This window comes from Pinus tabuliformis, chromosome 7, assembly GCF_031772625.1.
Source record: "Pinus tabuliformis cultivar Carrire ecotype Pingquan chromosome 7, CPIR1, whole genome shotgun sequence".
Taxonomy (NCBI): Eukaryota; Viridiplantae; Streptophyta; class Pinopsida; order Pinales; family Pinaceae; genus Pinus; species Pinus tabuliformis.
This window is the reverse complement of record NC_142293.1, coordinates 1,677,601,880-1,677,890,237: the sequence shown is the minus strand read 5'-3', so window position 1 is coordinate 1,677,890,237 and position 288,358 is coordinate 1,677,601,880. Positions and strand designations below refer to the sequence as shown.

General features: G+C 38.6%; 1 protein-coding gene and 1 pseudogene across 1 annotated transcript; both read right to left on the bottom strand.

The window, feature by feature from the left end:
- Positions 1-60,197: 60,197 nt before the first annotated feature.
- On the bottom strand, positions 60,198-267,507 carry LOC149254899 (uncharacterized). Its single transcript, XM_089457141.1, has 9 exons — positions 267,257-267,507; positions 262,464-262,490; positions 216,261-216,340; positions 139,642-139,714; positions 139,251-139,314; positions 118,212-118,263; positions 95,971-95,995; positions 61,327-61,418; positions 60,198-60,735 (listed from the first exon to the last, which is right to left on the bottom strand). Exons 1-9 carry the CDS (start codon positions 267,359-267,361, stop codon positions 60,672-60,674), a joined length of 582 nt encoding a protein of 193 aa, XP_089313267.1. The 5' UTR covers positions 267,362-267,507; the 3' UTR covers positions 60,198-60,671.
- Positions 229,310-235,927, bottom strand: LOC149254900 (ribosomal RNA-processing protein 12-like; annotated as a pseudogene).
- Positions 267,508-288,358: the final 20,851 nt, after the last annotated feature.

Here is a 288,358-nt window from a genome sequence, read left to right as displayed (position 1 = left end):
TTTCCTTTGTTCTTCTTCTTCACCCTCTAAGAGGATGAAAATAAGGAGTCTTCATTATGATCTTAATCTTCCAACTTCTATTGCAATCTAGTGCCCCTTCTTCTTCTTATTCAATGATCAACCTATATTTATCCTTTCATAAGTGTCTTTTAGCATTGTCTCCTTCTCCTTCTGTTCGATCGTCATCCTTTCATGTCAATATATGGTACCTAAAACTGAAAATTACTCATGACAAGAAATCATGAATTCGAAAAACTCCTAGTCTATTTTGCTTCATAAAAATCACTGAGCGAACCGAAACTAGGTACTGGACAAGGAAGAAAGCTTAGGGATTACGCAGTGCGCAGTTCCAGAGGCCAGGAGTGAGGTATTGATGTTGGTGTCTATGCAATGCACAACACTAGAGGAACTGTGCAATTGAGGGTTATAGCGAGGTAGGATTTCCCACTTTAACTATGCAATGCATAATTTAGGAGAGAGAGAGAGAGGGCCAAAGGGTTGCACAGCTCAGGAAGGCAAGGAGATAGACTGTTACTTGAAACTGCACAATGCACAAAAGGAGATTGGATGAGAGGTAGGATTGCATAATCTTGGAGGTTAGGAGGGAGTTATTAGGAACTATGAATATGCAATGTGCAGTCCCTGGAGGCAGATATTGTGCATTGCATATTTCCAAGAGGAAAGGGTGCATGCTTGAAGCTTGCAACTGTGTAATGTGCAGTTCAAGAGGGCAGAGTGAGCTCAAGTTGGTCATGCATGAGACTTTCTGGAATTTGACTAAGTGTAGGATGAATGAGGTAGAGATGAAACCAAGGTTGGACTTGAAAATGATCACACACTCAGAAAATTTGACGATGCAACATTAAACACTCAACACTCAGGATCAACATGATCCCCTTAATGCGACAACAAAATAATACTCTCCTCCAAGTGCAACATTTAAGATACACTTTGCGACGATTATGACGACACTAGTACACCAGTGCATGAAAATTTGGGAATGAGTCTAATACTTGTCTATATGATATATAGGACCTCTTGAAATGAACCATAACTTTACTTTTACAACATATGACACTTCCCATGCCAAAAAATGACACTTACGAAAGTAAGAGAAAAGTGAAAACGACACTTGCGAAGGATTAAAGAAAGTGAAATTGAAACATGCCAGAGTGAAGATAACATGAAAATGACACCTATTAAAGTAAACACAAGAAAAACAACAGTTGTAAACGTGAGAAGAAAACTTGCGAAAACAAAGGTGAGCTAGAGCAACAGTTGAGAAAACTCAATGAAATAGAAGTACAATTGCAATTTAAGTGAGAAGGATTGTCCATGGAGAGTGTGCACTAACTATTGATATGTATTACATAGTACAATATGCTTATGGATTGCGTAGTCACTATCACTAGTGATTGTGCAAGCCTTACCTTCAAGAGTTGCACAATGCCTATCTAAGCTTGCATAGAAAGATGTGTGTTTGTGAATTCATCGAAGACAGAACATGTGTGAAAAAGTGACTTTGACACTTAGAAGAAGACTTAATACTTTACAAAACATTAGATGACCACGAAGTGAACATAGAGTGACAGATTGAAATATCCTCAATAGGCTCCAAAATTCAAGTGTAAGCAAAATTTTGGGGGGTGTTTGTCGCAGTGACAACGCTTGGTGACACACTAGAAGAACTCCAGCTTCTCTATTTAGGTTTTATCCTCAATTTCAAGGTCTCAGTATTTCGAGAATTATTGATTCACCATGAAGATTACCCTGACTTTTATCCTTATCCCGGATAAAGATATAGTCTCTTATATTCCTTAGTCAAATTCAAACACATCAACATAAGACTAGTCACACCTAAACGATTTCGATACGGGAGAAGGATAATAAGTATATTGAGTGTTTGATATTCATATTTAATCACATTCCTCGGTGTTTCTCTGCTACCAATGAGCTTGTTCAATACCCCAGTGGAGTCACCTCAAGGAAACACAAGCAACACTTCTCTACCAACGGGTATGTTCAGTACCCTGATGAAGTTGCTTGCTTCACCTCTCTGAACAGGACGCCTTTCTCTTCTTCACCTATTTATTTAGTTAATAATATAATGTGCAAAGGCACTTATTTATTTTGACGGTGGAAGAGGGATCTCGACTTATTGAGAGAAGAAGAGGTTGGTTCCTTTTTTAATGGATATTTATATATAACTAGAGTTAATATGCTTGTTTATAATTTTTCTTCTTTCCCTTCTCTACTTGGTTGATTCGAAATGTCAAAAAACCATTAACACAAGGTTGGGTCAGAATGAAGATCCCAATAAAGATACAAACTTCGTAGTTCAACCAAGGGCTTTCCATCTAGAAAGAATCATATTTTCCATTCATACATCATAGACTTTAAAGATATATGAACCCAAAACAAAGAAGAGGATGATAGATTAGCCAAGCATTGTTTTTCATCACAATTTCCCTTTTCAAGTTTTGTCACATTGTCTCTTGAGACAAAAGGAACAGTTTTATGCAGAGTCTTACTAAAAAACATGAAAGAAAAGACACAAAAAATAACTAATAACCAAAATGCGAGACAAAAATAAGAAATAAAACAAATACAGAGACTTGATGGAGAACAAGTGTAGGATGAGTATGCAAAGGAAACAAGGATGCAACTAGACCAACTCCTAACCTAACCAACTAGAAAGCCAGGGCTAGGTGTAATGAAATTCCAATGTAGCCACCATAATTTCTCCTGACCTGCATAGACAAAGATACCAACAATTAAAACAAGTATAAAATAAAGTGCAACAGAAATGATAAGAACTTGAATAGCTTGCATAATAGATGGAAGGTATTTTCTAAGGCATAAAGATGCATCATAATAAACTAACCTTAACCAACCGACAACCTTACCATTTTTATGAGAACAACAAACATACAAACCTTGAAGGCTTCTCGTGAATATACCTTCATCTGTATTGTCCTTCTTAGCAAGCATCAAGAAATATCGAAGCTTATTATTAGCAAAGGGACTTTCTAAGTACGATGTTTCTAACCAGTCATAGATTTGTTCGTGAAATAAAAAACAATCCTTTTGAAAACCATGAAATTATTAAGAGAATGAAAGTTCAATTAGCGCACTCAAATTATAAGGGGAATCTACAGGATCAATCGATGTAGGAAAACTATCATCAAATGTACTAATGGGAAAATGATTCATCGAGTGACAATTGTTAGGACTAGTGTTATGAGCGGATTGATGAATTAACATATGAGATTCTTGATTCTCCATTTGTTTCCTTTGTGTCCAATTCCATACCATACCTGTAATACAAAAGCTTGAGGAATTAGAAACAATTTTTGGCCTTGTAAATTCAGGAAATCCATTGAAATAATATGCTGACAAAAGTTTAGAAGGGTATGTCAAATAAAATCTAGAATCCATGTCAACATGATGGTTTTGATCCACTAAATGATTCAGGACATGAATGTTGCTCAAAAGGATTGATTGAGCCAAAACCAAATTGATTAATTTAATAAAATTCACAATGACTATTAAGAGTTTGTTATTTACCAAAGCACTTAACAGATATGAATCCTTTGGCCAATGTTGGTATTTATCTTGATAATCAGAATGGTAGTCTTCATAGCTATGGGAATGCATGAAGGATATACATTCCAAACCCGAATTTAATACAAGATATTTGCATGGGGATGTATCAACTAAAGCATAATATTTTATCTGATCAGAAACCAAATCTTGAAAGTTAGAAAAACTATATCCAAAATACTGAAAATATTTCAAGAAAGAGTTTGCATCTAGTGAAACAATATGAAGGAAAGAGTTCTGGAAGGAAATCCATATCTGAAATGATTAAGGAATCTCACCAGGAATCTGAGAACCTGACATAGCCATCAATAAAAGTTTAAGTGCCTAAACTTCCTGAAAATTTCTTGAACTTTGAAAATATAGATAACTACATTTTGAGGATTAAGTCTGGCTGCAAATTGCATGTGGACAATTGCTATCATCTAAGTTAGCAAGAACATTATTATCAGGATGGAAGCCATTTGCATCACTATTTTGATCAGATTTTTAAACTTCAAAAAATAGTTCACTCAAGTCATAAGATTCTTTTAATCACAAATCTAGAGATGTATAAATCAGAGAAATCTCTTGAGAAAACTAATTTGAAGAATTTTCCTCATGCAAAACAGGAGATGATAAGGGATGTAATGGATGCTCTATGATTTGATTGCTTCCTTCTTTATCATGGATGATCTCACTATCTTGTGTCATTTCAAGATTCAACTCATCAAACTATGAATCCAGAGAGCATGGAATATTTTCATTACAAGGAATAGGACACAAGGAATAACGAGTTGTAGAGGAATAAGTGCTCATAAGAGAATATTATTTGACCAAAACATATTTAATATCTAAATGTTTTGAAATAAAATATTCTTGAGAGATCGAAAGATCAGTTGGTGCACTTGGGCTTCCATCATCATATATGCCAACAGTGTCATCCTCATCAGAATGATGGCTGCCCAAGACTTCAAATTGATTAGGAAAAATTATTTCATTTCAATGACTACCAGATTCAATATCATCCAATAATGAGGTAACACCATCTTCACACAGCGGACTTTGAAAAAGAGAAGAAACATTGAAGTAATTTTCACCTTCCTGCTCCTTTACCTACAAAAAGTGACTACCTTTCACTTGTTCACTGCTTGGATTTAGAAAAAATTAATCAGGAAGATTAACAGACAAGGGATCATGAGAAAGAGATGATAGAGGATAATAGGTATCCACATTATATTCAAGACTAAACTTATGAGCATTAACATCATCTTGAAAATTGAGGGTTTATTCTTCTCCTTAGGCCCCATAAACCATTCCAAAGTTTCCTCCATTGGATTATGAGAAATGGATGAAGGTTGAAGAGATGAATCAACTATTTGATTTGTAAATTTCCCAATTTCAATATTATCACTAGGAGGCACCCAAATTGGTACTTGAAAAGGAGGAGGACAAGGAAAAAAATGAATAGTAGTTTCCTCCTCTAAAATTAGAAGTGTCTCATGATTCACAAAAGTTGGGGAAATAGAAACATCAAGGGGTTCATACTCACCATGTAAAGAGATATGAACAAAACTCTCAAACTTTTGTTTAAAGAAATCCCAATTTGTATCTTCTTCAGGAAGTTCATAACATATGTGAAGGAATCGATTAGAAAAATCCTCAATTGACTCAGCTCGATTCATTCTTAGTTGATCAATCATTTTAATAACATCTCAATAATCATACTTATCAAAGGATAAATGAAGCTCCTTGATGAAGTGTTCAAAATAATGAATGGAAGCAAGTGGTAGGGTATGACATCATCAGTTAACTCGACCTTAAAGTGTGAGGAAGAAAATAACACAAGCCACATCTTCACAATCGATTTCATGATATTAACAAAACATAAGAAAGAAATGCATGCTTGACTATCAATGTATCACCTTCACCATAAAACTTGAATTGAGACAAGTCATAAAGAGGTCCATTGGGGATAATTTTTTTACCGTCGGATCTATTGGAAAAACATCCCCGGAAGTATGATTTGGGGAAGAGCCATTTAAGATAGAGGTTCAAAACAAACTCAATGGGCATAAATTATCATTTGACCCTACTTCTTGCGCCAATTGTTGATGGTGCTAGAAATCTATCAACCAAATGGGTCTCCCCAATGTGAAGTCCCAATTAGACCTCACATTGTTTGGAGTAGGAGCCCCATTCAGAGTGTCGAACCAACCACCATAACTCTAATATTTTCCTTGGTTGCAATGAATCACATAAGAGAGTATACACATAACCTTTGAAATCAACAAGTTGGCAATGTGAAACAACAATTGAAATGTGTAAAAGGAGGATTTCATGAGAGGTAAGCAAGAGTGAGTCTCTAGAAGGAAAGTAATAGTACTATCCTAAGAGAGGCACACGAGAGAAAGGAAAGATTCGTTAGTTATCTAGTGAAATAGTTCACATAGACACAATGAACATTAAAGAAAATACAACACACATTCAACAAGATAAGTACCAAATCCAATGAAGTAGTTCAATTTCCTTAGTACATATGAATGAAGCATATATCGCAAACATCTAAAGAATAGTCTTACAATATTTATGATACATGCATGAAAATGTGTTGGCTCAACGATCTTCTTATTATTAGGTGAAAGATCCAAGTACACAGTTACAATAATGAGCCACTAGCTCCAATAGAGGAACATTAAGTCACTTCTTACTTCTCCAAAGAATGACCATCTCTCTTATGCCAAGCTAGAGAAGCCAAGGCTAGTTCTCCAAAGGATAAGCCTCCAAAATCCATTTGCTTGAGTTATGTGGGTGTACTTATAACAAGAGGCATGACCTTTCATATCCCCTATGACTCCTGACTTATCCTTGTGACTCTTGGACTTCTAATGTGACCTTTGGACTTCTATATGACTTATGGGCTTTTTCGTAAAGACTCTTTTGTCCATATATGACTATGTGGCTTTTCACATTCCACATATGACTCTTGGACTTCCACACATGATACTTTGTCCTTGAATTTTGATAATTACATCATTACATCCAAAAATGATGTGGCAAGACACATGAACACACATTACATTGTGATGGAACTAGTACAAGTAACGAATTGACAATGATGATATGGACTCAATGATGAAATGGAAGTGCCAAGTTGTTCCTCCTGTTTCTTTGTATTCAATATTAATGATAACTATGTACAATAATTCATCTTCATGAAAGATATGCTTTATTCTTCTTCTTCACTATTCAAGTGGCTAAAAATAAGGATTCTTCATTATGATTGTGATCTTCCAACTTTTGTCGCAATCTAGTGTCCCTTCATCTTATTTTTCAATGATCAATCTGTCTCTGCCACTTCGTAAGTGTCTTTTAGCATTGTCTCCTTCTCTTCGATCATCATCTTGTCATTTCAATATATAGTACCTGCAACTGAAAATCACTCATAACAATATGCCATAAGTATAGAAAACTCCTAGTCTAGCTTGCTTCATGAAAATAACAGATTGAGTTGGAACTTGGTACTAGACAAGGAAGAAGGCTTAAGGATTACGCAGTGCACAGTTCCATAAGCCAGGTGTGAGGTAGTGATTCTTATTTCTTCATAATGCACAACACTAGAGTCCTAGGAGATAAGATTGCATTATAGTTGAGGGTCACAATGAGGCAGGATTTCCAACTGTAACTGCGCAATACATAGTTCAGCAAAGTGAGAGAAGGCCAGAGGATTGCACAGTTGCGCAATTCAAGAAGGAAAAGAGACAATTTTTTCTTGCAACTGTGCAATGCATAGGAGACTGGATGGGAGGTAGAATTGTGCAGTCCTGGAGGTCAGGAGTCAGTTATTGGGCACTGTGACTACGCAATGCATAGTCCTTGGATGTAGATATTGTGTTTTGTGCAGTTCTAGGAGGTAAGGGTGCATGCTTGAAGCTTGAAATTGTGCAATTCTCATTTCAAGACGGCAGAGTGAGATCAAATTGGTGGGGCATGAGATCAAATGTGGGATTAGTGAGGCAGAGATGAAACCAAGGTTTGACTTGAACACAATCACACACTCAACACATTCGACAGCAAAATATTAAACACTCAACACTCAGAATGAGCATGATCCCCTTGATGTGACAACAAAACAATACTCTCCTCCAAGTGCGACACTTAGAATACACTTTGCGACGACAGTGATGACACTAGTACGACAATGCATGAAAGTTCAAGAATGAGTCTAATACTTTCCTATATGATAGATAGGACCCATTGGTACCAAATTTTCCTCTTGAAATGAACCATAACTCTGGTTTTACAACATGCGACACTTCTCATGCCAAAAAATGACACTTCCAAAATTAAGAGAAATGTGCAAACGACACTTGCAAAGGCTTAAAGAAAGTGAAAGTGACATCGAAGGACTTTCAAATAAAAGTGAACCTTATAATTCATCCCCTATTGCTTGGAGAATGAATTGTGTTATATCAGGGTGCCATGAGTCTCACGTCCCAAAAAATTGTGTTAATAAAACTTCAAAGAATAGGCCTTGAACAGGGCCGAGAACCTTCAGTAAACACCACTGTGATTTTTCACAAGATACCTATTACTTCAGGATTAACAAACTACTTCAATCCTTGCATCAACAAAGAGCCAATAATCACATGGCAAGGTGATTGCAAATAAGATTTTTGAGGACAAGGATGAGAAAAATAGAAAGGTATCGATTTGTTGCTTCTTCGTTGCCTAATTTGCATCCAAAAAAACCCTAATCCATGATAAGGATTAGATCTGCCTCATAAGGCCACAAGGATAATCTGTGAGTCTCAAAAACCCCTACAAAAACACAACTAAGCTCCAACAAATTTTATTAAACACCCGCAATGACAACCTAGAGAAACCTTATCCAAAAAAAATAAAAACCCTTCTTTTGTGTAATGGCCGCTGAAAATTCAGAGAGTAACCACTGAAGAAGAAATGATCCCAGCAAAATATCTTGACTGAATAAATATTCGTTATTCCAAAACAAATTCATAACTTTAGTTACTCCTTCAATTATTCTTGGCCGCGCATGAAAAATTCATTTGTACGATTTCCCGTAGAGATAGGAAGATGATATGTTTATATAGATTAATGATAATTTATTTGTGGTTGACAATACTTGGAGGGAGAGAAATTCAACTAAATTTGAATCTTTTAATTTGATTCCCTTGGATTGTGGAGAAATGTCTAGAAGGTGGCCGACCTCATAACTTAGCAAATGGGAGTAGGTAGATGGCCTAATGTTATCTTCAATGAAGGAATGAGTGAAAGAAAGAAAACATGGATGAAACAAAACTGCATATGGATTCAAAAATGGAATATCTACCTCAATTCTTGTCCCACAAATAGAAAGGAGCTAAAGGATTTTGTTATGGAGAAGTTTTGTAAACGGGTATGGGGAAAAGAGTTGGGTAGAAAGAAGAAGTACTATATTGAGGAATTCAAGCCTACATGTGATATACAACAAAAGGTTTTCATTGGAGCTAGCATTCCATGGAGGGAAAAGTTTCTTATTTCTCAATTAAGAACCAAATCGCATGAACTTCGGTGTGAAACAAGACGGTGGAAAAGGCCTAAAGAAGCTTGGGAAGAACAGGTGTGTATATTTTTCACGTTTGGGGCAGTGGAATCAGAAAAAACATTTCATTTTGGAATGTGATGCATTCAAAGACATCAGAGAAAGTTATGGGAATATGCTAGCATCGGTTTCTTGGCATTGTCTTTTCATTGAGGGGATTGTTGGAAAGGGCCAGCTCATCATCAATTTGAACAAGAAAAGGATTGAATTTCAAAAGACAAAAAGTAGGGAACTAATAGTCCCATAGAATATTTTTAGTCTCGTGGACGTTAAAATATCATTTCATTTCTTAGAAATTAAAATTTTGATTTGTGTTAATCCTTGGCCCCAACATTTGGACGAACTTGTGAAGTCTTCTTATTTTAATAAAATATTTAAAATACATTTTCTTGGCCCACATTAATGAGCTTGGCCCACTTTAATAAGAGTTGGGGAAATATTATTTTAATCCACAAACCCCTCCTTCAAAATGACTTTTAATTTTCAAACAACCTTTAATGTTTTTTCTTAAAAAAATAGTTTTAAATCTCCTTAACATCTTTTTTAATAAAGATCCTGTTGTAGCATTTTTTGGTTTTGATAAGTTAAAATAAATTAGTCAAAAAATACATAAAAATATTTGAAAAAAATGTTAAGTTAGGATATGGAAATAACAATATTGAATAGAATGTTTGTGAAAAAGATCTTGATGATGATGTCCATATGAAAGCAAATGTCAGTTTAGATGTCCTAAAAAATCAAGACAAAAAGAAAATGTTAGGTTAGAAAGAAAAGAAAACAAATAAACTCTAAAAGTGAGCAAGTCTAAATGTCACTACTATTGTTTCTGCAAAATAATGGTTGTGTGCAACTTTTTATAAATTCCACAACCCATGATAATGAAACTGTTTAATTTTGACTGCTTCATGCTTTAAATTTGATGTTATAGTTAGAGAATAAAGATCTGGCCAAACAATTTAATCTTGGCAGATCAGTAGTTAGGTAGAGAATAATAAGGTGCTCATTAGTTTAATCTGAGCCCTTGGATGTTATAAGGTTAGAATTAGATAGTTTTCTTTATAAAATAAAAAGAAGGGAAAAGGGTTTGCTAGCTTAAATGCACCCGTTAAGTGAAGAAAAAAATGATAGGATAAGCAAAGGGTAAGTAGATAAAGGTTGCAAAAGTGTGACGACTGATTGAACAAAATGTACATTTAACATGTTTTACCATATGTTTCTATGCCATGATGCAATTACACAAATCAAATGAATGTCTACAAGATAAATTAATTAACTTCCCTCATCCCTATTCATCCCTATATTTATTAATTTCCCCCTTTCCACCTCATACAGTTCATATTCATTCATTTTCCATAAAAACTCCTTTTCCTAAGGTTAAAATCATTTTTTCCTATAAAAAGTGAAAAACCCATGCTAAATTCCCTTTTACTCAAAACCCCACAAAAAATTGTTTAGCCTAAGTGTTAATGTATATGTGTGAAAAGAAAATAACTCATAGAAAGCATTATACTTAGTCTATTTTTCCTTTTCGCTCACATTTCATATTAATACTAACTTAATGTATTAAAACCCTTAAATGTTCCCCTTTCCTGTATATATTAACTCCTTTACTTAAATATCCCGAAACCTTTAGTTTTATAATAAAACTATATATTCAATAAAATATCGCATCGGCAGATCACAAGCCTTTCAACATGAATACGCTCTCCCCGCATTGCGATATGCGATTGCGATGGGCCCGGACCCGACGCAAATATATACCAATATTGCATCCGCCCCTCATCACAAGTCCCAACTAAACCACACCATTCGCCGTTGCGATCTCTTATTGCGATGTGCGACAGACCCAACACAATATATATCACAGTCCATTGACATATCGTATCCGCCCCTCATCACAAATCCTAGCTATAACATATACCCTCCATGTTGCAATCTCCAATTGCGATGCGCGATGGACCCGACGCAATATATATCCTACCTTAATGCCATTTCGCATCCGCCTCCATCGCAAGTCCCGGCTAAAGCAATAACCCTCCATCGTTGTGATCTCTGATATATGATAGGAAACCCAGACCTGATATCATTTTTCCGCCCGCATCCATATTATTTCAAGTCCGCCATATCTGTTTTGTGAAGGATTTCTTCGTTAAAATGTTTTTTATGATTTAAACGAATAATTAACCAAAACCTCTAGTTAACCGCTAATCTCAGTTTAACCCATAATAAAGCCATTTTCTGCCATAATAAATCATTGGGACCCTCCGTGTTGCTCTTTCACTCCACCACCATTCGATCTAATACATTCAAATCCAACGATTCTTAGTGTTTTCGAGTTGGCTCTCTGTACGAGCATTACCCGCCCGAAAAGCGGTATTCCATTGTTCCCTTTGATACGTGTCAGGCTCAGGTTATTTCGGGTGACCCCTCCCAAAACTACCTGTGCCTCATAAAGCGGTGTGAAGAAAACCAAAACCACCTCCCACATAACGACAAAATGACCACTGTTCATTTGCCCCATATTTCAAAAAGAAAGTCGTTTCTCTGTTTAAATGAAAAAATTACCATTTTGCCTTTGTTTCGCCTATTTTCACAGTAAGACCTCCATAAGCCTCTGCGACCAATTAAGCCATGGTTTTACCTTCTGATACCCTCTGGACTCCTTCCAATATCCTTTTGAACTCAATAAAGCTATTGATGTCCTCCTCTGTCACCTGTGATTTCTTAACATTTTTTGTGTTTTGCAGGTAAAGACTTTTGTTCCAGGCTTACAAAGAAAAAGCCTGCATACAGTTTGAAGACAAATCTAAAAGGATTTACTGTTGAAAAACACAATAAAAACCTGAAATGCACAGTAAAGGTTAATCAACAGGTTAAAGGATATTTACAGAGTTAAAAGAGTATCAGATGAAAGATCAAATGAAGAAATTCACCAGCATAAAGGATACAAACAAATAAGCAGCTTAAGGGGGAAGAATATCAAACAACAAAGCTAGCACAACCTGAATAAAAGGGACAGCAAGAAGCAGTTCAACAGCTGCCCCTATCTTCTTGTATGAAGATCTTTCCTTTCCTAGAATAAATCTTAATCAGTTTTAGGATATTTCCTTAGTTTCATTATTTTATAAATAACTCTCTTCTCGAGTTGTTATGGGTTTGAAGTTCAAGGTTGATTATTCATTGCTTGTAAAGTCTTGACTGTTCATGCTACTTTGAACCTGGTTGCACCTTTGAAGGAATGCTTTTGTAGACACTTGAGGTATTCAGTGTTTCTGGAACCTTAATACAAAGAAGAGGATTCTGAATTTGATTTTACACAGTTTTTGTTATGCTGCAGGTTTTTCCAGTTATCAATAATTATGTTTTTCTTCAAATGCTTATGACTTATAGAGATATCTAGGTGGGAATAATTGTGTCTCAATTTATTCCTATAAGCTCCTAAAGTGATCATCTATTAAGAGAATGGATTAATGAACTATATGTTTAACTAATCCCCTCTAATCAATAAATCATCAGCATCTTGTGTAAGCTTAAGTATACTGCCTTGAATCTTTGGAACGTAGTTTAGAAGGTTTTCACACTTATGATCATTATGTTTTACAATCTAGAAATTGTGATAATCATATTATTTGTTGTCTTCTTCTCACCACTATTTTGATATATATCACTATGTAAAGCTTTATAGCAGCCCTTTGCTGAATTATTACTATAACCCAAAGGATTAACTATTTCAATTCTACATCTGTCTTCATTCCTTGGTCTTCCAAAACTAAAACCAAAAACCCCAAAACAATTATTTTAGATGCTCTCGCATTGGTAGTTGACCTACTACTATCTCAAAGGTACAACATCAGATTGGCACCGCTGCCGGGGATTCAAATTTCATTTAAGTTTCCCTTGGGACAACGATATTCATTCATTATTTTCCTTTAAGGTGATTAAAGGTTTAGAAAGGTCAAAATTATTCACCTAGGCGACTCCACACTCCCAAGCTGGCACCTTTTAAACATACCAGATCTCGTTCAGAAGCTGACATAGTTAGTCCTCTATCAGATCCTGAAAGGATTTTGAGAAAATCCAGTTCTAAAAGGGGACACCGACCATCTTCTTCTTCCTCTTCAGTCCTACAGTCTGAATAATTAGAATCATTTGACCCCTATAGTAATATCCCATCTGATCCTGATTACTCCCATTTATCACCTAGGATTGTTGAACTTCTAAACAGAGGAGTTGATTTTAAGTCAGCATACCTTATTCATTCATTAGAATCTCATCCAATACCCACTCTACCTCCAGGATCACCTAAAATTGAATCTGATTTGGGTATTAATCTACCAGAATATAAACCCACAGATTTCATATCCCCTTCCACCTATCATTTTCCTTCCATTTTTGACCGACCTGAAGCTTCTTCTTCTAGAAAATCTAAGGAGACTTTCTCTATATATTCCAATCCTCTCTTTGAAACAAAAGAAGGTATTCCTTTACTGGTCCCAAAGATAGCTCTTAGGACTCCCTTGAAGTCTTTCAGGAGATCTCCTCCTCCTTCACCTCCAACTAGTTCATAAACTCCTAAATCACCATCTTCTTCCTCTACTTATTCTTCATCCTCTACATCCACACAAACACCTCATACACCACCTACTTTCATGGCTTTCTGACCTATTGTATAGGCTAGATATGTTGCCTTAGTCTTACCTATAACCTTGATGCATTCCCCGCTAGATACTTAAAATACCTTCCCCAGTACAATGGAGAAACTGGTCCCTTAGCTAAGGACCATCTTCAAGCTTTCCTAGACTTTGCAGACAACATGAATATTGAACAAGAAAATGCTTACATGAGATTGTTGTATAGTCACTTGAAGGAAATGTGAGGATTTGGTTTAGACAGTTACCAGCAGCTACCATTAGAAATTGGGAAGAGCTTACAACCATATTTAAAAATCAATGGGGTGTGAAAAAGGATCCTCTTTACTTCCTCACATAATTTGAAGAGCTTAAAAGGAACTTCGGTGAACCAGTATCAGATTTCATCAAAAGATTCAACAAACTCTATCACAAAATGCCTGCTAATTGTAAGCCCCCTGTAGCAACAGCTAAGTCTTGATTTTCTAAAGCTTTTGATGATGACTTTGTTGTTATGCTATGAGAGAGAAATTCAATAACTCTTGAAGATATGCAGTCAAATGCTATAGAAGTAGAAGCAAATAGGGCAGCCTCAACTTCTTTAAAACTTAAGGAGGAAAAGGCCCAAAGAAAACTCAAATCTGTTCAAGAAGCCTCTAGTTCCTCTAAGACTAAATCAGAAGACTCAAAAATAGATGAAATAGCACTCTTCTTAGAAACCTATCAAATAGGATTTCAAAGATTGAGACCCAACCTAGGACAATACAACAAACATTTGCTAGACCTCAAAACCAAAATCAAGGTCAGTATAAAATAAATCCACCACTACAAATTATTCAGAGACCTAGCAATGATCAACAGGTTCCTACTCCTCTATTGATAGATGATCAATAACCTGATGATAATACTATCACAATTACTGAAGATATTAATAGTATGGATTCTTCTTCCAATCAAACAACCATCATTCCTCTCTCCAACAAAATAAAGTTCAAGAAGATCAAGAAACTTCACAAGTCTCTAAATATCATGCTTTCTCTGAATTTTTAATTGTGGAGTTAAACAAGAGATATGATCTTAGGCCTAGGCCGGGTCCTGGGAGACCTCCAAAGGAAACCCCAGTAATTGAACCACGTACCAAAATTGTTGAAGCCCAAACAACTCTTATTCAGCCCTTAGATCAGTCAATTGATACTACCCAAACTGGTAAAAACATTTTGACTACATTTAATGTTGAAAAAGAATTAGAGAGGGTTAAGATCCCAATTCCACTATCAGAACTTTCTAAAAACCCTTGTTACAAAATCCAAGTCACAAAATGGATACAAAATACCTCGGTTGATGCTAAAGGTGATGTCATAAGTCTGCAAGATGAAAAACCAGCAGTAGTTTTTTGCCCAAGTTTAGACATGATAGATGAGATAGTGCCTTCTTTCTATGTAACTCTTAAAACAAATGATTCCATGTTGTATAATTGTATGCTTGCTAGATTCAGGAGCATCACACAATCTTATGCCAAAAGCTATCATGGACCATTTGAAACTCGACATAACTAAATCCTACCATGACCTGTACACCTTTGATTCTAAAAGGGTGCCCTGTTTGGGGTTGATCAAGGATTTAGTGGTTACCATTGCCCAAATTCCAGTGAAAAGTGTAGTACTTTATATTTTTGTCACAGGTATCCCTCCCAAGTTTGGAATGCTCCTTTCTAGTTCTTGCTTTGCCAAATTAGGGGGAACTCTACAGATGGATATGTCATATGCTACTATTCCTATTTATGGAGGAGAACAATTAAGATTATATAGAGAGGTAAGATTTGTACATACTGTTTGTAAGATTGACCAGCCAAGGAACCATCCAATTTATGCAATATATCAAGACTTTGGTTGTTTTCAACTCACTTCAGACCAACATAAAACTCAAGTCAAAGTTGAAGAGGTAGTTGAAAGTCCTGAACCAAACCAAGCTAATATTTGGAAATTGTTCTTTGATGGCTCTTGCACGAAATATGGGGTAGGAATTGGAGTAGTTTTAATTTCACCTGAAAATAAAAAATAAAAAATAAAAATAAAAATAAAAAAATTAAAATAAAATAAGAAAAAAAAAAATAATAATAAAAAAATTAAAAAATTAAAAAAAAAAAATATATATATATATATATATAACCCAATCATGTAAATTAGACTTCGAAGTTACAAATAATGTGGCTGAATATGAAGCTTTCCTTTTAGGATTACAATTAGCCAAAAGCTTAAAAGTTCAAAACTTAAGTGTTTTTACTGATTCAGAACTTATTGTTAAGCAAGTAAGAAATGTTTGCCAAACCAAGCACCCTAGACTTAGGTCCTACCGAAATGAAGTATGGGATTCAGTTGAAAACTTCTTTGATGCTTTTAATTTGACTCATATTCCCAGAGATCAGAATATTCATGCAGATGCCTTAGTTGCCTCTGCTAGCTCTTTTAAAATTCATAATCATACTGATGCACTCTATCAGATACAAGTAAAATATAGGTCATCTATCCCAGATAATCTGAAACATTGGCAAATATTTGAAGATGATGAACATTTAAAATCATTTTTGCAGGCAATAGATGATTTTTCATTTCTACAAATTGATGAAGATAGAACTAAAATAAATGAAAATGCAGATGGAAATGATACTTCATATTTTAAAACCCAAATTGATAATCATTACGTTATTCAATTATCTAACAACTTTATTCCAAAAGGACTCATTCCTTTAGAAAATTTGTTTGATCAAAATCATGTCCTCTGAAACCCTCAATCAATTTCTTCAGAAGATGACATAGAAGAGATTAACATTGGAACTGATGAAGACATAAAAAACATCAAATTATGTGCATCTCTAGACCCTGAGATTAGAGCTCAATATCTTAAGTTACTGCAAAATTATAAGGATGTTTTTGCTTGGACTTATGTTGATCTAAAGACCTATGATACTTCATTAATACAACATAAGATTCCTTTGAAGCCAGAAGCAAAACCTTATCAACAGAAGCTTAGAAGGATAAATCCAACCCTTCTACCAACTGTAGAAAGGGAGATTAAGAAAATGCTAGATGCTCAGATCATCCTCCCTCTTAGATATTCTAATTGGGTTGCAAATCTAGTTCTTGTTAGAAAGAAAAATGGAGAAATAAGACTCTGTGTGGATTTTAGAAATTTGAACAAAGCATCATTAAAAGATAATTATCCTTTGCCCAAAATGGATCAGTTACTTCAAATGGTTTCAAGAGCACAAAGACTTTCTATGCTTGATGGTTTTTCAGGTTACAATCAGGTGAATGTTGATACAACAGACAAAGAAAAGACAACCTTTACTACACCCTGGGGTACATTCATGTACACTAGGATGCCATTTGGCTTAACCAATGCTGGAGCAACATTTCAAAAAGCTATGGACATATCTTTTATGGGTCAGGTAAATAAATTTGTGGTTATTTATCTTGATGACATAACTGTTTTTTCTCAATCTGATCAAAAACATCTAAAGCACTTGATGAAGGTTTTTGACAGGTGTAGAAAATTTGGAATATCATTGAACCCTAAGAAGTCCTTGTTTGTTGTCAAAGAATGAAAACTGTTGGGCCATATAATTTCAAAGGATGGAGTGGTGATTGACCCCAAATGAATATTTGCCATTGAAACATTGACCTTACATAGAAACAAGAAGGAGATTCAAGCTTTTCTAGGCAAGATCAATCTTCTAAGGAGGTTTATTCTAAATTATGTAGAGATTGTAAAAGATATAACTGACATGCTCCAAAAGGACCATGAAATCAAATGGACTCCCTCTTCTAGGCATGCATTTGAACAAATAAAAATGGCTATCTCTGAAGCTCCCACCTTAGCCAGCCCTAATTATACTAAGCCATTTAGTATTTTCTCTTTTGCCTCTGAAACAACCCTTGTTGCATTTCTATTACATAAAAATGAAGATTCCCATGACCAACCCATAATAAATCCATTTGCCACCATAATAAATCATTGGGACCCTCCACGCTCCTCTTTCACTCCACCACCATTCGATCTAATACATTCAAATCCAACGATTCTCAGTGTTTTCAGGTTAGCTCTCTATACGAACATTACCCGCCCGAAAAGCAGTATTCCACTGTTCCCTTTGATACGTGTCAGGCTCGGGTTATTTTGGGTGACCCCTCCCAAAACCACCCGCACCTCATAAAGCGGTGTGAAGAAAACCAAAACCAGCTCCCACATAACGAAAAAATGACCACTGTTCATTTGCCCCATATTTCAAAAAGAAAGTTGTTTCTCCGTTTAAATGCAAAAATTACCATTTTACCTTTGTTTCACATGTTTTTACAGTAAGACCTCCATACGCCTATGCGACCAATTAAGCCATGGTTTTACCTCCCGATACCCTCTGGACTCCTTCCAATATTCTTTCGAACTCAATAAAGCTATTGATGTCTTGCTCTGTCACCTATGATTTCTTAACATTTTCTATGTTTTGCAGGTAAAGACTTCTGTTCCAGGGTTACAAAGAAAAATCCTGCATACATTTTGAAGACAAATCTAAAAGGATTTACTGTTGAAAAACACAGTAAAAACCTAAAATGCACAGTAAAGGTTAATCAGCAGGTTAAAGGATATTTACAGAGTTAAAAGCGTATCAGATGAAAGATCAAATGAAGAAATTCACCAGCTAAGGATACAAACAAATAAGCAGCTTAAGGGGGTAGAATATCAAACAACAAAGCCAGCACAACCTAAATAAAAGGGACAGCAAGAAGCAGTTCAATAGCTGCCCCTATCTTATTGTATGAAGATCTTTCCTTTCCTAGAATAAATCTTAATCAGTTTTAGGATATTTCCTTAGTTTCATTATTGTATAAATAACTCTCTTCTCGAATTGTTATGGGTTCGAAGTTCAAGTTTGATTATTCATTGCTTGTAAAGTCTTGACTGTTCATGCCACTTTGAACCTGGTTGCACCGTTGAAAGAATTCTTTTGTAGACACTTGATGTATTCAGGCTTTCTAGAACCTTAATACAAAGTAGAGGATTCTGAATTTGGTTTTACACAATTTGTGTTATCCTGTAAGTTTTTCCAGTTATCAATCTTATGTTTTTCTTCATATGCTTATGACTTATAGAGAAATCTAGGTGGGAATAATTATGTCTCAATTTATTCCTATAAGCTCCTGAAGTGATCATCTATCAAGAGAATGGATTAATGAATTGCTTGTTTAACTAATCCCCTCTAGTCAATAAATCATCAGCATCTTGTTTAATCTTAAGTATACTACCTTGAATCTTTGGAATGTAGTTAAGAAGGTTTTCACACTTATGATTGTTCTGTTTTACAGTCTGGAAACTGTGATAATCATATTATTTGTTATCTTCTTCTCACCATTATTTTTATCTATATCACCGTGTAAAGCTTTATAGAAGCCATTTGCTGAAGTATTAATATAACCCAAAGGATTAAGTATTTCAATTCTACATATGTCTTCATTCATTGGTCTTCCAAAACTAAAACAAAAAACCCCAAAACAATTATTTTAGATGCTTTGGCATTGGTAGCTGACCTACTACTATCTCAGAGGTACAACAAATCCCATATGTGAAATTGTGTGGTGCCATAATGATAATTTATACCACATAGTTCATGCTTTATGGTGCCATCTCATCAACCCTATGGGGTTTTGGTCCAAAAGTTGGGTCACAAACTTTGACGAGGGATATCTCACAAATTGGGAAGGACCATGAGACACTCCACATACTTCTAGAATCAACATGATGAGGGGCATATGATGGCGAGGGTTACGAGGACAAACAAACTAATTTGATACTCTAAAAATTCCAACAAAAGCGGGGTATGTCCATTGTCCAAGAACCCAAACCCTAGGGCTATGGTTTCTTTCCTACAACCTCTCATATGCCTAATACATTCTCTTTCTCTTGCTTTAACATAAACGACCTACTTCACACCTGCTCAATCATCTTGCAACTTGTCCCGCTTTGACATCGATGACAACCTGTTCAACAAAAAACAGTTAATAGATGAAATATTGATTCCCCCCACCCCCTGAGTATTTCCAACAATTAGTATTAAAGCGAGTTCCTACTGTCACATCCTGATAGCTAGAAAGAAGATCCCCATAAGGTAGTAGATGGAAAGGTCAAGAGAATTGTCCTCCAACAGTTCAAAGGAAGTCCCCTCCGATGGTATGTTGTCAAAATCTTCTAGAAATATTGATGAAAGTTTGCTTTTCCCATCTCCCCTATTTGATGAAACAAAGTATGATTTATGAAGAGTCAAAATGAGGCACTATTTGATGAGTTTTGGTTGTGAAGTATGGGAATCAATTTTTACTCAAAGCACAACTACAAAGATACCAAAAGAATACAACACAAAAGCAATGAAATCAATCTTGAGTAATCTATCGAATTTTGTAAAAATCAAGGTGGGTCAATGTTTTACAACCAAAAGTCTTTGGGAAAGGCTACAAATATTTATGGAGAGTGTGTGTTTATGTTTGTTGATCCAGAACTAAAGTCTATGGAACAAGAACACAAAAATGATCAAGAATTAATGGAGATAGATGAAGGAACCGAAAACATGAAATGATATGAAGATGAAGAAGACTTTGAATTACAGGTTGAAGTAGACCTTAAAGCGCAACTTGTGTCTGCTCTAGAAGAAATAAATAGATTGAGAAAAGAAAATAAATAACTTAAGAATCAGATGCAAGATGTTGAAGAAAAGAATCATGACCTCAATGGTACAAAAGAAGTTATCTCCTCGAAAACTCAACTAGAAAAGCAAAGAAAACAGAAGAAGTAATGAAAATCCAGTTGATGAAGAAATAAGAATATTGTGAGAAGCTTGAAGAAGAGATTGTGTCATTGAGAAATGAAGAAGACAAGCTATGCAAGACTTTGAAGAGTTCTCAATCATTGGATGAGATTCTCAACCATCAGAGATAACCATTTGACAAAAGGGTACTTGGTTATACATGTGAATCTCCATGAAAAAAAATGTATAAGCTCCAAATCTCAAAAAGATAAATTAAAAGAAAGACCTAAAAGTGATGGCATTGTTCTTCAAAGGCCAAATCACAATGAAAGCCAAAAATTTGTTATAAGTCCTACTTTTTCAAAAAGTTGCATTGATGCCCTAAAGGATTCTTCTCTCTATGCAAGTAACAATGAGAATCAACCAAGGATTGAACCTCCTAAAAGGAAAAGCAATTTTAGGAAACCATCAAGGGAATTTTGGTCATAAATAAAGAAATTGTAGAGCGTACTAAAAGAATAATTATAAAGGTTATGGTTAAAATCCTAGAAGTAAGTTTGCAGGAAGACAAGACAGAGTCCCTAACGGTTATGAAAGTAGAAATTACAACTCATTTTCTCCATCATTCAGTTTAATATAAAATGTTATCAATGTCACAATTTTGGACATGCAACAGAATCTATAGTTCCTTAATATTTATAAATTGAGATTTTGCCTAAGAAGTTTGAAGCAGCTCTATGTTGTGCACAAGGGAACATACATAAGGGTACCTAAATTTTCTATCGTCAAATTCCAAAAAGGAGCTCTACATGGTAGTATCTTTGATGAAAACCCATAATACATCAAGCAATGGCTACAAGAGTTGGAGAGAGAAATTTTTAGTGATATTGACAAAGCAAGTACTATTAGCCCCGCTCAAAGCACATATATTGAGAGGGAATGGGATGTATGAGAATTTCCCTATGCATTCTCCAAATGAAGAGTACAACCTTAAAGGATTATTCTAATAGCATCATATATTATTCTAATGTTGCAAATATCTCTTATTCATGCTCTGTTTCTCAAACTAATTCTTTGCAACAAAAAACACATGCATCAAACAGTCTCCAACAAGATAATGTTCACATAGGGATCTCTTCCAAGAAGTTGTTAGTTCAATGTGCAACTGCAATATCTAAATGTAAACTAGAATTAACCTCACAAATAATCGTGAAATTGAGAGACTGTGTCAATTCAAGGAAACTCAATGGAAAGACTTGCAGCTTACATGGTGGAGGGTCTTGTTGCACAAATAAAATCCTAAGGAAAAGGGTTATACAAGGTTTTTGAATTGTAAAGAACCAAAAAGAAATAATGCTTTTCTTTCCATGCAAATATTATTTGACGTTTATCCATATTTCAAATTTGGTTTCATGGAGGCCAATAGTGGAATTTGTGAAACCTTCAAAGATGAGCAAAAGGTTCATATGCTAAATTTTGATGTTGGGCAGGGAAGTTGGTACATAAGCTTCTTAAAGGCCCTTGCACCTCCACATTTGTGCATAACTACAGTAGATGATCATGAATTTATAAGACATATTTTTAGGGAAATGGATATTGTAGGAATGTGGCTTGAACAATATTCAGAATCCATTGGAGCTTGTTTACAATTTATATTGATTACAGAAAAGGTTGGAGATGTCCAACCATGGATGCTTAAGATAAATCCACATTAGGTTCTAGTATTCAAATTTTCATTCCAACTGCATCACATGCCTGATGAAAATGTGTCTAAGGGATTGTTGATCCATATTTTACACTAGGGTATAATATGATGATGATCTATTCTAATGAAGCTAAAAATAACTATAATTAATAGAAACTTGTGCTAGCTTCTTCAAATTGTTAGTTTGTGTAGCAGCGGACAAGTGTTTTAGTCTCAAATGATGTCTAAGAGGCTACATAACACAACACCTTCAAAAGCCATCAAAGGCTTTGCGAGATAAGACTTGAAGACGCTTTAATTAGATTAATTAACCATAATTTAATTATTTCCTAAGTCTAACTTAGGAAAATTGGTAATTTAAGTTAATTAATTAAGTAAGATCATTCTTTCTCTAGAGGCTTCTATTGATGAATTTGAGATTATCTTAGTGATTGTTGAGATGTAATCGTGTCCATTGAGAATCCAACATGAGATTATAAGAGAAAGTCGAAGGGCTTGGAGATGGGACCAGTATGAGTTGAGTAGTTCGACTACCTAGTTGTAGGTATTCAATGAGGGCATAGTTGAAGCTAGGGAAAGAACCCGTGTGAGGTTTGCAACAAAGATTTAGGATTATAGGTTCCAAAGGAATATTTCCTCGGTATTTCCATTTTCCAGATGACAGGAAAGATGAGGTTGAGTTTTCTGCAGAGGAGGCCAACAATGCGAGTAAGCCAGATTTCCGATGTGAGTTGCCAGAGGAAGCCATGTTTCAGTTTCTAATGGTCGAATCAGTGTCCCAAAGTCAAAGTGATTTGGTTTCAAAGGTAGAGGGAGGTGGGACAACTCACCTTGAGGTGACTCCAGGATTGTATGATTTTCCTACAGCTAAATCTACACATTTCTTAAGGAAGTGTGAATTCTAGACAGGGGTGTGAGTGGTTTAGAGAGGATCAATTCTGTTAGAGAGGTGGAAAAGAGTGTTTTTTAGATATTTTGGTAGTAGACTTCCAGAGGTTTTCCAATTGGGAAACCAGTTGTAATATGAATCTTAAATTGTTACATAATAAGAAAACCCGCATTTGTTGCATCGGTTTTCCCTTCAAGGTTTTTCAAGGGACAGTTAAATTCTAGTTGTTGCATTCAAGGAATTTTTACACAAATGAATTATGTGAAATTACCCTATTGTGCGCATTATCAATAGGTGGAATTTGTTGATCCTTAACTTTTATCTTCGGGTTGGATTTTTGATGGCCAAACAAAGGACTTTGCCACCAAGATATATGCATTTATGGGCAAGAAGTTAGACCATTACCTTCCCCTTTATTTTTCTCTTAAGGCCTTATGATCACCCAAAAAAAAACAAAGAGTGGTCATCTTGTACAATAAAAGGAGATAACATAGATAGAGGGAGCACATGTCAATAAATATTGTAAAGATGTAGTCAAAGGGAGAGATAGTGACAAGGGGAGTCACCCCATTTTCCATTGATGTCAAAGGGGGAGAAATATCAAGAAGCATGACGACAAGAGGAATATTAATGCAGGGGGAGTTATTACAAGTGCGTTTCCATCAATAACAAAGGGGGATATTTTTGAGATGTTTTCATTGATGTCAAAGCAAGGGTCGACCATGGTCAAAGCTAGATGCCTGAGAGGTTGTCATTGCTGTCAAACCAAGTTGGCTGAGAAAGGAGACAATGTGTCGAAGAGTTAAGGTCCAATGGAAATAAAACAAACTCAATTCCCACAAGGAGTTCACCATGTTGATTAGCTCCCCAAAGCCTTAACACATATGGACTGAGTGGACAATATGTTTGTATACTTCAATCCTCCATCTTGGACAGATTTATTAGCTGCTCCAGATATAACATAATCTATAGGAACTTTATTAGAATTGACCACCCATGCAAAATATGGATAATCGTTAACAAAATAGAAGGATTTTGAATTGGAGGTGAAGCATAGCAAAGGCTTCATCGCACTTTCTAAATGTCATCCCTAAACCCTGCCAAAGAAGGAGTTGATAAGGAGGTAAGGGAATCTTGTTGAATTTGTAACTATGGTCAGGCATCATAATGTATATTTGGTCAATTGATGTATTTGTATTTATCAATTGTAAAGCATATTTATAAATTCTTGAGTCAACGGAAAACTTTTTTGGGTCAAAGCCCCATTGTGAAGTTTTAAAGATGAAAATTTGAATTTTTGAAATGTAATGTTTTGTAGAAATTATGTTGTAGATTTGTAACTACTCATGAAGTTTAAATCAAAATCACAAGACACAAGTATACTCTACTGCTATGTGGAAAGTAATTCAAAATCTCGAATAAAAAATTTAAACGTGCAATAATAAATCATACACATGAAAATAGTATTTTTCTTGGGGAAAACAAATTGCTAAAATCCCCAATGGCTACTTGCATTAATCTGATGAATAGAGATGTATTACAATTTCTTTTCTCAATTGATCACAACGTGTAAGTGCATAACCTATCTCTCTGCTCAATGAGAAGCTTTGAACTGTACTTAATCAAATTTTTCCTCTGGTTGAGCCCCTATTTCCTTGTGTAATTAATGAGAAATTAGGCCCCTATTATTTAGGAATTTCTCCAAAATTGATTGAAAAGTCCTAAGGTTGATCATCTAACTGCATGCAACACCTGTACACTCAATACTAGTCTACAAATGATGTTACACTGCCTTGGAATCTCCACCAAGCCTGGGGAACTCACTGGATGGTCACTGAGTTTGACTGAAGTCCTTCTGCACAATTGACCTTCCACTAGTTCCTCCAATAGTTGGAACTAGTTTAATTGAAAACAGCTTGAGATAATTGAATTTGATTGCCACAAATTAGAAATCACACATGCTTAACTAAACTCTAACTCCTCTAACTCAAATTTACTGACTAAACTAGGTGACACAATCCATGCCACACAAGTTAACTCCATCCAAGTTGTCTACTGATGTGGAAATTTGAATTTTCTCAATTTAATCAAGGCAAAATCAATTTGATAACTTCTTGCTACATTTTTGGCTCTAAAAGTGACAAGTCAACTTCCCTCTAATTCAAGTCTCCCTGGCTCCAAAAGACACCCATTCGACCTAGACAAATCACAATTTAAAGGAAACACCTCCTCCTCCACTTGGGCATTTAATTTATCACTCACAAGACAAGTTCTAGGCAAGCAAGCAAAGGATAAGAAGGATGAAATAGGATGAAGGAGGTCGAAACCTCTCTTTTCTCTCTCTCTTGCAACTCACAAATGTGGATTAGTCTCTCTCTGCAATTCACATTTTTCTGGCCATTTTGTTGCAAGGGAGCAAAATTTTCTTGGTAACTAGGGCAATTGTTGCAGGCTCGAAATTTCTAAGGCAATTGGTAATTGCAGGAGGGCTGAAATTCTGGGTCAGACAAGCAAAATGAATTGGATCAAATTGGGTGAGTTTACTTGGAGAAGAAGACCAAGATTAACCATAGGTCTAGGTGTGTCTCTCACTAACAAGAAGAATTTCTCTATTGAAAAAGGTTGTTGGGTTTTTCTCCTTGGTGAGTTTTCCCAAATAAATCTTGTCTTCTTTTGTGTGTTTTGATCTCTATTGTTCTACTGTTCTTTATGGTTGAATTTATGAAGTATAATTGTTGAATAATATATTGGATTTAAAAGAATATGTACATCAAAATTGATTATCAGACTTTCAAAAATATTGTGCTAACCCTAATTGCATTAAGAAAATCAACACATACATGGCTATAGTTTTAGTCACATTATTCCTTTTACTAATATTGCAACAAACTGTGAATGTTTTTCATAACAAGAACTAGCTTAGACCATCTATTCTTATTATTGTAGTTGGTGAGGATTTTGTTTCCAACATGGCATTAATTTTGGTTGCGGGATAGTGTGTTAAACATTGTGTTTAACCCACTCATCAAGATTTAATATGCTAGAAGCAACAGTCAGAATCTCCTGATTCTTCACAACTATTTCAAAAGAAAGACCTGAATTGTCCAATGTAGTGGAAATCGTAGCAATTGTAAACATATGTATTGCTTAAATTTACTAATAAGTAGATTACATTTTTAGTTCTCCAACCATTTGTCCAAGCCAATAGTCTTAATGTTCTTGACTTTGTAAGTAAACTTGTAGTGGATTTTAATTCAACAGGACACAAAACCACATCAACATGGAAGAAACTAGTGCAGAACATTTGATGTTAGGGTGTTATATTCAAACTAGCAATGTTGGATCTAATTAATTGGCTTGGAATGACACAAGAAGGGACGTGACCCTTCACCCAATCGACCACATATATATGCTTTGATTAAGGAGGCTAATGAGCAATGACTTGGTTGAGCTAAGAAGGATATATCTGCGGTGATTTTAGGTGAACTGGATAATAAGTTCTTTGTGGTGAAAAATAGTTCAAACTAGAAGACATGAAGGATTTGGAGGCAAATCGACAACCTCCTTCTCCTCCAACAGTGCTTCGTCGTCGTTGTCCCTGCTGCCACTCAACCACCCGACTGGTCGCCCAACAAACTCTGCCCTGCTGCTTTCTCCAGCATCATAGTCATTGCAATACACATCGTTTTCCACTCTTACCACCATTGTCGCCATTGACCAATTCCATTCACCAATGTCAAACCATCAATCGATGTTCCCCTCAGTATGTACACAGATAAAAAAAATTAGTGTTATTATCATACATTAGCAAGGTTTCTTTGCGTATAGTGCCACCGAGAAAAAAAGATTGACTATAGAGAGAAATGCTACGGTGACAAAAATTAACTAAGTAAATTGAAACCTTACTCAACAAATACTACATATGAGGTGTTTACATTGCACTTGAAAGTGATACCCAACAACACCATCCATATTAAACCAGATCACAAATCTGCCATCATGTTGACATTTTCATAAAGTGCATAAAAGTACTCACATATCTGCAAGACCTCATATATAACAATTTAATTCTCAACATCAAGGAGGACTTGGGTCCGAGCAAGAGATATGACCATATGGCTTACTAATTAGCCATATTGTGGTATTATACAAATTAAATATCTTGTATATAATGACTACTCAATTTGATATTTAAGACATTGAATAAGGTGAATGTTATATAAGTGAGTGAGACATTTTAATATTAATATTGAAGTGGGAGATTTTGAAGAGTTAAATAAAGTTAAAAGGAAATAGATGATTATATTCCTAAAATAAGAGTATTCTAAAGTAATTTAAAATTTATTTATAAGGTTAAAAAAAAATTCTTCTAAAACCCTAAGTTCATCACAAAAATTGGTGACCATAAATGAAATATTTCCTAAAACCTTTAGTAAATGAGTTAGTGCACTATTTAAAATCAAAAGATCACTTGCAGGAAGAGATATTAGAATCTTTATCGATCCTACTTAAGATAATAATTATGTTAGCTTTGAATGTGCTAAACAATTAGTGATTCTTGAATCGAATATAATTGAAACGATGGATTCGACGAGTAAAAAACAATATGACATAAGAAATCTAATACCAAGTATTGGAGATTACACTCTTATCTCGCAATTCACTGTTAAAAACTTTTTTTGTGATGATAGTAATATAATTTTGGATTCACCTTGGAATGAAACTCTAGCATTCTTCATCCTAAATATGAAGAAGAAGTTTTTAATATTTTCCTACAAGAAGATAAAAATAAAACTACAAGATGTTACATTGAAATCAAATTCTGTAACACCAAAAGACATACAAGATATCTCAAAAGTAATTTTTGAAGAAAGCAAAAAAGCAGTACAAAATATGTAAAGGGATGTTGAAAAAATCACCGCTGGCAAAATGAATAAGTTTAAGGACCATAGTGAAAAATTATTGACGCAAATTAAGAAGCTTAAGAAGGACAAGAAGTCATTGGAAAATAAGGTACAACAACTTATCAAGAAGGAACTGTCAAAAATTTTCGAAAAAGGAACGAATACCGAGCCAATGAATATCACAACTCAAGAAGATGATAAACCATTTGAAGTAAAAACATATATCCATGTTGTAGTTCATACAATGGAAAATCCAAATGAAGATTTTCTAACTAACTCAACAACATCATTATTTGAAGTAAAACAGAAAATTGCCATGAACATGATAAGGGAAAATCAAATCACAAGAACTCCTTAACATTTGAATCACAAGAGAAGACAACTAAATCAATCTGCATATTTGTATCACTCATAACGAAAATAATGAACTTATGTTTGTAGACTACTAATTTCAATGCAATTCATTCTTGTGATAAAAATTCACATGGAGTATCCAGTAACCGTAAGATTCTGCAGAAGATTGATTTACGATGGTCAAATCCTTTCTCAATTCAACAATTTTGTTTATCACTCAGAGGATCCTATCATCTTGTATCAATGATGATGACGAATCAAAGAATTCCAAAATATGCGAATAAATTACAAGATAGAAAAACAAATAACACGCATTGACAACTATTGAAAAGTGTAACTAGGTCTGGTCTTCATCATGACATGTAATTGTGATTTTTGTAAATGATGAAAAGAAGAAAATAAAATTATTGTTGTAATCCTTTCTTCATGGGTTTCATGAGAAAGAGATTTTATTTTTAGATGGCTCCCATTGAGATCCTTTAGGATTTGTCATTAAAAGAGTCAATGCCATGTATGAAGAACCCTTCTTGAGGATATTACAAATGTATATGAGTCTATAGAATTGTCTAGAAGCCCTCCAAATACAGGCACAAGTTATCTTATTCATGTCGGCCTCAAGATGAAGTAAAATCTTATGTCGGCTCACCTCAATGAAGACAAAATGATTCATAATTCATGTTGGCTTATTTATGACGGACATACTACTATATATAGGGACCTCGGCCTATTCCACAGTGATAGAAGTTTGGATCACCTCTCAGATTCAAATGACCATTTCAGGAGGAAGTTTCGGTGCCACATAGTTCAGATGTCAAAGAAGGAACTCAGATAGATGAGGAAGGGACATTGAGGATATTTTGGGCTAGCCACAGTGAAAAAGTTCGAAGATCTCTCTGAAATTTCGGATGAAAATTACAAAGCTAACTTCAAATAGGAGTGCAGAGACTGTTTCAGTGAAGGAGCTCGGTCAAGGGTATAGGATGGCAGAGATATGCTCAGTGTTATCTCACATTGAAGTGTCTCTTTGTCTCAGTGTCATAACATGTTCAGAAATACAGCCTTGGTGCCATAACAATTCATTGCAATCATAGTTTGTTGATGATGCTATTGTGTTTCGGTACCATCTTAGTGATAAAGGCTCAGTGAAGGAATCAGTGTTATCAAGGACTCGATGCCATCACAAGGTCTCGGTAATATGACAGCGAGGAGGTCTCACAATAAAGGAGATCTCGGTGTCAAGGCAGTGATAACATCTCGGTGGTGACAATGTCTCGATACTGAGAAGGTCGAAGTGGAAGAGGAGTCAAGAAGAAGGTTGACTATCAAGAGAACTTATGTCTTGGTCTCGGAGTGTAAAATAGGTCAAGGGTCTTGGTCTTAGTATTCGTCAATTGGAATCTCTATAAGAAGAATTTGTGTGATTTTCCTCTCAAAGGGTGAGGGGTTTTGGACCTGGCTGATAGCCTACATTCTGTGTCTCTTTTCTATTTATGTTCATGCATTGGAATTTGTTTGATTAAGAAAAACACTAATAATATAAATAGAATAAGATCATAATCTAAAGTTGTAAAATGCACTCAAAAGAAGTTACTAATCAAGAGAAATCACCTAATTCATGATTCCCAAGATTTCTCAACATGGTATCAGAGCTAAGGTGGAAGTTAAGGAAGGGCATCTTATCAAGGGACACTCAAGGATCGAGTTTCAAGAAAGGAATCAAACCAAGTTGAAGGATATCAAAGTGAAGACGATATCTACATCGAACTATCAAACCCTAGATCAAAGAAGAAGTCTACACTAAAAAATTATTTTGATCCCCTAAATCATCATTAAAAGACCACAAAGATACTCATAAACTTGAATAGATCTACAATGCAAGGTAGATCAGAATATAGATATCCAATAGAAGCATTTCCAGGTCTAATATCATGTTATGCAACCAGCTCACAAAAAGATAGAAAAGATAGATCAACGACTTCAAAATCAGCCTCTTTGAGGGGGAAACCTCCTTTACATTACACAAATGAATAATTCTTAGATGATACAAGTGACAATACCCACTCTCTATATATAGGAGTCTAAGGGGTCCTAATACAATCAGAGCCTACATAACAATAATATTGTAGGGGAACAACAGTAATAATAGTGGGCTTCTATGGGGCATAATAATAACAACACGGGGACTATATGGGCATAATAATACAATAAGGGGCTTGCACTAATAACAATAAGGGGTTGCACTAGTAGTATAGGGACCTGACATGCCCCTCTCCTTCAAAAAGTGTTGTCCTCAATGCTTGAGTAGTTTTGGATGCTTCTATATAAAATTCTCATCCTCCCATGTGGAATCTTCAGCGGGTAATTTCTTCTCTAAAATTGATCAATTTCGTAGCTGTCGATTTCTTGCTTTTGTGATTGCTTCTGGTTCCAATATGAATTTTCCTTCCTTGTCAAGTTCTAGAAATATTGTTTGAACTGGGATCTTCTCACCTATAACCTTCTTTAAGCATGAAACATGGAAATTTGGGTGCACTCAGGAAGATGTAGGAAGCTCCAATTTGTATGCCATAGTACCAATCTTTTGTAACACCTTATATGGACCATAATACTTTAGTTATTATTATTCTTAGCCTTCTTAAGGGGCATTTGTTTGTATGGTTGTAGTCGTAGAAATACCCAGTCACCTACATCAAAACTTCTTTCACTGCAATGTTGATATGCCTATTGTTTCCTTCTATTTTGCACCAAAGTGAGGTTATCCTTTAAGAGTTTGAGAACTTGTTGTTGATGCTCGATGTGATCTTCCACTACTTGAACCTTAAAATTTCCTTTTAAATATGATTTGATGGACAGTGGATGATATCTATAAAGTGCCATAAATGGGGTCATTTTTGCTGTTGTATGGAAGGAAGTGTTATACCACTATTCAGTCAGAGGAAACCACTTGACCCATTGTGTCTGTTTATCATATATAAAGCAACAAAGATAACCTTCCAAACATTTGGTCACTATCTCAGTTTTCCCATCAGTTTGAGGATGACAAGATGAGCTATGAGCTCACTGAGTACCCAAATATTCCACCTCTTGTACTCCAAAGAAACATTTGAAGCTTTTGGCATGTAATTGTTTCTCCTCCAATACTTTGAACACCCTGTCAACATGTTGAACATGATCCTTCCAAGACTTGTTGTAGATTAGTATATCATCAAAAAATACTAACACAAATTTTCTAAGGAAGGGTTTTAAAATGGAATTCATCAAACCTTGAAATGTAGAAGGTGCATTGGTAAGGCCAAACGGCTTGACCAAAAATTCATAATGACCCTCATGAGTTCCAAACGTTATTTTTGGAATGTCTTCAGTCTTCATTCTGATTTGATGATATCCTGAACAAAGATCCAACTTCGTAAATTAAGTTTCTCCATGTAATTCATCCAATAATTCATCAATGACAGGAATGGGAATTATCTTTAATAGTAAGCTTGTTGAGCTCCATATAATCCAGACACATGCGCCATGATCCATCCTTCTTGTGTACCAATACCACTAGAGTAGAGAAAGAACTTTGATTGGGTTGAATTACACCAACCTCTAGCATTTCTGCAACCATACGTTCAATTTCACTCTTTTGGGGATATGGATATCTGCAAGGCATGATGCTTGGGGGAACACTTCCTGGAATCAAATGAATAGAATGATCATGATCATGAATAGGTGGGAGGCCTTTGGGAGTCTCAAATACCTTGGAATGCTTGTCCAAAACGTTTTGGAAATCTGGAGAAATAGATGATTTCGATATGGGAACCTCTAGTGAACATAATTGTGCAATCACACCCCGTTGTTCTTTATTTAGATGCTTTGTCATATTGTTAGATTTGATTATCTTTCCTGGTTTCCCTACGATACCCCTTAATTCAACTTCCTTTCCTTCCCAAAAAAAATTCAAGAAAAGTTCTTGAAAATTAAAAGCTATTGTACCCAAATATTGTAGCCATTGGACTCCTAGTACAACATCTACACCACCCATTGGAATGGAAAGCATTGGACTATTCAAGACATATTCTCCCATGGATAGCTTGATATTATGGCACTTTCCAGAGCAATTTATGGTTCCTCCATTTGCAACCATTACTTGACACTCTGGTGTTGGATATAGGAAGAAACTCGATTCCTTGGCTATCTTACAATGAATAAAATTTCCTTGGCTATCTTACAATGAATAAAATTATGTGTACTGCCTAAATCAATCAACACTATTACCTTTTACTTCTTGATATACCTTTCTATCTTGAGAGTTTGAGGAGTGGTAATTCCTATCAATGCATTACAATATATGGTCAGGTTCATTTCTTCTTTCTCTGGGATTGTTTCTTGGTGTATATCCTCTTCTTTTGATGTTTCTTGTTCCTTTTCTTGCTTCTCTTCCCCATCTATGTAAATTAATTTCTTCTCAGCACAATAATGACCTTTAGTGTATTTTCTATCGTAATTGTAACAAAGTCATTTTACTCTTTTTTCTTCCAATTTTTTTGGTGTCAACCTTGTAGGTGGTGAAAGGCTAGGAGCATAAACACTTCCATCTTTATAGTTATGAGTGGTAGGCTTCCTTGTTGCCATAATTTTGCTTTCAATTTTTCTTGCCAACCTGTATGCCTTCTCTAATGAATCAGGTTCCCAAAGGTGAACCTCATGTTGGATGTTATCATTTAAAGTCCCTATGAAGACTTCAATCCTATGCTTCTTTTGAATATCATTCACCCTTATATTCAATTTTTGGAATTCCTTAATCTGCTCTACTATTGAACCCTTTTGTTTTAGATTTATCAATTGGCTAAAGAAGGTTTTGCTCTTTGTATACTCATAATGTGCTATCATTTCCTCTGTGAAAATTGACCAGGTGAAAAGTTGTTTACGAGAACAAATCCCTCTATACCATACAAACTGATTCGATTCTAAATATAAAGATGCAATACGTACCTTTTGTGGCGGTTGCACATCATGTAGTTCAAAAAACTGCTCCATCTATAGTATCCATGTTACGGAATCCTTGCCATCAAATTTCTTCATATATATATTTGGAATATGGTGGGTCTTCAATCCAACATTAGAGTCTATGAAATCATGATTAAAATTTCTTTTGTTCTCATCATGAGTTTCCTCTATTGCCTTTTTGGCATTAGGAAGTCTTTCTTGTAGTGACTTTGTCCCACCTTCCTTCAAACCTTCCATGTCTTTCTTCGAATCTTCCATGTTTCTATTTAATGTTTCTTCTATACCATTTATCTTATTGATCATATCTTCAATCACATTCTTTAAATCATCCCTCCAATTTTTCTTACTAGGTGTTTCTATTTTCTTTATTCGAGTCATTTTTTTTCTTGCTTTTAGGAACTCGGTTTTGAATTTGTTGTATCTATGAAATTTCAGATCTCCAAGGTCTGAAGTTATGACATGCAGTATCCCTCTATGTCCTATTTTCAATTCCACCATTCTGATCGAAATTGGATTCTCCAAGAAATATTTATGCCCAATCTCCCAAGATGACCTGATTATATACTTTTTCAGTAGAGAAAAATTGTACGAAGTGCCACGTGTCAATTTGTTGACCTTCAGACCTGAAAACGATACACAGAAAATTACAGTCAGTTCTCTTTCTGTAACTTCTTGTGAAATTTCAATCTGATGCTCAGAGAGAAAGTTATGATGATTTTCCCAAGGTCACCTGTTTGGGATGTAATTCAGTATCCTGCACAAACCCTAAATGTCTTCGACCATATCTCCGAAAATATAGCGAAACAAGAACTCAAATTGGGGCCCAAGCTTCATAACGATTTCGGCTCAAATGGTTTTTAATTTTAGAGTCTGTAACTTCGTAGAAAAAAACTTATAGCGGAAATTCCATGATGACATGTTTGAGATGGAATTTTGGAGCTTTCTAAAACCCTAACTTCCTCAAATCATATCTCCGACAATATAGCGAGACAAGATCTAGAATTCATACCTGAGCTTCATAATGATTTCAGCTCAAATGGGTTTTTTTTTAGCTTTTGAAACTTCGTAGAGAAAAATTTATAGCAAAAATTCCACGATGACCTGTTTGGAACAGCAAAACCCTAGAATCCAAAGCTCTAATACCAAATGTTATGAAACCAGCTCACAAAAAGATATAAAAAATATATCAATGACTTCAAAATCAGTCTCTTCGAGGGGGCAACCTCCTTTACATTACGCAAATGAACAATTATTGGATGATAAAAATGACAAGACCTCATTTCTATATATAGGAGTCTAAGGGGTCCCAATACAATCAGAGCCTACATAACAGTAATATTGTAGGGGCAAAACAATAATAAAAGTGGGATTATATGGGGCATAATAATAACAACACTAGGACTATATGGGCACAATATTACAATAAGGGGGTTTCACTAATAACAAGAAGGGGTTACACTAGTAGTATAGGGACCTAACAGATCACATCATCTTGGGGAAAGTTGAAACCCTAGAACCATTTATGATCTTCACTCAGTTGAAGTATCTTGAAGGCTAGAAGGCTAAAGGCATTGTCATCATCTTCAAAAGGCTATAAGGAAAGTTCCCTCTCATTGAAGCAAGGACCCCTACCTTATCCTTAAAGAATATCATCTGAGGAAGCATCAATACATCCTCATCAATCACCATCAACAAATGGAGCTAGATCAAAAGGCATTGTCATCATAAAAAGGGAAATCTATTTTTATTTGAAGAAGGGATTTCATTTGGAAGAAGATCATCCAAAAGGGAACTAATACACCTTGTCAAGTAAGTATCTTTTATTCTATAATCTAATCTAGTAAAATGACTTCGTTTTGCAAGGAGATCTATAAGTTGGTTGGGTCATCGAACTTACTTGCATGGAAAAGGAGGATAGACATAGTCCTCGAAGTGTTGAGAAATCTAGGGAATCAACAGTTAGGGGATTTCTCTACTTATGATAATTGCTTGTGATAAATTTTTATTTCTTGATTATGAGCTTCTCCTCTTGAGTTTATTATTGTGTTCCTTTTTATCAATACGATTACCAAATCATGAAAAATAAGGAGACAAGAGACACAGTATATAGGCTAGTCAACCAGGGCCAAAACCTCTCACTCTTTGAGAGGAAAACCCAAACGAAATTCTTCTTATGGAACCTTCAATTAACGAATAATCAATACCATGACAAAGACCCTTGACAATGGAGTCCTCCCAAGACCAAGTCACTAGCCTCCTCTTCAATGCTTTCTCTTCCTCTTCCTCTTCTCTACTTACTTAAAATTCTCAACCTCTTTCTTGTAGATCTGCAACCCCACCACAAAACCCTAGATATTTTCTGATCCTTATATAGTCTCTTCAAGAAAGAGACTCCTTTCACCTCCTTACTCAACCTCCTTGAGCGAAGTCCCTTTAAGATTGATCACCCTTTTTACTGTTGCAAACTCTAGTCTATTCTTGTTGACTTTCGGACTTGCAATTTCTTGCATGTGTGAGAATATACATTCCTCCAATTATGACCTTCCTCTTCACTATATTCTTTTCCGCCATCACTGATCTAGAGACTCTTTTTCGCACATCTTTTTTAACTTCCTTAACCGAATTTCTCTTGTCACCAAATGAGGCTAAGTATGGGTAATATATACTTGTTTTTCATGACTATTTAGTCCAACATGATCTTTGGAGTAGGCCGACTTCACTTCTAGGATTCTTCCTTTGTTGAAAGTTGACTTGATGAGAGCTAGTGACAAGATCTTGGAGGGTGACTTTACATAGACAAATATGACTCTTTTACAAGGTGTAACATGCCTTAAATACATGATAATGACTCTTTAGAATTTTATGACTAGATGAAAAAATTCCCAAGGGCACTCAATGGGAGCCTATACTAAAAATAAAATCTCTTGCTCATGAAACCCATGATGCAAGAATTGCAATAATTGTATTTTCTTCTTTGCGTATTTATACAAAAATCACAATTACTTGTCATTATGAAGACCGAACCTAGTTACACTTTTCAACACAAAGAAAGTGAATACATTGATCATATCAATGGAAAAGTCTCCAAACCATCTAAAGGTCAAGCATTATCTGAATAAATGGAAAGGAATCAAAGGGATCAATGGATTCTTATGAAATCAGTCAAAGGTACCCTCATTCCCTATATAGAAGGATTGGAGACATCAAAGAGATATATGATAAGATGGTAGAACTATTCTCTGAAGATGCAATAATAAAGGTTATATCACTTAGATCCAATCTACACAAATTGAAGATATCAAAGGATGAAGGGACATCTTCATAAGATCTCAACTGCAAGATCTAGAAGAAATGATATCGAATAAGGAGATAATCATCATTGTTCTAAATTCTCTAACTGATGAACAAGGATAAGAAAGCTATCCCATTCAAAAAAATTCAATTTCTATACAAGATATGAGATGACATGCTGAGAGGAAAAAGTGTTGAAGGATCAAATGAAAGGATTCAAACATTTGAAAAAAGAAGAGATCCAAGGAAGAGGAAAAACATTAGAAGTAAGAGCTTGTGACATCACCATAGGAAACATGAAGGATGTCTGAAGAAAAATATATGGCAATAAAATATGAAGGATATAGCTCTTGTGAACCTCGTTAAAATCTCAAGTGACACTTATGGGAAAAAGGAAGAATTCATTCAAGACAAGTCTCATCTTACATCAGTTAAAAGGAAACATTTGTTGGATAGGGATATGCAAGATCCTTGACATTCTCTGATGGAATCCTCATTGGAAGTTTCATCGATCTAGAGAGGAAGCAAGTGTTTCATCAGGAACTCCAACTTGTGGAATTCATGGAATGATGTTATGATGGCATAAGAGATGAAGCAGATCAAGTGGTTGAAGCTATTTTCAATCAAGGAAGTTGTTGAAAGAAGCCTAGAAGACCTAAAGGTAAATAAGGTATGTATGCTTGTATTCAATATTATAAATTCATGTTGTATGGTTGCAGGTAGCATGGATCACTGCTCTATATTGAGAAGCATGATCAAAGGAAAGGAATCTCCTCCTATGAAAGGATTTCATAAGGCATAGGTCACACTAGATGAAATCAACATAATATGTCATCATATGAAGTATGAGGTTGTTGACTACAATTGAGGAACTCTGATTAGAAGCTCCTGGGAATCAAATGTGTGAATAAAGGAAGGAAAATATTGTGAGATAAGAAACCATGGTAAAGGCCATCAACATATGGAAGACCAAGAAGATTTGACTATGATATCTCCATGAAAGATATGAAGACTTTGGCGAATTATGAAAAAGAAATAGACCCTTGACAATATATATCTTTGGGAGATGTGTTGATATGTATGTAAGATGTTGATGCAAACTTGTAGATGTCAAGATGAAACATCACAAAGGTAGTGTTGATCTTAATGGTCATTCTTTTATTTTTTAACAAATATTTGGATGGGTTTATGTAGGGCTGCCAAGGGAAGATCTATGGATATCTTCCACCACTGATACACATGTAGTAGGATGAAAGATCCCTAAGTAAACATGGCATGAAGAAAGTAGCATGACATGAAGGAAGGCCAAATATGGATTGATGGGCCGCTTTTAAATGATGACATGGCTGACTCATGGATGAAAGTGGTGGATAGTCGGTGCCCTATGTAGAAGTCCCAAACATGAGGACTCCTAGATAACAAAAAGAAGTTTATGACATCGTGAGGAGCAGTTCTTCAAGCAATTGGGTGTCCCATCATCTCCACCTAAGGACCTCTTATAGGTCCCTAATTAAGAGGGAGCCTAGAAACAAGTTTATTACTTGGAAGAAACTTGGAAATTCCTAAGCCAAGAGGGAGCTTAGGTACATTCCTTCCGAAGGAATGAGTACATTCCTTTATTGGAATAGATATGTCCTCCCTAATTGAGAGGGAGAGATAGAAACATCATTCTGGTCTTCACATGGGAAGACAGAATGGAGGATTGGGTAATCATCTGGAATCTGATACTCTTTGACGATGAGATAGGACAACCAAGATAAAATTAGTCGTAGAGAACCAATATTCTTTAACGATTGGGAATCCAAGATAAGAATAGTCCCGATGGAACACACCCTGAGAACCCGGGTGGGGTATGTTTCATGAGAGACAATGATGAGAGTGTCTATAAATCATTGGTCTCACCATCATCGAGCTCATATCTTGTGGAAAGATAGAGTTGATAGTCAAGGCTTTTCTACGTGACAATGTTGGTCGATATGATGTTATACAGATGGATTACCAATCTAATTCTTCTTATGAGAAATTCTTCAGATTGAGAATGACCAAGTACCATTATGAATACCTCCCTAGTTAAGAGAGAGCATTGAAAAGTGTAACTAGGTTAGGTCTTCATAATGACATGTAATTGTGATTTTTTTTAATGATGAAAAGAAGAAAATAAATTTATTGTTGTAATGGTTGCTTCATGGGTTTCATGAGCAAGGGATTTTGTTTTTAGATGGCTCCCATTGAGATCCTTTAGGATTTTTCATTAAAATATTCAATGTCATGTATGAAGAACCCTTCTTGGGGATATTACAAATGTATATGATTCTATATAATTTTCTAGAAGCCCTCCAAAGACAAGCATAAGTTACCCCCTTCATTTCGGCCTCAAGATGAGGTAAAATCTCATGTCGGCTCACCTAAATGAAGACACAATGATTCATAATTCATGTTGGCTTATTTATGATAGACATACTACTATATATGGGGACCTCGGCCTATTCCATAGTGACAAAAGTTTGGATCACCTCTGAGATTCAGATGACCATTTCAGGAGGAAGTTTTGGTGCCACACAATTTAGATGTAAAAGAAGGAAATCAGATAGATGAGGAAGGGAGAGTAAGGATCTTTTTGGGCTAGTCACAGTGAAGAAGTTCAGAGATATCTCTGAAATTTCAGATGACAATTACAGAGGTAACTTTGAATAGGAGTGCAGAGACTATTTCGGTGAAGGAGCTCGGTCAAGGGTACAGGATGGCAAAGATAAGCTTGGTGCTATCTCACAGTGAAGTGTCTCTTTGTCTCAGTGTCATAACAAGTTCATAAATACATTCTTGGTGCCATAACAGTTTGTTGCAATCACAGTTTGTTGATGATGCTATTGTGTTTCGGTACCATCTCAGTGATAAAGGCTTGGTGAAGGAATCAGTGTTATCAAGGACTTGTTTCCATCACAAGGTCTGGGTAATGTGATAGTGAGGAGGTCTCATAGTAAAGGAGATCTCATTGTCAAGACAATGATAAGATCTTCGTGGTGACAATGTCTCGATACTGCGAAGGTTGAAGTGGAAGAGGAGTCAACAAGAAGGTTGATTGTCAAGAGAACTTGTGTCTTGGTCTCAGAGTAGGAAATAATTCAAGGGTCTTGGTCTTGGTATTCATCAATTGGAATATATATAAGAAGAATTTGTGCGGGTTTTCCTCTCAAAGAATGAGAGGTTTTGGCCCTGGTTGATAGCCTACATTCTGTGTCTCTTGTCTATTTATGTTCATGCATTGGTAGTTGTTAGATGAAGAAAAACACTAATAATCTAAGTAGAAGAAGATCTTAATCTAAAGTTATAAAAAGCACTCACAAGCAGTTACTAATCAGGAGAAATCACCTAATTCATAATACCCTAGATTTCTCAACAACAAGAATAAGATTTGAGGACAAAGCTTTCTGAAGAGAAAGGCAATGTTATGAATAAAATATATATACACAAATAATATAAATATAAATCATAATTATAACTATAATAATGATTCATTAGTGATTAATGTTAGAAAATGTAACTAGTTTTGGTCTTCATAATTGTTAATGTATTTTTTATGTAAAAGACAAAGAAAAAGGAAAAAGAAAAAATGTTATTATTATTTTAGACTAGGCATGCATTTCATGCCCCTAGGTTTATTGAAATTGTCATGAGTCAAGGTCCCATTTGGACTATTTGTAAAGAAAAAAAAATATTTTGTTTTGTAGAAAGAGTAAAATTGTACCCTCAAGAGCAAGTTGGCCCTCCAAATAATTAAGTCGGCTTGCCCAAAGAACACAAATTTTCAAACACACAAACCATTATATATTGGCCAACATGCTTCTCCATTTGAACAAGTTCATCCTTGATATTTTATGGCCAGATATGTGAAATTGTAGAGCTAAGGATGCAAGTTTCTTCTATAATATGATTATGAAGGAATGTGAACTTCTTGTGAGAAAGATACAAGTTTTCTCAAGAGCTATTGAGGAAGTGAAGAAATGTTTGATGGAAAATTTTTTGAGTTTCTTAAAATTCATTGATGAACAAGAACATGGCATCTAGTGAACAAAATGGAGGGTTGAATTGGTGCTTGTGAGGCTAGTGGCCTTAGTATTGGGTCTTGGATATCTCACTTTGATTTGATTCTATAAAAAGATAATTTGTTGTGGGTTTTTCTCCTTGGGAAGGGGTTTTTCCCTGGATTGGAGCCTCTATCATGTGTTCATTATTCTTTTGTGATATTCATGGTGCATGGATTTGGTAATTTTTTGATGAAGAAACATAATATATAGTAAAAATAAGTTAATAAAATTCACAATAAATTATCATTGAAAGAGAAATCACCTTAATGCTAAGCCTCCATATTTCTCAACATGGTATCAAAGCTAAGGTCTGAAGGAGGAGGGTGAGGATCAAATCTCTATGGATTATTTCAATGGCTCTCATTAAATTTGAGAAGCTCCTATGATGACTGTGGCAACTTCTCAAATCATCTGTGGCTCACTTTAGAACCTGAGACTTGTGTTGTCTCTCTATTCTTTGTAATTCACAATGATGGGGACTTGCATTCTATGGCATTCGCACTATTAATCTATGTGATTTACATAGTGACTCAATTCTCATTCACAATGATCTCGCTATTTCTCATAGATATCGCTCTTCATCTCTGTAATAATATGATCTCGCACATTGTTCTCTCTATATCCCTAGTTGGATGGCTCGCAACTGTGGTCTCGCTCCTACATGTATGGTATTGCTATGATACATAGTGACTCACATAGTCCTCACATTGGTTAACGTATTTTGAGGACGCGTTGGTATATATGGAAATTGGATGGTCTCGCACTACTGTAATGATCTCGCTTTGTTCTAGGGATAGTCTAGCTATATTACAGAAACTTTACACTCGCACCTGTGATTGATGGTTTTCTCTAAGTCTTGTGGTTCGTATTCCTTGTGAATCAAGATCCTGAAGCATGTGTAGAGGCTCATTCTTTGTAATTGTGGTTATAACCACTATGATGGCTCGCACGAATGTTATCGTTTTCTAGTTCGTATTAATAGCTCACTGTGGTGGCACATATCTGTGGTGTTTCTTAGAATGCATCACATTTTAGAGCTTACAGACACACACGCACATATATATAGTGACTCGCTCTACAAGAATGGCATTGCACAACACCTCATGACATCACACAATGATTCTATGGCATCATAACTTTGTGACATCATGATACTCGACTCTCTCTAATCATAATTTATCTCACAGTATGACTCAGTCTCACATCAAATGACATATAATAACTCATAGCTTTGTATTTCTAAGGCTCATCACATATATTATAGTGGTGTTGTTCATATGGTTAATTATAGAGCTTAGTATAAACCTCTCTCTGCTCTAAACGGTGGCATGGAAATGAATATTTTGTGTATGGTGTGGCAATGACATCACTTACATAGGGATCTCACTCTATATTCCAATGGTATATGGCATCAACAATAAATGTGGCTCGTAGGAGTAATTTGGCATCATATTATACAATGACCTGTACAGTGACATCATTACACAATTTAGCATCACTTCTGGAGCATCATAAGTAGCGTTGATTATATAACACAACATCAGTGGAATCATCTATGTGGAAAAGATATCACATTACAATATGACATTAAAGTCCAATGATTTGAAGCACCCACTTGTCTCTAGAACACACATTTGCAATTAGACAATGATTAATATAACTAAATTGTGGACAAAGTTATATGAAAAGTTTGCCAAGAGACTTCTTGTCTATACATATAAAGAAGATGAACTTCACCATGAAACTAGCGTGGAACTTTGAAAAAGAAAAGATGTAGGGCTTCACAATAATCGATGGACAAGAGATTCAAGCTTTAAAATCTCTATGAATGGATTGGTTTATCATTGGGATAAGAAGTTTTCCTTTTAAATGAAGTTGATGATGTCAAAAGGCTAGGTCTCTGCAAAAGAGGATAGCTAAAGTCTAAGAGGTACATATAATTCTTATGAACTATGTCAATTGCTTATAATGTTTTAGGTCATGATGATGATGATTTGAAAAGGGTATGAAAAGTCTCTAGGGTTTTGCAGTTGATCCTTTGCACGTTTTTAAAGATCTTGAGAATATAGGGTTTGCAGGACTTGAAAATCTGTGTAGTCTAGAAGATTCTTGTTAATGAACCCTCGCTTAGATTGAATTAAAGCTAGAAGTAAAAGATTAAGCTAGAAAAATATAACCCTAAATAATTTTTCCCTCTAAGGAATCCCTAGCTCTTGGGAAATGGTATTTAAGGTTTGCAGGATGTGTATTCTTTGATATTAAAAATATCTTGAAATCCCACCATAAAAGAGTTTTCAGAGAAAGACTCCAGGGTATGTGTTAAACCCTAGCAAAATTTACATTAAGATAAAACCTAGGGATTGAAGTCTAAACCCTAGGACTTAGTGTTCATGCTAAAAGTAAAACCCTAATAAGGGTTCGGTTAAGGAATATCTAGGGTTTGTAACTAGAACCCTAGAAGTACACTTTTGAATAATCATGGAAAACCTAGATTCACGAGATTTCCATCATGCTCTTGTCTTTGTATATTTCGCTTGGTTGTTATTGCTAGTGAGAATTGCAGGCACGTAATGAAAGTTGTCAAAATTATGGAACCAAGATGAGTAGGATGAAAGAACAAAACAAAGCAAGACTCGTGATTGATGATGACTCCTTGATAATGATGAGCATGATGGAAAGAGGAACTTGTAAGGACCCTGATGGATATGATATTGTAGCCTCCAGCTAATGAGTTCATTCCAGAAACACATTGATGATTGAAATCATGAAGCAAAGCATTGTTGCAATATGAAGATAGAACATGCAAATAAATGTTGACTTCAGAGGGAGAAAGTAGCAAAATTTGACATGACACTCTGACGAGAGGATATTATAATTTGGAAACTATGTTATTGATGATCTACATGGATACGACTTGGCTCCTTGGTTGGACATATTGCAAAATCATGTGAAGAGGTTGGAAGGAGAGCTTGCTTAATGATGTTGTACTAAAAGTTATCTGATTTGATTTGAAAGCACATCGATTGAGTTAGAGTCACTCTTGATGATTTGGAAGCGCTTGAAAGTAGAATTGACATTTGGAAAGTTGATGTGACTTTTTGATGAATATGAAGCATAACTCTATTATGAAATTGGCATGTGCTAGCAATTGCGAGAAATATTTTGGCTCCTTGAAGATGATAGATGAATCAACTAATGACAATGTTGCATGAATATCGCTCATATTTACGAAACTCACAATTTGATATGATAAAAACTAGTTAGAGGCCAAGAAACCCTATTAAGGATTGTGAAATAATGTTTGAAATCCAGGAAGGTCGAAGCTCAGGTATGATATGAGGAGGCAAAGGAAAGGAGCCCTGCAGCTATACTAAACATCTCCACAGAAGAACAAGTAGTTGATGTATTGATGAAATATGAGACAAACTAAGGCTTGTGGTTGTGTCTCCCTAGTTGAAATGGAGCAAGGACTATCTCCCAAGTTGAGAGGGAGTAAGGATCTCCTCCCTAGAAAGGGAGTGATGATGGACATCATATTCTCTTCTACCATGTGTCATGCAATAGGCCAGGACTAATAGATGTACGTCTAGTGAAGGCCATGGTAGGGAGAATGGAGGATTGGATAAGCATCTGAGACCGACACTTATTGAGGATTGGGAATCCAAGATAGAAGTAGTCTCATGGACCGACACTCTTTGAGGATTGGATAGGGGATCCAAGATAAGAATGGTCAAAGAGGACCAATATTCTTTCGGGATTAGGAATCCAAGATAAGAATAGTCCTAAAAGGACCTGGTGAACATCTGGATGGGGTATGTGTCTTGAGAGGTAATTTGTGTATCACGTAAAGCCTCCTAGATGCTCTAATCTAGTGGAGAGATAGAGCTTGTTAGCCAAGGCCTTGCTATGTTCCTATGTTGACAATGTTGGTTATGATGTTAATGCTTAAAGATGGCTTATCAATGTAAATCTTCTTATGATAATATTTCAATTTGAGAAGTATCCTTGTACTGGTTATGGAATTATGAATACCTCCCTAGTTGAGAGGGAGTGTTAGGAAATATAACTAGGATCAGTCTTCATAATTGTCAATGTATATTTTATGTAAAAGACAAAACAAAAAATGTTATTATTATTTTAGACTATGCATGCATTTCATGCCCCTAGGTTTATTGAAATTGTCATGAGTCAAAGTTCCATTTGGACTATTTGTAAAGAAAAAGAAATATTTTTTTTTCGTGGAAAGAGTCAAATTGTTCCCTCAAGACCAAGTTGGTCTACCCAAAGGATCATCTGAATGCATGCAACACATGTACACTCAAGACTAGACTACAATTCATGTTACACTACCTTGGAATCTCCACCAAGCCTGGGGAACTCGAATTCTTCGCATGCACTAGCTATTTTGGTTTGATTGATCAATTAAATGGATGATCACTAAGTTTGACTGAATTCCTACTGTACAACTTACCTTCCACTAGTTCCTCCAACAGTTGGAACTAGTTTAACTAAAAAAAAAAACTTGAGATAACCGACATTGATTGCTACAAATTAGCAATCACACATGCTTAACTAAACTCTAACTCCTCTAACTTGAATTTAATTAGTAAACTAGGTGACACAAGCCATGTCACATAAGTTAACTGCATCCAAGTTGTTTGATGATGTGGAAATTCGAATTTTCTCAATTTAATCAAAGAAAAATCAAATTGAGAATTTCTTGCTACATTTTTCAACATTTTTGGCTCCAAAAGTGACAAGTCATCTTTCCTCTAATTCAAGTTGACCCTGGCTCTAAAAGACACACATTCGACCTAGAAAGATCACTATTTAAAGGCAAAACCTCCTCCTCCACTTAGGCATTTAATTTCTCACTCACAAAACAAGTTCTAGGAAAGCAAGCAAAGGACAAGAAGGATGAAATAGGACAAAGGAGGTTGAAACCTCTCTTTTCTCTCTCTGTTGCAACTCACACGTGTTGATTAGTCTCTCTCTATGATTCACAGTTTTCTATGCTTTTTGTTGCAAGGGAGTGAAATTTTCTTGGTAACTAAGGCAATTGTTGTTGGACCAAAATTTCTAAGGCAACTAGTAATTGCAGGAGGGCCGAAATTTTGGGTCAGACAAGCAGAATGAATTGGATCAAATCGAGTGATTTGACTTGGAGGAGAAGACTAGGTTTGACCATAATTCTAGGTGTGTCTCTCATTAAACAAGAAGAATTTCTCTATTGAAAAAGGTTGTTGGGATTTTCTCCCTTCGTCGATTTTCCCAAATAAATCTTGTTTTATTTTGTGTGTTTTGATCTCTATTGTTCAACTATTCTTTATGGTTTAATTTATGAAGTATAATTATTGAATAATATATTGGAATAATTTAAAAGAAGATCTACATCAAAAGTAATTATTAGAATTTCAAAAATATTTTGTTAACCCTAAGTTCATTAAGAAAATACACACATCCATGGCTATAGTTGTAGTCGCCTTAATAATTTTACTAAGATTCCAATGAACCGTGAATGTTTTGCATAGCAAGAAATAGCTTAGACCATCTATCTTGATTATTGTATTTGGTGAGGATTTTGTTTCCAACATTTATGGCATTAACTTTGGTTGCGGGATAGTGTGCTAAACATTATGTTTAACCCACTCATCAACATTCAATATGCTAGAAGCAACAGTTAGAATCTCCTCTTTCTTCACAACTATTACAAAAGAGAGAACCGATTTGGCCAACGCAGTGGAAACCAAAGCAATCATAAACATATGTATTGCTTAAATTCACTGATAATTAGATTTACATTTTTAGTTCTTCAATTATTCATCCAAGCCAATAGTCTCAATGTTCTTGATTTTGGAAGTGAATTTGCAGTGGATGTCAATTCAACAGGACATGCAACCACGTCAACATAGAAGAAACTAGTGTAGAACATTTGATGTTAGGGCCTGATATTCAAACTAGCAATGTTGGATCTAATCAGTCAACTTGGAATGACACACGAAGGGATGTGACCCTTCACCCATTTGACCACATAAATATAATTTTCTTGAGGAGACTAATGAGCAACGAATTGTTTGAGCTAAGAAGGAGATATTTGTGGTGATCTGAGGTGAATTGGATGATAAGTTCTCTATGGTGAAAAATAGTTCTAGGTAGAAGACGTGAAGGATTTTGAGGCGACATTAACGGCTTGACGAAGTTTAGAGGAATTTTTGCACCCAAGTTTGCAGGCTCCTTAAACTTGGATACTAGAGTTCTTTGTCTCTCTAGACTATCTACCTAGTTTCTAGCTTCATTCAGATCAAGAATCACACAGGTTCTGGCCTTTAATTCTTAATTAAAACACTCTTATCTTTCACAAAGGGGATACTATCCTGAATAATATATATATAGTGATTAGTATAGAAGAGGCGTGTCCCTGAGGACATGACCATTCATGAAGGGGAAACTACCTAGGTATATACATGGGCCTTCATTTGTAACAATTCTATCATCTCATATCTCATACCTTTGTACATTTCTATTTTAATATATTACTCGTCCTATAATGGAAATTTACATATTTCATATTTTCTGAATATTTTGTTGTGTATACGAACTTTGTTCATAACATTTGGCATCAGAGTTGTTCGATCCTCTGGGCCCTTAAATGCTGCACTAAGTGAGTCTAATCCGGACTTTGGCCATAAACTCTTTGTCAACCTTGTTGTCATTGCAATTGAAGCATTTCACTGCACAAAGTTTGGAGCTTCTCCATTTTGCAATCAAGCCTTTGACCGTTAGATAAAGAATAAAAATAAAAATTAAATAAAAATGAGTAAAAATAAAAGAAAGAGAGAGTATATATATTCAAAAAAAATTAATTAAAAAAAGTTCATTTTTTTAAATATATATATTAAAATGATATATGTGTGTGTGTGTGTCAAAAAAATTAGAAATAAAAAAATAAAAATCAACAACAAATCCACAACCTCCTCCAACATTGCTTCATCGTCGTTGTCCCTGCTGCCACTCAACTGCCTAACTAGTTGCTCGACAAACCTCTCCCTACTGCTTTCTCTAGCATTGTCATCGTTGTCCACTCTTACCACCATCGTCGCCATCGACCAAAGTCATTCACCAATGTCAAACCATCGGTCGGTGTTGTTAGTATGTACACAGTTAAAAAAAAATTGGTGTTATCAACGTACCTTCGCAAGGGTTTTTTTGCATATATTGCAACCGAGACAAAAAAAAATGTGACCGTAGAGAGAAACGCCAGAGTGACAACAATTAACTAAGTAAATTGAAACCTTACTCGAAAAATACTATAGATGAGTTGTTTACATTGCACTTGAAAGTGATATTTGGTGACATCACCCATGTTAAACTGCATCACAAATCCACCATCAGGTTGAGATCTTCAGAAAGTGCATAAAGGCACTCACGTATCTACAAGACCTCATATAGAAGAAAGAAAGAAAGAAAGAAAGTATTTTAACATCCACAAGGCTAAATATAGCCTATGGGACAGATTGCTTCTTCATCTGCTTGATGTATTCGGTTCAGACGTTCTCAACATCAAGGAGGACTTGGGCCATAGCAAAAGAAGTGACCACACCATTTGCTAATTAGTCATACTACGGTATTATACAAATTAAATATATTACAACATATAATGACTACTCCATTTGATATTTAAGACATTGAATAAGGTGAATGTTATATAAGTGAGGAAGACACTTTAATATTAATATTGAAGTGGGAGATTTTGAAGACTTAAATAAAGTTAAAAAGGAAATAAATGATTATATTCCTAAAATAGGAATATTCTAAATTAATATAAAAAATATTTATAAGGTTACAAAAAAAAGTTTACTTTTAAAACCTTAAGTTTATCTCAAAAAAATTTGAGACGAGTAATGATAGGTTTCCTAAAACCTTTAGTAAATGAGTTAGTGCACTATTTAAAATTAAAGGATCACTTGCAGTAAGGGATATTATAATCTCTATCGATCTTGCTCAAGATAATAATTATGTTAGCACTAAATGTGCTAACCAATTAGTGATTCTTGAATCTAATATAATTGAAACAATGGATTCAACGAGTATAAAACAATATGACATAAACAATCTAACACTAAGTATTGGAGATTATACTATTATCTCACAATTCACTATTAAAAACCTATTTTGTGATGATAGTAATATAGTTTTGGGTTCACCTTGGATGGAAACTCTTGGGTCCTTCATCCTAAATATGAAGAAGAAGTTTTTAACATTTTCCTACAAGAAGAAAAAAATAAAACTATAGGATGTTACATTGAAATGAGATTCAATAACACTAGAAGACATACAATATTTCTTAAAAGTAATTTTTCAAGAAAGTAAAAATGCAGTACAAAATATGTAAAGGGAAGTTGACAAAATCACTATCGGCTTAAAGACCATAGTGAAAAATTACTGACCCAAATTAAGAAGTTTAAGAAAGACATGAAGTCATTGGAAAACAAGGTACAAAAACTTATTGAGAAGAAAGTGTCGAAATCTTCAAATGTAAAAATTAAAGTTGAAGAAAAAAGAACGAATATCGATGCAATGAATATCACAACTGAAGAAGATGATAAGCCAGTTGAAATAAAAACATATTTCGATGTTGTAGTTCCAGACAATGAAAAATCCAAATGAAAATTCTGTAACTAACTCAACAACATCATTATTTGAAGTAAATTAGGAAATTGCCACAAACATGATAAGGGAAAATCAAATCACAAGAACTCTTTATTGAAATATGAATCACTTTGTATTTCTCATAATAGAAATAATGAACTTATGTTATGAATACTACTAATGTCAATGCAATTCATTGTTGTGATAAAAATTCATACGAAGTATCCGGTAACTGCAAGATTCCATAGAAGCTTGATTTAGGATGGTCAAATCCCTTCTCATTCAACAATTTTGTTAATCACTCAGAGGATCCTATCATCTCGTATCAATGAAGATGAAAAATTGAAGAATCTCAAAAAATGTGAATAAATTACAAGACAGAAAAACACATAACACGCATTGTCTACATAAGCTTTGAGGACAAAGCTTTCTGAAGAGCAAGGCAATTTCATGAATATAATTATAAATCATAATTATAATTATAATGATGATTAATTAGTGTAATATGATTATGAAGGAATGTGAACTTCATGTGAGAAATATATGAGTTTTCTCTAGAGCTATTGAGGAAGTGAAGAAGTTGTTTGACGACAAAATTTCTGAGTTTCTTAAAATTCATTAATGAACAAGAACATGGAATCTAGTGGAATGAATGGAGGGCCAATTTGGTGTTTGTCAAGATATTGGCCTTGGTATTGGGGGTTGGATATCTCACTTTGATTTGATTTTATAAGAAGATAATTTCTTTTTAAATGGGTTTTTCCCGTTGGGAAGCGGTTTTGCCTTGGCTTGGAGCCTATATATTGTGTTCATTATTCTTTTGTGATACTCATGATGTATGAATTTGGTAATTGTGGGATGAAAAAACATAAGAAATTATCATTGAAAGAGAAAATCAACTTAATGCCAAGCCTCCAAATTTACCAAAGCCAAGGTCTGAAGGAGGAGGTTGTGGATCACATCTCCGTGGCTTATTTCAGTGGCTCTCACTAAATTTTAGAAGCTCGTGTGATGATTGTGGAAACTTATATATCATTTGCGGCTCACTTTAGAACCTAAGGCTCGTTTTGCCTCTCTATTCGCTGTAATTCAAAATGATGGGCACTTGCATTCTATGGCATTCACAATATTAATCTATGTAATTTACACACTGACTCAATTTGTATTCACAGTGATCTCGCTCTTTATCTCTGTAATAATATGATCTCGCATTTTGTTCTATCTATATGCCTGGTTGGATGGCTCTCAACCGCGGTCTCGCTCCTACATGTATGGTCTGGCTATGATACATAGTGATTCACATAGTCCTCACATTGGTTCACATATTCTGAGGACGCAATTGATATATATGGCAATTGGATGGTCTCGGACTACTGTAATGAACTCACATTGTTCTATGGATAGTCTAGCTATATTACAGTAACTTTACACACGCACCTGTGATTGGAGATCGTTTCTCTAAGTCCAGTGGTTCACATTCCTTGTGGATCAAGATCCTTAAGCATGTATAGAGGCTCGTTCTTTGTAACTATTGCTATAACCATTATGGTGGCTGACATGAATGTTACGGTTTTCTGGTTCGTATTAATAGCTCACTGTGGTGGCACATATCTGTGGTGTTTCTTAGAAGGCATCGCATTTCAGAGCTCGCATATATATATATATATATATATATGATGACTCGCTCTACAGGACTTGCATTGCACAACACTTCATGACATCGCGCAGTGACTCTATGGCATCATGATTCTTGAGGCATTCTAACTTTGTGACATCATAATGCTCAACTCACTCTAATCAGAATCTGTCTTACTCGCTCTACAAGACTTGCATTGCATAACACCTCATGACATCCCACAGTGACTATGGCATCATGATTCTTGAGGCGTACTAACTTTGTGACATCATAATTCTCGACTCACTCTAATCAGAATCTGTCTCACAGGATGACCCAACCTCACATCGAATGACATCGAAATAACTCATAGCTTTTTATTTCTGAGGTTCATCGCATAAATTACAGTGGCATAGTTCGTATGGCTAGAGCGTTGTATAAATCTCACTCTGCTCTAAAAGGTGGCATGGAAACGCATATTCTGTGTATGGTGTGGCAGTGACATCACTTACATAGGGATCTCGATTTATATTCCAATGGTCTATGGCATCAACAATAAATGTGGCTCCTAGAAGTAATTTGGCATCGTATTATACAACGACATGTACAGTGACATCATTACGCAATTTAGCATAGCTTTTGGAGCATCATCAGTAGCGTTAATTCTATAACACAACAGTAATGGCATCATCTTTGTGGCAAAGATCACATTACAATACTACACTGAGGTCCAACGATTTCAAGTGCCCATAGAACACACATTTGCAATTAAACAATGATTAACATAACTAGATTATGGAAAAAGTTAGATGAAAAGTTTTCCGAGAGACTTCTTGTATATACATATAAAGAAGATGAACTTCACCATGACGTCGACGTGGAACTTTGAAAAAGAAAAAGATGATGTATGGCTTGACAATAATCGATGGACAAGAGATTGAAGCTTTAAAATATTTATGAATGGATTCGTTTATCCTTGCGCTAATAAGTTGTCCTTTTAAATGAAGTCGGTGATGTCAAAACACTAGATCTCTGCAAAAGAGGATAAGTAAAGTCTAAGAGGTACATGTAATTCTTATGACCTATGTCAATTACTTCAAATGTTTTAGGTCATGATGAGGATCATTTGAAAAGGGTCTTAAGAGTCTTTAAGGTTTTGCAGTTGATTCTTTGTATGTTTTAAAGTTATTGAGAATCTAGGGTTTGTAGGATTTGCAAATCCGTGTAGTCGAGAAGACTCTTGTTAATGAACCCTCACTTAGATTGAATTAACTCTAAAAACAAACGATTAAGTTAGAAAATCATAACCCTAACTAATTGTTCTCTCTAAAGAATCCCTAGCTCTTGGGAAATGGTATCCAAGGTTTGCAAGATGGGTATTTTTTTATATTAAAAATATCTCGAAACCCTAACATAAAATACTTTTGAGAGAAATACTTTAGGGTGTGTATTAAACCCTAGCAAAAGTTAGATTAAGATAAAACCTAGGGCTTGAAGTCAAAACCCTAGCAAAAGTTAGATTAAGATAAAACCTAGGGCTTGAAGTCAAAACCCTAGGGCTTAGTGTTTCTATTGAAAGTAAAAGCCCTAATAAGGGTTAGGTTAAGGAATATCTCGAATTTGTAACTAGAACACTAGAGGTACACCTTTGAATAATCATGGAAACCCTAGATTGACAGGATTGACATCATGCTCTTGTTTTTGTATATTTCGCTTGGTTCATTGGGTGAATTTTGAGGTCTAAAATGAGCCTTCTAGGAAAAATGTACAACCAAAATAAATTTTATAAGAACCAATAGGATTCAAGATGATGATGTCAACCATGGGGGATGATTCAACATTTTTTGTACAAAAAAAAAAAAACTTTGTCAACTCATATTTTCAACTTATCTCCCTAAGGTTTTACTCAAATTTTGAGTGGAAATAATCGTTGGATACAAAATTTAATTTCTCATCCCAGAAGTACCCATGTTACATACTTTTGATAGACTCTGCTACACGAAAAATGAGAAATACATGGAAAAACATGATTGCAATCACATTTTTCATGTATTTCTCATTTTTTTATGTAGCAGGGTCCATCAAAAGTATGCAACATGGGTATTGCTTGGATGAGGAATAAAATTATGCATCCAATGAGTGTTGTCGCTAGAAACTTGAGTAAACCCATAGGGAGATAAGTTGAAAATACGAGTTGAAAAAATATTTTTGTTTTTTTTTTTCCCTCTAAAATTTGATGATGTAATCTAATCTTATTTTATTATTTCCACTATTATTTTATAATTTCCTTAAGAGACTTATTTTAGACCTCAAAATTCCCCTAATGGTACTTTCTGGTGAGAATTGCAGGCACATAATGAAGGTTGTCAAAATTATGGAACCAAGATTAGTAGGATGGAAGAATAAAACAAAGCAAGACTTGTGCTTGATGATGACTCCTTGATAATGATGAGCATGATGGAAAGTGACATAGTTCGTATGGTTGATTATAGAGCTTTGTAGAAATCTTGCTATGCTCTAAATGGTGGCATGGATACACATATTATGTGTATGGTGTGGCACTAACATCAATTACATAGGGGTCTTGCTCTATATTCCAATGGTCTATGGCATCAGTAATAAATGTGGCTCATGGAAGTAATTTGGCATCGTATTATACAATTACATCATTACATGTTTTAGCATCGCTTCTGGAGCACCATCAGTAGCATTAATTCTATAACACGACATCAATGGCATCATATCTGTGGCAAAGATATCAAATTACAATACAACATTGAAGTCCAATGATTTGAAGCGCCCATTTGTATCTAGAACACACATTTACAATTAGACAATGATTAATATAACTAAATTATGGACAAAGTTATATGAAGAAGATGAACTTCCCCATGAAGCCGACGTGGAACTTGATGTATGGTTTGACAATAATCAATGGACAAGATATTGAAGCTTTAAAATCTCTATGAATGGATTAGTTTATCCTTGCTAAGAAGTTGTCCTTTTAAATGAAGTTGGTCATGTCAGAAGACTAGGTCTTTGCAAAAGACGATAGGTAAAGTTTAAGAGGTACATATAATTCTTGTGACCCATGTCAATTACTTATAATGTTTTAGGTCATGATGAGGATAATTTGAAAACGGTCTGAAAAGTCTCTAGGGTTTTGCAGTCGATTCTTTGCATGTTTTTAAAGATCTTGAGAATCTAGGGTTTGTAGGACTTGCAAATCTGTGTAGTTTAGAAGACTCTTGTTAATGAACCCTCGCTTAGATTGAATTAACCCGAGAAACAAAGGATTAAGCTAGAAAAAACTGACCCTACCTAATTGTTCCCTCTAAGGAATCCCTAACTCTTGGGAAATGGTATCCAAGGTTTGCAGGATGGGTATTCTTTGATATTAAAAATATCTCGAAACACTAGCATAAAAGAGTTTTGAGAGAAAGACTCTAGGGTATGTATTAAACCCTAGCAAAATTTAGATTAAGATAAAACCTAAGACTTGAAGTCAAAACCCTAAGACTTAGTGTTTTCGCTGAGAGTAAAATCCCTAATAAGGGTTAGGTTAAGGAATATCTAGGGTTTGTAACTAGAACCCTAGAAGTACACTTTTGAATAATCATGGAAACCCTAGATTGACATCATGCTCTTATCTTTGGATATTTCACTTGGTTGTACTTGCTGGTGAGAAGCGCAAGCACATAATGAAGGTTGTCAAAATTATGGAACCAAGATGAGTAGGATGGAAGAACAAAACAAAGCAAGACGCGTGCTTAATGATGACTCCTTGATAATGTTGAGCATGATGGGAAGAGGAAGTTGTAAGGACCCTGATGGATATGATATTGTAGCCTCCGGTTGATGAGTTCATTCCAGAAACACATTGATGATTGAAAGCATGAAACAGAACTTTGATGCAATATGAAGATAGAACATGTAAAGAAATGTTGACTTCAGAGGGAGCAAGTAGCAAAATTTGACATGACACTCTGACTAGAGGATATTATAATTTGGCATCTATGATATTGATGATCTACATAGATATGACTTGGCTCACTGGTTGGAGATATTGCAAAAGCATGTGAAGAGGCTGGAAGGGGAGTTTGCTTGATGATGTTGTATCGATAGTGGTTGGATTTGATCTGAAAGCACATCGATTGAGTGAGCAACACTCTTGATGACTTGGAAGAGCTTCAAAGCAGAATTGACATTTTGAAAGTTGATGTGACATTTTGATGAATGCAAAACTTTGTTATGAAATTGGAATGTGCTAGCAATTGTGAGAAATTTTTTGGCCCCTTGAAGATGATATATGAATTAATTAATGACAATGTTGCATGAAGATTGCTGAGATTTAGGAAACTCGCAATTTGATATGATAAAAAGTACTTAGGAGCCAAGAAAACTTGTCAAGGAGTATGAAAGAATGTTTGAAATCCAGGATGGTCGAAGCTTAGGTATGATATGAGGATGCAAAGGAAAGGAGGATCCCTGCAGTTATACTAAAGATCTCCACGAAAGAACGAGTAGTTGATGTATTGATGAAATATGAAAAAAATCAAAGCTTGTGGTTGTGTCTCCCTAGTTGAAAGGGAGCAAGGGTTATCTCCATGGTTGAGAGGGAGTAAGGATCTTCTCCCTAGAAAGGGAGTGATGATGGACATCATATTCTCTTCTACCATGTGTCATGCAATAGGTCAGGACTAATAGACCTACATCTAGTGAAGACCATGGTAGGGAGAATGGAGGATTGGATAAGCATATGAGACCGATACTTCTTGAGGATTCAGAATCCAAGATAGAAGTAGTCTCATGCACTGACACTCTTTGAGGATTGGACAAGGGATCCAAGATAAGAGTGGTTGAAGAGGACCAATATTCTTTGAGGATTAGGAATCCAAGATAAGAATAAGGTAAGAATAGTCCTAGAAGGACATACCTGGTAAACATTCGAATGTGGTATGTGCCTTGAGAGGTAGTTTGGTGTATCACGTAAAACCTCCGAGCATAATGCTCCAATCTAGTGGAGAGATAGAGCTTGTTAGTCAAGGCATTGCTATGTTGCTATGTTGACAATTTTAGTTATGATGTTGATGCTTAAAGATGGCTTATCAATCTTACTCTTCTTATGAGAATATCTCAATTTCAAAGGTACCCTTGTACCGGTTATGGAATTATGAATACCTCCCTAGTTAGGAGGGAGTGTTAGAAAATGTAACTAGGATTGGTCTTCATAATTGTCAATGTATATTTTGTGTAAAAGACAACAAAAAATTATTATTATTTTAAACTAGCCATGGATTTCATGCTCCTAGGTTTATTGAAATTGACATGAGTCAAAGTCCCATTTGGACTATTTGTAAAGAAAAATAAATATTTTATTTTTGTGGAAAGAGTCAAATTGTCCCCTCAAGACCAAGTCGGTCTGCCCAAAGGATGTGACTTTTCGGACGCACAAACCACTATATATTGGCCAGCATGCTCCTCTATTTGGAAAAGTTCTTCCTCGATGTTTTGTGGCCAAATATGTGAACTTGCAGAGCTAAGGATGCAAGTCTCTTTTGTGATATGGTTCTGAAGGAACGTGAACTTCTTGTGAGAAAGATGCAAGTTATCTCAAGAGCTATTGAGGAAGTGAAGTTGTTTGATGGCAAATTTTCTCAGTTTCTTAAGATTCATTGATGAACAAGAACATTGCATCTAGTGGATAGGATGGAGGGCTAACTTGGTGCTTGTGAGGATATTGGTCTTGTTCTTATGTCTTGAATATCTCACTTTGATCTGATTCTATAAGAAGAGAAACTATTTTCTTGGTTTTTCCCCTGGCTTGGAACCTATATCTTGTGTTCATTATTCTTTTGTGATCTTCATGATGTATGGATTTGGAAATTTTTTGATGAAGAAACATAATATACATTAAAAAGAAGCTAATAACATTCACAAGAAATTGTCATTGAAAGAGAATTCACCTCATTGCTAAGCCTCCATATTTATCAACAATTAGTATGGAAGAGGCATGTCACTAAGGACATGGCAAGTCATGAAGGGGCACCTTCCTAGGTATATGCTCAAGCCTTCATTTGTAACAATTCAATCATCTCATATCGCATACTTTCTGTATATTTCTATATTAATATATTACTTGTCCTATAATGGATATTTACATATTCCAAATCTTCTAAGTATTATGTTGCGTATAAGCACTTTGTTCGTGCCAAAAATCAACACATACATGGCTATAGTTGTAGTCACCCTAATCCTTTTACTAAGATTCCAACAAACTGTGAATGTTTTGCATAGCAAGAACCAACTTATACCATCTGTCATGATTATTGTAGTTAGTGAGGATTTCGTTTCAAACATTTATGGCATTAATGTTGGTTGCAAGATAGTGTGCTAAAAACATTGTGTCTATCCCACTCATCAACATTCAATATGTTGGAAGCAACAGTCAGAATCCCCTCATTCTTAACAACTATTATAACAGAGAGACCCGAGCTGGCCAACGTAGTGGAAAGCAAAGCAATCCTAAACATTTGTAGTGCTTAAATTTACTGATACGATGATGTGAGGTGAACTGGATAATAAGTTCTTTGTGGTGAAAAAACATTCTAGGTAGAAGACGTGAAGGATTTTGAGACAAAATTAACAGCTTGGCAAAGTTTGGAGGAATTTTTGTGCCTAGTTTTTGAGGCTCCTTAGACTTGGATACTAGAGTCCCATGTCTCTCTAGATTGTCAGCCTAGTTTCTAGCTTCAAGCGTATCAAGAGTCACACAAGTTCCAACCTTTAATTTTGAATTAAAATATTCTTATCTTTCACCCAAGGGATACTATCTTAAATCTTTCAACAAAGTAATCTAGGATATCTTATGCATGCATATGCAATTTGGGAATAACTTAAATGATCATTTTGGTGAGGGTTTTGAACATTATTTCTGAGCAACTCACTTGAGCAATAGTTGTCTTTGGCACTCAAGAGAAATGTATTGACCTTTATAGTGTTGATGCCAAAGTATTCCTCTGGAACATAGTGATATATTTATCTCCATCACATGTGTAAGCAATAGTTGTCTTTGGCACTCAAGAGAAATGTATTGACCTTTATAGTGTTGATGCCAAAGTATTCCTCTGGAACACAGTAATATATTTATCTCCATCATGTGTAAGCAAATGGTCTGCAGAAACAAAGTAATGGTCATGTATAGGATCAAAGCACGCATTGTTTTCAAAATGCTACAGAAAGATTGGTGGACCTTATTGATTCAGTAAAGACAAAGGATGTTCCCGTGTAGGAAGAGCTGTGACTAGGAGCAAACTTGAAGATTGCATGCTTGATAATGATTCACCAAAGAAGCAATTGACAACAAAATTTACAATATCACCTGGAGTTGGTTGGTGCCCATGAATTTTTGTTGAGTTGGTGCTCAGCTAGAAGATTGGTATCTCCTGTAGGTTGGTGCCCATGAATTCACTGAGTTGGTGCTCAGTTAAGGGATTGTTGTATCTCATAGGCTATAGTCTACGAAAGTTTCAATTGGCACTGATAAAAGTTGATTGTACTCTTAATATTAAAAAGGTTTTCTTTCAATTATAAATATGTTGTGTTCATGTTTTCATTTTTGAAATGATTAATTGATTGGCTTGCTAATTAAATTTTAGTTAATAAATGAAATATTGATTCACCCCCCTCTCAATATTTCCAACATATACACCTCACATGCGGTTGGTTTTATCTTTGATGACCATACAACATTTTCTTCACACAATCAACATAACTTTTCAAACCTAACTTTTTACATTGAAAATCAATTGATCCTAGTTTCAAGTGATTTGAAACCCTTTTGGCTCTTTGATTCATTATGATGGTAATCTCTTGCTCTATCTTTGTTAGAAACAATCCCTAGGTCTTCATGATCTTATAGACTCCATTGCACCCAAAGTGTTGAGTTGCAAGAGTGGAAACCTTGTCTTTGAAAGGCCTGAGACTCTTTATACAGCTTCAAACACCTAGGCTCTAGTACCATATCATGATAACGCAAACACATAAATTAAACCAAGATTCCATAAATAAATAATAAATCAAACTCTAGCTTATAAAGGGTTACAAACTAGTCAATTCAATCCATTTTGATTCATTATGATGGTGATCTCTTGCTCTATCTCTATTAGAAACAATCCCTAGGTATTCATGATCTTATAAACTCCATGGCACCCAAAGCGTTGAAGTTGCAAGAGTGGTAACCTTTTCTTTGAAAGCCCTAAGACTCTTTATACAACTTTAAACACCTAGGCTCGAGTACCATATCACGATAACACATAAACGAAACCAGAAATCAAAAAAAAATCTTATAAAGGGTTACAAACTAGTCAAATCAATCCATTTTATGAATGTGGAATAGAACAAGAAACACATTAATGTGAAATAAAGCATAAAATAACTTACAATCATAGTGACTTTATTAATGCCTATCTAATATCTAGTTAATCATTATAATCTAACATTACTTTGATATGTATGAGTTGTATACGATAAGACAATACGCTACCACACTTTGTTGTGATAAAGTTCATAGCCTACATGTTGGTCCAAATATCTAATTGATGATTATAATATAACATTTACTTTAACAAGTATAAGCTTTGTACCATAAGACAATACACTACCACACTTTGTTCTCATAAAGCTCATAAACAACGTGTTGCATCAAAGGGATAAGCATCCATATCATGCAAAAAGTCATAACAATGATGCCCAATTGACAAACTCCTCTTTGAGATGAACCATAAGGTAAGGTTCGTTGTATATATCTCTTGGAGAAAATATTTAGACAATTTTCAACTTCTGGGGGGTGCTTAAGCAATTGACAAAGTGTTTATCACTGTCTGTCCTCAGAAAATAATTCTACGAGTTTTTCCAACGAAGTGGGAAATAATGAAAGGACTGTTTTTAGTGATACAAGCTGGAGACGTTGATTACGAAATATGATTTATTTGTTACAATTTAGTTACTATGTTACTTGCAAATCAATCATCAATGTCAACCAATCATGGAATCATGACATGGAGGCCATACCAACAGAGGAAAGCATAGGGCAGATGAAACTGAAACTGAACCACATGAGGAGTTGCACGCCATTTTTTATGCAAGTTCATAATAGAAAAATATATAATTAAAACATTAAACATGTTTTGTGTGTTCTGAGAGAACAAGAAGCGGAGAGTTGGATCCTTGAAACAATAAAACAGAGCACTTTTTGCACATGTCATCGAATAGAGAGTATAAGCATCTTTTACCATTTGAACAAAGGAAGCTCATAGAGAAGCATGTTGATCCATGAATTGCTAAGGATGATGGGTGAATATGCTTTTATTAAAAATGATTAGTTCTAGTTGTGTCCAGGAAAGATGAATATCCACCCACGCCAATCTAAAATTATCAAATTGTGTCATTACAAAAATGTTACATAAATCATATTGTATTAAAACCACCATGATTGCTCCATAAGTTGTGCTTCCCCTTTGGGTTGTTCTTTGGAGCTATAAAACTGAAATAATGCCCATGGCAATGTGCCATGTGTAGACTTCACAACTCTGTATGATCAATGCTTACATCCACCGAGAGATTAGGTTCATTCAAATCTCGGTACCTGACATAGACTGAAAATTAGTTCAAACTAGCTTGTATATATTCACATGCAGACACAAAGCCAAACGAAGAAAATTCAGCAATAAGTTCGTATTCACCACAGAATAGAAGTGATTGATGATGACTCGATAATCATCATTTCTATTAGTGGTTTAATTTATAATATAGAACTAGATTGATAGGCAACAAGAAGATAATCAAGCTCATCTTCAAAGGGGTGTGCAGTGAATTAGCTTTTCCTCATATTTTCTTCTCATTTTGTGCAAGATGGCTTATCATGAATGCACGTTCCCTAAAGCAGTAGTGTATCCTTGGAAATAGCGTCTATGTTGATTTTATTGGACCGTAGGCACATTTCAATTCAGCAACATAGATAGGGAACTGACAAAAACTAGACCAAAAGGAAACACAATGACAACAACTGCCCATTGCTTATCAATATTTGGTTCTTTCGGATTTAAACATCAATATGGTTATTATTTAGTCAGGTTTCCTCATATAACTTGTTCAAAATGCTCAAAGAATGAAATTCGTTTGAGAAGGAATGCTCCATAGTAAAATAAAATAACGTGATAAAGGTAAAGAAGCATACTTCACAGGGCCACAATGCTTGCTGAGGTCATGACATAAAATATCTTCAACACCACCCACACTCACAGTCCCACTCTTGATCTTTTCAGCTAGCTGCACATACAGAACAAATCAAATTAACATCTCACTCAAAGAACTACTACACTAAGAACAAAATTAATGATACAGTCCCTCATACCATATTTTGCTGGAGGATAATTAAAGGTCATTTCATACATACTCTATATCTTTAAAGTAAACTATGTTACATTTTCCAATAGATTAAATTAGAACAACCTCCTGTGAAATAAATGAGTAGATCATGAGCTACGTTAACAATTAACACAAATTTTAGTCTAATATAGTTTGATTTGCCCTAACATAATTTCTTAACAGGATCCTGTATCAAGATTCAAATCAGCCATAAATTAAATGAAACTCATCTTAATTTAGCCAGTCATAAATGGTCCCGAGTCTGACGATAATTTCACTGATGAATTTCCATCTTTACCTTGGAATTTGTCAGTGTTTCTGTTAAGGGCGGGTTGGATATCTCTAATACCCTTCTTTGTTATTCTTCCCTCAAGAAACTTCTGAGAAACCTTAAGGAAACTTTATCAAGATAATTTCATTTAACTTGTCAGGAAATAATACATGTTTGTCCAAGGCATGAGTCTTTATGAAGAGAGATTTCAAATACAAAGGAAAAACCCTCCTTGAAAACAAATTCATTACTTGTTACCAACTAATCACTGTAATTCATTCCTCAATATAATCCTCTCTAATTTTAAGCAATTCTTCTTCGATAATATTCAATACCTCAAAAGATTTATGCTCTAGATTCGTGTTCCAATATGTGATTAAAGCTATTTTATGTGTTACCACCAAAATGAGCCTTTGAAGAATCAAGTCAAATGGCCTCAACTGGACAACCAAGGAATGGTGCCACTTTCACCATCAACAAACCTAACTACAATCGGTTCATGATACTTCTAGGTGGTATTCCCTAAGACACCAGATCTGAACCCACTGAAATCTGCAATAACATTAACTATATCCTATGTTCCACCAAGTTTCCGGGACAGGGGAGTGCAGGCGCAGGCAGATGCACAAGGGGAACATGTGGGAGCAACCCCAAATTTTAAGGAAGTTCAAGGGGGATGGGGGGACATCAAGGTTCCTGGCATAGGGGTTCCCCGTCTCTAAAATTATAAAAATAGAAATTGTAATGACAAAATCCCAACAATAACAATTCATCCCACGCAAACTTGTGCAATCCATTGGAAACACTATAATCCTATCAATCGTGAAATCTTGAAAACTGTTAAGTATGCTGAATTCTGAATGGGATGTGAAATTCTACTTTCTCCATATGAAATCCAATGAGGTTGGAAGTTAGAAAATCTCAATTTGACATGTTAACCTTTTTCTATCTTATTTTAATGCTTACAGGGTGATATTGATGATGAGGATCCCAATATAGGCATTGATTTTGCTGATATGTACGTATTTATTGTAGCATGATTTTTTTTTATGCTAGAGTGTTGAGAAATCTAGGGCATCAAGTATAAGATGATTTCTCTGAGAGATAACTGGTTATGAATGCTTTTTACTTCTTAGGTTAGATTCTTCTCTTTAGGTTATATTGTGTTCTTCTTTCATCAAACAATTACCAATGCATAAACAATAAAGAGACAAGAGACACAGAATGTAGGCTATTCACCAAGGCCAAAACCTCTCCCACTTGAGTGGAAAACCTGCATAAACTCTTCTTATAGAGACTTCAATTGACGACCAAGACCCTTAACCTAGTTGCCACTCCAAGACCAAGACACCAAGCCTTCTTCCTCTTCCTTGAGTCAACAATAGTCAAACCCTTTGCTTCTTCTTCTTCTCGGCTTTCCTTCAGAATTTCGACCCCTTGATTTAAGTCTGCAACTTCTGGTTCCAAATCAGAAACCCTAGTTTGTATAGTTGACCAACTTTAGCCCTTAACTAGCTTCTCTTTAGTAGGAGACTTCTTCCCTTTAATTTGACTTCCTCTTAACTATTCCTTCACCCAATTTAGTTACCTATTGATTGCTGTAACTTTCTCGACCTCCTTGCTGCAATTTACAGGTTTGTAACTTCGCACTAGTGGAGATACCTTCGGCCCAAAACAGTCCCAAACAATGCTCGAATACTTTGCAATTTCAGACCTATACCTCGCACTTCAGACTATGATGACCGAAAATCTGCCTCTAAAATGAAGCCAAGCACTCCTATTTGTGAGAATTTCTGAATCTACACATCAGAAATCCTACTGCAATCATTGGTTTATCATCTCCTACTTGTTTTTTACATTCAACAAGTTATTTAATTACTTAAACAGCGATGAAAACACTATTGCAGCCTACACATATATACAGATCATGAACTGAAATAAACTCAGACAATCACACAAGGGACACTGTTATTTTTGGACAATTTTCCCTAGAAAAACCCAATTCGGGAAAACCAGTGCAGCATATAAAGAGTTTGTATTATTAAGCAGATGTTTGAATACAACTAGGGTGCCAAATGTAGCTCACCCAACAAAGAATAAACCTGGCAGAAGTACCTCTATCCAGAGACAGATATTTTGACAATTCCAGCAACTAGATGATCAAACCCCACAGATGACAATTGATGTTCCCAGTGCTAGGAAGCAATGGCTGCTCCAAGCTCTGCGCTGGAAGTTGGAACTGTGTCACTTCCTCTAGGAGCTACGTCACCCTCCCAGTGAGCCTCCCTTGCTCAGAAGTTGATTTGCTAAACTGTTGCTCTCTCTGCCCCACAGAAAACCCCAACGTTGCCTCTAAGGGACTGTGTCAGCCCCTCTAGCTTCTGCGTCACCCTCTCTGGAGCAGCGATGTCTCGCCTGTTGTTGCTTTGTCTCTCTGCTATGTATCCTCAACCTTGGACTCAGGTCCCTCTGCCAAATTGCCCCTCTCACTGCAACTCAAATCACTTAGCTCGACTTTCTCAGCAAACCACGCCCTAGAAAAATCGAACTCTTTGATCTCTTGGCATATCTCCAACTGACCCTCAAGCCTCCTCTTATACTTTTCCTATTGATGAATCAACGGCTGCGATTAAGTCACTAATCAACGGCTAAGATTAAAACAGGCTTGATCCTCGTCACTTAGAAGTTTCTCACCCATATTCTTATTAATACACACTAATATTTTTATTTTCCTAAGTTTAGACTTAGGAACCTATTAAAAATATTAATTATTTTAATAACTCCTCATCCGGGTGGAATTTCTCCAAACGATTTCTGGATTCTTGATATCTCATGTATTCTAGCCCCTCCACAAAATTCTGGAGCTAGAACACATCCGATGATACCCAAAATCAACACTCCCTCTTAGCGAGGAATGTGTTCTAATAACACTTTTCAACAGAAGTACTACACTAATCCACTACATCGGTCCTCTGTGTTGTTGATGCTTGGCCCGCTGCCCTTCATCCACTGCACCGTTGCTTCCTGTACTACTGCCCATGACTCCGCCACTGCCACTACTACATCTGTATTGCAACTCCCTCTCAAAATGTTGCACCATGTTGCCCATAGCACTGCCACTGCTAACTATTGCACTGCAACTCAGTTACTAAGAAGTAAGTAACTGAAAATTCACCCAAAAAACTGACATCCTAGTTAGTTTGGATGCCTCGTGATCCTAAAGCTACCTCTGATGCTACTCTGTGTTGACCCTCTGCTGCCACTGTGATGCTGCAAACTGATTTGTGCCTCTCGCACCACTACAACATCCACTACGCTGCCTCAAACTTTGGCATTCTAGCAATGCCACTATCGCTCCATTACACCTCGCTCCAACCGACACCCGTCACTTTGCTATTGTCGTTAACGACTCCCATAGCCATATGTGATCTAAGAGTTTGGGCACCTCAAATATCCTGCCCGTATGTAGTCCTCTCGACTACGACTCCATATCGCCCCACCTCTTCTCCAGAGGTGCATGAGCACTCATGGCGCAATCGTCATCCTCGCATTCCTTGTCAGCTTTCGCTGAAGCAGCCTTTGATTCAGAAGCTCCCCCTTCCCCTTTTTACGAGGGCACTGAGTGGCATAATGTCCCAGTTCCCCACATTTGAAGCATCTGACCTTAGTTATGTCCTTTCTTTCTCTTCTGCTGCCCTTGTTGACCCATCGATGTGAGAGCTACATCCTACTCCTCCTCCTTCTTGACCCGGGTTCCTTTGATGCTACTCCCTGTCTTTGTCATCCTCCTGAGCTCTTCTTGTCGAAGAGTTGCCCACATCTCCTCCCAACTAGGGAGAGTTGCTCTGCCCAAGATACTTTGGACAAAAGTCTCCCAGTCCTCGGTGACTGCATTTAGGGCAGTCCTAACCATGAACTCAAGATCTAGTGTAGACCCCACAGAAGTCAACTGGTCGTGAATCCCTTGCAACCTGAGAAGGAAGGGATCGATCTCTTCTCCCTTCTACATCTGGTATTGTCTCAGCTAATTTTCTAATAGCATCTTCCGTTGGACGGAAGATCCCTGATACAAGGTGGTCAATGCCTCCCACATCTCCCTTGTTGTGTTCTTCTCAGCAATGTGTGGTACTATATGATCTTTGACCTTGTCTAGGATCATGCACTTGGCTTTAGCCTGGGCCTCGTACTTCTTCAACGGATCAACATCGGTCGGCTCAGCAACTACCTTCAAGGCATAATCCTTAATGTGATGTTTGTCTAGGATTGCTAGGATCCTGGCCTTCCAGATGACAAAATTAGATGCTCCATCCAATCTGTCTTTATCCCTCAACCCATTCATTGCCATCTCTGCTCAAAAATAGGATTGGTTCTCCTCCCTCTCCTGCTATCAATTTAGCAAAACTTGGATCTGGATTTCTTTGGCGCAAGAAATCCTCTAAGGAACAAGCTCCTCTAGACTCCCTCTGAGTCCTGATTTCCTTCACGGAAATCCTCCTACCAACTATCGAATCACTTCCTCTCCAATCCTCCTTTGCTGCTGCAACCCAAATCTAGATTTCTATGGCTAGAAATCTGTCAAGGCAGTGACTCCCTCTACCTCGGCTCTGTCTCCATAGACACTATCCAAGTCAAACCCAATCAAATCTCTTCCAATAACACAACTTCAACCTCCAGCTACAAAATTTCAGCCTCCACTGTAGACCTGAAATTTTCGGCCCTCCCGCAGTTGTTGTTGTTACACATGTGAGCTTCTTTTAGCCTCCCAAGACTTCCTTAGACCTTCGCTTGGCTTTCTTTGACTTTTGGAGCTTGAGGATGGTTTCTTGTGACCTTCTTGCCTTCTCTTCTTCAAGATCGAACTTGTAGAGGAAAACCCTAGATCTGTTGCAGAAACCCTAGCCTTCCTTCGCACGTGTGAGAGAGAAATAGCCCAAAACCAAGTCTTCTTCGTCCTCTTCCTTCTTCGTTGCTTTCTTCCTCTTCTTCCTTCGCTTGAATGAGTGAGAGATGAATGTGCTTCATGGAGCTCAAGTTTCCTCCTTTATGTAGGCTTCTCAAGGTGGACGTGGCTCCTCAAATTAGGTCGACTTTCCATTTGCCAGGCCGACTTGATCTTGGAGGGTATTTTGAACACTTTCAAGGACAAAATAAGTTTCTTTACAAGTTATAATGTGCCCAATGGGGTTTTCAACTTATGACAATGACTCTCATGACTCTTGATCTAAGAAAAACCCTAGAAGCACTCAATGCGTGCTTGACCTATAAAATAAAAGACCTTGAGCATGAAACCCATGCTCCAAAAATAATAATAATAATTTTCTTTCACTTTACAATTTACAAGAATCAAAAAGTACATTTCATATTTATGAAGACCGAACCTAGTTACACACTTTTCAACATCTTTAACTTCCAAACATGTGTTTCCTTGCCATGCACTTCGAATCCTTGAGGTTGCTCAATGTAGACTTCTTCATCAATTGTCCCATTTAGAAAGGTTGTCTTTACTTCCATTTGATGAATGTTCCGTCCCATAGTAGCTGCAATATAAATGAGGGATCTAATGGTTATGTATCTAGTTGTTGGAGCAAAATTTTATTCATAATTGATTCCTTCCTTTTGAGAGAATCCTCTTGTCACAAATCTTGCCATATATTTGCCAATACTTTCATCAACTGCATTCTTGATTTTGGACAACCACTTAGAAGTCACAACTGATTTGTCTTTGGGTCTAGGAACAATTTCCCAAATAACATTCTTCATTATAGATTGGTATTCTTCTAACATTGAATTCTTCCATACTTGATATTCCATTGCTTTTTCATAAGCGGTAGGTTCTGCTTCAATACGTTTGGTCATGTAAGCTACATAACCTTCATACCTCTTGGGTTTCTTGTTTTCTCTAAATGTTCCTTTTGTTGTTGCATGTCCTTCAGCTTCTTATAGAGTTGATCTTAACCAAGCTCGTCTTTTTTTAGTTTCTGGAATGGGGACTATCTGTACGGTTTCACTATTAGTTTCTGTAGCATCAGATGGTGTTCTATTTGTGAAACTTGGTGGAGCGGCTAAAACACAAGAGTTCTCCAAAACCCAAAAATCGTTTTTGGAAATTCCACCTAGAGATAGCTCAATTAAAATTAATTGACCATCATTTAAATTTTTCTTAAGTCTAACTTAGGAAAACTAGTTAATTAATAGTAATTAATTGAGAAAGATGAGAATTGTCTAGAAACTCACACGGATCGACTTGGAGATGATCTCAGCCATCGATTAAGTTTTAATCTTGGTCGTTGGAGTCCTAACTGGAGATCATAAGAAGAGGTCGATGGGTAGATGGAGATACACACAATAGAGAGCCAACAGTGTGAGTTCCTTAGGCAATTCGAGCTAGCCAGCAGCAGAGTTCGAGCCAGAGATATGACGCAGAGCTAGAGAGGGGCAGAGACAATGATCCAGAGGAATCTTTCTAGTTCCAAAGAGGCAAAGAGAGAAGGCCGAATTTATTTCTCTAGGAAGCTGCGTAGAGCCTCAAAGAGGACATTCGATTTAGCTGGAGCATTGGCAATTTCAGGTGCTAATGGTCGGGAATATTTCCAGAGGGCTAAGGGCAGAGGATTCCAGACCAGCAGCAGTCAGTTAGTAGCTGATTCGAGGCAGCTCCGAGCCAATGTGATTCAGGTCTGCGCAGAGGTGACACAGAGCTTGCGTAGAGGTGACACAGAGCTTGCGCAGAGGCAGTTGGAGAGCCAGTTCAAATCACTGGATTGAGCTGAGATTGCTCGTGGAGGGTAAATTCCCTCAATTGACCTTGCTATTATTTCTCTCAGATTGGATAGCCAGTAGGGCATCCATAATTTTTGTACTTTGTACTTTGAATTTCACTATTGCATAATAATAAAAGCCCTCAGTTGTTGAACCGGTTTTCTCGCATTGGGTTTTTCCATGGACATTTGTCCAAAAATAATTGTGTCAATTTTTTATGTGTGCTAGCATTTGTCAAATTCCAGCATTTTTATTTCCGTAGCATTTATTTTATTTGGTGAAGAAATTGCAATGTGATTAATTCGGTATTTATTAGAAAATTAATAAAATGTTAATCAATCAAGAGAATTAATTCTAGTTGTTGCATTTCAAGGAATTTTCACATGGTATTAGAGCATATTTGATAAACAAGAGGCTCAGAGTCGAAGGAGGAAAATTTCGCTATTCAAAGGGAGTAGCGAGACAAAATTTTATGGGGTTGCATAGTGCCTAACCAGGCAATGCGAATTGTTGGACAGGGGTTCGATTCTCCAGTTACAGGGTGGCAGGAAAGTTCAATTTGTTTAGGGAAAAGAATGCAACAAACAGAGGGAGCGGCAACTCAATATTTTCACAGAGCAAATTTCTTGTCTGGGCACAGAGGGTTTGCAGCAGTTTGCTAGAGTAGATTCAGTGTTGGGTGGAAGAGAAAGTGCACACATGGAGGGAGATTTCTCTTAGAGTGTTTCTAGTTTCAAAAATCCATATTTTTCACGAGCAGTGGGCAGGTCAAAGAGGGAGACTTTTGTCCCACGTCGATTTTTTGCAGAGATGGCTTCAGCAAGACTCTGAGATCAAGAGTGATTAAAGGGAGCATAGAATTATTGTATCTGGTAGGCCAAAATGTCCTTCCTGTTGGACGAGTTGGTATGAAGACATACATAGAAAGGTTTGTTGCAATACCTACAGATGCGGACCAGCTAGCAAATTACAATAAGGAGATGACCATGGCAAAGTGGTTGATTCTCGATGGAGTTCGAGATCATATTGTCTTGTATGTGGCGGCCAAGAATATGGCCAACGAAATGTGGGACGCTATTACCTCACTGTATCAAAAATCCTTACGAGCAGCGGAAGACGTTCCTGAAAGAGAAGTTGAGGAATGTTTGTATGCAATAGGGGGAAGGCATTAGCCCCTCCCTCACCAAAATTCAAGATATCAGGGATGAGCTTGCAATTGTAGTAGAAGCGCCTCCAGATACAGAACTTGTGTGTTTAGCCCCCAACAGTGTCACTAAGGAATGGGGGAATTTTGTCCAAGGCATTCTGGGATTAGATCAACTACCTGGGTGGGACCAGATGTGGGCAAATCTCACACAAGAGGCAATCAGGCGAGCTCTAGTAAAGATCTCCATAAGCGGCAGTAGCAGCAGAGGATCGAAGGGTGTGAAAGAGGAAGAAAATGTGGCCCTTGCATCGAAAGGGAAAGCAAAAGGTCCCAATCAGGGACAAGGCTCGCAGGGAGAGAAGAAGAAGAAGGATCTATCCAAGATCAAGTGCTTCAGGTCTGGCAAGTTTGGCCACTACTGTACTCAGTGTCCTCAGAGGAAGAAGGACAAGAAGGAGAAGCAGGATCAGGCGGCAGCATCCGCAGAGATAGACTAGGTGTCTTCTAAATTGGAGGACCAATTCACTCTATATGCAGCTATACCTCCAGGAGAGAGGTGGGTGTTGAGGAATCTAGGGGCAGCTAGATAGATGATTTCTCGAACTTTGACAACTGCTTGTGATATATTTTTACTTCACTTAAATAGCTTCTTCTTTCTCTTATTTATTATTAGTGTTTTTCTTCATCAAACAATTACCAAACAATAAAGAATAATAAGACAAAGGACACAAGATATAGGCGATTAGCCAGCGCAAAAACCTCTCTAACTCTGAAACGAAAACCCACGAGAATTCTTCTTCTTATAGAATCTTTAATTGATGAATTCCAAGACCTAGACCCTTAGCCAAAACTCCTTAAGACCAAATCAACCTTGCTTCTCTTGCCAAGTCAAATTAGTTGCACCTTGTCTTCAAATTCAGCCTTGCAACACCTTGACTACAACTTTGACCTGTCTTCTGACAATTTCAGCGTGCCTGCAACTTCTGCAATTTTCGTCCCTTGCTTCAGAAACCCTAAGCCACACGTGTGGGATGATGAAGGAAAATTTCAGTGCTTTCGCTCCTTCGCTTGACTTGGACGACTCTTCTTGTGAATTCAACTAGCAAAATAATCCTTCCTTAAGCTATATCTCGACTCCTTCAAGATCTACAATTCCTCACTACATAAACCCTAGCTGCAGTCACACGTGTGAGATGAATGGCCCAAAAATTGTCCTTGAAAAATTCACTCTTCTCCTTCCTTCTCTTCGTTGCACAAGAGGCTTCCTTTCTTCCTTATTCGCACTTCTTTTCTTAGATGTGGATGCTTTTTTATGCTCTTTGGAATGAGGTTGAATGCTTCTATATTTAGGCTTCCTTACACATGCTTGTAGGCCGACTTGACATAGCACCTAGGCTGACTTGTCCTTCTAGATAGGCTGACTGCTCCTTTTGAAGGCAGACTTGTTGTAGCACTTGTGACGAGGTCTTGGAGGGTCTTTTGACTCTAACATTGACTCAAATAAATTTCTTTACAATATGTAACATGCCCCAAATGGGTCTTTCATACATGACAATGACTTTAATGACTTGTAGACTCAATGACAAGCCCTAGGAGCTCACAATGGGAGCTTGACCTAAAAATAAATTTCCTTGAGCATGAAACCCATGCCTCAAGATCAACAATAATAAATTTATTTTTCTCATTACATTAAATACATAAAATCATGATTACATATGTCATTATGAAGACTGAACCTAGTTACATATTTCAACACTCCCTCTTATCTAGCGAGGTATTCATAATCCATACAAGGTACTTGGACATTCTCAATCTAAAGAATTCTCATAAGAAGAGTTGGGTTGGTAACCCATTTGTTTAGCATCATATCATCCAACATTGTCACATAGCACCCCCGGATGCGGGTGGTTGCTAGCGCAATAGGGCCCATGGCTTGTCAACAGGGCAGGTGTCCGCCCGGACAAGCCACGTACCTACAAAGGACATGCCTTAAACTCGCAAGCATGCAGCATTCAGGGAGGGGCGTTAATACTGGCTGCAGAGCCGTCCCTTCGACATTCATTGCCAGCATTGAAACGCTAACCATGGCCCTTCAAAGCCGAACGCTCGCGGACATTCCTCTGCATTTCTCGCCTGCACCGGTTCTGATCTGGAAGGAAGGGGCGGAAGCTCATTACTTCGGCTCTCTGTCTGGCTGTGAGAGCGATTGTGAAGGTTCAGGTGCCACAGACCTGAGCAATTGGAACGCTGGACAGTTCAGTTGTGAGCCTGGTCGTTTGAAGGTTCTGCATACATTCAATCCGCAGTCTTGTTGGGGAATTGGGAGTCTGGTGCAGGGGAACAACTTGTGTATACACACTCGCCATCCGCTCTCCTTCAGAATGCAACGCGAAAGGCTTCGGGGTACCAGTCGTCGGGGCAGTTTCAGTGGAAGAGCCCCTTCCCCCTCCTCCTCCATAGAAGATTCCTCTGAGCACAGAAGACCGAGAGGCAGGCCTCCAGGCAGAGGTAGAATTGTGGAACCGCCGGAAAGAATGGAATGCGGGCATACAGAACATCCGATGGTAAGATATCGCCTCCCCTGCACTCTGGCCAATTCGACCTTCTTCGTCACTGTTTCAGTTGAACATTGTCGTAATCCGTGGGGTGATGATGATGCCCCCCATGCTGACCCTCCGCGGATTCCTGGGGTTGTCCCGACTGTGGAAATGGAATTCCCGGCCATTGACATGATGAGGCCTATTCATGACCCTGGAGCTGGTCCAAGCGAGCCTGTGCAACGCCATGGTGCTGGTCCAAGCGAGCCTGTACAGCGCAATGTTGGTAAGGGCAAAGCAATTCTCCAGCCTCCCTGCTGCCAGATGGAGGACGAGCCTCAGACCACGGATGAAGACTAATGCGCGCTCCAGGTTCCTCTGCATGTTTTTTCTCGCTGTCAGCTCTCCTTGCGACCACATATATGTCTGCAATTGGTCTTTTTGTACTTCAATTCATCTCTATGATGATGTCGGTTATCTGTTACTTCTGTTATGGTGTCTATGTGTCCATCGTGTCTATGGTGTCTACATGTTGATAAAGTGTCTATGTTGTCTCAGTCCATGTGTCGGCCACGTCAGCGTCACTCTGGTTCCAGCTTTTGTATCCCTGTTATGAACTTTCTTGTGTTTACAGTTGGTCCCAGGACCAGTTTTACAGGGTCGCGGCCCTGGTGTAATACTGTTAATGTAACTTTGCTCTCGATGTAATATATTTTAGCTCAGTCTTATTTAGAAAAAAAAAACATTGTCACATAGCAAGGCCTTGACTAAAAACTCTATCTCTCCACAAAATCAGAGCACAATGTTGGCGAGACCAATCATTTATAGACACCATCATCATTGTCTCTCAAGGAACATACCCCACCCATGTGTTCATTGGGTATGTCTTTCCAGGTCTATTCTTATCTTGGATTCCCAATCCTCAAAGAATATCGGTCCTCTACAACTACTCTTATCTTGGATGCCCTACCACATCCTCAAAGAGTATCAGATGCCAAATTCTTACCCAATCCTCCATTCTTTCTTCTCAAAGTGAAGACAAGAATGATGTGTCTATCTCTACCTCTCAACTAGGGAGGACATATCTATTCCAATAAAGGAACGTACCCATTCCTATAAAAGGAATGTACCCAAGCTCCCTCTTAACCTGGGACTAGCTTCTAGCAGCGCAGTGATTGCACAGAAACTACGCAGAGGCAGCTAAGGGCTAGCCATTTAGTGGCTGGATCAGTATTGGATCGCCAGTGATAGTGTGAGGTATATCTCACTCATCTCTCTGTCAATCAAATTCTCTGTATTGGATAGCCAGTAAGGAATCCAAAGATTGTATTTAGAAATTATTGCTTAGTAATACAAACCCTCAGTTGTTGCACCGGTTTTCCCGCATTGGGTTTTTCTGGGGACATTGGTCCAAAAACAACGGTATCACTTGTGTGTGTTATTTATTTCTTGCTTAGATTCTTGTTTCCACATATTATTTAAAGTTGTGAAGGTTGCAGTTGTATTTACTTCGATATTTACAGTAGAACACAGTAAATAACTTGCATGGATTAACAAGTAGGAGAAGCAATATCAGTTTGTTGCAATAGTGATTCGAGGATTCTCGAATTTTCACAAATACAAGTGGAAAATGTCTAGCAATAGTAGGGGAAACCAGGGTTCATAAATGGTTTTGGTAGCAGACCTCAAAACCAAAGGAAGGAATACACGATTGAAGGAAAATGTAATGAGAAAATAACCCTCTCAGAGCATGCGATTTTCAAACTACTTGATGCAAAAGAGGCAAAAGAGTATGTTTTAGAAGGACGGTCAAAGAGGAGTGAGTTTTGGCATCATAGGAGCTCGTGTACTATCAATCAATGGATGTAGAGGATGCACCTGCCAATCAGTAGCTTCAAGAAGTAAAAGCCTCATCACAAGTTTGAATATGGATTATGGTTCAGATAAGAACTAAAGGTAAGATAAGGCCTACCGAGATCGTAAGATATGTGTTCAAAAGCAGAAGTTGCAAACTTTAATGTTATATACCTTGTATGACTGAACTAGTATATGGCGAAGCTTTCCTTCAAGTATTTGGGAAATGATTAGTCTAATTTGATTCAAGAAAGTTGCTACAGAATTAGAGAGAGTTGAGAAGAAGAGTCATAAAACTCCTGCTATGAGACCTTCTTGGAAAATCTGATAATCCTAGGGTTTGTAAACCCTAGGTAAACCTTGAAAAATATGGTTAAAAAATCCCTAGGGTTTATAGACAAAACCCTAGACACAAAGTATTGAAAGGCGATGATTTTGTTGAATGAAGAAACCCTAGCTCACGCAAGGAAGAAAAGGCAACATGGTTGACGATAAGGAAAAAGATGATGTGTTTACAGATGGATTTCTATGATTTATGCAAAGAAGACAAGGATCAATAGGGAGCTGACAAATTCCCTTCAATCCTCAAAGATAAGTACTTTATATCTCTCTTCCCTTATTATTGTTGTTTTTCTATTAGTTCGCCTCTTGTCTTTGTTTCTTTTGCTGGATTATAATCATTTTTCCATGGCTTCCTAATTGTTGGAAATAATGAGGGGGGTGAATCAGTGTTTCACTTACAATTAGTAACTTTACTATTATAGAGCATTAATTAACATCAGCATCAAATCAAAAGAATAATCAACAGTACACAGAATCAAAAGATAGTAGACACCAGATTTTTAGGTGGAAATCCTTTTAAAAGAAAAACCACCAAACGCTTCTCTAATAATTTCATGAGTACATCATTTGCTTCAGCTCCAACTGAAAAGGGAAGCCCGAGTTCCCTAGTACTCTAGAAAAGTATTTGATTTTCCAGCTCCAACTAAAAAGGGAAGCTCGAATTCCCCAGTACTCTAGAAAAGTGTTCAACTTTCCAGCTCCAACTGGAAGGACGCTCCAACTCCCTCGTTTTATCAACTACTATTGATAGGATGCTCCAACACCCTTGCAAGCTCCAACTTGCCCTAGCACCACCCTGCCACACTGAAGTGTTTTCAGGGTACAACCTGAAGGTGACTTCAACCACCTGCCTAGCACCACCCAACCACCCTGAAAAAATGATTATAAGATAGACAAACAGTTGTAGGCTCTTGTACCAGGGGTAATGACCCACTTACAATGATTTTCAATGAAAACCCTTACTGCAAATAAACTTCTAGGTGTACAATGAGATAGTGAAACCCTTTCGGCTAACGTCAACTGATGACAATTGAACTCTTTCTGCTAGACCCATTAGCTGCTGTAAAGTAATGAAGACAATGAAATGTTGAACAGGTGTACCTTTATCAATTGATGCCCTGGAGATGTCTTGATGCAATTCCTTTGATGTAATGGAGGCAAGGAGAATGATGACCCTTACTGACTGACTTCTTCAACAGCTACAGAGAAATGTGTTATTGCCATAAAATGATAAGACCCTTTCTGTAGCCAAAATGATGATGAAACCCAGATTGTTAACATTGTTACTGCTGTAAGGTATAACTGACAGTGAAACCCTTATCACAGAAACAGACTGCTTCCAGAGAGTAGCCTTACTCAACTCCAAATTTCAATGACAGTCAACAGTGATGCAAATCTAAAAACAATTTGATATGATGAATTAAACCAGTCACTCTACAGATGTACTGTCCTTGTGAATCGTGATCAAACCCTTGCTGTAGGATTCATTTATCAGTCAAGTGCCAAGATATTTGTGGGGCAGGCTATATACAATGTTACCATGAGAATAAAGTTAAGTGCCGAGTTACCTTTTAAATCACTGGTTAGGGTTACGGTTTACCACATTAGCCTTGAATCAGTCACAAAATTTAACCAAGATGCACATCACAACTGTAATCAAGAAGGAACCTTCAAATCTCTGTTTAATGCTTCTAAAAGGCTATATCAGAGATGTTTGTCATAAAGAATTGTAGTGAATCCACGTGTGAATTGATGTCAAGGACTTTTTCTGCCGTCAAGGGAATAGGTCAGTCATCCTTAGATCTGGTTGTCACCGTGCACACAAATAAGATGGCCGTTCTTGCAAGAAGGCCATGAACAGTTCCAGATCTGCTTCAAAAGGAAGGTCAGATCCTCATGTTAGGCCTATGCCAGTCAATCCAAATAAACCAACCTTCTCTGCCCTCTAAATTAGCCCTTCAATGAGGCCGCAGGCACAGAGCTTGTACAAAGTCTTCGTTGTTTGATTTCTTGCTTCAGAATGTGTACTGAATGCTTATTCAATGAATTTGGGTGCCATTCATCAAAAGAAACCAAGGCCGCAAGTAATTTAAGCGCTTCAAGCATATCCGAACATTAGAAATGGAGACCAATCTATCCAAAATGCCCAGAAGTATTGCCCTAAAGAGGGTCAAGACTCAGAGATGGAACATACTCCTTATGCCTGCAAAGAACTCAACAAATTCCATATAGAGATGTGACAAGGATGTAAAAGAATGACTGCATAGATATGGTATGTGTTCTTGGATGGCCGAAAGTCACCAGCAAATCAGAATTGCTTCAAAAGAGACAAGTTTCAAGCCATTAATGCTTCACCATTACCTGCAATGATACATTTAACCACAACGAAGCCCTATCCAGAGAACATAAACCATAACCCACAGACCGTAAACCCTACCAAATCTACCTCTCGTTTGATCTTCGAGAACTCCACAGGGCGGTGAGAAATTTCAGAGCTTTTTCACACTAAGATTAGCGTTAGATGCATGCCTAGTAGGAGAGATACAATGTCTTTATATAGTTTTTGATGAACTTCTAGGAGGGTCAGTGGACATAAGGTTTTGGAAGGAAGAGCCCTTTTAAAAATTTAAATTTCAAATAAATCAAAAACTCCCACCAAATTTAGGACCAATAAAATTTGAAATAAATTGACCTCCAAGATTTGAACCTTGATAATTTAATGAATTATTCTTTTACCCTACATAGATATTAAAAGGAAAACTTTAATACCTTCATTCTTGTGCCATTTGAGAATCTACCACATCATCAACTAATTTGGGGCATTGGCCCTGAGATGGGGCTTTCATCTTTGAACAAGCATATCTCTCAAACCATGAGGGCTCTCATGTCGTGCCACATACCGTCAGAATCGGCATGATGAGGAGAATCTAACAAAGATGATACAGACTCTGAGAAACTATGATTTTCCATGTCATATAGGTCCACAAAGGCGGGGCATCCACTGGTGCTGCTTGGGTTGACATCAATGACAACCACATTCCAACACTAATGACATTTGCAAGTACATTGTGAAGGCAGCTAAGACTCTAGCAACATGAGGAAGCATCAAGAAGAACGAAGCAAATTTATGGAAGAGGAATCTATCAACAACAATACTTTGTGTTCAAGAGGAAGAATTAGTGCCATGCTAGATGACCAGAGTAGCTTCCAATGCAGAGGGAGCAGACTATCAAGCCAGCAAGTCTAAAAGAAAGATTTATATGGAAATTTTGTTGAGACTTGAAGGGAAGTCAGTGGTGCCTTCCAGGGGATCTACAATACCTAGCATGCAGCAGATGATAGCATAGAAAAGTACAAATCAAGATTCATGAAAATTCTCCTAGTAAGAGGGAGAAGACTATGTTAAGACATTTGCCCCAAATTGTCAGAAGGACTCATGTGACAAAGGGAGTAGCAGTGGCAGGAGGATTTGTTTCCGTGATAGAGGAAGTAGTCAAGCCCTGCTTCAGTGTCAAAGGAAGCACCCAATCAAGGTGACCAAAAAGCAGCCATGGTAATGGATCTAGTGAAGGAAATCGATTCGTTTATGCTTGAGCCAAGGCATGTGGCATATGTCTAAAATGATGAACTACAGCTACAGGGATATACAGATTCAGATTAGGCAAAGAATGTTGAAGACAAGAGAGCACATCACGATAATGATTCAGTATGGATTATGCTTGGGCACGAAGCAGACATCTGTCGCACTCAGGACTACAAAGGACAAGTATATAGCAGTTAGTTTGGCGAGTTGTGAAGCAGTGTGGCTTCAGTAGCTACTCAAGGGATTGTTTGTTCAAGTGCAAGAGACAATCATGATGATAGGTCGAAGCACATTGAGATCTAGTACCGAGACATGGTACAAAAGGGAGCAGTAAGGCTCCAATCCATTTCTATAGACGAGCAGTTTGCTAACATTCTCACAAAGCCTCTGTCCCAGGGTGAAGTTTGTATACTTCAGGGACAAGCTTAGATTAGTTGATATAATGTTTCCCTTGGTGAGAGGGAGTGTTGATGTTGTAGCATCAAGGGGAAAACACTCTCCCTAGGGTCAAGGGTATTGACCAGGACAAGGTTATTGACTAGGGGCCATGTAATGTGACTAGGGAGAATGTCCCAGACATCATCAAGGCTTAGAGTGCTCCCCTGATCAAGGGTTACATGACCATATTACCAAGGGTTACTTTGCTATGACCCTTTGAAGAGTAATAAGCAAGATTAGGGTAGCGATCTTTGTCGACTAAGGAGTCAACATAGCTCCAAACCCATTAAATTGCAAACAACGTAAAGGAAGGTATCCTTGTGTTGCCCCAAGGATCTCCAAGATGCCAACTTCTCTAAGTCTCTGAAATAGGACCTCCCTTAAGACCAATTTGAAAGATTTTCGAAAGTCTACCAAGCAACAAAAGACTTTTGAAGAGCAGTACCTACCCTCCTCAATGATGGCCAAAAGCGTGAGGATATGGTCAATGGTTCAATTTTCTAGCATAAACCTTGCATGTCTTCAAGCCTAAAGATGTCTCATCGAGCTCCTTGAATAATTTGAGATCAGCGGCAATGACATAGTGCTTAGAGAAAGCATGACCTACCATGATTGTCTGATAGTTGTTCCTAATCACCTTAGCTCTCGATCTATGGATCTGGTGAATAGTGTTGTGAGACCAACCTATGGGAATCTCCAACAAACAATATTCTTAAATAGGTCAATGATGTAATCAAGAAGAGTTGGTCCACCATGTATGAAAGATGAAATTTTGCCCAGTTTACATCTCTAGGAAATGATGATGTGAATGAAAAATGAATGAATCAAACAAAATACTCTATCTTCCCTTTATAGGTGAGGTGTTAGATTTCCTTGAACCCAACACCTAGTATTTAATTCCTAGCAAAAGACTAATTGAATAAACGCATTGCTAGGGTCCTAACAAAATATTCAGCAAAAGCAAATAACAATCTCAATCAAAATGATACATAGATTTCTTCCCAGCAAGTTTTACATTGACAAATCTAAACTTCAAGATCTCTCGTCCTGAGATAATGGCCCACCTGAGAAAATACATATATTATAACACGGATCTGATCCAACAAATCTACCTTAGATTGTTGCTCAATCTCTCATGAAATCTAGATCTCCATCTCCTCTGCACTCCCTCGGACCCAACACACTGCACACTGAGATGTCACTCTCAATCTTGTGTTGTTGTTGTGTGTTTATCTCCTCACCTCAACCCTTTTTTTATCACTTTACATTGAGCCAAAACCCTAATCTCAAAGTGATTGATGGCCAAGATTAGATCTCACCTCACTTGAGATCAATGGCTAAGATTAAAGTAAAATCACTAAAGTAAATTACTTTACTTTTCCTAATCTTTTATTAGCTCAATAAGCCAACATATTAATTTGTACTTTTTCCTAAGTTAGAAGTAGGCTAGGTTACATCAACAACTTTCTCAACCTAGAGCAAGTATTCTAAGGAGGTGGGTGGCTTCTGCCCACCTAGACACAAGGCCTGTGCAAAAGTACCTACCCCAGCTACAAACTTCGATCCTCCACTTGGATCTGTCTACAATCCCGCAACATCATTTATTGGTGTAGTTGCTCCCTCTAAACTAGAAGACTTCTCTGCTACCTGCTTTGGAATCTGATCTAAAGACCTATTTCTCCCAACCATGCTCCTAGGAACCTGCTCCTGAGCATCCATCAATGTTAGCTCATACCAACTGGTCCTGACATCTATGGAAGACGCCTCCTGCCCATCTTCCAAATTAGAAATTTGAGTCCTCGGTCTCAACTCATGCTTCGAAGCCTCTGAATCAATCTTTGTCACTAACATCGATCCTCAATCCAAGATCCCCTTGGATCTACTTATAGGTTGGCCTTGCAAGTTGTACAATTTACCCTTCCTGACACCAAGCCTGACTATTGTGTCCTAGGTAGGTCCCTCTAAACATATGAATACTTGTCCTTTCTAAAACTCAACATCATACCCTTCGTCCTCCAAAGTTGATATTGAGAGCAAGTTTGTCTTCAACTCTAAGACATATAACACCTCTGCCACCTCCAGAGATCCTCCTAATTCTAGCTGGAATAGCATTGTTCTAACCCCTTTCACCATATGTATGGTACTCATACCAACTTTCACATGCATGTCTCAATGAAGCATAAAAATTGATAGCTTGTTGACTTAATATGTTAAAAATACACAAGAGGTATTTTAAATAATAATTTATTATATATAAAAATGTATAAGTGATGATTGTTACAATGAGGACCAGCATATATATACCTAAGCAGGTATCCTTTCGTGACCAGGCATGTCTTTTAGACATGCCTTTTCACTTAACTAATGACTTCTTAACATAATCACTAATTGATTACTTAGTATTTATATTATTTACATTTATTTATTTTGTTATGAATTATATTCATAACATAGCCCCTTTCTTCAAAAGCTTTGTCCTCAAAGCTTGTTGATGAAAAAGACTTGATCTCTTATCTGCCACGAATGCCACAAATGTCTTCTTTACACTTGACCACTAATACTTTCTTCCTTTGACTGCGTCATTGGTAGCTCATCTTCTATGATTCATTGGTAACTCTGATTTGAGTCTAGGGTTATCGATTTATTTTTTTTATTTATTTTTTTAATAATTTTATTTTTATTTTTTTTAAATAACTCTATTTCTTTTTTTTAACTCTATCTTTTTTCATAGTTCTAATTTTATTATTTATTTTTCTTATATATATTGACCCTTATATATATATATATATATATAGATATTGTAATTATAAATTATATCTATTATGTAATTATAATTTATATAAAATATATATATATAACTATTTTTACGTATAGTCTAGTGACGCATTAACTCACTGTTACGACTTATCGCTTTGATCTAGCATCTGGTTATGTATCCCATTGACTGCCATATCGAATCAGCGAATTACCTCCAGGTCGACTGCAGTTGTCCACTCAGTCGTCTGTCGGTTAGGGAAAGCGGTGACATCTATGGCTGTGGCCCAACCAAAAAAAATGGCGTTGACAGCAAGGAATAGGTTAACAAACTTGTGTTTGTTGATCGTGGCTCTCCTGTGGCTCCCGCAACACCAATAATGCACGCAACAGTATTTGCCGTCAGAAATCGACCATTTCTACAATGATGCGGTGGTCGCCAAAAGTGAAGCGCTTTTGTGGTTGCCAGAAGGTGGAGGTCGTATCTCTCACCGCTTCCTCCTGCAACTCTGTAGTTCTGGGCACATGTTTTGATAAAAAAACGAGGTTGTATTTGTAGCCTGCCAATCGGAACAGCAAACTAGGTCGTATTTGTTCCCTGCCAACCGGAACAAAAACCTAGCAAGAAACACCGCGAGATCCTTGTCCTTCTGCATGGAGTACAAATGCAGTAACGCCATCAGAATCTTAGTTTCATAGTGTACTGTATGTTGTGCAGGCCTTTCAATGCCATCACTGCTAAACACTGTAACTGTCGTTTTTAGATCTTTGGGAAATGTAACTAGTAGATGCGTAAAGGAATCAAACAGATCCTGAATGATGGAATCTTCCCGTGCTTTATGGTATGCACGATATGTCTCTGCTAATGTCTCATCTGAGCATTCATTGTCATCATCAATCTCTGTATAAAGCTTGTTTTTCACGCGATTTAGATCTTCATGAAGTCCATCCAACAATACAATTAGGAACTCTTGTGTATCCTCTTGACGATAACCTTCAAAATTGGGTTTTAAAACACCAACTGTCTGTTTAAATGTATCTGGTGCAAAGTTTAATCTAGGACTCCATGCTTTCCTCAATAACTCACCAATTGTTGTTGCTAACTCACCCTTATATCCAAGAGGATTATCATGATTTATATGTTCTTGATAATCCCCAAAAAAAAACTTGACTAGCTCGGGTATGTGGAGCACACATTGAAGAGCACTGTTCATATAACAAATATTACCAAGGTTCTGAAGTCCTTTTAATCCCACAAAATTACCCAATTCCATGGGTGAACAACTTGATTTAACTAGGTGTGCATATGTGTGTGCCCTTTGAGATGTTACTGGTAAACAACTTGAATCCTCCTTGTGTGCATATATGAGTGCCCTTTGAGGTGTTGTTGGAAATATGGCAAGGTCATTTTCTTGCACTACAGATGCATATGACCTGCAACATTTTCTATTATAAGAAGGCATTCCATCAACTTCCAGCAGAATTTCTTGACCCATCTCTATTTCAGCTTCCTCAAGAGTTTGATCTTCACGGTATACCAAAAGATTGTGTCTTGTCCTCCCCTTATACTTCCAAATGTGAATTTGTTCAGATCTGAGTTTGAGTAGTTCCTGGTTTTCTTCCTTCTCTTTCCCATAATCCACTTTTTCTTTTTCAAATATGTCATCTTCATAATTTTCTGCAACCTCTTCATTTTCATCATTATAATCATCTAATGCTTCACCTTGTCTCGTTTCATCACCATCGCTATCGTCTTCCTCTGCATAACTTTTCTTTAGACATGCTATAACTTCTGCACATGATTTTTCTAATTGCTGAAATGCTTCTTGAATTTCACTAAACTGCTCATCGCACTCAGGACGTGAACGTAATGGCACATTGTGCGGCGAACAACGTTCAATGACCCGCATGATTATATTGTGTGCCATGGCTCCGATACCACTGAAGCATAAAAATCGATAGCTTGTTGACTTAATATGTTAAAAATACACAAGAGTTATTTTAAATAATAATTTATTATATATAAAAATGTATAAGTGATGATTGTTACAATGAGGACCCGCATATATATACCTAAGCATGTGTCCTTTCGTGACCAGGCATGTCTTTTAGACATGCCTTTTCACTTAACTAATGACTTCTTAACATATCACTAATTGATTACTTAATATTTATATTATTTACATTTATTTATTTTGTTATGAATTATATTCATAACACTCAATTTGACTTTGAAACACTAAGGAACACCTCCCTCATTCTCGTCATATGGCGAGATGCTCCACCATCTACAAACCATGCATCTTTTGTGACGGTTTCAGAAAGGTATGAAACCAAGGCAAAGTTCCTCTCAGACTTCTTAGCCAACTCGCCCATCTATGTAGTGGACATTATGGCTATCTTTCCCTTGCCCTTCTTTCTATTTGGACACTAGCTCAATAATGTCCTAGCTTGTGGCATGCAAAGCACTTGAATTTGCTCATGTCCTTCTTCTTCCAATCTTGAGAGGATCCTCCTTCTCCTTTGCTCAATTTGGCAACCCCCTTGCCCTTTCTTACATGAACTAAATGAGCAACATTCTACTCATCCCTTTCAACTTTTACCTAATTCCCATGAAGAGCCATGAGGCACTTCCTGGGTGAAGTCATCCCACAACCTATCCCATGTTGAGAGATTCTCCCATGCCACCACTCCTTTACCAAAAGTACCCTTCTGCTCTAGGAACCCATTCAAAGTTGTCTTTACTAGTTCTGAGTCTGACACTTTCTTCCCTACTGCAACAAGCTCATCTCGTACTTGAGATATTCTAGTGAGATAAGATGAAACTCTCATTCTTCAACATCTTGGTGCCCCTAAGTTTCTCTCTTAGCACCATTTTCTGGTTCTAGTTGTCACTTTGGTATAACTTGGTCAACGCCTCCCAGATTTCTTTAGCATTTTTCTTCCTGAATATATGAGGAATAAAGTGATCCTTAACTTCATCCACGATAATTATCCTGGATTTCACGTCCTTCTTACTATAAGCAGCCAGGAGCATTGCATCGGTAGGGCATATTTGGGTTTGTGATACAAACTCTCAAATTTAGTTCTCCTCTAACACCAACGCAATCCTCTCCTTCCAGACGTCGTAGTTGGACAACCCATCCAAGCAATCTTCAAACCTGAGACCGGTCGCCATCCCTGTCCAACTAATTAAACCCTGCCAAAAACAATTTTCCTTGATGAAGAAGATACTCTCGCTCCTCCTCACACTGTTTACTAATTTTCTTCATCTCCCCACGCAACAAAATATTGTTGTCTCAGTAACTGCTAATGCTTTCCAACTATTGGCTCGACCCCCTCACGCTGCTTCAATCATGCAGCTCCACTTGGTCCACTCTGCGGTTGACTACATGCACCCCCTACGTCAACCTACACATCCTCTCATTCCTTGATTCTTGTGGTTGACCTGGAGCCCGCATGCTTTGGCAACAAACTCTGACTACTAGAGTCTTTTGCACAAGACCTTTTCCCGTGTGTTGGATGGGCCTATCTCTTTAGTTGTCGTTGTGTTCACCTGTCCTAACTCTCAAACACTTGGACATTGCTTGACCCCTCCTCATCGTGAATTCTACTTCCAACTCAGGATGGTCGATTACTTGCCCATGTTGCCTCCAATTGCGATCTGAAATTTCTTGGCGACAACCTTCACACCATGTCTGGTAGCTGGCAACTCTATGTGCTTTTGTGTCCTACTATGCCCTTGTTGACCACCTGACAACCCCCCACGATTGTTGTTTTCCCCAGCCTCAACTACCTCGCTAGCTTGTTGTTTCGTGCGGCTGGTGACCGACGAGTCTCCCCACACCCCAATCTCTTGCACAAGTTGTCTTTTGGGTCCCTAACTCTGCACAACCTACCCTTTGCATACAACTCATGACTTCCCTATGCGCTACCAGGCTAGTTCGGCTCGTCGACTCCCACAACCATGTACTTGTTGTCAGCTCTCATCCGCCTACATCCTTGGCCTACAGCTCTTGTTAACAACTCAATCAATGGTTGGTTGGTTGGTGCTTTTCCTCGCCCTGCCACACCTCAACACGACTCTTCCTTCATGCCCTCAACGGCCCTGTCCTCAAACCCTGACATCCTCTGCATGCAACCAAGCAGCTGGCAACTGATCCGAATTGAATCCATAGAAAGACTGTCGAGAACCATGACTGAATCAGGTCAAACAAATCTCTAAAGAAATCCAAAACAGTAGCAAAAACACCCTGAACCAGTGGCCATGGCAGCCGACATGGAACGACGAGGACCTCGGTCAAAGCGCGCTAACTGAGGCCCATGGAGACTGCGCAGGAGGCCAGAGTAGCCCCTGGGAGCCGCAGAATGGGAAAAGGAAGAGGTTTTTGATGAGCAATTAGCGCTTAGCGCTAATCACGCATCGCTAGGCGAACAGGGCCCTGAAGGGGAAGCTCGAGCACTCGGTCACCTCGGGAGCCAGGAAACTGCGGGCGGAAAAAGCGAAAAACGCTAACGTACGAAGGCGGGACCCGCGCACTGGAAAACCGACGGTATTGATCGGGGTGCCCTTGAACGGTAAGAGGTTTTGGACAGGAGCAGAGCGATTCCATACACCGATCGACACGTGGCAGGCAGAGGTGAGAGAAAACCGTCGTTGATCGCGCACTATCGGTCAAGCAAGTCAACCACGCAAAACGTGCATCTGGCGTCGGATCTGGAGGGCCCAAATCGGACAGCTAAGATTGCACCCGATGGAAAGAAGCGGAATCGACAGGGAATTAAGCCGTGTTCTAAAGGGATTTGGAATCCGTTTGACTGCCACGGTGGAGGAAGAACGCATCCACGGCGTAACTGAAGAAACGAACCGACGAAGCATGCTAGCGCCATTTAGAGGAGGGCAAGTGGCCACTCCCTGAGCGTTCATAATGACGCCAAAGGTAGGGAACTCCAAGTGCAGCGGCAGAAGGTGAATCAGCACAGGCGGAAGAGGAACCAAACAGGCATAGGGATCGAATGGCTAAAGCCGTGAACAGAGACAGTCGAATCAGTTAGATTTCGAGTCAGAATTGAGAAGAGTCCAAGCGACCAAGAGAGATAGTGAACAATGAACCCTAAGAGGAGGACTGAACACAGAGAACAATAAAGCTAAGCAGAAGAGACAGAGGGCCGAGCTGACCAGAGGCAACATCGAGCACTAGAGAGCTTGAAGATTCAAGCCTTCCCATAGAGGAATCTGTCCGGACTAAGCATCACATTTGGCTCTTTCCACTGTAGACCAAGAGGTCACAGAGCTAGTAGGAAGAAGAAGAGTCTGTGTACTCCAAGTGGCTTGGGGAATCCAAGAACCACCCTGCCAAGCAAAATCTGCTTCAGGAGAACTCATATTGAGTCCCTGCATTGTAATTTCTCTACTGAAAGACACAATAAAACAAGGCCACCACTGAAGTTGGACCGGAGACGTAGCCCTGGAGAATAGGGTGAACTCCTTATTAAAATTGTTTGTCTTTACGATTGTTTACTGTATTTCTCTGCTGTCTTTCCATTTTATTGTCTGTGTAATGGCAATCTGATCGATCCGTTGTTTCAATAACACAGAACACACACCATCACATGAGTCTGTAATACCTTAGTTTAATAAATCTTTAACTGATGGCACTCATAGGGTGAATATCAGATCAGCAACTAAGTGGTTTGATCCTTTGGCAGTCAAACAACATCCGCGCTCTATTGGCTTGGCAGTTGTCGACTACTGCAGTGGCTGAGTGGGCCATTAAGCCTTTCAAGCACACACGGCCCCACTGCAACCCCCCCCCTCCTTTTTTTAAATTGTGCCTTCTAAAAAAAATCTCTGTTTGTTCGGCCAATTTACGTTGGCCACTCAAAAGAATTTCTACTTGTATGATCATGGTTGAATCTGGCCCTGGTGATCCAGTATGAACCTCGCATCTGCGATTCCAAGATCGGTTTTCTTCAAAGTTCCAACTCTAATACCATGTTAGATTTCCTTGAACTCGACACCTAGTATTTAATTCCTAGCAAAAGGCTTAATGAATAACCCATCCAAGCAATCTTCAAAAACCTTAATCCTATTCTATTTTGTTCCATCATAGAAACCCTAGCCTTTGGTCTCTAGGGTTTGTAGGTAGTCTAGGGAGAAATAACAATCCCTAGTGAGGGTAGAATTGGATTTGAGATTCAAACCCTAGAGTTGATGTTTTGAAAGGTAACATCATGAAACTTAGGGTTTGGATCTGGAAACCCTAGGAAATTTTCCTCTCTAAAGATTCCATAGATTAATGAAATTGTCTTCATGCTTTCGTACTTGTATATTTTGCTTGGTGGTACTTGTCAGTAAATGTTGCAAGTACTTAATAAGTAATATATGATGATCTTATAAAGAGTATGATGAACAAAGACTTGGTAATCAAGTTAGATCCTTGGGCACTCTGACAAAAGTAGACTCATATGGAGATGGATCATGAAGATGATATCGTTGTCACAAGATGGAACGCTATAAGAACCAATGTCTTGAAAATTCGAAGAACAAAGAAGAGAGAAAGACACCAAGCTATAGTTGCAGTTGATGAAGCTCCACCAAATAAGACCCAAACAGAGGACTCTGAAGTCAAAGACTTATTTTATCAAGTCTTTAGGGATATTATCCCTTGTATATCATTTGCTTATAGCATAAGTTATTGTTTTTAGGTCTTGTAGAGTATCTCTTATGTTTAACTCTAGGATCAATTTTTCTTTTTGATTTCTAGGGTTTATAGATTTAATATGTTTTGTTAAAAAGTTCTTGAGTTATTTTGACAAGTTGAAGAAATCCCTCACAAAACCAGATTGATGCAAGATTACGAGGGAGTGTTATGAATAAAATATTCATAAAAAATATTGATTAAATAATATTAAAATAATAATATTAATAATAAATTAAATTAATTAATGACTAATAATTATGAAGGGCAAGGGTCAAAAGTTGTGACCATTCACCTTTGTGGCTAGTCAATGCCTATATAGAAACATGAAAGGTTGTAATCACCATTCATATTTTAATCAATAATACAATTACTATTTACTCTTACATATAGAGTCTACACCCAATTACATTCCGACGTACTAGTTTCTTCTTTACAGTGGTATCAAAGCTTAGCTACCTTCCTACCTGCAACACTGTCAATCGACCATTGTCTTCTTTTTGCTACATACATTCCATAGGTCGCATGTTCAACACATCCACATCTGTTAATCTTCTCTGTCGCTGTCTTATCCTATCATGCCCCCTCTCTCGTCCACGTTCCTTTCACCGTGTGTTCTTTCCCTGTATCATCCTCGCCTATCCCTTATACATTTTGCTTGTTGCAAGCCTTCCGACCATCATGCTTCCTGTCGACACTGCTCGACCACCCGTTGTTGCTCCTTGCCAACTGCTACACCTCGACCAAGTCGTCCTGTCTCCCCTATCCTGTTGACCTTTGACCACCGTTGCCAAGTCGTTTTCCTTCTATCGGAACATCGACCACACATATACTGCCGACCTCATTGTGTTGCTACAACTTTGTCTCGCCACTGGTCTGCTCTCGTCTGATGTCTACGAAAAAATTGTTCATCTCAAGAAAAAAGCATCTATAAGCGAATACACCCACAAATGGGAAGTATTAGCTACAAGACAAAGAGGATTTACTAATGAACAACTACTTAAAATGTATATTTGTGGATTTAAGGAGTATATCCGTGCAGAATTGAAGTTGTACAAGCCCAAAACTATTGAAGAAGCCAGACTTGCTGCAAAACGTATTGAACAAACACATAAGTTCAAAATGTCATCATTCAAGGAAGACGAAGACCAACAACAATACTCACATAAAAAGGAGTCAAATAAATGTAGGTATTGTGGAGACAAATGGATGTCAGGACACAGATGTCTTAACAAGAAATTATACACTTATAAAGCTGAGAAAGAGCCAAATAGCTCAAGTAATGAATCAGAAGGAAGGTAAAAAAGAAAAATAATTGTCGCAAATGCAGAGAAAATTGGACACCGGGGCATAAATGTGAAGACACGTCCTTATGCTACTATAAAATAGTAGATGGAAGGCAAGTTGAAGTACAAGAACCTGATGAAGAAATCGTTATCACACACAATGAAGATTTAGATCCTAAGGAACCCTCATTAGCTGCAATCTCATGTGTCCAACAAAATCAGGATGAAGGAAGCAATTTTTCAAAAGATCAAAAACAACAAGTAACTACAAAATACATTCCACCACACCTTCGAAAACAGAGAAACCAGTCTTTGAAAGGAAAGAACACTAAGCTTACAACACCACCAACAAACATGACAAGAAGGTTGCGACCTAAAACCCTGAAGCTTAAGGGAATCATAAGAAGCAGGCATGTCAATATACTTGTAGATCTTGGTAGCACTCATGATTGTATAAACATTGATCTTGCTAAACAACTTGATCTTTGTGTATGCCCAATCAAGGATTTGACCATGATTGTCGCTACTAGGCAAAAGTTCGAAGAGATAGGACAATGTCATAAGGTTTCAATTCAGATACAAGAACTAGACCTACATACAAATTTATTTGCCCTACTGCTCAAAGAAATGGATATAGTGCTAGGAGCAAAATGGCTAATACAATTAGGAAACTATACTACAAACCTAGAAGAAAAATTCATGGATTTTAACTGGCAAGGACGACATTATAAATTATACGGTGTTATCACTTCTAGCTTCAAGGAAAGTGCAAATACACGAGGACTTCACCAGCTCACAAGGCACAAACAAAGTCAAAACAAAAGATGCCATTCCATAGCAACGTGTTCAACTAGAGAAAACCCTTCCTGTTATGTTTTGAGGACAAAGCATCTCTAAAGGGGTTGGCAATGTTATGAATAAAATATTCATAAAAAAAAAAAATATATATATATATATATATATATATATAATTAAATAATATTTAAATAATAATAAATTAAATTAATTAATGATTATTAATTATGAAGGGCAAGAGTCAAAAGTCGTGACCATTCACCTTCGTGGTCAATCAATGCCTATATAGGCACACCGCCACGAAAGATTGTAATCACCAATCATATTTTAATCAATAATACAATTATTATTTACTCTTACAGAATCTACACACAATTACATTCCTGCATATTGGTTTCTTCTTTATAGTGAATAAAATATTCATAAAAGGGAGCTTCCACCTTTTCACAAAAGATAAGTATTCCTTATTTCTTTCATCATTTCTTTCTTGTGTCTTTGTTGTTTTGATCTTCATGCACTTATGTTTTGGTAGTTGCTTGATGATAAGAAGATAAAAGAAGTTAATAAGATTGCTATGAAATCACAAATAATTATCAAGATAAGAAAATCTTTCTGCCTCTCTGATTTTCCAACAGAATTCTCTTCGACCCAAGCATCATCAAGTCAACCACAAGCCTCCATGTTGACAATCAAGTGATTTGATGCTATGTAGGTCTCAACACTTTCCTCCTAAATGCCCCAACACTCCTCCAAATTGGTCCTCCCAACCAAGCAACCAAACCCTTCATGTGTGCCTCATGAAGAATGTCACCATGTAACATAGGAAACCAACCTCCAAAGGAAGTACACCACATAATCATCAAATCACGGTATAGCAATCCATGTATGTATGGTCACTAAGATACAAACTAGGATAGGCATCACACCATGCACTCCAACTCACATGAAGCAAATCAAAGCATGGTGTAAACACTTTCGGAGTAAACTATCTTCAATCATTAGGTTCATTTTGCATTTGAAACTTTCTATGAGGTTTTCCATTAAGTTCATCTTTATACATTTTCTATATATGTGTGCATGTGAGTGTGTAAAATTATATTAACTTTCAAATGAAATATAACATAAAATGCTAAGAAATCAACATCAATGAACATAAAAACTGTTATGATGGACATGGAAACTACAAGGATAGATTAGAAGCGTGAGTTACTACAAGAGGTTATGAGCCTGAATTGTGGACCTGGTCAATGCCATGAGGTTCGACAAACCTCAAAAAAACTTTAGGTTCGTGAAATTTCAAACCTCAAGTGTAGTAAAACTCCAAATGTATAAAAGAGAATCCACCATAAAACTTCCAAGATAAACCCTAAAATGCCATAGATACCCAAGACATTCAACATAAACAACATAATAACATAGGGAGAAGAACCCCTAAGGTAGGGCAACACCAACAAATACTCCTTATGGAAGGAATCACTTCACAAACCATGCTTCCCACAAGACAATACAATCCAATATGCCCCCAATATGATAATACTCATATTTATACTTTCTCATGAGTATCTCTAGGGGCATATGCCAAATATCCCTTATTATTATATTGTTTCCTTTTAATTACATAGTGGGCCTATTCCATTATTATGCCCACATTACATTCATTATCCTTTTGGGTTCCTCCCTAGGTACCCCATATTATCCTCCTTAGGTACATTACATCAAGGTTGAAGTTCAACAAACCTTGTGACACAGGTTAAGGCTTCAAATTGACAAATGCATACATAAATGCATTACCATAACATTTCACGCAGGACCTCAAAATATGATGTGAAGGTTATAGAAAGCATGGTAATTGAAACTTGTATAAAGGAAACCATTTCCAAAGAGAAAAATATGACAGCCTTTGTGCGACCAAAGGAAATTTGGGCAATGCAGTGACATGCGACTCATTATTGACCCAAGAGGTATCTAACATGTCAAGTTTGCTTGGGCCATGGGGAAAAAGACATAGTATCTTGAAGCATCATCATTATTAAAGCATTTTTCTTTAGACAAATATCAAAATATCAAGTTATAATATAGAGAATCCCACTTAGCCCAATGGGCTAGCTAAAGTGGTTGAGTGCTTTGAATTTCATGCAAGAGGTCTTTGGGTTAAACCCCCAAGCTTGCTACTTTTGTCTTGTGCCTCACTCAATGTGCCTATTGACTTAGGCACAATAATCAACATTGACAAGTTTACAATGGGTACCATTCATAGAATTCAAGGAAGTGATTGGAGGTTTCCTTACAAAGTTTTCCTCCGAGAAAAAATATAGAGAATCCCAAGACTATCAAACACTTGAGGTATTTCAAAGGTGTAAATTCGTATTAAATTTTTTGTCGAGCATATTGAATCTATTCAAGTCTCTCCTAATTATAATAAGGAGGTGGATTATCCAAAAAATCAAGGGGCATTATGTAAATAGGGTCAAATCTTCTTAATTTTTTAATGATAATGGGTCAAATTATAAGAAATGAGATAACCACTCACCAGTCACTATTGTGAACCTTGCTTCCATGACAATGCATGATAATCAAAATTCAAGGGGGGCATTTGGCCACAACAAATGCTTATGGTTAGTTAACAAGTTGTTATTCAATCATTCTTTCCCTAGCTTGGCTTCAAGTTTATTTAGAGGGTTAATCAAACTCTACAATTCCATTATGCTCCTAGCCCCTTTTTCAACAAGGGCTATCTTGTCTTAGCACTACCTTCTATGGCTTCACATAATCATTACTCTTAGCTAGCATCCTTTGGGAGGACACTTCGTAATTCCACAAGAATATCAAAGACCCAAGGACCTATTTTCATGTTCAAGTATAAAGAAAATTCAATTTTCACAGCAAAGAGGCATTACGTGAGCTAAGAAGCAAGATTTGTGTGAAACGATCTGTAAGAGCCGAACTAATTTAAAGAGCCATTACTGAAACTATAAAGATTCACTGAAACTGTAAAGATTGTAAAGGAGTTTTAAAGAGCCATCTATCCTGAACAGAGTATGAAACCTTATGAACCTGTTCTAAATTTATACAAAACTTTGTATATCTAATTGATTGATTCGATGAGAAGTACTTACCTGGTCTGCTGCGGATGAAGATGCTTCAGAACTTCTCCAGATCGCTCCCATTACCAAAAGACCGAAACCACCCAGCCAAACTGAGTACAACCTAGATACTCAGTCCAGTATGCTTCTCAATAGATGCAAATTGTTCCCCCGTGCCCAGAAACTTCAAAACAAGCAAGGCTCAATTGTTCCTGATGATAAACTCTGTGTACCAATTTTCCTCCTGTTTTTCCTCCTCTTGCCTCCAACCGTCCCTTCCTTCTTATAAGTCTCCATTTATCAACTTTCTCCATCTCCATGTCCAAATTATGATACTTGTTGATTTTTATAAACAAAATCATTTTATTTGAATATCTTAATTTGAAATAAAGTTTATTTATTTATTTTAATGATTTAATTTTAATTTATTTAATTTTTAATTTAATTAATTTTAATTAATTTTATTTAATTTCATAAATTTTAATTTACTATAAGTGGGTCATTACACGATCTACCTAGACGCTTGCCTCAACAAGTAATCAGATGTGCAAAGCGGCCATCGACATCGCTTGTACAAGCTAAAATTTTATTTGGAAAGGATGGAGGAATAAAAACACTAAATGCTTTAACAAAAAAAATATTGTAAATGCAATTGCAAAGAGAGCAACTAGATTATCAAACATGTTACCCCTCATATTGCATGAGGATTGCAAATGTGATTCTTACCACGCAATTTAAAGATTTGCAGGATGGTACAATGGTTGTAAGTTGTAACCTCCAAATAGGTTTGATTATGGAATTTGGTGGAAGTTGCTTCAGTTATGCTTCATGTTATTTTCAGTTTGATGGAGGCATTCCTCATGGATCAATGTTGGGGAGACCATATAGTCATGTTCTAATCACTACTTTCACTTCATTGTTTCATAGTTATTTAATGTCTTAGTTGTTGGTGTCCTCTAGCATAGTGGTGTATTTGCCTAGTTATTTCCTAGGATCATTTATATTTTGTCACATTTCCATCATTGTACCTAGGTAATCTATATAATTCATCACATCTTCACTCTTTTCCTAGGTCGAATCCACATTACACTTAGATTTCATCACATTTTAGTGCCCTCACCTCTTTCACTAGGCATTTATATTATTCCATTTAGAACTTGTTATGGAGGATTCTTCAAGAGGAGCAATTAAATGTTGGAGGACCACATGTGCATTTACTTGGTCTTCATTATACTTTTGGACTTTCTTGGAGGGTGCACTTGTATTTTGAAGAATATTTTATTTAAAAAGGATAACTACCTTGGCACATTCTCCTAGGAGGCATCTTCCTCTCAAGGTATTTTATTGTTTTCCTTGGCCAAAAAAAAGGTTGTCGAGGCACTCCCTTCCTAGGGTGCACCTCCTTAACAACATATTTTATTCTATTACATGATCAAACGGGCTACTTTTGAGAACAACCTCGTCATAAGGCTTGAACACCTGGCACTCATTCACTTATCTTGGAGATCACCCTCCCTCACATACATCGAATTCATATCATTTTATTTTGAGGTGGTTATGGTTTAGATTTCTTCAAGAGTGCTTTGCACATGAAGACAACAATTGGCACTTTGCATGCAACTTGCATGAGCTTGGAGCTTCAAGAAGATGGCATGTGGCATTGGATTTATTTAGCATCTTTTATTTAGTATTATGTACATGCATTCTTGTTTTTGGAGAGCCCACTTATGCATTATTGTACTAATTTATAGCATTTTCCTTAGAGGAAAAAAAAAAGAATTTGAGGAGGAAAATATTATTTTATTAAACCTATACAAGGGTTTGCTTTCTCCCTCTTTTGTCATGTTGGATTTGGGGCTAGAGTTGGAGCTTAGATGAACACTTGTCAAATTTAATTCGCAGATCAAACAAATATGGAGTAGAGCACGCCCTACACATCAAACTACCTCCCAAATCTAGAGGAGCAACCACAGATCCATCCACCCCCGGATCATGCAATAGGGCTCCTCAATGGTTCCAGAAAACTCTAAAAACGAGCTAGTGCCGAATTCGCCCCCCTCACCCTTGACCATTAGACTCGGGAGACCTTGACATCATCGGCCTCATCGTCTGATCTCCCTCTCTCACTCTCTCTCTCTTGATAGGTTCTTGGGTTGGGTTGTCCACCTTTCTAGTGTTGGACAAACTCACTTAGTGTTTTGTATCACTGTACCTTTGTCATGGTTTTATACATATGTTCTAATATTATACTTATGTAAATTTCTTTCTTTGTATTAATTTTGGCATTTTCTAGGAGTTGTGCTGGCAACTTGGCACTCTCATATTTTATTCATATCGGTTGTATTCTTCAGTCCCATTGACCTACTTTTTGAGTCATTTGTCAAACTAAAACAAAATCGTGTTATCTTAATTGCCTTATTATGTCGCCAATGCAATATTATTCGTGAAAGCATGTTTTCTCTACTACTCTTGGATGAATGTACATATATTCTAATCTTGATAATCATAATCTCAACAAGTATTGGATTTTATCTACTCTAGTAATATTCTTTGTTATATTTCTTCAGTTTAGAACAGCAAGGATATGGAAGCTTTAATAGTCATTTCTTCACATTAGGATAGTCTCCCATTAAGCCTTGATGTGACCCCATTTGCACAATTTGCTGGAATTTACCTTTCATTTCACCTGGTGATTCATTGCCTAAAATTCTAGCAATCCTATTCTAGGGAAGTCCCCCTTGTGCCGAAGGAGAGTCAGCCTAAAGTGTAAAGAAGGCTGCTGAGGTGACATAGGCTTCCCTCTTTAGATGCCCATAGGCTAGCAATGCTCTTTTAGAATTTAACTTTCAAGTATTAGTTTGTGAGGTAACAAAAAGTATTGATAGAAGAAGTGGGCAGCGTACCTCTTCTTCAGTTTGCTCCAACAACCTATAAACAAAAGGGGAAAAAGTGGATGTTATATTTCATGTCACAACAAAAGGATATTCCCATCACAGAAAAAAATGTCCTATATTTTACTCTAGCAAGGTACAGATAAATTTGTACAGCCAAAGCATTTTAAGATAACCATATCATTTGAGAAGGGCTAAAGCCATTGCAATGAAGCAGATTGGCAGAAGAACGATCCACAACAACCCAATCTATTTACAAGTAATTTTCAGAATCTTGTGTCAAAAAATAACATTAGAAAGCACACCTTGCAAAGAGTCAAAAATAATTCTCAACATAAATACTGCTGAAGTTTGTATTTGATAAAATGCTTCAAATGTTGTTTTTGCAAAACTTATTAAAGAGGATTATGAAATTATAATGACAAAATGCATTAAATAAAGATCTAACCATAATCCTTGACATACTGAAAGATTAACTATGCTCGTCATAGAATTTAAGTTATGGTGTAATGTTCAATACTTTATAGCAAATAATTATAAGCATCTTTAATTGGGGGCCAAATAAATGTTTCCATTTGAAGGAATAACCTTATAAGGCTCCAAGGCATTGACAAACAGCACCAAACCGCTTCACAATATGAACATATTGATAAATAGGATCTTCTGGACAAAATCCTTTTCATCAAATTCAAGAAAACATTACAGGATCGACACAGAGATATCTTTAAACATTCATGTCAAACAGGTAAAAGCTTGTAAACACACAAAATTACTTTTGCTCACAATCCACTGTGATACCAAGGAAACCATTGTTTTCGACAACCTGGAGAAACACTAATGAACCAAAGAAAACAACATTGTATTAAAACAACTAGCTTTACAGCTAACCAAGTTCAGGATACTGCCATAATAGAGTTAGGATAACATCTTTTGATCTTGTTGAAGACTACAATGCTCTGGCTCAACAAAAGAAATGGTTCAACTTGATTGTAAAGATAATGATTGTCCCACGCAAACAAATGCATATTTCTTCTAACTAACGAAAAACACACTCCTTATGCTCTGAGAAAATAAAGATTATTCCTCAAGAAAATCATCCAGAAAAAGCTTAGCCAAGGCACACATCCTGAGCTGAAAATAAATCAAGTAAACACTAGAAATAGAGCACTCAGACATTCTTGATTTCTTCCAGGCAGTGGTGTCATACACAGTCCAAATCTTCTGCTAGGTCTTCCTCGAGACAGTTCTCTATTATAAGTTTTCTCCACTAGGCCTTGGATGTTTGGGGAGCTAGCCCTAGCAGATTCTGATATGCTAGCTTTTTGGGTAGTCCAGATTTGAGCTCTTTGGCCACTCCAGACTTTGGATTCTCACACATTGTACATCCCTCTTTCATGTTAATTTTTCAATGTTCTATGCTGTAACAATCACTTTAGCAAATTCTTCTTTCAATGCAATCACTTTTCCAATTTCTTTTTGATCATTCAATAACAGTAAGCAATTGTAGACAGAAAAGTAAACCAAATGCACAGTAGAAGACAGCCAAGATCAATAGAGACACAGAGATTGGTCAAAGATCAGGGAAAAACCCCACAAGGGGGAAAACCTAACCAGATTCTTCTCTATTAGATGATCATCAAATGTTCAGCAAAGAGATACATAGTCCAAGCTATGTCACAAGGTTCGTCGAACTTTAACCTTGAGGTTCGAATTTTGCCAAACCTTAAAAAAGTTTTGAGGTTCAGTGAACCTCATTGAACCTCATAGCCATTGACCAAGTACATAAATCAAAACTCATAACTTCATGTCACAACTCAAACTTGTAATTTATCCTTGCAGTTTCCATGTCCGTGATAGCATTTTTATGTTTACTGATGTTTACAAGTGGCAAGGATCAGCCATCCCTCAAAGGGGAGTAGGGGACAGATACAACTTGTCACTACTGACAAGGATCAGACTCTCCCTAGCACCCTCAACCCCGGGCGCTCTTCAGGCTCCATTCCCACCCTCGGAGCTCAAACAATGGGAAAGAGCATAGCTCAGTGTTCTCGATCAACCATGACCCTTTTCTGGAAGGGTCACCTCCACCAGTCCAAGTTGCTCTCTGAAGACCAAGAACTTCTCTTGCGGCAAAAACTATTCAAATCCAAAAACTATTCAAACAAAGTCAAATCTCCTCAAGTCAACACAAGTCAAACCATCACAAAACAAAAGTCAAACTCGATCAAATTAGATTGCCTCCCTCTCCTTCGCACGTGCGAACTCAGACCCTGCAATTTTAGAGTAGATAGAACCAATAGACGGTGATTGAGTGAGATGATGAGATGCCTCCAAGTGATGTGACCTTTGGTGTATTTATGTGGATTTGGTGGACAAATTTCCTCTTCCAAGCCGACTTGTACTTTTGAGGGTGACTTGGACCAATATTAAAAATAATATTTTCCCATGTGCAAATTAAATTTTTCCAAGTGCTAGAGGGGTCTCCTTAGGGTTTGTAGGGGTTCTCAGAGGAGGGAATTTCTCCCTCAACTGCCAAATTTCAACACTCCCTCTCAACAAGGGAGGAATTTTCGGCTGCATCATAAGTCTTATCTCAGATGTTTCGCCATCATCATCATCATCGTTGTATAATATCAGATCTTGTTTGTGCTCAAGTCTACTCATCTATTGAACATTCTCAATCTAAAGAAGAAGAATCATCATAAGGGAGATTAATCTACCACCCTATATCCAATGACAATAGGGGAGATACCACTTACCATGTGAGGTAAGGATCACTCACATGATACATCCTATTCTCCGTTGATCTTCTCACCTTGACCCTCAAGAGTCAAGTGGTAGAACACCTTCATCTAAACGCCAGATACAACTTACCATAAATGGCAAGGATCAGCCATATCTCAAATCTCCTCACCCATTGGCCAGATGGGTGGCAATCCCAACAAGCCCGACTTTGGGTAGGATGCATACTAGGATACATTCATTCAAGTTTCGGATTTCACAATACGCGCCAAATACAACTTACTATAAGTACTAAGGATCAGCCATGCCTCGGGACTAAATACAACTTGCCACAAGTGGCAAGGATCAGCCATCCCTCAAAGGGGAGTAGGGGACAGATACAACTTGTCATTAGTGACAAGGATCAGACTCTCCCTAGCACCCTCAACCCCAGGAGCTCTTCAGGCTCCATTCCCACCCTGGGAGCTCAAACAGGGGGAAAGAGCATAGCTCAGTTTTCTCGATCAGTCATGACCCTTTTCCGGAAGGGTCACCTCCACCAGTCCAAGTTTCTCTCTGAAGACCAAGAACTTCTCTTGCAGCAAAGGCTTGGTAAGTATGTTTGCTATCTTCTCATTTGTTGAAATGTGATGGAGTCTTATGGCTCCTCTCCGCACCATATCCCGAATATAGTGGTATTTGATCTCAATGTACTTGGACCTATTGTGCAACATGGGATTCTCTGAAAGCCGGATCCCCCTCTTGTTGTCGTAATATATCACAGTCGTATCTAGAACTTGCTCAAACAACTCTCCAAAGAGCTTCATCAACTATACTACCTCATAGCTAGCCATGCTAGCAGCAATATACTCAGCGTCAACCATGCTAAGAGCAACGGACTTCTACTTCTTGCTCATCTAAGATATCATGGCAGAACCCAGGCTAAAACAACACCTTGATGTGCTCTTCCTGTCAACAACATTTCTGGCCCAATCATCATCAATGTATCCATGAAGTCTCACATCTCTGACAGTATATCTCAATACAAGACTAATAGTCCCATGTAGGTATCTCAACACATGCTTAGCAGCAACCCAATGCTCATGAAGAGGCTCTGTCATAAATTGACTCAAAGTGTTGACAACAAAGCATATGTTGTTGAAGAATCTAGGGCAGATTGAATTAATGAGATTCTTCTTATCATGATAACTATTTGTGAGGCATTTAGTCTTTAGATTATTAGCACAATCTTTTGCTTATTATCATTAGTGTGTGTATTTCTTACTTCAACAAATAGCTATCAAAGCAAAGAGACAAGAGCACAAGATATGGCATTCTGCCAGGGCCAAAACCTCTCCCTCTTGGAGAGGAAAACCCGCACAAAATTCTTCTTATAGAGATTCCAATTGATGAACACCAAGACCATGACCCTTGACTGACTGAGCCACTCCAAGACCAAGACACCAATCCTCTTCTTGCATTGTTGTGATTGTCATCATCATTGCACTTTTTCTGAGATCATCACTGTGTCTACACCACCGAGATCTTGACTGTTGTTGCATCTCGAGACAGAGTATGCTCAACATATACTTCTTCTTTGAGATTGCCATGTAGAAACGTGGTCTTCACATCCATTTGATGAAGTCTCCATCCCTGGCTAGTAGCAAGAGCAATGATAGATCAAACGGTATTGTAGTGGGTAACCGATGCAAAAATGTTATCATAGTCCTCTCCCTCTTTCTGGGAGAATCCTCTAGCCACAAATCTTGCCCTATATTTCTTGATACTTTCATCTGCGCCATGTTTAATCTTGTACAACCATTTAGAAGTCACAACAGACTTTCCTTTGGGTCTCAGAACCACTTCCCATACATCATTCTTCACGATAGATTCATATTCTTCGGCCATAGCATCCTTCCAAACTTGTTCTTTAACAGCTTCTTCAAAAGTGTGTGGTTCAACCTGTATAATGTTGCTAATTGCTACAGCATATCCTTGATATCGGCATGGCTTCTTACTTTCCCTGAAGGTTCCTCTTGGAGCAGCATGTGTCTCAACATCTTGTAAAGTGTCATGAAGCCATAGTGGTCTCTTCCTGGCGGGAGGATCACATAGATGGGGATCCAAGGGGTCCATGGGTTCCATGAGATCACCAACAACATTAGTGTCTAGCTCAATCATAAGAGAATCTTCTTGTACATCCATGGCATCATCCCTTCTTCGAACATTGGCAAGGGGAGGAGCATCCCTTACTTACCCAAGGGTAGCATCTTCATCAAATGTCACATCCCTACTAAACTCTATAATCCTTTGACCAATTACATATATTTCATAAGCTTTAGAATTTTCACAATAACTAACAAAAGTACCTTTCTTTCCTAAATCTTCCAACTTGTTCCTCTCGTCCTTTGGCACATGAAAGTAGACGGGGCAGCCAAAGATCCTCAAATGTCCACAATCGGGCTTTATACTTGAGAAAACTTCTTCAAGAGTCTTGTTACCCGAGGCTTGATGAGGAGTCATATTTTGAACATAGATAGTAGTGTTTGAGCTTCTCCCCATAGAATCTTCAGTAGCCTTTGATCTTGCAACATAGCTCTAGTTGCTTCCATGATAGTCCTATTCTTCCTTTCAACTACACCATTTTGCTCTGGGTTGTAAGGTGCGATGGTGTCCTTGATTCTAGCTTTCTTGCAAAAGTCAATGAACTCATTTGAAATGAATTCTCCTCCATTATCAGACCTAAAGACTTTATTCTTCTTTCTTGTTTGTTATTCTATCAACGCCTTGAAGTCCCTGAACATCTCAAATGCTTTGTCCTTATGCTTTAAGAAGAAAATCCATGTCTTGTGGAAGAAGTCACCCACAAAAATTATATAGTGCAAGTAGCCACCAAGAGAGATCATTGGCATGGGTCCACATAAATCAGAATGTATTAGTTGAAGTATTCCATTTGTCTTGCTTCTGCTTGAAGGGAATGGTCCCTTCACCTTCTTTCCACTCGCACATCCCGGACAAACTCCATCATGATTTATTTGAACCACAGGCATTCTAGAAACCATCTTTCTCACCTTAGGCAAGGCTTCGTAATGAAAGTGTGCAAATCTCCAATGCCACAGTTCACGTTGATGATTACTATCATAAACCAATGCTTGGATCGGTCTTCCATTGACTTTATAAAGGCCTTTGATTCTTGATCCCAAAGTTAAGGCATCCCTCAAGCAAGATTCCATTGGCCAAGTAAGAACCTTTTCTTTTATGAAGGCAATTCTCATTCCATTGTCCTCTAAGGCAGATATCAACACAAGATTCTTTCAATCCCGGTACAGACAGAACATCCTGTAGATGTATAGTTTGACCATAATTCAAATGAAGTGAAAAATAACCAAACCCCTTCACAAGATAACTAGAATTGTCCCCAAAAATGATCTTCAAATTTGTCTCCCTCTCAACCAAGTTTGAGAGAACTTCACGATAACCAGTGAAGTGTCTATAGGCCCTACTATCCACTAACCAGCTATCAAACAAATCTACGGAGGAACTAGAAAGAGCGGAAATAAGAAAATATTTTGATTGAGTAGCAGCTGCATTATTATAATTCCTTGATCGCTTTTGAGGATGGTGACCTTCTTCACGGGGAGCAAGAGCTTCTCTTCCTCTTTTATTGGACCTCCTATTGTTATAGCCACGGCTGTTGTTGTGGGACCTTGGAGCGTTTCTCTTTTCTGGACAATCTCGGGCATAGTGACCATGCTTGTGGCTATTGTAGCATTGAATTTTTGATACATCCCTTCTAGGTCTTCTATTAGAGTCCTTAGATTCTGGAGTAGGCTTTCTTGAATTTGATGGTCCTCCTCTTTCTCTCTTCTTCTTGGCTTGAGCAACACATACAATAGGTTCTTCTTCATGCTTTTGAATTCTCCCTCTAGATATCATCCTGGTCTCCTCTTGAGTGCACTTGCCCAATAGCTCATCAAATGAAGGAAACTTGTTATTATTGCTAATGGTGGTAATAAATGTCTCCCAAATTGGAGGAATACCTCCAAGTGTAGTTAGTTCCAGTTCTCTATCAGATGTAATTCCTCCAGCAGACAACAGTTGATCCTTGAATTGAGATATCCTCATGAAGTATGATTGAATGGTCTCCCCCTTGTTCATTTTGATATCCTTGAGTTGATTCTTCAAGCAAAGAATATGGTTCAAGTTGCTGACTTCATACATCCCAACCAACTTATCATACATTTCCTTAGACTTCTTCAACTTTGCAACATAAGTGATCAATGATCTTTCAACGAATAAATAATGATTTTCTTAACTTTGACCTCACCTTTCTTGTACTTCGACTTGACAACAGTAGAAGCATTCTTCGAAGGCTCAGGTACCTTTCCTTCAACATATTTCAAAACATCACCCTCCTCTAAAGTCAAATCAACCCTAGCTCTCCAAACAGCATAGTTAGATAAGTCATTCAGCTTCTCTTTTATCTTGAAGTATGAGGTAGACATCTTGACCAAGTCAAAAGTTCTTCAGCAGAAGATAAGATATCTTTAGAGGGTGATTGCTCTTGTCTCCTTGGGCTTGTCTTCACCTTAGCTCTGATACCATGTTAATTTTTCAATGTTCTACTCTATAACAATAAGTTTAGCAAATTCTTTCTTCAATAGCAATCGCTTTTCCAATTTCTTTTCAATCATTCAATAACAATAAACAATTGTATATAGAACAGTAAACCATATGCACAATAGAAGACAGCCAAGGTCAATAGCGACACAGAGATTGGTCAAAGACCATGGAAAAAACCCCCAAGGGGGAAAACCCTAACTAGATTCTTCTTATATTAGATGTTCATCAAATGTTCAGCAAAGAGATACATAGTCCAAGTACATCAACAATTTGTCAAGGGTCAAGGCCCTGACCAACCAAGTCAACTATCCAATACCCAATCAAATGTGAGAAATATAGTCAAATCTGGTCAAATAACAATTATGCAATGTTTTGTCAAAGTCAACAGTGGTCAACACAACCCTAACCAGTCCTTGGTCAACGGCCAAATCAACTCCAAAATATTCAGTCAACTAGTCAAAGAATGCAGCCTCCTTCCCTTAGTCAAAACAGTCACAAAATTCTGCCCACAAAATTTCTGGTCGAAGTCAAAGTCAACCTGCAGAAGCCCTAGTTGTACTTCTGCGATGAACGTTGGTCAAGGTGCACAGAAATTTTCGGTCAATGTCCTAGAAGCCCTAGTTGTACTTCTGCAGTCAATGTTGGTCAAGGTGCATAGAAAGTTTCGGTCAACATCCTTGTTGGGGCCATGTCGGACACGTGCCCTAACATGTCTCAATTTTAGGACACATGTCCCACTAAAACCCCAAATTAAAAGTGTCGCATCTTATTTTTTTTCATTTTTTCTGTATATTTTGTGTCTATTCATGAGGAATATTGTTGAGCATGTGACTATCATTGATTTGTCGGCAGATGGAAGAATTTGTGGGCAGATTTTCACATAGTAAAAGAGACCTAGACGCTACATCCTTAATCGTGGCTCGTGGCTTCACATTGGCGCAATACATTTTGATTTTGATATCTATGTAATACATTTTGATTTTGATGACTTAATGAAAAATCTGCGATTTATGGTTTTAATATCTAAGTTCTACATCTAAATTTCTAGTTTTATTTTCTCAATCATGATATTTCTAAATGTTGTAGCTCTGATACCACTTGTTATAGCTCTGATACCACTTGTTATAGATCTAACCCGGAAATATTATAGATATGATATGAAAATATAAGATAATGCAAATAAACCCAGAAATAATATGAAATGATTCTTTATAGATCAAACCCTTATGGTAGGGCAACACCATACATTCACTCCTTAAGGAAGGAGAACACTCCACAAGCCATATGCCTGTTCATACAATAATCCTTCACTATATTCCTTGACTTGGAGTCTCTAGCCTCTATATAGGCCTCATACATACAATACCATGGGTCATTACCATGGTTCCCTCATACCATCAACTAATACCATGGGCCCATTACATTATTACTAACTACTTGTGGTCCCTTACATGATATGGGTTAACCACCTTATTTATTACTATGGCCCATCCTATTATTACATTATTACCTTGGGTACCTCCTTTGGTACCCCATATTATCCCCCCTAGGTATATAACACTAAATTTCTAGTTACTTATGTGCTTGAACAATTGTTAATAAAATGAACAATGAACATTGAACTGTGAACATCATTGATGTAGTAAATTAATAAACTAACTAGTTCTAAAATTATAAATACTAAATTATTAAATTACTAAATAGATGTCATCATGATTCATATCTGTAGATGTTCTAATTTCTAAAAAATATGCATCGAGCACTATATTTCAGTCTTATATATATGTCTTGTCCTGCATATTCTGTTTCCAGGTCACCATGTCTCATGTCAAATACTCGTATTTACGTGTCCTCTGTGTCATGTGTCCTCGTGTCATGTGACTTAGGTTGGAATACTATCAAATGGACACTCAACACTATAATCACATCCTGAAAATATGAACTTTCTAATGATAGATAGCTTCCTTAAACGGTTCATCAAGATTTCAGTGAATGTGTCCTTTGTGCCATGTTTCTGAGTCGTTGTGTCTCGTGTCAAATACTCGTATTTACGTGCCCTTAGTGTCCCTTGACCTTGTGTCATTTGACTTAGGTTGGAATGCTATCAAATGTATACTCAACACTATAATCGCTTCCTGAAAATATGGACTTTCTAATGATAGATAGCTTCCTTGAACAGTTCATCAAAATTTCAGTAAATACCCTTTTGAAGATCTCCCCTTACCATGCAAATGCCCTTTTGAAGGCCTATCTTTATTATGCACACAAGAAATATTGTGTACACATGAAAACCTGCTAAAATCCAGAAAATATCTAAAACCTGTACCAGTTTTAGTATGGGGTCTAGACTAATTCCCAAAAAAAAAACTGCAATGCAGATCTCATGCAAGGAACTTCTTCAATCTTTAACTCTGAGAATGAAGATCAGAAAATATGTGATAAGTTTGGATAAAGCACTCAAACTATCAATGAAGAATGAACCCAAAAAATACAAATGGTAAATCAATCACTAATGTATGCACAAACTGTCCATGCCGAATAAACCAAGATGAACTTTCCACACATTTATTTTGAGTGATCATAGGCTAGAAATATCACCTTTTTGGTTGTCCTCTTTTCACTGAAGGATGTGTGTTATTCAAGATATTGATGACTTCCAAAAAGTTCTAATAGCTAGATCAATGTTGCACGAAGCGGGAGCGAAGCGGAAGCGCGAAGCGGAAGCGCGAAGCGGAAGCGCGAAGCGGAAGCGTCATTTTCCAAAAATCTAGGAAGCGAAGCGTCTGCGGAAGCGTCTGCTATATATATATATTTTTTTATATTTTTTTGCATTTATACTCAAAACAAACATCCCAAATACCAAATTAATTGTAGAAGACATGAAAACATGCATATTTTTGCATAAATCAAGATAGATATGGAATCCATGATTCCATTGTAGTTACTAGTATGTACAACAATCATCTATATTCTAGCTATTACAAACATACATCAAATTTTTAAACATATTATAAAACATAAAACATTTAAGCATATTATAAAACATAAGACATAGAGCATATTATGATTTATCTAGCAAGTGAGCAACTGTCAACATTTGTCATGTCCAAAATTCAAATAATAATGTTTACAAAATATGTCACTTGGTCACCGCCAAGCCAAAAAGGTTCAAAATTCAAATTCACAAGTCTACAAGTCTAATGAGTAATCTATGACAAAAAGAAGTAGATTGTGAATATATCTACTAATCTCTCCTCCTTCCACCACGAATAGAACGTGATGGCGGGCCTCCACGTGGTGGCAATGAAGAAGATGGTCCGTGTGTAAGTCGTGGCACTGGAACTGATGAAGAAGAACCCCCTGCTGTTGGTGGGTAACCATGGAACCTAGGAACCAAGGGACCAGATGGGGGTGGGGGTGGTGGCATATCAACACGGTCATCATCATCCTAGAATCGCTCAAAAAATTCATGCAAAAAAAAAAAAACACTAGTTAACAAAAAAATTAAAAACATGAATTAGAGAAATGCTTTATAAGGGAAAATTAGAAAATTCATACCACAATGGACATACCTGGATAAGAGCATCCTCTAATTGCTCTAGTCGCAACACTCCATCCTCCAAATTGGGCTCCTCTGGATTCTTGTCCCAAATCAACAAGTCTTTATTAGACTTTGCATCTTCACAGTAATGGGACAACAATCGCAAGTTGTAATGAACATAAACCAAGCTCTCTGCCCGGTCTAAATTCAACCTATTCCTTTTAACACTTTGGATGAAAGAATAAGAGCTCCAACACCTCTCTGCAGAAGAAGTGTTTACCACCTGTGATAGCACCCGCAATGCCAAACTCTGTAGAAGTGGAGTACCCCCTCCATGCATGTTCCACCACTCAAGAGCAGAAAAAGTCTCTCGATCTTGAATTGCATGCATGCTCCCAAATGGACCAGTGTTGAGCGTATAGTTGCTCACCTGTCTCCGTACCAATGCAGCCTCCTCATCATCAGGGATTAATCTACTCAATGCAGCCATATATTTTTCGTGAACCTCTCTATCTTGGTGTGGTTTTTTCCTGCTTCCCCCCCCAGGTGCTGGTGTTGAAAGCCATGATGGATGATAGTATTTAGGTGTCAAAACATATGCTAATGCATGCAATGGAATATTTAGCATTTCCCATCGGTTTTGCACCTCTACACGAATATAATTGTACAAGGTGGTATCTCTAGGCTCAACAATGTCTTTAATCTGCCCCAACATGCTATCCATTTGCTCATACACCTCCCCAATTACTGGTCGATCTGAATCTGCAAACTTGATCATGTAATAAATTGGTTTGGTGAATTGCAAAACATATTTAACCTGTGACCAAAAGTAACTGTCAAGAACAGTGTCCTTGACTACATTAGCACCATCTGTGTCAGTGTTAATTTCATCCCATGTTTCAGCACACACCAGATTAGTTAAAGCTTGTCTCACCCTCACTAGCCGCCTAAAGGTGAGGTAATAACTAGCAAATCTTGTCTTTGCAATTTTAAGCAATTGCAACTTGGAGTAAGTGCCATAGAAGTAGTTTACCCTTGTATGCCCTGTGATGAATTTAATGAGCTGCTTCCCTTTCCTGTAAACCTCAGCAATCCACCCACAATCTTTGTGTTTCACAATATCATGCATCAAAAGGTTCAATGTGTGAACCAGGCACCCAGACCAAAAGATGTGTGGATGAGTACGCTCAATAATTTTTCCTGCTGCCTTACAATTTGCTGCATTATCTGTGATCACTTGAACCACATTATTCGGACCAACATATTTGATTGATTTCAATAGGAGATCTGCAATGTTTTGTGCAGTTGCACTGATGGAGGAGGAGTCATGACATGCAATAAATACTGCACCACTAGAAGAAACACCAAGAACATTTATCAAATGTTGGTTTCTAATATTTGTCCACCCATCTGATACAATGGATACCCCAGAATCCACCCACTCATGTGTAAAATGTGTCAAAGCTCTTTGAACCTTAGCTTTTTCTCTTTCTAATAACACTGTTCTAGCTTTCTCATAGTTGGGGGCCTTGTATCCTTTTGGGGCTTCATTGATGGCCTTTACCATGTCATGCCAATAGGGAGAGCGAAGCACATTGAATGGTACACCGCAAGCACAAAGAAAACGGACAATCTTTCCATCCACATCATCCCTCCCAGCAACATTAAGGAAATCCCCTATTGTTTTTCTACCTCCAGAGGTTGCAGAAGTACCATGAGGAGATGGGCAACTACCAAATTTAGAGGTTGCACTTGATTCAGAATGAGTTTTTTGTTTCTTGTTTTTTTGTTGTGCAGCCATCTCTATTTGGATGTATTTTTTTCTTTGTTCAGTTGAAATGTTTGGGCAAATTTGTACCCCCACAGAACCCTTTTTTTCATCACTGTCCAGCACCCCACAAAGATGCCTCCTCAGACGGGTATATGAACCCGTATATGGTTTTCCTCCATGACAACCATGAGGGCACACAAATTTGTAAGATCCACCACCCTTTCCCCCTTCAAGTTTGGTCACATAGTTCCACAAGGGTGTTGATGTACCTTTCCCATCTTGTGCTTCAGTGTCCCCTTCAAGTTCATCCCCTTCCTCTTCAAACCCTTCCTCCTCATCATACATTGGGTCACTACTATTAGGACCAAGTTCATCCCCTTCCTCTTCCCCTCTATTCCTCATCCTTGCCATCATTAAAACCAAGAGTGGAATGATACATAGAAGCCAAAAGAACACCATCTTGGAATATGGATATAGGTGGTGGACAACCTGTAAATAAAGGAGCAAGTAGAAACAATGGGAAAGAGTAGGAGAGGGAGGAGAAAAATACAATTTTTTTTTCAAAAAAACAAGGGAGTTTGGGGTTTGAACTTACCTCTTTAGCTCTTGTAGATGAAGTCCTCCAAGCTCTTGCTCCAAGCTCCTCCTCCTTCTCCTAGCTCCTCCTTCTTCACTCCTCCAAGCTCTCCTCTCTTCTCCTCTCCTTTCCTCTCTTCTCTTCTCCTCTCCTCTCTTCTCTTCTCCAACTCTCATAAACTCAAAGTGAGAAAATGAGAAGAGAATGGGGGCTTTATTCTTTTCTAAACTCACCCTAAACTCACCCTAACCTCACCCTAACCCACCCCCTCATGCAAACTCAAGTTAACTTTTAAAAAAAATTAAAAAAAATTCGAGTTACATTGCTGCACCCGCGGAAATTTCCGGAAGCGCGGATCCGGAGCTCGTGAAGCGTGCGCTTCCGAGCCGAAGCGAGGCGCTTCCGGAGGCCCGAAGCGCCCTCCGAAGCGCGGATCCGGGCCAACGCAACCTATATTCCAGGAATCGTTTCAAAAAACAGGAATCGCGCTTCATGAATTTTGGAATCGCGCTTCGCCTGGAGGTTCCGAAACGTTTCCGTACGGGACGCGATTCCGGCCTAGGATCCGGGGGGGGGCGATTCCTGCAACTATGAGCTAGATTGAAGGAAGTACCTAAACCCCACCATTTCTAGGGCCAAAATGTTTTAGAATGTGCAAGCGCATTTTGAAATGCCATCAAATGTTTCATGTGCTTTTCATTACTTGGAAGCACCACTTAAAAGGGAAGGCAGGCATTGAGCACATTTTGAGCCACAATCTCACTAAAACAAATCACCGAGAACGCTAGAAAACATGAATATGCTAAAAATTAAGTTGCATGATATGGAGAAATAGGTACGCATTTCTGAAACAAAAACGCACTAGAAACGTGACCCCCAAAAAAATTTGGAAACAGGGAAATGTGATATATATAGCATATTATATTGAAAATTAAAAAGATCATTATGACTAAGTGAGCAAGAACATTTAAATGACAAGCAATGTTCTAATGAAAAATGTAACTAGTGTTGATCTTCATAATGTAAGAAAATGTAATTTTTATCATTGATTATATTCATTATTATTATTTTATTTCTTCGTCAAAGCATGTTCTTCATGCTCATAGATTCAATTGAGTCAAAAGAGTATTATTGAGTCAAAATAAATGTATTTAGTCAAGTCCCATTTGGGCTTTTTGTAAGAAAAGAAAAAATTGAGTCTAAGTATCAACACAAGACCAAGTCGGCCCTCCTTAGACAAATCGGCCTTAGAGGTAGTTATTCGACCCTCCTTGACATGTATAAATAAATCAACTCGAGCTCATTCAATCATCATTATCAACACATCAATTTTTGTGCCAATAAAGGGAAGAAAAGTTAGTCAAAGTCAAAGGAGAAAGAAAAATCGTGATGTTTGCCCTAATTTTGCTCACATGTGCAAAAAGTTTGCGGCTTTCCAAGGCTACTAAAGGGCTGAACTTTGGCCTCCACTACAGGTCCGAGATTTTCTATGATTTGACCAGATTTCAGAAGGGTTTGACAAACATTGACTTTGACTTGTTGGAGGAGACTTGGAGGAGGGTTTATATGGGTTCTTTGTGGCAGTCTTGGTCTTGAATATTGGAGATATCTCATTTTGATCTGATTCTATAAGAAGGATTGTTTATGGGTTTTCCTCTTTGTGGGGTTTTTCCCTAGCTTGGAGCCTAACTTCTTGTGTTCTTTGTCTCTTAGAGATCTTCATTTTTGTACATTTGGTAACTGCTTGATGAAGATAACATAGTATAAGTAATAAGAAGCCAACAAACCAGTGTGGAAAAAGTTGGCAAAAAGTCCCATGCCAAACTCTGATTTTTTTGGAATCGGCGAACTTTTTGTCGACTTTTTCACTGCTAAAAAAGCTGGGATTTAATCGTAAAAATCTCCCGACTTTATCCGGGGTCGACCCAAAAAGTCACCAAGCCCGCCCAAGCCACAAATAAGTGGCGGAAAAAGGAAAAAAAAACAATCATCTCTTCCTGCTGCCATTCGTCCCTATGGAGAGAGGAGGTGTTTGCCAAGGTTGAAGAGGAGGAGATTTGCTAGTTTTGTGGTGTGGATTTGGAGATTTGTCCACTGCTCAACATGAGAGATTCAAGGTGCCGATTTGCTGCTGCCAGGTATGTATTTTAATTTCTCTCTTAGTCTTTGTTACACAAATGGCTTCTTAAATCTTTCTATAATTCTATTAGCTTGTTTTTATCTTATTTTTGTTTAGAAATTTGAATCAAAACATTGTTTAGAATCTAGATTGAATCAAAACTTCAACTTTCAAGAATCAAATGACAAAAATTCAAACCCTTGTTTAGTGAATCTGAGTGTGTTCAAGTGAGTGAGAAGAGGCATTTAAAATTTAAAATCAACAATTACATTTGTGTTTGCTTCTTATGTGATGGGCAATTTTTTTTTTTTCAAATTTTTTTTATGCCCAGGTTCAAATTCAAGTTCAAAGTTTCAAACAAAATGCCAAGGCTTTTGGACCCTATGTGGGAATATGGTGAACCTGATACTATACCCGAATCTAGGGGGGTCAATAAAATGTATTTGACTTGCAAGTTGTGTGGCAAGCATATGTCAAGGGGTGTCAATAGATTAAAGTTCTATTTGGGGCAAATTCCGAGGCAAATTTAGAACTTTGCCCAAATCCAACTCTAGAAATCATCTGGCAAGCCATTAAATCATTGATGGATAAAGAGGAGGGCAAAGACACCAGGGAAGCACTAAAAAGCCAACTTGTAGGGGCCTCAAGAGTGGGGGGAAGTGAGTGGTTCTTCAGCATCACCTTCCACACCCACATCTCCCAACCCCTTAGCTTTCTCATCTTTTTGCATTCCTAGAACCACACCTAGTGCACAATCTGGCATCAATTCGGCACATAAAAAAAAGGAAAAGGCAGACTCTGACAGGTTGGTCAGTAAGTGTCTTCTATGGAGTGATGTCCCTTTCAACATTGCCAAGACAAACCCATTCTACCAACCTATGTTTGATGTTGTTGTTGTCGTTGGCCTGGGGTACAAAGCCCCTACCTTTGTAGAGTTGAGAGGGCCTCTTCTTCAAGATGAAAATATTGATTGCATTGCTAGATTGGAGGATTTTAGGGCATCATGGGAACACACTGGATGCACAGTCATGTCAGATGGTTGGACTGAACAGAAGGGTAGGACCCTTCTTAAATTTTTGGTTAGTTGTCCCAAGGGGACAATGTTTATGAAATCCGTTGATGCATCTGCACACATTAAATGCACATTTATTATGTGAGTTGTTGAACATCTTCATTCAAGAAGTAGGCCCAAAAAATGTTGTCCAAGTCATAACGGACAACACTATAAATTATGTTGCCACTAGCAGGTTGCTTATGGAGAGGTATCCTAACTTGTTTTGGACACCTTGTGTTGCTCATTGTATCTTGTGAGGGATATTGTTGAATCATCCAAAAGCATAACAAAATTTATATATAATCATGCATTTGTGCTTAGCTTGATGAGAAGATTCACCAGCAACAAATAGTTGTGCGTCCTGCCAATACACGATTTACCACTACTTTCATATCTCTTCAGTCTCTGTTGAATTCTATGTGGGATGTGAAGAGCATGTTTCTTTCACTGAATTGGCATGCTTTATCTATTAGCCACAAACCAAAGGGAGAGGGCATATGCAGACTAGTTTCATATGATCAGAGCTTTTGGGCAAGAGTAGAGGAGGTGTGTGCCATTTCAAAACCTTTGGTAAGGGTTCTTCGATTGGTTGATGGAGACAAGCCCGCAACGGGCTACTTGTATGAGGCCATGGATAGGGCCAAAGAAGCCATTCGTGCTTATTATGAAGATAAGGGAGATGAGGGGTTAGAGAAACAACAAGTCATATGGAGAGTGATTGATGAGCAATGGAACAATACCCTCCATCGCCCCATTCATGTTGCAGGTATCTACCTCAACCCCACATTTTCTTACTCCTCTGGTTTCAAATTTGATGCCGAGGTGATGGATGGATTCTTCACTTGTGTTGAGAGGATGGTGTCATCTGAGCAAGAACATGAAGATATTTCTAAAGAAATGGAGATATATAGGATGGCAGATGGCACACTTCATTTTACCATGGCTATTAAGAATAGGACAACCAAAATGCCAAGTAAGCTTCAGTTTGTTTCAACTTTCAACTTTCAAATTTCATAATTCATTGCCTCTTCATAATTTGCTTCAAGTTTAGAATTTCAATGTTTTAACTTTTTTTTATGTTTCTCATTTTTCTTTTAACTTGTAGATGCTTGGTGGACAAGCTATGGTGGCAGAGTACCCCATCTCCAAAAGCTTGCCATTCGAGTGCTCAACCAAACATGCAGTTCCTTTGGGTGTGAGCACAACTGAAGTGTATTTGACAAAATACACAGCAAAAAGCGCAACAGGTAAAAAAAATTCAAATTAAATTTTTGAATTCATTTGTTTGTTTTTAATATTTAAATTCTCTAAGTACTAATTTACAATCTATGACCCTAATATAGATTGGAGTCCCGCCGCCTCAATGACATGGTCTACGTCTACTACAATCTTCGATTGTGGGTGAGACAACTTCAAAAAACTCCTGATGTGGAAGCCATCTCATTGGACAATATTGATACCACTGTTGCATGGAGGGTCGACACTGAGAGGTCGACCATGGACGCGATCCCTGATTGGTTAGATGTGGATCTAAAGGCACTAGGGAGAGGAGGTAGCAGTTGCAGGGTAGGGAGAGCCAGAGGTAGAGGAGGAGGAGCAAGGTCAGACTCAAGAGGTAGAGCAGGAGGAGGATGTGACACCATGTAGTATGGGCAGCAGTAGAGGACAGAGGCCACGTCTTTTATTGGCTTCTAAAGGACGTCTGAGTGCATTTGTATTCCTAGAGGCAGGGCCTTCTTCCTCTAGAGGAAAAGGCAAAGCGATTCCCTATTCCCGTAAAAGGGGTAGAGGATCTCTGTGACTAATTACTTAATGACATGTAAATGACTCATGATATACATTTATTATATTTTTTTTTGATATTTTGACTCTTGAGAGTTGAGACTAAGATAGGACTCAAGATTCAGTACTGATTCACTATTTTGATATGTGATGCAACACTAGACTTCATTTACATATTATATATTAGCTTTCTTTACATGTTTATGTGGAAATGCATTTATTTGATGTTGTGGATACTTTAGATGCTAAAAAAAAATTAAAAAATGAATATTTTTGTATTTTTTTAATTTTGCTGACTTTTTCAAAAATCTCACGACTTTAACAACTTACTCAGTTTCTGGACCCTTGCGGATTTCATCCCGACTTCGACTTTTTCCACATTGCGACAAACATTCACAAGTAATTATCAAGTTAAGATAAATCAATCACTTTCTTCCAACACTTGATTTCTCAACATGTTCCATCATCAATTATATTGGGATCTTCATCATTAGTATCACCCTTTGCCTCTACCTCAATCCTCTAGGGACTTCAGTCAACGCCACCTAATTTTGTCAATACTACCTAATCTGAGCTTTAAAATATGCTACGAAAAGCCTACCATGCCTGATCAATGATTTCGGTTTCAGTGAAGGGCACATTTTTGCTAAGGCCATGATAGAGGAGTCCAACAAGCAATATCACTAACATCGACGAAAATAAAGGGCTTGGTGTTCTTGATTAACTACCAATAGCATACATTCACACATGATAAAATCCAATGAAAATAACCCTGAAATTCTTAAAACTATTAAGTCTACTAAATTTTGAATAGGATATGAAATTCTACTTTCTCCATATGAAGACTAATGAGGTTGGAAACACTCTCAAACATCCTGAAACAATTAATGGTAATGTTAAAAAATCACGTAAAAGTTCTTTTACTTTAAGAATTTAACAATACCATTAATTAACAACATTTTGGTGCAAACTGAAAGTGAAACCCTTTGTAAAGAAAATTTTCAAGTCTTAGATGTTTCTAGAAGTCTCATTAATTCATATAATTAACCTTTGATTAGGCAACAAAACTAAAAATGTAGGTTCCAACCATTAAATCAATGCAAAATCAGACAAATTTCATTTGTAAAAGCATTATATAGACATTGAAACGTGTTTCAATTTGTATGAAACACATTTCCAACATGTGAAATGTGTTTCATATGAATTGATACGTGTTTCCGTCGAGTTTCAAAGTTTCGAAACAGAAACAGCTGAAACACAAGGGGGTGAGGGTGCAAGTTTCCTGCAACATAGGCTAAAAAAGAAGTAATCGTGTCATTTTTTGTATTGCCAGATGTCAACAATAACTTAAATTTTAACACTCTAAGACAAAGTCAAACCCTAATTTCAAAATATTTGGTGATGGAATGAAATCCATCAAATCTCACATGTTAGAAGACTGAAATTGGGCTGTTTTTCAACATTTAACATACTTGACAATTTTTCTAGCATCTCAACATGTATTTGAAACAAGAACATTCACCACATGAACTAAGAATCAAGTGATTCTAAGGTTTGAATGTAGGAGAATAGGTTGCTCAATGGTGTCTGTGCCACTTCCAATTGATTTAAACCATCAAATGATAGCACTTGTTGAAGCCAATCACTGAGAGAAGCAAACTTACAAAAAGCTAGCTTGGTCCTATTACCACAAAATCTAGCACCTTAGTGCAAAAGACCATTAAGCACTTATATTAAGCATGACAATGGGATCAGTCACCATTGTCACATTTGTAATTATTCCCATGTTGTTCTGTGGTCAGATATTATCTCCACAAGGGAAGCTTCCAAAGCAAACCCCAGAGATTAGATAACCCAAGCATTCCCGGGCTAAATACACTCCAAGGGTTCCGCTCAATAAAACACCCAGGAATAATGTTCAACAAAGTAGGGCTCCATGTGAGATGAGAGATAATTCCAAGGTAACAAGTTCAAAGGACCTATGGATAAATCTAAAGAGCTTGAATAGTCCTGGAGAGGCTCAAATGGGCTCTCAAACACATGCTACCTTTAAATTACCAAGTGCTGTTATAAATTAGGGTTCTTAACTAGCACAATTTACAGCATACAAAAGTTATGACAGCAATAACAAAATTGCCTAGAATTGATGATAAGCAATAAATAAACAACTGCTATTAAATGAGTAAACTATGAAATAAATTGCAGCAAATTTTCAAAGGCGGAAATCACATAAAACAACTATAAAATGCTAGACATCAGCACTAAAAAATGTCTGAAAAATGCATAAAAATGATATTTTTGCTTTTACATTTTAATGTATCAAGTTAGGACTATGAGGTCCAAGGTATTTTATACTTTATCAATGTCCAAAGCTTGTCAGAAAATGACAGACGTGTCAGTTCTTCACTGGAAAGCAAAAGTTGGTTGCACTAGCTCTGCAACTGGTGGTGGTAGAGGCACCATTCCAGCAATGGGGCCTTGACTTCATCGATGAGTTCAAAGAAAACTCGAGTGGCAATCACAAATGGATATTGATGGCTACTAATTACTTTACTAGGTGGGTAGAAGCTATACCTACAAAGAAAGCAACTGCCGAGGTGGTTAATAATTTTCTCGGCAATAGGATCATCACTGGTTATTAGTTTTCTCGAAGATAGGATTATCACTCATTCCAGTGTTTCTCTAAGGATTATGACAAATAATGCTAAGTCATTCATTATGCTAAATTGTCATCCTTTTACTTTGACTATGGCATTGTCATGTCACATTCATCGAACTATTATCCCAAGGGAACAGTCATCCTGAGTCTAGCAATAAGAATTTAATGAATATCATAAAGAAGAACGTAGGCAAAAACAAGTATCCACAGCCACATTGCTCTAAACACCTTTCTCTAAAAATCACACACCCAACTGCTGACCAGTTAGTTAGTTTAAGAAAACCATAAGGGTAAAGTGAGGGCAAATGTGTACTTCCATGATATGTCCCTAAATAACATCAAACAACTGTCTCGAACACCTGTAAGTGTATGCCAAATATATCAAAGTGCTCAAAATCAAGCTCATACATCATACTAGGTAACACATCCAATTGGAAAACAAAGCCTCCCTTGACACAGGCTACTTCGAGAAAATCTCTGTCAAGATACTAAACCTCCACCAATTAAGAATATGAAGAGTTTGTAGGACAAATGGAAGGTTGTTAAAAGGTTATTGCATCTAATTAATGAAGTCTTATTTGGTCATAATTTTTTTGAAAGAATGATAAAACCATGGGACAGCAAGTGGAATGATTTCACACCAGCTTGCAAACCATTCTCAGCAGAACAATCGGTGGAGATTATATGGTTTTAACTTTTAAGGTTTATAAGGTTCTTCACATAACTCCTAAGAAAATAACTATCAAAGATAGCCTCAGGTTCATCACAATTTCCTATATCTCAAATCTACACACAATGGGAGGTTGGAATTTCACCAAAGGTCAACCACTACTGGTGGCTAATAATCCTTGATACAGTAGTGGTAGATGCAAAAAGAAGCACACAGATATGAGATTCAAACATCCAACTTATTTCTAAGAGAAATATCTAGGTTTTAACTGAATTTATTTTGAACTGCAGATAGGAAATAAACCAGCTATATTGGTCACTAGAATAGCAGTGCAACTAAGCAGTGAGGACACAAAAAGTACAAGAAATTCAAAATATCAAATACTCAGCAGGCCTCCTTGATGACTTATTATATACAAATAGTCTTCGGCATCTATTGCCAAAGTACTCGTAGAGTCATTTGGAGATTTAAATAGCTATATTAATCATAAGCATGCCATTGGAGTGCTGAAAGACTCTCATCTAAACATTGAGATCAATAACTAACCATCGATTTAAAAAATTAGTTTCAGACAATATAGAGCTGAACTTGTAGCTACTTTAAGAATTACCTCAGACATAAAAGAAAGCATGCCTAATTATACATAAAATCTTAAAGACTTCGCTTGAAATACAAAGTAATCAACAAAAATTACATCTTCAAAGCAGAGAACTATTAAGTTACTTTTAAGAGGTACCTGCCACAGAACGTTGACATATCCTTTGCATGGGCCTTTGCTTCTTGCTTCTCTGTCATTCGATGACCAGGAAAATATCAGCACATATGTCATCACTAAAACAATAGATATAGATACCTTCAATTGATAAGTACAAATACAAATAGAGTATGGGAGATTCACGTGAGATATAGATGATCATATTATATCTATCTTAGGCCAAGGTTCGGGGACAGGAATGAAGTTCCAGATTGGCAAGTGATACACCCAAATTTTCAAGAGATGACATTATTGAGTTAAAGCTGACAAACACTACAAAGGAAATTTGGTATCTGCAATCAAGTACCATTTGGTTGGGATATGTCAGAGAAATCCTCAAGGCCACTTAAGTTAGATCGAGACAAGTCACAAAAGGCACCATTGCACCCAAAAATTCAGTTCAAACCAAATTCTGCAAACTTGAGAAATGGTCATTGTTTCGAGAACTAATCTAGCATTATCTAGTGATATTGACAATGCCTATAATTGAGTAACCTATCAATAAGTGCTAAGGCATTGCAGGCCTGTTAGGATATTCTGACACATAGGAAATAGTTAAGTATAACTTGGTTTAGTGTAGAGTTAGGTAAAGTGTGTTTCATTACGATGTATTTTTGTAACTTACAATCCGACAGTCGCGATATGTTCTAGACATGAAGTGATCCGACGGTTCATTCTCTCCTTGGTATTACCGACACTTGATCCGTGGCTTAACACCCGATTGGTCCATGAACTCTATTTAAAGAGCATGGAGGGCCATTTGTAAGGTGACCATTCATGAGAGAAGCTTATGTAAATTTTCTTTCTTTTACATTAATAAATTGCATGAAGTGGCCGTCTTGGCTCACGCCGTGGACTGCTTCCCTCTTTGAGGGTTTTAACCACGTCAAAAATACTGGTGTATTGATCTGTGATCTGTTTGTGAGCGGTGTTCTTTGGTGTTCTATCTGAGGAACTTACCCTATAAATCCCTACAGATGTCCTTTGGTGTTCTATCTGAGGAACTTACCCTGTAAATTCCTACATGGTATCAGAGCTATTTGAGGGCTACATCCATTGGTGATCCAAATCCGAAGCCGGTACAACTGCATCCAACTGTCATTTCCTAGATCTACTATTTATGACTACTTTCGAGCCGAGAGGACTGCTCTATTGTGTTAGGAGCATCTATTCCAATGAGGAACCCCTTTCGTTTCATGCGAAAATGTTTCTAGTAACCCTAGCTACATAATTTTTAAGATTTGGAGGTATACAGTCTTTATTTGCAGTTTTAGTTATTCATCTCTCCGTTTATTTCGGTTTATTTAGATCTCTGTTTTTTATTACTGGATCTATACCTTCCATTCTGCATATGCTCTTTGCCCCGCGACTCTGTGCGATCTGGGCAAATCAGAAACAGAAAGGAAGGATTTTTCTTATGCGTATGCTCTTTTCTGATGCGCCTTAGTGTGATCTCGGAAGATCAGAAACATTGAGGAAAAGATTTAGTTTTCGGCGAAAGCTAACTTCAAGCCATAAGGTTTGGTTTTTTTTGAATGTCCATGTTGGGTTGTGTGTTTTATTATTTTGTAGGCAAAAAGGGTTTTTTCATGTAAGCACGCACTCCAAAGCTTCAGTGACTTAAAACACAAAAAAAAAACCTTCCTCTTTTCCAAAAATTACTAACCTTTTAAACTAGCTCAATTGGTACAAAGTTACTTTATGAGAATAGAGGTATTGGGTTCAAGTCTTTCTTTTTGTTGAGCTACTTTTTCAAAAAGCACATGTAACTTATGTTTTAAAGTTACTTTATGTAAAATGTTCTCACCCATTATAAAAAGTGAGTCACTTATAATTCTAAACTCTCTTTATCTTTTATTTAGGTTACAATTTAGTGGGTAACTCACAAAGCACCATTGTAAAAGTGACTTTCACTTATTTATAAAAATGGGTCACATAATTTTCTTTTAAAAGTGAGTTAATTAGATTAAGTTTTGAAAGGGAGGGGATTTTTTTTTTAAATATAACATTATCATTCACTTCTGCACATTCATGTACATCGTCGGCATCTTCAACAAATTTTCTTCAAAAAGCCATAACTTCTTCGTCCGGAGGTTGTTTTCAGAGCCGTTTCTTTTTTAATCGGCCTAATTTTTCGAGATCTTTCCATTGGAACACATAGTTTCAGCATCTACAGCTTCAGTTTCTGTTAAAATGGAAATTCCATGCCAAGTTATTCTTGACAGCACCAACTAATTCTAATGGATGTCCTACATGGAGGATTTACTTAGAAGTAAAGGTCTTTATAGAATAGCCTCAGGCCAAGAGTCTAAACCTAAAGATGAAGATAAGGCAGTCAAATGGGAAAATAAGCAAGATCAAGCACGTGGGTTGATAGGGATGTCTATTTCTCCAGACCTTAGATTCCATATCGCAGGACTTGATACCCCTGATGAAGCAATGAAACAGCTCAATAAAGTTTTTGGAATTAAAAATGAAATTAGAGCCCATCAACTCGAAAATGAGTTGCTTACATTGGACCCCAATAATTTTTCTTCCATTGAAGATTTTTTGTCCAAGTTCAAGACCCTTAGACTTCTCTTGGAAGGTGCTAAGGTTAAGAAAGAAGATGGTAGCCTTATCTATTCCATTTTTACTAAGTTGGGACCAACCTACTCTGTGTTTGTTTCCACCTTCCATTCTACTAGAGAAGCCTTTATTTCTCAAGAACAAGCCTACAAGTCCCCCTCTTTTGATGCCTTTTGTGATTCTTTAATAAGAAAACAAGAAAAACTCTTACATCTTGGTCTTCTTAATCTTGGAACTCTTCTAAGAAAGCCTTAGCTACCCAGCAGCAACCAAGTTCAAAGAATCCTAAGAAGCAGCATACTAAAAAGAATGGTCCTAAACCAACCAAGGGTCCTAAGCACTTTTAGTCTCAAAATGAAAAATCAATTCAACAAAATGATAAGGCAAATAAAAACAAAGGGCAAAAGACTGATAGACATTGCAACTTTTGTAATCGAGATGGCCACTTAGAATCCAAAATGCTTTAAGAAGATGGAAGCCTTGAAAGCAACAATGAAGAAGATTAACATCCATTTGGACCACTCTTCAACTTCAACTTCATCTTCAGGAATAGCACTTTCTGCATGTGGTTGTCAAGCATCTTGGTCTGGTTATGCACCAAATGTATCTTCTTCTTCTTATTCTCATGAGTGGCTCATTGATTCTGAAGCTTCTTATCACATGGCCAAAAACAAAGCCATGTTTTCTTCTTTAAATGATTGTAACACCAAAAATATATATGTTGGTGATGATAGATCTCTTAGTGTTGTAGGGACTAGAACTATTCATCTAGACAATGGTCAATTTAATGATGTATTATGTGTTCCAACCTTATCCTACAACCTTCTATCTATATATCAGATAACTCATTCAGGTGAAGGTAAAATCGTTGAATTTTCACCTCATGATGCTGCAATTAAAGACCTAAAAGATTCTAGACAGATTTTAGCTACTAGCATTGTTGATGATTCTACAAGGTTGTATAAGTTTAACAACTTTGGGTCATCAACTCTTCCCTCAATATTTGTTGCTCATAATGATCAAGTGAGCAAACTTTGGCATGAGCGATTTGGTCACTTAAACTATCCCTCCCTTCAAAATCTATGTAAAGAAAATATGGTGACAGGTCTTCCTATGGTATCTTGCAGAGATGGTGTTTGTTTCGGATGTGTACTAGGAAAACATCATCAAGATAGTTTTGAAAAACGTGCCTCTTGGCACGCCTCAGCCCCTTTACAGCTTGTGCATAGTGATTTATGTGGTCCACTTCCAGTTGTTTCATTCTCTGGCTACAAGTATTTCTTAACTTTCATTGATGATTTCTCCAGACACACTTGGGTATACTTCAAAAAACTCAAGAGTGAATTATTTAACATGTTCTTGGCCTTTAAGGCCTTTGTTGAGAAACAATCTGAACATCAAATTCTTAAGCTAATATCTGATAATGGCGGAGAATATGTTAACAACAAATTCAACAACTTTTGCACTGAGCATGGAATTCAAATGCAACATATTGTTCCATATACTCCACAACAAAATGGTGTAGCTGAAAGGAAGAATTGCACCTTAAAGGAAATGGCTAATTGTATGCTTCAATCTAAAGGTTGTCTTAATTTTTGGGTCGAAGCAATTTACAGTGCAAATTACATAGTAAATCACACTCTATTAAAGTTTTAAAGAATATCACTCCAGAAGAAGCATGGAGCTCAATTAAACCAAATGTAAGTCACTTTCGTGTTTTTGCAAGTGAAGCATAGGCCCATATTCCAGATGAGAAACATAAAGCTTTAGAACCTATGACTGAAAAATGTATTTTTGTTGGATATTCTGAAGATGTCAAAGGATATAGACTTCTTTCACCTAAGTCCAAAAATGTTATCATTAGAAGAGATGTAAAGTTTATTGAAAATAAATCGGCCTACGAGCCTAGTGAGGCAGATGTGCCACCTCTCTCTATCCCTTCTACTTCTGAAAATATTTTTTCTTCAGATGATGATAGCGAGGATGACAATCCTCCCCACCTTCTCAGGATCCTCCTTCAGCTCCTCAGCTTCCAAAATGGGTCCGTGCTACTCGGGATGCAGCAGGTGCTCTTGCAAGTGATCCTAGAGATCAGCGACATACACGTTCTCAGTTCGATAAAGCCTCTTCTTTACTAGCTCAAGCTTCAACGAATTATGATCCTGACACCTTTGCAGAATCTTCAGGCCATCCAGATTGGGATGCAACTATGAATGAAGAATATCGTTCATTATTGGCAAATGATACATGCGATCTTGTTCCTCTTCCAAAGGGACAAAAACTTGTTAGATGCAAATGGGTTTATAGAACCAAGTTTGGACGAGATGGAAAAGTTGATAAACATAAAGCACGTCTTGTTGCTACGAGTTTTTCACAAGTCGAAGGCATTGACTATACTGAAACCTTCTCCCCTGTTGCCAAAATGAACTCTATCTGCCTTGTTCTTTCCCTCGCTGCCTCTCTCAAATGGGAAGTCCATCAGATGGATGTTAAATCTACCTTCTTGCATGGGGACTTGCATGAAGAAATCTATATGGAACAACCTCCAGCCTTTATACAAACAGACTCCAGCCTTGTATGTCGGCTTAAGAAATCCCTTTATGGTCTCAAGCAAGCCCCTCCGGCTTGGTATGCCAAAATGGATAGCTTTCTTTTAGATACTGGCATTTCTAGGTGTCATTCTGACAATACTGTCTACACCAAGAAAGTGGGTAAGTCTCTTATCATTCTTGTTCTTTATGTTGATGATCTTATCCTTACTAGTAGTGATCCCAACCTTATAAACCATGTGAAGTCCAGCCTTAAAAAGCAGTTTGAAATGACAGACTTAGGACACTTGCATTATTTCTTGGTCTTCAAGTTTTGCAATCCAAGGAAGGTATTTCCCTTTCCCAGTCCAAGTATGCATGTGATCTTCTACACCACTTTCACATGGAAGACTGTAAGCCAGCTCCTTCTCCCTTTCAATCTGGAGTCAAACTTTCAGTCACTTGTACTTCCCCTGAAGTTGATGCTACCTTATACCGTCAACTTGTAGGAAAAATTTTGTATCTGACCCATACCCGTCCTAACCTTTCCTTTGTTATTGGCCTTATTGCTCAGTTTATGCAAAACCCACATGATAGTCATTGGAAAGCAGCTAAAAGAATGCTTTGTTATGTTTGAGGTACAATTCAGTCTGGGATTCATTACAGTGCAGAAGTATCTCCTCTATTGGTTGGTTTCACTGATTCCGATTGGGCTGGTGACCCTGATGATCGGAAGTCTACTGCAGGTTACGTGTTCACTCTTAGTTCTAGACCTATTACATGGGCTTGTAAGAAACAAAGTCCCATTTCTCTTTCTTCAGCAGAAGCAAAGTATCGGGGCGTCGTAGAAGCTAGTAAGGAAGCCTTGTGGCTTCGTCAGATCCTGTCAGAGTTTGGCTTTCAGCAACAGCATCTGACTACACTTTGGTGTGATAATCAAAATGCCATTCAACTATGCAAAGATCCAGTCCAACATCAATGCAGCAAACACATTCAACTACACATGCACTTCATCAGAAAGCTCATTCATGACCATGTTCTTGAATTGCAATATTGTTCAACTGATGATCAAGTTGTAGACATATTTACAAAGGCTCTCACAAAGGCGAAGTTTACTAAACTTCGATTTGTGGTTGGAGATCAAGAAGTTGTCACTAAGGGGGGATAGGCTCTAATGCCTCCTTCCTTCTCCTATTGTGTCATATTTGTGCATCCTTCAATCCTATCCCAAGTTGTTCTTAAGGGGGGATGTTAAGATATTTCGACACATAGGAAATAGTTAACTATAACTTGGTCTAGTGTAGAGTTAGGTAAAGTGTGTTTCTTTACTATGTACTTTTGTTACTTACAATCCGACAGTCGCGATATGTTCTAGACATGAAGTGATCCGACGGTTCATTCTCTCCTCGGTATTACTGACACTTGATCCATGGCTTAAGACCTGATTGGTCCATGATCTCTATTTAAAGAGCATGGAGAGTCATTTGTAACGTGACCATTCATGAGAGAAGCTTATGTAAATTTTCCTTCTTTTACATTAATAAATTGCCTGAAGTGGCTGCATTGGCTCAAGTCGTGGACTGTTTCCCTCTTTGAGGGTTTTAACCACGTCAAGAATACTGGTGTATTGATCTGTGATCTGTTTGTGAGCGGTCTCCTTTGGTGTTCTATATGAGGAACTTACCCTGTGAATTCCTACAAAGCCTTCTTTACAAGTTAAAGCCTGCCAGCTTTTGTTGAATAAGAATTATTTTTACACTATCAATCACAATACCTAAGCAATCAATACTCTTACACATACATCATCATTGATTATGAATTATAACTTTTCATTAAGTGAAAATTGAAGAAAAAAAATACACATATGGCATTAGGGCCATCCAGATTCCAAACAGCCACAGTACATCTGGGTTATACTGTGAAAATTCCTTGATTGCAATTACTGGATATTATTCTCCTAATTGTTAGCTATTTAATTGTTTATGGCAATTAACGAATAACTCACAGTTGCAATCTTCACCACAAAAATACGCTATGGAAAATAAAATCTTGAACTGAGAAATAGATGCACACACAATAACATTGACACCAATATTTTGAACTATCGTCCCAAGAAAACTCCGAAGGGAAAACCGGCGCAACATATGAGGGTTTATTTTATTATGCAGCAATTTGGAAATTATTACAACTGGATGCCCAACTGGCAATCCTCCGAAAATAATATGGCAAAAATCAACTAAAGAAATTTTCTCCCTTATACAATCAATTCGGCCTCCCTCCGGCCTACTCAAACCCTCTCATTGGCAACTCGCTTTGCTTGGAATTGGCACTGCCTAGCTTGAGAAATTTGTATTGTTTGCTACTTGGCTCTAACTAAGCCATCTAGCCTCCCTCTACCTCTGGAAATGACTCACTCTACATTCAGGGTGATCTCTTTGCCTTCAACGACTAAAACGACCCTCTTTCTGGCACTCGCACTATGGTTTTTGGCTACTCGGTCTCTCTGTAGAATAATTTCAGCCTCCCTTTTCATGCCTCTCCGACACTGAAAAACAGTTGGGAAACCCTCTGAAATTCTCCTCTGTTGTTCCCTCAATCACTAATGCTCTCCCTCTGGCTCAAACTTGTCCCTCGTTGAATCTCTGCACACAGGGAAGTTCACACTGCCTTGCTCTTGCTCTCACACTGTCTCTATCCATCCCATCGACTTGCTCTTATAATCTCTCGTTGGAGCTTCAACGACCACAATTAGATCCTTATCAGCGGCTAAGATCATCTTAGACTTGATCCAAGTCATTTTCTGGAAGTCTCTTATACATAAGTCGATCTCCTCAATTAATTCACTTTAATTAACCACCTTTCCTAAGTTAGACTTAGGAAATATTTAAATGATGGCCAATTAATTTAATTAAGGTGTTTTGCAAGCTTATCTCACAAAACTTTTTCTGGGTTTTGGAGATGTCGTTCCTTGGCCTCTTAGATGCATATAGTGACTAAAACACCTGTCTGATGCTACCAAATCAATCAAAAACTAACACTCTTTTTAGCGAAGAAGGTGTCCTCTCCCCAACATCTCTCCTCTATAGTTGAACCACGTTCCTAGTGTCTGACATCTGCAACATATTGTCATTGTCCACCAAGCTATTGTGCATACTCTAATTCACCTACTATCCCTTTAGTTGAACCACCTTGCATCTATGCTCATGCTAACACTGCATTGTGCCTCCTTGCACTGCTGCCAACACTGCTTGCGCTGCATCTGATCTCGTGTTGTTGTTGTTGTTGTTGTTGTTTTGTAACTACTGCAACTGAGAATTGATCTATTTTCCCACAACTGGCTTCTGCAACTGTCCATTGAGTTCAGACTACAACTAGCTTTGCTCTGTCTACTGAGCATCTAATTGTGCCCAACTATCTTTGGGCTCCTCTAGTATCTGACTGCAACTATCTCTGCACTATCTCTCAAGATTTGATGGGCCTTGCTGACATCCAGATCCTCCTGCTACCAAATAATATGGGCCCTTGTAGCTAAGGTAATGATCCATGAGGAAACACCTGTATGATGTTGTGCCTCCTCGAACCCTGCCCTGATCCTGCAACTCTGAAGCCTCACGCTCCTCCTCCATTTGGAGGTATAGTCGCTATCAATGCAAACTCCTCCAACCTAGAGGTCAACTCATCTATCTCTATTGAAGCTACTGTCTGCTACTACCCCTTCTTGTCCTTCTTTCTCTAGGGACACTGGGTGACATAGTGACCAAACTCACCAAATTTGAAGCATTTGACCTTCGACAGGTCCTTTGTCGTCTTTTCACCTCCGTTTGAGTTTTGTCCCTAGTCGGGACCTTTCTTCGCCTTTCCCTTACTGGCAAGGGCTACATTCTCCTCTTCCTTCTCAACCTTCGGCCCCCTACTACTACTGCTGGTAGTACCCTCAACAAGACTGAACCTTAGCTCCTGTTGAGTGAAGTCACTCCACAGGCATTCCCAATCTGGAAGTTTATCTTGTCCAGTAATTCTCTAAATGAAAGTTGCCCACTCTTTGGAAAAATCATTTATAGCAACTCGCACAAGTTCTTTGTGTCATCTAACTTCTCTCCTACAACTTCTAGCTCATCACAGAAATTCTGAACTCTCGTGAGATAAGAAGTTACAGTCTCACCCTTCTGCATCTTTGTGGTCCTCAACTTCTCTTTATGAATCATTTTACAATTCTCTAATGGATCTTGGAATACCTTCACAACAACCTCCCAAATGTCCTTTGTCGTATTCTTCTCTACAATATGCGGGACGATATGATCCCGAACCCCGTCTACGACCATCCTCGTAGCTTTGGCCATATCCCTTTTGTAGTCAAAATATTGGATAGGATCTATCGGTTCAGCTACAATTGTTGTCACAAACTCCTTCAGATCATGCTCATCCAACAAGAATAGCATCTTGGCCTTCCAGACACCAATGTTAGAGGCTCCATCAAATCTATTCTAATCTCTGAGACCTATTGCGGCCATCTCACGAAACTCAAATAAACTGAAGACTGGATCTGGAAATATCCGCCTTCCTTCTACTACTCGCACTCCCTTAGGAATGTGCAGATCTACCTCTGGATGTCCTTCTCCGGCTAATATATTGCCTTCAGTTGCTCACTGAGACTACTCCCGCTACCTTCCAGATGTCCTTCTCCGAGAACTGCCACACAAACTGTAACCTCTACAACTCGAACTGGCTAGTCTGGCAAACTCGCACTTACAAATTACTTTGCCTGCTACGACCCTTTGCAACTGGAAATTATGGATCTCCTCCTAAAACTAGATCTAGAAACCCTAGAGAAGTTTTGGAAATTCCCTCTTCAGTGTACTTTTCTCTTCCTACCCCTGCACAGATATGCTGCTGAAACCCTCGCTGCAAAACTTTTGCACCTAGATCTACTCAACGAATCAACTGATCTGCTCACTAGAACTGCTTCCCGACAAATCCACTGTTTGCTGGAAATCTTCTTTGGGCCAATCAAACTTTTCCTGCACTCTTACCTCTGGAAATCGATTTTCTTGCCCAGCAATTCACACGACATGGCTAGCCTGCGCAAATCTGAATTTTGTGCTTTAGATCTCCTATGAAACTGCACAATCTACTGATCTTTCACTTTTGAACCTCCGATCTGATCTTCAATGCTTTGGTTCCATGTGAAAATTCCTTCATTGCAATTACAAGATATTATTCTTCTAATTGTTAGCAGTTTAATTGTTTACGACAATTAGTGAATAACTCACAATTGCAAACTTCACCATACAAATACACTGCAGAAAATAAAATCAAGAACTGAGAAATAGATGCGCACGCGATAAAATAGACACCAATATTTTTGGACAAACGTCCCCAAAAAAACACTTTAGGGAAAACTCGTGCAGCAGATGAGGGTTTATTTTATTATGCAACAATTTGGAAATTATTACAACTGGATGCCCAACTAGAAATCCTCCAAAAATAATCTAGCAAAAATCACCTAGAGAATTTTTCTCCCTTCTACAACCAATTCAGCCTCCCTCTAGCCCACTCGAAGCTCCTCTCACTGGAAACTTGCTCTGCCTTGAATTCACACTGCCTAGCCTAGGAAATTCGTATTTCTGGCTACCTGGCTCTAACTGAGTCGTCCATCCTCCCTTTGCCTCTAGAAATTACGCGCTTTGCCTTCCAAGTGATCTCCCGGCCTTCAACAACTAAAGCGACCCTCTTTCCGACACTCGCACTGGGGTTTCTGGTTGCTCGCACTGGCTACTTGGCCTCTCTATAGAACAATTTTGACCTTCCTTTCCCTACCTCTCTGGCACTCGAAAACTGTTGGGAAACTCTCCATAATTCTCCTATGTTTCTCCCTCAACCACTGATGCTCACCCTCTAGCTCGTACTTGTCCCTCATTGAATCTTTGCGCACTGGGAAGCTCGCATTGCCTTACTCTTGCTCTCACACTGCGTTTCCCCATCCCATCAACATGCTCTTATAATCTCTCGTTGGAGCTTCAACGGCAACGATTAGATCCTTATCGACAACTAAGATCATTGTAGACTTGATCCAAGTCATTTTCTGGAAGTCTCTAGAGCATAAGTCGATCTCCTCAATTAATTCACTTTAATTAACCACTTTTCCTAAGTTAGACTTAGGAAATATTTAAATGATGGCTAATTAATTTAATTAAGGTGTTTCATAAGCTTATCTCACGAAACCTTTTCTAGGTTTTGGAGATCTCATGTTCCTTAGCCTCTTAGACACAAATCGAGACTAGAATACTTGTCTGATGCTACCAAATCAATCAAAAACTAGCACTCCCTCTTAACGAGGAAGGTGTTCTCTCCCTAATATCTCTCCTCTATAATCAGACCACATTGTTGGTGTCTCACATCTGCAACATACTATCATTGTCCACCAAGCTATTGCGCATACTCTGATTCACCTGCAAACTCTGTAGTTGAATCACTTTGCATCTGTGTTGCTGCTAACAACGCATTATGCCTCCTTGCACTATTACCTGCGTTGCATCTGATCTCATGTTGTTGTTGTTGTTGTTGTTGTTGTTGTTGTTGTTGTTGTTGTTGTTGTTGTTGTTGTAACTACTGCAACTAAGATTTGATCTACTGTCCCTACAACTGGCTTCTGCAACTATCCCTTGAGTCTCTAACTGTAACTCGCTCTGCTTTGTCTACTGAGTATCTGACGGCACCCCACTATCTCTATGCCCCTCTAATCTCTGACAGCAACTAGCTCTCCACTGTCTCTCAAGATCTGATTGTACCTTGCTGACATCTTGATCCTCCTGCTACTAAATATTATGGGATCCCGTAGCTAAGGTAATGATCCATGAGGAAACACCTGTCTGATGTTGTGCCTCCTCAAACCCTGCCCTGATCCTGCAACTTTGAAGCCTCACACTACTCCTCCATCTGGATGTATCAATGCAAACTCCTCCAACCTGGAGGTCAACTCATCTATCTCTGTCAAAGTTGTTGTCTATTGTTGCCCCTTCTTGTCCTTCTTTCTCTTGGGACACTGGGTGACGTAGTGACCAAACTCACCACATCTGAAGCATTTGATCTTCGACAGATCCTTTTTCTACTCGACTCCCCTTGAGTTTTGTCCTTGGCTAGGACCTTTCTTCGCTTTTCCCTTACTACCAAAGGCTACATTCTTCTCTTCCTTCTAAACCTTCAACCCCCTGCTATTGTTGTTGGTAGTGCCCTTGACAAGACTGAGCCTTAGCTCCTCTTGAGTGGAGTCACTCCATAGGTGTTCTCAATCTGGGAATTTATCTCGTCCAATAATTCCCTAAACGAAAGTTGCCCACTCTTTGGAAAAATCGTTTATAGCAACTCACACAAGTTCTTTGTCATCTTGCTTCTCTCCTACAGTTGTTATCTCATCACGAACGTTTTGAACTCTGGTGGGATAGGAAGTTACATTCTCAACCTTCTGCATCTTTGGGGTCCTCATCTTCTCCTTGAGAATCATTTTACGATTCTTTGATGGATCCTAATATACCTTCACAACAGCCTACCACGTCCTTTTCAGTATTCTTCTCTGCAACTGCGAGAAGATATGATCTTGAATCCTATCTAGGACCATCCTCTTAGCTTTGGCCATATCCTTCTTGTAGTCAAGATACTGGATAGGATCTGTCAGTTCAACTACAATTGTTGTCACGAACTCCTTCAGACCATGCTCATCCAACAGGAATAACATCTTGGCCTTCTAGACAACAAAGTTGGAGGCTTCGTAAAGTCTATCTTGATCTCCAAGACTTACTACGGCCATCTCATGAAACTCAAATAAACTAGAGATTGTATCTAGAAATCTCCTTCTCCTTCCTACTCGGCCTTCCTTCTACTACTCGCACTCCCTTAGAAATGCGCAGATCTGCCTCTGGATGTCATTCTCTGACTAATATATAGCATTTAGCTGCTCACTGATACTACTCGCTCTACCTTCCGGATATCCTTCTCCAACAACTGGCACACGAACAGTAACCTCTGCAACCAGAACTGGCTAGTCTGGAAAACTTGCACTGGAAAATTACTTTGCCTGCTATGGCCCTCTGCAACTGGAAATTATGGGTCTCCTCCTTGAAACAGGATCTAGAAACCCTCGAGAAGTTCTAGAAATTCCCCCTTCAGTGTGCTTTTCTCTTCCTCCCCCTGCATAAATCTGTTGTTGAAACCCTCGCTGCAAAACTTTTGGGTCTAGATCTACTCAACGAATCAACTGATCTACTCACCAGAATTGCTCCCTGACAAATCCAATGCCTGTTGGAATTCTGCTTTGTGCCAATCAACCTACAGAGAAAATACATAGAAAAATACAAAGACTGAAACTTGTAACTCGGTCCCATTGGGAATGATTCAGCCCAAGGAATTTCGGCCCTCTGGAAATCAGCCCCTGAAGAAATTCGGCCTGGAGAATTTGGCCTACCTCTCACCAACAATTTGACCCTAGATAAATTGGCCTCTCCAATTCACAGCCTCCTTCACACTTCAGCCTCCTAGAAATACTCCCAAATCAACCTGCACTCTTCCTCTTTCTCCTCAATCTAGATGAGCCTCTCGCTCTAGAGAAAACCGCTTTCTCAAAATGTCGTAGTTGTTTCTTGTCTTGTGTCTTCAACTCTCCCTTAGGCTTCTCTTTATAATCTTCATGAAGCGAAATCCCTAACCCTAATTTCCTAGGTGATTGATATTTGAGATTAGATCTCACCTCATTTGAGATCAATAGTTGAGATCATATCTAACTCACTTAAATAATTTTATTATTTATTGTTAGTACTTTGGATTAATAATCCACAATAATCAATTGATTTTAATCTTTGTACTTTTCCTAGACTTAGGAATGAAATCATATGTCACTTACTCCACCAAGCAAGCACCTAAATAGGCAATTAACCATCTCCTACATGCTAAGACACCAAGCTCATGTAGAAGACCTTTCAAAGCTACCACAAGCTTCAACACTCCCTCCTAGCAAGGAAGGGATTCTCTACTACCCCTAGCTTGTCCTTGTAAAACACAAACTTCCCTTTCACTAGAGGCTTAGTGAGAATATCTGCCACCTGCTCCCCTGTGGAAATGTACTGCAATCTCACAACACCTCTCTAGACCCTGTCTTTGATGAAGTGATATTTGATCTTGAAATGCTTGGACCTGTCATGAAACACAGAATTTTCAAAGAGCTTAATGCAACTTTGATTATCACAGTGTATCATTGTTGGCCCCATCTCAAGACCAAATAGCCCTGTGAGCATCTTGCAAAGCCATATGACTTCACAACTCGCAAGACTTGCTACCATGTACTCTACCTATGTTGAGCTAAGTGCCATTGAGTGCTAGTTCCTGCTACACTACAAGATCATGGTTGATACCAAGCTGAAACAATATCCAAACATGGATTTTTGTCGACAACACTCCCAGCCCAATTAGAATTTGTGTACCCCTACATCTCTACTCCACTAACTCCAACATATCTCAATCCAAAGTCCATTGTACCACACAGGGATCTTAACACATGCTTCGCTGCCACCCAATGAACCTATCTCATCTCTACCATGAACTAGCTGAGTGTGTTCACAGCAAAACAAATATCTGGCCTAGTGTTGACCAGATACACCGAAGAGCCTAGCAGCTACCTATATAGTGTGGGATCCACCAACTCACCCTCATAAGCACTCTGCTTCTTTAAGTTGGTGATCATCAATGTAAACATAGGCCTACAATCCTCCATCCTAACTCTCCTCAAGATCTCAACTACATACATGCCCTGCCCAAGGAAAATCATTCCTAGTTGTAGCCACACCTCCAATCCCAACAAGTAGTGCATCAAGCCAATGTCCTTCAATTCAATCTTTGAAGAAAGGTCCTCCTTGCACATCCCTATGAGCTTCTCTGATCCTGTCAAGAAAAGAACGTCAACATAAAGTACCAAGATGAGTGTCTCACCCTCAACAAGTAATAGCACAGGTTGGAATCCACCTCACTCTTGGTGAAGCCCAAACCAAGAAGATATCCAGCGACCCTAGAGTACCATGCGCATGGAGCCTACTTCAGCTCATAAAGGGCCTTCTTCAAACTCCTTACATGAGACTCTCTCTCATGCACCTCAAAGCCCTAAGGTTGCTCAATATACTCCTCCTCCTAAATCACCCCATTGAGGAAAGTAGTCTTCACATCCATCTCATGTATCCTCCACCCCATTTCTAAAGCAATGGACATGACTGCTCTAATGGATACATATCTAGGGACAGGTGTGAATGTCTCATTGTAGTCCACTCCCTCCTCCTGGGAGAATCCTCTTGCCATGAACCTCGCTTTGTACTTCTCGACACAACCATCAGCTGCATGTTTGATCTTATAGATTCATCGAGAAGTACCCATTGATTTTCCCTCAGGCCTCGGCACTATATCCACACATCATTCCTCATTATGAAGCTATACTCTTCCACCATGGCATCCCTCCAAACATGCTCATCCACAGCCTCCTCAAAAGTGGAAGGATCAAACTCATTGATGTTGCTTGACAAGGCCAAATAACTAGAAAATGTCATTGGTGGTTTGCTCTTCTTGAAGGTGCTGCCAGGAGCCTCCACATGCTCCTCAACATCTCTCAAGGTCTATTTGGCCCATCTTAGCCTTCTCTTGGTAGAGCTCAAATGCACATCTCACTCCTCATCCAGATTTATGGTTGTGTCACTGTTGATGGTGTTGTTGGTCCCGATTCAACCTTAGGAGCCTCTCGCTCTAGATCCTCTACCCTTGCTGGCACTCTATCATGAAATATCCTAAAGGCTTTGCCCTCCTCGAATCTAACATCCTAACTGACGATAACTGCCCTCTGTCTTGAAATGCATACTCGATAGGCCTTTGAGACCTCACTGTAGCCAACAAAAATGCCATTTTCTGATGAGGGCTCTAGCTTAGTCCTCTTCTCTATAGGAATGTAGGCGTATACTAATCTATCAAGATGCGCAGATGGCTAACATTTGATTTCACTCCAGTGAACATCTCCTCAAGAGTTATCTCTTCCAAAATTCTATGAGGACTCTTGTTCTGCAAATAGGCAAGTCATAATCATAGATCATTGCCTTCGTTGCTCCCACTATGGTCCTCTTGTTCCTTTCGACAACCCCACTCTGCTAAGGGTTGTAAGGCACTATGAGTTCCTTCCTGATCCCTGCCTCCCTAAAGAAATCCTGAAACTCATTGGAGGTATACTCACTCCCATTATCAGATCTTAGTACCTTTAATCTTCTTCGCAGTCTAGTTCTCGACAACAGTGTTGAACTCATGAAACTGACCAAATACCTCACCCTTGGTCTTCAGGTAGTAGATCCATATCTTCCCAGAATAATCATCTATGAATGTCGCAATGTAACAAGACCCTATGATTGATTCCACTGACATAGGACTTGTTACCCCTCTTTCAACAAGGGTACCTACAGATTCATTGCAACATTCTTAAAAACCATTGTAAGCCCAAGGTCACAAATCAAAAGCCATGAAACAACCATGTGAGGCCTTGTATGAATCCTAGACCTTGTGTCACATTGAGCCAATCTTGATTTGGTCGAACCATGCCTTGTTTCTTTGAGTTTGCAGAAGGTTCTTTCATCCCTAATAGGATCAAAGTGCTTGAGGTAAGCATATACGTTGAATCATGGTTTTGTGGGAGCCTTGTAACGTAGGGGTGATCACTATTATAAGGGCCAGACCAGCTCACGTCAGGTGCACCTATGTCTTTCCGCATAGTTATGAGTCTATATGTGGCCTTGGCTTTGGTGTTGTATCCCTCAAATGTTACTCTTATATAGCAGTCTCATTGTCAGTGACATTTTCACGCTTCCCAATGCAGTTCATGTTTCCCAAGGCAAAGTGGTCTCGAAAGTCAAAAAGTCAACAAGGTCCCAGATTGTAGAGCTCAATGAGAGGATGACATGCCACATGAAATTTTTCCATTTGATGAAGGCATTCTCAAGATATGGCTAGTCAAAGATGGTCAAACAATAGTGTTACAAGGTTTCCAGGGACAGGACAGGGGGAGCATTGGGCAGATTTTCACATGCATTACGTTAAAATTGGTCTACGCACCGAGACGAGCAATACATGTCTCAAAAATATTTGATCCTCAAGGGCATTAGAGATCATCCACTGAGGCGTGGGGATGTGGCAAGGCAATTTTTCCACGTGGCATAATAGGGGCTTTTATCAGAATTCAACATATAATATGTCAAAATTGGTCTATAGAACAAGAGGAACAAAACCTATGACTCAGTTTTTCCAAATTCACAAGGGAGTTAGAGATCTTGAGGTGGTTTAAAATGCACTCATTAATGCATGGAAAAGTCAAGTCAATTAAAAAATAGTAGTTGAAAAGGTCAATATAGTTGTTGGAGATTACTATTTTCAAGAAGATTAAGATAAGGATAAGAAAAGTTGCCATTAAAAGTCAAGTAATTAGTCTTCAACAAATGGAGCGAATTCCCAAGAGTGATCACTCTCTTTCCTAAGAAGCATTATGATCGACCATTGTGGGCAAACGTAGCAGGGTTCCAATGCCCTCAGGGTGCAAACAAGGTAGGTTACAAGATCAAATAGTACAGTGCATTATGGGTAGTGGACAGGAGCAGCTAGGCATATGACGGGGATGAGGTCAGTGTTTCGTAGTATTCCAGAGACAGGTTTAGACCACCATGTGAGTTGTGGAGCTAGCATCATGCATATAGTGAAGGGGATTGGATGTGTTAGATTCCAGTGAGACTTAGAAGGATACGTAGCAAGGTTGTAATGCACTCAGGAGGCAAACGAGGTAGGTTACAAGATCAAATAGTACAGTGCATTATGGCTAGTGGACAGGAGCAGCTAGGCAGATGACGGGGATGAGGTTAGTGTTTCGTAGTATTTCAGAGACAGGCTCAAACAGCCATGTGAGTTGTGGAGCTAGCATCATGCATACAATGAAGGGGATTGGATGTGTTAGATTCTAGCTAAACTCAGAAGGATTTCAAGAGGTGACAAGGATGTTATTTGTTCCAAGCTTGATGGTACATGTGCTCTCAATATCAGCCTTGGAGGATGATGGATATAGTGTTTTGTTCTGAGATGGACATGTGCTTCTAGATTCAAAGGGAGCGACCTTGGATGTAGCAGTAGTGCTTGGCATTAGATAAGGACAATCATACAAGTTGTTGCGACAGCCTGTGGGTGTATCCGAGGGGATCTTAGATACAAGATCAGTGTCATTGACAGAGAGGGGACAAGTGGCCAGGAAGAGTGATTCTTTTGGTACTGCCAACAGACTCAGTTGGTATCATGTCACATTGATAGATGCTCATGAGTGTGACAGGACTCCTCAGAGCATGATTGGTCATGACAGGTTCTCAGCTCAGTTTTCATGTCAGATAGCAGGACAGGCTTCGGGGCCAGAGGGAGCAACTACAGATACTGAGATGGGCTTGGAGATAGATCCAGGTAGGGGAGGTTCTTCCAGAAGTACCTCTCTCGCTAAGAGGAAGTGTTGAAGTTTGTAGCTCAAGCAGGTACTTCTACACAGGCCTTGTGTCTAGGTAGGCAGAAGTCACCCACATATCACCTTAGAACACTTGCTCTAGGTTGAGAAAGTTGTTGATGTAACTTAACCTAAGTTTAACTTAGGAAAAACACATATTAATATGTTGGCTTATTGAGCTAAAATAAAACTTATAAAAAGTAATGTATTTACTTTAATGAATAAGTTTAAATCTTAACCGTTGATCTCAAGTGAGGCGAGATCTAATCTTGGTCATCAATCAATTTGGAATTAGGGTTAGGGTTAGGATTAGGGTTTTGGATCAATATAAATTTATAAAGGCAAGGCTAAGGTGAGGAGAAGACACAAAACAGTGGCACTACCCTCACGAGGAGGAGTGTGATACTTTAGTGTGTCGAGTCCAAGGAAGGTGCAAGGAGCAGCTAGGGAGACAAATCCAGATCAGCCAAGGAAGATCAGAGCACAAATCTAGGGCTTGATCAGGTGGATAACTCCAAGTTTATTGTCGTATATGTAATTCCCCAGTTGGGCCATCATCCCAAGACGGAAGCCCAAGTAGGTTCTGAGTTTTTAATTAATGAAGAACTTATTTGTTGGGTAGAAATTTGTTTGCAATTCATGTGATTCAGATCGAAATTTGCTTTCACTGAATTTTATGTGTTAGGAACTTAGTTGTGTATTTGTTCAGTAATTCATTGTTGGGAATTAAATATTAGGTGTTGGGTTCGAGTAAAATTCTAACAAGGATCATGGTTTTTGATCTTCATCCATGTGAGCATTTTGGAATGATATTAGTCTTCTTATCTGACAAGATGGGATTGAAATAACTGATTGACAATGAGGCTTATAGTTTTAAATCCTATCAATCAAGCATGTACAAGCAAACCTAAGCAACAGCCAAAAACAGAGCCTCAAGCCTGAACCAGAATCAAAGTTGTAGCAAGAGTCAAAGCTATGATCGTGATTCAGTTTGTGGTCATCTTCAAACCGACATCAGTTTGTGGTCATCTTCAAATCGCCATCTGAGAGCACTTCCAATCAGCAGAAGGCAATAACTTCTTGCCAAATTTGGAAATGATCCAAGAACCGTTGAGCCTTGGAGCCATGTTCTAACAGTTTGTGGTCAAATTCAAACCACCATTTTCAACAGTTTGTGGTTATCTTTAAACCATCATTAGGGAGCGCTTCCATTTCGCAGAAGACATAAGCTTCTAGCTAGATTCGAAATTGTTCCAGGGACTGCTTCAAGCAAAGTTCCAGAGTTGGTGGTCAACCTTAAACCACCATTGGTAGAAGACTTTGGCTTCTTCTACACAGTTTGAGTTCGTGGTCAGCCTTACACCACCACTGGTAGAAGACTTTGGCTTCTGCTATCCATTTTGTTTGTGTTATTCCTTAAACCACCAGATTCAAGAAGCACATTCAGCCATTAGTAGTTGTCCTCATTTCTCTGCTTGGACTCACTAACACCCCTTCGGATTAAGAGAGGGAATGTTGGACACCTAATCTGTTAGGATTATGGTGTGGAATGTGAACAGTTACAGGGAGTCCAGAAGACCTCGGAAGTTGAATCCAATGGTCAGAACAATTTCTTTATATCTGTATCATCTTTGATGAAATATCAATTCACACCTATTCATTTATTCATACTAGCACAGTGCAACAATTTTAGCTGGGGCTGAGATGTTTAAGAACTAAACACCCATGCTGCTCTGAACAGGCTTTGGAAAATTGCAGCCTCTGGTAGACTTTGAAAACTGCGATAATTCTTGATTCTCTCAGAAGATCAAGTCCAATGATAAGGACTGAACATGACGCAATACTGTTCAAGATTTTGAAGATAAGAAGAATATAATACTGGAGAAAATCACTAGCTTCAAAAAGGAATATGACGTCATAGTTTAAGGACAGAACCAGTGTGTTGGGTATCCTGTTCGTCAAAGCTTCTCTTGAGTAACTGAAATGCATATAGGATAATAATAAATACTAAGCTGTGATATTTGTACCGTTGTCTTTCCTTATAAAAAGGAACACAAATAATCATGGAATGTTGACAGATATGTATATACAGACCAGAATTCACATATGATTTTTTAGCAGTTGTTTATAAGTTGGAAAAGCATATGTCTGTCACGTTCTAGTCTAGTCACAACTCGGAGCAGTTATTGTGACAATAACCCAGCCTCAAATCCTGGAAAGCATGCTCCTCCCTAGCTGTGGCTATTGACTATATTGAATATTGTTGGTGTAGCCTTAGGCAGATCATTGTCTGGCATTGGCAAGGTAACAACAAACCCTATTCTTCACTTAAGTGTGTGAATGTCCATAAGAAGGATTTCCTTTTTTAAAGTTGGAAAAGTGTGGTACCTATGCTAAGCACTGCACTTTCCCAATCTTCCACTTTGATCCATTTGACTTTGCTTGAATCTGCCTGCATGACAAAGAACTCTAAATTTAGCTATCTAAAATAACAGAAAGCAGCAAAAAGAGTTGAAATCTGAAAGAAAAATTAAATAATGGTTGGTACACATTAACATGAGATGAATTAACAGTGTCACAAAAAGATGCCTCGTATTTATGTTGTTCTTACTATCTAACAGTTAATTTCTAAAATATCTATACGGAAAAGTCATTATAACAAAAATAAATAGTACCCATGAATTCACAAAACATTTATACTCTGCTCAGGTCAAATATAGACATAAAAATATTCCATGATCTACCTTAGGATAATTTGTAACATATAGATAAGAGATACCTTATCAAGAGTGTAGTCCTTCATTTTCTCACATAGCCCATCCAAGAGTTCCACAACCCTCAGTTCACTAACTCTGAATACATACCAACTCATGCATAGTCAATAAAAGGTTGTCAACTCTTATTCATATTACAATGCACACCACACACTAATTTATAAGTCCAAAATTCACATAAAGAAGGCCATGCCCAATGATATACCCATCCCTTTCACTGATTTACAGAATCAAAATTTGGACAATATAAACATCATCAGAATTGAAATTTTACAGTATTCACTATCAAGACTCAAAAGGAACCAAAGGGGGAAAAAAAGTACCAGAAGCACATTGCCAAAGACTTGAAAGACATCCGTTCAGAGAATACATACAAACTAGAAAGAAAGGCAGAAATTACATTGATGTCAACAAATGACCAAATTAGGTCAAAGGTACACAGAAGTACATCAAGTGACTTGCAATGCAAGAGTGCCTAAGGTATCCCCTGAAAAGCAAAGATAAGAAAATTTCATTAATGTCCAAGTAACGACCACAAAAGTAGTCAAAGGGACTGCAGATTACAAGGATGTCATTACAAAATAAGAGTACAAAAGGTCTCCTATAAAAGGCAAGATGCAGAGGCATGAAAAACCCTTGACCCCAAGCACAAAGATCAGCTTCGAGGTGCAGATGCATAGAAGTTGAAGATTCAGGAATATGAAGAATCAGAAGTGAGGAGGTAGGTCTATCATGGAGTAGACCCATCTCTCCTAACATCTGAAGCTGAATGAAGAAAGCTTAGTATGATGTCCCAAGGGAGAATTGGTGGAATGCTTGGACTGTCCGTTGCGTTATTGTTTGGAGGAGGCCGTTCACCACTAAGGTTTGGCAGATCTCATTCATTCGCCTACGAAGGTCCCTGATTTGGCCATGTTGCTATAATATTGTGGGATAGGAGGTCCCATGGGCCCACACTGATCTGGAGTTCAAAGCTATGCTGATATCGGTATATCTCTTAGTGGCCCTAGCTGAGGGTAGCACCTTGTAGAAGGAAGTGATGTGCTGGGGAAGGTCTAGCCAAGTAGGAGGCTAAAGACTATGGACTTGGAGCACCTTTTGCTCTTCCTTGTGATTGAATGACAAGTGAGTAATTGTGTCCTTGAGAAAGGCAGAGTGCCTCCTTATATAGGCTTCTTGACCATGACTTGAGGCCGACTTGATATTGCTTCTAGGCCGACTCGTTCTTAGTGATCGTTGATTGCTTTATTGAAGGCCGACTTGTTGGAGGTGCATTGGATTGGTCTTGGAGGATCTTTAGACTTTTTACAATGACTCAAACACATATGTAACATGCCCAAATGGGTCTTTAATACATGACATTGACTCATTTGACTTTCTGACTTAATGACCAAACCTAATAGCTCACAATGGGAGCTTGATCTACAAAATAAAATTCCTTGAACATAAAACCCATGCCTCAAGCATAACAAAATAATTTTATTTTTCTTCTTTTCATTAATTACATAAAATCATGATTACACATGTCATTATGAAGACCGAACCTAGTTGCATATTTCAACACTCCCTCTTAACTATTCATAATCCATACAAGGTACTTGGACATTCTCAATCTGAAGAATTCTCATAAGTGTTGAGCTTCAAAACTGCCCTTTCCTTAGCAACTTTTCTCCTCCCTTTTCTTTGTTTTTCCATGAAGAAAATGCATCCCTATCATCAATAACCGGTATACATTGCCTTAAGGAGAACATTTTAGTGATTTGCATGTTATACCTTTATGTTTGTTGTTTGAATAAGTTTTTGTCTTTTAGCTACAGAACGCAGCCTATTCTGCAGCTAATCGGTTGTTCCGCAGCTACTTCCATGCTTTTACAGGTTCCAGGTGTCAGGAGGATAAAATAACTACATGGGAAACTTGGAAAACATCATGGTATGGATCGTGTCCTATTCATCTAGCCCAGGTCAACAAGGAAGACTCTGGTCAAAGGAAAAGTCAAACGTAGAGACCTAAGGCAAACAGGACTCTGTTTTGTACACGTTTCACAGTGATGGGATCCGAAACAACTTCCTGAGGCCACGAACTTCATCAGCCATCTATGCAACCAAATCCAACAGCCATCACCTTAGATTTATGTCTCCAGCAACCGAGGAAGAGAATTCCGTGTACTTGTCTGCCTACGTGTTTTTGGTTGTAGCTTATTTTTCTCCATAAAACAGTGATATAATTTCTCTATAAATACTTGTGTGAAGAACACAGAACCAGTTCGATTTTGCTCATGTATTAAGCTCAGATCACCATTCTGTAATTTTGAAAACTCATTCTCTGTTTTTAATATGAAGACTATGTATTTCATGGATATCTGAAAGCGTTTGTTGGAGTGTTGATTAAGTACGCATAACTTGAGCAGCTGCAGAGGGCCCCTGCAGTGACTAAGGTTTCATTTCATTTTGTTTTGTCTTTTATAGTTGAACTGTAAATTCATTAAGTTTTTTATGATGTTTATAACCATTTGCTAATCTTGTTCATAATGCAATCTTTACCATTTTCTTACTAACGCAGAATAGCTTATTTGAAGTGCAGAATAGTTCTTTTTGTTTAATTTCTTTCTAGTATTTTATCAGTAGTTAGAAGTTGAATTCAGTAGTGTAGAGTAATTTATTTCATTTGTTGTTTCATTAGTCTTTAGGTTTTTAATTAAACTGATCAGTGCCATTACTGTCTTGCCATTTTATTACTAGTTCAGTGACTCATGATGTAGGTGAATGTTTCTAAAAAACCCTTCTAGTTGATGTTTCATCTTAAACTAAGTCGTTGAATACTTCACTAATGCAATGAGTCTTTTTTGCATTTTTGTATTTATTTTCTTAAAACAATGAAGTACATAATTTCTCAAAATTTTATCACAAGAAGGTTGTTCTCCCAAAATTGTGAAGCAAAGTAACTAAGCACTTCATTTAGTTTCCATAGTAGATTAGTTGCAATTTCATTTTCAGTCTTAGTATTTCATTTAGTTCTGTTTCCATAAATAGATAATTGCAATTCCACTTTCAGTTTTAGTTTTTCATTAGTTTTGTTCTTGTCATCGATTAGATACTAGTTGCAATTTCACTTTCAGTTTTCAGTATTTCATGTAGCCTTGTTCTTGTAATTGATTAGGCAGTAGTTGCAATTTCACTCTTAAGTTCTTTTAGTTCATGATTTGGAAACAATAATAAGAGCAGAAAAAGGAACTTTGTTTTCAATTTCTTGATTACAATTTACTTCCAATTATGGCTTAAAGCACTTTTAGTCCTCATTTTTAGATTTTTAGCAGTCTTTACAAAAGTTTAAATTAGGATTTTAACAGTCACATTGTAAAACATTAGGAATTAAAGGATCAAACCCCCAAAACAACATAAAACTCAAAAACAGTGAGGTAAGAAGGGTCATCTAGCACATATAGTGCACTACACTTCATCAGTTTACGAGACCCAGATTGATAATTTATGTAGAGCAATTTAGGACACTAAATTGACCAAAAATTTCGGCACCGTTGCTGGGGAAGTGTAACTAGGTAGCCTTATCTCTTACATTCATAAATAAAAAAAACAAAACAATGACATGCATAGAGAAAGAGACTCTAGGGGTAGATTTATAGCTAGGGGCAGAAGTTCGATTCCTACAACTCCACCAAGAGTTAGAAAAGAAACACCTCCATCCCAGATTCATACTCCCAGCCATAGGATTCCTGGAATTCAAGGGGCAGAAACTCAATCAGAAGATTCTCCTACATCATCCACCAAAACAGTCCTAGGAGAGAAAAAAATTTGAATCTCCAACCGCAGGGATAACCTTTTTCACCTCCACAGGAGAGCCTATTGTAGTTGAAAAATTAGGAATCCCTGGTGAGGAAGAAAAAGTAGAAACTCTCTCTCATTGTCCATTAATAGAAGAACCAGAGGAAGAGGGAATAACCTTGTAGGTTGAGCCCTATACTGAATCTGAAGAAACTATAATGGCAGAAGAATAACAAGATGGAGAATTCTCACTGTTTGGAAGAGGGGGTAGAGGAAAAGGTAGAGGAAACAATGGAGGAGGTAGAGGTAATAATGGAGGAGGCAGAGGAAATAGGGAAGTAGATAACTCATTTGGATTCCCTATAGTGGATGAGGAAACACATACAACAATGAAAAATATCTCACCATCTATCCTCCCAAGCTTCTATGGGTTGAGAAGTGAGGACCCTAAAATATTTTTGTTTGAGTTTGAAGTCTTGTGCAGAACTTATGATTATCTAGAGGACTCTCAAAAACTCAAATTGTTTCCCTCAACACTAAAAGGGGCTACCTTGAAATGGTTCATGGGGTTAGTCACTCAAACCATTAGAACATGGAATGACATGAAACACGCATTTTTGGATAGATATTTGGATTATTGTATGCCTACCAATCATAAAGATTAGGTGTTCAAAATGATGCAAAAAGAAGATGAAAACTTAGAGGATTTGCTTGAGAGATTCAACTATAATTTGAAAAGAGCAAAGATGAACAATTTAGATGAAGAAACTTTGAAAGCTCTTTTGTTAAAGGCCATTAGAGATGAATGGATAGATATCCTTAACATGATGGGGAAGGGAGATATCTCTCAACTTCCATTGAGTGACATATCAGAACTATGTGTTCATCTCTCAAGAGGGAAATCTAAAACAGGAAAAGGGCCGAGAGATCCTTCTCTTGTTAGAGCAAACAAATTTGCAACTGGATCTGTAAGTAGGGCAGAAATTGGAAATATGCTTGATGAGTTTAAAACTGACATTCTAGGGAGCCTTAGTGAGCAGCTAGACACCCTTAAAATTCAAAACAAGCAGAAAACAGAGGTTGATGCTTTAGCCATTTTTTGTCCAAAATGCAAAAAGAAACATGCTTTAAGGGAATGTCCTTTAGATGCAAAAATTGTAGAAACTTGTACGATTTGTTTAGAAAGTCATGAGACCGAGGGTTGTCCTTCAATCCCAGGTCTTAAGGCTGCCTTTCAAGAGGAAATAGTCCCAAATTATGCAGAATCTCTTTGTTTTGTTGCAAGAAGACCTTGGTAGGGGACACAAAATTAGGGATTTAACAATCCAATGTATCTTCAGCCCCCACCAAACTGGAATTCTTGGCAGCAACCTTGGCCTCAACCTCAATCACAGTATCAATCTCAACCGTGGGCACAAGGGGTACAAAATCCTTATGGGAGATTTGCCCAATATTACCAATATCCTCCATCTTATCAGAATTATCCTCCCCCACAAAATCAGCAACCACCACTTCAAAATCAAAACCTTCAACTTTCATTGCCATTTCCACAACAACCTGCACAACAAAGTCAAAATCCTCAACTCTTACTGCCATTTCAACAGAAACCAAATCAACTACCTGCCCAACCACTACCAAACCCCAACAATAAAAACCCTCAAAATGCTTACATGGTAAAAGGACAACAATTTCCAACTTACATGATTACTCCTCTAGATCTTAATGATGTTCAACTTAGATCTGGTAGGATATTAGAAAAGGAAAAACCTTCTATAGTTATTCAAGAACAAGACACTTCTGAGGAAGATTCTCTAAAAGTCAATAAAAGTTTTGAGGGAACATCCCTCCAAAACCAAAACATTGAAAAAGAAAAACAAAAAAAATCAATAAACACAACTCCTATCATTGAGCAACCATCGTCTCTACTTCTACACCTCCTTTTCCTGAGAGATTACAAATTGATAGAGGGGTAGAAAAACAGATCTTGTTGCCCAATTATGATTTTCTAGATGAATTAAAGAATGTCTTTATCAAAATTCCTTTGTTACAAGCCATTAGAAAAATCTCTATTCTAGCCAAGATAATAAAGGAGTCGAGCATCAAAAGACCAGGAAGAAAACCAAGAGAAACAAAAGAATTTCCCTGGTAGGAAAGAAAGCAAACATAATGATGGGAAAGATTGCCATGCAGAAATATGTGGATCCAGGAAATCCAATTGTCAAGACACATATAAATGGAATTGAAATTCCAAATACATTGATTGATTTAGGGGCAGCAATAAACATTATGAGTAGACAAACTATGGAGCAGCTTAAACTTCCTAACCTTCTTTATACACCTACTTTACTGCAACTTGCAAATAGATCAGTAATCAAACCAGATGGTGTACTAGAAGATATTTCAGTCTCCTTAGATTCTTGGGAATATCCTGTTGACTTCATGATTTTAACTCCCAAGAATAATCTAAGAGGACACCCATTCATATTAGGAAGATCTTGGTTGGCCACAGCTGATGCTTTTATTAGTTGTAGATCTGGTGATATGTATATTTCTGATGGTAATTCAACAAAGAAATTTACTTTGTATCCTCCAGCAAAAGCAATTACAAAAATAGATGACAAGGAATGGATTGATGATGAAGATGACATTCAACCTCTCTTTACTATTTCATAAATTAGTGAAGATAGTCAAATTTTGAATACATTGGAAAATTTTGAAACATCTTCAGAATATGATCATGCACAGTTTCAAGAAAAATCTAATGTTGAATACTTGTCATCTAGGCAGATGTCTCTCTATTCTATGGAAGAGTTTGTTAGCTCTACAATTGAAATTTTTCTAGGTAGGACATTGAACATAAACAAAAACTTGGAGAAACTACAACAAGATGAGCTAACCGAAATATTACAAAAACAGTCTGCTGCATTTGCATGGCAATACACCGACATGAAAGGCATTGATCCTAAGACTTGTATCCATCATATCTATATTGAGGAAAACAATAGACCAATTAGACAACCTCAGAGAAGAATAAATCCAAATCTTAGGGAAATTGTGAAAGAAGAGCTCCAAAAATTACTCAATGTAAACTTAATTTACCCAATTTCAAGTAGCCAATGGGTTTCTCCTTTAGTAATTGTGCCTAAAAAGAATGGTAAATGGAGAGTGTGCATTGTTTACCGAGAATTGAATAAAGCAACCCTCAAAGATCATTTTCCATTGCCCTTTATAGATCAAGCGTTAGATACATTAACAGGTAAAAAGCATTTCTCATTCTTGGATGGTTTTAGTGGTTATAATCAAATTCAAGGAGCACCTGAGGATCAGGATAAAACCACATTTACTTGTCCATGGAGAAATTTTGCCTACCGAATGCTTCCTTTTGGGTTATGTAATGCACCTGCAACATTCCAAAAATCAGTACTAGGAATTTTTTCTGATCTAATACATGATTGTGTAGAGGTATATATGGATGATTTTACAGTCTATGGAAACACATTTGAAGAAGCTTTGGAGAATTTGGAAAAAGTTCTTAAAAGATGTAAAGAAACAAACCTTTCACTAAGCCATGAAAAATGCTTTATGATATTTACAGAAAGTATTGTTTTAGGACATCATATTTCAAGAGATGGGATTAAAGTTGACAGATCTAAGGTTGAAGTCATCTTTAAGTTACCAATTCCAAATTGTCAAAAAGATGTTAGAAGTTTTCTAGGATTTACAGGATACTATAGAAGATTTATAGAAAACTTCACTAAAATAGCATCTCCACTCTTCAAATTGCTTACAAAAGATTGTGAATTCAATTGGAATCCTGATTGCCAACTAGCATTTGAAACCTTGAAAGCAAAAATTTCTGAAGCACCTATTTTAAGAGGTCCAAATTGGAAACTTCATTTCCATATTTCTACAGATGCTTCAGATACAACTTTGGGAGCTGTATTGGGACAAAAAGATTTGATTCCTTATGCCATTTACTATACAAGTAAGAATTTGACTCCCACTAAGTTGAATTATATTGTAACTGAAAAAGAATTCTTAGTTGTTGTTCATACGATTAACAAGTTCAGACACTATATAACAGGCTATGAAACCTTTGTTCATATAGATCACTCTACAATTAGATATTTGATGAATAAACCTATTACTAATGGTAGAGTTACAAGATGGCTTTTACTTTTACAAGAATTCAACATTACTGTGCTAGATAGACCTGGAAAACAAAACACAGTTGTTGATTTCTTGTCTAGGATTCAGAATATCAAAGAAGACTCTCCGGTTGAAGATAAGTTTCCTGATGAATATATCTTTGCAGTAACTACTCAAACTCCTTGGTTTGCAGATGTTGCTAATTACTTGGTTACAGGGAAGTTACCTTCACATTTGTTTCCTAGAGAGAAAAGAAAGATTATTCAAGAAAGTGCAAGATATTCATGGATCACTAACGAATTGTATAAAACAGGGTCAGATCTTATGATCAGAAGGTGTGTCAGGGAAGATGAGATGCCTGATATTTTCAAAGCATGTCATGATGAGCCGTGTGGTGGACACTTTGCTGACAAAAGGACAGCCTATAAAATCCTTTCTTTAGGATATTATTGGCCATCCATCTTCAAATATGCTAAAGAATATGTCAGAAGGTGTGACAGCTGCCAAAGGGTAGGGAAACTTGCTCCCTCAAATGAAATGCCATTACAAACTCAGATACTTATCGAACCCTTTGAAAAGTGCTTTAGACTTTATTGGACCAATTAATCCTCCATCTAAGCAGAAAAAGTATATATTGGTATGCACTGATTACGTCACCAAATGGGTAGAAGCTAAAGCATTACTTTTTGCTAACGAAAAATCTGTAGTTAATTTTCTTTTTGAGGACATATCCACTCGTTTTAGTGTTCCAAGAAAAATTGTGACAGATCAGGAATCTCAATTCACATCCAACATGATGGAAAAGCTTATGGAGGAGTACAAGATCAAACATAGGAAATCTACTCCCTATCATCCACAAGCAAATAGTCAAGTGGAGTCTACAAATAAAGTGATTGAAGGAATCCTCACCAAGACTGTGCATCTACATAGAATAGATTGGGCAGAAAGGCTTCCTGAAACCTTATGGGCCTATAGAACTACATGGAGAAACACAACAGAACATACACCCTATGAACTTGTTTATGGGAAACAAGTCTTGTTCCCTATAGAGTTCCAAGTCAAAACTTTCAAGATGAAAATCCAGTTGGGGATGGATTTATCAGAAGCTCAAAAGCATAGACTGAAGCAATTGAATGAACTAGATGAAATCAAACAAGAGGCTTTTCAAAGCACTGGTTTAGTCCAACAACAGAGGGCTAAATGGCATAACAAATATATCAAGGAAAAGAGGTTTCAAGAGGAAGATTGGGAACTATTATTTGATTCAAAGTTTAAAGATTTTCAAGAGAAGTTTCAAACTCATTGGCTTGGGCCATATGAAATTGAAAAAGTCTTCAGTAATGGAGCAGTGAGGATCAGAACAATAAATGAAAGTCAAACTCCTCTTCTTGTGAATGGTCATAGATTGAAAATATATCAAAAACTAATATCAAAGGAAGAGTTCATCAAGATCTTCCAGAACAATTCTGAAATGAAGTTAGTGAAGAAGAATCCTTCTTCTCCACCAACTTAGTTTTTGTTTTTCGTATCTACGAAAAACAAAAGAAAATTGTATAAGGTTGAAAACCAATCACTAATTGGCATGCTTATACAGAAGATACAGGGTGAAAATCAGAAGCCTCTGACACTGTATATTTTCCATTTCTTTTTCTGATAAAAAAAAAATAGCGGTGACAAAAAGCTACAGTCTTTTAGCATTCTGCAAAATTCATTGTCTCATTTCATTTCACTCTGTTTTACTTTCAGTTTCACTTCATTCCATTGCCATATTTCACCAATAAATTTTTCCTTTTCCAGCATTTCTTTCATCTCCATTTTCATTTATCATCTTGACTTATTTTCACTTACACAGCCATTTCCATTTCATCCATTCATAAGCCATATTTTACTCTCTATTTTACATTCTGCAGCTGTTTCCACGTTCTGCAGCTGATTCTGTTCCGTAGTTGATCTTGTTCTACAGCTAATTTGATTCTGCAGCAACAGTTTGTTTATCAGTCCAAGCACAAGAGTTCAGTTCATAATAAAATCTTATATGCAGGTAATTGAAGAAAAAAACAACTTTGAAGACCAATCATGCCTAAAGCACCTGTGGAGCAAACATCAAAATATTAGCAAGCGAAAGATAAGGTTCCAAAGGTAAAAACAAGAACTTATTTCAAAAAGCAATTCAAAAACATAAGCTTGTATAACATGTGTGATCACATGTCTCCTTGATTAATCATTATGTGATTTAACTGCCACGATGCCTCCGCCATATTTCGTCTTCAATGCCAAACGGTCCAATGATTCCTTCATAACTAATCTCCGTTTTAAACTCCATAAACTTGTACTTAACCGGACTTCTACAGCTACACCTGTTAACGGTTAGATTAACGACATGACCTATCTGTATACGACTCTTCAAACCCTGACTGTTTACTTATTACATGTCAACTCTTAATTTTTTTCCCTCATATTTACGCAACCACTTTGTGCATACAATCACTCTGTTTCCATATATTTTGTGCATACAGTCACTCTGTTTTCATCCATTTTGCGTATACAACTACTCTGTTTCCTTAATTTCCGCATATACAGTATTTTTGTTTCATATTCACCATCATTCTGTTCACGGTCATTCCGTTTCCATATACCCTATCATCTTGTTTCCATATCCATAATCATTCTACCATTGTATACACAGTCTTCTTATTACCATACACGCAGTCATTTCATTTTTCAGACAGTTAAGAGTAGTTTTGAAGAGTAGCCGAGAACAGAGGTTATGGGGCTCATTGTTAGAACTGAACCCATAGGGGTTAAATACATGGAAGGTTATCCGCAGCTGAAGGGAATGTTACAGAAGGTTGGTTGGTTGTGTTTTATTGAAAAATTCAACGGTTACCATAAGGAAATCACTAAATCCTTTGCCAGGTCATTTGATGGAATGGAAGTGGAAATAGGTGACATCAAATTTGCAGTTACCGAGTCCTTCATAGCTGAAGCAACAGAACTTCCAAGGCTAGGAGAAAGGTGGTTTAAGAACAAAGAGTTTCATGATGAATCTTGGAAGGTCATTCTTAAAAATCCAGGTATGGACACTTCAGTTTTTAGAAAAGGGATTCCAATCTCTGCACTCAAAAACAAATGGAGTAGCATGTTGTTAATTCTGCAAAAGTTTATTACATGCGAAGGGAGGTTTGGTTCTATGTATGTGTATCATATACGACTGTTAATGAATTTTCTAGAGAATGGAACCCTCAATCTTCCCTTTTTCCTGTTGAATAGTCTAAGAAGAATGGCAACTAATGTTCAGAAGAAAGTTGAATCAATAGAAACCACTCTATATCACCATGGACTAGTGAAGATTTTAGTTGAATTTCATTTAAGAAGTGTAGGGGATACATGGGAAGACTTTTTGGTAAGGAATTTCTTCCAAGATGCTCCAGATTTGTCTGAGGGAAGTCCTGTTAAAAGAAGTAGGAGAAGGAAGACCAGTCTCACCATTCAAAGCACCCCTGAAACTTCAACACAGAAAAATGATGAAGAAGAACCAATCTCTGAAAAATTAACAGAGATCAAAAAGCAGAGCAAGCAGAGAAGAAAAATGAAAGAAAGGGTTGAAGAAATCCACAGGGATATTCCTGAACCTTCATCACCTAAAGAGGATGAATAGCTGCTTTCTGAAAGACTAATCAAAATCAGGGAACAAATCAAGAAAGATAAGGAGAAAGGAAAGAGGAAAAAGGATACAAAAGAAGAAACTACAGGCTTCCAAAACTTGAGGAGTTCTAGGCTCCGAGGCAAAGTGAAAAAGGTGAAATCAAAAGAGGCCCAGTTTATAAATTTGGAGGAAGAAACTCCAGCTCAGTCCCTTGACAGTATTCCATATGAGCAAAGCCCACAGAACTCTCCTCCACAAAACTTTGAGGGCAGCCCAAGAAGAGTTTCTCCGGGCATTGATCCAATACAACAGCAAATCTATGACTACATAGAGTCATTGGAGAAAAAGAGTACATCAGTAGACCCAGGGACTTCAGCTAAACCAGAGCAGCCTGCCACCACACAAGAAACTCTAATCAGCTCTCTCAAACAAGAGATCTATGAGCTAGAAATTCTGAACAGACACATCCAAAAAGAAAATGAAAATTTGAAGGAACAGAATAAGGTGGATAGAGCTATTCATGATAACACCATGCTACACTTGGGTTTATGGCACAAGAAGAACAGAAAGCTGAAAAAGAAAAATAAGAAGTTGAACAGGGCACTGATTAACCTCAAGTACAGATTTCTCATGAGGAAGCCAAGGATGGCAGTTGGTGCAAAGAAAAGCAAGAAGAGGAAATTGGATGTGTTGGTTGAAGTATCAGAACAAATGCAGTAGAAGGAGGAAGTTCACAATTTTGATTGCATGGGGACATGCAATAGTCTTGTAGTGGGGGTATGTTGAGTTTCAAAACTGCCCTTTCCTTAGCAACTTTTCTCCTCCCTTTTCTTTGTTTTTCCATGAAGAAAATGCATCCCTATCATCAATAACCAGTATACATTGCCTTAAGGAGAACATTTTAGTGATTTGCATGTTATACCTTTATGTTTGCTGTTTGAATAAGTTTTTGTCTTTTAGCTACGGAACGCAGCCTATTTTGCAGTTAATCGGCTGTTCTGCAGCTACTTCCACGCTTTTACAGGTTCCAAGTGTCAGGAGGAGAAAATAACTACATGGGCAGCTTGGAAAACATCATGGTATGGATCGTGTTCTATTCATCTAGCCTAGGTCGACAAGGAAGACTCTGGTCAAAGGAAAAGTCAAACGTAGAGACCTAAGGCAAACAAGACTCTGTTTTGTACACGTTTCACAGCGATGGGATCCGAAACAACTTCTAGAGGCCACGGACTTCATCAGCGAACTGTGCAACTGAATCCAACAGCCATCACCTTAGATTTATGTCTCCAGCAACCAAGGAAGAGAATTCTGTGTGCCTGTCTGCCTACGTGTTTTTGGATGTAGCTTATTTTTCTCCATAAAATAGTGGTATAATTTCTCTATAAATACCTGTGTGAAGAATGCAGAACCAGTTCGATTTTGCTCCTGTATTAAGCCCAGATTACTGTTCTATAATTTTGAAAACTCATTCTCTGTTTTTAATATGAAGACTATATTTCAAGAATATCTAAAAGAGTTTGTTGGAGTGTTGATTAAGTACGCATAACCTGAGCAGCTACAGAGGGCCCCTGCACTGACTAAGGTTTCATTTCATTTTGTTTTGTCTTTTATAGTTGAACTGTAAATTCACTATGCTTTTTAATGATTTTATAACCATTTGCTAATCTTGTTCATAATGCAATCTTTACCATTTTCTTACTAACGCAGAATAGCTTATTTGAAGTGCAGAATAGTTCTTTTTGTTTAATTTCTTTCTAGTATTTTATCAGTAGTTAGAAGTTGAATTCCGTAGTGTAGAATAATTTATTTCATTTGTTGTTTCATTAGTCTTTAGGTTTTTAATTAAACTGATCAGTATCATTACTGTCTTGTCATTTTATTACTAGTTCAGTGACTCATGATGTAGGTGAATGTTTCTAAAAAACCCTTCTAGTTGATGTTTCATCTGAAACTAAGTCGCTGAATACTTCACTAATGCAATGAGTCTTTTCTGCATTTTTGTATTTATTTTCTTAGAACAATGAAGTACATAATTTCTCAAAATTTTATCACAAGGAGGTTGTTCTCCCAAAATTGTGAAGCAGAGTAACTAAGCACTTCATTTAGTTTCCATAGTAGATTAGTTGAAATTTCATTTTTAGTCCTAGTATTTCATTTAGTTCTATTTCCATAAATAGATAATTGCAATTCCACTTTCAGTTTTAGTTTTTCATTAGTTTTGTTCTTGTCATCGATTAGATACTAGTTGCAATTTCACTTTCAGTTTTCAGTATTTCATTTAGCCTTGTTCTTGTAATTGATTATGCAGTAGTTGCAATTTCACTCTTAAGTTCTTTTAGTTCATGATTTGGAAACAATAATAAGAGCAGAAAAAGGAACTCTGTTTTCATTTTCTTGATTAAACTTTACTTCCAATTATGGCTTAAAGCACTTTTAGTCCTAATTTTTAGATTCTTAGCAGTCTTTACAAAAGTTAAAATTAGGATTTTAACAGTCACATTGTAAAACATTAGGAATTAAATGATCATACCCCCAAAACAACATAAAACTCAAAAACAGTGAGGTAAGAAGGGTCATCTAGCACATATAATGCACTACACTTCATCAGTTTACACTACCCGGATTGATAATTTATGTAGAGCAATTTAGGACACTAAATTGACCAAACAAGAAGAGTTGGATTAGTAACCCATCTGTTTAGCATCATATCGACCAACATTGTCACATAGCAAGGCCTTGAGTAACATCTCTATCTCTCCACAAGATCAGAGCACAATGTTGACGAGACCAGTGATTTATAGATACCCTCATCATTGTCTCTCTCAGAACATACCCTACCTGGGTTCTCCCAGAGTATATTCCATCAAGACTACTCTTATCTTGGATTCCTTACCATATCCACAAAGAGTATCGCATGCCAAATGCTTACCCGATCCTCCATTATATCTTCCCAAGTGGAGACAAGAATGATGTGTCTATCTCTCCTCATGGCCTTCACTCCTCCAAGAGTGAGGTGGGGCGATATTGAGCGATAATCCCAAAGTTCCGCAGATTTGGGCAGGCACCATTGAACTGTCTTCCTCATGGACCATTACCTTGCTACAAGGGCCCACAGTGTTTAGTAGCAGGATCGATCAATGTTAGTGGATGCAGTTAAATTCCAAAGTGACAGTTGTGGATTAGTTGCAGTCAGGTGCTGAGAAGCGCAAAGTAGTTTTGATAGAGAGAGGGACGCTCAGTAGCAGAGTCAGCAGCGACACAAATTCCCTAGTGGACAGTGCAGAGGCTAGTAGCAGCTAGATACACAGGAGACATTTGATTAACTATTCTGAATACTTCTCAGTTGCAATGGTTGCAATTGCAGCAGCAACAGTTAAGAGGGAATTGCAATGCAGATGCAGAGTTGGCAGCAATATAGCAATGTCAACAACAGCATAGATACAGCGTCAGAGTTGTGCAGTGGTTGGTGGGCAGTGGCAGGCATTCACAGTGGCCATACATCAGCACTAGAATACCTTCCTTGCTAAGAGTGTTAGTTTTTTGTAGCTTCGGGTGGTGTTCTAGTCTCGACAATTGTCAGAGAGGCTAAGAAACACTAGATCTCCAAATCCCAGAAAAGGTTTCAAGAAAATCTACCTAAAAATGTCTTAATTAAGTTAATCAATTAGTAGTTAAATTTTTCCTAAATCTAAGGGAAAGTGATTAATTAACAGGAATTAATTGAGGAAGGTGAGATTTCTCTAGAAACTCACACAAATAGACTAGGAAAGAATCTCAGCCATTGATTATGTTTTAATCTTGGTCGTTGGATTCCCATAGAGAGATTATAAGAAGAAGTCGATGGGTAGATGGATGAACACACTTGAGATCGATTTCCTTGGGCAATTTGATTTGCCAGAGAACAACAGCGGTTTGTCGAAAGGGTTCAAGCCACAAAAGGGAAGCAGAGACAGAGAGGGGATGAGACAATGCGTACAAAGGAAGTTTTCTAGTTACGAAGAGTCAGGTACAGGAGGGCCAAGTTTCCTCAGTGAGGCTCCACAGTGCTTGCACAAAAGCTTCAAAGGCAAAGTTCGATTTGGCCAGAATAAGAGTCGATTCAGATGTTGAAGGCCGGGAAAATTTCCAAAAGGGGCCAACGAGTCATTCTCAGAGGCTTGATTAGGCAAACAGCGAAATCAATTATAGTTCCAAGCAGAGCGTACAAGTGTCTGCGCAGATTTGATGCAGAGGTTGACACAGGAGTTTCGTGGAGCCTAGTTGGTGCCAGTTTCGGAGCAAGATCAGTGTCGGTTTGTGGCCAGTTTTCCTATAGTGTATTTCCAATTCGAGCATCTAGTTGTACTCAGAATTTTCTCACTGTTGCTTAATAATAAAAACCCTCAATTGTTGCACCGGTTTCCCAAGTTGGGTTTTTCCGGGAACTTTTATCCAAAAATAACGGTGTTATATTTTTGTGTGTTTGCTAATATTTTGTCAGTTTCCAGTTTATCTTTCGCAATATTTATTTTTGTGAAGATTGCAGTGTGATTAATTCATTGTTGTCATAGCAATAAATTGCATAATTAGTTTACAGTTAGAAGAATTAATTCCAATTGCTGCAATAGAAATTTCAGTAGCGAAATATTCACATGGTATCAGAGAGATCTCGATTAGATGAGGAAGCTCAGAAGCGGAAGAAGAAAATTCGTTGTTCAAAGAAGATCAGCAAGACGAATTTTCTAGGGCTTCGCAATGCCTAGCCTAGTAGTGCGAATTGTTGGGCAATTTGATTTTTTACAGTGCAAGGTTGCAAAAAAAATCAGTTTGCCAAAGTGCGTGATTCTAGCAGGCAGAGGGAGCAGCGGTTTAGTATTTTTGTTGAGCAGGTTCCTTGTTCGGGCGCAAGAGGGTTTTGCAACAGTTGCTAGATCAGAATCAGCATCGGGTGGAAGAGAAAGTGCACACACAGAGGGAGTTTGTCTCAGAGGGTTTCTAGTCTAGAAATCCATATTTTGAGTTGCAACAAGTAGTAGTTGCAAGCATATTTTCTCACTCCAGAAGGGAATGCGAATACCAAATTCAATAGTTGAGAAGGAGAAAGAGGGAGTTTTCCATTCTAGTTTCAGAGAAGGCCATAGTTGGGCTTAGAGATCAGGATAGGTTGGAGGGAGCCTCCAACTACGTCATTTGGAAAGCCATGATGTCCTTGCTAGATGAATTTGGCCTGAAGACCTATGCAGAGAATGTTGTGGCAGTATCGACCGATGCAGATCAGCTCCGAGAGTACAGGAAAGAGATGGCAAAGGCGAAGCGGATGATCTTGGATGGAGTATGGGATCGATCTTGGATGGAGTATGGGACCATATAGTCTTGCCTATATCTGGCAAGAATATTTCCAAGGAGATGTGGGATGCTTTCGCTGAGTAGATGTTGAAAAATGTAACTAGGTTCGGTGTTCACAATGACATGTGTAATTGTGATTTTATGTAATTGATGAAAAGAAGAAAAATAAATTATTATTGTAATGCTTGTATCATGGGTTTCATGAGCAAGGAATTTTATTTTTAGTTTGACTCCCATTCTGAGTCCTTAGGATTGGTCATAAAGTCAAATTGATCCAATGTCATGTATGAAGGACCCTCCTCGGGCATATTACATTTGTATATGGGTCAATGAATATGTCAAGTAGCCAGCCAAGACCAAGCAAAGTCTCCTCCAAGGAACATGTCGACTCACATACACTCATGTTGGCTAATTATAGAGGCAAACAACTATAAATAGGAGTGCTCGGCCTCATTTTAGAGGCAGATTTTCGGTGATCACAATTTGAAGTGCAAGGGCCATTTAGGGAGCCAAGTTACCAACGAGGAAGTAAGAAAGAGCAGCGAGGAATTTTGTGTTAGTTTGGGACTGTTTTGTGGGCCATCTTACCTCCACACACACGAAATTGCAGACCTGTATATTGCAGCAATGAAGGCCAAGGAAAGGTGAAAGTATATGGAAGCAGTAAAGGCCGAAGTTTGTTGCAGCAGTGGTGCAGTCCTCCTAGGGAGCTGAAGTGGAAGAAGGTTGAAAGTCTAAAGCAAGCCAAGGTTGAAGAAGAAGTCAAGGAGGAGGAAGGAGCAGAAGGTGGACTATCGTTGACAAAGGAGCTTTGTGTCTTGGTCTTGGAGAGGCAAATAGGTCAATGGTTTTGGTCTTGGTATTCGTCAATTGGAATCTCCATAAGTAGAAGAATTTGTTTGGGATTTCCTCTCAAATAGCCTCGTTGATAGCCTACATAATGTGTCTCTTGTCTCTTTATTTTTATGCATTGGTAACTGTTTGATGATAGAAGAACACAATAATAATCTAAAGAGAAGAACCTAAGAAGTAAAAAACATTCACAAGCAATTATCTCTCATAGAAATCACCTAATACTTAATGCCCTAGATTTCTCAACATGGTATCAGAGCTAAGGTGACAAAGTCAAGGAAGGGCATCTTATCAAGGGACACTCAAGGATCAAATCTCAAGGAAGGCATCAAAGCAAAGATCATCTTTAAGACAAGATCTACAAAGGAAGCATTATAACCCTAGATCGAAGAAGGAGTCTACAAAGAAGTCTTGGGATCATCATCAAGAAAAGAAGGCCAAGTTGAAGAGATCTACGAATCAAGGTCCTTACCATTAAAGACATCACCAAGAAGTCATCATTGATCTTCATCAAAGGATCCAAAGAGATCTCACTCTCTGTGGGATCAAGGATCATTATTGAATAAAACTATCTTCATCAAAAAGAAGTTTTTAATCCTCTATATCATCATCAACATCAAGGAAGCAACAAGAAGAAGGAGCATTCGATCAAGTAAGTATATCTGGCAAAATGTCTTTTTGCAAGGAAAGCAACAAATTGGTTGGGGCTTCAAACTATCTTGCATGGAAGAAAATGACAGATTTGAATCTCATTGAAAATGAGGTTATGGAACATGTCAAAGATTCTATCACTAAACCAAGAGAGGAAGATGCTCAAGCTCTTGCCAAGCATATGAAAGGGGAAGTTAGGGCTCAAAGGATTCTAATAGAATCCATCAAGGATCCCCTCATCCCATATGTATCTAAACTCGAAACTTCAAAAGAAATTTATGACAAATTGAAGAGTTATATTGTGTAAGCACTACTGGAGAAGTCATCTCATTAAGGCAAGAACTCTACAAGTTGAATATGTCAAGGGAAGAGGGAATAGTCGCATACTTTATGAAGATATCTGAGATCCGGGATTCAGGATCAACTACAAGATCTGGGTCATGTTTGATAGTGAAATGACTACAGTCGTATTAAATGCACTACTAGAGGAGTGGGGTAACTTCACTTCAAGTATTTATGAGAAGAAAGAAGCTACTCCATTCCAGGATATATGGTCACTATTTAAGATTGAATAATCTAGACTGAAGGTGAAATCTGATGTGGAAGCAGGTGAGCAAAATCAAGCATATGCTACAATGACAAGAAGAAAAGGAAAATTTGGAAACTTTGGTTTTGGAAAAAGAAAAGTGACATGTCTAAAATTCAATGCTATGGGTGTCAAGGATATGGACACTATAAAAGAGATTGTCCTAAAATCAAGAAGGACAATAACGAAAGAAGAAGAGAAGAAGCTCATATCACCTAAGAAGTGGAGGAAGTTGAAAAGAAGAAGTCCAAGATAGAGTTTGTAAGAGATCTCTACTATGACTGAGATAGTCTTTCTCACCTAAATTATTTTCAAATTCCTAAGTCTTCTATTCTAAGATATGGCTATCATGATTCACTAAATGGGGTGCATCAAGGCATCATAAAAGCATTGAAAGAAAGAGCTCAGCACATCATCATAGAGAAGCATGATAGATGGTTAGAATCTATGGAAGTCAAGGATATAGCTCTTGGGAATCTCATTGGAAACATAAGTGGCAAGGTCATCTAGTACAAGGTTCATCATACATCTGACAAAAGGAAACATTTGTTGATTCTCAAGATCCTCAAGATTCTGTGATGGAATCTTCATTGAAAGGTTCATTGATCATGAGGAGAAGCAAGTGCTTCATCAAGAACTCCAAACTTGTGGAATTCATGAGATGATGATGTGATGACATAAAAGTGAAGCAGATCAAGGGATTGAAGCTCTTTCAATCAAGGAAGTTGTTGCAGGAAGTCTGGATGACCCAAAGGAAAAATGAGGTATGTATGCGTACATTTGATATTATGGAAGTCATGTCATATGGTTGCAGGTATCATGATCCAACGCTCCATCTTAAGAGCATGATCAAAGGAAAAGATCTCCTCCCTCAAAGGGATGCATGAATGCATGCATCACACATTCACTAGATGAAATCAACATAATATGTCCTCATATGAAGTATGAGGTGGTTGACTACATTTGAGGAACTTTGATTGGAAGCTCCTCGGAATGCAATGTGTGAAGAAACAAAGGAAGAGATCATGGAATATGCAACCATGGTAAAGGCAATCAACATCCGAAAGACCAAGAAGACTTAACTAGGATATCTCCATGGAAGATATGAAGACTCTGATGGAGTCTTAAAAAGAAAGAGACCCTTAACAATTTATATCTTTGGGAGATGTGTCGATATGTATGCAGGATGTTGATGCAAACTGGAAGATGTCATGATGAAAGACCATCACAAAGGTAATGTTGATTTTAATGTTCATTCCTTTATTTTTGAATATCTGGATGGGTTTATGCAGGGCTGCCAAGGGAGGATCTATGGATGTCTTCCACCACCGATGCACATGTAGTAGGATAAAAGATCCCTAAGTGAGCATGGGATGAAGAAAGCAGCATCGCATGAAGGAAGGCCAAATATGGATTGATGGATCACTTTCTGATGATGACATGGCTAACTCATGGATGAAAGTGATGGATGGTCGGTGCCCAATGTAAAAGTCCCAAACATGAAGACTCCTGGATAACGAAAAGAAATTCATGACATCGTGAAGAGGAGTTCTTCAAGTAGCTGGTTGTCCCATCATCTCCACCTAAGGAGTTGTTGTAGGTCCCTAATTAAGAGGGAGCCTGGAAATAATTTTCTTACTTGGAAGAAATTTGGAAATTCCTAAGCCAAGAGGGAGCTTAGGTGCATTCTTTCCGTAGGAATGAGTACATTCCTTTATTGGAATAGATATGTCCTCCCTAATTAAGAGGGAGAGATAGACACATCATTCTTGTCTTCACTTGGAAAGAGAGAATGGAGGAATGGGTAAACATCTGGCATCTAATGCTCTTAGAGGATGTATTAGGGCATCCAAGATAAGAGTAGTCGTTGAGGACCGATATTCTTTGAGGACTGGGAATCCAAGATAAGAATAGTCTTGGTGGAACACACCCTGAGAACCCGAGTGGGGTATGTTCCGGGAGAGACAATGATGAGGGTGTCTATACATCATTGATCTCGCCAGTATTGTGCCAATGTTGGTTGATATGATGCTATACAGATGGGTTACCAATATGACTCTTCTTATGAGAAATTCTTCAGATTGAGAATGACCAAATACTATTATGAATACCTCCCTAGTTAAGAGAGAGTGTTGGAAAATGTAACTAGGTTCAGTCTTCATAATGACATGTGTAATTGTGATTTTAATGTAATTGATGAAAAGAAGAAAAATACAATTATTATTGTAATGCTTGTCTCATGTGTTTCATGAGCAAGGAATTTTATTTTTAGTTTGACTCCCATTCTGGGTCCTTAGGATTGGTCATAAAGTCAAATTGAGTCAATGTCATGTATGAAGGACCCTTCTTGGGCATATTATATTTGTATATGAGTCAATGAATATGTCAAGTAGCCCTCCAAGATCAAGCAAAGTCTCCTCCTCAAGTTGGCTTCAAAAAGAAATAATATAAACCCTTCAAAGGACATGTCAGCTTACATACACTCATGTCGGCTAATTATAGAGGCAAACAACTATAAATAGGAGTGCTCGGCCTCATTTCAGAGGCAGATTTTCGGTGATCACAGTCTGAAGTGCAAGGGTCATTTAGGGAGTTGAGTTACCGACGAGGAAGAAAGAAAGAGCAGCAAGGAATTTTGTGTTGATTTGGGACTGTTTTGTGGGCCATCTTACATCCACACACACGAAATAGCAGACTTGTATATTGCAGCAGTGAAGGCCAAGGAAAGGTGAAAGTCTATGGAAGGAGTAAAGGCCGAGAAGAGGAGAAGTCTATTACAACATTAAAGGCCGCAGTGGTGCAGTCCTCCTAGGGAGCTGAAGTGAAAGAAGGTTGAAAGTCTAAAGCAAGCCAAAGTTGAAGAAGAAGTCAAGAAGGAGCAGAAGGTGGACTATCGTTGACAAAGGAGCTTTGTGTCTTGGTCTTGGAGAGGCAAATACATCAAGGGTCTTGGTCTTGGTATTCGTCAATTGGAATCTCTATAAGAAGAAGAATTTGTTTGGCTTTTCCTCTCAAAGAGTGAGAGGTTTTGGCCTGGCTGATAGCCTACATTCTGTGTCTCTTGTCTCTTTATTGTTTATGCATTGGTAATTGTTTGATGAAAGAATAACACAATAATAATCTAAAGAGAAGAATCTAATCTAAGAAGTAAAAAGCGTTCACAAGCAGTTATCTCTCAGAGAAATCACCTAATACTTGATGCCCTAGATTTCTCAATAATATTCACATGGTATCAGAGTGATTTTGATCAAACGGGGAAGCTCAAAAGCGGAAGAAGAAAATTCGTTGTTCAAGAAGAGCAGCAAGACAAATTTTCTAGGGTTTCGCAGTGCCTAGCCTAGCAGTGCGAATTGCTGGGCAATTCGATTTTTTTCAGTGCAGGGTTGCAAAATAATTCGGTTTGCCAGAGTGAGTGATTCCAACAGGCACAGGGAGAAGCAGTTTAGTATTTTCGCTTAGCAGATTCCTTGTTTGGGCATAAGAGGGTTTTGCAACAGTTGCTAGAGAAGAATCAGCGTCGGGTGGAAGAGAAAGTGCACACACAAAGGGAGTTTCTCTCAGAGGGTTTCTAGTCTAGAAATACATATTTCTAGTTGCAACAGGCAGTAGCTGCAAGCAAATTTTCTCACTCTAGAACGGAGTGCGAATACCAAATTCAACAGCTAAGCAAAAGAAAGAGGGATTTTTCCATTCAAGTTTCAGAGATGGCCACAATTGGGCTTAGAGATCATGATAGGTTGGAGGGAGCCTCCAACTATGTCATCTCGAAGGCTAGGTTGTCCTTGCTAAATGAATTTGGCCTGAAGACCTATGCAGAGAATGTTGTGGCAGTATCGACCGATCCAGATCAGCTCCGAGAGTACAAGAAAGAGATGGCAAAGGCGAAGCAAATGATCCTGGATGGAGTCCATATATCTAGCAAGAATACTGCCAAGGAGATGTGGGATGCTCTCGCTTAGCTATGTCAGAATCCTGTCAAGAAGTACATGGCAAGATTTGTGGCCCAAGGATTCTCCCAAAAAGAGGGTGAGGATTAAAAAACACATTTGCTCCTGTTGTCGGGTAGGCTTCTATTAGATTTGTCATTGTTCTTGCTTCTTGCAAGTTGGAAATTGCATCAAATCGATGTCAAGACTGCGTTTCTGAATGGGGTCATTGAAGAGGAAGTTTATATTGAGCAACCTCAAGGCTTTGAGGTCCATGATAGAGAAACACATGTTTGCAAATTGAAGAAAGCCCTATATGGGCCGAAGCAGGCTCCTCGTGCATGGTACTCCCATATTGATGGCTATTTGTTAAGTCTTGGTTTCAAGAAGAGCAATGTTGATCCAAACTTGTACTTCAAAGTTGTTGAAGGCGAGCCCTTGATCTTGCTACTATAGGTAGATGATTTGTTTCTCACAGGGGTTGAAGTTCTAATTGTCTAGTGCAAGATGGAGTTGACTTCTGAATTTGAGATGAAGGATCTTGGTCTTATGCATTATTATTGGAGATTTGAAATTTGGCAAAAACCTAATGGAATCTTTGTTAGCCAAGACAAGTACACTATTACGATCTTTCAGAGATTTGGCATGATGGATTGCGAGTCCATGGACACTCCTATGTTAACCAATTGGAAGAAGATCCAGAACTATGACTCTGATTTGATTGATCCCTCTATGTATCCCAAATTGATTGGCTCGTTGAACTATCTTGTGAACGCTGACCTGATATTTGTTATGTTGTGAACACATTGAACCAATTTTTTGGTTGAGCCCCGACATGTGCATTGGGTTGTAGTGAAACATATACTGAGACATTTGTGTGGTACCATTAAATATGGTCTAAGATATGCTTCTAATGGAGAATGGTAGTTGCATGGATTCACTGATGTGATTGGGATAGAACCTCTGATGATAGAAAGAGCACCTCCAAATTTTGTTTTAGCCTGGCCTCCACTATGAATTCATGGTCTAGTAGAAAGCAAACTTTTGTTGCTCTGGGTACCGCTGACACTGAGTATATGGCTGCATGTTCAGCCTGTTGTGAGGTTGTGTGACTTCGAAAGTTGTTTGTTGAATTGATTGATCAAGTGTTGGAATCGACCATTATATATTGTGATAATCAAAGTTGTGTGAAGCTTTCTAAGGACCTGTTCTTTCATGACAAGTCGGAGAACATTAAGATCAAGTATCATTACATCCAGAATACTATCCAAAGGGGAGTTGTGAGGCTTGAGTATGTCCCTATTGATAAGCAGATTGTTAATGTTTTGACAAAGCCATTGTCCCGAATGAAGTTTGCTTATTTCAGAGAACAACTTGGAGTTGTTGAGAATGCCTCTCTAAGAGAGAGGGAGCACTGATTGTACATCATCATGTGATTGACAATCTTCTTTAGGCTGCAGCCAAGAGACCAATTGGTTGGGAAGATTGTCACTCCCTTAGGTCAGTTCACCAGGAGACCAATGAGTCTGGTCGGGGAACTTCGTTTTGAGGCATAGAGTGATCCATTGATTCATGATGACTCAAAGACCAGTTTGGTCGGGGACACTGATTTTGTGATCTCTCCCTTAGGCAGTTGATGAGAGACCTATGGATTGGTCGGGGAGATTGAGTTTGAGTTCCCTTCCTTGGCTCGTTGACTGAGAGACCAATGAGTTTGGTCGAGAAGGATGAATTCTCTCCCTTAGGTCGTGGACCGAGAGACTATATAGTCAGGGATTGAGATAGGGATTCCTCCCTTGGGTCATGGACCGAGAGACCATGTTATGGCTAGGAAGATGGACCTCGTGTATATGATTGGAGAATGTTGCCTCATTGATTGATCCCATTGGTCAGTTGGGAACTGACATGGATGCCATTAGGTTTTGGCTTATGGGAAGTGTTGGATGCTATGTATCTTTCCTTATGATTAAACTAATGATCTCTCCCTTGAGCAGTGCTTGAGAGACCTATTGATTGGTTGTGGAGATTGATCTTGATAGAGAGAGACACTTTTACTTAGGATCTCTCCTTTGGGCTATGGTTGAGAGACCCATAGATTGGTCGGGGAGATTGATCTTGAGAGTGAATGAAAGGTACCTCCCTTACTAAGAGGGAGTGTTGAAAAATAGGTAGCTATGGTTGGTATTTTCATTTGCAAACTAATGGAGAAATTACGATTGTTTGATGTTTGATCAAGCCAGCCTGCCATGCTCAAGTTGGCCACACGTGAAAAAACCACCTCCTAAGTCACATATAAATAAGAGCTCATTGTACTTGATTTGGCACCATCTTTTCACACATCATTCAATCTGAAATTGCAAGGAGACATTCATACATGTGAAGGCGTCAAAGGAGTCATTTTGTTCTACGTTGACCAGCTTCTATTCTTCTCTTTGACCGATGTTGACTTGGGAGATTCTTCTTCTATTTGACCAAAATTTTGAATGCTTTAAGAGGCCGAAAATTGCATAGAATCGTTGACCTTGTTTGGCTGAAGTTTTGTTCACGTTTATGGCTCATTGACTTGGGGTGATTGCGAGATTGACTAAAGCTTTGACCAAGAATTTCAAAGGCTTGTTTGACTATAGTTTTGACTAAATTTCAGCCCTCTATTCTGAGCTACCTCAGGCCAAAATTCAGCCCTCTGTTGTAGACTTGACTTTGACCAACATTCAATGCACTTTATCTCTCCTTTGACCAGTTTGACTTGGTATTTATTGAGGTCATAATTTTGGAATCTTGTTGGAACATCTCCTTGGTTGTCTTCTTTTCTTCCAAGTGAGGAATCAGGTGATCCTTCACAACATCCATGATTACAGGTTGAGCTCTAATATCCTCCTTTTCATGGGCTACCAACTGCATTGGATCGATTTGCAATCAAATCTCCTTATCCACAATCTCACAAAAGTCATTATCCTTCAGCAGCAAGGTAACCCTTACCTTCCAATGCAGGAAGATGGATGCTCCATCCAATCAATCCTTGAATCTCAAACTGGGAGTTGGCATCTCTAGATTTGATAATTATCTTGGAAATAATGAGGGGTGTCAATCAGTGTTTCTTTCAATTGTTATATTATGCCAGTTAAGATTTTTATCACAAGTTAAGCCAGAACACAAGAAATAGAATAAAAAAATAATTTTATTGATGAAGATAATGAGGACTCCAATCCTCTTTTACAAAAATTCAAGCTCCAACTTGAACAACAAAATTTCTAACTTCTTTAAGGCTCCAACCTTGAATGAAGACTCCAATCCTCAACCACAAATCCAGGAACCAACCTAGTCTCAATGAGGACGCCAATCCTCTTAGGCTCCAACATAAGCAAACACTTACAATATACTTTAGAACTTTACCAAAATCATTCATTCAAGATGGCTTCAATATTGCTCCAAAGATCACTCCAAGGTCTGCTCTGAGATGTGTTAAAATTGGCAAACAGGGCAAAACTTCATGTGGGTCATCTTATTCATGGCTAATAATATTTTTATTAGATTCCTCTCGTCGAGATGTGTAGGATTGATATAAAGATCATCCAATTCTGATAAGTATTCATGGAGATATGAATTTATTTTGATTATGGAATTATTATCAAGCCGACCTACAACTCATGTAGGCTCAGAAGCCCAACAGTCGCATCTATTCACCCACCAACGTTGTGTATAAATATAAGAGGACTTTTCCTCATTTGGACTCACACTCATCTCATCACGTCTCTCTCTCTCTACTGCGCAGATATGAGTCTCTTCTCTACTGCGCTGAAATAGGTCTCTCTCTCTCACACATGTGAAGCCAGAAACTGCTAAAACTGAAGCTGCAACTGCAGAAGTAAAGATTGACTTGCGCGGCCTAGAAGATCTCCTCTTTGGAACTGCGTTGTAGGTTCATCTGAACCTCCTTTGAAAGCCGCAACTTTTAGTGGTGGAATGAAATCAATCCGACGAACGGTTTGCAAGATATCGACTGCCCTAGTTTGAAGCCGGAAACTGCTGAAACTGAAGCTGCAACTGCAGAAGTAAAGATTGACTTGCGTGGCCTAGAAGATCTCCTCATCTGAACTGCGTTGTAGGTTCATCTGAACCTCCTTTGAAAACCACAACTTTTGGTGGTGGAATGAAGTCAATCCGACGAACGGTTTGCAAGATATTGACTGCCCTAGTTTGAAGCCGGAAACTGCTGAAACTGAAGCTGCAACTGCAGAAGTAAAGATTGACTTGCGTGGCCTAGAAGATCTCCTCATCTGAACTGCGTTGTAGGTTCATCTGAACCTCCTCTGGAAGCCGAAACTTTTGGTGGTGGAATGAAGTCAACCCGACTGTCGGTTTGTGAGATATGGTCTGCCCTAGTTTGATAATGAAGCCGCTAATGCTGATGCTACTGATCTAGGGTTTGCTACTGCTGATATGAATCAGATTTATTGTACTATTTCTCTCTGCTGAATTATTGAAGATAAAAGAAGATTTGATCAAAGGGTTTCCCCACACATTGTGGGGTTTGTCCCTGGCTAGCCGCCACATCTTGTGTCTCTTGTCTTGGCTTGTTTTCTGTCGATCGTTTAATGTTCTATCTGCACTTTACTTTATGTACATGTGATTGCTAATCGGTGGAATATAATAAGAAAAAGAAGTAAACTGTTATAAGCATAGAACATACCAAAACTTAACATGGTATCAGAGCTGAGGTGAAAACAAAGCCCGAGCAAGAGCAAGAGCAATCATTGAAGAGAAGATTGGCAAGGCTATCCTAAAAGAACTATGGGGTCCTCAACACTCTTTCATGCCGAAGACAAGCTCCGTGAGAAAGCTGACTATCACGGATGGAAGATGTCTATCGATCTATCCCTTGAAGATCAAGGAGTGTTGGACCATGTAAGAGGCAATATTGTTGAGCCTTCATCAAATGCATCTGCTGCTGCCTGGAACAAATGGAAAAATGGTGAAGTCAAAACAAAGAAGATCATCCGGGACTCTATCGACAAGCGCTTGGTGGCCTACATCTCTGATCTAGACACCTCCAAGGAAATCTACCACAGACTGGTGAGTTTATTTAAAGTTAATGATGCAAATCAAGTTTTGTTTCTTCGAAATAAGTTGAGGGAAATCAAGAAGGGTAAAGATGAAAGTATGCAAGCATACTTCTTAAGAATCACCGAGATCAAGAACGATCTCCTATCTATTGGGGAAACCATTACTGACAGAGAATGGCACTCACAACTCTCGGAGGATTACCATCTGAATGGTATGTGTTCAGGACTACTCTTCTGAACAATAATGTAATTCCTAGTTTCGAGGAATTAATGGCTATATGCATTCAAGAAGAAACAAGGGAAGAAGTGCAAGAAATGCCCATGCCTAAAGGTCCTCCTGCTGCCTTTTCTTCTCATGCAAAGAAAAGAAAGGACTCACACCATGACGATGATCAAAATCCTTCTGATGGCAAATCAAAGGAATGACAAATTCAACAGCAAAGGTAAGAGGAGAGCTGGAGATCGAGGAAGACGACAACCATTCAAGAAGGCTAGAAAGTCCACAATGTATTAAATGCACCTGACCTCAAAAGGAACCTAGTGTCCATCTTGGCAATGGAAGACAGAGGCTACAAGGTAACCTTCAGCAATGGCAAGGTATGTAAATGGAAAAATAATGTTAAAGATGCCTTTACTCTTGGGTTTAGTGTTGATTGATTATATTAGGTCAATGGAAGTCCGCTAGGTGTCATGTCTTGTGACACAACGCTTCAGTCCGAACTTTGGCATCGGAGGTTTGCCCACCTTCATTACAAAGCTCTACCCGATGTAAGACATATGGTAACAGGGATGCCTAAATTCCAAGTAGAGAAAGAAGGTGTATGTCCGGGATGTGCCGAAGGAAAGCTCAAAAGGGGACCATTCCCTTCAAGTCAAAGCAAGACCTCCGATATCTTACAATTGGTTTACTCAGGCATACCTGAGGCTGGCATCAAGAGGGAGACTACTACACCATATACTCCTGAACAAAATGGTGTGGCAGAAAGGAAGAACCGCACAATTATGGAATCTGTCCGGGCCATGCTACATGATCAAAGTCTTCCTAAGTTTCTATGGGCTGAAGCTGCAAACACTGCCGTATATGTACAAAATCGATGCCCTCATCAAGCATTGGGCTTCAAGACTCCTGAAGAAAAATTCACCGGTAAGAAACCTGATGTTTCTCATTTTAAAATTTTTGGAAGCCCTGTATACTTTCATGTGCCGAAAGAGAAAAGAAATAAATTGGGTGCATCTGGAAAGAAGGGAATTTTCGTGGGCCATGGTGAAAATACTAAAGGCTATAGAATCTATGTAGCCGGTCAAAGGGAAGTCATAATTAGTCATGATGTCACCTTTGACGAAGATATGGCTCTCAGCAAGGTGATCAATCTTCCGACTTTGAGGAGCTCTCAAGAAGCCGACACCAGGGAACCGAAAGAAAAGGATGATGAATCAATGCCTGATGTAGAAGAACCCATGGATCTGATTGATCCTCCTCCATACGAGCCTTCCTCTTCTAGGAAGAGGCCTTCATGGCTTAAGGGGTTACTTGATGATGCTGAAGGACATGCTGCACCCTGAGGAACCTTCCGTCAAAGTAAGAAACTTAATAGGTATCAAGGATACCTGACCATCATGAGCACGATCATACAAAATGAGCCTTCGTCATTCTCAAATGCCGTCAAGCATCAAGTATGGAAGGATGCTATGACCGTAGAATATGAGTCTATTATGGAGAATGATGTCTGGGAAGTAGTTCCCAAACCCTGGACAAGGCAATTGTTACTTCAAAATGGCTTTACAAGATAAAGCATGCAGCAGATGGAAGCACGGAAAAGTATAAGGCTTGTTTTGTTGCTTGAGGTTTCCCCCAAAAGGAAGGTATAGACTATGATGAGATATTTGCACCTGTTGCCAGATATACGACCATCCACTCGATCATAGCCCTTGCCGCTTCACAAGGATGGAACCTACATCAGATGGATGTCAAGACTGCATTCTTGCATGGCTCGATCAAAGAAGAGGTCTACGTGGAGCAACCCGAAGGATTTGAGATTTATGATCGAAAATCTCATGTATGCAGGTTGAAGAAAGCTCTCTTTGGGCTGAAGCAAGCACCCCGAGCATGGTATGAGAGGATCGATAGCTACTTGATGAAGCTGGGATTCACTAGGAGTGAAGCCGATCCTAACCTTTACTTTAAGGTTGAAGATGACAAGCCTCTCATACTGGTATTGTATGTGGATGACCTCTTTCTAACAGGTGCAGACCCTCTCATTCACAAATGTAAGAGGGAGCTGGCCTCTGAATTTGAAATGAAAGACCTAGGACTGATGCACTACTTCCTAGGACTTGAAGTATGGCAGAAGCCAAGGGAAATTTTCCTATCTCAAGGGAAATTGGAAAGATTTGGTATGATGGACTGCAAGCCTGTGACTACCTCGAGGATCTTAACTTTTAGAAGTTATATGGTAGTGATGTCGGACCAGATTTGGGAAATGCCTCTGAGTTTGATAAACTCATTCGCATTGATGTTCTTGGTGAACCTCTGTCCGAACATATTTTTTGCAGTTAGCATTGTGAGCTCATATTTGGTTGAGCCTCACTGGATTGATGCCAGGAATCTTCTGAGATGTCTTCAGGACACAATCTCTCATGGATTAAGATACACTTCCGGAGATGTGAGACTACTTGGATATACTGATGTTGATTGGGCAGGCAGTGTGGTGGACCGTAAGAGCACTTCCGGGTGTTGTTTCACCTTGGGATCTGCTTCGATATCCTGGATGAGCAGGAAGCAGAAGTCGGTGGTTTTGAGCACCGCCGAAGCAAGATATATTGTTGCTAGCATAACCTCGTGTGAGGTAGTCTGGTTGCAAAAGCTCTTCAGTGAGCTGTTTGGATTTACATTGGATACCACTGTGATTCTCTATAACAACCAGAGGTGGGATTCGATTATTGAGGAATCCCGTATTCGTCGATTGCTCCAGCAGATAGACATCATCTGGGATATGGTAAGTTAATGAGCAAGGAGGCTCCATCGCATTAAGATGATGTACAGGTTGATACACCTTGTCAAAGTCCCGAGGAAAGATCTAATCTGTGATTTTCCCAAACAATTTGGAGTCGGTAAGAAACCCTGTACAAGGGTCCTGCATGTTGCATACATTGAGCTCTGGGAGCTCTGAGGGCTTGCGGTTATTACTGGAGCAACATATGACCACAGGGTGACTCACCCTCCCCTGGTGGTGCACACTGGAACAAGATGATTCGCTCTCTTGTGGGACAGGATGATTCGCTCTCCTGTGTAGCAGGATGATTAGTTCTCCTGTGAGGCCTGGATTGATGTGTTCTCCATGGCAGCCTGGATTGATGTGTTCTCCACGACGATTGTAGCAGGATTGATGTGTTCTCCTGTGAGGCCTGGATTGATGTGTTCTCCATGGCAATTGTAGCATGATTGATGTTCTCCTGTGAGGCCTGGATTGATGTGTTCTCCATGGCAATTGTAGCAGGATTGATTAGTTCTCCTGTCGCGGCATCCTACCCATGCAGTCTAGGACTCATGGGAAGTACCTCTCATCTGATCAATGAGCAAGGAAATGAAGTTAGGGACCATAGTAGTACCGATGGACGCATCGTTGTAACTACCGTACTCCCTACGCTAGGATGACCTCCATTGATCTAGGATCAATGATACTGGTCTGGGACCAGTGGTAGGAGTTGTACCATACTATGACGCTGACTTCAGGTCGGTTGAGACTGGTCTGGGATCAGTGGTACATACTCTGAGACTGACTTTGAGTCAGCGGAGGATGATATTGGTCTGGGACCATTGGAGTTGTACTCACTATGACGCTGACTTTGGGTTGGTTGAGACTGGTCTAGGACCAGTGGTACATACTCTAAGACTGACTTTGAGTCAGTATGATACATCCTCGATCATTTCTTTTTCTTCATAATTCGGACAAAAGCAGAGTAGAACAGAACAATGAAAGAGCAGAGCAGAACAGAACAAAACAGTACAGATCAGTGCAGGGCAGAACAAGACAAAGCAGAACAGGCAAAATAGAGCAGAGCAGGGCAAGGGTCAAGTTGTACAAGGCAGTGCATTTGATGGATGAATAGTAACGACCGATAGACAGATTGCAGATGAAGTTCTCCATGGTTGAGAGGGAGTGTTAAAATTGGCAACCAGTGCAAAACTTCATGTGGGTCATCTTATTCATGGCTAATAATATTTTTAATAGATTCCTCTCGTCGAGAGGTGTAGGATTGATATAAAGATCATCCAATTCCGATAAGTATTCATGGAGATATGAATTTATTTTGATTATGGAATTATTATCAAGCCGACCTACAACTCATGTAGGCTCAGAAGCCCAACAGTCGCATCTATTCACCCACCAACGTTGTGTATAAATATAAGAGGACTTTTCCTCATTTGGACTCACACTCATCTCATCACATCTCTCTCTCTCTCTACTGCGCAGATATGAGTCTCTTCTCTCCTGCGCTGAAATAGGTCTCTCTCTCTCACACATGTGAAGCCGGAAACTGCTAAAACTGAAGCTGCAACTGCAGAAGTAAAGATTGACTTGCGTGGCCTAGAAGATCTCCTCTTTGGAACTGCGTTGTAGGTTCATCTGAACCTCTTTTGAAAGCCGCAACTTTTGGTGGTGGAATGAAGTCAATTCGACGAACGGTTTGCAAGATATCGACTGCCCTAGTTTGAAGCCGGAAACTGCTGAAACTGAAGCTGCAATTGCAGAAGTAAAGATTGACTTGTGTGGCCTAGAAGATCTCCTCATCTGAACTGTGTTGTAGGTTCATCTGAACCTCCTTTGAAAGCCGCAAATTTTGGTGGTGGAATGAAGTCAATCCGACGAACAGTTTGCAAGATATTGACTGCCCTAGTTTGAAGCCGGAAACTGCTGAAACTGAAGCTGCAACTGCAAAAGTAAAGATTGACTTGCGTGGCCTAGAAGATCTCCTCATCTGAACTGCGCTGTAGGTTCATTTGAACCTCCTTTGGAAGGCGAAACTTTTGGTGGTGGAATGAAGTCAATCCGACTGTCGGTTTGTGAGATATGGTATGCCCTAATTTGATAATGAAGCCGCTAATGTTGATGCTACTGATCTAGGGTTTTCTACTGTTGATATGAATCAGATTTATTGTACTATTTCTCTCTGCTGAATTATTGAAGATAAAAGAAGATTTGATCAAAGGGTTTCCCCACACATTGTGGGGTTTGTCCCTGGCTAGCCGCCACATCTTGTGTCTCTTGTCTTGGCTTGTTTTCTGTCGATCGTTTAATGTTCTATCTGCACTTTACTTTATGTACATGTGATTGCTAATCAGTGGAATATAATAAGAAAAAGAAGTAAACTGTTATAAGCATAGAACATACCATAACTTAACAAGATGTCTTCAAATCAACTCCAAAGGATTGCTTCAGAAGTCTTCAATGGTCTGCTCAACATATCCTTCAATGTTCCTAGGTCTACCACAAGGAAGACTCCAAAATCCACTTTTAAGTCTGCTTCTAGTTAAGCCCCAAAGTCAACTTCAAGTTTGCTTCAAAAAGGTCTCTAAGTCTACCATAAAGTAGCTCAAGATCGGGTCTATCCACTTCAAATATGCTTCAAGTATGCTTCAAACAAGTTGCTACAAAAGTCTTTAAGACTGTTCCAAATAACAATCAAGTATGTGCACAAAAACTTGTCAAATTTCTACTTAAAATTTTCACTAAAAGAGAGGTCGAGTCTGCATCTACCTCAGGGTCGAGGTCTGTTCCTCAGGGCCGAGTTACCACAGGCCCGAACTGAGGCCATAGGTCGAGTTGTATTGTAACAGAGGGGTCTGAAATCACAAGCCCAAGTTAGTCTCGGGACCGAGGCTTCCACAATTTGAATTTTAGTCTGAATTCTGCTCACAGATAAGGGTCGACGTCTGCACCAAAAACTAGGCCAGAATCTGCTCCAGGTATCCACAAGAGTCGTTGAATTTTGTGCGAGAAAAAGGTTTATTTGTGCTCCAAAGGCTGATCAACAAAATGCCAATAACCATAACCCAAAAGACAAAAAACCAAAACCCAATAATTGCTCCTTCAATTAGCCTAAAGGATCATGAGCTATGAACCTTTTTACTCCTCCTCTGGATTCGAATTCCCCTTCTTGTGTTGGTCGAGCTAATCTAACCAAATTACGGAGGAGTGTTGTCATTATTTATACTAATTCAATCACTTACTAAACTAACAAGTCAGTTGGGATGGAGGGGCAACTTGTTCTTAGTAGGCCGACTTTACAAGGGAGGCAAAACCTCGTTTCGTCACTTGCAAAATCCATTTCTCCTCAATGGAAAGGAAGTTAGGAGGCATGTGAATATTCATCAAAAAGGGCTTAAAGAGATGTTTAAGCATATGCCAATCTCCTCTTCACTTGGATATCCATTTGACATCAATAACAAATAATTACTCCAACAATATCCCCCTTCGTTATTGATGGCAACAATCTCCTCATATGCTACTCCCCCTAGCATTGTGTTGCTCCCCCTGTCATCAAGCTACTCCACCTATCATTCATTATGTTGTTCCCCCAGACTTCCTACTCTCCCCCCTGACATCAATAGCAAAGGGATAGTCTATTGTGTTGTAAGAGAGAAGACCCCCATCTTTTGACGAAGATATTCAAATGCTTCTTGAGGTAGGGGTTTTATTAGGATATCTGCAATTTGCTCCGTAGTGTTGACATATTACATTTTGATGTTCTGCTCTACAATTTGTTCTCAAATAAAGTGGTACTTGATTGGAATATGTTTTGTTTTTGAATGCATGACTAAATGTTTTGAGAGACTAATTACACTAGTGTTGTCACAATAGATGCAGATAGGTTGATTTTTTTCTATTTTGACATCCGTCAATGCTTCCTTCATCTAAAGGATTTGTGTACAACAATTTGTTGCGCTATATACTTGACTTCAACAATGGAGAGTGATATAGATGAGTGTTACTTGCTTAGCCAATATACAAGACAGTCCCCTAAGAAGAATGCATTCCCACTAGTGCTTTTTGGATCATCAATGCTTCCTACCCAATCTGCATTAGTATATGCTATCAAGGCAAGATTTGTGCTCCTAAGGTACTGTTACAACAAAATCTAGCAGGCCTTGGAGAGGGAAACCCTTCAAGACAAAGAGCTAGACTAGGTGCTAACAATAGGACAATGGCCCACAGTCACCACAACGAATATCCCAAGCTCTTTACGAACTTTCACCTATGCGAGGAGTCCTGGTAGGATGATAATCACCTTTAATAAATGTTCTAGGGTTTGTGGTGCTAATGATTAGGTAGGACCTCTCAAAGGAAGCTCAAGGTGATGAAATGATGCTTCTAAATGTACTTCGCTCCCTATAAGAGACCTAAAAGATGCTTGTGCAAGACCTAGGGCTTTATAAGTTATCGTGGATAGATGCACTTCTGGGACCAAGGCAGCGAGGAGAAAGGGCTTCTTATGATTTATTTCACCAAGTACCAGGCTCATACAACCCTCAAAAAAGTCCCCAAGTTGAGACAATAACAAGCTAGGTTTTCCCTCTAAGGGCACACCTAGGCCAAGAGATTTTATGGATGAAAGCTAATTGGTTGCCCACCAAACTTTGAGGTCAAGGAGATAAGACCTTAGTCTTGGTGTCTATGGTCTTGGGATCCACCAAATCACTCTCTAATGCAATTTTCTCTGTGCCCTAGCCTAGTCGTCCTACTTTAGCGAATCGAAATTTAGGAAAGGAAAATTATAGGGAGAAATTGAGTTTGATCACCAAGGCTTGGACTACTGCCTTGTCCTTTGGGCATATGGTGTCTTAGATGCTTTAGATTGGCTAATATTTTCTTTAAGGAGGTCAAGATTTGAAGCCCTAGGTACCAACAGTCGACAATTACCCACTCAAAAATTATGGAGTTTTATGGAAAAAATCAATATTTCACCACTAGGAACATTCATCACATGTGATGACACGAATAATATATGCAATTGTCAACCAAATCGCTTTCAAAATTTATCTTCACAAAATTGGGGCACAATGTAGTATTAATCTAGTTGCAACAATTCCATACATTATACATTATTTCAAAAGCAAAACTTCAACAAAAGGAACTTACAAGATGACATGCAATATATCCATTCATAATCCAAAAGATAATCAAAAATCGGCTCCACATATCAAAATGCATCCAAGACACTCCAATAGCCAATCCAAGAACAAGTGTGAATTAGCCTAAGAGGTCGAATTTCCCAAGCGATGATGATGACTCAATCCAAATGAAACGATCTTCTTTTTATATGTGTTCTACTAAGTTGAATTATGCCTTCAAGCCCCTCAACATTATACAAATATGAATTAGCCATCCAAATGCAAGACAAAGTGATGACGTCATGCTGATGTAGGGTAGTTGGAAGGCAACGTTGAGTCCTATTTGTGCCAAAATGTGTGAGAGGGCTCCATAAATCTCGAACTAGGAGATGGCCCATACCTCTTCACGCAAGTCATCATGTGGGCCCCAATTTTGTGTTTGGGGCACAATAACTGGTCTCATGGGTCTCCTCATGATAAAATAGCATGTAATGCTCCAATACTGAGGGCTCTGACAATGGTGTTTGCCCTCCCATGTCCCAAAAGATGAGACAAACCTCCTTTGGGCCTTGGATCAGCTGCCACACCATGTGGTAAATGCTAAGCCAACTGGGGCAAACTGATCCAAGTGCATCATCTCGTGAATAATGTGGGGCAATGAGCAGACTGTTGAGGGTACTAAAGGTGCCCTTAGCGTGAAATGATGCTCTGCACATGATGGGAGTCTCATGACTCTCAACACTTCACCTGGGGGTGCCAATATGATCCTCTAGTGGACTTGGGCCCCAATTAAGTTGTGTAGCCCATGATGAAACCACTTTCCAATCACATATAATGTCCAGTGTTGCATCTTCACCATCAAGTACAATAATTCATTAGTGCATCTAAGTGAACCAAGCTTGTTAATCAAGGGCACTCTGAGACTTCATATGGGGCTTCCCTTCCAAATTTGGCGCTTTAATCTCGAAGTAGTGTTACCTCCCTAGGTAGGAATGGTTAATAAACGACCCTATTAGGTATTCCCAACCCTTATGGGGAAAGACAAGTCCTTGGTACATCCTTCAATTGACGGTGTCATGTGAATGATGATGAATGGATGGGGGCACAGGGGTCTCAAGGCCAAATGCCATGGGTTCAAGGATAGTAATAATGAGTGAAGTCCACATATTGGGTATATAGATGTAGGAGGGAGCAATCGTGGATATATGAGTTACCCCAGCCTTTGCTTTTCCACCCATCTTCATTTGCCTTTAGCCTTTTCTCAATTTTTCCTTGTATTACTACTTGGGGCTCCAGGAAATGAGAGCATGCTATGTATGATATAAAGCAGTGATTACCCCCTTAAGGTGGGGCAGTTCATTGTCCACCAAGGGTTGGGGCGTGCATGGGTTCCTTAATGATGTGGGAGCACTCACGCGGCCCTAGGAACCAGGGTGATGGCAATGATAACGGGTAGAGCTCATGTTTGGCTTTTCCCATGTGCTAATTAATGTCTCGGACATCTTTTGCATTTTATAATATTCTTTTCTTTTGTTTCTTGCTTGTGGCCATGATAAGCTTTTAACTATCTTTTAGTTGCATCAACCTTTGGGTCAACATTTCAAGTTTGACCCAGATATGTGGAGAAGGGAAAAGGGGTCTATAAGTGACTTGTGGACCCAGAGAAGAAAAATGATAAAATAGGGCTTGTAATGTACGGAGGGGAGTGAAAAATGTGGAACGGGAAAACGGGATCATGCTACCAAAATTAGGGTTTCCCAAGTAGTGCCCTTCCTAAAACCATAGGTCAATAGGGGAGATCCCACGGGACTAGGATTGAGGATTCACCCCCCCCCCCCCCAATTTAAGGTGAGGGAACAAAACCACAGTCAAAACCCTTCCTTCTTCCAATTCATCCAATAGTCCATGCCCAAAACGCCCAAGAAAAACAAGCATAAGCACCCAATTGCACGATGAAAAACAAACCTTCTAACATATGCTTTTGACAGATAGGCAAGGGGACATATGATGGATGCAGGGAACGAAGAAGATCAAATGGCACAATATATTGGCTACATCGGTGGCTATCTGGGGTTATTGGTTGCCAACTAAAGAGATAACTAGGAGAAAAAATTCTCCTTAGAGGTCACCCACTTTTGGTGGGTAACAGGTACCCTAGTTCATAATCAGGAGTCCCCTTTAAAGTTTAGGTATCTAAATATCCTTTTACTACTTGCATGTGGGATTCCTGAGGGGCTAATTGGAATCTTACCACCATACCTACTACCTGCATGATGTCTAGTCGTGAAGTTGTCAAATATAGAAGACCTCCAATCATTGATCTGTAGAGAGTTGCATCTATTGTAGGAGAATCATAATCCTTATGCAGCTTGTAACTTGTAATCATAGGTGTGCTTACAACAGCACATTCTTCCATCCTAAATCGCTTAAGCATCTCCTTGAGGTACTTTGTGTTATGAACATTCTAACATTGATTTGAGTTACTTGAAGTCCAAGAAAGAAAGATAATTGTCCAATCATTGACATTTCAAATTCCTTTGACATTTCTTGGCCAAATTTGTGACTCATCTCATCATTGTTGTTGCCAAAAATCCAATCATCCACGTATATCAATGTGATCAGCAGACTACCCTTGTTCATCTTCATGTAAAGATTGCTTCTTGCAACTCCTCTTTTGAATCCCTGTTGTTGAAGATATTGATCAAGTCTAGCATACCAAGCTCTTAGAACTTGTTTTAATCCATACAAGGCCTTCTTCAATTTGCACATGTTGTCTTTATTTTCTAACAAGACAAACCCTTCTGGTTGTTCCATGTATACTCCTTTCAAATCTCCATTTAGAAAGGCTAACTTCACATCCATCTAATAGACTTTGAAGCCTTTTGAACAAGCAAATGCTAAAAACTTCCTTATAGCCTCTAATCTGGCAACGGGAGCGAAATTATCTTCAAAGTCAATTCCTCCAATTTGTGTGTATCCATTACACACCAATTTTTCCTTGTTTCTGATGACTTGTCCATCTTCATTCATTTTGTTCTTATACACCCACTTGGTTCCTATGACATTCTTATCTCTTGGACGAGGTACTAGTTCCCATGTTCCATTCTTTTCAATTTGGTTCATCTCTTCTTCCATTGCATTTATCCAATGTGGATACTTGCTTGAGTGAAATCCATTGGTTCAACTAGGGATAGTAAGGAGATATCACTCCTTTTTGGTGTGTTTGTCATCTTTCTTTGAGTTTGTATTCCTCCATCCACATCTCAATGATTTGGTCTTTTGGATTATGCTCTTGTACAAACTTTATGGATGCCTTTGATGATGTTTGTGATGGCTCCTCCTTTTGATTTTTCAGCTCCTCCTATTCTTTTACAACACCCTCCTCTAGATCTGCAAAAATAGGATCTTCTTCATTGGTTTGAACAACTTCCTTTTCAGGAATTATATCAATGCTTTCAACTATCTTCCGCAAACAATTGTTGTAGCATTTGTAGGCCTTGCTTCTTAATGAGTATCCAAGGAAAATTCCTTCATCAACACGTGAATCAAATTTGCCTAGTGAATCATCATTAATCTTCATAAAGCATTTGTTTCCAAATATTCTGAAGTGTTTCATAGAGGCAGACCTTCCTTTTCATAGCTCACATGGAGTTTTATCATTGTTTACCCGGAGTGGAGCTTTGTTCATGATATGAATTGCTACTCCAACTGCCTCCCTCCAGAATTTAGCTTGTAAATCAGCTTCCAACAACATTGTTCTTGCAGTCTCTTGTACAAATCTATTATTTCTTTCTACTACTCCATTTTGTTGTGGAGTCCTAGCAACAGAAAGTTCCCTCTTGATTCCATATTTTTCACAAAATTCATTGAATTCTCCTAAGGTAAATTCTCCACCTCTATCTGTTCTTAAGCATTTGATCTTCAGCTCACTTTCATTTTCAACCAGTGCTTTGAAAGTTTTAAAACAATCTAGTAATTCTTATTTCTAACTTATGAAAAATACCCACATCATTCTAGTATAATCATCTATAAATAAAATAAAGTACCTTTCTCCTTGTAGAGCTAGAGTTTTGGTTGGACCACACAAATTTGCATGAATGATTTCCAAAGGCTTTGATGTCGAACATTCCTTTGATTTGAATCTGGTCTTGGTTTGCTTTCCATGTTGACATGGTGCACAAATAGCATTTGTTGGCTTTGAGATTCTGGGGATATCTCTTACTGCTTGAGTTTTGCTAATCTTCACCAAGTTATCAAAGCTTAGGTGTCCCAAACGCTTGTGCCATAGCCAGCTTTCATTTGCTTGACTCATGTAACATCTTTCTTCTTAAATTTCACTGAGAATGTATACATTATCTATTGTTCTTACTCCTCTACATACCAGTTTTCCTTGGAAAAAAAGATGAGATCATGTCCCTCATCATATATTTGGCTGACACTTAGAAGATTATGCTTGAGCCCTTCAACATACAGAGAATTTTGTGCTTTTCCCTTGCATTGATGAGACTCACTATGCCTTTCCCAGCAATTTTAGCAGATCCATTGTCGGCAAAGCTCACATTTCCATTTCGATGCTTTTCTGTGCTTAGTGAGATGAAATTTTTTTGGTCACCTGTCATGTGCCTAGAACATCCACTATCTACAAACCATAGATTTTCCTTTTCTAAGCATATAAAGGCTAGGCCGCACTTTTCAGAGGTAGCTTCCTCAGTCTTCTTCCTCCATATTGTTTCTTTTGGATTTTAATGTGTAATTTTGTCCTTCATGACCTAGATTGTTTCATTTGCTACATTCTAGACTATACTTTGAAAGAGGGGAGAAAGAATTATAAGTCTTCACTTGATTTTGCCTCTTGATATCAATAATCTTGTTTTGATGATTAGTCCTATATGCCTTGAAATGTTTTGTCTAATTACGGAAAATTTTAAAATAGAAACAATCCACGAAAATAGTTTGATACCTGTTGGTGTGTGTTGAAGTGTAACTAGGTTCGGTCTTCATAAATATAAGCTTGACTTTTGTATTTATTCAAGAAAAGAGAAATTATTTTTATGATATTTTTCAATGAGTTTCTTGCTCATTGAAATAGGTCAAGCACATGTTTAAGTGCTTCTACGAAGTCAAAGAGTTAATGTATTTATGTAAGACCCTTTGAGGGCATGTTACACTATGTATAAAATAGTATAAAGGTCAAAGGAATACCTCCAAGCAAAGTCCAAGTCCTCTCCATGCAACAACATCATCCAAATGAAGCAAAACGAAGAAAATAATGAAGATATGGTCAAGTCGGCTTGAAGACAGAATGTCAGCCTAGAGGAGGGACAGTCCTCTATATATAGAGGTTGTCCACTCCCTCATAAAGCATATAACGCAAGCTCTGAAATCAGCGAAGGTGGAAGTCGAGAAAGTGAAGGGAAAAGGCAAGTCTAAGGGTCTCCAAGACAAGCGAAGAAAGGAGGAAGAAGACCGAAGTGTAGGGGACTGTTTCTAGGGCTAGAAACAGTCGCACGTGCGAAGAGGAGGACACATTGTGGATATAACAACAGTAGCATTTTAGTGCAAGACTCACTGATGTTAGGGCTAGATATTAGACCTACAAGACCTCCCAAGTTAAGAGAAGAGGTCTCTCTCTCTAGCGAATGTGAAAGGACCCTAATTCACTAAGGGTACCCTCCACACGTGAGAAAAATAGGGCAGCAGAACAGCAATACAGTCATACACCCATATCTCAAGAAGGATCTTGTTTGGTAAAGAAAAGAAGTCTACTTGAGCAAAGGATAGAAGAGGAACATCTCATCTAGAAGGCACACTCAAGGAAGGTCTATCTATAGACAAGAAACAAAGAAGGAAGCTAAAGTGTTGGGGAGCAAAGTGCCGAAAGGAGGAAGTCTATGTGTCGAGGAACCAGGTGCAAAAAAGAGGAAGGACTTGACTTGTGCTTGGAGGACATCCTAGTCAAGGGTCTAGGCTTTGGCAGTGATCAATAAGAAGCTTCAATAAGAGAAACTTACCAAAGGGCTTTCCTCTCTAAGAGAGAGAGGTTTTGGCCTTGGCAAAGAGCCAACATCTGTGTTCTTGTCTTTATGTTTTTGGTAGCAGTTTGATGAAACACACACACTAATAAGAAGAAGAAGATCAAGCTAAGATAATTGTAAAAGTGCTTCACAAATTGTTATCAAGCCAAAGAAGAATCACACTACATAGAATTGCCCTAGATTCTTCAACAGTGTGGTCTTTCCTTCATGGGACATTCCTCTCGTGAATGGGTTGCTTCTCATTTCTTAAATGAACTTTGTTTTTTGAAGAGTTATTGAGATGAGGTCCTTTAACGACATCAGTAAAACTTCTAGACTTTTCTTCCTGATGAACATTGGTGTCTCCTTGAGAATTGGAGGATTCTCCTATATAGCGAAGTCCAGATTCTCATGTGGTGGCCTTTGGAAGCTAGGTATGTTGTCCAAGGTTTGGAAACTCCTCAAATTCTTGTTGGGGTTGTCCAACTCTCTTTTTAAAGATATCACTTCTACCTTCAATTTTCCACAAATCTTTTCCTTTTCCTTTAGTTTATTGCTCAATACTTCTTCTATTCTTTTAGCTTCTTCCTTCTCGGTTTTGAGAGAGATGATTTCCTAAGATAACTTTACATTATTTTTCCTAAGTCTCTCATGTTCTTCTATGGCACTAATCAATAATTTTTCCATATTTCCTTCTACTTCTTATGGACTTCCTTCTTCCTCTTTTGGATTATTTGTTTCATTTGTAAAGGCCTTGAACAATACTTCACTGCTTCCACCATATTCTTCTTCATCATAGTCATCATTGTCTTGCTTAGTGAAGAATATTTTTTGCTTGAGCCTTTCCTCTTAAAGGTTCTTCTCTTAGGTTCATCCTCATCATCATTATCATCTTTAAAAGGAAACTTTGTTGCATAATGTTCTATTTTACCACATCTAAAGCAAATGAGAGGTAACTTACCTTTAAGTTTAGATCATTTCTTCAATTTCCTGAAAATTTGTGCCATTTTAGCATCAAAATCATCTCTGTTGCAATCACAATTATTTTCCTTTCTTGATGTCTTGGATGCCTTGAATGTAGCTTCCTTATGAGTTGAATTTCCTGACCTCATCTCATATGTTGTGAGAATTCCATGAAGTTCATCCATTGATAAAGAGTCCAAATCTTTTAGTTCTTCTATGGCACAAACCTTGGCATCAAAACGATCTGGAAGGGATCTCAAGACCTTTTGGACAATCATATTTTCATTGACTTTTTCACCTAGTCCTTTGAGAGAGTTGACTACCTCATCTACTTAGAGAAAGTAAGCAGCAATATCTTCTTCATCATTCATCTTGAGACTTTCAAACTACCTTCTAAAGGTTTGAAGCTTTGCCTTTTTGACCTTGTCATCTCCTTCATAAATATTGACGAGCTTGTCCCACATATCTTTAGCTATTTCAATACCCATAACTTTGGTGAATTCTGAATCTGACAAACCACTCACTATAGAATTCAAAGCCTTGGCATTTGCCACATGCTTTCTTCCCATTCGGGTCTGTTGGTAGAGGAGATGGGATTTTGTATCCATCTATGACAAATTGCCAAACCTCAACTCCAAGAGACATTAAGTAGTACTTCATTCTAACCTTCCAAAAGGCAAAATTTGTTCCATCAAATTGGGGGACCTTAGCATCTTTATTGGCCATTGTGATTCAAAAATCCTTCTTCCAGTTGTTAGGATGATCTTGAAGAAGCTGGCTCTAATACCAATTGTTGGAAATACTGAGAGGGTGGCAAAATTAGTATTTCTTTCAATTGTTATATTACGCCAATTAAGATTTTTATCACAAGTTAAACCAAAACACAAGAAATAGAACAAAAAATAATTTTATTGATGAAGATAGTGACTCCAATCCTCTTTTACAAAAATCCAAGCTCCAACCTGTACAACAAAATTTATAACTTCTTCAAGGCTCCAACCTTGAATGAGGACTCCAATCCTCAACCACAAATCCAGGCACCAACCTAGTCTCAATGAGGACACTAATCCTCTTAGGCTCCAACCTAAACAAACACTTCCAATATACTTCTGGACCTTACCAAAAACATTCCTTCAAAATGGCTTCAATATTGTTCCAAAGATCACTCCAAGGTTTGCTCCAAGATGTCTCCAAATCAGCTCCAAACGATTGCTTCAGAAGTCTTCAATAATCTGCTCAACATATCCTCCAATGTTCCTAGGTATGCAACAAGGAGGATGTTGGAAATACTAAGAAGGGCGGTGAATCAGTATTTCTTTTCAATTGTTATTTTTGCCAGTTAAAACATTTATATTCAGAACACAAGATGAACAACAAGAATAAATGCTTTTCTTAATATAATCTTTGCAATAAAGTAGATACAATATATATATATGATTCCAATCTGTTGCCAAGCACCAACTTAGACTTTTGTGAGGCTCCAACCTCTAGAGCACCAACTCTATTTTGTCAAGGCACCAACCTTGGACTTAGGAGCACCAACTCCTAGGACACTAATCCTTCTAGTTCTGAGGCACCAACCTCAAGGGCTCCAACCCTTTACTGCAAACTGTCTGGATCTGTTTTGTCAAGGCACCAACCTTGGATATAGGAGCACCAACTCCAAGGACACCAATCCCTCAAACTTCTGAGGCACCAACCCCAAGGGCTCCAACCCTCTTGTCAAGGCATGTTTGATAGTTATGTTCTGCTCTCAGAACTCTTCTTTACTGAGTTCTATCTGTTTACAGCTTTACTGTAGTCTCCATGCTACAGCATCAATGACAATCAGTCTTTATATGAAGAAGTCTATACAACACTTCATACTGTCCACACAGAGTCTGCAATAGGCCTCATGATCTTTGATAATGTCTCCACATAGCTTTAGTGAGTCTAATATTAGCTGCACTAAGCTCTGATTAATTCATCGTTGGTCTGAGCCTTTCACAGGTTAGCCCGATCAACAGAGTTGCTCATCCGTTGGCTTCCTCTCGTCCTACTGGACCTTCGGCTTACTCTTGTCCTGCTGAACCTTCGGCTTCCTCCTGTCCTGCTGGACCTACTGCTGTCTCTATTTCTTCCAATTTTTCCAACCTCTAAACTTTCCTTGTTCTCTGTTTTATATTCCTGATACCCCTGACCTTTGGCTTCCTTTCTCCACTGGCTCTTCAGCTTCCTCAACGCTCGCTTGATCTTTCAGCTTCCTCTGCGCTCACTCGTCCATCTACGCTCACTTGATTCTTCGGCTTCCCGGTCCATGGCTTCCTCTATCTATTCGAGTGTTCCAATACTCACAGGACACATAAATTCATAAGAGAGGCTGAATTACAAAGAAGTGTTGCATATTAAAAAATATCAGAGCGGCCTTTTTTAATATTCATACAATATACATTAATTGTTCACAGAAACCATATAAGAGAGACTATAGCCATATAGAGGTCCCACATGCCACGTCATCCTTTTATCGCAATCGTTGCTTTAATATGACAAGGCCTTAAGCCTTTAAACCTGGGACCATTCAATATATCGGAATACAAGGATGCACAAGAAATACACGGAAAAACACCCTCTGAACACATAAGGCCAGACTTCAAATGCATTACGCCCGCATCTATAACTTCATCGGGTCCGCTCCTCCACAACTTTATCGCAATCGGCAGATTTGCACACAACATGGCCAATTCCCCTTCTGCCGACGGGACGGATGCGACATTCAATGAATTGTTTTTAATGAATCCATCGGGTCCATATGTATATATCGCAATCGGCGCTTTATAGTGTGGCAAGGCTTTACAATATATGTGATATGCGACGGATGCGATAATATATTAAATCATATTGCAATGGTGTAGTTGGGTCTGCGTTATTATCGCAATCGCAGTTTTGACGTGACAAGGGTTTTAAACGTTGCAATACATAACTCCTGATATGACGAACGCGATATACAATCAGGGCGCGATATAATAGGACCATCAGGTCCGCAACTGTATATCGCAGTCGGGGGTTTTGGGGGTGACAGCCCTTCATAACTTGCGATATGAGAGTTCCGATAGGCGAATGCGATATAACAATACATCATATTGTAATGGTCCCGTGGGTCCATATATATATGTATATAGATATATCGCAATCGCATATTTTAATGTGGCAAGGCTTAAAGCCAAAATACAAGGATACATATGAAATACACAGAAAACCTTATATCCGCACTATTTCTATTATAATGTTTATATAATAGAAATACACAATAATCATGTGTAACTTACCTTTTCCGCCTTTTTACAGGCTTTGCACATTTTCCGATGTTTGCCTTTTTCCGGATCAATCCTCCACCGTAGATCCAACCATCCCATCCAACGGTTGATATTACACCCGACCAACAAAGCTGCTCGGTGATCCTGCACCATAGATCAAAACCACATTTGATCCAACGCTCAACAACGATATCGGGTGAGCTACATGCACGAGGATTACCCGCTCAATAAGGCGGTTTCCTCTCTCCTTCTCCTGCCACACGTCGGTCGATGAATGGTATCGGGTGATCAGCCCTAAATACCACTTACAACCTTGAGTCCGCCCGAAAACCGTTGCCACTGTTACAAACCCGCCAGTTAACTATTGAATGCGGATACGATGTCATATTAAGGATTGTTGCTATAACCTGTTTAGGTCCGTGGCATTATATTGCATCTATATATATATATATATACTCCTCGGCTCTTTGTACTCCTCCATTATACTTTTGGCATATGCGATATTCCCGATAGTTCTTCCTTTGGCTTCCAATAGCTCTACTCCTCCGCTCTTACACTTACTTGGCTTTCCTGTGGCTTCCGATACCACTCCACTACCTCTTCTCTGCTTTGATAGCTCTACTCTATTATTCCTCCGATATCGCATGATATGGCTCCTCTGTTATCTGCTCTTTCGTTGGCTTCTCCTCCTGATGCGTGTTCCTCTTCTGATTCTTAGTTCTTGCCTTTTTCCACTGTGTGGTCCTCTTTGCTTCTTCTATTGAACTTCTTCCTCTGCCTTTTCTTTAGTTGCTCCTGTTTCTTCATGGATCTGCTTCTCCTTCTCCTTGGCCTCACATCATTTTTTACTCATCTAGAATATTACCATATTGACATCAATGACAATCTAGGTCAACAATCTCCCCCTTTGTTATTGATGGCAATATTCTTCCTCTCTCCCCCTTTGACATTAATGGCAAAGGAGCGCTCAAGGACTCCCCCTGTCATAGTGCTCTTCTTTTTACTCAAGATAGAAGGATTGCTGCAACTAGCACATTATCCCCTCTTCATGTCTCAGAACTACTTTATCATGGCTTTAACAATGCTTAAAGATGCTCCACTTCAATGCTTTCAAACAGATTGCAAATAGCCACACACCAAGTGTCCAAGTCCAAGTTTTTATGCTTCAATCCATATTTTGTTGCCTCCAGAGTTCCTTTGTATTTTTGTGCTTCTCCTCAAGTTACTGAGCTATATTCCACTGCACAACATTCTCCTTTCTATAGTCTTTTTGATGAGCCATCTTTTCCTTGTGTTCTTGTAAAGGTTTCTGCAAGTTATCTCCACTAGTTGATTTTTATATCCAATCTGTGACAGTCCTTCAAATTCTTTTTGTTGATTTGCATCTTTTTGCAATGCTTTAGTTTTTGGTTAGACGCTGCCAACTGCTCTTGCTTCATGCTCCATTTCAGATGTATCTGTTTGTTTGAAGATTGCCTCTATTTGTGTCCATAATTTACTTGTTCTCACATCAAATCCCTGAGTCGAAACATTTAACATCTGTAATATCAACAACATAGTTATTTGCCCTATTTCTCTAGCATTGGATGGCCTTCTCTTCTTAGTGATCAAGTGGAAAGCATCTTTAACAACAGTCCAAAGAATGGTTACAGGATCATGTTCTTCAATGGAGTACTACTGAGAAATGATCTTTATCAAAGAATGATTGTTAAAATAGATCAACAGGGATTTTATAAGGACCATTTCACGAATAGCTTCTGCAATAATGATCAAGAATCACAGGCTCCCCCTAACTATATGCATCATCTCTTTTGGCAGAGTCTTCCCATCAAATGCTTAGATTGTCAAAAATCAGGCCAATAACATGTGTTGTTGGCTGGAGAGTTCAAGGGACTTTCGGATTGTATTTCCTTCTTTCTCCATACTTGTGTAACTTTCTTCTTTTGCAGGGTTCTAGCTTGTGTAAGGGCCCAAGTTAAGTTACAATCACGTGCCATATGACCAATGTTATGACACTTGAAGCATTCTACATTGTTCATGAATAAGAATTCATGATTTCTTCCTGCAAAATTGTTCCTTGGAGATTGTTGGGGACCATAATATCTATCTTTATGATATGGTTGGGGACCATAACATCTATCTTTATGATATGCTTTACAATCTTTTGCCCTGTGACCAAAGTTTGTACAGGAATAACAATAACCAAGAAATAAACTTTGGTACCTAGGAGATGGAGATTTCCTTGATGTACTTCTGAAGTCTTTCTGTCTTGAGATCCTTTGATGATAACCATTGCTTCTAGCATCCTTGAGATTATTTACATTTCTTCTTGGAGCAAGATTTCTTCTATTGTTGCGTTGATTTTTCTCCTTGCCTTTGCTGGAACTGCGAGCATCACCATTTCTTTCTGTCTTCTTCACATCCTTTTTGTTTGAAGCATTTTCATTCTTGTTTGAGGGTTCACCTGCGTACCAGAGACCTGATTTATCAAATGGACATCTTTGATGGCTGAGCATGTCATCCAAGGCTTGAGAGCTCTTCAAGGTTTTGTTCATCTCTTCAACCTTTTTCCTGAGGAAGACAATCTCTTCTTCCAATCTTTCACACTCATATTTCTTCTCAGCAAGTTGTTTCTTAGTTTCTTCCTTGATATGAGCAGCTTCATTTGCTTCTATTTTAAGGGAGAAGATATCTGACTTCATTTTGAAGATTTCTTCATTTTCCTTTGCTAGACTGCTCTCCATTTCTTCCTTGATCCTTGTAGCTTTACATGTTTCAGCCTTGAGAAGTTTGATGTTAGATTTTAATTTGAAGATTTCTTCATCCTTTGCTTTTAGTTGACATATCATGGTGTTTCTCTCCTTTTCTGCTTCATCAACCTGTTCTTCTATGATTTCCAATGCTTCCATTGTCTTCTCAGCTCCTTGTGCTAACTTTCTTGCTTCTTGTAGTTGAGATTTGAGAGAGGAGACCTCTACCTTGTACTGACCAATCTCTTCTTCAAGTTTGTTCAAGCTCTTGTGCCTTTGTTCAAGTTGACTTGACAAGGTATCTTCCCGTTTTTTTGCTTTATCTAAATGATTTGTCATGGATATGACTTCTTCATGTTGCTTTCTTTTGCTTTGATGAAATTCCTTCTTAAGCTTGGCAAGCTCTTCATCCCTTTCCTGTATTTGAAGCTAGACTCTTCCTTGTCTGGTCTTGGTCACCAGCTAGTGTTTTCTTCTTAAGTTCCTTGTTTTCCTTTTTCAAATTAATAATCTCTTCCATGGCACCTGTAAGTTGAGCGAGGAGATCTACAAAATCTTTTTCATTCTCTTCATCTTCTAGGTCTTCTTTAGCCTTGATGTCATCATTCTCGTTTTCAACTTCTATGATGGATTCTAGATTTTCTTCTTGATTTCCATCATCTTCTTGACTGATGGTCATGGTCAATGCTCCTTTTGAGTGAAGGTCATGAAGTTTGTCCCATATACTCTTTGCTGACAAACATTTTCCTAAATTGTTCTTTATAGAATCAGGTAGCCCATTCAAGATTGCCTTTATTGCTTTTGCATTGTACTCCTTGGATTCTCCATCCATCATGCTATCAACAATCACTGATTTCCAGATTTCGATGCCTTAAGTCTTTAAGAAATTCCTCATTCTTGCTTCCCACACATCAAAGTTTCCATTGAACCCTGGAGCCTTCTCAAATTGATTTTCTTCTATTTCAGTGGTAGAGGGAGACACATCTTTAGGAGGATTGGAGACTTTCTTCCTTGGCTTCACCATTTGTGTTCTAAAGATCAACCTTCAAGCTGTTAGGCTTTGAGTGAAGGTACTGGCTCTGATACCAATTGTTGGAAATACTGAGGGGGGGGGTGAATCAATATTTCTTTTCAATTGTTATTTTTACCAGTTAAAACATTTATATTCAGAACACAAGATGAACAACAAGAATAAATGCTTTTATTAATATAATCTTTGCAATAAAATAGATACAATATATATATGATTCCAATCTGTTGCCAAGCACCAACTTGGACTTTTGTGAGGCTCCAACCTCCAGAGCACCAACTCTGTTTTGTCAAGGCACCAACCTTGGACTTAGGAGCACCAACTCCCAGGACACCAATCCTTCCAGTTCTGAGGCACCAACCTCAAGGGCTCCAACCCTCTGCTGCAAACTGTCTGGATCTGTTTTGTCAAGGCACCAACCTTGGATATAGGAGCACCAACTCCAAGGACACCAATCCTTCAAACTTTTGAGGCACCAACCCCAAGGGCTCCAACCCTCTTGTCAAGGCATGTTTGATAGTAATGTTCTGCTCTCAAAACTCTTCTTTACTGAGTTCTGTCTGTTTACAGCTTCACTGTAGTCTCCATGCTACAACATCAATGGCAATCAATCTTCATATGAAGAAGTCTATACAACTCTTCATACTGTCCACACAGAGTCTGCAATAGCCCTCATGATCTCTGATAATGTCTCCACACAGCTTTAGTGAGTCTACTATTACCTGCACTAAGCTTTGATTAATTCATCGTTGGTCTAAGCCTTTCACAGGTTAGCCCGATCAACAAAGTTGCTCGTCTGTCGGCTTCCTCCCGTCCTGCTAGACCTTCGGCTTCCTCTTGTTCTACTGGACCTTCGACTTCCTCCTGTCCTACTGGACCTACTGCTGCCTCTATTTCTTCCAATTTTTCCAACCTCTAAACTTTCCTTGTTCTCTGTTTTATATTCCTGATACCCCTAACCTTTGGCTTCCTTTCTCCACTGGCTCTTCAGCTTCCTCAACGCTCGCTTGATCTTTCAGTTTCCTCTGCGCTCACTCGTCCATCTACGCTCGCTTGATTCTTCAGCTTCCCGGTCCATGGCTTCCTCTATCTATTCGAGTGTTCCAATACTCAAAAGACATGTAAATTCAGAAGAGAGGCCGAATTACAAACAAGTGTTGCATATTAAAAAATATCAAAGCAACCTTTTTTAATATTCATACAATATATATTAATTGTTCACGGAAACCATATACGAGAGACTATAGCCATATAGAGGTCCCACATGCCACGTCATCCTTTTATCGCAATCGTCGCTTTAATATGACAAGGCCTTAAGACTTAAACCCGGGACCATTTAATATATAGGAATACAAGGATGCACAGGAAATACATGGAAAAACACCCTCCGAACACATAAGGTCGGACTTCAAATGCATTACGCCCGCATCTATAACTTCATTGGGTCCACTCCTCAACAAGTTTATCGCAATCGGAAGATTTGCACACAACATGGCCAATTCCCCTTCTGCCGACGAGACGGATGCAACATTCAATGAATTGTTTTCAATGAATCCATCGGGTCCATATGTATATATCGCAATCGACGCTTTATAGTGTGGCACAATGTTTTAAAACTCCGACTCCGACTCCGACTCGGTATTGACTCGGCCAATTCGATTTCAATGACTCGGTCGTTGTAAAAATTACATTGAATATTTATTTTTTTATAAAAAAACATAATTTTAAAGCTTTTCATTCATGTTTCCAAACACACAGCATTATAATATAGATGGAAGACAACATATGATCAAAGTAGGCTCATGAACCAATCCATTATATCAAAATGGCACCGAGTGCACTGTCCGATGGCAATACATAGTCAACTATCATACATGATCAAAGACTCAAGAGTCAAAACAAAAAACACATAACCAAGGAGGCTAGAAATGGCCTCTACAACAAAAGTAAACTGTGACCAGACTCCAGTACTACTAGCTAGTAGCTACTGCCAGAGGAGCCAAGATCATGTTGATCAATCTCTGGATCATCATCAGAGTCAGACAACGGGCCCCATGGCTCCTCCTCATCATCATCATCTCCAACTGCAACTGTAGAAGTGGTACCACTAGCAGGCTGTGCAACTGCAGCATATGCAAGCTGAGATAGAGTAGATATGCGGCTGCGCTTCTGTCATGGTTGAGCAGAGGAAGTGCCTGCAACTAGAGTCCTTGCTGGCTATGAGACTGAGGCTGGTTGATCAAGATCTGCATTCAACTGAACAGCATGTTCAACTGATGCCTCAATATCTAAATCTAAATCAAGATCCTCATCAGGATCAAACTCTACTGGATGACTCTCCACTACCCAATCTGATGTTGGATCAATGTCTTCCAACATAATGGGATCTAAATCAGGTCTTTTGTTCAGCAATTGGTTTCGTCTGAGCCGAAGGTTGTATTGGACATAGACTAGATCATTTAACCGTTTTTTATCCAAACGGTTTCTCCTCTTTGTGTGAATCCTCTCAAAGACAGACCAATTGTGCTCACACCCAGTAGCACTGCAAGTTTGACTCAAAATACGAATTGCAAACTTCTGCAATTCAGGACAATGGCCACCAAAGGCCTCCCACCATTGTGCTACAAAAAACATAGGAGTGTAATGAGTTAGCACAACAAAATTACAAATTATATCCAACTTTCAAATTATAAACGATTTAACAAACTTTAAAAAAAAAATACAACTATTAAGAATTTGAAAATTGAAATACTATTCGCTTTGGCTTCGGCTCCCGCTCTGCAAACTGCGAGACCCGCTTCTTGCACATTTTGAACCTTCCCTCTGCGAGTCCCGATCCCTGCAGACGTGTCCGTCGGGAGCTTTGCTTCAAAGCTGCGGTCGGGCTGGCTGGAGCTGCTGCCCTCCATGGAGGAGTTGACTCCTCCTCAGGGGTCTTCCTCCCCTCCTCCGTCTTCCGCTGCTGAGGCCTTCAGAACCTTGCTGGCCTCTCTGCCAAAGAAGAAATCAGTGGAAGCTGCGAAGTTTGTGAAAAGACTGGAAGATATCCCCGAGATTGCCCTTCCGCCTGAAGGTCCGATTCAAGTAGCCTTGTCCCTGGCAGATCATGCCCTGGTCGGTCAGTTCACAGGATTATGGCCCTCTCCGAAATCAACTGAGAACTGGGTTGCAAGGAATTGGGCTCCGCTGATAAAAAACAAGGTAACCTCTTACTTCCTCGGAAGAGGATATTTTTTATTTGAATTCTCTGCAAAAGAAGACAAAGATCTCATTTTCAGGAATGGCCCCTACTTCATGGGCCCCCAAGGTCTGTATTTAAACAAATGGATGCCAGACTTCGATCCGGCGGTGGATGTGCCTACAGCGGTCCCGGTATGGGTAAGACTCCCCAATCTACCCGTCCACTGCTGGAACTGGGACTCTCTGAAGCATATAGGAAACTCTCTCGGGAAATTCATTGACAAGGCCAACAGCAAAGATCAGTATGATTGTGCCAGGATTTGTGTGGAGGTAGATCTGGAGGTCGGACTACCAGAAGCCATCAAAATAGTTGTAGGTCCTTGGACCCATGTTCAGAAGCTGGACTACGAACAGCTGCCATTTAAATGCCGAAAGTGTCATGTCTACGGACATTTTGCCAGAGACTGCCCGTCCAAAGGGGCGGAAGAAAAATGGAAAGAAGATGGGTGGAATCAAGCAAAGCGTCCCAAAACTTCACATGAAGAATGTAAATGCAATCTCGAAAGCTCCCCAAGCAGGCCCGGTTCAGAGGCCATCCATGGAACGCCAAGGAAATAAATTTGAGATACTTGGATCTGAAATAGGGATCACACAGGAGACAGAAAGCCCTAAGGAGGCCCCTCCATCCAAAGCCTCCCCCTCCAAAAGCGTACCTGAGATCCAAGGAGAGGTTATCAGAGGAAGAAGAGGAATCCCAAGAGTCTGAGGAATCGGAGGAAGAAGGGGAAATAGGTGAATCTCAGTCTTCCCCCAGAAGATCTACAAGAGGACACATGTTAGCAAAGGAAAAAAGAGAACAAGAAACCTATAAGGACAAGCTTCAGGGCAGCCAGCCAACTCTAGAGAAACTCCTAGCAAAAACCCTGAAGATGAAGAAGATCCAAACCCAGAGCTCCAAGGGAGCTCACCACAGCAAAAGTAAATAATGAAAATAGTCTCCTGGAACTGTAGGGGAATGGGCACCAAAGCCAAGGAAGAAGCAATGAAAAGTTTAATAAGACTGGAAGCCCCGGACATCCTTCTCATCCAGGAGACTAAATTGGAGGATTCAGCCTTCCTCCAGGCAAGCAAAAATTTTTGGAAGAAAGAAGGAGCGCATGCAACCTCCGCCCGTGGAGCTTCGGGAGGACTTGGATCGCTCTGGAATTCCAATAAGTTCTCATTAATCTCTGAGTCCCTGAACACCCATTGGATTTTTTTTTAAATGCAGCACTTAGAATCTAAGGAAATTATTTGCCTGTTCAATGTTTATGCTCCTAACAATGCAGGTGAGAAAAAACTATGTTGGGAATCTATCAAAAACTTTGCAGATCTAGAAAACTTGGAGAACACAATCATAGCCGGAGACCTCAACCTCACCCTCCTCTCGTCAGAAAAAAGAGGAGGCAGCATCGTCAGGGATCCGGCAAGAGAATTAGTGGAAGACCTCATGCAAGATTGGGATTTGATAGACATTAAGCCAACCACGGGTAACTTCACTTGGTCAAACAAGAGAGTTGGTCCGGGATACATAGCGGCAAGACTAGACAGATTTTTGGTACAAAGTTCCTTCCTTCTTCTTGGATTAGAAGCTAGAATGCGAATTCTCCAAAGCAGCGTTTCAGACCACAAGCCCATCAGCCTTGAGCTGTTGACCCCCAAGGATTTGGGGCCTATACCTTTCAGATTCAGCTCCCTTTGGATCAAAGAGAAAGACTTTATGGAAAAGATCAGAGACTGTTGGAAAGAGCCAGTCAAGGGATCCGCTTTTTTTGTGTGGGAGGAAAAACTAAGAAGAGTTAAAGGCATGCTGAAAAATTGGGCTAAGACCCTGCCCAATCCTGCTGCTGAAAGGAAAAAAATACAAAGTGCTTTAGAAAGACAGCATCTCCATCTTGAAGCAGCTGATATCACTAAAGATGAGTTGGAAAAGGAGGCCAAACTTCAACAAAGCTTCCACAAGGCCTGTCTGGCAGAAGAAGAATACTGGAGGCTCAAGTCCAGGAGCCTCTGGCTCAAATCTGGAGACAGAAACTCCTCCTTTTTCCATAAACAAGCCCAAGCCAGGAAAGGCCGCAACTCCATCACTGAAATAAAAGAAGACAACTGCGTTTTGAAGGATTTTACCAACATAAAAAAGGCAGCCTCAGAGCACTTTGAGCAGCTGTATAAAGAAGTTTCAGGACCTGATCTAAACGCTGCCCTGTTGGACGTTGTCCCTAACATGATCACCTCCAAAATGAACCAGGTTCTTGAAGGCAAAATCACGCAAAAGGAAGTCAAGGAGGCTCTCTTCGCAATGGACCCCGATAAAGCTCCGGGACCGGACGGTTTCACGCCCAGATTCCTCCAGACTTGTTGGCAGATTGTAGAGAAGGAGTTCTACAAAATGATATAGAAATCCCAAGACTGCTAGAAGATTGGAGGTTGTACAAATTCAGCCTTTCTTGCCCTCATTCCCAAAGAGAAAGGAGCAAACTCTTTTAACAGATTTCGCCCAATTTCCTTATGCAATATTGGGTACAAAGTCATAACGAAAGTGATAGCTAACAGGTTGAAAAGAATTCTTCCCAAAATCATCTCGGACAATCAAGGTGGATTTATCCATGGCAGGCAACTGGTGGACAATTTTGTACTGGTTCAAGAGGCGATTCATTCCAGCCTGCACCGAAAGGAAAAAGGTATGGTTATTAAATTAGATCTTGCAAATGCTTTTGACTGTGTTAAACATAGTTTTTTGTTTGAGGTGCTGCAAAAAATGGGGTTCGGTCAAAACTTCATCAAGTGGATTAGAGCCTGTATCTCGGAACCTTGGATTGCCCCCTTAGTGAACGGAAGGGCAGCTGACTTCTTCAAAGCCTCTAGAGGGCTGAGGCAGGGGTGCCCCCTTTCTCCACTCCTATTCGTTCTTCAGGCCTCTGTTCTCAGCTTCTATCTTCAAAGAAAGCAGCAAGAACAAGACATCTCTGGCCTGTGCATAGCTAGAGGGGTTAAAAGTATCAATCATGCCCTTTTCGCGGATGATACTCTTCTGCTGGGGGTTGCAACTCCTCTTTTAGCAACCAAATTCAAAGAAGTTCTGGAAGATTATTGTAAAGTCTCGGGCAGTGTTCTAAACAACGCCAAATGCCATATCTACTGTTGGAATACTCCTGCTTCAACTGCAAGCTCCATTGCTAGATGCCTTGGTTTTGCAGTCTCAACTTCTTGGTCCTCATTTAAATATTTGGGACTGCCCATCTTCCATAAAAGGGCCTTGAGTAAAGATTGGTACCTGCAGTTAGACAAATTTAGGACAAAAAAGCAGGCCTGGGGGTCCTCCTGGCTCAATATAGCTGGAAAATCGGTCCTCTTTAAAGCAGTGCTCAACAACCTTCCTCTATTCAAATTTTCGGTTCTATTGGCGCCTATGGGAATCATCAAAAAGATGGAGGAACTAATCAGAATGTTTTTTTGGAAAGGAGGCAAGCAAAACTAGAAGAAAATTTCCCCAGCGAATTGGGAAACAGTCACCAGACCAACTCAGGAGGGAGGCCTGAACTTCAAAGATCTCAGTGCCCAAAACTTAGCCATGGGAGCCAAATTGATTTGGAAAATCATAGCTCCAAATCCTGGTTGGGTGCAAGTTGCGTTGTGGAGGAATTACTTGAGAGGACCGAGACTTAGATGTCTGGATCAGCCCAAGAACCACTTCAATTCTCCTTTCAACGGGTTCATCAGCAGAACTAGTCTGTTGATAAGGAATAATTCCTACTGGATTCCAAGGAATGGAAAACGCATTCATCTCTGAACGACAGCATCTTAAATAGACCTCCGCTAGCAGAATCGAAAGGCATGCCTGAGTTACAGCACTGGATGTCTGAGGCCGGCATAAACTCATTGTGGGATCTCTCAATTTGGAAAGACGATGTGTGGTCGGGTTGGAAACAGCTCCCAGTCCCACCCGACTTACGCCCTGACCTGGAAACGTTAATCACGCAGTTACATGGGCTGGCTCCAATTCAAGTAAGCAAGCAGGACGTGAGAGGCTGGGGATCAAATCGAGCAGGTTATTCTGTAGCCCAGGGCTATGTCAAATGCCTTGAGAGGCCCCACGTGCCTCCCAATCCTGCCCCCTGGGTTGGCATATGGAAAATTCCTTCAATTCCTAAGGTAGATCACTTCTGCTGGCTTCTCTGCCACCAAAAAATTCTGACTGAAGACAGGCTTCAGAAAAGGGGCTTCTACGGGCCTTCTAGATGCTCTCTTTGTAAGGAAAACTCAGAATCTGCCTTCCACCTCATGATTGAGTGCAAGTTCGCAGCCTCCATATGGCAAGAGCTGCTTGTCTCCTGGAAGTATAAATTCACTTTCCCCTCCTCAGTCTCAGAACTATTTGCAGGCTGGATGGCCAGATACCCAGGCTCATCTCCAAAAAATAAAACAATCAGGTCAGCATGGAGTGCTCTGCCTAAATTCATCAGCTGGCAAGTCTGGCTGGAAAGGAACCGAAGGATTTTTCGAAATAAGGAACAGGACTTCAGAATAGTGGCCAACTCAGCAAAATATCAGCTAGTTGAGTGGCTGGAAGACAAAGGAGACGACACAAATTTAAGCCAGCAGGACATAGAGCTGGGAACTGCTCTCAATTTCAAATTTCCAAAAGCGAACAGCTCTTCTCCTCCTTGCAAAGAATGGCAAGTCAGGAAAAATGAAGCTGATTTTAAAATCTGGATGTCCAACCAAACTCTTCCATCCCTCTTCTTCGATGGGGCTGCCAAAGGGAATCCAGGTACTGCTGGAGCAGGAGGTCTCATCATAAATCCAGATGAAACAGCTGTGCACAGTTTTGCTTGGGGATTAGGCCACTCCTCAAGTATTCAAGCTGAAGCGATGGCCCTTTTCCAAGGAATCAAATTCCTCAAAGAGCTGGGCTACAAGGAGGCAAATGTCTTCGAAGACTCCCAGGTGATCATTCAAGCAGTGGCGACCAACTCCAATCCAGCGGACCTGCAGCTTGCAAGGATAATCTCAAGAATCAAAGACATGGCAAAATCCCTGAATCTGAAATACTTCCATGTTTTGAGAACAAATAACAAAGAAGCAGATAACGAGGCAAACAAGGCAGTCCATTTAGATGTTGGTTCTTGTCTCAGAGATAATGTAATCCTTTGGGATCCAATCCCTTAAAGTGCCATGTTCTTTTGCTTTCTTCTGCATCAATTTGTTTGTATTTTTCAGCTCAGGAAATTAGCAGCAGAAGTACACTATATTAAATGTAAAAAGAGGAGCCTGCTAAGAATAGGCGTTATATTTCTTTGGCTGAAAAGTAACGCAGAACTCTACCTCTTCTTTTGTAACCGAATTTGTGGCTCTTTGCCACTCAGTTAATGAAGCCCCATAACCGTTTTTGTAAAAAAACAAAAAAAAAAAAAAAAAAAAAAAAAAAAAAAATGAAAATTGAAATTTTTGTTTACCAGGCTCATCTGCTTCTCTTGCAATCTTTGCTAGGTTCTTCCCAAAGGTACCCGAGGCATTGCTGAAGGTTACGACCTGTCGGTGTATCTCCAGCTGATCAGACTCCAATGGGATCATGCGATCAATGCAATCAATCAGTCCATCTCTGACCTCCCCCCTCAAAGCTCCTGACTCCTTAGCTTTATAATGATACTGTGGGTTCAAAAAATACCCAGCTACATGTATAGGGCGATGGAGTTGATTGTTCCATCTTTCATCAATGATTGCCCAAATGGGCCCATAGTTTGCCACTCTATCCTTGTATGTCGTCTTTATTTGCTGCTTTGCTTGATCCATTGCCTCATAAATGAAGCCCATAGCCAACCTTTCCCCATCCACCAACCACAACACCTTAACTAGTGGCTCAGCAAGCTTCACAATCTCTGCTGCCTTTCTCCAAAAAGTTTCTTCATAGACTTTCTTTTTCAATTCTTTGCCTTCCAATTTGTTAGACCAATTGCTTTGATTCCATTCATCACTGGAAAACATCTTTTGCAAGTTTCTATGTTGGGAAAGCATAGATTGCAATGTCAAAAAATGAGTAGCAAATCTAGTGATGGCAAGCCTAATAATATCCTTGCCCCAGTGTGTTTCCTCATGAGGCTCAAAATCAATGAATAATTGTAAATAAATTTTGTTATGCTTTTGGCATGATCTACAGTGTTTTTGACCCAATCTATTTTTCCAATGTCCTCAAGCATGAGATCTATGCAATGTGCAGCACATGGGGTCCAGAAGATGGTCTTGTGTTTTTCCTCTAACAATTTACCAGCAAGAACATAGTTAGAGGCATTATTTGTGATGACTTGAACAACATTAGCCACCCCCACCTCCTCAACAACCTGATCCAATAGCTGAAACAAAAATTGCCCATCTTTTACCTTATCAGATGCATCAAATGATTTTAAAAACATGGTTCCTCGTGGGCAGAAGACAAGAAAGTTTATGATGGTACGGTTTCTTTGATCAGTCCATCCATCTGACATGATGGTACACCCTGTTCTTTCCCATGAGTCCTTGAAATCTTTCAAATACTCATTAATGGAGTCAATTTCTCTCTGCAAACGATACCCCCTTAGCTCATGCATAGTAGGGCCTTTGAAGCCTTTTCCAGCAGCATGTATGGCATCAAACATAGGCTCATAATATGGTGAACGGGAAGCATTGAAGAGGATATCAGCATCATACCACCATCTAGCTATGTACTCACAAGCAATCTCCCTCAATTCTTTCTTCCAATGGTCATCTAAAGTGGGCTGCATTTGAATTTTACTAGCTTGAGGACCATGTGCATCTGATGGAGAGGAGGGAGTGAAATAACTTTTGATAGTCATATCACCTTTTTTCATTCTACCCTTTCCCTTATCTTGAACAGAACCAAAAGATGGAGGAACATATCGGAAAGGGTTGGATGCATCAGTATGAGGGATAGAGGAAGAACCCTCAAAATCATAATGGGGGTTGGTAGCCATCATTTTTTGTATCTCCCTCTTCCTCCCAATTTCAGCCTCTAACTCTCTTTGCCTAGTCTTATCTTCTTTAAACTTCTCAAAGCTGGCTAACAATTGCTTCCTAATCTCCCCAATTTCTGGTGAGGCACATGGAGTAATTTGGCCTCTAATCCCCGCCAAGTGTTGTTTCAGTCTATTAATGCCCCCAGGACCTTCCTTAATTTTCCTATGGCAAAATTTGCAATGCATTTCACTATCAACCATTTCAGCATATGCCCAAGCAGGATCTCTCGCTCTAGGTGCCATTTTTTGACTAGGAAATGAAAGCAAACAATCTGAAAATGAAAAAAAAAAAAAACATTGATTCAATGTTCATTTCTTTCACAAAAAACACTCTCTAGGCTTTCTAGATATGCACCTAAAATTTAATAAGCAAAAACAGATTTGTAGAGGTGAAAAAAAATACCTCCAGGCACAAACTGCCTCCTCAAGCTTGCTCCAAGAATCAACTCCTCAATGTTGCTCCAAATGGCTGCCCAAGAAGCTCCTCACTCCAGCTACAATGCTTGCCCAAGACTCCTCACTGCTGCTCCAAAAACAAACTCAAGAACTGCTCACTAACTCTCAATGAAGTTCTCACTCAAATGCATGAGATGGCTGTGAGAGAATGAGAGCATTTGAGTGTGTTAAATAGGGTTTGGGAGGGGGAAATGGACCCCAAATAGCATTTAACTAATTCATAAAACACATTGGAGTCCCCACCAATCAGCAAACACTTGAAAATTAAAAAAAAATATGACAAATCGCAGTTTTATTGGGGTTACGGGCCGCAGGTAATGACTCGGCCGAGTTATTGCGGAAACAGCCGAGTTGCTGACTCGGCCTCCCGTACCGTTTTCTCAACCGGGTCACTATTTTTTGCATTGAAATGGATCAACTCGGCCATTTCCGTTTCAAATCGGCCAAATTTTAAAACATTGGTGTGGCAAGGCTGTACAATATATGCAATATGCAATGGATGCGATAATATATTAAATCATATTGCAATGGTGTAGTCGGGTTCGCGTTATTATCGCAATCGTAGTTTTGACGTGACAAGGGCTTTAAACGTTGCGATACATAACTCCCGATATGACGGACGTGATATACCATTAGGGCGCGATATAATAGGAGCATCGGGTCCGCAACTGTATATCGCAGTCGGAGGTTTCGGGGGTGATAGCCCTTCATAACTTGCGATATGAGAGTTCCAATAGGCGGATGCGATATAACAATACATCATATTGTAATGGTCACGTGGATCTATATATATATATATATATATATATATATATATAGATATATATATATATATGGATATATAGATATATATATATATATATATATATCGCAATCGCATATTTTAATGTGGCAAGGCTTAAAGCCGGAATACAAGGATACATATGAAATACACAAAAAACCTTATATCCGCGCTATTTCTATTATAATGTTTATATAATAGAAATACACAATAATCATGCGTAACTTACCTTTTCCGCCTTTTTACAGCCTTTGCACATTTTCTGGCGTCTGCCTTTTTTCGAATCAATCCTCCACCGTAGATCCAGCCATCCCATCCGACAGTTGATATTACACCCAACCAACAAAGCTGCTCGGTGATCCTACACCATAGATCAAAACCGCATTTGATCCAACGCTCGACAACGATATCGGGTGAGCTACATGCACGAGGATTACCCGCCCGATAAGGCGGTTTCCTCTCTCCTTCTCCTGCCATGCGTCGGTCGATGAATGGTATCAGGTGATCAGCCCTAAATACCACTTATAGCCTTGAGTCCGCCCGAAAACCGCTGCCACTGTTACAAACCCGCCAGTTAACTGTTGAATGCGGATACGATGTCATATTAAGGATTGTTGCTATAACCTGTTCGGGTCCGTGTTATTATATCGCATCTATATATATATATATATATATATATATATATATATACTCCTCCGCTCTTTGTACTCCTCCGTTATACTCTTGGCATATGCAATACTCCCGATAGTTCTTCCTTTGGCTTCCGATAGCTCTACTCCTCCGCTCTTACACTTACTTGGCTTTCCTGTGGCTTCGGATACTGCTCCACTACCTCTTCTCTGCTTTGATAGCTCTGCTCTATTATTCCTCCGATATCACATGATATGGCTCCTTTGTTCACTGCTCTTCCGCTACCTTCTCCTCCTGATGTGTGTTCCTCTTCTGATTCTTAGTTCTTGCCTTTTTCCACTGTGTGTTCCTCTTTGCTTCTTCCATTGAACTTCTTCTTCTGGCTTTTCTTTAGCTGCTCTTGTTTCTTCATGGATCTGCTTCTCCTTCTCCTTGGCCTCACATCATTGTTTACTCATCCAGAATATTGCCATATTGACATCAATGACAATCTAGGTCAACAGAGGACTCCAAAGTCCACTTTAAGTCTACTTCAAGTTTAACTGCAAAGTCCACTTTAAGCCTACTTCAAGTTTAACTCCAAAGTCGACTTCAAGTTTTCTTCAAAAGGGTCTCTAAGTCTGCTATAGGGTAGCTCAAGATCGCGTCTATCCACTTCAAATTTGCTCCAAGTATGCTTCAAATAGGCTACTACAAAAGTCTATAACACTGCTCCAAAGAACACCAAGTATGTGCACAAAAACTTGTCAAGGTTATGCTCAAACTTTGCACTGAAAGAGAGGTCGAGTTTGCATCTACCTCAGGGCCAAGGTCTATTCCTCAAGGCCAAGTTACCAAAGGCCCAAACAAAGGCCACAGGCCGCACTGCAATATAACAGAGGAGCCCGAAATCACAGGCCTGAGTTAGCCTTCGTTTGAATTTTAGGCCAAATTCTACTCATAGATAAAGGTTGAGGTCTGCACCAAAAATTAGGCCAAGTTCTGTTCCAGGTCTCCACAAGAATGGCCAAATTTTGTGCTAGAAAAAGGTCTATTTCTTCTTCAAAGACTGATCAATAGAATGCCAATAACCATAACCCAAAAGACAGGAAACCAAAACCCAATAACTATTCCTTCAATTAGACTAAAGGTTCATGAGCTATGAACCTCTTTACTTCTCCTCTAGGTTCAAATTCCTTTTCTTGTCTTCACCGAGCGAATCTAACCAAATTGGGGAGAAGTATGGCCTTTATCTATACTAATTCAATCACTTATATTAACATGTTTATCGGAATGGAGGGCCGACTTGTTCTTAAGTAGGCCAACTTGATAAGGGAGGAAAAATCTAGTTTCTTCACTTGAAAATGCATTTCTCCTCAATGGAGAGGAGTTAGGAGGCATGTAAATATTTGTTGCAAAGGGCTTAAAGAGATCTTTTAGCCTATGCTAATCTCCTCTTCAACTGGATATCCCTTTGACATCAATAACAATTAATTCTTCCAACAAATTATCCTTGTGCTAACTCCTTCTAGCACTCACAAGAAATAAATGTTGGTTTATAGATTGTTAGTATCTCGTATGGATCTATCTCTTGGTCCTTTGAAAACACCCATGAAATTTTTTGATTGGTACAATCTCCCTAACTCCCTCTGAATGTTAACCTCTACCAATATTGCTAGCAAATCCAGCTGCATTATAGACTATCAATACTATCCTTTGTACCCCTATTGTTGGCCTCCACTACAACTTCAATTCCTAGCTATTGGAAACTTGTATGGCTCGTGTATGGTATACAATCATTTTACCTAAACTTCGTGCCTCTGTCGACTTCCTGCGCACAACTTTTATCCTCAATCGATAATCAGCAATTGTCTACGTGGCTAAGTCTCTTCGTGGCCATGTTCTTTGCAACACCACGTGTTGGAAAACCTATCAACCTCACCTCTTGTCGCCTCCCCATGACTTGGTTATGGCATTGCCTCCCCTACATCAACTTTTTCCATCTGCTCATGGCTTTCAGAACTACCAACAACTCATGCTCGATTCTCCTTTAACTTTGTCACCCGCTTCCATATGTTGCACTTGTTGCAGCTCCTTCCATTGTTGCTCACTCACCTTGTGACTGCCCTCACAATGTCCACAAACACTTGTTAGTTTTTGTAGCATCGAATGTGTTCTAGCCTTGAAATTTTGTGGAGAGGCTAGAATACATGAGATCTCCAAAACCCAGAAATTGTTTCTGGAAATTTTGCCTAGAAATGACTTAATTAGATTATTAGCCAATTTTTAAATATTTCCTAAGTTTAAACTTAGGGAATATGGTTAATTAATCAGTGTTAATTAAGTCAAGGCGTGAATGATCTAGAAACTCACACGGATTGATCCAGAAATGATCCTAGCCATCGATTATGTTTTAATCTTGGTCGTTGGTGCTCCAACAGAGGATTATAAGAGGAGGTCGATGTGGTGATGGAGAAGACACTTGAAAAGTTCGATTTCATGAGCAGATCGATTTCCTGTGTAGCAGCAGCCAATTGTCGGAGAGAGAGCTAGTGAGATTGAAGCAATGAGAGAGGGGTAGAGACAATGAAGCCGAAGGAAGGATTCCAGATCTGGTGAGTGCATTTGCAGAGAGGCAGAGGAGCCACAAAGAGGCTGATGTTGGGGCGACGCAGTAGCCTCTAGAGGCAAAGTTGATTTGCTGGGAGAGATTGACGTTTTCAATTCCAGAGGCCGGGAAGGAGTCCCAGAGTGCCAAAGAAGCGTCTTTCTGGTCAGCAGAAGGCAAAACAACTTCATCAGAGTCCAGTCCGAGGCTAGACGTCCAGCCAACTACGCAGAGCAGTGCAGAGGGTGACGCAGAGGCTCAGAGAACCGAAAATTTGAGGCAAGTTGTGCCGGGAGATTCCCTGTGGGTTGAGGAAAATTCCTCTCCATATTTTTGCCAATATTTCTCTGTAGGATTGCCAGTTTCAACATCAAGTTGTAATCAGATTATTTCACTGTTGCATAGTAATAAAACCCTCAGTTGTTGCACCGATTTTCCCAAGTTAGGTTTTTCTGGGGACTTTTGTCCAAAAACAACTGTGTTATTTTATGTGTGTGTGCTAGCATTTCTTCCAGCGTTTATTCTTCCACGGTTTTATTTGTATAGGTTGCAGTGTGAGTTATTCAGTATTTTCCATAGAAAACAGTAAATAAATTGTTAAATTAAAATAGCAATTAGGAGAATAATCTCCAGTTGCTACAATAGGATTCTGATTTGGAATTTGTGCAACACTAACCTTCTTTCTAGTGACTCTTCAGCACTACATGAGCCCTCACCTCTCCCACATTGACTAGCAACTAGACTTGTCTATTGGTTGGCTATGTGGTGGTTGGCGATTATCTAGTTGTGGTGGTTGGTGGCCACTCACAACCCCTTTTTCTATTTTTCTTTTTCAGCCTTTGAGCCCTGCGAATTTACTCAACAGTAAGCCCGATTTTTATTCTCAACCATGACTATGTCTTTCATACAACATACGGCCTCAGTTTTCTTCAACCCCTATGCGAGATTTTGTTTTTGCCTCATACAGTTGCTAGACGAACCTGGCCATTATGACTCTTGTACGAATCTGGCTTTTGCATGATTCAAAGATCAGTCTTCAACACTCCGACTATAATACCATGTTAAATTTCCTCAACCCCGGCACCTAGTTAATTGCTTACTAGCAAATTAGATCTATTGAATAATAACACAACTAAGATTTTAACACAAATAAATAAACATTGAAAGCAAAATTAAAGTACCAATCTCACAAATGCATACAGATTTCTGCTTTTCAAAATCAATGTTTCATTTAAATAACTCAAAACTTACAAGGACTCCCTTTCTTATGATAATGGCCCTTTGAGGAAAATACATAAAACAATAAACCTGGAATTTATTTAGCTGATCAACCCTAGATCTGTCCTTCAATCTGTTTGGCTGGTCTCGATCTCCCATGCCACTCTTTGAACCTTCCTCAAACCCATCACACTTGAATGGAAATCCTCTGGCCAATCACTGAGAAATCCTCCTCTCAATGTCCTATGCTGAAGATGTCTTTTGTGTGTTCTCCCTTAGCCTAGCCTTCCTTAGCCTTCCTTTTACAAGTTTGTGTCATTGAATGAATCCACAAACCTAATCACCAAAGTAATAGACAGTTGAGATCAACAGTTGAGATTCATCAAATTCACTAATGCAAAAACTTTTGCATTTCAGTAGATTATCTCATAAGAAATTACTTTAATTACTAAAGCAATTGCTAAGGCTAAGGGTCATTTAGGTGACTTCAGCATGCCTGGACACTTGGTCCTGTGTAAAAGCACCTGCCCGAGCTACAAACATCAACAGGGGATTACCCACTTGATTGATTTTCTACTCCATCACCCATGGAATTCAAGACACTACAGTCACAGTTACTAGTTTCCAGAGTTTAAGCCTGTTTCTTATGGTTCTCTTACACACAAATTTGCACTTTTAAGACCAGATTTGAAATGTTTTACAACACATTTGCATGGTTGCCAAGGGAGAAATAATTATCTAGGTGTAAATCTACATTATAATTTGTCTACATTTATTTCACATAGATTGTAGGTCAAATTTTTACAATACAGTAGGTTAAATTCATAGTTTGGAAGGATATTTTGTTTCCCAGGTTTATATTTTGTCCCCGGATTGCATTGGGATTCCCCAAAGGCTAGCAAACACTAACATGAAGTGCAAAATGATTACGTGACGTGCCATTGACACCTTCACTAGTTATCTTTTAACCAAACAGTCTTTAGTTTTAACAACACCAATAGTTTTCATGGGCAGCTTTGTGCCACGCTCAAGCTGTTAGTGCTAGCTATGTTTACATGCATGCATTGCCACTGGGTCCGCCATACCCTCAATCTCCTTCCTTTGGCTCTCAAACATAATATGCAATGTAACTTCTGACTGATATCACCCCAAGAAACTCACCTAGGTTGCATATCGGTGATGCTCGGGAACATTACAAATTCAACAAAATAGTTGGATAAATGGTGGATGAATGGAACAAATGCTGCATATTCAAGCCAGATAACCACTTCTACTATGATTGACCCCAGACATGGGTGAACACCCCCAGACTACAAGGCTTTTAACCACCTATTACTCACAGTTTGAGGATAAGGTGATAATGGAGAAGACTGACCACACTAGCAGATGCACAGGACCCTGTGATGGTCGGCTGCAACCAGTTAAGAGGTCTGTAAATCTAGTTTCTAATGCACAGACAGGATGACAGCTCTCTATGCATTAAACAACAGAAACCTGCACACATGTTCTATGATACATGCTAAATCCTAACACAGAGGTGGGATGACAGCCCCTCTGATGCTAAACATTCACAGCAATAGAACAAATGCAAACAGGCACAGCCTGGAACAAGAAAGAGAAGTGGAAAGTGAGCGATAAACAGCAAAAGAAGCTTGTATTAGCCGGAAATGAAGACCAGACGCTGCAGGTTACAAAGTAGTTACAGTCTCCAGAAGTTGAACCTTACAACAGGGTTCTCTTCATCTAACACTCATCACTCCATTACATCTCTGTTCTGGGTATATATACAATTTGTTTACAAAATTGCTCTGCTAAGCTATGCGTGGAGGAGTCAATAAATGATCACCAACCACATTTACAATTAGATATGGGCCACTGATACAAATATGGCCATGCTGTAAATGGATTTGACCCCTCTGTTGCTCTGCAGTCCTCCTTTGAGCAGGTGGCGTGAAATAGAAAAGGAACCATAACCATTGAATGCTCTGATCTGTTTGGCGGTGTCCTGCTCCCTCCTCAGCCATACTGTTAATTAATTGCAGTGGTTGAACATTAACACGGCTGAACATGACTGTTTTGGTTATAACAGTGAAAGCGCTGCCAAACTGCTCATTCTCGCCCATCAATGCTTCATTATGGACTTTAAAAGTCCTCAAGCATGGTTGAATCATCTATCGGGTCCGCCCTTCGGGTGGCAGTGCATATCGCAGGCGGCCAATCCTCTGTTTCTTTATATTTGAAAATATATGCAAAAACGCTGCAAAATCATAAAAATGCCTCTTCCCGGACTTGAAATATCAAATAATCTTGTTCCGGAAACCCATCGGGTCCGGGCTTCATCGCATTGGCATTCATATATATAAATGGTATGCGCCACTGATTCCCCCGATATCGCCGAACCTTTGCTTTTCCTCATATTTGAAAATACATGAGAATATTGGAAAAGACACGAAAAATGCCTCCGCCGGACCTGAAAGAATATATATTTTACTCCCCAGAACTTTTCGGGTCCGGGCCTCATCGCATTCGGCATTCACCAAGGCCTCCTTTGTATTTCCTTTATACATTAAAAACACACAAAATTCATTGAAAATGGCCCGGGCGCGGACTTGAAATTTTATGACAGAGTGTTGAATAACCGTCGGGTCCGGTTATCACATCGGCAATATAACTTATTTAAAAGCCCCGCCCCTTTGACAGCGTCGATAGCGACATTGCTGCGGACCCGAAAATCTATCAAAAAGAATTAAAAACCCCATCGGGTCCAACCCATCGGATCGCAAGCATACCATATGTAAAAGCTCGGCCCCTTTGACATCGCCGATAGCGATAATGCGACACGATCTTGGTCGTTGATCCGGATACGCGATCGACGGTCCTCACAAAATCGCCGACCACCATCTCCATTGCCCCTTTTAAAAGCGCCGCTACGATATGCCGATGCGATATCGACGATTGCTCATCGGCAAGGTCTCCTTTGTCGCTGCCACTGCCCGCCTATTCCGATTGCGATATGCCGACGCGTTCTGGACCGTTGATCGGCCAGATCCAACGGCTGATATGATTTCGGACCCTTAAGCTTGCAACTTTGGTTTTTTCATGATTTTAGCGCATTTGTGCCTCCCGATAAAGTATTTCCGCCTTCCCAAGGGCTTTCCTCTTGCGATAGTTTTGATCGGTGAAGGCCTTAAGAGGATTTTGAAGGCTTTTGGGGCACTTTGTATCCATTTTTGGGCATCCTTCTGTGCGCAAACAACCCGATTGGGACTGCATTTGATCCTCAAATGTTGGATTATGTAGCAGAGCTAACACTGGCTCCTTCTGGGGATGAGATCCTCCCTGTGAGGTCTCAAGAACCTGCAGACCAATGCCTTCATACAAAAACAGTTATAAAAACACTTGCCTAGTGTCCATTGGGCATGGAGTCAACTAAGCATACAACAGGAAACTGTAAAAGAAACTAATTACAAACATTAAAGCTAGAAAACATAAACTTCAAAAATTGCCCATTAGCAGGGCAATCAAAACTGTTTCTCCTGCTCTCAGCCCGGTTCATCATAGATCAGCAGGACTGGATTTATTTGATCCTCCACCTTAAAAATTTTGGGGCATTTGAGCTCATCAGGTAGAGGAGGCTTGAACTTCATTCCCTTTCTATGTGTGCTCCTCCTTGGATGTTCTTTACTGGAGCCTCTGTACACCTGCTGGAAAACAATGGCTGCTGTGTACTTCTTTGTGCTATCTGTGGCCTGCACCGTTAAAATGAATGGCAAACCAATGTACTCTTGTGTGGAGGACACACAGACATCACCTGCTCCAGCATCTTCTTTAGAATAGTCCTCATCCAAGGAGGATTCCCAAAACTGCACATCCTCTTCCTCTATTATCTGACAAGCTGCCCTTTCAGTTTGTGTAGAGGCCATCTGAGAAGGTATCAAAATATCAAAACTGAGGTGATCAGTCTTAGCCTTGAGCACTGAATTATGTTCTCCCTCAGTGTTCAAGGGGCAGCAATGAGGGCTTTCCTTTTGAGCAGACAAGGAAACAAAACATGATCGGAACCATTCTTCTCCCTTCTTTATCACTGGACTGGGGATGATAGCAGGCTGGCTAATTTGCAGATTTGCATAGCCATGTGAAGATGAGCTGACTTCGGGCTCAGACTCCTGGAGGGAGGTAGGATCTACTGCTGGCTGCTTCTGCTGATAAGCTTGTTGTTCTGCAGGTACAACAAACTGATAAGCAATGCCCTTGGATACGACTTCTTCGTATGCAGCTCTGGTTAGGAAAGGGGCACTGCCCTTATCTTCCAAACCATGGACCTCCTCCTCTTCTTCGTATTGCTCCTCTTCCATGACTATACTCTGAAAAAGGGTCTTCACCCTTTTGTCTTCGTTTGTATCTCTGCTTTTCTGCAAAATCTACAACTGCTCCTGTGCTCCTTTGTATGGATTGGGCTTTGGCAGAGTAAAGGAACAAGGAGCTCCTGCTTCCTCAGAATACTGCTCAGCTCTTAATTTGGAAACTTCAAAGGCCAAAGACTCAATCACCCTGGCCATTTCGTCGATCCTATGATCTGAGGATGATGAGAGCCCATCCCTCTGCAAGTTCCCAAACTCAGTATAATCATAGAGCAGATATTCTTTGTCCCCCCCAGTGCTCAAGGAATACTTAACCTAAGGTCTCGATGTCTGCAATAGACCTAGGGGGTAAATTTCCAAACCAATTTCTAGCCTCCCCATCTAGGCTTTGGACAAAAACCCTCATCAACACATCATCGTCATTGATATTCAAGTCAACAGCATAGCTGTAAAACGACTCAAGGTGCTCTTCAGCTGTTACTCCTTCTGTACCAGTAAACTTAGGCATGTATTTCTGATAATCTCCTACAGGCATGGCATTCAACGGGACAGGCAAGACCAAGGGTTCATACCTAGCGGCAATGATTCTTTCCATCCTTGTAAGAGCTCGCTGGCTTGCCATGACTGAGGAAAATAAAAGGCTACTGGTAGACTGAGTGGAATGTATCAATGAGAAGGATGAAAGAGACAGAGGAACACGATAGACAACATGGAAGCTTCTTTCAACTGAGGTGCGAAAGGGAAATGAATGAACGGGAGCAGTATGAATCTCTGAAGGTGAACTTCACTAACAGAGACACATAAAAATTCTTTAAGGCTTACCTGATCCTGATGCTCCCTTCCGCAAAGTTTCTTCTGCTTATCGATCTTCTCAGGATCAGGCACTGGCCAGCTAATGATTTCTGAAGATTTCTCCGAGCAAGCTTCACGAACTAGACCAGAACTTCAATGTGGAGTCGCCAAAGGATGGCCTTCCTCCAGTGGAGTCGCCAGACAAATGATTACAACCAAAATCTGCGTTCAAACCTTGTCTGTCATCAAAGTTTGAAGCTGTGTCGTTCTCCCAGGGAAGCTGAGCTTCGATTCTCCTCTCCCCGGCAACGGCGCCAATTAATGTTATCACCCAAGAAACTCACCTAGGTTGCATATCGGTGATGCTCGGGAACATTACAAATTCAACAAAATAGTTGGATAAATGGTGGATGAATGGAACAAATGATGCATATTCAAGCCAGATAACCACTTCTACTATGATTGACCCCAGACATGGGTGAACACCCCCAGACTACAAGGCTTTTAACCACATATTACTCACAGTTTGAGGATAAGGTGATAATGGAGAAGACTGACCACACCAGTAGATGCACAGGACCCTGTGATGGCTGGCTGCAACCAGTTAAGAGGTCTGTAAATCTAGTTTCTAATGCACAGACAGGATGACAGCTCTCTATGCATTAAACAACAGAAACCTGCACACATGTTCTATGATACATGCTAAATCCTAACACAGAGGTGGGATCACAGCCCCTCTGATGCTAAACATTCACAGCAATAGAACAAATGCAAACAGGCACAGCCTGGAACAAGAAAGAGAAGTGGAAAGTGAGCGATAAACAGCAAAAGAAGCTTGTATTAGCTGGAAATGAAGACCAGACGCTGCAGGTTACAAAGTAGTTACAGTCTCCAGAAGTTGAACCTTACAACAGGATTCTCTTCATCTAACACTCATCCCTCCATTACATCTCTGTTTTGGGTATATATACAATTTGTTTACAAAATTTCTCTGCTAAGCTATGCGTGGAGGAGTCAATAAATGATCACCAACCACATTTACAATTAGATATGGGCCACTGATACAAATATGGTCGTGTTGTAAATGGATTTGACCCCTCTGTTGCTCTGCAGTCCTCCTTTGAGCAGGTGGCGTGAAATAGAAAAGGAACCATAACCATTGAATGCTCTGATCTGTTCGGCGGTGTCCTGCTCTCTCCTCGGCCATACTGTTAATTAATTGTAGTCGTTGAACATTAACACGGCTGAACATGACTGTTTTGGTTATAACAGTGAAAGCGCTGCCAAACTGCTCATTCTCGCCCATCAATGCTTCATTATGGACTTTAAACGTCCTCAAGCATGGTTGAATCATCTATCAGGTCCGCCCTTCGGGTGGCAGTGCATATCGCAGGCGGCCAATCCTTTGTTTCTTTATATTTGAAAATATATGCAAAAACGCTGCAAAATCATAAAAATGCCTCTTCCCGGACTTGAAATATCAAATAATCTTGTTCCGGAAACCCATCGGGTCCGGGCTTCATCGCATTGGCATTCATATATATAAATGGTATGCGCCACTGATTCCCCCGATTGCGATATGCCGATCGCGATCCAGGCCGATATCGCCGAACCTTTGCTTTTCCTCATATTTGAAAATACATGAGAATATTGGAAAAGACACGAAAAATGCCTCCGCCGGACCTGAAAGAATATATATTTTACTCCCCGGAACTTTTCGGGTCCGGGCCTCATCGCATTCGGCATTCACCAAGGCCTCCTTTGTATTTCCTTTATACATTAAAAACACACAAAATTCATTGAAAATGGCCCGGGCGCGGACTTGAAATTTTATGACATAGAGTGTTGAATAATCGTCGGGTCCGGTTATCGCATCGGCAATATAACTTATTTAAAAGCCCCGCCCCTTTGACAGCGCCGATAGCGATATTGCTGCGGACCCGAAAATCTATCAAAAAGAATTAAAAACCCCATCGGGTCCAACCCATCGGATCGCAAGCATACCATGTGTAAAAGCTCGGCCCCTTTGACATCGTCGATAGCGATAATGCGACACGATCTTGGCCGTTGATCCAGATACGCGATCGACGGTCCTCACAAAATCGCCGACCACCATCTCCATTGCCCCTTTCAAAAGCGTCGATACGATACGCCGATGCGATATCGGCGATCGCTCATCGGCGAGGTCTCCTTTGTCGCTGCCACTGCCCGCCTGTTCCGATTGCAATATGCCAACGCGATCTGGACCGTTGATCGGCCAGATCCAACGGCTGATATGATTTCGGACCCTTAAGCCTACAACTTTGGTTTTTTCATGATTTTAGCGCATTTGTGCCTCCCGATAGAGTATTTCCGCCTTCCCAAGGGCTTTCCTCTTGCGATAGTTTTGATCGGTGAAGGCCTTAAGAGGATTTTGAAGGCTTTTGGGGCACTTTGTATCCATTTTTGGGCATCCTTCTGTGCGCAAACAACCCGATGGGGACTGCATTTGATCCTCAAATGTTGGATTATGTAGCAGAGCTAACACTGACCACACATCCTCACATTGTCACTGTTTGTGGAGCTCATTAATAGATGCGCAACCACATAGAACCTGTCCTTTAATCACTTTGACCACCATCATCTAAGGCTTGTCCGTGATGGATGATAGTGTTTTGAGGTTGAGGAGGATCCAAAAAAGATCTGAAGTAGGACCTAAAGTTATTTGTAGGAGCATCGTGAAGCAACCCATTACTAGCAACAAATGGGGAGCTCTATAGTCGAGAAAGGTTTGGCATGTAATGCAAGTTGGGCATTGAGAGACCAAACCACTTTTTTCTTTGAACTTTCAACAACCACAAAAAGAGACTCCTGGGATGGGTTGCATTCGCTAGAATGGCTACCACCTGGAGTAAACCTACTTCTCATACAAAGGATTTATGGTGGCACAGCCCCAACCAAACATGAGATTGCCAACGTTGGGTGATCGAGGTGAAGGGTTGCAGTGCACACAACAAGAATTCTTCACCTCATTCTCCATTCTCCATTCCACCTATCAGGTAATAATTAGTTTTATGATTGCCTTGCTATACAAATTTCTATAGCAAGGCAATCATAACTAAATTAACCACAGACCACTGGACAGATAGCCAGTCATGTCTTGGATTGACTAAACTTTAAAACAGAATAAGTTGCAGAAAGGGAATACCATGACAGTGTACAACACAGTTTCTGGTAATAGTGAAGCCTAGCTTGAGTTCAGGAGGATACCAATGATAGAGGGCATGATCTCTACCATTACTGGAACAAATCCAAAGCAGGGCATAAACTGATGTGTAGATGTATCGACCCATGACTAGCAACAGGCAGGGTCTCTATAGCCAGGAAGGGCAGTGTGTAATGCATGTCAGGCATTGAATGACCCACATTTCATTGAGTTTGTTGAAAAGTTGGCAACTTAGGGATAAATTTCTAAAAATAGAAAGTTTAAAAATAGAATTTCTAAAAATAGAAAGTGTCAAGTATGACTTTCCAAAAATAGTAAATCGCCTTGCATCAATTGGTAATCAAGTATTGTTGACAGAAAATCCCTTCTAATCACCAATCAATCATAATAGTTCAATTTCGATTTAATCATCAATGTTATTATTATTATTATTAAAAAGAAATTCAAGTCACTCAATCATGGCTCTCAATAATGTTCCCCCACACTCTCATTATTGGCATGGCATATTCCTCTTACACTCTCATTAATGCTCTTACACTCTTACACTCAATAAAAGCTCGTCATAAAAGATTCCTTTTACACTCTCTTATGCTCTCATTAAAGCATGTCATTAAAGATTCCTCTTACGCACTCTTTAATGCATATGTTACACTCTCCTTCTTAATGGCATAAGTTACAAAAGCATGTGTACCTTCTTAATGTCATGAGTTACATTTCCTAAATGGGCATATGTTACTCTCCCTCTTGGCATGCGAGTTACTCCTTTGTGGAATGGAGTTGTTTCTCCTCCCGTATACATGCGCCTCATTCTTTCTCCCCTCACTACTTGTGCATTGTGAAAGAAGAATTCGAACTTGAGCAAGAGTTGGAGAGAGTTGAAGAAGATTGTGAGAGTGAGACCTGGAGAGTAGGAGCAGAACTTGGTGAGCCAAGGTTGATCCAGTGCTTCAGTGTTTCAGTGTTGATTCAGTGGAAGAGAAGGTTGATTCAGTGTGTGCATTTGTTGCTGCTACCAGTGATCTTCATGCTACAGCTTGTTCAGATTTGGGTGAACTTACTCATTCTCTTGATCTCTCATTGTACTCTGTATCTCTGCTGAACAATTGATTTCTAACAGAAGAAGAATTTGGTTGGGTTTTCCCCTTTTGAGTTTTGCCCTGGTCATTGGACCTAAATTCTGTGTGTCTCATTTTGTTCTTGGTTGTCTTCTATTGTGCATTTGATTTATGTTCTATCTACAATTGTTTATCTAATATTGCAGCATAAAGAAGTTTTGTAATAAGCGATTTTTACAGCATAGAACATCAGAATTTAACCAGAGTCGTCAACAATTGGAAAAAGATACGCATGGTTGTGCTGTCTTTTGCTAGAACAGCTACACATGGAATAAACCAGCTTCTCATACAAAGGGTTAATGGAGGCACGGCCCCCATCAATAGGCACAACACACACTCTTCACCTCATTCTCCATTCTGCATTCCACCTAACATGTGCTTATTAGTTTTATGACTGCCTTGTTAAACAAATTGGCAAGATAATTATAACTAAATTGAACACAAAGACCACTAGACAGATAGCCAGGCATGTCCTTGATTGACTATAACTTTAAAACAGAGAAAAAGTTGCAAAAAGAGAATACCAGGACAGTATACATCACAGTTTCAGTTAGTAGCAGAACCTAGTTTGAGTGTGCAGAAAGCTTAGCAATGCCATCAGCCAAAACAACTCAATTGCTTGAAATCTTGCGATAATCACACTATCAATAACTACAAGACAAATTTCAGAAATTTGAATAGAGAAAATAATTAGGTAGCTTATACTGGCAGTTAGATTAATTAAGGACATCAGGCACAGTTCTTGAGAACAACCTCATTAGTGTTCAATGTTCATTTCTTTCAGAATTATGTCGTACCACCCTTTTCCATTTAAAGCGTGCTTCCCATGATTCCATCCATTAATTATCTTGAATTGGAGTATGAGATTTTTTTATTTCTATTTTAAACATATTCAAATCTGTACGTAGTTCAACAAGTCGAAATGGCAATAGATGTTGAATAATTATTAAAACGACTCTCAGCATACTTCCAAATGAAACAAGTCTGGTGCTCTTGAGACATACAGTCGTGACAAGAAACTACACATTGCACATGGTAACAGTTTGTAACTGAAGAGAATTAACATTATTCAACATTCATTTTAAAAGGGTCTCTTAAGTTTGAGAAAATACTTGTAATCAATCACTTTTCCTTCACGTTGACCCCTTGAGTCCAAGCGATGTCGCATATCCAAGTGAATTTTTGGCTTTTCCTGTCAATATAACAGTTTATATGCAAGATACACAAAATTAAAAATTTGAAATGCACTATAGTTCCTAAACAGAAATAGATGTTAATCTTACTTGATATGGTAGTCGAAGTACTTCTCCTCATTCGAGGAGACAAGAAACAGGAAATAACCTCTGTAATCTAAATATTGTTTTTGTTATGACTCTGCATGAGAATTCCGTGCAGCAACAGGAATAGCATTCATTGCCCCATCAATAACATCCATATTGAATATCTATCCACCAATGACAGCCTTACTAACCACTAATTAACTGTTGTGCTATATGTTAAAAGTGTAGAATTACTAGACATCAAACAGCATCCATGACATGCAATAATGACAATTGTACTGGACACATTTAATGGCAGAGAACAAATTCAGGCTTCATTACAAGAAAGAGAATGAATAGTTATAAGAAAAACAAAAGAAATTTATAAAAAAATATAGCCATTTAAAGAAGTCTAACCAACACTAGATGCAGACTCCTGTCTTGCAATAAATGCAAGGTTGGCCTAGACTAATTGTAGCAAACTGAACTGCAATGAAGGAATGGGCAGACCTATTAATGAGGATGTACAAAATGTTGTAAAATGTAACTAAATTCAGTCTTCATAATTGCCACTATACTTATGTCATTATAATATTATATATAATGTGTAAAATGCAAAAGAAGGAAAAGAGATATTATTTTTCAAACATGGGTTTCATGCTCAAGTCAATTGGTCATCTAGGTCAAGCATGTTCTTCATGCTTCTAGGGTTTGTCAAAATCAAAAAGATATTTGTCATGAGTCAAAGAGTCAAGTCCCATTTGGACTTTGAAAAGAAAAAGGAAAAAGAATTTTTAAATATGTAATTTTGGGTCAAAAACCCCTCTAGGTGCCAAGTCAGCCTACCTGTCAAGTCGACCCTGCCCCAATGGACATGTCTATTTGCACCCCTCTGGACAGTATAAATAGAGAGAAGATGGAGTTCATTTGTGGACACACACTTGAATGATTTTGGTCTGAAATATCGCAGAAAGGATAGAGATGAAGAGGGCTGAAGTATGAGAGAAATAGTTTCTTCTTGAGCTTAATGTTTGTGGAAGTTCTGCCTTGATATATCTCTTGTCGCTGGTCTTTTGAAGATGGATTTGCTATGCTAAAGGAAGGTTTGACTTGGCATCTAGAGAGGGAAGTTTTTTGTGGTCATGGGTATTGGATATCTCACTTTGATCTGATTCTATAAGAAGAGAATTTTCTGGGTTTTCCCGTTGGAGGGGTTTTGCCCTGGCTTGGAGCCTATATATTTTGTGTTCTCTGTTTTCTTATGATCTTCATGTTTACATTTTTTATAATTGTTTGATGAAGAAGAACATAATTAAATAAATGAGAAGCCAAAAAATTTCACAAACAGATATCAAAGAAAAGGAAAATCTAGTCTCATCGTGAAGCCTCCCGATTTTCCAACACATAATACTATTTAAACTTTATAGGTGAAAATGCTGACATTTTTCCCAAAATTGCACATATTCTCTCTCAATTATTGTGGACTTCCCATTCATCTTGAAAGAAATTCAAAAATACAAGGAATTTTACCCCATACTATTTGAATGATCATAACTTTTGCATATGAAGACAGAAATTCATCATATGGTCTCATGAAAATAAGTACATACTAGCACGGACAACCAGTTCCTCTATCACAAGATACAGCCCTCTGCATCCTATTGAGATATTTTTTCATATCTGTACCTCTACTTTTTTGAAATGGGATAATTCTCCATGATTGCTTTGTTACTGCCCTCTATAAGAAGAAAAGATTGTTTTGATTTAATGCATTGTTATAAGCCTTAGATAAAGCCTAAAAATTGCTGACCGTAAGCTTGTACTATAGTCTATATCTACTCCTATAATGATATTAAATTTTTATTGATTGTGCTACAGTGGGATGCAATACCTTTCAGAGGGTTGCCACCATAGGGGATCAACAGTATTATTAAATTATAACAGTTGCAATAGCATAGAATGCCAGTGTGGTATTACTTTCAGAGGTCAACTACCTTCATAATTATCCACTATTTTTTGTAAATAAAAGTGGTGATGGGCAAGCTGAGTGCATGGAGGCACGAATTAGCGAACCAGGACGATGTGTGCTTTGACAACATGATGGCAATGAACATCAAGTGGCATTGACCATGAGAGTTTCAGCTACATAGGAGGTTTCCTGATGGGCATGGTTCATCACTCACTTGAGATTCCTAAATATGATAGATGATCACCAACTACCTCTCTAGTCCTATTGACCTCTCTTTTGGTCATTTGTTGGAGATTAATAAAATTATCTTATCTTACAAGTAAGATTCATTATTGCATGCTCATCAATCTTTTTTTCTATAAATATACCTGCATGTGAAGCTGTGGTTGTAGGGTACCAGGGAGCCTGATCCTTAATAGTTCTAACATTCTCAAATCAATCTACATGAATTCACCTAATTAACCATTAAAAACTTGTCTCCAACTTTGGAGTTAATGTCAGAGGCTTAAAATGAAACTCACAAATGCCATTAAATATATACAAATCCAAAATCCCTACATGCAAGGAAATCGTGGAGAGCAACAAATGCTTCACAAAACCCCTCCAAAGGCTGAGATTGATGAACCACTCGTGAGATAATGATCTTGATTCTAAATGGTACAAAATTCTATCCAATTTCCACTTAATAGGAATGTCCCATTTCGCTGCAGTTACTTTCTTTTGAGGTGAGATGTTGAAGCTAATTTAAGTGCTTCCTCAATCACTATTCTGTGCAAACAAATACCCAAAATAGCCAACTAATTGAGGTCAACAAAACAGAGAATGCAATAAAAGGTAGTTCTATATAGTACATGTTACCATGTATAGGAGTAACCATAGGAGAAAATTTGTCTCCCATGATGCATATTTCCAGTCGGCAGCCTCATGTGGCCCTCAAATAACAGCCTCTAAAATGCCTATCATTCAATATTGGTTAGTTCATCCACTTGATCAATGTACTCATTCGATGAAGGTGGGTCGGAAACCATGAAGTACATGAGCCATCATTTCATACAAAGTGCTTGCATTTAATGTTTTATGCATCTAAGTAAGGATCACGGGTTGAAGTCAGATAATGGAACATGATGTTTGGAAGTTACACTTGTTGCCTCATTTCACCTTGGTGGTCATCTTTTCCTTCTAGTCCCTTGTAACCGCTCTACGACATTTCTTTCACTATCCAAGAGGAGCACAAACAGGAAGCCTATTTAAAGATAGTGTGTCCATATCCTTCCATATTTAACACCTGCAATCTATCCATTTCTCCATTGTCCTCTCTTTTGGGTTGGTTGTTGTCAGTTGCTCGTACTGGTTCCCCACTTATCTCATCCTGTGAGAAGAGGGGATTGGAAATGCCCAAAGGTTGAAGCAGCTGCACAAAAAAAGAAAGAAAGAGCATGTGCCAAATCTTAAAGTGCAAAAAAGTGGCAACAGATAAATTATAATTAACAGCCAAGTTAACTTGAGCTCTATCGCCTCATGTGAGGCTATCACCCTAGTCCCATGCATATCATGGTCTATCAATGTAAAAGGGACTTAAATAAACATCCCCGCCCCTATGAGCAATGAATTGCCCATCCTAAAGGGAGTTTTTAGAAAAAAAGGAAAATCAATGAAGCTTGTAAAGGGCGGAAAAAGCAATGCCAAGTAAAGGATACTCAAGTAATGCAAGCACACCTCCACAAAGGTGCTTATAGATAATGGCCTAGCATAACCCATGTCTAAATAAAGCTCTCATGAAGTCTACCCCTGACCATATCACTTATCACTTATACCTATTGAGTGAAGGGCCAACCTAGGAACAGTTCCTCCCCTAGGACTGGAAGCAACTAATAGGAGTAATTGATGACCCTCCCATTCCTAAATCTGGCAACTTGTATGAGGTCTTAAACTAGTGGGAAGTTTGAAGAAGATAATATAATATGCTTATATGGCTTTGACATTAAATATAGTGAACTTTTTATGCTTCAATGCCTTTTGTATGCATGCTAGTTGGTCTTACTTGATCCCTTGAGCCTACGTTTGATGATGATTTGAAAATGGTTATGGTCGTTTGGAAGACATTGTTGAAGCTTCTCTTGCACTTCATGGACAATGCCACAGGCCCTTTGGAGCGAATTCCACTTTATTATGGATGTTGGACACTTAATGGTGAGCATTGAGCTTGAAGAGGACTTGACACACCTTCAAAGACACTCCTCCACCGTTGGTACCTTGGAGACATTTCCCTTTGGAGCTAGAACATTGCCCATGTGAGATAATGTGATACCTTATGCATGAGATGGGGCTTGAGGAGGAGGATGTTTAGCTTGAGGAGGCACCTTTTGATTATGCGATGTGACCTTTGGGCAAGGAAACATGCCCCTTAGACAATCCATTGCACCTTTTGTGGAGAGACATTCCTTTTGGAGATGACATCACACTTTTTAGGCCTCTACACTCAAACGTGTGGCCTTTTGGAGGGCATTTTTTAAGTTCTATCACTATATTTTCATCTTTGAGGCTATTTTGGGGGTTACCTTGGTGATCTATTGTAATGTCCCCAATGGATTAATTGCCCAAGGGACAAAGTAGCCTATCAATCCCCGTAGGCTATAGTCTTTGATAAAGGGGGAAACCTCACATTACCCAATGTTTGGGCAACATGGGGTAAGTTTTGGGGCAGCTGGGGCAAAAATCCCAAAGTTCGGGTTGCCACAAACCCTCTCAACAAATTAAGAAGGAGAAACACCCACAAGGAAATCTATAAATACAAGAGAGTAAAAATATTTTGATCATCACAGGATTAGATCAATTTGTCTCTATTTTCTTTGAGTCTGAGGCTCTAGGGATTTTAAGACCCCTTTTATATTACTTGACTAGTTTCGGTGGAGGTGATCCCACCGTACTAGTCACATTCTTCTTGTTATGGCATAAGTCATTTGTAATACATTAGGACAAATTTTCCTTTTCCTAGGGCTTTATATTTTGGTTAGGGCTCGTTGCCACTCAAACCAGCAGGGGACCTATAAGGGGTTCCTAAGAGGGAAACTACTAGGTTAAGGGTAACAGTGGAGGCTTAGCCCACTGTCACCACAACTATGTCTCCCTGCTCTTTACGAACTTTCACCGATGGGAGGAGTCTCGATAGTGTAGGGATCACTTGTAAAGTATATGTCAATGGATATGTGGGAGCTGACCCTGAGGTGACCCTGGAAACCCTTTCCCAAGGATGGAGTGAGGAATGGAACTTGATTTCTCTTTAAACAAGGGACTTGACCCTCCAGGGGTAAGAGGTGAGGATTGGAGGGTTGAGGGAGAAGGAATAGGCTTTTAGTCGAGTTTCTCAATCCCTATTCCTTTGGAAGCTTGGATCCCCAAATGGTCCTTAACAAATAAGCTTTATTGAGAAGTGGGACCACACGGGGCCAAGTGGACCCAGTCCAGTTTCGAGGATGGAATGTAGCAACCAATGATGTTCCTATCCTGGACAAGGTGAAAAGAAAGGATCAAACAAGAATATTTACTTCAAAAGGTTGAACTAATCCTATTGGGGTCTAGCCTTGGGGATGCCTAGGCAAAATTCAATCCTAGAGCTAGGGCTTGGGATTCTCGGATATTCCACCATTAGAATTGCCTCAAATTTGGAGGAGAGGGAGGGACCCACCAGCGCAGTAGCCTGTAGGAGATCGAATTTTTTCCTTGGGTCAATTCCCTGGAAATTGATGCCCTAGGTGACCTTTAAGGGCTAGACATGGGAAAAAAGGATAAAAGGTGAAAAAGTTGGAAGGAGATGACCACCCTTTTAGGGATCAATGCCTAATTCACTTGGGGATATGGAGTCAAGGATGATGATGAGTAAGAACTTGGTTTCTTGATCATGGAGGCCCAGAAAGTCAACTTCATCCAATGTTGAGAGAAAGAAAAGAAAAGTGGCCTTCAAGCATTTATACTTCAAAGCAAATGAGGCAAGCTTATCAAGACAAACAATCTCTAGGACATTTCATTCATATAACATTGGCCCATACATTAAATTAGCTAAAACATGCTTAATTCGACATTTCAACTATGCAGTGAGTAACCCTAATTTTAGCAAGTATGCAACAACAAGAATAACAACGTTAAAATTTACTTACAGTGTTATAAAGTATATCCGACCAACATTTCGTTTGCAAGACAAAGCTCCAAGACAAGAAAAATAGCCCAAATCCATACATCAAAATTCATCCATCTCCAAAAATATCCTCCAAGGAAAAAATGTGAAGTTCTCAATGATTAGAGAGATCCCAAGTCAAGTCATCATTCAAATGAATGTATCTAACATCAATATATAGCCTCCTAAGGAGTCTGAATTAGCCTATGGGCCTACATTAGCCCCTAATGATAATAATGTGCAAATAAAACCCCTATTGGTGACAACCCCACCAAACTAGCTCACAAGTGTAAAAATAAGCCTCACAGGGGGCCAAATAATAATATGTACATGTCGTGGGGCCCTCCAATGGCCTAATAATGTCCTGAAGTGCCATACTGAGGAATAAATTCCTCGGAATATGATGGACAATGGGGTGGCCTATTGTTCTCCAAGTAGTAGACATGTGGTGCTCCCGGTGGGTCTGAGAGCACATACATGAATCGGAGGTGCCTGTAGATCCTCTGCAAGGGTCCGAGTGGTGGAATCAATGCTGCCATGACATCGTAGAAGTCTTGGGACACCTGCCAAGAGTGTGGGGCTCCTATGGGCCCTACTGGGCATAATGTACCAAGCATATCACCATCATCGCAAAAGTGGATCGCTAGTAGTCTTTGAGCATTGATGAAGATCCATGGAGTGTGGTCTGCTCATAGTTTTAAAAAACGGTCGTTTCGAAACGGAAACGGCCGAGTTGGTCCGTTCCATTGCCCTCCGGAGTGACATTCTCCTTAATCTTCATTTTCATCCTTTTACTTAAATTTTTAACATTACCATGAAATGACTCAGGATGTTTGAGAGTGGTTTCGGCCTCATTGGATTTCATATGGAGAAAGTAGAATTTTAGATTTCATTCAAAATCCAGCAGACTTATCAGTTTTTCAGGATTTCAGGATTGGAGGATTGCAATGTTTCCATTGAATTTTGTCATGTATTAGGGTATGGAACTCGTATTTAATCAAGAGCACCAATCCCTCTATGTACCTTGATGTTAGTGACATTGGTTGTCGAACTCCTCTGGGATTCGCTCCCAAACCAAGAGCTTCTAAAAATGTCGCTCCCGCTCCCGTTTTCACTCCTGCTCCCAAGTAACACAAAGAAGAGAAACCGTTGGTATCAAAAACGGTTAAATGATCTAGTTTATGTCCAATACAACCTCCGGCTCAGATGAAACCATTTGTTGAACAAAAGCCCAGATTCAGATCCCATTGTGTTGGAAGACATTGATCCAACATTAGATTGGGTAGTGGAGAGTCGTCCAGCAGAGTTTGATCCTGATGAGGATCTTGATTTAGATTTAGATATCGAGACATCAGTTGAACTTGAACATGTTGTTCAGTTGAATGCAGATCCCAATCCACCAGCCTCAGTCTCACAGCCAACAAGGACTCCAATTGTAGGTGCTTCCTCTGCTCAGCCACGACAGAAGTGCAGCAGCATATCTACTCTATCTCAGCTTGCATCTGCTGCAGTTGCACAGCCTGCTAGTGGTACCACTTCTACAACTGCAGTTGGAGATGATGATGAGGAGGAGGAACCATGGGGCCCCCTGTCTGACTTTGATGATGATCCAGAGATTGATCGACATGATCTTGGCTCCTCTGGCAGTAGCTACTAGCCAGTAGCTGTAGTACTAGTACTGGAGTCTGGTCACAGTTTACTTTTGTTGTAGAGGCCACTTCTAGCCTCCTTGGTTATGTGTTTTTTGTTTTGAGTCTTTGATCATGTATGACAGTTGACTATGTATTGCCATTGGGTACCATTTTGATATAATGGATTGGTTCATGAGCCTACTTTGATCATATGTTGTCTTCCATCTATATTATAATGTTGTGTGTTTGGAAACATGGATGAAAATCTTTAAAATTATGTTTTTTTATAAAAAAAAAAAAATATTTAATGTATTTTTTACAACGACCGAGTCATTGAAATCGAGCCGGCCGAGTCATTACCATTTCGGAGTCGGAGTCAGAGTCGATACTCGGTTGAGTCGGAGTCGGAGTCGGAGTTTTAAAACTATGGGTCTGCTATTGTGGAGGCCAATGGCTCTCTATGCACACCCTATATGTGCCAATGTAGACCTCTGGGGGTTAGGATCCCGTATAGGGAGACCAAACCCAAATGGAAACCACTTGTAATCCTGCATAAGATCCAATGCATCCCCTAGGCTTCCAGTACAACCAATCATTAAAATAATCGAGTAAAAGAGCTTACAAATCATGGATAACAAAGTGGGCACTTCATAATGGCATGCCCTTCCGTAGTGGGCTTTGGCATGTGCTAGTGTCTCCAAGCTCCAAAGGGGGTTAACCAAGTACCTTATTAGGTGGTTTCAGCCCTTAAAGGGGATAGTATGTCCAAGGTACATCCCTCTAATGGGGGTGGCAAGTGATAAATAAGTGAAATGGAGTAGGGAGTGAGAGGCAATCCTGGGCCACATATTGGGGCATAGGGGTAGTTAGATAAGGGGAAGCCCACACCTAGGTATATAATGCGTAGGAAGGAGCAATCGTGGTACATGAGGTGCCCCAACCTTGATTTTTCCACCCTTATTTATATGACTTTTGCTTTTTATGAATTTTCTTTAATTAACTGCTCGGGGCTCAAAGGGCAAGAGCATGATGTGTGAGATACAATAGTGATTAAACCCTTTTAGGTAGGGCAGTTCATTGCCCTCCAGGGGTTGGGACAATCATGGGTTCCTGAATGATAAAAGAGGCTCATCTAGGGCCTATGGAACTAGGGTGATGACCATGGGTTGGGGTAGAGCTCATGTATGGCTTTTGCCCACGTGCTAATTATTTTTGTCCCGGCCATCTTTTGCATTTTGTGGTACAATTTCCTGTTAAATGTGGCCAATTATGCTTTTTCTTTTTCTTTTAGCTGCTTCAACCTTTGGGGCATCATTCCAAGCCTGACCCAAGGTGGGGGCAAGGGGATAGGGAGGCTAGCCCTATGTTGACCCAAAATGGAAATGTGTACCTAGGTGGGAAAAATGATGAATGGGGTATAGTGAGTGGAAACGAAGTAATATATGCGGATAAAGGAACGGAACCACGCACCCAAAGTCAAGGTTTTCCAAGTAGTACCGCCCTAGAACCAAATGGTCAATAAAGTAGATCCCACAAGACTAAGATCCAAGGGTAACATCCAAAATATATTAAGGGGACGAGCACAAACTAAGCCCACCCTTTCCGCCAAATCCCCCCATCAATCCATACCTAGAAGTATCCATGATAATTAAACCCAATACTGAATTACCAAATGACAAGACATACCTTTAGATTCGGGAGGCCCACCTTCAAACATACGATCAATACAAGTGGGTGAGGAACCACATGGTTGGCTAAGGTGGCAGAGAAATGGCACAACGAGCTAGTAGGAGGCTGCAAAGGGCTGTTGGCTGTCTGCTGAGGTTCATCATGGAGAAAAAATTATCCTTGGGATATCACCCACGAAGTGGTGGGTAACATGGCCTCCTTAAATAGTTAGGTTTTCAACAAATTTCTTTCTACAAACAATGATTCCAGCACAAGATACGATCATCAATATAATGCAATATAAGAATTTAGCCATTCAAACAATACTGTAATATTAACCAATTCAATGCATTGTCAATAAGTATCAAAATTCTAACGGTTCAATTATTCTAGATGCAATAGACCTATCGTCTTCTACTCAAATCCAACTAGACTAGCTAGTTTGACTAGCAAGTAACCTTAATTAATTTTTACAACTAACCCTTGTCTAGGCGACTTTCTAAAATGTCACTGTTGGACACCTAATCTGCAAGGGTTATGGTGTGGAATTTGAAAGGTCATTGGAGTCCAAGAGACCACTTGGTATATGAAAACCAAGGGCCATAACAATGTATTATAAATGTATATCTTGTGAATAGTAAAAGTATCTCACACTTATCTTCATTTGTTCCCGAAGCTCCCGCCACTGATTCCGGAGGCTTCGAGCCTGCTTCGAGACACGATTACAGATGATGATTCTTCGCAACAGCTTCAAGGTGTCGACCCCTGAATCTTTAGGTTCCCGCCTTCTTTGTTAGTGATTCCGTAATTGTTATGGGCCCCACGTCTTCTACCAGGATCAGGATCAACTGCTTGAATGGTTGTTTCACGATGCAGGTATCATCCATCCATTACAGGAACCGCCACAGGGAAACCTTACAAGATATTCGGTCACGGTCGCTTTTCATGTTATCGAATATCACAAAGGGTCGATGCAGTCAAACCTCACCTTGATTTTCGGGACATTTTTTGCCTTCCTGTGTATGATCTCCGGCAATTATTTAAACTACTAAATCCGCCTAGCTTCCAGCTTTTGTAATTCTTCCGATTTCAAGAATCCACCTGTTTTAGAACTATAACAAATTGTCCAGAACTAAGAATAAATCGATCTGCTTCGGAATATGAGGCAACTTTGTTACTTCAATCGACAGAGAAATCCCTTTTGATAGAACCAGCTTTAAGAACCCTCGCTAACTTATCTCCTAAGCGATGTTCATGTGCCCAAAAATCAAAGAACCAAAACCACAGAGAATTCGTTGCCCTCCAGATAATGTTTTTGTGCCAAACAAGATTAAGAACCAATCAATGTTTTACAAACCGGCCGTTTCGAAACCGAAACGGCCGAGTCGAACCGAGTCGATTGCTGGAGGAGTGACCCGGCCAAGTAACCGGTCCGGTTGACCGAGTCATGTGTGACTCGGTCAACCCGGCCGGATCCAATTTGACTCGGTCATAAACTGCTCTGTCATAAACCTTGCCTCCTGTTTTATAAACTGCTCTGTCATACCCATACTTGTGACTGCAATTACAGTGTCATTTGATAATTTATCTTCCAAAATTTGGTGTGTTTTGGAAAGGCACTGTATTATGAGGATTCGAATTTGATGTGAACCATTGTCCTACATTGATCATCATCTTTTGCAGCTTTACCTGCCTTGTGTTCGATCTTAGTAAGTTAGAAACAAAACTTTGCAATTAATTTAACTATTTGGCATGATGTGAAGTTGATGTGTGTTGCAAAGCTTGATGATCTATATATAGCATGAACTCCTTAGCCATCAAGTATTGCCTTTGATGACATAGATATTGTATAATTGTATATAATTCTTGATTGGAAATTCTCTATTTAATTTTTTCTTGATTAAACTTTTCATGGTGGTATGCACTGGAATGTCCTTCTTGGCTAACTAGTGCCCCAAGAACCAAACTTGATCATCAGATTCAACCTTGAAAAGTTTGTTACCATCTGTAATGGCTAAAACTGTAGCTTCCATTAGTCATCTTTTAAGAGATTGGAAATCCTCTTCAGCTACCTTGGATCTTAAAACCTATTGTCTGCTGTCATCAAAATATTCATAGGTGCTACAATCTTACTAAATGTTCGGATGAACTTTTGATAAAGTTCACAGGTCTATGAAATTGCCATATTTGTGTTGCATTATCTGGAGTTGGCCACTCCCAAAATAGTGTTCACATTTCCTCGGTCCATTTCAATATATTTTTTGAAATTATGTGGCCAAGATATACCATTTTTCATTGTGAAACATGCCCCCCTTCAAATTCACAAGTATTGCTGCTCTTAAACAAATCTCGAGTTTTCAGTATAAACTTTGCTCTTTCAGACAGATATTCCGAGGTCATTTTAAGGTTATGAGTCCTGGCTTACTTCATCAAGATTCAACAGTCCTTCATTCTAAGATAGGGGGCAGTAAAGGTTTATGTTTCATCATTGTTGTAGCACTCTGGAAGGTGCTTCATTGCTATATCTGAGCAGCTATAAGACGCATACCAGTAAGCCTCCTTGGGCAGAGGTTGAGATATTTTCAAGGTCATAGAGCTGACCTAAGACATCTAGCTCTGAGCCTCACTGCTCGCAGCATATTTGTTGATACATCCTTTCGGCACCAGTGCAGCATTGTAAGATTGAAATCAGCTTGGCATAGTTGATTTAGCAACTGCGCCATGAACTCCCTATTGCATATTCATTCGTGAGCATTGCAGTGTTTGTGTCGAGGGCAACAGTGGTTGTTGTATAGTTTAGAACTTTAGTGACAATGTCAAGATTGACAGTCAAGGTTTAATGTACAAATTGAACAGAAGCAAAGAGCCTACTTTGATCATATGTTGTCTTCCATCTATATTATAATGTTGTGTGTTTGGAAACATGAATGAAAATCTTTAAAATTATGTTTAAAATATTTAAAATTATGTTTTTTAATAAAATAAATAAATATTTAATGTATTTTTTACAACGACCGAGTCATTGAAATCGAGCTGGCCGAGTCATTACCGTTTCGGAGTCGGAGTCGGAGTCGATCCTCGGCCGAGTCGGAGTCGGAGTCTTAAAACATTGGAACCAATAGAGTTCGTTGTCTTTCTAGAAGTATTCATGTGCCAAAACAGAAAGAGAGAAAGTAGAGAATGTGTCAACTAGGGCGGAATCTTTCACCGTCGAAATTGACAAAGAGAAAGGGGTCATAAAACCCTCAGAGCCTTAAGCTCAAAATAATAGAGATAAATGACCCAATTCCATGATGATCAAAATGAATTCATCCCTCTCATATATATAGATTTCCTAAGGGTCTCTCCTTAAATGATTGATTAAATTTTACTTCAAACCCCAATTTTGGGTTTCTTTCCCCCAAATTGGAAATTTTAGGGTTTTCCCCTTTATTGAGGACTATAGCCTATGGGGATCGATAGGCTATTTCGTCCCATAGGAAATTAATTTCCCAGGAACATTACAGTCCCCCCTTTCCTGACATTGCTTATCCTCAAGCAATGGAAAGCTTCGTTGTTGCCCCCCTCTGTCTTCTTTTTCATGCCCATTGTTTGTAACTCCATGCACAATGTCTGATTTTCCATTTTCATGCACATGTTCCTGCAAATGCTGACATTCAGCCATCAACTGTTGGAGTTGCATATCTTTGGTTTCAAGTTCCTTGTTGACCAATTCTAAAGCATTCTCCAATTCCCTTATCTTGTCTGAACGTTGGAGAATTTGTTCTAAAGACATTGTACATTTGTATGATTCAGTCCTTAAAGAGTTATCTTTGTCATGGAGGCTCCTTTTCACGTCGCTAAGGTGTGAAAGTTGATATCGTAAATCACTTAATTGATACCTTTTCTCCACCGTCATGGCCCTGGATAACTCAAGACCCTCGTTGACAAGATCCAAAACTCTTTCCAATTCCCCGATTTTTCCCTTAAGATGCATATGTTCTTCGTCATTAGCCAATTTCTTTACCTCTATTTCAGTGCTTTTATCTTCAAGGATCTCTTTTTCTTCTATAATGGATGATAGTTGATATACCACTATCTTCAACCCCAATGTTGCTTTGATAACTTCCCTGTTGTTACTTTCAAAGAACATAAATGCATAAGGAAACAAATTTGGAACTGACAAGCAGAGCTCGGAGAACTCATACATCAACCTTGTTATCCCAGTAATCGTTGCACTTACCATGTGTGGTGTACTACCTATCAGACACCCTACAACCATGTTAAAGAACTCATGTAGCTTTTCCAATGAACCTGCATTTTTTGTATCTTCCAAGCAGTGGCAAATTTTGTCTAGCAAATCATAAGCCCCAGATCTTGTTCATTATTGGATCCTTTTACAACAAGAATTATTTCACTAAGGAAACAAGTAATGCCCCCATTTTTCCTCTCTTCACAAGTCATTAAAATATAAATGATTAAATATTGCAAGCAATCAAGCCGGTGTCGGTTGGCAAAAACAAATGGCAAGATGGCATTGTTGTGACCATAAGTTCAAATATCTCATCCACATTATTTGCCAGAAAATCCTTGTGTTCCTTCAAAATGCTTACGAGCACAATATGTGCCTTCTTCTGAACTAGCCCTTCATCATCCTGCAAAGTCGGCTTTGTAGCGGCAAAAGGCATATTCACAACTTCAACATCCAGCCCCTGCAGAAGTGATACTGTCAGATTTAAGAGTTGGGCCCTTGTTGATGCTACGGTCTGTTCATTATTTGAATCATCGACTTCCATAGAAGATTTCCTTGCATGCCCAGATTTAGTTGCTTCTTGTGTTACTTTGAGACGCTTTTGCATTGCACTGATAAAAAATTGTTTGACTACTGCCTTGTCAGATACAGAAGCTATGTCTGCCATAGTAGCCTGCAGATATCCATGCTTGTCTTGGGGAGATGACATGAAGATATTAAATAAATTCGAAAGGAATTGAGGAGAAAATGATGTCAAAATTTTCAGATTCTCTGATGCAACTTTTGAGTTGTAGCGAGACTTGGCTCGTTGCTCAGCCAGACTCAATTCCAAGCCCTCAACCTGTTCTGAACTACTCAATCTATCGAGGGTTTTTTCCAATGCTTTCTTGTTTTGTTGAATAAGTACCTGCAAGCTTGAACAAATTATGTGTAGTGACCAAAAGTCGGATATGCAGTGGAAATATTTAAAATACTTCAAGGACGTAAATGTCCATTGTAAGACATGTAACTGTTTATTGAATATTTTATAAGAATTGATATGAATGAGATATGAGATGATTACAAATGAGAATGAGGGCCTGCTTATATACCCTAGGCAGGTACCCTTTCATGAATGGGCATGTCCCTAAGACATGTCTCTTCATGACTAACTAACTAACCAATAGTTAATTAATTATATTTATTATTATTATATTTATATTTATATTTATTATTTTTATATGAATTATATTCATAACATTGCCTCTCTCTTCAAGAAGGTTTGTCCTCAAAGCTTATTGAGAATATCTTCTTGTCTCTAAACTTTCATCTTCGTTGATACAAGATGATATGATGCTCTGAGTGATAGACAAAATTGTCGTACTGAGAACGGATCAGACCATCCTAGATTAATCTTCTGTGGAATCTTTTGATCTCTGGAAATTTGTGATGAATAGTTATCGTAGGACTGGATTCTGCAAACTTCAGTATTCTTGGGAACATAAATTTTTTGTTTCTGTTCTAAGTGATATTGGTACGTAGATTGATTGTAAAGTCTACTCTTGTGATTCAGATGTCGATAAATAGTTCTTCTAGTTGGACTTTCCCTTATCATGTTAGTGGTTGTTTCCTGATTTCCTTCAGGCGTTGTTGTTGTTGAGTTGGCTACTAAATCATCATTTGGAATGTCCATCGTTTGAACTGCAACTTCTGCATGTGTCTTCACTTCAGTAGGTTTATCCTCTACTTGAGTTACGATTTTGACTGGATCGGTATTTGTTTCTTTATCTTCAACTTGGACTGAAACGACTAGAGACTTCGATACTACTTCTTGAAGTTGTTCTAACTTGTCATTTAGTGATTTCTTATCACTTTTAAGCTTCTTTATTTGTGTAAGTAAAGCTTGGTCATGATTAATTAGACATGAAAGTTCGCCATTTTCTGAATCGATGACTTTGTCCTAAGTGTCTTTTTCTTTATCTTTTAATTTTTTTATTAAGGGTTTTTAGGCACAAATTTTTTTTCCTTTTCTGATAGATTCTCCTTTAGTTCCTTATCAAAACTTTCATTTTCTTGTTTTAGTCTTTGTTTCTTGGCCTTGGACTTTTTTATCCGTAAAAGTAATTTCTCATTGTGGTCCCTTAGACGCCAAATTTATTCATTGATTTCTATTGATTTTTCATGAAACAAATCTTCGAGATCTTTATATTTATTTTCTGATGCTTCGTTCTTTTGTCGAAGTTTTGTGATTTCTTCTTTTAATCTTTTGATTTGTGTCTAGTCGTTACCTTGATATTCTTCCAAAGTGAACAATCTTCGACATTTTGGACAAGGTATTGTGCGATTTTAAAATCAACAAACACTGATCTTCTGTACGACAAAATGGACATCTAGTCCAAAATGTAGAGTTCCATATGCAATCCATAGTTTCTTTGTTCATCTTCGAATTAGACTCCATTTGCTTTTTTCTTCAAAAATGGACTTCTTTTGTGTTCGTCGATGAACTTAGGGTTTAATGATAACCTCGTTTTCTTTAGTGAATTTGAACACCTTTATGGATTCTAAAAAAAAATTATTTCCCTAATTTTTATTTTTTTTATTCTCAACAATTATTTTTTTCTCTTAAACTCTCTTCTTTTTTTATAATTTTTTTTAACTTTCTTTTTCTTTTTTTTACTATATTTTATTTTATTTTATTTTTATAAAAAAAAATTCTCTATATATTTATAATCTTTTTTTTCTTTTTGAAAAGTTACAACCCTAGTGAAACGTGGTTATTCACCTCTTTGGGGTATAATATAAAATATATGTCCACTTATGTGCCTTTGACTCAGTTAATTTTCTCCACATAAAAAGTAAAACTTACCATTCACATAAAGAGATTTTGTATTCCTTTTGTTCTTCTTTTACCTTGAAAATACCATGGGAGTTACCATGGGTTGCTAAAACCACGATCTTGTAAACCACTTAATGAAGAATCAAGATAATCTTATCTACTCTTCCTTCTCTTACGTATAGTTTTAAAGATATTTGGAAAGATTCCCTTTTGACTTTATCATGCACTTTTTATCAATAATGTAGAACCTTTTTATATATATGAATGTTCTCCTTCAAAATTTACATCAGACTATTTTCTTTTTACTAGAATAATTGAAATGTCAATGGCCAAAGACCTTATTATTTTATTTTTATTTTTTCAATTAAATAATTTATTTATTTTAATTCTTTTCTTTTATAATCTTTTTTCCAAATCCTTTTTTTTAAGTGGCCGAGGGCCTGACCAAAAATGGAGAAACTCCAACTCGTGTCGCGAAACGCTTTAGTTGCAGCGTCAATTTAATGGCCAAAGGCCGGGATCTGCCAAACTTGGCTCTAATACCAATGTAATGACCAAAAGTCATATACGCAGCGGAAATCTTTAAAATACTTCAAAGACATAAATGTCCATTGTAAGACATGTAACTGTATATTGAATATTGTATAAAAATTGATATGAAATATGAGATATGAGATGATTACATATGAGAATGAGGGCCTGCTTATATACCCTAGGCAAGTGCCCTTTCATGAATAGGTATGTCTCTAAGACATATCTCTTCATTACTAACTAACTAACCATTATTTAATTAGTTATTATTTATTATTATTATATTTATATTTATATTTATTATTTTTATATGAATTATATCCATAACATTATGCCACATAACTTTGGCTCTTTATGAAGCAACGCACCCCATTTCTTTGCAAGATCTCGAAAGTTTTGAGTTGTCTATTAGGTAGTTGCAAACTTCCACAATTGGTGGATTCACATCATTGTTGTGATCATAACTAGCAATCCTAGATAAACCAATCAGGCAAGAAGATATAACCAGCCTTACTGGATGATTTGGTTGTGCATTACCTCCATCACTCAAAACTCCTTCAAAAGTGACCCCTAATGAATTTGAATTTCTACACTCTGTATTTGATTATCTTCTCCTTTTTTTTGTTGGTTTTCCACAATTATTGCCTCAACTAGAATTCGTGCTCTATTCTTTGACACACTTATTGACATTGTTTCTTCATATTTGTTCCTTTCACCATCTAATTCAACCAAAGATGCGCAACAACAGGTAGATTGATTCAACTTATCACCCAGTTCGTGCTCACATTTTTTACCACCAATGTTCTCTATTGAATATCTAGGTTGCATATCGTGAGGGGATGACCTTTTTCCCAAATAACCTATTTGTCCAAGTTCACCATCTTTGAAGGAGTTGACATCTGATGTGGGTAAAGACATCTTAACGATTTTATTTCAACTATCAGAATCCTTGTATGGACTACAGGAACCTTTTTCAACCAAATTCTGACATTTATGGTCCTCGTGGCCAATTGTTTGTCTCTTTGCTTCAGTTGTGGCATTTTTGTTAAATTCTTCTAATCTTGTAAGGGTCGTTTTATTCCATTCTTATACCTTGTTAATATTTTTTGCTTGTTGCTCTTCTGTCTTCCTCAAAATCTTTGCTTGTTGCTCTTCCATCTTTCTCCAAGACTCTACATACCTGTGCCAAAATTTGCTTCAAGTGGTTCCATTTTAATTACCATCCACGCTAGCAAGATTTCTGCTTTGATACCACTGTAATAGACTAGAGCAATTTTTTTCTTTGCCTAAGGCTTTATATTCTAGTTAGGACCTCCTTAAATAGTTATGTTTTCAACAAATTTCTTTCTACAAACAATGATTCCAGCACAAGGTACAATCATCAATATAATGCAATATTAGAATTTAGCCATTCAAACAATACCGTAATATTAACCAATTCAATGCATTGTCACAAAGTATCAAAATTCCAACAGTTCAACTATTCTAAACGCAGTAGACCTATCGTCTTCTACTCAAATCTGACTAGACTAGCTAGTTTGACCAGTGAGTAATCTTAGCTAACTTTTACAACGAACCCTTGTTTTTCTACGCGACTTTCTGACTGTTGGACACCTAATCCACTAAGGGTTATGGTGTGGAATGTGAAAGGTCATTGGAGTCCAAGAGACCACTTAGTATATGAAAACCAAGGGCCATAACAATGTATTATATATGTATATCTTGTGAATAGTAAATGTATCTCACACTTATCTTAATTTGTTGTCCATTATTTGTTTTTGTGTTTAACATGGTATCAGAGCGAGCGAATTCTAGCCCTACTCCAATTTGGGCCATTGGTTTTGTGGCCAGCTAATATGGTTTGATTACTTGGTTATCTTAAGAGGGTTCATTCATTAAGTGACCTCTTCTAACCTGAAGTAATGCCCCTTTCTGCTCAGCCCTGCTCAGCCCTGCTCACGACTCTAACTTTCCTGTCCTGTCAGATGTGTTTATTGCTCCACTCAAACCTGCGCACCTAATGCTCTATCTGCCTGGCATTACTTATTCTCCTGGTTCTCTTAACGATGCTTGTGTTATTTTCTGTCTCCCATCTCAACGTTGGCTCTATCTCCTCATTGTACACTGGTCCGTTGGAATGCTGCTCAGAAACACCATATTTTTCCTGCTACCATTGATATATCATTTTCTGTTACTATGAGTGTTTGTCAACGCTATGCTCTACGTTGCTCCTGCCATGTCATGCCTTTGTTATTCTAAGCCCATAATTCTGGTATCTCTGTTTATTCCATTTGTGCCCATTTCATTATTGTGCATTAGTTGTGCGGTCCTTCCGCTCTCACTGATTCCATTTTGAGCATCGATCCTCCAATTGCAAACAATTTTGTTTTTTCGTCTACTTGAGATTACCTTTCTCTGGTATCCAGGCTAGCCCTGGCCATTTCTTTGAAATCTCGCTTAAGCAATTCTGAGCCTGTGCCCTTTCTCTGCACTTGAGCATCCATTTCCATGCACAAATGGCTTTGAAATTCGAGCTAAGCTATTAAAGAACTCTCATGGCTTTCTATCAGCTACATCTCTATTTTATCCTCGAAAAAAAATATTTTCTTGTTCATTTCCAATAGAATCCACAACGGGGTCTCTCGTCTCTTCTTCTACATTAACCTCATCAACCATTTCCTCGCACCATTTTGTACCAAGTTGTTGCTCGAATGGTATTACTTGTTTTTATTGGGACCTTTATTTTCTTATTTTTAAGTCTGTAAGAAAGATTTCCAATAAGTGAGAAGCTCGTTGATACAGCTTGAACCTATAAGAAAATTTTGAATGAAGTATAGTATGAGGCTACGGACTATGTCTAGATGGCATCAATTGCCTCAAAAACAATATTGGCAACGTACCGTAAGCTCCTCTTGGTTTTGTCGAATTCAAACGTGAATTCAGATCCGTAGCACCTTGTATTATGCACCATTGGTAGACTCATTACTCTATCCATCCTTCATATATGATTCCTTAAGACCAGGTCTACCATCTCAAAGAACAACTCGTTCGGCCAAGCAATAGTTTGGTCGGGGAGTCGAAACACTTCACTACATCTTTCTTTTATTAGCTCATTGTTGTACATTTCCTTTAAGAAATTGAAGCTTGTGTGGCGTTCAAGTCTTGCATCTCGAAGTTCATTCATTGCGTCGAATGCATACAATGCAGTGAGTTAAATGATTCTGCGCTGGTTGGACCATTGAGTCCATGCATAGTTTGTGTTGAATTTCCATCGAGTCCATCATAACCCCTGGGATGTACGTTGGAATGACACCTATAACATCTTTTCTCGGGCATGACACCTGTATCAATCTCTCAACAATTCGGGGTTGTGCCAAACGACTTACCTTTGCACGTTGACTTGAAAGGCATGCAGTTGGAGCCAAGAAAAATCGAAAAAGAAATCCTTATCACTAGAGTTTGGGTTTGATGTTACAGCGTTTGCTTTGACCAAGTGGTCAAGCCACTAATCAAGATTTGCTCTAGTTCTCATTGCATCAACAATTTTACCAAGGGATTTGTGGCCAAACCCGTTGTTGTTGTTGGTGCTAGTGCAGTAGGGTTTGCAGCTTGATTAATAGAAAGTGTTGGGGTTGTTGGTTGTGTAAGAAATATAGTGTCTTTGTTTTGTTTGTTGTGTGGACGTATTTAGAACTTTGGTGCCCGGAAGAGATCCTATGGACAGAACGCAGCGGAAGGGTAATATTTGAAGAAGCATTGTTTTGATTTGGTTATAGGAGGAGTGAATCTCAAGCTAATTTCATCCTGCATAACCTTCATCAACTTCAAAGAAAATTTCACATTATTTTGACAAGTACTCTCTTGCTATCAACAATCATTGTTGAGACATCTTTCAAAACTTGGTTTCCAAGTATCTTAATTTGAAGTTTTTGGTCTTCTCAGCGACGCCAATACCCATTTTGTTCTTGAGTTGTTAAGAAAATGGCTCTAATTGGTGATGTATTAGAATTATTGAATACTCTAATACATTCCACTCTTGATGGGATGGTAAACATCAGCATGAACACTCTCTCTGATATTAGAACTTGTTTACAAAAATCACAACACAAAATAGAGTTTTTGCAACTCGAATCACAGCTACAACGAGATGAGTTACAACAATGTAAGCATCATTCTAAATGGGTTTTTGTTCAGAACAATCCTATGTTTGAGTATGAAGTTGACTCCCATCAGAAACTAGAAATTGATTAGATCAATGAGCCCATCTCAGGAGCAAATTTGCATGCAGATGCAGATGTCCAGTTTGCGCTTCCCAAGCCCGTCATCAAACCTTGGGAAGAGTTTGTCGACAACAAGCATAAAACCAGTCTTGGATATGACAAGGAGGTGTCCTTTCATACTCCAAACTATTCCAAGCCCATTCAATGTAAAAGTGTTGGGTTTCTTCAAGACAACTTTTCTTCACCTGCACCTTATCCACAACAACAGATTGTCAAATGCCAACATTGTGACAGAGTTGGCCATGTGAAAGATCATTGTTTTGATCTTCATCCATGTGAGTATTGTGGTCAGCACACTCATCATTCAAACATATGCTTCAAAAACAAGCCTCCTACAAGAACAAAGATTCACCTTGGATGGATCGCTTCTTGGCAATGGGCTTCAACAGCCAAGAAGATATTTCACTCACATCACAGAATTTGTTCTAGAGTATTGAAAAGGCTTGCAGTTGAGTTCTCTTCATCTTCTCACCTTGTATTTGACAACAGGGAAATTGATGGTCATATACAAGCTTCAAAGATAAATCAAGCGAGCCTGAGCCATAGCCTGAATCTACTCCCTGGACCTACAACCAGAGATAGCCATACCCAAATTTAGAGTTGTAGCCAGAGACGCAGAAGCCCCTAAGCATGCCTTTGGTTGGTGGCTTTCCTTCAACCACCGCAAGCAGACATCCCTTTTTCCAAGTTGAAGGTCTCCCTCTTCAAAGCATTAAGGAGCACTTCCTCTAACAGAAGACTTCAGATTCTTGCCAGATTTGGAAGAGTTTTGGGAATCACACTAAGCATTCCATGTTGAGACCCAAACATCTCCCTTTTCACAAAAAGTTGGGAGCACTTCCTCTAGCAGAAGACTTCAACTTCTTACCAAATTTGAAAGAGTTCCAGGAACTGCACTACGCGTTCCAGTGTCGGTGGTCATCCTTAAACCATCGCCAGTTGAGACCTCAAGTTCTCCTACCTTATATCTTTATTTGAGAGAGAACATTCAGTCATTGGCTGCAACTTTTGTATTACAACTCTTGGACTCGTATATACACCTTCGGATTAAGGGGGGGAAATGTTGGACACCTAATCCGCTAAGGGTTATGGTGTGGAATGTGAAAGGTAATTAGAGTCCAAGAGACCACTTGATATATGAAAACCAAGGGTCATAACAATGTATTATAAATGTATATATTGTGAATAGTAAATGTATCTCACGCTTATCTTAATCTGTTGTGTTTGTGTTTAAAAGTGACTGACTTTCGAAAAGGGATCATGGTAATTCGGCCTCAAAAAATTCCAAAAATGTTCCTAGAGCTCCCACAACTAATTCCCAACGCTTCGAACCTACTTCGGGACGCAGTTACAAATGATGATTCTTCGTAGCAACTTCAAGGTGTCGTCCCCTAACTCCTTAGATGCCCGCCTTCTTTGTTATTGATTCCTTAATTGTCACGGGCCCATGTCATCTACCAGGATCATGATAAACTGCTTGAATGGTTATTTCACGATGCGGGTATCATCCGTCTGCTACGGGAACCACTACAAGACAACCTTGTTGGAAAAGTAACTAGGTTCAATTTTCCTTCTTGTATCAATTTGTATTTTTATGTAAAAGAAGAAAATTAATTTTATTTAAGCATGGCTTTCGTGCTCCATTTAATGGTCTTCTAGGTCCAAGGTTACTTAGGAGCGGGAGCAGGAAGCGACATTTTCAAAAGCTCCCAATTTGGGAGTAAATCAGGAGCGAATTTTTATATAATAAATATTTTTATATATTTTTATGCATATATGTCAACAAAAGCCTGTAGAAGAATGAATTAGATATAAAAAGCATAAAAACATGGATTAAACCATATAACATCAATCATCTAGAAGTTATAATCTTCATCAACCGCGTCCACGAGTAACAAGTTCTCATTTATATAACATGTAAGGATTCGCATAACCAAAATACCATCAAGTGCAATCCATCTCTGAATCGAAAATACATCAACAAATAGGCTCTAGATGGCCTCTAGCATCCAAAAAAATCATGCTACAATAGGTAGCTACATATCATCAAAACCATTGCCTATCTTGGGATCTTTGTCATTAATATCACCCTCTAAGCAATTAACATAAGATAGAAAAAACGTAGCATGTCAAGTCAAGATTTTGTTTGAGTGATGGGTACATTTTTAGTAGGGTCATGATAGAGGAGTTAGACAACTAATGTCACTAACATCAAGGTACATAAAGGGTTTGGTGCTCTTGATTAAATATGAGTTCCATACCCCAGTACATGACAAAATCCAATGGAAACAATGCAATCCCCCCAATCCTGAAATCCTAAAAAACTGATAAGTCTGCTGGATTTTGAGTGAGTTCTAAAATTTTACTTTCTCCATATGAAATCCAATGAGATCGGAACCACTCTCAAACATCCTGAGTCATTTCATAATAATGTTAAAAACTCAAGAAAAAAAATTAAATGAAAGATAAAGGAGAATGTCACTTTTACTTTAAGAATTTAACATTACCATGAAATGCATATCAATACTAGGGCCATAGGCTTGAATATTAGGTTGCCCTACTTAAAAACTCTTGTTTCATTGAAAAAAATTTGTGTCTGGAACATCTTTTAGACAAAAAATTTGCAAATAAACCAAGGAGCGAATTTTTTTTGCGGGAGCAGATTCGGGGGGGGCGCTCCCCCACAACCCTGTCTAGGTCAAGCATGCATTTCATGCTCCTAGGGTTTGTCATCAGTCAAAAGAATTATTATCATATGTAAAAGACCCTTTTGGGCAAATTGTATCAAGAAAGAAACATTGGTTTTTAGTCTATAATGTCAGTTTAGACTCCCAAGACCAAGTCAATTGTGCCAAGGAGAAATCGGCCTAGAAGAGGGATGTTCAGCCTCTTGAAAGGTGTATATATAGCCAGAGAATTTGACCTATTGAAACACACATTATACAAGTTCGATCTGCAATAGGACAAGAAGAAAGAAGAGCGAAAAGTCAAGAAGACGAAGGAAAAGTAAAAGCAAGGAAGAAGACTTGAAAATATATCTTTTTTGTCCACATGTGCGAGCAAATTAGGGTTTTCTATGTGAGTTGCAAGGGTCGAAGTTGCAGGTCGAATTGCAGACCTAAAGTTGCAGGACCGAGACTTTGACTGGAGCAATTTGTGAAGAGGTTGACTTTCGTTGACTTTGGTAGACATTGTCTTATTTGGAGGGTTGACTTGGGGCTTGAGGAAGTCTTGGATTTGGTCTTTGGGTCTTGGAGGTCTCATTTTGATCTGATTCTATAAGAAGAGGATTGTTCGTGTTTTCACCAATTGTGGGTTTTGCCCTAGCGTGGAGCCTATATTTTGTATTCTGTGTTTTGTGATCTTCATGTTTTTTATATTTGCTTGATGAAGAAGAAAAAAATAATAATAAAATGCCAACAAATATCACAAGTAATTATCTAGTAAGGAAAATCAATATTAATCTACAAATGCCTTAATTTTCCAACATGGAATCAGAGCTAAGGTTGGTAAAAGGAGGCTAGAAGATCACTCTCGTTGGCATAGATGAAGATACCTCTACAGTAGTCCTAACAAATGTAAAGTTTTGTGGCAATTTCTCTTGAGAATAAATGAAGTAATTACACTTTAATTTAATGTGAGATTCTGTGGATAAGGAAGCTAGTTTCAATGTGGAATGGTACCTACGATGTTGGACATAAAACAAGATCCGATATCTTCCTCTTGACAGAAATCCGAATTTTGCATGATACAAGTAAACTTCAGTTGTTAAGGTATAAATGACATGATCTGAATTGCAAAGAACCACTACAGTGATCTATGACAATATGACTACAACTTGACAAGAAGTGAATTCCCTTGAGCTACTAGATTAAAGATGGAAGTGAGTTTCTTGGTGATACAAGTTGACTTCTGAACAGAGATACGAACAACAATTACAAGAAGATGAGAATGCCTGAAGATTTGAGTCACTATAGATCCAAGTTTCTTCAAAAGTATACATGACGCAAGCATATTACGATGTGTTTTATCCGAGATATGACACTATGATGATCTAAGTTACAATATGAAGCTGAAGGTCTTTTGCCATCCAAGGATTCAGTGATACAAACTAATTTTTGAAGTCTGATGCAAAGTTAAAACAATTATATGTGTTGTCTCTAAGGCAATGCATGTCTATGCTACTTCAAATTGAAATATCCGAATTACTTTCTCTGAGCCAGACCATAACAGTGATATGTGGGTTAAGCTTGAAGAGATGGGCCACTAAGGAGACTATAATATAATACATCCAAAGAGCAACAAATCATTAGAGGACATCTGAAATAGGCCGCAGATCAAGGAGCTCAAGCAAAGAAGGAAAAAGAGACTTGTTTGGGTGATTTTTGTCTTTGCTAGGAAGCCGATTTTGATAGATGCAGGGTCAAGTAGGAGAGGGATAATTCTGGGCATATTTTGGGCTTGAAATCTTCAAGGAACAGGGGTCGAGTTATTTGTTTGATTGCAGGTAGGGCCGAAGCCCTGTACTGGTTTGTTTAGAGGCCGAAAGGTTTGTTTTGAAGGCACAAGACAGCCAAGCAAGCAATTGTGGAAAGGCTGAGTATGAAGGCAGATAAGGCAAGCTGTTAAGGAAGGTTCTAGTGAAATTTTGGAGGAGAATTGAGGCAGAACAAAGGGTTGTTGCAGTGTCCTAACCAGGCCGAAATTATCTCAAACTAGTGTATGCTCAAAACCAAGTAAGTGAAAAGTTTTCCAGAGGTATGTTTCTCCATAGATTGATTTATTGCTTGTGGTTAGTTGGTCCAAGATTAGACTGAATGTTGGAGCATCTTAAGGTTGTTAGAAGGGCAGCAAGAAGGTGTCTCTGTTGTGCCCTAGTTTAGGGCTCATTCAAATGATGTATTGTCCTTAAAAGGGTTGTCCTAAACTCTATGAACAAGTGCATAGAATGAGAGGCTGAGACCCTAAATGAAGAGAGGTATGACCACATTGTTTTGAGGGATCCTGATCTTCAAGTGGGCCATATTCAGCCTCAGAGAATGTACTGTAGTAAGAGCAGATGGGAAGCAAGGTAGGACTTGCATAGTGAAGGAAGAAAGATCTGATTTTGAACAATTAGAGAAGCAGCCTATGTACAATGGTTGGAGGACTGTAAGTGGCTGATTGGTAAGGCCTAAGTGTTGTGGACAAGTGGAAGACTTGTCACAATAAGTGGGTTGTATGTGTTGAGAAATCTAGGGGCAGCTTAACTAGATGATTTATCTTATTTTGATAACTGCTTGATGCCTTTTTACTTAACTTAATTAGCTTCTTCTTCAACTTGATTATTATTGTGTTTTCTATCATCAAACAGCTACCAAACAATAAAGATCAATGAGACAAGAAGATACAAGATATAGGCTATCAGCCAGGGCCAAAACCTCTCCTTTGAGAGGAAAACCCACAAGAACTCTTCTCTTCTTATAGAACTTCAAATGACAAATTCCAAGACCTAAGACCCTTGACAAAGACCCCTCCAAGACCAAGTCAAACCTCTTCTTGATTAGCTTCTCTTCCACAGAGTCAACTTCAGTGAAACTAGCTTTCCAACAGCTGCAACTTTTCCTTCGACCTTCTTTTTCAGACCTGCAATTTCGGCTACTGCAGTAGCCCTAGCTTCTGGCACGAGTGAGAGAATTATGGAGAATTCTTCCTTCTTCTCTTTCATTGGGTTTGTATTCCTTTCTTTAACTATTCGACTTGTAATTTGATGCTTCTTGACCCTTGACTCGGCTCCTTAACCTGACTGCAATTCGGACTTGTTGTCGTTGTAGGGATGCCCTAACTTCCTCTTTGCACGTGTGAAAACTTTAGCCCAAAACAGTCCCAAAACTCAGATTCTTCTTCCTTAGAATCTTCTCCTTTTTCGCTAGTACTAGGTCTCTTTATCTTCTATTGATCGAACTTCTATAAGCTTCTTGGATGCTCTCTAATGTGGTTGACTTCCCTTCTTATATATAGGCTACTAGAGAGCCTTATTAGGCCGACATGCCATCTTTAGGAGGCTGAATTCACTGTCTGATAGGCCGACTTGTTGCTTGCACGTTGACAAGGTCTTGGAGGGTCTTTGACTCTAATTTTGACTCAAATAAATTTTCTTGACTTGATGCAATAAGCCCAAGATGGTCTTCCATACATGACAATGACTCAATTGACTTGTTGATTCAATGACAAGCCCTAGAAGCACTCAATGGGTGCTTGACCTATGAACAAAATATCCTTGAGTATGAAACCCATGCATCAAGAATGATAATAATAAATTTAATTTTCTCCTTTACATTATATATATAAAATCATGATTACATATGTCATTATGAAGACCGAACCTAGTTACATATTTCAATAGTATGTTCATTAACTTTTGGAGAAGCCCTAAGAAGAAGTCTTTCAGTAAAGTGTGAAGGATGTTTAGAGGGCAGATTTGAAGAAGCTCTTTGTACAGTGAGTGCAAGAGTTGGCTATTGTGTGGGCAAATTTGTGAAAACTCTAAGGACAAGTGAAGCAGTGGACATTCACTGTCAAGTGGGTTGTGTTTGGAAGACCTTATGATAGAAATCTTGGAGATATTGGAAGGCAGTTTGATTGGTGCCCTAAGGACTGTCAATTTGAGGGTTGTGTACAAAAACCCTGAGGACAGTCATCCTAGAGGTTAGACTGACTAGAAGATTTATTTGAAGACCTTAAGAGTTGGCTATTTTGAAAAGATGAAAATAGCAACTAGAGGGCAAAATTATTTAAGACTATAGAGTTGTGTTGTTAGCCAAGTTGACTGAACAATGGATTGGCTGACCTAGTATTGTGATGATCAAAACTATGTGATGGATTATCTTCAAGGCAAGAAGCAGTGCACTGGTGCAGGAAGTAGTGTTAGACAATTTTTTATGCAATTGGTGAATACCTAAAGTACAGTGGACTGTTAGGAGGCAGATTTGGAGCCCTAGTTCAGGAAGTTGCAAGATGAGCAAACTCAGTGATAAGATGGTTGGCTGAGGAAGCTACAACATTGCCGGTAGTTGATGTAAGGGAAGTATGAGTACTTCCGACATAAGCTGAGGCTTGTTGATGAATTCTCCCTGTTTGAGAGGGAGTGAGGATGGATTTCTCCTCTCAGGTTGAGAGGGAGTAAGGTTGGACATTGGTTCTCCTTGTGTCATGTACTAGGACAAGAATAACCGTTGTAAGTCTAGTGCATGCATAATAGATAGGGAGAATGATGTTTTGAATTAGCATGGTTCTCTTTGTGTCAGGTATTGTGATGGATTAGGACTAATATCCTCAATCAAGTATATAGACATGGATAAGGAGAATGGTGGATTGGATAAGCAACTTGGACAGACATTCTTGAGTCATTAACTGTGATGGATTAAGATGGAGATCCTAAGTCAACTACATGGACTTGGATAAGAAAGGTTCGATGGACAGACATTTCCCTCAAATATACTTAGGGTATCCTAGGTGGAGTATGCACCTCGGTGAGGTGGTGTGGTGTCCCATGGAATGCCTCACAGCGTTGTGCTCTGATCTTGTCAGAGATAGAGTGTACCAGTCAAGGTCTTTGTAATGTGACAATGCTGACTATGATGATCATTGATGCTTATCAATCTGGATCCCTTCTTATGGGAATATTTCAACTTGAGATAGTCATTATGAATACCTCCATAGTTAAGAGGGAGTGTTGGAAAAGTAACTAGGTTCAGTCTTCATTCTTGTATCAATTTGTATTTTATGTAAAAGAAAAATAATTTTATTTAAGCATGGGTTTCATGCTCCATTTAATGGTCTTCTAGGTCAAGCATGCATTTCATGCTCCTAGGGTTTGTCATGAGTCAAAAGAATTATTATCATATGTAAAAGACCCTTTTGGGAAATTTGTATCAAGAAAGAAACATTATTTTTTAGTTTATAATGTCAATTTAGACTCCCAAGACCAAGTCAACCCTGCCAAGGGGAAGTCGGCCTAGAAGAGGCCTATTCGACCTCTTGAAAGGTGTATATATAGCCAGAGACTTCGACTTATTGAAACACACATTACACAAGTTCAATCTGCAATAGGACAAGAAGAAAGAAGAGCGAAAAAGTCAAGAAGAAGAAGGAAAAGTCAAAGCAAGGAAGAAGACTTGAAAATATATCTTTTCTATCCACACATGCGAGCAAATTAGGGTTTTTTGTGTGAGTTGCAGGGGCTGAAGTTGCAGGTCAAATTGCAGACCTAAAGTTGCAAGAGAGAGACTTTGACTAAAGCAGTCTATGAAGAGGTTGACTTTTTTTTACTTTTGTAGACATTGTCTTATTTTGAGGAGATCATTTGGAGGGTTGACTTGGGGCTTGAGGAAGTCTTCGATTTGGTCTTTAGGTCTTGGAGTTCTCATTTTGATTTGATTCTATAAGCAGAGGATTGTTCGGGTTTTCCCCAATTGTGGGGTTTTGCCTTGGCGTAGAGCCTATATCTTGTGTTCTTTGTGTTTTGTGATCTTCATGTTTTTTATAATTGCTTGATGAAGAAGAAAAACATAATAATAAAATGCCAACAAATATCACAAGTAATTACGAAGTAATAAAAATCAATATTAATTTACAAATGCCTTGATTTTCCAACAAACCTTACAGGAGATTTGGTCAAGGTCGTTTTTTAAGTTATCGGATATCCCACTGTGCAGATGTAGTCAAACCTCACCTTGATTTTTAGGACTTTTTTGGCTTCCTACATATGATCTCTAGTGATTATTTAAACTACTGAATCTGCCTAGCTTCCAGCTTTTGTAATTCGTCTAATTTTCGGAATCCACCTGTTTTAGAACTATACCGATCTATCTAGAACTAAGAATAAATCGATCTGCTCCAAAATATGAGAACTTCGTTACTTTAATCGGAAGAGAAATCCATTTGTTAGAATCGGCTTTAAGAACCCTCGCTAACTTATCTCCTAAGCAATGTTCCTGTGCCCAAAAATCAAAGAACCAAAACCACAGAGAATTCGCTTCCCTCCAGATGATGTTTTATGTGCCAAACAAGATTAAGAACCAATAGAATTCACTATCTTTCCAGAAATATTCCTGTGCCAAAACAAAATGAGTGAAAGTAGAGAATGTGTCAACTAGGGTGGAATCTTTCACCACCGAAATTGACAAAGAGAAAGGGGTCTTAAAACCATCAGAGCCTCAGGCTCAAAAGAACAAAGATGATTGATCCAATTCCATGATGATCAAAATGAATCCATGTTAAAATTGGCAACTAGGGCCAAACTCCACGTGGGTCATCTTATTTATGATAGCTGATATTTTTCTTGGATTCCTCTCTCCGAGAGATGTAGGACCGATTTAGAGATCATCTGATTCCGACATGTACAAATGAAGTTATGAATTTATTTTGATATGGACAAATTGTCAAGGTCGGCCAGAAAACTTATGTAGGCTCAGAAGCCCAACAGTCACATCTATTCATCCTCAACATTTGTTGTAAATACATGTTGCCTTAGCCTCATTTGGACACACTCGTCTTCACACTTCTCTCTCTCTCTCCTCATTGATTGGGTGCGAATTTTTGGGCCTCTCTCTCCACACGTCCGAAATTTCAAGAGCGACATATCAGGAGACCGAATTTTTGGACAGTTTGACCATGCGTTGACCAACAGCATTGACATGTTTGACTATGTTTTTGGGTGAGATATTTCTGTTTGGGCAAGCCGCATTTCTGGGCACATAAATCAAGGTCAAACGTTGACTTTGACCAGCTTTGACTGTAGCTAGGGCTGACCACAGGGTTGGTTGTTTGACCAGGTTTGACTAGATTGTTTTGGGTTATTTTGAGGGTTGATTCATCTTGCAGTTTGGAGGCCGAAGTTGACTGAAGTTGACCGATTTGCTGAGGGTCAAATATGCCCTGTTGACCAGCATTGACTTTTCTGGTTAGGGCTCTTTTGTTGCTGTTATAAATTATCATATTTGTAAAGTGTACTATCTCTCTCTGCTGAACTATTGAAGACTAAAAGAAGATTTGATCAAGGGTTTCCCCACATTGGGGTTTGTCCCTGGCTGGTGACACATCTTGTGTCCTCTTGTCTTGGCTTGTCTTCTACTGTTTATGTTTATGTTCTATCTGTATTTTACTATCATGTTGATGTGATTGCTAATATGAATATCGATACTGGGCTAATAAAGGAATTGAAGTAAAATTGCTCTAAAAACATAGAACATACGGTTGTTGCCTAAAATTAACATGGTATCGGAGGTGAGGTGAAGACAAGGCCCAAGCAAGAGTGAAAGAGCAATCACCAAATGCAGATGAACAAGGACAAAAAGGCTCAATGGGTTCTTCATCCTACTTCCCGGTTGAAGACAAGCTCCATGATAAATCTGACTATTATGGATGGAAGATGTCTCTTGATTTGACCTTGGAAGAAAAAGAAGTGATGGATTATGTGCAAGGTAAAATTCCTGAGCCTCCTTCAAATGCACCAGCGGCTGTGAACACCAAGTACAATAGGGTTGAATTCAAAGCGAAGAAGATTATCAGGGATTCCATTGACAAGTATCTGGTGGCCTACATCTCTGAATTGAAGACCTCCAAGGAGATCTACGACAGGTTGGTCGGCATGTTCAAGGTTACTAATGCTAATCAAATTCTATTTCTCAAGAATAAGTTGAAGGATATTAAGAAAGGAAAGGACGGGGATATTCAATCCTATTTCTTGAGGATTACTGAGATCAAGAATGATCTACTCTCAATTGGAGAAGTCATTCCTGACAAGGAACTTACCCTCACCACCCTTGGAGGACTCTCACCTAAGTGGTATGTATTTAGAACCACCTTCCTCAACAATGATCGAATTCCAGGATTTGAAGAATTGATGTCGAGATGCATTCAAGAAGAAATAAGAATGGTGGAGCAAGAAATGCCTTCTAATAGAAGCAACCCCACTGCATTCTCCGCTCATGCCAAAAGGAGAAATAATGCAGGGTCTAAAGGTCATTCCATGGAAAGCCTGGATCTAAGGGAGGAAGGAAGGGCAGGGGCTTTGTTTGCAATAAGTTTGGCCACTATGCAAGGGAGTGTCCAAATAGAAGGGACACATCGCATGATGATGATCGCAATCATTCTAGGGGCAACTTCAACAACAATGATCAAAGGAATGGCAGGTCCAATGGCAAAGGAAAAAGGAATGTGGGACATCAAGGAAATGGACGACCCTCCAAGAAATCAAGGAACTCCAGGTATGAAGAATCAAATGTTGTTAACAATAAGCAAAAAGAGTATTGTCGTATATCGGCCCTCTCCACTGCCTCTCCTTTGGACACTTTTGGAAATTGGTTGATTGATAGTGTTGCCTCAAGGCACTTCACCGGATACAAGGAAGCCCCCTCTAATCTGGTAGAAAAGGAGACAAACTTGGAGATCATCCTTGGAGATGATGCCACTTATCCCGTGAAGGGAGTAAGGAATGTTACCCTTCAATTGAATCAAGGTAACACTATTCATTTGCAAGAAGTACTATATGTACCTGATCTCAAGAAGAACCTGGTGTCCATTTCAACCATGGAGGACAAAGGATTCAAGATAGCATTCATCGATGGAAAGGTACGTGTTTGGAAAATAAATTTTAAAGATGCTTTTACTCTTGGATTGAGGGTTGACACTTTGTATCAAGTTGGAGGAGGTCCATTGGGAGCCATGTCTTGCGACACATCTCTACAATCTGAACTATGGCACCGGAGGTTTGCCCATCTTCATTATAAGGCCCTACCCGATGTGAGACAGATGGTGACAGGTATGCCTGAGTTCAAAGAAGAGCATGAAGTTGTATGTTCGAGGTGTGCTGAAGGAAAACTTACAAGGGGACCATTCCCCTCAAGTAATAGCAAGACCACAGATATATTGCAATTGATCCACTCTGGCATATCTGGTATGATGCCCGTAAACTCTTTGGGAGGATACTTATATTATCTCACCTTTATGGATGATTATTCTCACAAGCCATGGATCTACTTCTTGAAGAAGAAGGATGAAGTGTTCACCTGGTTCCGACACTTCAAAGCCTTGATCGAAAACCAATCCGAGTACGAATCCAATGAATTCCAAGATTATTGCAGAGAAGATGGCATTAAGAGGGAGACTACAATGTCATACACACCTGAGCAAAATGGTGTGGCTGAAAGGAATAATCACTCTATTGTCGAAGCAGTTCATGCCATGCTTCATAATCAAGGCCTTCTGAAGTTCCTATGGGCTAAAGCTGCAAATATCGTCGTGTATGTTCAAAACTGATGCCCTTATCAAGCATTGGACTCCAAGACTCCCGAAGAAATGTTCACTGGTAAGAAACCCGATGTCTCTCATTTTAGAATTTTTGGAAGTCACGTATGTTTTCATGTGTCGAAAGAGAAAAGAAGCAAATTGGGTGCATCTGGGAAGAAAGGAATCTTTGTGGGCTATAGTGAAAATTCTAAGGGATATAGAATTTATGTGGCTGGTCAAAAGGAAGGTGTAGATTACGATGAGATATTTGCACATGTTGCCCAATACACCACCATCCGCTCGATCATAGCCCTTGCTGCCGTCGCAAGGATGGAACTTGTTGTCGTTCTATACTTTTGAGGTTAAAGGAGTAAACACATAAGACAGCATCAAAACCACTTTGGAAGCTAGGATCTAGCCCTGCCAGCTTTAGAGAGGGATCTCTCTGTAAAATTTAGCTATGTTTGGTGTAAATTTTAGGCTAGTTATTACTGTATTGATTGTTTTTTATTGGATTGCTTGGTTGATTAAATTGTTATAATTCCATTGGGCTATGGAGTCTAAAGATTAACTGGATCTGCATCAAATTTTGAAGGAGTTTCATAGGGCAAGCTAGGTTGCACTAGTTGGATCTTTCAGAATTTTAAATGGATTATGAAACAGAAGAAATGTAAGATTCAGTAGAAACTAAGGAGCAATGAAGAATTCCTTAATTTGACTTCAGCAGAAAACATATAAATTACTAACAGCCAAAATAGGGTGTTCTGTATAACATATCCTATTCATCACAGTTTTTGTTATGTAATTAAGCTTTTCAAAAATGACAGAGAAAGAAGACAATGATTAAACACATAAACAGGAGAAAAACATCACCAATTCGTACACCACATGAATCCTGTGAAGAATGTCCTTGTATTATTGATGCTTCCAGCAACTGGAAAATTACAATTCGCAGAGGAAATTATATTCAACAATCAACATCTATTACTTCAAATGATGAAGTATTTATAAAAATTCTAAACTAAAATATCTTGAAAAAATATCAAGATTTGTTACAAATATCTCAAACTGTATTACACAAATAGAACTAAAATATAGGACATTCAAAACTAATGAATCTACTTGGCACTATCTTTGTGGATTGCTGGTGACAAAGAAGAGCAATTCGAATTTGATAGCAACTCTTATTTGATGAGGTGGCATCCAAGTCACTAACTGTCTTTGAGTTTTTTCCTCCCGAAATTCTGAAAAATAAGGTCCTGTAATACCTTTGTATATCCCAAACCATAATAGATGTTAGAAAACTAAGAGAGGTTTTTGTAAATGATGATGTTGGCAACAAAAACCTCTTTCAGTTTTTGAAAATTCATTTCCACCTACTTGGAAACCGCATTTGAAAACATTGGCTAAAAACAGGAAAATTCGGGAAAATATACCTGCAAAGATTCATCCGAATCTCCCAAACCATAACAGTTGTTACAAAACTGAGAGAGGTTTTTGTGCATGAGGATGTTAGCAACAAAAACCTCTTTCAGTATTTGAAAATACGTTCTCAGTTGTTTGTAAACCATGTTTGAAAGTATTGTGTTGTATAGGGAAAAAACATAGTTTTACTTGGCCATGAAACGGACATATGACGTGGAGGCGGGAGGTGAAATGGAGGTGGGGGATAATGTGGAGACACATGGTTGGAGGAAATATGATTAGGTGGCAGAATAGGAGTGGAAGATGAGGAGGGGCATGGTGGGTGGACGTTGGCGCAGGAGTAATAGGCGGAGGATACGTGGCAGTAGTGAAGTGGCAATTGAGTGGAAGTGGGGGGTGACGCAACCGGGAAGGCAGTTTGCGGCAAGAAGCGGATATCACTTTCGGAGGCGGGTAGAGGCGGATTGTGGTATTAGTGAAGGGGAGTCCGAAATGTTTTGGAGCAGACACGTAGCAGCAGGGCCCAGGGGTAAAACCACTAATTTCGGACCCCCCCCCCAAACCGATAAAGGGAGATAAGGCGAGGGGGTCCGAATTAGATCGGGTATCATCGGATCGAATGTGCGTTGAAAATCGGGCGCGGAAGATGTGCGCATTTTAACCATATACAACAAATCTCCTTTTGTCGTTATCAATTTTACAATAAAATCAAAGCTATAGTACCAAGGCCTTACTACAATTTATTTAATCACATTTAAATGATGTGATTAAGTTAATATAAACACACTTAATTATTCTCTAATGCTGCATTTCGACTTGCAAGCACATTTTTTTTTATTTTCTCAAGGTTTTGACCTTTTTTGGAAATAATTTACAACATGGAATATTATTTACAATATGAGATTTCTGAGATAAAATACTCAATCACCTTGAGATCCTATAAATTATAGGACCCTAACAGAACTTACATCAGATGGATGTCAAGACCGCTTTCTTGCATGGTTCAATCAAAGAGGGAGTCTATGTGGAACAACCTGAGGGGTTTGAACTTTGAGGTTTATGATCGGGAATCTCATGTATGCAGGTTGAAGAAAGCTCTCTATGGATTGAAGCAAGCACCTCGGGTTTGGTATGAGAGGATCGATAGCTATCTAATGAAGCTAGGATTCACTAGAATTGAAGCCAATCTGAACCTTTACTTTAAGGTTGAAAATGATAAACCTCTCATTCTGGTACTTTATGTGGACAACCTCTTTTTGATAGGTTCAGACCCTCTCATTCACAAATGTAAGAGGGAGTTGGCTTCTGAATTTGAGATGAAGGACCTAGGACCGATGCACTATTTCCTAAGGTTGGAGGTCTGGCAAAAGCCACGTGAAATTTTCCTCTCTCAAGGAAAATATGTTGTGAAGATATTGGAAAGATTTGGGATGGTGGACTGCAAGCCTGTGACTACCCTGATGGAACTTAACTTTAATAAGTTATGTGGTAGTGCTGCTAGATCTGAATTGGGAAATGCTTCTAAGTATCGTCAACTCATAGGAGCATTGATGTTCTTAGTGAACTCCCGTCCGAACATATGTTTTGCAGTTAACACATTGAGCCAATATATGGTTGAGCCTCATCATATACATTGGATTGGTGCCAAGAATCTTCTAAGATATCTTCAGGGCACAATCACTCATGGACTGAGATATACTGACGGAGATGTGAGGTTGCATGGTTATTCTGATGTTGATTGGGCTGGCAGTGTGGTGGATCGCAAGAGCACTTATGGATGATGTTTTTCTTTGGGTTCTGTTTCGATATCCAGGATGAGCAGGAAGCAGAAATCGGTTACCTTGAGCACTGTGAGGCCGAATACATAGCTACTAGTATGGCCTCCTGTGAAGCTGTCTGGTTGAGGAAGCTCTTCAGTGAGTTGTTTGGACATGTGCTAGATACCACTGTGATCCTCTGCGACAACCAGAGTGGGATCCGATTATCAAAGAATCTCGTATTCCATGATCACTCCAAGCATATAGATATCAGGTACCACTTTATCCAGGATATGGTACAACGAGGAGCAATAAGGCTCCATCACATTGGCACTAATGAGCAGGTCGTCGATTCTGACAAAGCCCCTGGGGAAGGTCAAGTTCTTGGCCTTCCGAAAACGACTTGGAGTCGTGGAAAGATCCTCTTATGAGGGTCCTGTATGATATGGACATTGAGCTCTGGAAGCTCCGGTGGGCTTGGGGTACTTCTTGGAGCGATGAGCAACCATAGGGTGAGTGGTTCAGCCTTCCCCTAGTGGTTTGTTGTGTACAGGGTGAGTGGTTCAGCCTTCCCCTGAGATACCCCTTTGCGACATGTAGGCAGGATGAGTGGTTCATCCTTCTCCTGCTGAGACATCCTACCCATGCAGTTTGGGACTCATGGGAAGTACCTCTCATCTAGCCAATGAGTAGGGAAATGAGGATAGAGATCATAGTAATATCGATGGACGCATCATGTACTATGGTACTCCCTATGCTAGGATGACCGATATTGATCTGGGATCAATGGAACTAACTTCGGGTCAGTAAGAGTGATATGAGACACTCTCTTTTGATTGGAAGTGACTTCGAGTCAGTAAGAGTGGTATGAGACACTCTATTTTATTTGGGACTGACTTCGGGTCAGTAGAGAATGGTATAATACATTCTAGATCACTTCTTCTTCTTCATAGTTCAGCAAAGCAAAGCAGAGCAGTGCATTGATGGCAGAGATAGTACAGATTGGCAGATGGAGTTCTCCCTAGTTGAGAGGGAGTGTTAAATTGGCAACTAGGGCCAAACTCCACATGGGTCATCTTATTTATGACAGCTGATATTTTTCCTGGATTCCTTTCTCTGAGAGGTGTAGGACTGATTTTGAGATCATCCGATTCCGACATGTACAAATGAAGTTATGAATTTATTTTGATTATGGACAAATTGTCAAGGTCGGCCAGCGACTTATGTAGGCTCAGAAGCCCAACAATCACGTCTATTCATCCTCAACGTTTGCTATAAATACATGATGCCTTAGCCTCATTTGGACACACTCGTCTTCACACTTCTCTCTCTCTCTCCTCATTGATTGGGTGTGGATTTTCGGGCCTCTCTCTCCACACGTCCGAAATTTCAAGAGCGAAATTTTAGGAGGCCGAAATTTCAGGTGACCGAAATTTCAGGAGGCCAAATTTTCAGGAGACTGAATTTTTGGATAGTTTGACCATGTGTTGACCAACAACACTGACATGTTTGACTGCGTTTTTCGGTGAGATATTTCTGTTTGGGTAGGCCGCATTTCTAGGCACAGAAATCGAGGTCAAACATTGACTTTGACTAGTGTTGACTGCAGCTAGGGTTGATCGTAGGGTTGGCTGTTTGACCAGGTTTGACTGGACTGTTTTGGGTTGTTTTGAGGGCTGATTCATCTTGCAGTTTGGAGGTCAAAGTTAACTGAAGTTGACCGATTTGCTAAGGGTCAAATCTGCCATGTTGACCAGGGTTGACTTTTCTGGTTAGGGCTCTTTTGCTGCTGTTATAAATTATCAAATTTGTAAATTGTACTATCTCTCTCTGCTGAACTATTTAAGACTAAAAGAATATTTGATCAAGGGTTTCCACACATTAGAGTTTGTCCCTGGCTGGTGCCGCATCTTATGTCCTCTTGTCTTGGCTTGTCTTCTATTGTTTATGTTTATGTTCTATCTGCATTTTACTATCATGTTGATGTGATTGCTAATCTGAATATTGATACTGGGCTAATAAAGAAATTGAAGTAAAATTGCTCTAAAAGCATAGAAAATATGATTGTTGCCTAAAATTAACAATCCATCCCTCTCATATATATATATATATATATATATATATATATTTCCTAGAAAAGTCTCCCCTCAAATGATTGAGTAAATTTCATTTCAAACCCAAGTTTTGGGTTTCTTTGCCTAGCTGCCCCAAAACTCGCCCTGAATTGGAAATTTTGGGGTTTTCCCCTTTATTGAGGATTATAGCCTATGGGGATAGATAGGCTATTTCGTCCCATACGCAATTAATTTCCTGGGAACATTACATCATTGAAGTAGCCTGGTTTGGTTTAAAGAATTAATGATTTACATTGTCCTGGCACAGCATAACCATTGCATTATTTCTAGTCTAGGTTGGTGGTGTGTTTGAAATTAGTAAGTCTGGCAAAGAGGAATCCTCAATCAACGAAGTTTTTCTCTATGCTTTTGGTGGCTTGGACACCCAGTGAAAGTCAAGCCCATGGTTTTGAGCCCCATTCTGTGGACCGTAGGGCACATCTCTGTGTTATCGGTAGATTGGTCACGACTCCAAAGAGTAGGTATATCTTGTACCGTGTTCGTTTAATGTAGTTAGTGATTTCTTTAGTATATGCGAAGGTTTTGGGGGGGAGTCAGTGAGTTTCCCTTGCTGTGACAGTTGTCACATAAGCAAATTCGCAAGAAGCAACATATGTAACTGTGTTACATCCGAGACAGAGCGTGGACGAATTAAGAATCAGAGTGTGGATCCACATCCCAAAACTCAAAGGTTGACCGTTGATCTCTGTTATAAATTATCAGATTTGTAAATTGTACTCTCTCTCTGCTGAACTATTTAAGACTAAAAGAATATTTGATCAAGGGTTTCCCCACATTAGAGTTTGTCCCTGGCTGGTGCCGCATCTTATGTCCTCTTGTCTTGGCTTGTCTTCTATTGTTTATGTTTATGTTCTATCTGCATTTTACTATCATGTTGATGTGATTGCTAATCTGAATATTGATACTAGGCTAATAAAGAAATTGAAGTAAAATTGCTCTAAAAGCATAGAACATATGATTGTTGCCTAAAATTAACAATCCATCCCTCTCATATATATATATATATATATATATATATATATATATATATATATATTTCCTAGAAAAGTCTCTCCTCAAATGATTGAGTAAATTTCATTTCAAACCCAAGTTTTGGGTTTCATTGCCTAGCTGCCCCAAAACTCGCCCTGAATTGAAAATTTTGGGGTTTTCCCCTTTATTGAGGATTATAGCCTATGGGGATAGATAGGTTATTTCGTCCCATACGCAATTAATTTCCTCGGAACATTACATCATTGAAGTAGCCTGGTTTGGTTTAAAGAATTAATGATTTACATCGTTCTGGCACAGCATAACCATTGCATTATTTCTAGTCTAGGTTGGTGGTGTGTTTGAAATTAGTAAGTCTGGCAAAGAGGAATCCTCAATCAACGAAATTTTTCTCTATGCTTTTGGTGGCTTGGACACCCAGTGAAAGTCAAGCCCATGGTTTTGAGCCCCATTCTGTGGACCGTAGGGCACATCTCTGTGTTATCGGTAGATTGGTCACGACTCCAAAGAGTAGGTATATCTTGTACCGTGTTCGTTTAATGTAGTTAGTGATTTCTTTAGTATATGCGAAGGTTTTGGGGGGGATTCAGTGAGTTTCCCTTGCTGTGACAGTTGTCACGTAAGAAAATTCGCAAGAAGCAACATACGTAACTATGTTACATCCGAGACAGAGCGTGGACGAATTAAGAATCAGAGTGTGGATCCACAGCCCAAAACTCAAAGGTTGACCGTTGATCTCTGTTATAAATTATCAGATTTGTAAATTGTACTATCTCTCTCTGCTGAACTATTTAAGACTAAAAAAATATTTGATCGAGGGTTTCCCCACATTAGAGTTTGTCCCTGCCTGGTGCCGCATCTTATGTCCTCTTGTCTTGGCTTGTCTTCTATTGTTTATGTTTATGTTCTATCTGCATTTTACTATCATGTTGATGTGATTGCTAATCTGAATATTGATACTGGGCTAATAAAGAAATTGAAGTAAAATTTCTCTAAAAGCATAGAACATATGATTGTTGCCTAAAATTAACAATCCATCCCTCTCATATATATATATATATATATATATATATATATATTTCCTAGAAAAGTCTCTCCTCAAATGATTGAGTAAATTTCATTTCAAACCCAAGTTTTGGGTTTCTTTGCCTAGCTGCCCCAAAACTCGCCCTGAATTGGAAATTTTGGGGTTTTCCCCTTTATTGAGGATTATAGCCTATGGGGATAGATAGGCTATTTCGTCCCATACGCAATTAATTTCCTGGGAACATTACATCATTGAAGTAGCCTGGTTTGGTTTAAAGAATTAATGATTTACATTGTTCTGGCACAGCATAACCATTGCATTATTTCTAGTCTAGGTTGGTGGTGTGTTTGAAATTAGTAAGTCTGGCAAAGAGGAATCCTCAATCAATGAAGTTTTTCTCTATGCTTTTGGTGGCTTGGACACCTAGTGAAAGTCAAGCCCATGGTTTTGAGCCCCATTCTGTGGACCGTAGGGCACATCTCTGTGTTATCAGTAGATTGGTCACGACTCCAAAGAGTAGGTATATCTTGTAGCGTGTTCGTTTAATGTAGTTAGTGATTTCTTTAGTATATGCGAAGGTTTTGGGGGGGAGTCAGTGAGTTTCCCTTGCTGTGACAGTTGTCACGTAAGCAAATTCGCAAGAAGCAACATACGTAACTGTGTTACATCCGAGACAGAGCATGGACGAATTAAGAATCAGAGTGTGGATCCACAGCCCAAAACTCAAAGGTTGACCGTTGATCTACAGCATCGTTGCCCACTCATTGATCGGGCGCATAGATTAGGGTGATTGCCAATAGAGTAGTGACAACATAACATAGTACCTGCATAGCGAAGTTGAGGCAATAGCCTATATGTCTAGGGATTCTCGTGGCAAAGTTGAGGGGAATAATTGATGAGTTATTTCGAGACGTGATTTGGATGGACAACATCTTATGAGTTGTGGGTTTTAATGGGAGGTGACGGCACTTACTGTACCCATCATCTCATAACAACAAATTAGCATAGAACAATCCATGTTCAGTACAAGAACAGAATAGATATCCGTAGACTCAGCTAAATTGTTTATCAGCAAATCTGGTTATTTATAATTGCAAAAACAACAAAATATTGAGGGAACATTGACTTTGTACAGTCACTGTTGGATACAAGTGCACATTGGTGAAGTATGTTGAATTTGGAATTTATTCTAAATATATTGAGTGGGTGGAGTGACAATATTGTGTTGATGAACTATTGTATTTCATATTGTTGAATGATCGAGTACTCTTGTTGTGGATCATGTAGTTTACTCTTACACTATACTACTAGTTAATCTATTTCATTATTGAATTATTAAAGAAAAATTTATTGGAAACCCTAGGGCTAAAATTGCCCTAGAACTCTAGATATATCCCCCTTGTATCATGGATTTTATGTTCTAGGGGCTTTTAGGGCTAATTTGAGCTAAATGCTTGCTTACCTTGGTATGAATAGGGAAGCACTAGCCTCATTTGCATCATTGTGCACTTGGAGAGACACACTTCTCTTGGATTATACTTTTTTTCTCTAGTTCGTTATGGAGCACTAATTGAGTGACCTTCATGGGGACTTTGTTGATGTGGGTTTGATCTCATTTCATGCATGATTATGGTGAAGCTTGGATAAATGAACGATAAATCTAGTAAAGTGGACTTATTTTATCTTGGCTAGTGTTTTATAGGATCAATGTAATTAAGTATTAAGCAAGTGGGTGTAGTATTTGTTTCATTATCCCTCTTAAACAAACCCTTATTCTAAGTCTTTGAGGAAGTAGCAAGTGGGCTCCTTCTCTTAACTCATTTTTGGAAATTGAGCACCTTGATTCAAAACCCTAGGATAAGTGAGGACTTACACTAGAAATTGAACCTTGTCCGTACTCCAAATTCTTCAAGTTTGTTCGTTCCTAGACTCCATTAACCTTGGATTGAAAAAGGTGCCTTTTAATGATGAGATGTGACCTTTGGACAAGAAACAATGCCCCTTAGATGATTCATTGCACCTTTTGTGGAGAGACATTCCTTTTGGAGATGACATCACCCTTTTGAGGCCTTTACACTCACAAGTGTGGCCTTTTGGAGGGCATTTTTTGGTTCTATCATTATAATTTCATCTTTGAGGCTATTTTGGGGGTCAACTTGGTGATCTATCCACCTTGTATCATGGATTTTATGTTTTAGGGGCTTTTAGAGCTAATATAAGCTAAATGTGTGCTTACCTTAGTATTAATAGGGAAGCACTAGCCTCATTTGCATCATTGTGCACTTGGAGAGACGCACTTCTCTTGGATTGTACTTTTTTTTTCTCTAGTTCGTTATGGAGCACTAGTTGAGTGACCTTCTTGGGGACTTTGTTGATGTGGGTTTGATCTCATTTCATGGATGATTATGGTGAAGCTTGGATGAATGCACCATAAATCCAATAAGTGGACTTATTTTATCTTGGCTAGTGTTTTATTGGATGAATGTAATTAAGTATTAAGCAAGTGGGTGTAGTAGTTGTTTGGATGAATGTAATTAAGTATTAAGCAAGTGGGTGTAGTAGTTGTTTCTTTAACCTTCTTAAACAAACTCTTCTTCCAAGTCTTTGAGGAAGTAGCAAGTGGGCTCCTTCTCTTAACTCATTTTTGGAAATTGAGCGCCTTGATGCAAAACCCTAGAATAAGTGAGTGGACTTACACTAGAAATCGAGCCTTATCCCTACTCCAAATTCTTCAAGTTTTTTCCTTCCTATACTCCATTAACCTTGGATTGAGAAAGGCACTAGTTCTCTCTCTTTTGTAATAATCAGTTATACTGATAAAAACATTTAATTTGATTGTTTTAGGGTAAATTAGCGTTTAATTACAGCAAAATCATTAATTAGGGTTTAAGCATTTAATATCTTGGATGTTATTGTCCTAGGGTTTGGTTTGTTTGGAATTTATTGAAAAAGTGAAAGTGTCATTTTAAGTGTATTTTTCAGCAATAAATTAGGACTGATGTCTAGGGTTTTAATTGTTGTTATATGCTTTTCAACCACAGAAAAATGTTGTTATTAATTATCTGGTTTACTCTTAACATTAGCCCTCATTTTTCACTTTATTATCATAGTTTTTGGTGTTAGATTTCTGGCTGTTATAAACCAGTCTATTGCTGCAATTTCTAAGTTTAGATGCTAGTCTACTCCAGCAAAGTGTAGTTTATTGATTATGTGTGTTTGAGGAACTCTATTGAGCCTTTATTTATTGTCGTAAACCTTCAAAGAGCCATAGAACCCTTTGAACTCAAATCTAGAAATCACCTCGCAAATTCACCTTAAACCTTAATTGTTTAACCTTATTCCTTGGTGGTAAATCATTCTTGAATCCTTAGGAGGCTCTTAGCTTAATTTGATTGGGTTATTTGATCCCTAAGATCTACTAGGGAAGCCTCCCTTGTGTTGGATTATATCCATCACTAAAATGAGGGGAGTAGTTGCTAAGTTGATAGTGGTGGCACTCTCATTGTTACACATTGTCTATATCACCTAGCGAGGCTTTGCACCAGGGTCCCAGATTTTGTTGTAACAGTAAACATTGGCTTAACAACTAACAACCTATTTTCATAACCTCAAACAAATATGCATGATCTTGTCAAAAGCAAATATGTATCACTAACATCTAAACACCCTTAGAAACTATTAGTTATGGTGGGACTTATACTGCTGACCATGGTTGGTTATACTACAATGGAAAAAATAAATAAAACTTGTGATTAAACAAAGCGCTATTTAGCTTTGAATGCCCATGCAAAGCGACTTTCAGTTGAGCTCTCAACTAAAAGTACAGTTCAGCATAGTACAGATGGCAGAATAAGTAAACTAAGAGGGTACATTATGCTACATTCTCAAAAAAAATAGCATTATGCAATATGGAAATTTGTAAACAGTTCTTATTTCCTAATAGAAAATGATGACAGCTGATATTTTTCTTGGATTCCTCTCTTCGAGAGGTGTAGGATTGATCTAAAGATCATCCGATTCCGACATGTAAAAATGAAGATATGAATTTATTTGTATTATTGACAAATTGTCCAGGTTGGCCAACAAACAAAACAGGCATTTTTACCCCCCGTTCATTCTCAACGTTGTATATAAAAGGAGGAGACCTCAAGGCATCATTTCATCATCTCATCTCATCACATCTCTCTCTCCTCACTTGATTGGGTACGCAAAACTGGCAGGTTTCTCTCACACGTGCGAAGGAAGGAGGACGTTTTCTGTTCTCACTGTTTGACTATGTTGACCAGCGTTGGCCAAATTTCAGGGGCTGCGTTGACCAGCGTTGACCTCCCTTTGACTGCAGATTGGGTGAGGCAGCTTCTCCTTGGCTGGCTGCAGATCTGGGCACTAAAACCGAGGTGATCTGACCTTTGGTTTGACCAGCGTTGACTGCCCTAGTTGCTGGCTGCAGTTTGACTTCAGTTGACCAGACTTTGACTCAATTTTTCAGAACTGTTTGGATTTGCTGTTGAAGGCTGAAGTCGACTGGATTTGACTGAGCTGTTTAGAGGAAGAATTCTGCCCTGTTTGACCAGCGTTGACTTTTCTGGTTAGGGTTTTTCTGCTGCTGTCATAAATTATCAGATTTGTAAATTTGTACTATCTCTCTCTGCTGAACTATTGAAGAATATAAGAAGAATTGATCAAGGGTTTCCCCACATTGGGGTTTGTCCCTGGCTGGTGCCACATCTTGTGTCCTCTTGTCTTGGCTTGTCTTCTACTGTTTATGTTTATGTTCTATCTGCATTTTACTATCATGCTGATGTGATTGCTAAACTGGATATTGATATTGGGCTAATAAAGAAATTGAAGTAAATTGCTCTTAAGCATAGAACATACCAAAAATTAACAGCAAAGGACATATTTATAAACAAATTTGTGGCATGTGTAATCTGTAATTAATACTATTATATAAACTAGATTTGTTGAAGTACAAACACAAAGAGGCAGAATAAAAGATCTATGGAACATAGAGAGATAATATCAGACATCTAACAAACCATTATCAAGAATCATGAAACGGCAGCAGTATGTAAACATGTGCTAACAGTTTCCTTACTTTACAGTGATCTTAAATAAGGAGATGGAACGTGAAAATAGGTGATAAAAATATTTACATTAGTAAGTGCAGCCTCCAGCTCCACCTGCACAAGAAAATAATTTGCTTCTTAGAATTAAATTCTCAAAAATAAATTCAGTTCTACTCTCAGAATGAAGTGTATTATTTAAACATGGATCTGTTTCATTATACAGAGAATCTAGTAACATATAACACAATGAATGCTTGCCCTCATTTGAAAAGATAAAAAAATCTTGCTAAATAATCAAAACTGTCTCTCACATGAGTGCAAGACTGGCCTAGTTGCCGATTCCTCTACTCACCGAGAAAAAAAAAAAATCAAAACTTCCTTCCTCCAAGAATTGACAAGTGGCCATATAATATAACCATGATTTTTTTAAATGTTACATGGTCTTCCAAACACCAATAGTTTGGTAGTAGCTTGAGATTTTAAATAGTCAAAACAAAAAGAACAGAGCCAAAATTATTGGTAAATGCAAACAACAATAGCAGAAAACGAATAGACCAGCAAAAGAGAGAGAGAGAACCATTGGAATAGCATACGTTACATTTTAAAACACATCTTTTATGTGAGTACATTGACTGAGATATTGTTCGTATTCCCATATATAGAAACTAATTAACTGTTTATGCTAAGTTAAATATGACATGTGACTTTATTAACCTGGAGTACATCTTCATTGTAATTAACATATGACCATTATAATTGTTAAATTTCCATGAAACTCTGCAACTACTTAGATGAATAACTGAAAACTGAAACTAGTTAACTTTCACCAAGATACAGAGCCTCTTAACAACTTATAAGCAGCGGAATAAAAACACAGAGATAAAAACACATTACACAAATTGACACACTTATTTTTCTCAGGAAACCCAACAGGGAAAACCTGCTTGCTTGATGTGGCTATTTTATTGATTGTTCTTGGAGCAATTGAATCTATTACAAATAAATCTGTCTCTCTTGAGAAAGTGTTCTGCTTCTCACACAATTCTCAGCTGATACAACTGATTTTGGCCTGCCTTGATCACTACTTGATCTCAGTTCCTGCACACAATTCTTCCTCTGCTGCCTCCTTGACTTGCTCCGCAAACCCTGCTGTATTGCTTCAATTCTGCTCCTCCTTCCTTGCACACTTGAGCCCCTTATTTCTCACCCTGATGTCTTGCTTCAATTCTGCTCCTCCTTCCTTGCGCACTTGAGCCCCTTATTTCTTGCGCTGATCTCCTATTTCCTAGAGCACTTGGACTCCTATTTTTTAGGACCCAAGTTCCTCTTTCTAGCGCACAAACAGCTCCTAAATCCTAGCACACTTGTGGCTCCTATTTCTTAGGACACAATTCCTACACTCCACAATCAAGGCTCTCTAACAAACTCGTGAGCTCTGTCTTGTCACAAACCTTTGTGCACCAAACAATTGTTATTTACTTGTGCCTTCGTCCTCTCTTTATAGGTGAATTTCGATCCATGCAAGGACGCCTAGCTTAATTTAGAACTCGAGCTCTTATAGCGAGTTAACTAAGAGTGTTACTCGCACTCCTTCCAATCATAACTGGAGTTGTTAACTCGTGCTCTCTCCAATCAACACTGGAGATCAAACAAGCTCTTTCTTCACTGAAGACTAACTCGCTCTAACTTAACTGCTAACTGCCACCTCGTTCTATAGTCAAACTGATGAAGAGTCCTCTTTAACTGAAGCTCCAACTCTATGCATGTTAACTTGATGATTATTCCAGTAAACTGGAAATAACTTATCCTAACTGAAGTCTAACTCATGAGGACAATTCGAGGTCTTCACTGGCTAAGGCACAAGCCAAAAGATCTTACTTGCTACATTTTCAACAATAATATTCTAACTGTAATACTCCCCCCTCAATGGTCATATAAAAATCAACCATTTGCCCCAAAATGCAACCTTTTGTGGACCAAACATGTCAAAGATGTATGCAACACGCCTCTCAGATTTACTCCAAAAATCAAATATGGAAGTTGCCACCAAATGAAAATAAGTTTCCTACATAACATGTAACTGGTGTGGCCGATGCTAAATACGTCACCTCACCAACCACTGGCTCTTTAATCAAATGAGAGTCAATGTTGGTTGGAAACGTTAGCCTACCTACCACAGATGTAGAAGTTGGTATAAATTCCAAAGAGATTTTCATTTCTACACCTCGGTACCAAACTATATTATACCATGCCAGCTAGGCTTCTGGGGCCTGCCATAATGTATAGAGAGTCTCATCCATACCTACAACTTCGCCTTCTTGTAGCTGATCCACACCTGCAAATTGCACCTCTCTACCATTCTCTTCATCTAAGCACGAAAATTTGCCTTGGATCTACCTTGGACAAATCCAATTTTATTTTAGAATCCGAGTGTGTTTTCCTCAACTCAACTTATCTGCTGCTTTATCAACCGGAGACTCAACAATATTAGAAACAGAAGACACTAAATCAACAAAACCCTGTTGAACACACTGCTTGCCTTCTTTTTACTGCCTTCCACTTGCTCTAGCTCATTGAATTGTGGAAGTTCCTCTTCCTTTTCATCTCCAAACTTGTTATTCTCTATCTCGACATCCAAATCAGCAATCTTCTCCTGAAGCATTCTTGGCATCATTGTTAAATTTTCAGACGATTTTCTTAAACTTTCCTGAGTTCTTTGGGTGACATGTTTTCCAAGCTTTTCAGATGATGCATGTTTTACTGATTTCTTTCTCAATTTTGTTAATTTCCCAACCAATTTTTTGCCAATGGAGAGTTTGTTACACTACTCAGCATCTCCTACTTCTTGTGCTCTTTATAGTATATACCTTATCACACGATAACTGTCCACCATTCTACACTCGTCTTCCTCACTAATCAACTGATTTTTCAGCCTCAAACCAGCCCATGTCAACCTAAATCGGATCTGATTTTTCAACAATTCTTACATCCCTGCTCACAACAACGGTACAACATGATTTGCACAGGGATCCAAAAGCCTATTCCATCCATTGACTAAGCTAAGTGTTGGAATTTATATCCTTGCAGTGTTTGTGGTCTTAAAAATCATGATCATCACAGTACATTATGGTTGGATAGATGTGAATGGATGGCCAAAAGTCAGTTTTAGTTTGAAAGGATTTTACATGATCGAGTCTTCCTATGTACACAGTACAAAAATATCTCTCATACAAAGTTCATGAGTTAGTTGGTTCTCCAAAAGTTAGATGTCATTAAGGATAAGTTAACCATTTTTAGGAAAGATTTGTCAACTTATGGAGTCATTTCTTTGAGTCAAATGAATCATGAGTATTTTTTGTAATACTTCATGGTAAACCAAAAACCACTTTGTAATGACAGAGGCAGGTTTCTGGCCAGCCAAAACAACTTGATGAAATTAATAATTCGTGATAAGCCGAAACCACTTCAAAATTGTGATAGTTGAGGGTGAGGCAAGGAAAACCCTAAGTATGATGTAATGATTGAGGATAACCCATAGAAAACCCATGAGAAGGTCAAGTGTAAGCTAAAAAAATCCTTGATATAAAGACAATGTAGTCCAAATGATTGACCCAAGATGTAGGAATTATCAAAGAATCAAAGAAAGATGCAGTGCATATTGAGACAAAAAAACAACAACAATTGAGGATGCAGATGAAGAAGACCGAAGATGATGCAGAGTGCAGAAGACTAAAGATGAAAACAACTCAAGACATCCAGATTGAATCACAGGTATTCTTAAGGGGAGTATGAAGGAATAATTCATACTTATGATGCAATGAAATCATTATAATACATTAATGAAAGCAGACTATGTAAAAAAAGTCTAGATATGGTCATGAAGAATATGAGAGAAGTTAGGGATGGAGATCACATAGAATCAATAGAGATTCATGGAGATCTTCGTAGAGATATTGTGGAGATAGTTATGGAGATGGTTGAACCAATTAGCTATATTACAAATCTTGTTATGAGCACCTCAATTGCATATAATGACGCCTGATGTAACTAAGAGAGTGATGTCTGATTGTTGTAAATTAATACAATGTGATCGTTAAGAGGAAACTGCGGTTCTTAAGTGCAAGTTTCTGTGTGTAAATGTTTGTGTATGGCTGCTCATATACCAACATGTTGTATGTGCGAAACAATCAAACTTAAAATTGAAAACAGATATATTCACACTGTACACAGAGAATATATATATATATATATATATATATATATATATATATATATCAATATCTAGTGGGGAAATATCGCACATGTCAAAAATGAGGAAAATTGTGATGGTTCAATTGCTGCAGGATTTTTGGACATTTGGAGACAAACTAGTGTCCATCACCTATTTCGAGCAGATACCTATATGGGCAGGCATGTCTTCTCTTCGCGGAATGCTAGTTGAGAAATATCGCACATGCTAAAAAATGAGGAAAACTGTGATGGTCCAATCGCTGCAGGAATTTTGGACATTTGGAAACAAACTAGTGTCCATCACCTATTTCGAGCAGACATCTATATGGGCAGGGCACGCCTTCTCTTTGGGGAATGCAAAGACAAATTAATGAGCTTTTACCATTCACTCCCCCTCTTTTGAGGGAGGGTGATTTGGAGAGTACCCCACCGGCACTACCATGAGTGAAATTGTAAGTGGATGAACCTAACCTACGTTGGCAAAGAATCAATGCCCAAAAGGATACAGTCTCGACCGATTTATTATCTGTGGTGTTCTGCTTATGAATGTACATTGTCATGCTGGAAGATTCTATCTATTTCTGATCAAACATGTCCAAAACAGAAAAAATGGTAATTGGGTGAGAAGAATATATGTGAGAGGAACTCACAGCAACTGCTTTACAAGCTGCACATTTATCATCTACGGCGGCAATGGGGCGTGCAATGCAGATGAGAAGCATGAACAGCATCTCCATTGACCTGGATCCACCCATCTCTTTGCCCTGCAATCTGCTTTTGCGCCGCTTGAAGCCCTTGAACAAACTTAACAGATTTTATGCCGTTCGCTCCTATGATTTTCAATGCTCCCGAGTCACTGCTGTATTTACAAAGTTATTCATGGTTAAATTTCCACAAGAAGTCATTTGAGAAATTCCCACAGGAGATAATTCCAGAGTCCATGTGATCATCGTCATTAAATATTAATCTAATTTTTTTTAATAAAAAGACACCATAGTTTCGTTAGAGTTGGGTTATTTTTTGGGATGTATGTTTTGGGATAAATAAATTATAGGTTTGTTAAAAGGTTGGAAGGCAGGTTTACGATTTTCTTTTTTTCAATGGAGTTTAAATTTGTGAGAGATTTTTTGACGAAAATCATATGGAATATCATTTGTGGATGCGTTTCGAACCAACTAGTGTGGTTCATCATCAACTTGTCCTGACGATGAATCACACTAGTTGGTTCGAAACGCGTCGACAAATGGTATTCCATGTGATTTTCGCCGAAAAATCTCTCACAAACTTGATATGGATCACAGAAGCCTGAACTCTATAATTGAATCCCTGCACGGAGTTTAAATTTTTAATCAGATTTTAGGTCTTGAGTCAAAGGTTACAAGGTACAAGTTTTTATGAGTGGGAAATTTTTGTGAATGTGGAAGTGTTAGTTTGTAGCCTATTTACATGAGTCTATCAATTATAGTGGTGGTCAATTGGATTTGAATATGAATTTCACTTAAATAAATCTTAAGCTAATTATTAATTTTTTTAGGTTTTAAAAAATAATAATTACAAGTTTATGATTTTTTTAGTACTTTAAGTTTAATCTATATTTTTTAGGTTGTTTGTTTCTTAACTTTTACTTGTTGGGGTGTTTCAATCACTACAAAGTTTTTCAACTCTTGCTCCTTGGGATGTTTGAATCATTACTTCAAAGTATTGGAACAACTTGTGAAACAAACTTGATTAAGGTATTGGATAGAATTTATAAGATTTGAAACTTTATTATAGATATCAAACTCTTAATTCGTTGTCACTAATCTCTATTCCATTAGGTTGTGTAGTTTAATAATATTTAAAAATGAAATTACAATTTACTCAATTTAACAATGTAGTGGAGATATAACTACCAAGTAAGATATTGGCTCACAATTTCATATGACAATCTCATAGCTCTCTATCCCATACAACTATTTCATACATCAAAGCATATGGTTCACAATACAAATTCTTACTAATAGAACTAATTTAAGGTAGACATGTGCAACATTATTACATCTTTCATCAACTTAATTGATCTCTTTCTCATTAACCTTGACCAATAGAGATGTCACTCTTAGAGAGATATTTGATCAATCTTTGCATTAAGGATAACTAGGTGTTTTACAATCCAATATGGGGGAGATGTTTTCATGTAACACTAAATAACATTATCCCCCAAGGTGGGTCTGCCACCCACCGCAAACCAACTCAACGCGTCACCACTGCATCGCGCATTTCAGAGACTCCGAAAAACAATCAAGCTCACACGAGCTATACAACCTCGGCTTGATACTATGTTGCCACACCACGAGAAATGGCCACTCTACACCATCAATTGGGCAGGACCACTCATCATTTTCAAACTATTTATTCTCCTTCCTTCAAGGACAAGCCTCCCAACAACATCTCCAATAATCATCCTCTTGGTACTAGGCATCCTCAAGACGACAATTCGGCTCCGGCAAGCACCTTCTTAAAGCTTGACTAGTACAATCAATTGACACACAAAATGCCCTCTCTCAATCTTGGGAAAATTATGCTTCTCGAGGTGTCTTCACCCATTTATCAGGGCAATGTAACCCCATTCTAGCACTTCATCCACTCCAATCTGACGCATCATCCTTTAGAGGCTATCAGAGTTGTAGGGGTCGTAGCTTGGCTCATTTGTCTCTTTATAATGCACTCTCCCCACCTCATGGTAAGATATTTATCCCTACAATTTGATTTCTTTTGTCTCGAATTCTTGTTAATTGGCCCATTCCTTGGTATTTTTGGCATGTGGATTGGTGTTTCATTACCAAGTGCTCACTTTTGAATTGGAATTCTCACCGTCCTGCAATCCTACCAATCTTCCTAACTTAGTTCACCTACTTTCAAAGCACTCCTCTTAAGCCCCTACCACTCAAACCCACCAACTTCTCCCTGTAGTCGAATTATCCTCCCTTCAAACCTCATCTCTTTGGTCCTCGCCTCAGCCAATTTCCTCCCAGCATAATGACATGCGACACTCCCTCATCATCTCGCCAAAGAAAGTGCAAAGGACGTCCCTTCCCCTCCTCTCCTCTACCTAGAAGCACTCCTCCTATTACCCAACAACGTGCCTGATCCAGGTGGATATTGGTGGCCACCTGCCAAGTCCACCTGGACCCCCACCATTGTTTCTCTCAGCATTTTCAGTTTCCTTAATTGTAGCACAACTTACTATTTTTAGCAATTTTTCGGGTCGTGAACTTCCGGAGCCATTTTGAGGCCCTAAACGACGTTTTTTTGGAAATCTGGGGCAACATGGGTCCATGTTTTCTCCCAAAGTTGGAGTGCTCGGATAGATCTTTATAACGAGCTATTGTACGCGTTAAACGGAGATCGTATACCAAAGTTGCAACCCCGGGAAGTTGGTGTACCAATTTACCCAAACGGGGCCCACAGTTTGGTGTTTCATCTTCTAGGGTTAGGTTTTGGAATGTTAAGGGTTTTCCATTGTTTCTCAACAATAAATAGGCCTTCGAGCCTCATTGTAACACAGTTCAGAGGCATGTAGCCACCACAACTCTCCTCATAGATAAGCTACCATCGCCCTAGCTAGTTTATTTCCATTACCGTTTGTAAGCATATTTCAGTATTTTACATTAATGAAATGAAGTATTATTTCTGCTGCATATCTGTGTTTATGGTTATCTCTGTAATTTGTTGCGTTCCTGTTTAAGTCCGGATCAGTGGTATCAGAGTGGTCTGCTTTTTCTCTATTTTTCTTTACATGTCCCCAACAAGGTTGGGATATAAGGAGTTAGGGCTTGAACTGGTCGAACCTTTGCAAGACCAGCCTCGCAAATCCCGACGGCCTCCCATGGCGGATGAGAAGAAAGACGAGGGGGCAGGAGATCCCATCAAAATCTTGCTCGAAGAAGCCCTCGAGCGACAATGGAACGCGATGATGGACAGCTTTGCCTAGATCCTTCAGCGGCTACCTAGAAGCGACACATCGGCTTCCAGCAGCTACTCTGGAAATGCTACGCCCTTTAAGGTACAAGTTAATTTTGAAATCCCCATATTCGAGGGTCAGATAGACGCAGATGTCGTAGATAAATGGTTAAATCTGCTAGAGGGTTATTTTTCTGTTCATGAATCTTCTAGTCGGGAAAAGATTGTTTTCGCTCTTCTCAAAGCAGCCCCCCACGTCAAGGACTGGTGGGAAACCTACTGCGAGCATAAGGATGAAATTACTGGCTCACTATTTTCAGCCACACCCACCTGGAATTCATTCCGGGATGCCATCAAGGAGCAGTACTACCCTATCGGAAGCTATGAGGATAAATACATAAAGTGGACCACGCTGCGGCAGGGAAGGGACCAAGACGTGCCGGAGTTCACCAATCTTTTCCATACCCTTCGCACAAAGTTGGGTATCAAGGATTCGGAGCAACATTTGATACTCAAATACCGTGGCTGCCTGCACAAGTACATCTAGGAAGAAATACAATTCCTGAACATCTCCTCGCTCGGCGCAGCATACCGATATGCCGTCAAGGTCGAGCAGAAGTTTAAACAAAAGAAGCGAGACTTTGGATCAGTGAATCCAAAGCAGGGGAAAGGTGCCCCTAAACCACAGAACAAAAGACAAAGCCAAGGCGGGACAACCCAAGACAACCCACCGAAGTTGCAAGCAAAGAACAGCACCGTGAAGCCGAAAAAGGACACGGGAAAATGGTGTGAGTTCCACAAGAGCTCCACTCACAACACAAGTGAGTGTCGGGTCAAGCAGTCACTGGTGGCTGAGCTAAAGGTTTCAGAATCAGATGCATGTTCCGACTCTGAGTCAGAACCCGATAACGGGAATGACAAAGGGAAGCAAATCATTGATGCGGATCCCAATGCCACTATTGCTACCGCCAAGATCCTGAAAAATGAACCCGAAGATCCAGAGGAGGAGGAGCGTCTCTTCCACTCCCAGATGTGGGTAAAGGGCTCCCCGATACAGTTCATTGTTGATAGCGGGAGTCAAAAGAACCTCATTTCGGCAGAGGTCGTGAAGTAGTTGGGCTTACCGACCACAGCACATCCACAACCATACACCATTGGGTGGCTTCACCAAGGACGAGATCTTCGCGTGAGCCAGCAGTGTCGCCTTCCATACAACATCAAGCCCTTCACGGATGAGGTATTGTGCGACATTGCTCCCCTTGAAGTTTGTGATGTATTATTAGGACAACCATACTTGTGGAAGCGACATGCTGTGTATGAATCAAGGCCCTGTGTTGTTATTATTACATTGGGAAATAAGTTGTACAGGATACCAGAGCTAGCACCACCTACCGTTATCTCTTTGATTACTGCAAAACAATGCAGTAAGATAATTTCCAAAACCAGGAAATTTGTTTTCCTGATGATACGCCCTCAAGAAAAGAAGAAGACGGTGGTCGTGGCCTCCAGACGGGGTCCCTCTGCACGACAACTACAGATGGACAAGGTTGTGGAGGAGTACGAGGACATCTTCACCTCCCTTGTAGGGGTTCCTCTACACTGTCAGGTCAAGCACTCCATCGATCTGACCCCAGGTGCGCCACTGCCCAATGGACCAATTTATCGGCGCTCCGTTTTGGAGAACAATGAAATCAAGAGACAGATTCAGGAGCTCCTGCAGAAAGGTCACATCCGTCCGAGTTCATCGCCTTGTGGGAGCCCGATCGTGTTGGTACAGAAGAAGGATGGGACGTGGAGACTCTGTATTAACTATCGGGCGCTGAACAAGATCACTGTCCGTAATAGGTACCCGATCCCACGGATTGATGACCTCCTGGACCAACTAAAGGGAGCGAAATATTTCAGCAAGATCGATCTGAAGTCAGGATATCACCAGGTACCAATCGAACCCTCTTATGTGTGGAATATTGCCTTCAAATCTAAGGAGGGCCTTTTCGAATGGTTGGTTATGCCTTTCGGATTGACGAATGCTCCTGCAACCTTCATGAGGCTAATGGATGACATATTGCGGCCATTCACCAACTCCTTTGTAGTAGTATACTTGGATGACATTCTGATCTTCAGCCAGAGTTGGGAAGAGCACCTCCACCACATCCGACAGGTTCTCCAAACACTGCGGCAACACAAGCTATGTGCCAATTTGGAGAAATGCACTTTTGGGATGACCCAAGTTCAGTATCTGGAATACATCATTGATGAACAGGGGGTGCATGTCGATCCAGCCAAGATCCAAGTCATTCGGGATTGGCCATCTCCAACCACTCTAACAGAGCTCTGCAGCATTCTAGGTCTTGCCAACTTCTACCGCAGGTTTGTGTTGGGGTTTTCTCATATTACTTGGCCCTTGAGCCAAGTCACCAAGGGAGGGGCGAAAGCAAAATTCTTTTGGTCTGAATCTCAACAGAAGGCATTCATAGAGTTGAAGGATCGCCTTTGCACGGCACCAGTGCTTGCGTTACCAGATTTACAACAACCATTTGAGGTCGAGACAGATGCCTCTGACTATGCTATTGGGGCAGTCCTTACTCAAAATGGACATCCAGTGGCATATCACAGTGAAACACTTTCAGACACAGTCCGGAAGTACCCCACTTATGATAAAGAGATGTATTCCATTGTACAGGCGTGCCGACAATGGAAGCATTACATTTTAGGGAAGGAAACGGTCATCCACACAGACCACCGACCCCTGCAGTTCATACAGATCCAAGGGAAATTGCAGAATGATCGCCATCAGAAGTGGTCTACATACCTGCAACAGTTCCACTTGAATATCAAGTATAAGAAGGGCAGCACCAATAATGTTGCAGATTGCCTCAGTCGACCACCGATCATGGCGTTAACCACCGTGCTCAACTCTTGTGGGCACGAGACGTCTGGTTGGCCACTTCTCTACAAAAGCGACCCAGAATTCAGCCACACATACCAGACACTCTTGGAGGATCGGCATGTTCCAGATTTTCACCTCCAGGATGCCCTGTTATGCCACCTGGGTCACCTTTGTGTTCCTTCAAGCGAGCGTGCCAAGATGATTTGGGAAGCACACTACAGTCGGGCTGCTGGCATTTTGGGGTCGAGAAAACAGTGGCAGTACTGCAAAATTATTTCTATTGGCCGAATCTTCGACAAGATGTTGGGAAGTACATCAGATCATGTACTGCCTGTGCCATTTCCAAACCGACCATCAAGAAGCAAGGCCTCTATACCCCGTTGCCTACCCCTAGTCGACCTTGGGAATCCATCTCCATGGATTACATGTCAGGCCTTCCTTCCACAAAGCATGGAAATGACTGTGTTTTTGTGGTCGTCGACAGGTTCTCGAAGATGCCCATTATGGCGGCCTGCAAGAAGAATATCACAGCAGAAGCCACTGCTAAACTCTTCTTTGAATGAGTGTGGGTGCACTTTGGGATCCCACAATCTATCATCTCAGATCGGGACAGTCGGTTCCTCAGCACATTTTGGTCCAGTCTTTGGTCAATGCTGGACACCAAACTCACGAAGTCCACGGCCTTCCATCCTCAAACTGATGGCCAGACAGAGGTTGTCAATAGGATGATTGTGCACATTCTGCGCATGTATAACTCAAAGCATCCACGCACATGGGACGAGAGCCTCCCCTATGTTCAGCACAACTACAACCGAGCTCTTCACAGCTCCACTGCCCATAGCACTTTTCAGGTGGGTTTGGGATTCCAGCCACTATGTCCCATTGATGTGGCCATGCCACTTGCAGCTACTCACATAAATTCAGCTCATGTCCAGTCCGAAACAGATAAGGCCACCAGCTTCATTGAGCGCATCCAACATATTCGCCAGCAGGTCCATGAAATTATGGAGAAATCAAATGCCAAGTACAAGCAGAGACATGATCAACATCGGGTGCAACACAAGTTTCAGGTGGGCGATAAAGTCTGGTTGCATTTGCAAAAGGAACGCCTTACTGGAGCCTATCGGAAACTGAGACCACTCCGATATGGTCCTTACACCATTACTAAGGCTATGGGAGACAATGCATTTGAGCTCAGCATTCCCCCATTCCTTGGCCTGCACCCAGTATTCAATGTGGACCGTCTTCGGCCATACTTTCCACCATTGCTAGACACATCTGACATTGCAGAACAACTCACACCCACAGAATTAAATCCAGATTGCATGGAACAAGCTACAACTGATCGGATCATGGATACACAGATCAAGAACACTCGCCAACAGAATATCCAACTGTATCGAGTTGTCAAAGCAGGCTAACTCCTTCACCAGGGCAAGTGGCTCACCAGGGAACAAGTTCAGCAAAAGTTTCCTCATCTCATGGAGGAACTCAACGCAATGGGGACCATTGCTTCCTAAGGGTGGAGGAATGATCCAGGTGGATATTGGTGGCCACCTACCAAGTCCACCTGGACCCCCACCATTGTTTCTCTCAGCATTTTTAGTTTCCTTAATTGTAGCACAACTTACTATTTTTAGCAGTTTTTCGGGTCCTGAACTTCCGGAGCCGTTTTGAGGCCCTAAACGACGTTTTGTTGGAAATCTGGGGCCTCCCAATATGGGCCCATGTTGCCTCCCAAAGTGGCAGTGCTCGGATAGATCTTTCTAACGAGCTATTGTACGCGTCAAATGGAGATCGTATGCCAAAGTTACGACCCCGGGAAGTTGGTGTACCAATTTACCCAAACGGGGCCCACAGTTTGGTGTTTTATCTTCTAGGGTTAGGTTTTGGAATGTTAAGGGTTTTCCATTGTTTCTCAACAATAAATAGGCCTTCGAGCGTCATTGTAACACAGTTCATAGGCATGTAGCCACCACATCTCTCCTCAGAGATAAGCTACCATCGCCCTAGCTAGTTTATTTCCATTACCGTTTGTAAGCATATTTCAGTATTTTACATTAATGAAATGAAGTATTATTTCTGCTGCATATCTGTGTTTATGGTTATCTCTGTAATTTGTTGTGTTCCTGTTTAAGTCTGGATCAGTGCCCAAACTGATGCTAGGTAGTCTCAATCTCATTATGAGCAAATCATTCCTGAAATTTTATGCCAAGAGATAGCTCACTATGAAACTCTAGTCATATGGGATCATAGATTTACTATTGATCAACATGTACATGCAAAAACCCAGCAATGGATTCCCAACATAGGAACCTCCACCTGTATCAGATATGTCAGCTACATGCAAGTAGTAAATGTTTACTGACACATCAAGATCCTTCTTGGATGTATCTTCGCATACTATCATATAGATCAACAACAAAACATCCAAAAAATAGCAAAATTTGAAGACATGATGGAAATCATGGACCAAAAGCTCAATATGCTTCTCAGGATGTGTAGTCAAAACTCAATCTATAGGAAAGCTCCAACAACCAAGCCAGAAGGATCAAGCTAACATCTATTATGTCTCTTACCCATCTCTTAAGTAAACTCTTAATGTACATGTTCTCACTATCTACTCTTAGTCTCAATCTGTCCAATCCTATTATGTCATGGTCTTTTTGTTTATCTAATGCTCTTATCAAGCAAGGAAATCACAATGTACAATCTATGGCTTGACCTCTCTCAAAGTCAACCAGAGCATGGAAACTCAAAGATGTATGTAACTTTTTGACATTAGTAATACAAAGTGTCTAATTAAAAAAAAAACATTAAATAACATTATGTTAAAACTTACGTTAAAGTTAAGAGAAACAAATACAAGTGGACTTTAAAGTAAATGTATATTTATGTTTTTGAGTTAGAATTAAAAATGATTAAAAAAATGTTAATTTTATTACGTGATAATAAAAATAACAAAGATTCACTTTTCTTCTAGATCTGGGTGCTCCCTCATCATTGGCACCTTATCCATCTGGGCAGGATAACACTCATTAAGGTGATGGCTAAGACTACCAAATGGCACCCATGCGTCATTGTCCTCCTCCAAGTGTTTTGCTCTCAAGTTAGTATCGCTTGTCACATGCATTTCCTCTGCATCTTCATTGTGATCTTCCACCTGACGGCTTCAATGTTTTTGTTAATGCTCACGTCTTGGTTTTTATACATGTCATGCGGTTCTCCCCTACATTCCTTCATGCAAATTTTTGAAGAGGGTAGGCCCAGGTATTTCATTGCTTCCCCTGCTATTGTTGTCAGCAAACATTGCACAACATTCTTGGACTCCCAGTTTGCATCCATGACCATAGAGAGAGGTCGCACTCGGTGGGGAAGCAGAGGACAAGGGAATCCTCCCAACATTCCTTAGATTAGTGACCACATGGAGTTATTTGACCCGAATCTCCTTGATCACATATGACGTAGAGTGGCCTCCTTGGAGGTGGAGGAATGTAGAAGAATAGGGGATGGACATTGGGCAGTTCGTAATTTGTTGGCTCATCATCTCTGGACAACAAAGCTAGCAAGTGTAAGAGATGAAAAACAGATGGAAGAAATGAACACACACGTCAATGGAACCAGAGTCTCTCTCCATAGCCTCTCTATCCATAGGAATTAACTTTCCACTTGCGCTTGCAACCTCGAAATACTTGAGCTCCCTAGAAAGGTATGAAGATCGTCCTCCCACCCATCAGTCTTATCCCCCTTCTCCCCCCATCATCCTGGATGATGAAGCACAAGATAGAGGCCTGCTAACCTAGGGGTATCCAAGTTAGTGATCTGTCATCAAAGGGAGGAGCTCAAAGTAGCCCCCCACTAATTCTATTGACGAGATGCACCCTCCACAAGACACTAGCACCTATGGTTGCCTAACAGTGGATGAAACAACAAAAGAAGAACCTCCTCGCAATGTGAAAGTTGATGATGTGTGTCCTAGACAAGTGAAGCAGGCTCCAACAAGTGGCAAGGGAAAGGGCAAGGGCAAGTATGCAACATGAAAAAGTTTTCTATCTTGCTTCATCTGCTACAGTCATTCCTTTGTTCTCCAAATTGCATATATTTTGATGGCCATATCAATAGAATTTATGGCAGAAGCTTCTCTCGCAATCCTTTTTTTTGCATGAACTATGATTGTGTATCAAACTTCTATCTTCCTTAAAAGACCATATGGTTTCCCCTTTTGCGGCAAATGGTATGCATCAAGTTTTTCTCAGTTAGGCCTTCAAGCCATGCCTCACAGTGACCTTTTGACTGTAAACTATGTAACATATTTTTTCTAATGTAGAGATGCTTACTTGCTTACAAAAAAAAAGTTTCACTTTTGATTAAGAATTGATTATGAAAAAAGAAAAAAATAACATCTACTTAGTTTGTAGTAAGAAAAATAAATAACTATGTAAATATGTATATGAAAAAAATTAAAAATAATAAATCAACATGGTTCCATCTTAAATTCGAATTTATGTGAGAGGGATAGAATTTCTTAAGGTGTAAGGTTTTTCTATGTCAATTAATATGAAGGAATTAATACATCGCGTTGAATTAAATTATTAAAAATATACACCTTAAGGAATTGGGATCCATCTTATTGCTTAATAGATTTGGATTTAAGATGGATCTATTTTGCTAACTAAGTCATTGATGGTATTCCATAATGAACCAATAAATATGGGCTTGTCTTTGAAGTTGGTTACACTAGGTCTCTTAAACAATGATTAAAGTTTGATTGATAAATATTAAAGTAGATAAAACCATAGTTGCCTTAACAATCAAATCCATGTCAACATTCTACCCTCTAAGTGATTCATCATATCAATTTTGACTAAGTGATTTAAAAAATCATAAGATATATTAGCGTAATAGCTTACAATCTCATAAAACATCTCACAACTCTAATTTTGACTAAGTCATTGATGATAGTAAACTTTTTGCGATTAGATCAAGTGATCGCAAAAAGAGTTGATTTATAATGAAGATATTTTTCGTTGAGCAAGAGAAGAGATACAAAATGGTAGTTACCACTATATTTGTAAAGTTTATGGAAGGTAACTAGTGATTAGATTAAGTGATGACAACAAAAGAGTTGATATCCAATGAAGACAAATTATGTTGTGAAAGAGAAATGGTGGTTACCAATGTGTGTGGGGGGGGGGGAGAGGGAGAGAGAGACAAGTGTATCAATTACAATAGTAATGTTAGTGTAAAAGTTAAAACTACATTAATATAGTCAATCCTAGTCACATAGTTAGAGTCAATTTTGTATCCTATAACATATACTTCATGACCAAGGTTAGTATCAAAATTGGTTAATAAAATTAAGACTTTGACCACAAGCCATGTTAGAGAGAGAATCCCTACTTCTGATAGGAATTATGGCTTTCTTATCCATCGATAGTGTTGCACCTCTGAGCTCTAGAATCCCCGCCTAAGTTCAACATGTTAATCCAAAATTCAAGAGCCTTGTACTTCTAAGTGTTGACATTATGGTTATATGGTGTCCTTGATGTCAACCTAGACAATATTTGCACTGGAACAATACAAAACTCATAAGAGCAGTAAAGGTACAGGTGAACGTGTTTAATACAAGTGTACGACCTAAATGGAAGGTGCGGGATCTTAAAGAGAGAAAATATTTTTTGGTCCAATGGTTAGTTGGTTAATGCAATGATCCATTAATTAATGTCATAGTGGTCCAAGAATATTTTTATAATGTGATTGGTTATTAAAATAAATGTTGAAAAGAGCATGGGTAGATATTTTATTCATTTATGGACCAATTAGTTGTCATACAAAGAATATTTATAATGGACCAATTCACTTCCATATTTTATTGTGAGGATCGATGATATGGTCGAAGTAAACATTGAGGCCATTGATGGTTGGAGGAGATAAATGAACTTGGACCAAATAAATAATAAAAAATAAATGTTGAGGCTAGGGTCGTTGACATGGTCATAACAATTAAATATTATGTTATCAATTGAAATTCGTGCACCCAAGGTTTTTGAAATAGTCAAACCAAAACCAAAGTTTCACAAGGAAAGCAAGGCTATAAAGGGAAATAGATTTTCATCATTATGGTGTGCAATTGTTTGGAAGTGAAGCATGTTTTAAAATGTATTTACACTAGCACGATGTGATTTGAGGGATCAAGTTTCGAAGATCAAAAGAATGCATTTTGGTTGATTTGATCTAGGCAATACGCATGGCTGAGATCTACATATGTGTTTCTTTGTTCTTTGTTTTAGAGTTTGGCATGGAGAATTCGATCTAAATGTGCAGAGAGCGGCTTTGTTCCTTTTATCAACAGTTAATTTGGAATTTTGTAAAGATCTTTTCTACAAGATTATATAGTGCATTGAAGATCTTGTAAATGTATGTGATATGGCGAGTGCGTAGGTGATAATGCATCCAATCAGTGTTCATTATTTTACTCCAATCAAAACCAATGAAAAGTGCACATATATTTGATGATTCTTGTACATTTTGTTTGCCACTAACAACTTATCTTTTTTCAGTATGATCAAGTCAGATCTGGTTGTGCGTAGGAAGAATTTACACAATTGTTTTTGCTAATTGTTGGAGATCACCACTCTATAATTGGATAGAGATCGATAGTCAATTTTCTAGAGTTCATTGTCATGTTTATTCAACACTTTAATTATCAAATAAATCTACTCGTCAAGGATATACGCATAACTTTTCCCTTGAAAATCCATGTGCCCTTTTGAGAGATCGATTGGCAATTTTTTGGGTTATATATTAATGCTTTATGCATTTAATAATTGCTATTGATATGGACATTACAATATGCTTGGAATATTTTGGTGGCTGCTTATTAAAATTATTTAATCTCCTTTGTATGTAGAGATTTGCTCCTACATTGGTTTTTTTGCATGAAGTGAAGGTTTTATTTATAGATCAAACTCAAAATTGGACAGTGCGACCCTATTTGCTAAAATTGCATGATTTATCTTGTTTTTAATGTTGGAAATTTGCATTCATTTAATTGATTACTATAAGGTTTAGATTGCATAAATAAGTTGGGACATAGTCTATTTTTATATCTATGGTGTGAGGCATCTATTATTCAGTATGCAATTTGGTTAGAGCGTAAAATATTGTATTTATGCTATGACAATTTAGTGATCAATATTTGTGGTTCAAATGATTTGATTTGCTAAGATTCGCTTGTTGAGATTCCTTTGAAACAAGTGCCTTAATGATTTATGCAAAAAGTTGTTGAAAGAAGAATGTTGTAGCAAAATCTATGACTTGTCTTGTGCTTGTAGTCTTTGATTGAACTTCTTCTATACAACCAATCATATACATTATGGCTCATTAGTGTATCAAGAATATGACACTGTCAAATGGCGCCCATGTGTCATTGTCCTCCTCCAAGTGTTTTTCTCTCAAGTTAATCTCGCTTGTCACACACATTTCCTCTGCATCTTCATTGTGATCTTCCATTTGACCGCTTCAATGTTTTTGTTAATGCTCATGCCCTGGTTTTTATACCTGTAATGCGGTTCTCCCCTACATTCCTCCATGCAGAGCTTTGAAGAGGGTAAGCCCAGGTATTTCATTGCTCCCCCTGTTATTGTTGCCAACGAACATTCCACAACATTCTTGGACTCCCAATTTGCATCCATGACCAGAGAGACAAGTTGCGCTCGGTGGGGTAGCAGAGGACAAGGGCATCCTCCCAACATTCCTTAGATTAGCAACCGCATGGAGTTATTTGACATTGATATCCTTGATCAAATATGGTGCATAGTGGCCTCTTTAGAGGTGGAGGAACGTAGAAGAATAGGGGATGGACATCGGGCGGTTCGTAATTTGTTGGCTCATCATCTCTAAACAATGGAGCTAGCAAGTGTAAGAGATGAAAGACAGAGGGAGGAAATAAATGCACACATTAATGGAACCAGAGTCTCTCTCCGTAGCCTCTCCAGATCCATAGTCATTAACTTTCCACCTGTGCCTGCAACCTTGATGTCCTCAAGCTCCCTAGAAAGGTATGAAGATCGTCCTCCTACCCATTAGTCTTGTCCCCCTTCTCCCTCCATCATCTTGGATGATGAAGCGCAAGATAGAGGCCTCCTAGCCTAGGGGTCTCCAAGTTAGTGATTTGTCATAAAAGAGAGGAGCTCAAAGTAGCCCCCCACTAATGCTATTGACGAGATGCCCCCTCCACAAGACACTAGCACCTATGGTTGCCTTAAAATGGACAAAACAACAAAAGAAGAACCTCCTGGCAATGTGAAAGTTGACAATGTATGTCCTAGTCAAGTGAAGCGGGCTCCAACAAGTGGCAAGGACAAGGGTCATTATGCAACATGAACAAGTTTTCTATCTTGCTTCATCTGCTACAGTCATTCCTTTGTTCTCCAAATGGCATATATTTGAATGGCCATATCTATAGAATTTATGGCAGAAGCTTCTCTCATAATCCTTTTTTGACTTTTACATTAACAATGATTATGTCTCAAACTTTTATCTTCCTTAAAATACCATCTGGTTTCCCCTTTTGGGGCAGATGGTATGCATCATTTTTTTCTCATTTGGGCCTCGAGGCCAGGCCTCACAGTGACCTTTGGACTGTAAACTATGTAACATATTTTTTCTAATGTAGAGATGCTTACTTGCCTGCAAAAAAAAGATTCACTTTTGATTAAGAATTGATTATGGAAAAAGAAAAAATAACATCTACTTAGTTTGTAGTAAGAAAAATAAATAATTATGTAAATATGTATATGACAAAAATTAAAAATAAAAATTCAACATGGTTCCATCTTAAATTCGAATTTATGTGAGAGGGGTATAATTTCTTAAGGTGTATGGTTTTCCTATGTCAATTAATATGAAGGAATTAATACATCACATTGAATTGAATGATTAAAAATATACACCTTAAGGAATTGGGATCCATCTTATTGCTTAATAGATCTGGATTTAAGATGGATCTATGTTGTTGACTAGGTCATTGATGGTATTCCATAATGAACCATTAAATATGGGGTTGTCTTTGAAGTTGGTTACATTAGATCTCTTAAACAATGATTAAAGTTTGATTGATAAAGATTAAAGTAGATCAAAACCATAATTGCTTTAACAATCAAAACCATGTCAACATCATGCCCTCTAAGTGATTTATGTGAGAGGGGTAGAATTTCTTAAGGCGCGGTTTTTCTATGTCAATTATTATGAAGGAATTAATACATCACATTGAATTAAATGATTAAAAATATACACCTTAAGGAATTGGGATCCATCTTATTGCTTAATATATATGGATTTAATATGGATCTATGTTGTTGACTAAGTCATTGATGGTATTCCAGAATGAACCAATAAATATGGGCTTGTCTTTGAAGTTGTTTACACTAGATCTCTTAAACAATGATTAAAGTTTGATTGATAAATATTAAAGTAGATCAAACCATAATTACTTTAACAATCAAATCCATGTCAACATCCTGCCCTCTAAGTGATTCATCATATCAATTCTGACTAAGTGATTCAACAAATCATAAGACAGATTAGTGGAATAGCTTACAATCTCATAAAACATCTCACAACTCTAATTTTGACTAAGTCATTAATGATAGTAAACTTTAATAATTCTAACAAAATGTTTATATATTTATTCCTTATCGAATCTCATTAAATTAATTACATAATATCATGTTCGCGTATATTAAAAATCAAGTGGAAAATAGGACATATGTATTACTGAGATTGTAGTAAATAGACTCAAATTGCTCCAAGAATGATATCATGTGAACAAGAGGATCTTGTGGAAGATAACAAGTGATTAGATTAAGTGATCACAAAAAGAGTTGATTTATAATGAAGATATTTTTTGTTGAGCAAGAGAAGAGATACAAAATGGTAGTTACCACTATATTTGTAAAGTTTATGGAAGGTAACTAGTGATTAGATTAAGTGATGACAACAAAAGAGTTGATATCGAGTGAAGGCAAATTATGTTGTGAAAGAGAAAGAGAAATGGTGGTTACTAATGTGTGTGTGTGGGGGTAGAGGGAGAGAGAGACAAGTGTATCAATTACAATAATAATGTTAGTGTAAAAGTTAAAACTACATTAATATACTCAATCCTAGTCACATAGTTAGAGGTAATTTTGCATCCTATAACATATACTTCATAACAAAGGTTAGTATCAAAATTGGTTAATAAAATTAATACTTTGACCACAAGCCATGTTAGAAGGAGGATCCCTACTTCTGATAGGAATTATGGCTTTCTTATCCATCGAGAGTGTTGCACCTCTGAGCTCTAGAATCACTACCTAAGTTCAACATGTTAATCCAAAATTCGGGAGCCTTGTAGTTCTAAGTGTTGGCATTATGGATATATGTTGTCCTTGATGTCAACCTAGACAATATTTGCACAAGAACAATACAAAACTCATAAGAGCAATAAAGGTACAAGTAACGTGTTTAATACAAGTGTAGAACCTCAATGGAAGGAGTGTGATCTTAAATAGATAATTTTCTTTTGGTCCAATGGTTAGTTGGTTATTGCAATGATCCATTAATTAATGTCATAGTGGTCCAAGAATATTTTTATAATGTGATTATTTATTCAAATAAACGTTGAAAATATCATGGGTAGATATTTTATTTATTTATGGACCAATCCGTTGTCATAAAAAGAATATTTATAATGGACCAATTCACTTCCATATTTTATTGTGAGGATCGATGATATGGTCTAAGTGAACATTGAGGCCATTGATGATTGGAGGAGATAAATGAACTTGGACCAAATAAATAATTAAAAAATAATGTTGAGGCTATGGTCATTGAAATGGTCATAACAATTAAATATTATTTTATCAATTGAAATTAGTGTACCCAAGATTTTTGAAACAGTCAAACCAAAACCAGAGTTTCGCTCATAGTAATGACAAAGAAAGCAAGGCTATAAAGGGAAATATATTTTCATCATTATGGTGTGCAATTGTTTGGAAGTGAAGCATGTTTTGAAATGTATTTACACTAGCACAATGTGATTTGAGGGATCAAGTTCCGAAGATCAAAAGAATGCATTTTGGTTGATTTGATCTAGGCAATACGCATGGCTGAGATCTACATATGTGTTTCTTTGTTGTTTGTTCTAGAGTATGGCATGGAGAATTCGATCTAAATGTGCAGAGAGCAGCTTTGTTCCTTTTATCAATGATTAATTTGGTAATTTGTAAAAAACGTTTCTACAAGATTATATAGTGCATTGAAGATCTTGTAAATGTATGTGATATGGCAAGTGCGCAGGTGATAATGCTTCCAACCAATGTTCATTCTTTTACTCCAATCAAAACCAATGAAAAGTGCACATATATTTGATGATTCAAGTACATTTTTTTTGGCACTGACAACTTATCTATTTTCAGTACGATCTGGTCAGATCTGGTTTTGTGTAGGAAGAAGTTACTCAATTGTTTTTGTTAATTGTTGGAGATCACCACAATATAATTGGATAGAGATCGATAGTCAATTTTCTAGAGTTCATTGTCATGTTTATTCAACACTTTAATTATCAAAGAAATATGCTCGTCAAGGATATACGATAACTTTTCCCTTGAAAATCCATGTGCCCTTTTGAGAGATCGAATGACAATTTTTTGGGTTATATATTAATGCTTTACGCATTTAATAATTGCAATTGATATGGACAGTTCAATATGCTTGGAATATTTTGGTGGCTTCTTATTAAAATTATTTAATCTCCTTTGTATGTAGAGATTTGCTCCTACATTGGTTTTTGCATGAAGTGAAGGTTTTATTTCTGAATCAAACTCAAAATTGGATAGTGTGACCCTATTCGCTAAAATTGCACGATTTATCTTGTTTTTAATGTTAGAAGTGTGTATTCATTTAACTAATTACTATAAGGTTTAGATTGCTGAAATAAGGTGGGACAAAGTCTACTTTTATATTTATGGTGTTGGGCTTCTATTATTCAATATGCAATTTGGTTAGAGCATTTAAATATTGTATTTATGCTATGACAGTTCAGTGATCAATATGTGTGGTTCAAATGATTTGATTTGCTAAGATTCGCTTGTTGAGTTTGCTTTGAAATAAGTGCCTTAATGATTGATGCAAAAAGTCATTGATAGAAGAATGTTGTAGCAAAAATCTATGATTTGTCTTATGCTTGCACGGGTATTTAATTGAACTTATTCTATACAACCAGTTATATATGTTATGGCTCATTAGTGTATCAAGAATATGCAAATACCAAAGGGAATGAAGAGATCTTGTATGCTAACAATGATGTTTGTAGGGTCAAGAGGATTATGAACAGAGTGTTTATTGCTTTCTGTAGAGATAGATCTTAATTGACAAAAGTCTTTATTGCCCAGAATTCTAATTCATGATGTTGTTGTAAAAGTCCTTGTGCTTGGATATTTGATAGTGAGTGTGATGTTGCTCTTCTGGCATCATTGCTAGTTCCTTGAGTATGTTGTACTTTAATTGAGAATAAGGGAATAAGTGTTTTGGGTTAACATGTGTTCCATGATGGTCTATTTGTGAAAAGCTTGAGAAATGGATAAGATAGATTATTAACAAGGTTCCTATTGCACCAATGTTCTTCCTGTGACAACAATTTTATTATTGTGATTGCAGTTTTATTCTTGTGATAGAGTTGTTTGAATTTCTTTTTGGTTGATCTACATGATGTTGCTTGTCCTTTATGTGTCTCTTGCCTTCATGAATACCTATTGATGATGTTGCTACTTTTCAGAGATATTGCATAACATGGTTATTGTTGAATAGATGTATTTGGCATTACATTGAGTCAATATACATTGAGTTGATAGTTGGATCATGTTATACATTCAAAGATAGCATTTGATGTAGAGAAGGTTTGGCATAATAATGAAGATGTATTGTTGAAGGGTTTGACTTGATATGGCTTGACAAAGTTATGACTTGGATGAGTTATTACTTGATAGGATTTGGCATTTGACGTCATTGGTTAGTTTGACAGTGAAAGGAGTTGGGCTTGGGATCTGACAGGGTTTATGAAAGGATTCCTTGATACAGTGAATGTGTCTTGCTGACATTTGATAATGTCGGTCAATTATGTTTTGACATGGCTCTTGACATGATTTAGCTTGACATGGCTTAATAGTGTTATGGCTTGGCTGATTTGACATTTAATAGGATTGATTTGGTTGTGGCTTAGTATATTGGTTGTAGAGGTGTAATTAGTATTCAAAGATTCAGTGATTGGTATTTGGTATTCAATTATTCAACTTATTCAATGTTTGGTAGTTTGGAATTCAGTTTGAGCATATGGTCTGCAGGTTTTGGTTCTTGATGGTTGATTGAGAAAGGTGGATCCATTTTGAAAATTTTGAAATGTGGTCCACATAGGTGCTGAGGATCATAGCCTTCAGTGAGGGAGTAGGATATTCCTTCTGGTGGCAACCAATAAACTTGTTGAGGGAGTAGGAGATTCCTTCTGGTAGGAGTCGATAAACTTGATCAGGGAGTAGTAGTTTCCTTCCAGTCAAAGATGGAGAATTTGTGGAGTTTATAGCCTCATGTAGGTAGGAGGCTACGTACTGGTAAAGTTTGTGCCAGTACAAGATGTAAAATGATTTTCTTGATAATAAGAAAAGAATATAGTGACGATAACAATGGTGGTTTTCTCCCACATTGGGTTTCCACCTGTGTCCTTATGCGTTTATGTGTTTTGCATTCTATGGTTTACATGTTGTTATACTTAATGTTGCTCATGGTTTGACAATGAAAGGAGTTTGGCTTGGCATTTGACAAGGTTTATGAAAGGATTCCTTGATACAATGAATGTGTCTTCTTGACATTTGAAAATGTTGGTCAATTATGGCTCTTGACAGGATTTAGCTTGACATGGCTTGATAATGTTGTGGCATGGCTAATTTAACATTTAATAGGGTTGATTTGGTTGTGGCTTAGTATATTGTTTGCAGAGGTATAATTGGTATTCAATGATTAAGTGATTGGTATTTGGTATTCAATTATTCAACTTATTTAATGTTTGGTAGCTTGGTATTCATTTTGAGCATATGGTTGTATGGTCTATAGGTTTTGGTTCTTGATGGTTAATTGAGAAAGGTGGATTTGGTATGAAAATTTTGAAACGTGGTCCACATAGGTGCTGAGGGTCATAGCCTTCAGTGAGGGAGTAGGAGATTCCTTCTAGTGGCAGCTGATAAACTTGTTGAGGGAGTAGGAGCTTCCTTCTCATAGGACCCGATAAACTTGATCAGGGAGTAGTAGTTTCCTTCTTGTAAGAGCTGGAGAATTTATGGAGTTTATAGCCTCATGTAGGTAGGAGGCTACGTACTGGTAAAAGTTTGTGCCAATACAAGATGTAAAATGCTTTTCTTGATAATAAGAAAAGAAGATAGCGACGATACCAATGGTGGTTTTCTCTCACATTGGTTTCCACCTAGAATCCATGTGTTCTTATGTGTTTATGTGTTTTGCATTCTATGGTTTACATGTTGTTATACTTAATGTTGCTCATGGTTTGACAATGAAAGGAGTTTGGCTTGGCATCTAATAGGGTTTATGAAAGGATTCCTTGATACAATGAATGTGCCTGGTTGACATTTGACAATGTTGGTTAGTTAGGGTTTAACATGGCTCTTGAAAGGATTTAGCTTGACATGGCTTGATAGTGTTATGGCTTGGCTGATTTGAAATTTAATAGGGTTGATTTGGTTGTGGATTAGTATATTGGTTGCAGAGGTGTAATTGGTATTCAATGATTTAGTGATTAGTATTTGGTATTCAATTATTCAACTTATTCAATGTTTGGTAGCTTGGTATTCAGTTTGAGCATATGGTCGTATGG

Excerpts from the sequence above, each read along its gene's own strand:
- LOC149254899 (XM_089457141.1), bottom strand. The coding sequence starts at position 267,361 with ATGGGTGGATCCAGGTCAATGGAGATGCTGTTCATGCTTCTCATCTGC. Across the intron at positions 95,996-118,211 it reads ATGTCAACGTTCTGTGGCAG|GTTGTTGGAGCAAACTGAAG; the intron begins GTACCTCTTAAA and ends TTTTGTTTATAG. Across the intron at positions 61,419-95,970 it reads TGGAGCAAACTGAAGAAGAG|CTAGCTGAAAAGATCAAGAG; the intron begins GTACGCTGCCCA and ends CTGTATGTGCAG.